General features: G+C 49.2%; 17 protein-coding genes across 42 annotated transcripts; 8 read left to right on the forward strand and 9 right to left on the reverse strand.

Annotated features, from left to right (window-relative positions):
* The first annotated feature begins 10245 nt into the window (after positions 1 to 10245).
* Positions 10246 to 33946, forward strand: CTDSP2 (CTD small phosphatase 2). Its single transcript, XM_060112139.1, has 8 exons — positions 10246 to 10839; positions 24383 to 24531; positions 26347 to 26385; positions 26819 to 26920; positions 27539 to 27595; positions 29551 to 29643; positions 29769 to 29954; positions 30160 to 33946. The coding sequence occupies exons 1-8, from the start codon at positions 10776 to 10778 to the stop codon at positions 30283 to 30285; spliced, it is 816 nt and encodes a 271-aa protein (XP_059968122.1). The 5' UTR covers positions 10246 to 10775; the 3' UTR covers positions 30286 to 33946.
* Positions 33947 to 37588: 3642 nt separating this feature from the next.
* Positions 37589 to 53679, forward strand: AVIL (advillin). The gene is made up of 19 exons (XM_060111687.1): positions 37589 to 37654; positions 39017 to 39091; positions 39791 to 39987; positions 41401 to 41509; positions 41602 to 41712; positions 41968 to 42170; positions 42625 to 42703; positions 42832 to 42930; positions 43624 to 43777; positions 43880 to 43980; positions 44462 to 44599; positions 44704 to 44862; positions 45653 to 45832; positions 47890 to 48035; positions 48146 to 48290; positions 49757 to 49945; positions 50571 to 50642; positions 51555 to 51671; positions 53107 to 53679. Exons 1-19 carry the CDS (start codon positions 37589 to 37591, stop codon positions 53218 to 53220), a joined length of 2454 nt encoding a protein of 817 aa, XP_059967670.1. The 3' UTR covers positions 53221 to 53679.
* A 680-nt stretch (positions 53680 to 54359) lies between these two features.
* Positions 54360 to 63307, reverse strand: TSFM (Ts translation elongation factor, mitochondrial). Of its 2 annotated transcripts, XM_060111688.1 has the most exons (6): positions 63214 to 63307; positions 62775 to 62948; positions 62018 to 62146; positions 61157 to 61279; positions 57021 to 57108; positions 54360 to 54940 (listed from the first exon to the last, which is right to left on the reverse strand). In XM_060111688.1, exons 1-6 carry the CDS (start codon positions 63268 to 63270, stop codon positions 54534 to 54536), a joined length of 978 nt encoding a protein of 325 aa, XP_059967671.1. In that variant the 5' UTR covers positions 63271 to 63307; the 3' UTR covers positions 54360 to 54533. The 2 variants fall into 2 exon arrangements, with proteins under 2 accessions (XP_059967671.1, XP_059967672.1); XM_060111689.1 differs by lacking the exon at positions 61157 to 61279.
* A 228-nt stretch (positions 63308 to 63535) lies between these two features.
* On the reverse strand, positions 63536 to 71850 carry EEF1AKMT3 (EEF1A lysine methyltransferase 3). Its single transcript, XM_060111690.1, has 3 exons — positions 70890 to 71850; positions 70661 to 70772; positions 63536 to 65613 (listed from the first exon to the last, which is right to left on the reverse strand). Exons 1-3 carry the CDS (start codon positions 71064 to 71066, stop codon positions 65222 to 65224), a joined length of 681 nt encoding a protein of 226 aa, XP_059967673.1. The 5' UTR covers positions 71067 to 71850; the 3' UTR covers positions 63536 to 65221.
* METTL1 (methyltransferase 1, tRNA methylguanosine) lies at positions 71441 to 75181 on the forward strand. Its single transcript, XM_060111691.1, has 6 exons — positions 71441 to 71794; positions 72765 to 72928; positions 73859 to 74043; positions 74136 to 74249; positions 74407 to 74508; positions 74661 to 75181. Exons 1-6 carry the CDS (start codon positions 71679 to 71681, stop codon positions 74778 to 74780), a joined length of 801 nt encoding a protein of 266 aa, XP_059967674.1. The 5' UTR covers positions 71441 to 71678; the 3' UTR covers positions 74781 to 75181.
* Positions 75182 to 76313: 1132 nt separating this feature from the next.
* LOC132499308 (25-hydroxyvitamin D-1 alpha hydroxylase, mitochondrial) lies at positions 76314 to 80160 on the forward strand. The gene is made up of 9 exons (XM_060113837.1): positions 76314 to 76508; positions 77140 to 77330; positions 77841 to 78043; positions 78125 to 78325; positions 78408 to 78580; positions 78788 to 78960; positions 79167 to 79245; positions 79522 to 79719; positions 80047 to 80160. The coding sequence occupies exons 1-9, from the start codon at positions 76314 to 76316 to the stop codon at positions 80158 to 80160; spliced, it is 1527 nt and encodes a 508-aa protein (XP_059969820.1).
* Positions 80161 to 83511: 3351 nt separating this feature from the next.
* Positions 83512 to 88010, reverse strand: MARCHF9 (membrane associated ring-CH-type finger 9). Its single transcript, XM_060112683.1, has 4 exons — positions 87542 to 88010; positions 86325 to 86480; positions 85509 to 85701; positions 83512 to 85260 (listed from the first exon to the last, which is right to left on the reverse strand). The coding sequence occupies exons 1-4, from the start codon at positions 87902 to 87904 to the stop codon at positions 84926 to 84928; spliced, it is 1047 nt and encodes a 348-aa protein (XP_059968666.1). The 5' UTR covers positions 87905 to 88010; the 3' UTR covers positions 83512 to 84925.
* A 2937-nt stretch (positions 88011 to 90947) lies between these two features.
* CDK4 (cyclin dependent kinase 4) lies at positions 90948 to 94147 on the forward strand. 2 transcript variants are annotated; one of them, XM_060112285.1, is made up of 8 exons: positions 90948 to 91142; positions 91529 to 91823; positions 91987 to 92122; positions 92238 to 92405; positions 92570 to 92679; positions 92941 to 92991; positions 93132 to 93267; positions 93501 to 94147. In XM_060112285.1, exons 2-8 carry the CDS (start codon positions 91606 to 91608, stop codon positions 93591 to 93593), a joined length of 912 nt encoding a protein of 303 aa, XP_059968268.1. In that variant the 5' UTR covers positions 90948 to 91142; positions 91529 to 91605; the 3' UTR covers positions 93594 to 94147. The 2 variants fall into 2 exon arrangements, with proteins under 2 accessions (XP_059968268.1, XP_059968267.1); XM_060112284.1 differs by having other exon boundaries at positions 90949 to 91142; positions 91587 to 91823; positions 93501 to 94146.
* Positions 93836 to 96932, reverse strand: TSPAN31 (tetraspanin 31). 2 transcript variants are annotated; one of them, XM_060112286.1, is made up of 6 exons: positions 96680 to 96932; positions 95961 to 96128; positions 95611 to 95691; positions 95157 to 95288; positions 94724 to 94837; positions 93837 to 94623 (listed from the first exon to the last, which is right to left on the reverse strand). In XM_060112286.1, exons 1-6 carry the CDS (start codon positions 96740 to 96742, stop codon positions 94549 to 94551), a joined length of 633 nt encoding a protein of 210 aa, XP_059968269.1. In that variant the 5' UTR covers positions 96743 to 96932; the 3' UTR covers positions 93837 to 94548. The 2 variants fall into 2 exon arrangements, with proteins under 2 accessions (XP_059968271.1, XP_059968269.1); XM_060112288.1 differs by lacking the exons at positions 95611 to 95691; positions 95961 to 96128 and having other exon boundaries at positions 93836 to 94623; positions 96680 to 96930.
* A 6492-nt stretch (positions 96933 to 103424) lies between these two features.
* On the forward strand, positions 103425 to 115519 carry AGAP2 (ArfGAP with GTPase domain, ankyrin repeat and PH domain 2). Its single transcript, XM_060112916.1, has 18 exons — positions 103425 to 104656; positions 106334 to 106392; positions 107025 to 107112; positions 107299 to 107384; positions 107532 to 107679; positions 108715 to 108849; positions 109181 to 109290; positions 109718 to 109876; positions 110038 to 110124; positions 110208 to 110312; positions 110752 to 110914; positions 111098 to 111217; positions 111951 to 112079; positions 113288 to 113436; positions 113538 to 113628; positions 113745 to 113967; positions 114096 to 114351; positions 114531 to 115519. The coding sequence occupies exons 1-18, from the start codon at positions 103477 to 103479 to the stop codon at positions 114771 to 114773; spliced, it is 3531 nt and encodes a 1176-aa protein (XP_059968899.1). The 5' UTR covers positions 103425 to 103476; the 3' UTR covers positions 114774 to 115519.
* A 7959-nt stretch (positions 115520 to 123478) lies between these two features.
* OS9 (OS9 endoplasmic reticulum lectin) lies at positions 123479 to 152797 on the reverse strand. 5 transcript variants are annotated; one of them, XM_060112782.1, is made up of 15 exons: positions 152596 to 152797; positions 151993 to 152169; positions 150785 to 150848; positions 150578 to 150654; positions 150294 to 150392; positions 128147 to 128357; positions 127932 to 128033; positions 127596 to 127696; positions 127343 to 127394; positions 126868 to 126956; positions 126371 to 126646; positions 125905 to 126094; positions 124825 to 124989; positions 124555 to 124667; positions 123479 to 124257 (listed from the first exon to the last, which is right to left on the reverse strand). In XM_060112782.1, the coding sequence occupies exons 1-15, from the start codon at positions 152755 to 152757 to the stop codon at positions 124132 to 124134; spliced, it is 2004 nt and encodes a 667-aa protein (XP_059968765.1). In that variant the 5' UTR covers positions 152758 to 152797; the 3' UTR covers positions 123479 to 124131. The 5 variants fall into 5 exon arrangements, with proteins under 5 accessions (XP_059968765.1, XP_059968764.1, XP_059968766.1 ...); XM_060112781.1 differs by having other exon boundaries at positions 127932 to 128036; XM_060112783.1 differs by lacking the exon at positions 127932 to 128033.
* Positions 152798 to 176315: 23518 nt separating this feature from the next.
* LOC132498797 (large ribosomal subunit protein uL23-like) lies at positions 176316 to 176827 on the forward strand. Its single transcript, XM_060112914.1, has one exon. The coding sequence runs from the start codon at positions 176316 to 176318 to the stop codon at positions 176784 to 176786; it is 471 nt and encodes a 156-aa protein (XP_059968897.1). The 3' UTR covers positions 176787 to 176827.
* A 20328-nt stretch (positions 176828 to 197155) lies between these two features.
* On the forward strand, positions 197156 to 204584 carry B4GALNT1 (beta-1,4-N-acetyl-galactosaminyltransferase 1). 3 transcript variants are annotated; one of them, XM_060112344.1, is made up of 12 exons: positions 197156 to 197215; positions 197967 to 198060; positions 198652 to 198870; positions 199409 to 199573; positions 199703 to 199809; positions 200277 to 200317; positions 200465 to 200645; positions 201646 to 201744; positions 201894 to 202084; positions 202573 to 202713; positions 202963 to 203203; positions 203831 to 204584. In XM_060112344.1, exons 3-12 carry the CDS (start codon positions 198653 to 198655, stop codon positions 204046 to 204048), a joined length of 1602 nt encoding a protein of 533 aa, XP_059968327.1. In that variant the 5' UTR covers positions 197156 to 197215; positions 197967 to 198060; position 198652; the 3' UTR covers positions 204049 to 204584. The 3 variants fall into 3 exon arrangements, with proteins under 3 accessions (XP_059968327.1, XP_059968328.1, XP_059968330.1); XM_060112345.1 differs by lacking the exon at positions 197156 to 197215 and having other exon boundaries at positions 197724 to 198060; XM_060112347.1 differs by lacking the exons at positions 197156 to 197215; positions 197967 to 198060 and having other exon boundaries at positions 198638 to 198870; positions 202912 to 203203.
* A 159-nt stretch (positions 204585 to 204743) lies between these two features.
* Positions 204744 to 211676, reverse strand: LOC132498441 (solute carrier family 26 member 10-like). The gene is made up of 18 exons (XM_060112062.1): positions 211334 to 211676; positions 210755 to 210865; positions 210034 to 210191; positions 209678 to 209842; positions 209266 to 209418; positions 208455 to 208537; positions 208158 to 208305; positions 207934 to 208047; positions 206884 to 206961; positions 206699 to 206794; positions 206181 to 206287; positions 206000 to 206069; positions 205811 to 205927; positions 205637 to 205670; positions 205475 to 205557; positions 205319 to 205373; positions 205095 to 205201; positions 204744 to 204782 (listed from the first exon to the last, which is right to left on the reverse strand). The coding sequence occupies exons 1-18, from the start codon at positions 211674 to 211676 to the stop codon at positions 204744 to 204746; spliced, it is 2061 nt and encodes a 686-aa protein (XP_059968045.1).
* Positions 211677 to 213545: 1869 nt separating this feature from the next.
* Positions 213546 to 220618, reverse strand: ARHGEF25 (Rho guanine nucleotide exchange factor 25). 5 transcript variants are annotated; one of them, XM_060112058.1, is made up of 16 exons: positions 220474 to 220618; positions 220069 to 220183; positions 217578 to 217792; positions 217346 to 217441; positions 217192 to 217265; positions 216955 to 217021; positions 216661 to 216764; positions 216402 to 216471; positions 216193 to 216282; positions 216003 to 216095; positions 215764 to 215814; positions 215513 to 215590; positions 215126 to 215326; positions 214795 to 214975; positions 214412 to 214527; positions 213546 to 214009 (listed from the first exon to the last, which is right to left on the reverse strand). In XM_060112058.1, the coding sequence occupies exons 1-16, from the start codon at positions 220570 to 220572 to the stop codon at positions 213899 to 213901; spliced, it is 1761 nt and encodes a 586-aa protein (XP_059968041.1). In that variant the 5' UTR covers positions 220573 to 220618; the 3' UTR covers positions 213546 to 213898. The 5 variants fall into 5 exon arrangements, with proteins under 5 accessions (XP_059968041.1, XP_059968040.1, XP_059968039.1 ...); XM_060112057.1 differs by having other exon boundaries at positions 214316 to 214527; XM_060112056.1 differs by having other exon boundaries at positions 214316 to 214527; positions 215126 to 215590.
* Positions 220619 to 221008: 390 nt separating this feature from the next.
* Positions 221009 to 225905, reverse strand: DTX3 (deltex E3 ubiquitin ligase 3). 12 transcript variants are annotated; one of them, XM_060113823.1, is made up of 7 exons: positions 225880 to 225902; positions 224931 to 224983; positions 224481 to 224545; positions 224214 to 224290; positions 223118 to 223847; positions 222008 to 222225; positions 221009 to 221701 (listed from the first exon to the last, which is right to left on the reverse strand). In XM_060113823.1, exons 4-7 carry the CDS (start codon positions 224240 to 224242, stop codon positions 221626 to 221628), a joined length of 1053 nt encoding a protein of 350 aa, XP_059969806.1. In that variant the 5' UTR covers positions 224243 to 224290; positions 224481 to 224545; positions 224931 to 224983; positions 225880 to 225902; the 3' UTR covers positions 221009 to 221625. The 12 variants fall into 12 exon arrangements, with proteins under 12 accessions (XP_059969806.1, XP_059969803.1, XP_059969797.1 ...); XM_060113820.1 differs by lacking the exon at positions 224931 to 224983 and having other exon boundaries at positions 225880 to 225905; XM_060113814.1 differs by having other exon boundaries at positions 224481 to 225278.
* A 1460-nt stretch (positions 225906 to 227365) lies between these two features.
* On the reverse strand, positions 227366 to 240129 carry PIP4K2C (phosphatidylinositol-5-phosphate 4-kinase type 2 gamma). Of its 2 annotated transcripts, none has more exons than XM_060112078.1 (11): positions 239870 to 240129; positions 236888 to 236985; positions 236117 to 236213; positions 235614 to 235757; positions 231922 to 232068; positions 231694 to 231732; positions 230300 to 230413; positions 229660 to 229927; positions 229388 to 229491; positions 229107 to 229206; positions 227366 to 228802 (listed from the first exon to the last, which is right to left on the reverse strand). In XM_060112078.1, the coding sequence occupies exons 1-10, from the start codon at positions 240041 to 240043 to the stop codon at positions 229126 to 229128; spliced, it is 1266 nt and encodes a 421-aa protein (XP_059968061.1). In that variant the 5' UTR covers positions 240044 to 240129; the 3' UTR covers positions 227366 to 228802; positions 229107 to 229125. The 2 variants fall into 2 exon arrangements, with proteins under 2 accessions (XP_059968061.1, XP_059968062.1); XM_060112079.1 differs by having other exon boundaries at positions 229095 to 229206.
* Positions 240130 to 242122: the final 1993 nt, after the last annotated feature.

Here is a 242122-nt window from a genome sequence, read left to right on the forward strand (position 1 = left end):
TGCCTCCTGGTGAATGGCCTGCCCCAAAGCCAGTCACTTGACTGCTTCTCCCCTCCCCCCTGCCCCCGTTCTAGAACACCCCCCAGCCCCTCACTCTCTCCCTCCCAGCTAGGGGTTACTCCCTGCCTCTCACTACCTCCATCCCTGTTCCTTGCTGCCTTCTCCGCTGATTCTCAGTCTCACCTCACCCAGGCCTCACTGGGGCCCAGTAATCGTTGTTATCTCTGGGGGCCTCCCTGTCAGGTTCCCACAGCAGCTCTTCTAAGCTCTGAAGCTCCTCTCCTCCCCTGCTCGCCTCCTCCTACAGATAAGCCCCTCCCTCTCTGTCAGCAGGAGCGGAGTGTCAGGCACAGACTGGCTCTACCGTCCACCTCAGGGAGACATCTCAGACTTGTGGTCACAACATGGTGGAGTACAGCCCTTTCTGTCCCCTTTTTCTCTCAAAACATCACCCTCAAAACAAGGAGAATCAGAAACAGAAACCCAAACTTCACCTTCAACTAAACTAGGAGACATTAAGAACCCTGAACTGGGCTTCCCTGGTGGCACAGTGGTTGAGAGTCTGCCTGCCAATGCAGGGGACACAGGTTCGAGCCCTGGTCTGGGAAGATCCCACATGCCGCGGAGCGACTAGGCCAGTGAGCTACAACTACTGAGCCTGCGCTCTAGAGCCCACGAGCCACAACTACTGAGGCCACGTGCCACAGCTACTGAAGCCTGTGCACCTAGAGCCCATGCTCCGCAACAAAAGAAGTCACCACAACGAGAAGCCTGCGCGGCGCAACGAAGAATAGTTGCTTGCCGCAACTAGAGAAAGACCGCGCGCAGCAATGAAGACCCAATGCAGCCATAAATAAATAAATAAATAAATAAATAAAAAAGAATCCTGAACTACATCGTATGAAAACAGAAAGTGTATGGGAGAGTGGCAAGAAAGGCAGGCCCAGAACATCCAGAGGCAGGTGCCCATGAGAAGCAAGTGGACTCTCCCCTCAGAGAGGCTAGGAATTGGAAGGAGTGAGAAAACTAGAAGGCAGGGGTCTAAAAGCTGGGGGCTTGTTCAAAGACCTCCTTAAAGTGCAATTTGATTGTCAGGAAACTCAGTGGTACCCAGTGCAATGAAATGATTTATTGTGTCCCCTTCCCCACTCATGCAGGAGACAGGAAGATCGATTCTGGAGATACAGTATTGAAACAGAGAGATTCTGGACTTTGCGGGGGGTCGGGGGAAGAAGGAGCCAGATCAAAAGCTGAGGGAGGGACTTCTCTGATGGTCCAGCGGTTGAGACTGCGCACTCCCAAAGCAGGGGGTCTGAGTTCAATCCCTGGTTAGGGAACTAGATCCTGCATGCTGCAACTAAAGATCCCACATGATGCAACAAATATCCTGTGTGCTGCATCTAAGACCCGGCGCAGCCAAATAAATAAATTTTTAGAAAGAAAGAAAGAAAAGAAGGAAGGAAGGAAGGAAGGAAAAGGAAAAGAAAGGAAAGGAAAGGAAGAAAGAGTGAGAGTGGGATAAAGCCATTTTAGGTAGGCAAAAGTCTCTAAACTGTTACCTCCCAGGCATTCTTTCTCAGGAAGCTACGGGAGGATGTGCTTCATCCAAACAATGAAGTAAACCGAGGAAGAGGAAGACACTGGGTCCCTGAAAGAGGAAAAGGGCAAAGTGAATTCTTTTTTTTTTTTTTTTTTTTGCGGTACGCAGGACTCTCACTGCTGTGGCCTCTCCTGCTGCGGAGCACAGGCTCCGGATGCGCAGGCTTAGCGGCCATGGCTCACGGGCCCAGCCGCTCCGCAGCATGTGGGATCCTCCTCGGACCGGGGCACGAACCTGCGTCCCCTGCATCGGCAGGCGGACTCTCAACCACTGCGCCACCAGGGAAGCCCCCAAAGTGAATTCTTAATTACTGGACATGAGAAGTCCCAGGGTGACAGGTGTGCTACAGGCCTCAAGAGCAACGCATCCAGAGAAAAGCAGAAGGATGGAGCACCGCAGGACAAATGTCTCCAAGGAGAAACAAAACAGAACCAATAAGATTATGTGACAGGTTTGGCCATATGCAAAACTGTACTGAGAAGGCGTTTTACAGAGCTGTTGAAGGGTGTGGGAAGATGGAGTCAGAGATTCAAAGAAAACCAAGCAAATAAAAAATGAGGCAATTAACTCCAGGAAAAACAAAAAAGTAGAACAAGAAAGGAAATGTAAACAGAGCACACAACAAAAGTTATATTAGAAAAGGAAATGGAACCAGCATACTTGCCTCAAAAGTAAACAATATTTTCAAAGTCAATAATGAGATCACTGAACATGGATTTCACCCTAAATTGAGATATAAACATAATGGGGGTGGGAAGAGGGGAAGAGGCAAGGAAGAGAATCAAAACCCTCATCTACCAAGACAGGGAGTCAACAAATGAGATAAATGAACCCAGAATGGCAGTACATATATTATTTAGAAATAAGGAAGGAAATACCAGAAGACACAGCTAAACGAGTTGAAAGCGGTTGCCCCTGGGGAGTAGGATTAAAATTGGGAGAAAGGCCAGTGGGACTTCTGTTTTTATTACAAGCTCTTTAGAATGACTTGATTTGTAAGCAATGTGTTCGTATTAGCTTGATAAAAAAAATATTAATTTTATAAAGCAACTATAAGAGGAGGTGTCACATCCTCCACTACAGAATGCCTGAGGAACTCTGCGTAGACTCAGAGGAGCAAGGGTCTCCCCATCCTCATCCCCTCCCAGATGGACATTACTCATCAGCTCAGCCCTCTTCTCCCAAAGGCACTCTCTCCATCTCCTCCTGTTCTGTCGGCCATTCACAGGGTGGCTGTACTCCAGCCCTACTGAACTGTCAGGGTCCAGAACGTGCTTCTGGGACTTCGCATGCACTGTGCCCTCTACCTGGAAGGTTACTCTTTCCTATTCCACTCTCACCCCAACCTATACAGGATAGTTTAAACTTCAGCCCTCAGCTGAGATAACACTTACTCCATAGCCATCCTCCTTCCCAACCTAGTCTGGGCTAAATGCTCTTCCTCTGTGTTTTCCTACAACTCTGCGTCCCCACTGTCGCTCTTAGCACACTGCTCTGTAAACGTCCCTCACTTGTTTAGCTTTCCCACTAGACTGTAAGCTCGATGAGGACAGGAACTCATTCTTAATCACTCTAGCTCCAGGTCAGGACCTGTGACGGGTAAAATAGTCGATGATCATGCAAATAGCTAAATACGTGATTCACATTTAGTAAGGGCTCAATAAAGATTTGAAAGAGTAATAAATATTCAAATGCAGACCTCCCCCTCCATCCAAAATATGCCTCCCTCCTGTCATCTCCATTCTACCCTCTATACTCTCCCTCTCCTACAAGGTCAAACTTCTCAGGCAAGTTGGCTGTGGCCAGTGCCTCAACTTCCAGTCTACCCACTCCTGCCTTGACCTCATAAAGCAGCCAAGGCCCCTTCACGGGACCAGGTCCAGCTCCAGTAAAGGGATTTCTAACTGAGTTCACACTAAAATTGATGGAGCAGTTTAGAGACTGTCTGCACAGCCCAGAAGGAAAGCACCCCCCTCTTAGTTTTCTTGTCCCCGGGCCCAAAGTACAGTTCTCAGAGGTCTGGCTGGGTTCCAGGCTAAGCAGAGGGGACACGGTTAGCTCTTGACTTGGGCCTAACAAAGATCCGTCTTGGCATAAACTAAGCGACTGGCTCTACCCAGTCTCTCACCTCCCTATCCATTTTGCCTTGGTGACTCCCGGCCAGTGTTTCCAATGGGAAAGGCGTGAGCCCCCTGCCTGGGTGCAGGGAGGCCTGGAGGTAAGAAGCGTGAGTGCTCAGCATGGGCCAGGCACACAGTAGGCGCTGGAGGGTAAAAATCCGCCTTGCATCGCTCCCCAAACGAAGCTGTCCTCCAAGAGGTCTGGGGAGAAGGCACCAGGATCCGCTTCACTGCAAAGCCTCTAGGTCGCCAGCCTAGGTCAGGGGCGCCCTGCCGCCCCACCCCCATCGCGCCACGTGACCTCAAAGGGCCGTCCGGGGTTTGGAATGCGGCAACCTCTGCTTCGCCCCCAGAGGGGCCGGCGGAGCGGCTGCGGAGGGAGGGAGGGAAGAGGGAGGGAGAAAGAAGTGGCCGCACCCGCGGCTCGGAGGACTGGAGGGGTGGGGGTGGGGCGCAGGAGGGGGCCCTTCTCTCCTTTCCCCAGTGCGCGCGCTGGGGGAGCGAGGGAAGGAGGTGGTTTAGCTTCGTCCAGGAAACCTGTAAATACGGACCGAGAAACTCGATCTACTCCTGTCGCTTCCCTATTTAGGAGAAGGGACGGAGCCAGGCGATTAGTGGCTCCTGGGGGCGCAGGTCACGTGGCCTCCCAGGACTAGGTGGGGGGAGGGGGAGGTAGTGCTCCCGAGGAACCGGTATCTAGGGAGGCCGAAATCCCGGCCAGGCCCGGCGGCTCCTGTCCCCAATAGTTTCATTTGTCCTTATCTTACACGCTCGCATACTGCCCGTGGGGTGGGAGGGTCGAGGGTCTACCCTGCTGCGGGTTCGTCCACGGCACGCGCCCTTTCTGAGTGCTGGGCGAGGCGTGTCTGTCGGTTTCACCAAGCCTCAGTCGGCTCCGGCCTCGTTTGCAAAGCCCGGGTTAGATGTGACCAGACTTCCGAGTTCCAGACTCTTGTGCCTGTGGTGGCCGTCAGGCTCCGAGGCTCCGCTCCGGGTCTGGGACTCCCTGTCCTGGGTGGTGGAGAAAGTGACTAGGAGGCTGGCGTCCTGCCTCCGAGCTTCCCTGGCTCAGTGGCCCGGGAGACCGGCAGTGCCCGGGGAGGAGAGGAAAGTGCCCATCGGGACTGGCTTCCAACAGAGCCTACTGTTTGCCACTCTGTGAGGGCATGAGGGGAGTGGAGGAAAAAAGACAGTGCCTGCCCTCAAAGGAGCTTACTCTGGAGTGGGGGCAACAGTCAAGTAAACCAGAATGAAAATACAGGAGCACAGAGAAGCATCTAAGTCCCGCTGGGGACCTGGGAGGATTTGAGGAAGAGGTGGCACTTGAATTGTATTTTAAAGGTTGAGGAGTCATCACACACCGGAGGGGGAAGGGCACGCAGGCAGAAAGAACGGCCTCTGCAAAAGCGTGGAAGCACACGGTGCCAAAGAATCACAGGTGCCTCGTTCCTCCGGATGGAATCACGGGTGAGTGTGGGGAAGGTGTGCGAGATGGGTGGGGTAAGCCACCAGAAGCCAGAGCCAGGCATCTGTGCTTGTTCTGAAAGTCGTGGGGAACTGCTGAATCATTCCATATAGCCAGGATCAGATTTGCATCTTCTAGGAGAGCTGGGGATGGATTTGGATTTGGGCCCTAGAGAAGGAGAGAGCTTGATGAGGAGCCTGTTGCCAGCGTCCCCTGAGAGAGTGGTAGTGGGAATGGGGAGAATGAAAAGGCCTGACAAATACTTGCGAGGGGAAGAGCCACTCGGCCTCAGGATGGATTGGGGGGGTGGGTATGAGTGGGGAGGAGGAGTCTTGGGTGACCTCAGGTTTCTGGTGTGGGGAACTGGGCAGATGATGGATGCAGAAGGCAAGGTTGATGATGATGAGAGTAATATTTATTGAGCACCTCCGGTGTTTCAGGCGCTCATCGCTTCACGTATTATCTCATTTAATCCTCACAGTGATCTATGAAGTAGGTACTATCATTATCCCCATTTTAAGATGAGGAAACTAAATCAAGAGGCTCAATAACTAAGTGGTAAGGTTGGGATGATGAACATGCCTGCACCTTGCAGAATGCATCATCCCAAATCTGAAGCCCCAGTGAGGTTCCCCGGGCTACTATAGGTAGAAGCTATACCCACCACCACTGGCTCCTCCCTCCCTCCCCAGCCTCCACATCTGGCACCCCCCCACAACTGTTCAGTCACTGTCACCAGATCTGTCTTTTCATCCCACCCCACCTCACCCCCAGGACCTTGCCTGAAACAGCCAGGCAAAAGCCTTGTGACAGGAGGGCACAGGGCTCCGGAACCCTGGTGCTGAGACCCCACCTTCCCAGTTACAATACAAAACGGAACTGAGACTCTGCAGGAACAATCAGAGAAAGCAAGAACATGGATGTGTTCTGTTTGTAATAAAAGTTTTCTTAAAACATTTTAATGGAACATTTCAGTGACATCAGAGGGTCAAGAAAGGTCTATCTCCGCCCAACCCTGTGTTTATTTTCTGTGGGGAAAGGGGCAGGGTTCTGGAGCAAGCGTTCACCTCCCATGGAGGAAGCTCCTTCAGCTATTTCCCTTTCCCAAAACTTGGCTCAGGAACAGCCAGTCCAACCGGAGGAGCCATGGGAGACAGGAATAGCACACTCCTTTGACCCACACCCTAGCACACTGCCTGCCTTCAGGTGGCGGTAGGGGCAGGAAGGGGCTGTTGCTTCCAGATTGCCTCTCAACAGCCTTCCGGTAGAGGTAAAGGTGAGATACGGGCAAGAAACAGGTAGGTGACCAGAGATAGTTTGTAAGCTTTCTCTTGGGAGATGTGTTCGGCCTAGAGAGCCCCGGCCTCAGCTGTCACCCTTGAACCTAATTAAACAGGGCCCACCCAAAGTCACACAACCAGCAACTGGCCCAGGGCCTGGAGGGAGGAGGGTATTTATGAGGCTGTTTGAGGCAGAAGTTAGGCCTCCCACTTCCTCAACCCCCTTAACTGTAGGAAAGATGCCCATCATGACCCCAGACAGCTTTCTGGGCTAAAGACCTGTAATCTGGGGACAGAGCAGTGAGAAGCCCATGGCATCAAGAGTGCAAGCCCTGCCCGTCTGTGTTCCAGGCTCCAGTAAAGCTGCCATTGCTTTTGTAGTTTCTGGGGGCACAAAGGTCCTCACCAGGCTGAAGGGACCTTCCATCGTCTCACCCCTCTGCCCTTGGTTCTGTTAGCACCCCTGTGCCTCTGGTCTTAGAAGGGTTCTGTGTGCTTTCTTAAAAATGAATCTTTCTTTGACCTCAGAGCAAGAGGTACTTGAGGGCCACCTCCTCTGTATCTTTCAGGGACAGCTAGAGCCCTACACACGGAAGGCGTCCACAGCACACAGAGATGAAAGCAGTGTGATTCCAACTATGGGTCACAACCTGGTGGTGGGTCATGAGATCCATTTAGAGAGTCATGACCAGCATCTTAAAAAAAAAAGAATACAATAAATAGAAAGTATCAGAGTGCATGCGCATAGCAAGGATAAGTATTGTCCCATGAAACTTTTTTTTTTTTTTTTTTTTTTTTTGCAGTACGCGGGCCTCTCACTGTTGTGGCCTCTCCCGTTGTGGAGCACAGGCTCCGGATGCGCAGGCTCAGCGACCATGGCTCACGGGCCCAGCCGCTCCGCGGCATATGGGATCCTCCCGGACCAGGGCACGAACCCGTATCCCCTGCATCGGCAGGCGGACTCTCAACCACTGCGCCACCAGGGAGGCCCCCATGAAACTTTTGTTTCAGTTATCTCACAACACAAAATGTATTTCTTGCTGTGTGTCTTACTGAACCCCTGGTTCAGAGCACTGGTTAAGACATAGACTCACAAATACATAAAGTCTGCCTGCTGTGTGTCAGGCACTATGCTAGATCCAAAATGAATAATACAGTCTTAATCCATCTTCTGGTTGGGAAGTCTGTAAGCAAACTATCTGCAAGAAATGATGCTAAGTGCTCTGAGACAGTACATAGGAGGCTATAAAGCTCTGGCTTGAGAGTGGGTATCTGGGAGGGCTTCCCAGAGGAGGTGATGCAGTCAGAGTTCTTAGCAGGAAAGGGCAGTGACCAAAAAAAAAAAGAAAGGACAGTGACTAGGTTCTGGTATCTCCTCCATCTTATAGATAGGAAAGGAACTAGGTAAAGTGTCAAGATTCAAGTCTTAAAGTTAAAAGAGAACTTCTAGGGCTTCCCTGGTGGCGCAGTGGTTGAGAGTCCGCCTGCCGATGCAGGGGACATGGGTTCGTGCCCCGGTTCGGGAAGATCCCACATGCCGCGGAGCGGCTGGGCCCGTGAGCCATGGCCTCAAGCCTGTGCGTCCGGAGCCTGTGCTCCGCAACGGGAGAGGCCACAACAGTGAAAGGCCCGTTTACCAAAAAAGAGAACTTATAGGGAGTTCCCTGGCAGTGCAGTGGGACTCAGGGCTTTCACTGCCGTGGGCCCAGGTCCAGTCCCTGGTCCGGAAACTAGGATCCCGCAAGCCACGTGGCGTGGCCAAAAATAAATAAATAGATAAATAAAAAGACAACTTCTAGTCCTGCCTCCTCTTCTTAACAAGCTGTGAGACCTTAGGTGAGTCAGTTAACCTTTCCAAACCCTGTTTCCTCATCTACAAAATGGGCACATCTGCTCTGTCAACCTCGAAGCAATAAGAGATCAAATGTGACAGAAAATGTATGTGAAAGTACTTTGTAAACTATAAAAGGGGGAGAGAGTCTCTCTATGGAGGAGGAAATGTACAGTGTAGAGAGGTGAAGTGTCCTGGCCAACACTACAGAGTGGGATGGGAGGGGTGGGGGGGAGCAGGTACCCCTCAATCCTCAGTCCTCAGCTCCTGCCTGCACTTCCCCCTCCTCCCACCGCAGCAGCTGAACTACCCCACTAGAGGGTGGGGGGAGGGCCCCCAAAAGGCCCCCTAGCAACCTATTAAAGATTTAACTCAAAAATCCTTTTCTATTCATGACCTTTTGACCTTTTGACAAAGATGGGAGGTAAATATGTGAGAACTCCTCCCTTTCCCCTTCTGTTAATGAATTAGGATCTACCCAAACTCAGTGTTTAAAGTTACATAAGCATCATTCAGATCTTCTGTACCAGCTACTTTCATTTTGGAAAAACTGCATTTCCATTAAAATGGTGTTATATAAAAAGGTTTTATGTATGTATGTGTAGGAACAGAAGGAACAGGTACACGTGAGCACTGTGAAGGCACACAGGCACATACACATCACAACCTCACCTGTCCTCATGGGGAGCAGGTGTTTGATAGTTTCTGGTGAGTTAAGATGTGACCCGCTTGCTTGTCCTCCAACCCCCAGTGAGACCTGGCGCATGTTGGGCAATGGGAACTGCAGCAGGAAGGCCATCAGCTGCCCCCAGCCCCCCAGGGACCAGAAAAATCCTGACCTTCCTGAAAGTTCCTTCCTTGGCAGGGTGAGTTCCATTGAATCATAAACTGTTGGGGTTGGAAGTAGCTCAGAAGTCACCCAGTGCAGTCTCACTGGACATTACTCTCACCAGCCTTGACTTGAACAGCTCCCTTTCTCCCAAGGCAGCCCATGTCACCTGTGGACAGCTGTAGCTCACTGGAAAAGACCTGATATTGAGCTGAAACCTGCCCTTCTGGAGCTCCCACTTCTTGGGAACAAATGTATATCCCTCACCTAGTATCTTGTGCAGGAGGCTCACGAGAGCCCAGGAGCCATAGCCAGCGAAGGGTGCCTGGGGCCTAAAAGCAAGGAGGGAGGGCAGCAAGAGTCCACAGAGGTGAAGCTCTACCCTTAAAGACCTCTATCCATCTAAACTGAGGCTGGGATTGTGAGGGAGGGGGAGCGAAGCGGGCAGGGCTGGATTGGGAGGAGGGGAAAAAAGGGGGGAAGCCTTTAATGGGAATAAGTGAGTGGCTTTGAGCAAAGCCTGGCTCCTTATGTCTCATTTGAAGTGGGGGGGGGCGGGGGGTCAGACCATCCCGAGGTCAGTTACAGCTCTCATTCTCTGAGGTCCTGAGTCCGCCTACACACACACATACACCCCTTTCAGGGTTCGAGGTTGTACTCTTATGTGAAACAGTGGGTCCACAATTCGAGCGCCAAATAGGAAGTAAAACAACTGCCCGAACCCTCTCTCTCATCCTGGCCCGACCTGAGTTAGGCTTCGCGGCTTGCTCGGTTACCGGAAGGGCGGAACCATTCTACCTTACCCACGTAGAACTCCACAACGGGAACACCCCAGCACAGAGTAGGGAAACGAGAGCTTTGGAGTGTCCTTTTAAGTAGTTGGGAAGGGGGTGTGGCCGAGGAGGCTGGGAGGCCTCAGCCCGGCGAGGGGGGAGTGGCCTGGGGGCGTGGCCGTAGCGTCTGGAATGTTGTTGGGTCCTCGCACCGCATAGTAAGGAGGGGTCACGCCCCTTTTCTCGGAGAGGGCCAATCGGAACGCCGGAGCGGTTTCAAGTCTCCCCTGCCAGCCTGCCCGCCCGCTACCCCACCCCCCCTCGGGGATTCGCTTTTTCCGTAACAAAATTGCAAAGCTCCGGATGTTCCGCAACCCGGGCCGCTCACAGGTGGAGGATCCTGGGGCCTATGACAGTGCTACGGAGCGGGAGGCGCCAGCGGGCTGTAGAGAGGCCGGGTTGAAATCCTGGAGGCGCGCGGGGGTGGGCGCTGCAGCCGCGGGTTGTTTATCTGGAGTACGGAGGGGAGGGGGGAGCCTGGAAACCGCCCCGTGTCCCATTTCCTCCTCTTGTTTTCGCTCCGGATTCTCCATGTTGGACCCAAACTGAGGAGCCCGGAGCTGCCGCCGGGGGATCGGGGCCGGGGGCAACCGGGGGAGCCGTTGCCCGGGCCTCCCGCTCTCCGTACAGGCCGCCTCCCTTCCCGGCCCAGGGGAGGAACAAGAGCAGGGATGTGAACAGCAGTGGGAGTCGGAGTCTCGGGAGCCGGAGCCGGAGCCGGAGCGGGCCCCCGCCCAGGCCCCCCAGCCCAGCCCAGCCCAGTCTGTGCGCCCGCGCGTCCTCCCGCCCAGCCAGCCCGGGCCCGCGGGATTGTTAGATGGAACACGGCTCCATCATCACCCAGGCGCGGAGGGAAGACGCCCTGGTGCTCACCAAGCAAGGTAGGGGCAGCAACTTCCCAAAACTTTGCGTCGCCCCCGGGCGGGGAGGGGGCTAGCACAGCCCAGAACCCGAGTCTCGGCCCCAGATCTCCCGGGGCTCAGAGTGGGGGATTCCGACCCGACCCCCTACTCCATCCGCCCCTGCGACCTGGTGCGCACTCAGGCCCCGGGGAGGGCTGCGCGGGGCCCCGGGCTCCCAGCGCCCGAGGGGGAGGGGCGTCATCCGCGCAGCTGTCACTCTGTTCTGCACTCCCTCCCTCCGGGCAGAGAGACAGAGGGGTGAGCGCTCCTAGCTCGAGTCCACTCGCGCCCATCCTCTCCAGAGCTGGGGGGTGGGGTCGTCACTTTCCCACACCAGAGCGCGCGGCTGCCCCAGGACCGCGGGGAGAGAGGTGGGGAGGGGAGGGGAACGAGGGGGTCCCGGGCGATCCCGAGCTAGAATGGAGCCGGGACTGGAGTCCAGCACTTCCCAGCCCCCCCCTCCCGCCCCCAAGCCCGAGGTTGCTCAGGCAGCGGTCGGTGACGGCGTCCGGCGGGACTTGGGACCAAGTTCACCGCCCCGAGGCGGGGGCGGCCGCGGTGGGGGAGGGGCCGAGCTCTGGCTGACCGGACCTGGTCCGCCCGCGGCCCTGCGCCCGGCCTGGGACCTCGGCGCGCGGGACTCTCGCCCGGCCGCCTCCTGCCGCTTTCGCTGAGCAAACAAGCGCGACCCCGAGGCCCGGCCGGAGCCCCTCCCTGCCCCGGTGCGCTTCTCCGGGGCCGCCGCCGCACACACAGAGCCGCGTTTGTTTAGCCCGAGATTGGTGTCCGTGGTTATATAATTCGCTGGATGGCATCAGACTCGGTGTGTTTCTGAATCGCGCCGCGAAAAAGTGCGAGTTCTCCGTGGGCAGCGGCTCGCGGCCCCCGCCTTCCTGCGGGTCGGGTGGAGACACCAGGCGGGTCGCGGGCCCTCTCGGGGGCGGGTTTGGGGACTGGAGGGTGATTAGGCCGAGGCCTCTCCTGGGGGCGGGGGAAAGGTTGAGGCCTGAGGGTGGGATCTCTGAGTTTGGTCACGGTGGAGGCCCCGAAACTCTTCTCCCCTCCCCCACGTTCTTCTTCGGGCCTTGAGGAATGTGTCTAAAATAGTGGACAGAATTTCCGCGGGGAGTAAGGACTAGCGTTGTTTTTTTTTCTGGAGAACTTCCCAGACTGGGGCCACCTGGCCTGAGGCTGGGGAGATCACGCTCTTGGGCCCAAATTCGGAGCGTCCCTGCCCTTCCCCTCAACGCCCCCAGAACAGGGCAAGAAGGGCCAGTGCTGCTCTTGAACATACTGAGGCCTAGGGCCTGGCGGGGGGCCCAGCTGTGGAGCCTGGGTATAGCCCTACATCCCCGTATTTGGCAACATTAGTCAGCAGATCACTTATTTCAGGGGTTCCCGGTCCCAAGGAGCTCCCCCAACTTGCCTAGGGGCAAACGGGCTGGCCTGGTGGTTTCAGCCATTCCCTAATTCCCCGGTGCAATGGGGTGGGGGGAGGGGGGCGGCGGGGTGTAGTGTGTGTTTCCTGCATCGCTGGCCCTACTTTCAATAAGCCTTGCCTGCTCAGATCCCAACCCCCGCAAAAGACCCTGACCCGCCGCTCTCCTGACTGCATCACTAACCAGGCTGCAGCTTCACCCCTCTACTGGCTGCTCAGCTGTGCTGAGGGCTGAAGAGGCGAGGCTTTCTGGGTTTATAACTTAACTTCGGACTCTTCCTGCTCTCTTCCTAACCTCATCCCAGGAAGGGACTCCAAGTGCTAGCCAGAAATGAAGAAATGTGGATGTGGAAGGATTCCAGAGGGGGGGCAGTGTTGATGAGAAGGGGAAGAAGAGTCCTGAGCTTCCCTACTCTGGTCCTCTCCTCCTGGTGGGTGGTGGGGCTCAGGAGGGTGCCTTCCCAGTGAGGGGACCACACCAGGAATGAGGGAAAGCTGGACTTCTGAAGGGACAGCTTACAAATCAGAGTTGGAAGTTTCATCCACCAGAGCAAGTGGTAGGGAACAGAATAGATGACAGTAGAAAGCAAGCAGCTGGCTTCTTGACAGCGTTCAGCTGCTGATGTTGGTTGGATTTTTCTTAGAGTTACGTTTTTCATTTTTTGTGTGGTTTGTCCTTCAGACTTAACCCTGGAGGAATCTGAATTCTCAAGCCGACAGCTTGGGGGTCTCTCTCCCCCCCGTGTAATTTGACTGCATTCCAGAGAAGACATACTTTCTTCCTAGGCTGCTTGGGCACCCAGCAACCAGCAAACCAACTTTCTGAATCCCTCATCACTTACAAACAAACCCTGCATCTTTAAAAAAATAAAATAAAATAAAATAAAAGTAAGGGTGGGGAGCACGTGTTTTATTTAGCTCCTTTTGGAGTTCCGTGCCCTCTCCCCTCCTCACAGTGTCCCATTTCTAGCCTCTGCCTCCTTTTGGATAAAGGGAAAGGAGTACTGAGGCAGTTTATTAATCAGTAAATTTCTAGAAAAATACAAATTGCTCCTAGCATGGGCGGTTTTTTAGTGAAGTTGTTTGCCATTGCAGGTTTCTTTTTCTTCTTTTTTAGCATTCTGTTCGGGAGCTTTAAGGCTGGCTGGGTGTGTTGATGATTCAAAAGTAATTACAGTAGGAGAAATAGAACAAACAAAGTTGCTGAAAGCATTGATGATAAAAGGACCAAAATTGGATCATCTTCCCAAACAGATGGGTGAAATGGCTTCCTGGTACAGCAAGGATAGAGTTGTGTGCGATACCAAAGTAAAAAAGAAAAGTTAATATCAGTTTGGCCAGAAAATGGCCATTTATTGCAGCCCCATCCGAGGGTGCAGCCCCATTGCTGGGAGATTGTGCCTCGGGCTTTGAGGTTAGATGGGGAGAAGCCAGGGAAATGGGCCCACCTTATAACCTCCCAGTGTGAAATGAGAGGGTGGAGGCAAGCTCCTCCAGAGCTTGAGTGACCCACAGCCCCTCTGGGGGAGTTGGGACCTTTTTTGTTTTGTTTTGTGAGGCCTGAGCCCCTTCCTTTCAGGGAGTGGATGATGATGCCTTGAGCTGTCTTTTCACATGTAGAACTGAACAACAGGTTCTGGTAACTGACCATCCCTAAGAATTAGGCAGGCGGCAGGTGTTTCTAACTCTTGCTTTCTCCCCATAAGGGAGAAATTCTGCCTTACTGTCTCATGTAAAAGCTTAAACACCTTTCACTGTGGTTGTAGCTAGGCCCTTAACTTGAAAAGTTTAGACCAAGTCTCAGTCTCCCTGGGGCTTTCTTCCTTAGCTTGTTCTGTGAGCATCCAGAGTGTGTGTTCATAGCTGGCTCCTCCCGCCCCGCTGGTGCCTCTCCCCTCCTTGCGCAGCCTCAGCCTTGGCCTCTGTGGCTGCTGAGTCTCGCTCCTCTGTCTCCTCTGGAGTTGTTCCTCCATCTTGGAGTGAGGTAGGGGCTTGTGTGGTGACTTAAGCTTGTGTTTGCTCTCTCCTAAAGCAACCCAAGGGAGCCCTGCTAACTCAGCAACAAGGTTTGTAAATGCCCACCATCCCGGGACTGGGAGTTTGCAGTTCTGCTGCTGAGTTTGACTTGCAGAGCTTGCAACGGACCAGGACTCAGGAATTGCTGTGAAAACCCCTTGAGAGACGGCAAGGGGTGGTAGTGTCCCTGAATCCTGTCTCCTCCTTCTCAACTATAGGGGTCTTAAAGAAACTGGGTGGAAGAGAGGTCCCGTTTCATGCTCTCGGTGGGACCTTCCACATCCCTCATGATCACGGACTTTGTTAAAATGGTAAATACGATAGAAGTCACATTTCTAGCCAAGGTGAGTTGATGCTCCCAGCCTTTCTGTGGAAAATTAATACATGTGCTCATAACTAAGCAAGAGAAAGACAATACGTATTTATATGTAAGTATATATCTCTTCCCCTTCTCAACTTTCTTCCTCCTAGCTTTTGGGTAAGTTGGGTTATTGTCTTTTATTACCATCTTGGGAAGTTTGTCTCTCAGGGTGAAGAGGGGATTGGGGGGCAGGGGCAGCACTTAGAAGTGTTCAGTAGAATTGCTCTAGGAGCAAAATTGGTTGCCTCAGGCCTGGATGCTGCAAATCCCTATTTGCAGTGAGACTTGACAAATCACTTTACTGTTCTGAGTGACTTATCTATAAAATAGGAGTCTCAGTCTCTACACTTCTCCAATGCCTTGTACTTAGCAGATAATTAATAAATGTTAACGTCCTTCCTTTTTAGACAGCTAGACCACCACTCCGGTTCTCCTCCATTCTCCCAAGGACATAGTGCAAACAGCACACGGTCATGTGGGTTTCATTGTTAAAGACAGGTGGCCAGGGGTCAGAGGGGACACCGATGTGAGGGCTTAGGCCTTCTGGAAGAATCACCCTCTGAGACTGACGAACAGCCTTGCTGCACAGACCCCTTCTTTGTGCCCCTGTTACATAGGATGGGATTTTATGTGAGTAGCATGTGCCTTGGGGCTTTTGCCATCCTGCCTGGCGCCTGGGCATCTGGGATGGGAGGAGGCCGGGGAGCCACGCACCTCCCATGAAGAGTCTCTGAAGTCTAAACCTTGTGAGCAGTTGCTCGGCCCCTCAGAAGAGGATGTAATGAAGACTTGAGACAACTGTGTGCTGCGTTCTCTTACCGTCTGCATTTGTTTCGAGAGTTAAAGAACCCAGTGAGATTAAGATTTCTTTAAGGAATGCTAGTAACAAGGAAAGGAAAAGAAGCTGGGATTTTGAAGAGAAATAGATGTTCTTAAGCTATGTCTTAGCTGCTGTGGTTTTGGGGTATAACCTTGAGAAAGCACAAACTCAGCATTAAATTGCTTTTCACCCTGTCTCAGACCAGCCAGCTCGGGAAGCACAGAATTAACTCACTTGTCCTGCTGACACCGGGTTGGGTGTGGCTCCGTCATGATTCCCTCCCTCTTCTGAAATGGAGGAATAGTTCCCAACTGGGATGCAGATGAGCTTATTAACGTGCAAATCTTATGAAGGAACTAGTAGAAATCAAAGTGGAGAAGTTGACTTAGAACTTGAAGCCTCTCTGGACCAGAGGCCAAATAGAACAGAGTTTCTTTGTCTGGCAAAGTGCCCAGCCCTTCAGGTCTGAGTGTGCCTGCACCAGGTCTGTTATTACAGAATGGGTGCTCCAGCGAGCACACGGCCTTCTGGGCAGGAGGTACAAGGATGTCCTGTTTTATTCGTCAGCTATTCTAAGGGTTAGCCTTAAACCCGATCTCTCAGTGGACCTGCTGGCATTTCCTTTCCTTTCTCAGGTGCGCCTGGTCCTCCCCTCCCACCCTTCCCCCCATCCCAAATCAGGCTTTGCTCTTATTCTCTTTATGTTCACTACCTTCTTTTTCTCTCTTGACATATGAATAGTTTTTGCATCCTGTAGAATTTGCTCTTTCCCACCCACACAGTTCTCAGGGAACAAATGTGGCCCCAACCCCAATGAGAGCCAAGCAGATTCATGGGAAGGCTCAGAGCGCATACCGCCGGTGTGTGGAAGTGCCTTCCCAGGACGTGGGTCCTAGCTCTTCTGCCTCCATGGCAGAATGGGGCTAGGGCCCCTCCTTCCCAGGAACAGGGACCTGCAGGAAGAGACAGGAGGCTTGGGTGTTTTGCCTTGTGACAGATTAGAGCAAGTGCCCCTAGAAAGGAAAATCAGGGTCTGGGGTGCAAGTCCCCTGAGACCTGCAGAGACATTGAGCCAGTGAGATGTGGTGGGGAAAGGGGCCACGGGGACTCTGGCTGAATCACCCTCCAGTCCTGGAAGGGTTAGTCAGGGACCACTGGCAACCTTTAGACATTGGTTCCCAGCCAGGGACACACATCAGAAACTCCTGTGACACTTACTAAAAATACAGACCCCACCTGGGTCTTAACTGAATCAGAGCATGAGCAGGTGGGCCGGGCATCCGTGTGTTCCAAATGCTCCCTGTGATTCTGACAGGTGTCCCTGGAGAAGAGCCAGGTGAGCGCAGCAGCGGCCCCAGCTGCCTGTTTAGCCCTGAGCAGGAAGAGTCCCTGGAGGGATCCAGTTTTCCTGTTTGTTAAAGGTCCCTTGGCTCCTAAAGGGGAGTCCAAAAGTTTTCTGAGTGTGAATGGACAGTCGTGATCCCCGCTTACCAGTAAGGATCACGTGATACCTCACTGTGGGGCAGGCACTGCCCTCGCCTTTTATATCTCTTGGTAGTGTCTCACTTGAGCCTCACAATGACCTTGTGAGATGCGAATGATCCCCACTTGACAAGTGAGGAAAACCTCCGCTGAGAAACCCCAAGCACCTTGTCCACAGGAATGTGGCCGGTTCGTGTCAGCTAGGACTGGCTCAGAGTCGAACCTAACGCTGACCCGCACTGCCTCTCATTTGTGTTGTGCATTCCACTTTTTAGAGTGCCTGTTCAAGCTTCAGGGGATCTGAAGCCACCTTGTAAGGGACCATGCAGTGTAGACCTTTCCTGATCGGCCTGCGAGGAAACAACCCAGGGTGGTGGTGCCTTAGGTGAGACCACAAGGCTGCTTGAGAGGCTGAAGTGGGGCAAGAGCCAGGCTTTCTGACGTCCAGCTCAGTGCTCTCTCAGTGGACACACCTATACTGGTGGGCTGGTCCCAGGTGCAGCTGGGGTGTGGGAGGAGGAGGTGAGTGACCCTGTAGGTGGGAGAGACTGCCTGGCAGGCTCCTTCCAGTCCTTGTGCAGGGGCCAGCCATGAGAGGAAGGACGGAAGGAACCGGTTGGCCAACCTAAACGAGCGCGCGCGTGTGTGTGTGTGTGTGTGTGAGTGTGAGTGTGTGTGACTGTGATTGGTTTTTGTGGAGTCCTGGAAAAGGCCAGTTCCCAGGGTTGGCCCTGCCACTGCTCCTCTGTGACCTGGAATGAGAAGAAGTCTCTGTGCTCTCTTTCACTGTGAACATTTTGAGATTGAGACTGAGTGAGATAAAGGTATGAAAGTGCTTTGTACTGAATGACTAGCAGCTGAGATTTACTGAGCGTGTTACTAGGGTCGGGACACACCCAGACCGCATTGTAATTCTCACAGCTCTATGTAATAGGTAACGTTAGTCTTTCCATTTTACAGATGAAGAAACTGAGGCCCAAGGCCACACACCTTATATGTGGCAGAGCCAGGATTTAAGCCTAAGTCCATGGCACCTGTGTAACGACTCTGTTGTTCACTGGTCAGAGGAGAGACGGTTGAGGGTCCCTTGCTTTGTCCTGAGCTTTTGTTCTTCTTTCTCCATCTCACTCTCATGCATATGTCACCTAAAGCAGGCTTCTTAGTTGGAGAGGAAAGAGGCACTAGATTCTTCAGGTCTTCCACCGGACCCAAGCATTTCAGGAATCGGGCAGAGAGCCAAGTCGGGCTGAAACAGGCACTAAGAGGGTGTTTGTGTCCTGGTGGCAGGTTTCTTTTAGCCTCGCGGCCTCCCACAGGGCCTTGCTCCGCACCTCCTTAGGGGGAGGGGGAGGCTCAAGGTGGGCAAGTATGGCTTCCAGTCCCCCACGATGACATCTCTGCTCTAGCAGGCATTGCGTACAGTAAAACAAGGGCAGGGTCCAGCCCTTTGGGTTTTCCTGGATGGCATCTCAGGTCTATCACTGCTGCTGCTGTGAGCCATCAGATCACTTCCTGACATCCACCAAGAGCACTCTGGTGTGGGGCTGGGGGCTGAGCCCGCTGCTGACGTATCCGTGAGGAAACTGCTCTGGTCCAGGGCCTGTTGCTGCTTCTGGGAACCCACCCCCAGCCCCAGCATGTTTCTAAAATATGTTACAGCTGCCCAGGCGGGTGTTCTGCCAATAACTCTTTTAAAGGCTGATTTGGAAATTGACAGAGTATCTTGATCCTGTTTTAGAAGTTGCCAGGGATCCCCTGCTTCCAAAACTTAGTGCTTCTTGAGGGAAGGTCCTGAAGTTGAGGCCCTATGTTGAGATCAGTGACGACTGCTGGAGGGGCAGGGAAAAGGCAGGCAAGGCAGAGAGGGACCGGGTCCCCCACCCTCACCCCACAAGTGGCATTAAGGACCCAGGACTGAAAGAAGTCCTCCTCTCTTAGAAGAGGGGTAGAGGCAGGGAGCTGTCCTGTCCAGGGAAGGGGAAACCAATGGAGACGTCTGCGTAGGTAGGATGGCCTGGCTGCTGGCCGCGGGGAGGGCGCTAGTGTAGAACATGCTGGTGTGAGCCAAACAACGTGGCTAAAACTACTTTTTAAAAGTCCATGCTGTCAACTTCACAGCTGCTCTCTGGAACTTCGGGAACTGGTGCCGAGCTGGGTGAGGCCCCCCCCCCCCCGCCTTGTCACCTGAAGAGAGCAGTGTCAGCAGTTGAGCACTGTGGAAACTGGTACACCCTGCCTCTGGCTTCCAGTCTTTCCTGTGTGGGGGATGTCTAGGCATCTCTCACCTTCTTGTTCCCCCGCTGACTCACCTGATGGTCCAAGAGCCCTTCTGTCCACCTGGCGCTTTAGGGCCTGTCCTTAGCCAAGGCACAGATGCCCCTTGCTGAGGACCTGGGAGGACTCCTCTCCATGGGGAGCCCCAATCAGATGCATCTTGGCTGCAAGGCCCAGGCAGCTGGCCAAGAAAGGCCAGAAATGCTCCAAATACTCTCCTTCCTCCAAAAGCTAAGGGGAGGGAGGCCCCTCCGGGAGGCCATTTTATAGTGATAGCCAGACTAAATCCTTTGCCGTGGGGGGAATGAGAGATGGTGGAGAAAGAAGTACTCTGAGAGGTGAACCAAGAACGCGTCCTTCTACATGAATGGGCTTGTTAAAATCCGACAGCCTGAGAGCTTGCCTTCTGCCGAATCCCAGGCGGATGTGTGAGGAGTTCCTTTGCTGGGACACAAAGCTGTGTTGTTGGCAACAGTGATACCTCAACCTGACCTTCAGAAGAAGGTTAAAAATAGTGTTGTCCAGGCAAAGCCAGTCTTCATCTGTGTGTGCGCGTGTGTGCGCGCATGTGTGTGTACAGCATACATGTATGCGCACAAGCTTCTTGAGAGGCAGAGGCAAATAGTATCCCCACCTGGTGCTTCTTGGGGGCCAGTGATGGTGGACACAAGGGGAGAGGGCATTCTTTGTCTCAAGTGGAACAACCTCACCTGCTTTCCTGTTACTTGCAGAGACCAGCCAGGGAGTTTGCAACTGGAAAACAAGTTTTGTAGTGAATTTGGGAGAAGGCGTAGGGGTATTTTTGACTTTCTGAAACCTGCTCACGGTCAGAGTTCCTCTGGCACCTTTCTCATCTTCTGTTCTTGAGCTTCAACCACATGCTGGGTGGGTGGCCACAGTGTTGCCAAGGAGTGGTCATCTCCCCTTAGATAATATGAAAATGAGCGCGGCATTTAAGTTTAGTCTGCACAGTGCATTACCGTGTTCAGTCTTGTTTATCAAGAGAGTGGTCTTGCTGTTACCCCAGTTAACGGATGAGGAAACTAAGGCGCAAAGAGGCTGTGTGGCTGAGTAGTAACTGGCAGAGCCTGGACCCCAGCCCAGGTGATCCTGGGGGGAGGGGGAGGGGGAAATACCTCCCACATCCCCCCTTCTCTTCACATCCTGCCTCAGTAGGAAGCCTCACAGCAGTGAGCTGAAGGGGTGGCTTGGCTTCCCTGTTCTCAGCAACCTGCGCACTTTCTTCTTGAGCCAGAGCTCCCCCCGTTAGGTCTGTGCTGGTCCTTTCCGACATTCAGCCCCAAACCAGATGTTCGGAGCAGGGAGAACAGATGCACATCAGTAATGGAGCTTTGTGGTACCCCCTGGAATCCTGCCCTCCCTCGCTGGGGAAACCTGTGCAATGAAATCCTCACCGGCCTGTAAACCCTCCTGTGCCAGTGTTCGTCTCCCGGGAGGGGGCCACTGCCCCTTCCTGTCACACACGGAGGGGTGGGGGTGACCTGCACCTGGTTGTCAGGGACACAGTGCTGAGCGCTGGTTGAAAGGAGTCCTTTGAAAGGCTCTTTGATACGAGTCTCAGATCCCTCTCTGGGTGTATCCCCTCATCCTTAAACCCACTCAACAAAGTGGCTCTTGGACCAAAGCTCCTGGCTTCAGCTCCGCCCCCCGCCCCCCCCCCCCCGCATTGTGCCAGTCAGAGCAGGTGCAGGGCCGGGGTGGCGGTGAAGGGAGCCTTGTACTATTTCACCCCTTACACTTTTCATGGACTGCCCAGCAAAGGAGGGGGGCTGGACCCCAAACTGATCCTTCACCAGCCCAGCCTAGAGAGGAGTAGGGCACACACTCCTGAGAGATCTTAAGAGTGCACCGCCACTCCCCACCTGTTGCAGGAGTAATCGTACACGATGCCCGAGCTGTAGGGGACCCTACAGAGTAGTTGTTAAGAGCCCTGGCTCTGGGTTCAGGCAGATCTGGGTTCAGATCCTGGCTCTGCTGTCCTACTACCTATGTAACCTCAAGCAGGTTACTTAAGCTCTCTGTGCTTTGGTTTCCCTCCTGTGAAATGGGGGATTAGTGCTTAGAAATGGGTTTGTAGTGAGGATTAAATGAAGTAATGATGTCAAGTGTCTTGACACAGGCCTGGCCCATCACTGGTGCTCAGTAAACAGGACCAAGGCCCAGAAAGACCGAGTGGCTTGCCTCAGGGGCTCAGCTCGTCATAGCCCACTTCCCTGTCCTCGTAAGGGAGGGAGCCTTTCTGTTTCTAACTCTTCTGGGCAGTTGCAGACCAGCGAAGGCTTCCATAGGTCCTGGCTCTGTAGAAGTGACAAAGGCCCTGGAGGCCCCGGAGTTATTCACTCAATCAGAGTCCCAAGCACCTGCTGCTCAGAAGCCAGAGGCCAGTGAATGTACCTGGCTGAGGCCACTGTAGGCCCCGTCAGGAGGCAGCCATGTTAGGGGGAGGCTGAAGAGGCCCTGATGGCCACTGATTGTCAGTGGGAGTGTTTGTAAAGGTGAGGAGGACACACAGCCTGGAGAAGGACTGAGGGAAGTGGGGCCCCAATGGGGGAGGGGGGGTAGTGAGGGACATCTGGGGTACTGACCTTGCTGTTGTGGGTCTGGGGTCCCCTCCCCAGGCGCCACAGCTCTTTGCTCTGCTCTGAGCGCCTGCCCCCGGGGTCAAGGCATCTGTGGTCTCTGAGGCCCAGGGGCTGCCTGGCCGCATTGTGTTTTAAGAAGACCTCATCCCCTGCAGAGTCCAACCAGCTGAGGAGCGCCCCCGCCCCCTCCCAAGCTCCCTGTCTTGAGGCTGAAGCGCTCCTGCCTGCTGGGCCTCCCGCAGGGGGCACCGGCGAGGCCTCTCCACGGCCCCAGCCAGCTGCCCCTTTCACCCCCTGCCTCTCAGGATTACTCAGCCTTCACAGCGTCTGTCACTAAGATGCTGAGTGTGTTCTTGATGGCCTCTCTTCAGGAAAGGCTTGGGCTGTGTGGCCTTTTAAGAAAGGCTCAGTGCCCGGGTTAAGCCTCTGATTGTGGTTCTGCGTGAAGAAACCATAAACCAAAGGAAAAGAGATGGTTCAGCTTTGGTCTTGGAGCTTTGTGTCAGCGTCTGCTTGCGTCCCTGGGCTCGGAATTGAATGTGGGCCGTACAGGCAGGTGGAGAAGCTGTCCTTTCCTTCCGATTTCTGGATAGATTATTCAGAGTAGGAAAGAGTCTGAGGAACCTCTCATCTTGCTGTCTTTAAGTACGGGGCTCTGCTCTCAAGTTTGTCTCCTGGACTCAGGGGCCTTGGGCGAGGCCTCCAACGCAACTTTTTCCTTCAGGGCAAAATCCCCAGTCCCTGGAAATCTTGATTCTTCCAGCAGGGCCAGGAGCTTGAGAGTGATATCCAGGTTTTTAGGCTAATTGCTGGGGAAACCTGAACATTTTTTAAAAGGTTTCTAATCGTCATACCAGTGTCAAGGGATCTGCCCGACCCAGGGAGGGGAAGGAGAGAGCACTGGACCAGACTACTGGGGTGCCCAGCCTGCACCTGCAGGAAGCCCTCAGCCTTCCTGTTGAGCCAGAGCTGAGTCGGTTGTCCTGGGGCGGTGCTGACTGCCCCTTGACTGAGGGTCGGCGGCCTCACCTTTGGTCCAGGGAACAGAGTTTGGTTTTCTCTCCTCTCCAGGGGCTCAGGCAGCCCAGTAACTGGGTGTTAACTGGCTCTCCCATCACCTCTTCTGGCGGAGCCGCCTCCGTGCAGGTGCAGCATGTACTCTGAGGACTGAGCCAGGGAGCTTGGCCCTGCTGGGGTGGGGGGCTCTCCACATTGCCCCCCCTTTCCCTTGAACCCAACAGCACGGGGAAGGTTATCCTCAGTGCCATGTTCTGTTTGTCTCCCCCCCCCCCCCACACACACACATAAAGGCAGAGACATTTCTGGCACTTACTTCCCTGCACAGGAGTTTGCCCTGTGCTTTAAAGCGCAGTGGGGTGGATTTCATCCCAAGGCCTGTCCCCCGCCCTGGCCCCTGGAGAGGAGACCTGTAGCTGAGGACCATTCTGGCAGCGGTTGTGCGGCGCCACCTCCTGGCCACAGCACCCATCCTGGCTCCCTGCTCTTGCTCAACAGTTGCCGGAACAGTTCTTCTAAAATAAAAGGAACTTGGTGGGGGGAGGGGAGGAAGGAGGTCCAAGAGGGAGGGGATGTATATACACATAGAGCTGATTCACTTCACTGTACAGCAGAAACTAACACAACATTGTAAAGCAGTTATACTCCAATTAAAAAAAAAATAATAATAAAAGGAACTTTAAAAAGACTTTCCGAAGTCCATTTCTGGTTGATCCTGTAAATGCCTGTAGCTGTTTCTATCAGCTTGGCCTTTCTGGGGCTGCCTTACCAAGCCTTCTGTTAAAATGGCTTTGTATTTCCAAAGCCAAAATTGTCAAGGCAGGACTTAGCAGCTGTAGCCGAGAAGCAGGGACGTCAACCCAGAACCCAGCGCTGGGATGTATGTGTCCCAAGAGAGTGATATGCCTGTGGTCTTTGAGGGGAGGGAGTGCTAAGGAAAGTGACTGGAGTGTGGGATGGACACAAGGGTGTGAATGAAGCTTGTAGTTTCTTGGGGCTGAAGCTGTTCTGCTTTCTAGTCTGTTGTTCTAGTCTGGGCTCAGTGCTGCCAACTAACTGACTGAAGGAAGCTGACCCAGAACAGGGCTGTAGCTGCACCGACTTGCAGAGGTCTAGCTCACTCCCTTCTCTAGAATGGGTAGTGTTCTGGGAACTGGTGTTAGGCAGGAGTTTTGTGAATTACCTCGGAGGGTTCCCTGAGTGTGCTGCTACCAAAGTGGATTCCATAGCTGGCCCCATCTCTCAGTGCCCTTTCACCCCCATGGAATGAAGGGCAAGTTTTCTGCAGTTTATTTCCCAAACCAGGGACTGGGGATTCCTGCTGTTTCTACTTTACAGAGAAGATGTTGGAATAAACATGTACATTTCACTGTTGGCTGTATTTGGTTGTTCGCCAGGCACGCGCCTTGTGCCCCAGTGGAGCTTATAAACTAGAGGGGATACAGCACGGGGGTGGGTATTTGTGGACAGACGCCCTGTAGCTAATGCCTCTGTCGTTCCCTCCACTCTAGGCCTGGTCTCCAAGTCCTCTCCTAAGAAGCCTCGTGGACGTAACATCTTCAAGGCCCTTTTCTGCTGTTTTCGCGCCCAGCATGTTGGCCAGTCAAGCTCCTCCACTGAGCTCTCCGCATACAAGGAGGAAGCCAACACCATTGCTAAGGTAGCTGGATCCAGGGTGGTGTGATGCCAGCAAGGACGGGACTGCTGTGAGCGAGTGGGGGTCCATGCAACCACGGCAGGAAGACAGGGTAGCCTTGCCTGAGTTGGAAGATCTCTGGCCCAGAGGAGGCCCTTCCTCTGTCCTTTCCATTGTGGTCCATCTTCTTCCTGTTGATTCCATTTGTGGTGTGGGCCATCCGGATGTCCCTGTGGTTTCTGAGGGGCCCTGCGGTCCAGATCCTTCCAGGTTCCAGGAACCATGCAAGGTGCTTTGTGCAGATTGTCTCATGTGACCCATAGCAGCCCTGCAAGGAGAGCCAGAGGATTCCCACTCACAGACGGAAACTGAGACTCAGAGGGTATATGTAGCCGCTGAATGGTTAATGGTTAATAAATGGTAGTATCAGGGTTTGAACTCAGATCTCTCTGGTTGCAAGTCCTGTGATTGTTGTTTTTTATTTTTAACTAAGCAAAAATACCTTCCAAGTTACTAGGCTTTCAGGGAAGCAAGGAATTGAAATTCTATCACACTCTTGATAACCCCTTCCAGCACTCTCACCTGTACCTGTGAGAGACATTTGGAAATGTGTGGGTGTCTTTGATTCTTATAATTACCAGAAGATATGTCTGGCATTTCAGAGGCGGGGGACAGAAATCCTCCTTTCCCCAGTGCCATTTGTACTTCTTTCTGAAACACCAAGGTTTAGCTGTCCTTCCTTTCTTTCAAAGCCAGGCTAAAGATACATACATCAGTGAAAAATCACCTCATTATCCAAAACGGGACAATGGTTAAACGAAGTACAACATGATGGTATTAACTGAACTATTAATTTTTACTAAGAGTTCACAACAATGTGGAAGAGTATTGAGTTGCAACATTAAGTCAAAAAGCAGAATGCAGGGCTTCCCTGGTGGTGCAGTGGTGTGAGAGTCCGCCTGCCGATGCAGGGGACACGGGTTCAAGCCCTGGTCTGGGAAGATCCCACATGCTGCGGAGCGGCTGGGCCCGTGAGCCATGGCCACTGAGCCTGCGCGTCCAGAGCCTGTGCTCCACAACAGGAGAGGCCACAACAGTGAGAGGCCCATGTACCGCAAAAAAAAAAAAAAAAAAAAAAAAAGCAGAATGCAAAATTATATGTCATGAAGAAAAAAGACTGCTTGCCAAAGCAAGCTTGAAGGAAATGCACTAAAATGCCAACATTAAGTTTTTCTAAGTGCTAGGATTTTAATTCTTCTTCAGGGTTTCCATTAAGATCACTTACTTGTTACATCATAACGTTTTACTTTTAGCCAAAGGTAGGAAGAGGCTTTCTGAGCTCTCTGCACTCTATCTCCCCTCACATTCAGGACCCACAGTGTGGGCTCACATTGGCTTACTGGTGTTCTGTAGGGGCTCAGCGCACCTCCCCCTAATCTAGGCCCCCAAGGAGGATGAAGAAAACACATGTTTTCAAAGAGAAGCCTGGGTTCCAGGACTAAGCAAGAGGCCAAACCTCCACAGTGAGGAGTTCCGATTTTGGTTCTGCCTCTGATTCTGTGTCCCTGCGTCAGCTGCTTGAGTCCCCTGTTCCTTGGAGAGGCAATGGCAGCTGAGAACAGGGACACTTCCTTCTCCATCCTTCATCAGGCCTAGTGTGGAAAGAAGATCTTGGCCCCTTTCCTGCCCAGCTCTTACGGAAAGTCACTTTTGTCGTGTCAGGGCTTTCCAGGGGGCTGGGGTCTTGGGGAGAAGATTCCCCTCCAGGCCTGAGTGGGCTTTAGACAACCAGGAAAGGAATTGGTGGGCTGGCCCTGACCACCTTCTTTTCTCCCGTAGTCGGATCTGCTCCAGTGTCTCCAGTACCAGTTTTATCAGGTATGTGAGTCTCACAGGGTATGTCCTCAGAAGCCCCAACACCCAGTGATCCCTGCTAACCCCATGCCCCATGCGGTGATGCCCTCATTGCTCTGTGTCTGGCTGGCTAACTCCCTGCCCTCGGAAGCTATTTGTCCCAGATATTTGCTGAGGGCCCACTGTGTGCAAGGCATTAGATTGTGTGGGGGACAGCCGGTATCCATCACCAGCTCTGGCCTCCATCTCCAGTATCCGGATCATTTCACAGTCCCAGGCTGAAGGAAAGAGCCAGCTCAGTCTCTTCTTTCTCTACCTCTTGGCCTTTAAGTGTCGCCTCTCTTGGGTTGAAGTAGGGGGCTTCCATCTCCTCAATGGGCCCAGCTCTTCCCAGAGTTCTATTGGGGAAAATTAGTCTTTCTTGGTGGCAGATTCAGTAGCCTGGCTCTGGTTTTAGATTCCAGGGACCTGTCTGCTCCCGGAGGTGACAGAGGAAGATCAAGGAAGAATCTGCGTGGTCATTGACTTGGATGAAACCCTTGTGCATAGTTCCTTTAAGGTAACTGGACATCTGGAGCTCTTCTTACACTTATCCTGGGCTGTCTTGGAAGCCTGACTGCAGGTGCCAGTGAAGTGGCCTAAAGTTGATGATGGAAGAGTGATGAGAAGTAGGAGGGCCGGCCTCTGGCATTTGGCCACAGTCACATCACAGATGCCTGGAGGCCCCACCGGAGAATGATGCTGAGTGGGAGCCCCTGCTCTCCGCGGTCACTGACAACAGGCTACAGCTGCCGTCCCCCCCGCCCCCCGCCCACCGTCGCAGCACAGCCACCAGGGCTCTGTACAGGGGTACAAAAGAGGGGCTAAGTCAGCCTTGGGCCACGCCCCTATCCATTTTATCAGGATGTTTGTTAACTCAACAAGGCCCAGAGACTGTCTCAGCTCAGGTAGAATTTGCAGGTGGTGGTAAGGAGGGAAAACCAGAAGGGGTGTCGCAGCCTGTACTTGGGTGAGAGCCACTTAGTTGGGACAGCAGGAGCTTCCTAGGGCCTCTGATACCTGTCCCTCCCCACCCCGCCCAGGGGGCGGAGCGCTGGCTGTGGCAGGACTGGGGTGTGGCTGGGCTCTTGTCCCTTCTCACAAGCTGAGCTGACTCATTAACTCCTCTGCCTTCCAGCCAATCAACAACGCTGACTTCATAGTGCCTGTAGAGATCGAAGGGACCACTCACCAGGTGAGCTGCTGCCAGGCCACGCCCAGTCCAGGAGCTCGGGGTCTTCTGCCCCTCGGGGCTTGTGTTCCATCAGCTGATCCTTTCCTGTAACTTCAGCCTCTCTGCTTTTATTGGTAACCTTTTACATTCGAGGCTTTCACATGTTAAAAAATGCAGCCCCTCATCCCCCTCTAGCTGTCACCTTTTTTCTCTTTGCAGCTAAGCTGTTTAAAATTAAATTATTTAATAGTAGTAATAGCTATCATTCACTTATCTCCCCTGCCCCTACTGAATGTGACCAGCACTGTTATATGACTTAATACATTTCCTCTAAAGCTGAAGAGTTGGTGTGTCTGCCTGTTACAGACAAGGAAGCCAGTACTAGCTGTTTTCTCTCCTCCCCTGCCCACCCATTCCATCTAGCTGGTGAATTTCTTTCTCCCCAGAACAGGCATCTCCTCCTCTGTAAAGCTTTCTCCAATTCCCCTCCCCTTGGGGTCCCTACACTGGATTCTGCCACAGTAAATACTCAGTACACATCTATCAAAAAGCGCTTGAATCTAAATAAGGTGAGGCTCTGGCCTTACACACCCTGCTCAGTCCAGGGTTAAGGATCCTGTGGTGTTGACAGTCAAACCGAAGAGTTACCTGTAGGGAAATGGGGGTTGAGGCTTCCACGGGTGGTCAGCACTATCCTGTGTCCATTAGAAGCTTTCTTCACCCCGCCACCCTCCTCCCAGCTGAGATGCTCTCCAGTCCCAGTGCTGGACTCTGCACAGCAGCTCTTTACAGTCTAGTTGAGGGTATAGAGAGATATACAGAACCCACAGATTTAAAAAAAAAAAGGCATATCTTCAAACACTGTGAACTCCTGGCTAACAAGCAGAGGTGTGAATAATGGAAAAGGGATGACATTTACATGAGCGGGGGGTGGGGGTGAGGTGTCTACCTGCAGAAGGTGCGTTTTCAGCAGAGTGTTGAGAGGATGCCAAGCTTGATGAATAGCCAGGAGGAGGGAGGGACTTGTTGAAGGTTAAAGAAATGGTAAATGAAAGGAGGCCCGGTTGTGGCTACCTGGAGCAGAGGGTTCCTGCTGCAGAGCTGGGAGGGGTCTGGTGTGTCGATGGCCAGTCCAGGCCGTCTCCAGGAGGGAGAGTCATGGCAGGCACATACTCTTGAGCAGGGAGTGAGCTGGATGAAAAGAAATTTGAAGGAGTGGTTCCAGTAGCACCTGTGTAGGCTGGATGAGAGGAGAACACCTGGATGGAGACAGGGAAGCAACAGACAGCAGGCCCATGAGGGACATGCAGCCAGTGAAGCTTTTAGGCCATATTGTGCACGGTTATGAAAGGTGGACACAAGGGTTAGGGGTGGCTGTCAGGGGCAAGCACAAAATGGGGGGGTCACTAGAGCAAGATGCTGCAGGGTGTCAGGTCTGCAGTCACTGAGGGGGAAAAGTCACTTTCCGCTGGTGCATTTCAGAGAAGCTCTGTGAGGGCATGAGGTTTCAGGAAGTATCTGCGACCCTGCCTGATGGGGACCTGGACTAACTGTCCTGTCAGAGCCAAGGACAGGAAACTCCCACAGAGGCTGTGGCTGGATTCAAGTAATCCAGGATAGGCTGTTTCCATCTGTGAGGCCTATTCTTGATTACTTGTTTCTGGAGGCAGCTGATGGTTCGCCGCCGGAAACAGAGATGGCTCCTGGGACATTAGGTGTTTTTGTTTTTTCCTGAGCTGGGTCAAGGTTGGGACCACTGAGCCGGCAGAAGCCTGGTGAGGAGGTGACGCTCGTGCCCTGGTCTGTGGGGTAGAAGGCTTCCAGCCAGGTGGTCCCAGAGGCTGGGGTGTGGGAGTCCAGACAGAGTAAGGTCTGAACCTACTTACTGCTCTTTGTGTAGGTGGTAACGGTGACCAATGCTGTGATGCTTCACCCTCATAGGGATGCCTCCAACAAGCCTTTCTGCTTTTCCTCAGGTGTACGTGCTCAAGAGGCCTTACGTGGATGAGTTCCTGAGACGAATGGGGGAACTCTTTGAATGTGTTCTCTTCACTGCCAGCCTAGCTAAGGTACCTGGGGGCAGGAGGGGAGTAAAGAACCGGGAACAGGTGTGGCAGCTCCTTGCTGGTCCACAGGATACCACGGGGAAACCAGGACTGCATCCAAACAAAAAGCATCTTCTCTCTTTTCTCAGTATGCTGACCCTGTGACGGATCTGCTGGACAGGTGTGGGGTATTCCGGGCCCGCCTGTTCCGTGAGTCCTGTGTGTTTCACCAGGGCTGCTATGTCAAGGACCTCAGCCGCCTGGGAAGGGACCTGAGGAAAACCCTCATTCTGGACAACTCGCCTGCTTCTTACATCTTCCACCCGGAGAATGCAGTGAGTGGTCCAGATACACCCACATGGCAGGGATTGGGAGAGTCCCTGCCCTGGAAGGAAGAGGGAGAAGGGGACGCTGGTGGAACCATGGGCTTTACCAGAGGGGAGGGCACCACCCCAGGCGGACCAGCCAGCCTCCGGGGGTCCGGGGCAAGGGAGGGAAGCGCTGGCGGTTGGGAGGCTTACGCCACCTTTCCCGCTCCAGGTGCCCGTGCAGTCTTGGTTTGACGACATGGCAGACACTGAGTTGCTGAACCTGATCCCAGTCTTTGAGGAGCTGAGTGCGGCAGAGGATGTCTACACCAGCCTTGGGCAGCTGCGGGCCCCTTAGCCTTCCCTGCTGCCAAGCAATGGCCATCCCAGTTGGGGACTTTCCTACACTGTGCCTTTATGATCAGCCTGACAGAGTGGAATCTGGAGCATCTCACCAAATGAGACCTGGAACTAGAAGTGATCGGAAAGAGCTTTAGGACAGGTTAGATGCTGAGTGGGCAGATATCAGACCAGCGATACCCAGAGCTGCCTGCTCCGAGTTGGGTTCCTGAGATGTGAGTAAGTGCGTGTATTTGTGTGTGTGTGTGTGTGTGTGTGTGTGTGTGTATGAGTGTGTCTTGCCTTGAACTGTGGTCCCGGGATATAAGTGTTTCAGGCTGGGGGAGAAAGCGGATGATCAAGACTCTCCCCAAGTTAGTCTGTCTCCTCGCCTGTCCCCCTGAGAGCCACCGAGCTCTATAGGGATGAAGACCATTGAAGGCTCCGTCGCCAAACCTATGGCCTTTCCTCAGTGTTGTAAGGCTTATGCCACGGAGAAAGGTAGGGTCAGAGGCTGCCTTCGGGTGCCCCAGGCACACATCTCCCTGAAGCCTTGCTCTAGCCGACTGCTGCAGACAGACAGACGACATTTCTGGGAAGATGAAAGCTTGTATCCAGAACTGGTAGCCCCAGTGGCCATCAGGTCCTGTGGCCCAAGGGCTGCGCTAGCCTCTGGCCGAGTGCCTGGCTCGGGCCCTTTCTGTGTCTCCCCAAGGCTTGGGTGCCGGGCCTGCCTTCCTCACCACCTAGCCATAGTCTTGAACCTGTGGGGAAGGAGGTCTTCTCCCTGCCCTGGAAGAGGACAGATAACTGATTTCTGTTATTTTGACTCTGTTTTAAAATTCTCTTTCAAAATGTGGAGTGTTGGGGCTGTTTTGTTTCTGACAGAGCTGCAGTCCTGGGCCTGAGGTGAGCGTGGGAGGCCCTGGGGGTGCAGGGAAGAGGAAAATCCCAAGGGCATGAGTGTGTGTGTCCCCTTGGCTTGTAGGTCAGCTGGGCTCGGGATGTGTCCCTAAGTCTGCTCTTCAGGCATTCTCTGCTGGTGCTGCCGCAAGGACTTTGTCCCCAAGTCTGGGAAGGGCGCTCTGGGTCCCACCCACCTGTTTCTTGGGCAGGGCTCTTTTCTCTCGTGTCTTCCCCCAGGGCCAGGTGTCTTCATCCTTCCTGGCTGTTGCTTTTTCTCTCCAGGGTCTCAGGCACTCCTGCGTTTCCTGGGCTGAGGGGCTGGGTGTTCTCGCCGTTTAGTTTGCCAACGTAACGCACGTGCCTCCTGCCAATGGTAACAGGTGTGAGTGAGCTCTTCACACACCTGCGCTTTGCGTGTCTCTTTGCTTTCAAAGTTTCTTAATAGTGAATGCTTTAAAAAATAAGTCACAAAAAGGAAGTTTCCCCAGAATGGAAAACAAAAGGGGAAGTGCTGCTGTAATTGGGAGCACAAGGGATCCCCCAGAGGGAGCCCCACTTCAGCATCACTGCCTTAGCCATGGCCTCCGCTCCCTCCCTCGGGTGGGAGGGGGTTCCTATCCCCCCCTCTGTTTTCCCTGGAGGCAGATGTCACAAAGCATTTGTAAGTTGCTTCAGGTGCAAGAACACCGCCCACTCAGGACTTACCCCATTATCCTTTTCAGACTGGCCACACACTAGTGCAGTCTGAGGAGCTAGCCGGGACCAGGTGGTGGAGTAGCAGCTTGGTGTTCTGACTGCCTAGCATCCTTCTCTAGCATTGTGATGCCACCTCCCCTCCTTGTCCCAAGGCTGTGAGGCTTTGTCTTTCCCTTTGGTGTCACATGAGTAGAACAGGGTCCCCAAAGCCCATGTGATCATTTCCCAGGCATCATTCCCTGGTGCCTGTGTGATCCTGCTTCAAGCAGGTAGGGGAAGAGGGCTCCAGGGCTGGCCAGGAGCGACACCTCCTGAAGGAAAATGGGAGCTTCTGATTCTAAGGCCCTGGCCTAGGCCTCTATCCTAATATTGCAGGAGGGGCCTCTCTCCCAAGCCCCATCCTAAGGGTTAGCCCTTGGGCCACATCTGCCATGGGGTCCGGCCATGCTTTTCTGACTAAATAAGCAATAAGAGGCTCTAAGCTGATCCAGTTCCGAGGCCCCTTTCTGCCCTGCCTTGGGTCTCCTTGCCTCCAGGTGAAGGAAGAGCTGGCGCCACCCGCTTTCCTATCAGACTTGTCCAAGTGTTCCAAGGGACTCGTGACCAGAGCCCAGGATGGCTTGGTGGGAGTGTCCCGCTGCTTCTGCATGAAGCCCGGCTCCAGAGGTCTCATTCTCGCCAGAACCCTGCTCTGCCCCCATGCAGTTCCTCACCGGAAATGCCGCACCCCCACTCACCCTCTCCTCCCTTTGCTGGAGAGGCAGCTCAGCCAAATAGGTCTAAGCAGGGTCCATCGGTGTGGACCAGAGCCAGCCTGAAGTCATTATGCACCTTCTGGTCTCCAGTTTCACAGTGTGTTAGGGGCAAGAGGTGACTGCAAGACTTGCTCCTTAGAGGAATCAGGCCAGACTCAGTTTGGGAGGAAGGCAAGATTGAGAGGGAGCCAGTTCACCCCAGGATCTCTTCCGGGGTTTCCTACCAGCCCTTCCTGTTTGAGGCTGGTCTTCGGGAAGCAATAGGCCACCAGGCCTGGTCGACCCCAGTTCACGCCGTGCCAGGAATCTGCCCACCTGCCAGGTTCAGTTCTTTAAGGTGCCTCTTCAGGGACACAGTGTGTCTCTCTGATTGGGCTTCTAAATCAAAAGCCTGATGTTCGTGTCCCTCTCATAGGGGGAGCTTTGGACACAGGACCGGTTTGGAAAGGGTCAGGTAAGAGTTTCCACTCTGCACATTGTAGAGGGGACACTCTGTAGGTCCATGGGTCCCTTACTATAGCGAGGTTGAGTGAATTTGCCTTCAGTTAACCTGGGACCTTCTGTTTAATTCCCTCCTGCCTCCCAAAGATTTTGACCATTTTATAAATTCCCCTCCGTTAACAGTGGCCCAGAAACTTCTCTGTGCAAAAAGCATGGGAAGTCTAAAGGCAGTCATTCCCTGGGAAATGGATCCCGTTCTGTTTTGCTACCCCTACCCTGTTCATGAGGCCTCATTCAGTAAGGCAACCCCGCATAAGGCTGTCCTGTATCCCATGTCCCAGACACGTCAGGCGTCTGCGGAAAGTAAGCTTGTTTTCCCCTTCAGGTCTTCAGTCGGTTACTTGCCACTACTGTCCCTCAGTCGCCTTTTTTGTAAAATGGGGTTTTTAGTTTTGTCCTTTTATTTTAATACTGGTAAATACTTGCATTCAAGCAAGGGAGGGAAGGCAGGGGTCTGGCCCCCTGCCCCATTCCTTTACTGCTGTGGGGCTTGCCCCTGGAGCAGACCCTCCTCTTTGCGCCCCGTGAGCTTCTTTGCTTGTAGTATCTCAGATTTTACATGTTCCATGTCGTGCCACGTAACCCCCTTCAAGATACCGTTCGGAGGGTGGGGGAGATCTGCTTCCCACTGTGACTGGGCTGTGGGGTTCTGACTACCTTGCTTACAGGTTCATGGTTTGATAAACTTGTTGTATTCAAAAACTTGAAATGTAGGACGCCATTAAGTGTCTGTTTATATTTTTGGAATATTTGTACTACTTACAATTAATGAATAAAAGTGGGTTTAAAAAACCCATCCGTGAATGGGCACTGCCTCCTGACCCTCCTCTTGTTCATTCGGGCACTTACCCCCCCCCCTTCTTCCCTTAAAACGCCTCTGTCATGACAAGGCTGGAGCGCCCAAGCTGGGGGACCAGCCGCGCACTCAGCACAGGGCTTTTGCTCAAGGTTACAGAAGTCGGACTACATTAGCTCTTCCCTGGCCCCCATGTGGAATCAACCGCATTGCCATCCAGGTGCTTAATAAGCATATGCTTGGTGTCCTGTTGACTTCTGGGGAGGAACCAGAAGCCCCAAGGGATTTAGAGTCTTCCTTCTGTGCCCCTTACTGATTTCCCCAAACTAGGAGCCTTGAAACTCAGAGCCCAGCGTGGTTCTTGGCACATAGTAGGCACTCAGATATTGACTGGACTGATCTGTGACCCCAAAGGAGACCCCAAGGGGCAAAACAGAATGACCTAATAACTCACTCCAGGCCCTTCTCCCAGACTTCCCCTCTGAGAAATGCCCAGGAGCTTCTTGGGAGGCGCTTGCCAGCCTGGACATCCTAGGCACTCGGAGGGCAGGGGGCAGCCCCAGCCCCTGCTTCCTGTCATCAGTGTAATGCATTCATATCTACAATCTGGCAAATCTCATATCCTCCCACCCTCTTTCCTGCATTATTGATGGGCTGTGCACTTTTAAAAAATCAATTAGATCAGGGCGGGGAGCTGGAGTTAAAAGAAGCCTTTAAAAGTCTGCTCTTGTTTTTGCTGTTTTGAATAGGAACAGATACAGCTTTCTCTCTGGTTTGAATAAGTCAAGCCCAGGGCTAGGTTGGCTGTGATTGGCCAGGACTAGGAAAATGCTGTTAGGATGCAAACGCAAGCAAATATAACCCAGTGTATGCGCAGCCATTACTAAGGTAAGGCAGCAGGACCTGGAACCTCCAGCATTGGGTGGTTCCTCAACAGTGCTTACCCGCCAGAAAACTGGGAAGACTGCTGAGAGAGAAGGCAAGGTAAGTTCTATTTGGTTTATGGATGCACGTCAATAGAGCAATTTTACTTGAACTAGAAAGAAACGAAAGAGGAGATTAAAATTTCCTTGGCTTTGTGTTCTCGGATGAGGCTCTTAAAGGGTTGAACCAGGAGGTTTTTTTTGTTTGTTTTGTTTTGTTTTGTTTTGCAGTATGCGGGCTTCTCACTGTTGTGGCCTCTCCTGTTGTGGAGAGCAGGCTCAGCGGCCATGGCTCACGGGCCCAGCCGCTCCGTGGCATGTGGGATCCTCCCGGACAGGGGCATGAACCCGTGTCCCCTGCATCGGCAGGCAGACTCTCAACCACTGCGCCACCAGGGAAGCCCTGAACCAGGAGTTTGTGGCCGGTTTTGCAAACTTCCTGCTGAGAAGTCGAGGTGCTTTTTAGAGACCACTAAACATAGGGCACACTTTCAAAAGCTTGGAAAGATTCACCCGTCTCAAAGAAATGGTATGGGGCAAGGCAGAAATTTAAACCAGCTTCCTCTGCTTGGGGTCCGTTCCTAGGAGTATTGGTAAGAATTAAGGGCCACCAGCTTTTAAGCTGGGATTTCAAAACTGCACCCCGCCCAGCGGTTTGTACAGTGGTCTCAAAGGGTGCTGAGTTGATAAATTAGGACTTGAGGAGGAGGGAGGGGGAGAGACTGAGCTTTGGGGGACTTTGGTCAGTCCCCCAATCACATTTTCTGGGTGTTCCAGTATGGCAAAGTCCCTGCTTTGAGCATGTCCTCTCCTGCATTTCAGGGACCCTGGCCCAGTGAGCATTTTGATTGCCAAGTCCCTGCTGGAAAATGGGACTGCTTTTGGCCTCTGGATTCACAGTTCTAATTAGTGCCAGCTGGTTTGACTTTTACCAGGTTTACTCTTACCTCTCTCCAAGGAATGAATTCCTTGTCCCCTTCCCCTAGTTGGGTCACAGCATTTGCCTTTAATGACTGAAATCTAGGGTCTGAAGAAAACCTGAACAAATATTTCCTGGCAATTCTAAGCAGCACAGGGTGGGGCAGTGCCAATTATCAAATTAAATCCTTAAACACTGGCAGCTCCGCATCACTGCTCTGCTTTAGTCCTGCTGTAGCAGTAGACAAAGAGAGTTTTTTGTTTGTCTTTTGTTTTGTTTTTTTGCCAACGTCCATACTAGATAATGGCACATACTCTCCAAACCTGGGTTCATCCACCAAGGCTTAAGAAAAGAATGGCCAGACATGCTCCTCTTAACAAGCACAATATGCCTCCAAATAGCAAAATCCCAGATAGTCCTTTCTGGGTGGGGTTGTTTTTTCTTTATTTTTCTTTTTCTTTATCCTATGTAACTTCGTCAAGCCCTTCCTTTTTCCTTTGCCTCTTGAGAGCATTCATCAGTGATGTGTATCAATCAGATTGCAAGCCCCTTGAGAGCAAGAACCAGGCAGGAGGGACTTCCCTGGTGGTGCAGTGGTTGAGAGTCCGCCTGCTGATGCAGGGGACACGGGTTTGTGCCCTGGTCCGGGAAGATCCCACATGCCACGGAGCGGCTGGGCCCGTGAGCCATGGCCGCTGAGCCTGCGCGTCCGGAGCCTGTGCTCCACAACGGGAGAGGCCACAACAGTGAGGCCCGAGTACGGCAAAAAAATAAAAAATAAAAAAAAAGAACCAGGCAGGAATTTTCATTATTTAAAGCCTGTGTGGCCATGGACATGTGGAGGTGCTTAATAACCCTAGACACATTTCGGAGAGATGGTACACAATCCACACTTCTCTTTACTTCTTCCTCCCTCTCCCCACCCTGTCTGTGGGCAGCCACAGCACCACTGTCTGGGTCTGTGTGGGAGGGGGCGGGGGGGGGGGGAGGATCTGCCCACAGGCCACGCCCACCTGCCCCTGCTGGCACCCTGAACTCTTTGTCCCAGGCCCAGCCCTGCCATTTTACTTTCCCTCTTCTGTGAGGCGCAGGGAATATATTAGTCATGTGACAAAAGCAGAATGGGTTGTCTGAATTTTAGGATAGTTTACTTTAAAAAGTCTGGGAAGTAAAAGCTCAAATTGTTGACTGTGGAGAGGACCTGGCAAGCAGGGAGTCTGGGAGAGTTAGAGGGATTGGGAATGAAAGAAGGAAACCCAGTTTGGACATACTTATTCCAACATAAGCCTTTTTTCAATCCCATGTGCCACTGAATTTAGGTATGTTAGGAAGGGCTGCATCACAGAAACTAGAAAAGAGCACAGATTTGAAGATCAGGTATGGATTTCATTCTAGTGATACTGAGTAAATTATTTAACCTCTCTGAACCTCAATTTTCCCACAATGTAAGACAAAGAAAATATACTCAGTTTATGAGAATTAAATGAGAGAACATAAAGTCAACCAACACAGGGCTTAGCATATTTGTCACCCCTTCAGTAAATAATCATGGCTGTGTTATCAGAGCTCTTAACAAGGAGAGTGGCAAGTGGGAAGCAGAATTTCCGGTGGGGATCCCTGGGCCAGCCAGCCTTACGACATGAACTTGGACAAGTCATTGTCCGCATCTCTGTGAGATAGTGCAGGGATGCACCACAAGGACATGGCAGGATGGCTGACAAGAGATTGGGAAGTGACTTTGGAGGAAAGCTGGCTGGATGACTGCTGTGAGAGGCGTCATCTCCGTGCTTGCTCTGTGATGTTTCAGTCCCAGGAAGACACGTGCCATGTCTCTGAGCAGTGCCTTTCAGGCTGTGGGCAACGACCCTGGGATCATCACCTGGAGAATAGAGGTGAGCTGGGCTGGATGGGGGCAGAAGACTGGTCTGCTGAAGGCCCTCCACATGCCTCGGTCTCCTGTCTGTGGTTCAACAACAGTGAGAGGCAGCTCCAAAGGGCACGTTTTCCGATGCTTGACCCCCTCCTGGGTGCTCAGAGCAGGCGGGTGACGGGTGGAGGAAATGTTCTTGGCCTTGGAGAGCAGGGCTCCAAGCGAAAATAGGCTTGCCTTTTATCTAACCATCTGCACTTCTAGTAAATGTCCTGGAGAGATGGGTGGGGCCCAGGCCCACCCACGAAGCCCGAGACACCCGGCTGCTTCTGTCAGAACAATGGAACCTGTCTTCCACGGGGCACTCTGGCTCCTGCAAGGTGGTAGGAAGATTTGGCAGATACAGCACAGATCGGTGCCCTGCTCATCCCTTCTCCCACTCGGGGCTTGAGCCCCTCTGGCTGACCTCGAGCTCTAGCGGTCTATAGTTGGGAACCGCCCTGGCCTGGCAGCCTCACCCCACCTCCCTGCTCTGAGCCCAGTGAGTGGCTCTGCTGCAGAAAACCCAGAGGTGATGCCCCACCTCACCATCCTCCACCACGAGGGGAGTCACAGCCCCCTAGCAAGCAGCTCAGAGCTTGTGAGAGCCCAGGTCACTCCCACTGTTTTAAGGCTCCAGGTTTCTTTAATAGGTACTAAAAGAGTTACGCAAATTGTGGGATATTTAACATTTTTACATTTAACACACATTTTACATAGAATACACTCAAACATGACTGCAGGTTCACCTACTTGGAGATAGTGATGAAAGTCCACATCTGAGGCCATGGGAATGGCTCTCCTGGGACAAGCCAGACATGCAGGTAACAGGTGCATCAGGGCTCCAACCCAGACTCCAAATACAGAGCCCTCGGCAGGGAGCCTGCACACAGCCGGCATTCCCCACCCCCAGAGCCTCACAGAATCCTGGCTCCCCATTCTGTCAGAACTTGGCCAGCTCTGGGTGGTCAGAGTCAGCGCTGGAGGCACTCTGGTGCAGCGGCTCAGAGATGGGCTTTTACCTGAGGGCTTACACCCAACTCTGCAAATGACTGAGGCGGCGCACAGGCTCTTCACAGTGTAGCAAGATGAGGCTGGGCAGGCGGTGCGAGGAGGCTGGGGTGAGGACAGGCACCTGGATCCAGACCCAGGGCCGGGCAGGTGGAGTTCAGCAGAAGCCAGAGGGATGGCCGCGCTAATCCTGTGGCTGGCCACCACGCCCCGTGGGGACATCTCCCCACTCTCCCCTGCCGCCTGTGTCAAATGACGGCGTGCAGGGGGAGGCCTGGGGGGGTCGGGGGAGGAGGGAGAGAATGCAGCCTATACACACCCCTTGTCCTTCCAGAAAATGGAGCTGGTGCCGGTGCCCCTGAATGCCCACGGCACCTTCTATGAGGGGGACTGCTACATCATCCTCTCGGTGAGCACCATGCCCCCCATTCCCATGAGCTGCTCCCTTGAGAGCCAGCTCTGGGGCCCCATTGGGAGATCTGCCCGTGAGGTTAATCTGGTATCCATCTTGATTCTTCCTCGCTGTTATATAGAACAGGCCTCCAGTTTGATTATCAAAGGGTTTCTTAGGCCAGGGTTTCAAATTTTGCATCAGAGGGTGTGGGTGTGGCCCTCAGTCTGAACCTCAGCGAGTAGCCTACAGCAGCACTTCTCCCTCCGGGACCCAGACCCCAGATTACAGTGCTGTGAAGGAAGGCCAGGTGGATACAAGGCCATCTCTGGCCTCAAAGTACTCATCTAGCGGAAGAAACAGTCTCCCACGTGGACAGTACTGACAGAGCCATGCAGATGGACAGCAGCACTGTGCCAGATGTGCAAGTGCAGGGGTGCGAAAGAGCAGCAAGAAAAGCCTGCAGTCCAACCCGGAAAAGATCCCCATTGGTCTCTGTTTATTTTGATAACAGTAAGCTGTCAACATTCCCCAAATGTGGAGAGGGATTTGGGCTGCCAGGGTCTGCACCCGGGCCACTGCAGGGAGGGAGAGGCCCCAGGCCTGCCAAGGGCAGGACACAAGTCACCGTAGGCCACGTTCTTCCCTCGCCAGAAGGGCCAGCAGCGAAGGGGAGGCAAGCTGGCCCCTGACCTGATCTCTCTGACTACATCCCAGACCCGGAGAGTGGGCAGCATCCTCTCCCAGGACATCCACTTCTGGATTGGGAAGGACTCCTCACAGGATGAGAAGACCTGCGCAGCCATCTACACTACGCAGCTGGACGACTACCTGGGGGGCGGCCCCGTGCAGCACCGGGAAGTCCAGTGCCACGAGTCCGACACCTTCCGCGGCTACTTCAAGCAGGGCATCATGTGAGTAGCTATGCACAGAGCAAGGACGTAACCGCAGTTTACCAAAGAGGAAACCAAAAGGGCCAAAACGTATATGAAGAAAGTCATCAGAGAAATGCAAATCCAAACAAAGCCATCATTTCCACCTACTAGAGCAGCATAAATCAGAGAGCTGAGAGGCGCCAAGTGTCGTCGAAGCTCTGGGGAGACAGGTGCCCTGCTGGTGCAAGTGAGAACTGGCCAGCATTCCGGAGAGTAGTCTGCTGCCACTGGGGCAGATCTCACCCCCAGCGTGTGACCCAAAGGAGCGCTCACGTTCCCAGGTCCACAAGGGCACATGAACCAGAACGTTCACATTAGTGGTGGCGGGAAGCTGCAGGCAATGTGGACAGGAAAAACACCCCGCGACACAGCGGAGTACAATGCCACAGCTGGAAACAGATTAGAGGCCCATCTGACATGTGGACAGACCTTAAAAACACGGGGCTTAGGGAGCACAGGTAGAAACAGGCTTGAAATATAGAACAGAATGCCAATTTCTGTTTTTAAAAAAATACATAAACTCAAAACAACAGGCTACATTTTACCAGAATGAAAATAAAAAGACAGATGTTAAACTGTTAGAATGGATGCCTATGGCGGGGAGAGAAAGGGGGGGTAGGGTATGCAAATTAAAGGGAACACAAAAATACTTACTACAAGAGAGGGGTCTCATAAAGGCCAATGGTGAAAACCTTCCACGAACTGAGGAGCTTGATTACCTCAAAACTTTGCACTTGAGATTGAAAAGAAAAAGGAATTCCAATGAGCTTGAGAGTTCTGAGGCTGGTCCAAGGCCAGCTTCTTACAGGTCAGCAGTCCCCACTGAGGACCTACTGGGCACAGAGCCCCACGCTGAGTCACCAGGGAACCCTCTGCTCCCCGTGGCTCTCTGCATGCCCTTCACGTGTGGGATGCCTGGGGGAGGCTGGGCTGGGGTGAGGGCCAGGGGCGGGAGAGCGGATTCCCGGAGTGAGATGGTTTTTAAGGCCACGGTGTCATGAATGTTTCTGCTACCGCCTGACTCGTGCCCCTCTCCCCATCACACGTGACATTCACCCAGTTTCTAGAACGAAACAAAACAAGTTCTTCTGTGCTCTGGGGACTTCATCAGTGATGCACCCTCTGTCTGGAGAACCAGTCCTCTGGTGGTTGGTTCCTACTCTTAATATCCCAGCTCAAATGTCGTCCTTCGGAGAAGACTGCCCTGAACACGCCGTCTAAAAGCCCACCGCTGAGTGCACCTCTGTGGCAGTGGTGACCAGCATCTATGTTTACCTGGCTCATTTACTGTCATCACCCGTGTGGGGAGAGGTTGCATCTGTGTGATCCACAACTGTCTTCCCAGTACCTAGCACATAGCAGGTGCTCAATAAATAACGGATGTTCCCTCAGCTACAAGAAAGGGGGTGTGGCCTCCGGGATGAAGCACGTGGAGACCAATACCTACGACGTGAAGCGGCTGCTGCACGTGAAGGGGAAGAGAAACATCAGGGCCACGGAGGTAAGTCCTGCCCCTTGTCTGTCCCAGGCTCAGGGCCTCTCCACCTAGCACCTAAGAACTCCTCCTACATAATGTCTACCTCTCCCCTGCAGGTGGAAATGAGCTGGGACAGCTTTAACCGAGGCGATGTCTTCCTGCTGGACCTTGGGAAGGTCATCCTCCAGTGGAATGGCCCAGAGAGCAGCAGCAGGGAGCGTCTGAAGGTGTGGCCTGTTCTGTTGCTCCCCCGCCCCCATCCCCCGAGGCCTCACGGGCTTGCACTCCCTCAGCTGCCCTTTCCTTCTTCTTTCCTCGCTGGCTCTTTCCTGCCCTTCAAGCCAGACCCCTGCCTTTGAGCAGCATCTGTTTCAGAGACAGGCCACGTGTGCGAGCCTGCGACTCAGCATCAGGGTAACTCCTGTGTCTGGGATCCAGGCTGCTCCTCCGGGAGCTGAGCACTTCCTCGGGCTTCTTTACAGGCTATGCTCCTGGCAAAGCATATTCGGGACAGGGAGCGAGGGGGCCGTGCTGAAATAGGGGTGATCGAGGGAGACAAGGAGGAGGCCAGTCCAGAGCTGATGAAGGTCCTTCAGGACACCCTCGGCCGGCACTCCATTATCAAGCCTGCGGTCCCCGATGAGATCACAGATCAGCAACAGAAATCAAATATCATGCTGTATCAGTGAGTAGCTAAGCCTAGCTGCTGGCTGGAAGCTGGGGTAGGTGTCCCCCCAGAAAACCAGCACTTCTGCTTCGCTCCTCGTTTGGGGTGCAGGTGACTGGCTTTCTTTCAGTCTTTTTCAAATGCAGCTTCTATAAGGAGCTCGGTGTTCCCTGAGCAGCTGCCATCTGTTCTTGTTAGCAACTCTTCCTGGTCTCTGGGGGAGGCCATTCCTTTGCTCAGATCTATATGTGCCTAGGGATGTGGACAGGATAACGATGAGGAGAGAGATGCACAAAAGTCTCCTCCACAGAACAGAGTCCATCACATTCCTGTCTGCATTCAAGCCATGCCTGTTCCAAGAAGTTGAACTCTACCCAGAAACTTCATTCTAAGACAAAGCCATGAAATATCAGATTGACTACACGATGCTTTGTAGAAGAGAAGGTACAGCCTAACCTCCCCCCTTCTCTAGTGTCTCAGACTCAGCTGGGCAGCTGGCGGTCACAGATGTAGCAACGAGGCCTCTGGTCCAGGGCTTACTGAACCATGATGTAAGTAGAGCTTGGGTGGGCTTGGCTTGGGGTAGCCAGACCTGGCTTCAGAGGCAGACCCTAGGGAAAGGCCTTCCTCATGGTCTTGGGCAGGAGTAACCACTTTTATCCCTGACCGTCTGCTTCAGGACTGCTACATCCTGGACCAAAGTGGAACCAAGATCTATGTGTGGAAAGGAAGAGGAGCCACAAAGGTTGAGAAACAGATGGCCATGTCTAAAGCTCTGGTAGGAGCTATGGATGTGCAATATTGTCCAAAAAATTCTGTCCATAACACATCAGATGTGCTCAGCGAGCCACATTAGGCACCAGAGCATAGAACATGGCAGTTACATACATAACTTCAAAGTCAGACAAACTGGGATCAAATCCAGGTTTAATGCCATCTCCTGGGGTTGTTGTGAGGATTAAGTAACATTTATAAAGCACTCAGAACAATACCTGGCACACACACCTGCTCAGTAAAAAGGTGGCTGTTATTATTGAAGGAGATACCACATATCAAGGTCAAGGGCCCTGTCCTCAAGGAGCTTATGACATTGTGCAGACCCACGCAGATGAACCAGGCAGGATGCACGTACAAAGCAAAAAAGGGGCAAATGAAGGTGATACAAAGTCAGTAGAGTACAGGAGTGCTGAAGGAACACAGAACAGAGGATCTTACCAAAAAAAAAAAAAAAAAAAAATCAGTAATAATCTGACGGGCCAATGAAGAGATGTCAAAATGTTCCACTCAGTCCTTTCCTTGAGGCAGGTAACTTGGTCCCTAGACAGAAGTGAGTTAGAATTTGACTCTGACTCCCAGAAGGGAACAGTCCTGCCAACTGGCTTCACAGGGGTGAATCACCAGCCAAGTCAAGAGCCCAGTGCACTCCTGGACTGACCTGTCCTTCGGGGGGGTGGGGGTGGGGCACCTGCAGAACTTCATCAAGATGAAGGGCTACCCCAGCAGTACCAACGTGGAGACCGTCAGTGATGGTGCCGAGTCAGCCATATTCAAGCAGCTGTTCCAGAAGTGGTCAGTGAAGGAACAGACCGTGGGTCTGGGGAAAACGTGCAGCGTTGGTAAAATCGGTGAGATTGCCCCCAGATCGTGTTTTCACTGCCGGGACTCTTTAGAAAGGCAGGCACAGCTGCTTTTTGCTCACTTGGCTTCTCCCAACCCCTTCCGTGCAGCTAACGTTTTCCAGGATAAATTTGATGCGACTCTGCTGCACACCAAACCAGAGGTGGCAGCCCAGGAAAGAATGGTCGACGACGGCAACGGCAACGTTGAGGTAAGCCCAGTGACCCACATCCCAGGGCAGGCGGCAGCACGGGCCCTCCAGGCGGCTCTGCTGTACAGAAGGGACACGTGATTCCGTGTCTGCTTTGCTTTCCTTTCCACCTCTGGCACCTCAGGACTATTCAGAGGGATGTCTGAGTTTGCAGGGTTTTCCCACAATTCTTCACGGAAGTGAAAGGTAGATACTCCAGTGTGCTATGAAGAACTCACCTGGCAGACATATTCAAATCATCTCTGAGCCATGATGGGGATGCATCTGACCAGGGACGATCCAGTTCTTGGGATTCAAATCATGCAAATGTGATAAGCCCTCACCACTGGAAAGAAGCACCAGAGGGGGAAGGTGTACTTTGAATGGACGTTAGTGCCTCACCCACCTGGATTCTCTGCTAAGCATGGCCCAGTTCCCTCCAGGCAGCTGTTTCTTCACAGGACTCCCATCTCTGGGGAACTGTGTCTCCTTCTATGCCTAGGTCTGGAGAATTGAAAACCTGGAGCTGGTCCCCGTGGAGCATCAGTGGTATGGCTTCTTTTATGGGGGAGACTGCTATCTGGTTCTCTATACGTACGAGATGCACGGGAAGCCGCACTACATCTTGTACATCTGGCAGGTAGGCCTGGGGCAGCCTCTCAGCTTTGGATCCTGGCGCCTCCTCCGGCCACTGAGCTAGGGCCGGGGGTAGCAGGGACCCATCGCACCCGCTCACCACTACAGGGCCGCCACGCCTCACAGGATGAGCTGGCAGCCTCAGCATACCAGGCGGTGGAGGTGGACCGGCAGTTTGATGGGGCCCCTGTGCAGGTTCGGGTTGCCATGGGGAAGGAGCCACGCCACTTCCTGGCCATCTTCAAAGGAAAGCTGGTTATCTTTGAGGTGAGAGCCCTCAGATAAAATTACACCATAAGCAGAATGCTCAGAACCAGCAGGTCAGCAGGAGACTACAGTAGAGGAGAGGAGGGGTAGAGAGCAGGGCTTGGGGAAGACACAGACAAGAAGGGGGTGAATCTCTCTAAGACACTGAAGTGAATCCCGATGGCCTAGGGTTTCAAGTCCAAACCACTGCCTAATTCACGTTCAAGGTCTTTTATAATCTGACCCATATTACCTGTGCAGGTGCATCACCCTCAGCTCCCTAGCCTACACACTCCACTCCTGTCAGGTGGGTGTCCTCATTAGGCCTCACACGTGCCATGTCATTTACCTGTCCACCTCCCCCAGAGAATGTGCCCCTTCAGATTCAAGTTCCATTTCTTCCATGAAGCCCTGGCTGAAGCACTACCAGGAATGTATAATGTCACATGTTTGATATACACAAATCTGTGGTCAAGTCCTAGTCTTGTCATTTATTAGCCAAGTTTCTAAGCCTGTTTCCCCATCTGCACTGTGGGATAATAATACCTACTTCACAAAGTTATTATGAGGATCTATAAAAAGATGTAGATAAGGCACCAGCAAAGAGCCTGGCATATAACCAAGGTCTCATAATGAAAGCTAATACTATTGGTACCATAACCCCAGCTCACCTCAGCCTCTCTCAGTTAGCCTAGACACTCCTTGAGGGCAAAGACGGTGTCAAACACATCCACGTTCTCCACAATGCTAGCCCAGTGCCTGGCGCACACGGTGCACCTTCGTTCCAGACTCTGCTTTTCTCTCTCTCTAGGGTGGGACTTCCAGGAAGGGAAATGCCGAGCCCGATCCTCCAGTAAGGCTCTTCCAGATTCAAGGAAATGAAATATCTAACACCAAAGCGGTGGAGGTTCCAGCCTTCACCTCCTCTCTAAACTCCAATGATGTCTTTCTGCTGCGGACCCAGGCAGAGCACTACCTGTGGTATGGCAAGGTAGGATGGTTGGCCCAGTGGTCACACCAGCCCCTCAGAGCCCAGCCCTGCACCAACCCTCCTGTCAGCAAGGCGAAGGAAGTGAAGAGTAGGCTGGAGCAGTCCTCAAAACAAGGAACCTTTTCCTAAAGGATCTTCAAAGGGACTGACAATGTTCCCCACAATTAGGCCTCCAATTAGAAACTCACGAACACACTGCTTACATCCAGGAGACCCTCCATAAACCTCTAAACACATGGAGGCTGGATGCAGGCTAGATAAGTCAATCTTTCCACACCAGTTTGGTGGACTGTAACAGGACGGCCATGAACACTGAACAAAAACACTAAAAATGTGATTTTTGTCAATTTAGATTGCATCTGCATTAAAAAGCACTAAAATTATTTTGCAAAAGAGAATTGAACAGGAAAAGATGCTCAACATCATTAGTCATTAGGGAAATGCAAATGAAAACCCCAATGAGATACCACTACACACCTATTAGAATGCCTGAAAAAAAAAAAAAAAGATAATACCAAGTGCTGGTGAGGATGCAAAGCAATAGGAATTCTCACACACTGCTGGTGGGAATGCAAATATGGCCTTTGGAGAACAAACTGACAGTTTCTTATAAAACATACACTTACCGTATGGCCCAGCAACCCCATTCCTGGGTATGTACCCATGCGAAATAAAAAACTATCTTCAGGGCTTCCCTGGTGGCGCAGTGGTTGAGAATCTGCCTGCTAATGCAGGGGACATGGGTTCGAGCCCTGGTCTGGGAGGATCCCACATGCCGCGGAGCAACTAGGCCCGTGAGCCACAACTACTGAGCCTGCGCGTCTGGAGCCTGTGCTCCGCAACAAGAGAGGCCGCGATAGTGAGAGGCCCGCGCACCGCGATGAAGAGTGGCCCCCACTTGCCACAACTAGAGAAAGCCCCCGCATAGAAACGAAGACCCAACACAGCAAAAATAAATAAATTAATTAATAATCTCCTACCCCCAACATCTTAAAAAAAAAAAAAGCTAAAAAAAAAACTATCTTCACACAAAAACCTGTACACAAATGTTTATAGCACCTTTATTTGTAATCACCAAAAACTGGAAGCAAACCAACTGGAGGATGGCTAAACAAACAGCGGTGCATCCATACAATGGGATACTACTCAGCTATGGAAAGAAACAAGCTGTTGATACCCACAGCTGCAGGGATGAATCTCAAGTGCATTATGCTAAGTGCACAGTGCACTAGCACAAAGGCTACAGAGTGTATGATTCCATTTATGACATGCTGGAAAAGGCAAAACTATCACGATGGAGAACAGATCAGTGGTTGCCAGAGGTTAAGGATTCAGGGAGGGTTTGACTACAAAGGGGTAGGTAGCCTGAGGGAATTTTTTGCAGTGGTGAGACGACTGTTCTGTTTTTGTTGTGGTGGTGGTAGCATGATTCTATGCATTCGTCAGGAGTCACAGAACTCTACGGCAAAAAGAGTGAATTTTCCTGTATATAATTTTTAAAATAAACTTAAATTTTCTCTTAAAAAATAGTCAAAAGCGGGGCTTCCCTGGTGGCGCAGTGGTTGAGAGTCTGCCTGCCAATGCGGGGGACACGGGTTCGTGCCCTGGTCCGGGAGGATCCCACATGCCGCGGAGCGGCTGGGCCGGTGAGCCATGGCTGCTGAGCCTGCGCGTCCGGAGCCTGTGCTCCGCGGCAGGAGAGGCCACAGCAGTGAGAGGCCCGTGTGCCGCAAAAAGAAAAAAAAAAAAAAAAAAAGTCAAAAGCAGGTGCTAAAATTCCAACTGAAAGCAAAACAAAGGTGACTTGTCAATATCCACTGTGGGTTTCAGAGTTTAGTCTTGTCCTTTGCCACCACTGTTTTCCTCCGTGCCCCCGCCCCTTGCCCCCTGCCCTTCCCAGCACCAGAACAAACCTATCTATCTCCCCGTCCTGAGGTACTGTGGCTTGGTAGATGATCCTGGCTGCACTGAGCTCTTAGTCTCAGCCACTTTTTTCCCACATCAACGTGCCTGTGTGCAGCTAACATCTGTGTTCTCCCCCCCCCCCCCACTCTCAGGGGTCTAGTGGGGATGAGCGGGCAATGGCTAAGGAGCTGGCCGGGCTTCTCTGTGATGGCACCGAGAACACAGTGGCTGAGGGCCAGGAGCCAGCTGAGTTCTGGGACCTGCTGGGAGGAAAAACTCACTATGCCAATGACAAAAGGTACAGGACCACAGCATCCCCTCCTCTTGGCTCCCCCTGCCTACCAGACTTGTGAACTGCACATGACTTCTAAACAGCTCAGTTCCTCTACTAAACGGACTGTATTGCAGACTACAGCAGGAAATCCTAGATGTCCAGTCCCGTCTCTTTGAATGTTCCAATAAGACTGGCCGGTTCATTGTCACCGAGATCACAGACTTCACCCAGGATGACCTGAACCCAGATGACGTGATGCTCCTGGATACCTGGGACCAGGTAAGACAGCCAGAGAGCTTGGAACAAATGACAAAGATCCTCAAGCTTTAGGCTATTTTTTGTGTAGTACCTCTTCCCAACCCCCCAGATAAAGCCAGGGTAGCCCTGGACCATCCCCAAGTCAATCAAACATTTGTCAGTGGTGACCAAAGGAAGAACCTGCTTTTTGCCAGGGCTGGAGAGAATAGAATGTTGTTTAAAACTCAACACCCTGGGAGTTTTCCCACTTTGCTTCAGGAAAATCACGCCATCCTATCATCATGCACTCCATTCTCTCAGGACCAAGGGCAGCAGGCTCCACACCCAGGGATATGGGCCTTTTAGGGAACAAAGGGATACGAAAGCTTATCTTCAAGGCAACCCCTCTGCCACATCCCATTTTCTTCAGTTCGGCTCAGCAAACATACTCAACACCCTGTCCGTTCTAATCACTGTGCTGGGCGTGGTGTCGCCAAGGCCAAGGGCCTCATCCTACTCTCAGAGTTTACAGGCTGAGGCGGGGTGGAGGAGACCGGACATAGAAACATCATTTTAGTATGAAGGAGGTATGTATGAGGTGCCATGGGAGCACAAATAAGGGGCACTCAACACAGTTTAGGGGCTCAGTGAAGACTTTCTGGAGGAGATGGCTCCCAGACTCAAAGGATAAACAGGCATTAATCAGGTAAAGAGGGCATTCAGGCAAAGGAAAACCAAGGCATGAATAGTCTAGTATACAGGGAACTACAAATAGTATCATCAGAGCACAAGACAGTGTTAAAGAGCACCCTAGAGGTGGAGCTCAAGAAGTAGGGGTGGGCCTTACCTACCATGTCAAGAAGTTTGAAATTCATCGGGAAAGCTACTGAAATTTAAGCAGGCGAGTGACATGGTCAGACTGTGCTTTAGATAGATCACTCTGGCGAGTGTTGGAGAGGAGGGATGGCTTGTGAGGAAAAAGAAGACTGTATGTTGGGAGACCAATCAGCAGACTACTGTCCTAGTCCAGTAAGAGCAGCTGCTGGCCCACACAGGAGCTGTGGAGTAGAGACAGAGGGATGGTGACAGACTGGACAAAAGCATAGGAGGTAAATTAGCTAAGTCCTGGTGTTATGGCAGGTATTTAGGATGACTCCCAGGTTATTGCCTTGGGTGACTGAATGGACACCATTCACCAAGAATGGAGACACAGATACAAGTTTAGAAAAGAGCTACATTTGGGGGGTGTTATACTCGAGCTTGGAGTCAGCCAAGAGGAGGTGTTTTGCAAGAAGCTGGATCCAGGAAGCTAAAGTTCAGAGAGAGAGAGTTCAGGACTGGAGATGTAGATTGGGGAGATACCTAAATCCAAATGAATCTGAGAAGCTTTACTCTGATGAGGCTGTGAACTGCTGACAGGGAAAGACAGGGCAGCACGTATGATCTAGTATTGATACTTAGCCCTTGGTATGAGCTCAGTAACAAATACTCAGTCTCGACCACAACAGGTGTTCTTGTGGATTGGGGCTGAGGCCAACGCCACGGAGAAGGAGAGCGCTCTTGCTACCGCCCAGGAGTACCTGCACACTCACCCCAGCGGCCGAGACACCGGCACACCAATCCTGATCATTAAACAGGGGTTCGAGCCTCCCATATTCACAGGCTGGTTCTTGGCCTGGGACCCTCACATTTGGAGCGTAAGAACAGAGAGGACCGGGAAGATGTTCTTACTGCCAGGGCGCTCGGTGCTAAGAGCTCGGTGGGATGGCGGGGTACTCAAGGGCTGAGTAAACCCAGGACCGCGTCTCCGCCACTCCCCTCCCCTCCCCGCTTTTTACTTTCCTTCTCTTTCGCGCCCACCAGGGCACTAAGTCCAGTTAGAGAATTCACAGCTTGCCTCAGGAACAAGCAGTGTGTGAAAAAGTAATAAAGTTTATAAAGTATATCCACACACATTACTTTTTGAGCTCCACATCCTGATAGCTAGGGAACACTGTTTCCTGTGTTAAGAGATGAGGAACCTCAGAGAAGTTATTTGTCTGAAGTCACAATTAACCAGTGGGAAGAAGCCAGGTTTACTGACTCCTAGTCAACTGCTTTTAGTATGGAGCGTTGAGGGGCCACCAGCAAAGAATGCAGACCATGTTTAAGTACCTTCCAACCCTGCATAGACCCAGAAGGGGGGATTTTCATTTCTGCTTATCCCTGAAATGTCTTCTGTCCCCTGGCTTTTTTGCTTCTCTCGAGGGTACAGACCAGGCCTGACATGTCCCTCCCCTGTAAGCAGCATCTCATGCTGTATTTTCTATTTCTTCTTTTCAGGCAGGGAAATCATATGAACAGTTAAAAGAAGAGCTGGGAGACGCTGCTGCTGCTGTCACGAGAATCACTGCTGTGAGTTTCTTGGAGGAGCTATTCACAGGCAACCAGAGCCAGAGAGAAACAGCAAATGCTACAGATGCAACATGGCCAAAACCCTATCATGGCCTTCTTAGTATCACTCTGGTGGTCTATTTTGATATGAAGATTGTTTTAATCGGTAGAAATGCAGGTCTCAGAGCCAAGTTCCTTATTTTACTGCCTTCCAGAATTTAGAACAGACTTGCTGTTTAAAAAAACAATGAAAACAAAACCAAATTTTATTATTCAACTCTCTCTGTCATTCAGGACAGATTAAACTTACTGTTAGTATTTTTCAGAAATAATAAGCTTCTAACCCAAATGATAATGTTTATCAGTTTCTGACAGGGGCTTCCACAGAAACTCAGGCCATTACCCCTATTTTAATGGCCAAAAGAAGTGGAGCTTCTGGCCAGGAATCCAACAGCTCTTTAACATCAGGACAAGTACATGGCACCACTGTCCGAACCATCTGGCAGTTCTGTCCTTTATGCTGTACAAACTCAAGATTTCAAAGCTAATGGCAATGTAGCATCTTTAAAAAATATTTAAAAGAAGTATGACTTGAATTTGAAGGCTGGAAATGTAGAGCCCAAGTAAAAGTACCAATAGAAGGAATGTGATCACAGTATTTAAATGATGTTTAAGCAAAACATCTACGCCAACTGGCTATACAGGATTTACCTTAGACTTATTGAATCACCTTCCCAAGAAGGACCCTAAAATCTGAGTATTTTAGATTCCCAGATGATTCTGACATGCAGCCAGTTTTGGGGACCACTGTTCTAAAGGATGATTATAAAGTATGAAGTGGTAAAACCCAAAATTTAAATATTATAAACACAGAACTTCAACTGCACAGACCTGAAGAGTCTTATCCAGTGTCTACATTCTTATCTTCCCTAGGATATGAGGGACACAACCCTCTCCCTAAATTCTGAGCCAAAATATTACCCCGTAGAAGTTCTGTTGAAAAATCAGAGTCAGGAGTTGCCTGAGGATGTGAACCCTGCCAAAAAGGAGGTGAGTGCCTGCATGTGATGTAAGTGGAGCTCTCCATGAGTAAAGCACCTTCTCAGTATACAGCCTAGGACAGATCTGGAACGCTGTAAGCACTCAATAGACATCTGAATCACCCAGGAGCTCAAGCCGAAAACCCAGGGCTCCTTCTTGCTTCTTTCTTCTCACCTCCCACATCAATCCATCAGCAAGCTTCCATTCACTGCTCTCCACCTCTCTGCTGCCAGTATGGTTCAGCCATCATGGACCACTGCCACAGGCTCCCAACTGGTTTCCACCCCTGCCCTACAATCTGTTCCCCACATAACAACCAATGGGCTTCTACAACAGATGATACTTTTCTATTTAAAACACCTTGAATGGCTTCCCACTGCACTTAGAATCCAAAGTTCTTCTGACGGCCTCCAAGGCCCCAAACAATCTGGCCCCTGCCCACCTCTGATTTCATCTCACAGACCACTACTCTCTTCACTTACCGCCCTTCAGCCAGTGGCTGTTTTTTCTGTCCCTCGAACATGAGCCTTTAATTGCTCCTGCCTGAAAACATTTTTCTCCCAGATCATGAGACAACCAGCTCCTCCTCACTATTTAGGTCTCAGCTGCAATGCCACCTCCCCAGGAAGGCCTCCCCTGACCACCCCGACACTGCCTCCCTCACCGCCTATAGTCCCTTTATACTGGGTCACCGTCTATCTGCCCCACTCCAGTGATACCCTCAAGAGCAAGGACCTTGTCTGTTTTGTTCACGCCTACATTCTCAGCTTTTCAGCATCTAGGATGGTGCCCAGCAGATCACAGGCACACCTTAAGTTTCAGCTGATTGAATTAACAGTCATGTTGAATGAACTAATTTATTTCCCCCTTGAAGGGGAAGGGCCTCTGGATTTTCCACAGTGTCTTATCTAACCAACTCTTAAGTATCTGGGCTGCAACTTTCTTGAAAACAGAGACCATATCTTAATAATTTTACTTGGACAGAAAATATTCATTAATCATTAATAAATAAATGTTAAGAGAATTTTATGCTCTCACTAAGGTCCACCTGATCTTGCATTTGAAAATATCTGGATAAAACATGGCAGATAAGGGCAGAAAGCAAGGAAAACCATCGATTTAGTTCTCCATTCAGCCAATGCCTAATGTTCAGAACTTGTACATAATATATAACCCATTTCTTGTCCTTCTGGCAAGACACTGGTGCCAGGTGGGACTGTGAGCGAATCCAGCCAGGGCTTTCAGAGGCCAAGGTGGGACTCCACAAGCCAAAGAACTCCCCAGTGAATAATTTAAGTCTATTAAAAACTTTCTGAAGAATTCATTCTACTTCCCCTTTCAAGGAACTACCTGGGACTCTCTCTTGGCCCCATTTCCCCGACCCCGTTAGCACTGACAGGCGCTAGGTCTTCCTTCTAACTAGAAACTTTGTCTTCTCTCTTAGAATTATCTCTCTGAACAGGACTTTGTTTCTGTGTTTGGCATCACAAGAGGGCAATTTGCTGCTCTGCCTGGCTGGAAACAGCTCCAGATGAAGAAAGAAAAGGGGCTTTTCTGAGGCAAGAAGGCATCTGCCTACTGCAAGACCCCAGAAGAAAGCAGATAGTGCCAGTACCAGGAAATAATTTCTCTACTAATTTCTGCCTAACATCCAGCTACTTAATGTTGATACAGTAGGCTCTGCAAATCACAGCATGTTCTCCATTTTTCTCATCCCTGCATTCCTTGTTATATACCTAAAATGTTAGCTGTTAGCTACCCACTTTTTAATTTTTGTGGCCTCAGCAGAAAGCACGAAAACTGCAGGAATCTGGAGAAGTCAAAAGTAAGAGAACAAAAAAACTAAGTTTAAAGTGTTTAATACTGGGGCAAGGGCCTAAGTTTGTTTTAAATCTTAAGATCGGTATTTCCTATTTAACCCACAAGTCATTGAAGTTATTCACATATACACCCTGAAGTCAAAATCTAAATGCTCAGAACTGTATGTGCCAGAGATTTTAAATTTTTCAAATAAAGATACCTGTAAGAGCAAATGGGAGTTCTTTTCAGTATTTTGGGTCTGCCCATTATGGTAACTATTTTGTTCTACTGGGAGAAATGTCCCAGTACTGGGCAAGTAAAGAGGCACTGCTGAGTGAGCTCTCTGGATGACTGGAATCCCTGTTGACCTAAGAATGCCAAAATCTGCCTTACAGCTGTCCAGGAAACCTCAGTCCCCACCCATCCCCACCCCACTATCCAGAGGAGAAACAGGGCCATGTGTTATTAATTTCAGTAATGAGGCCAGAATCAGTGTGTATACCACTGCAGAGAGCCTTCAAAGCACGCTACGGACATCAACAAATGAACCACATTTTCCAGACAACTCCAAGTTTGAGTCAACAATTCCAAAGAATCCATGTGGCACAAGTAATGTAACCGGGGAAGTTCTAGGATAGAAGCATAGTCCAAAGCGTCACAAAGCGAACCCGAACAAGAGAGTTCTATGTCACGGGAGTAGGATGGAACAAGGTAGCCACTCTAGGGACACCACAACACACCTGCATTGAAGGGAGCAGCAGCACAGTTGGCGACGCCCGTTCGCCCAGACACTGTCAGTCACTCCAGTGAGACCCACCTGTTGTTTTCTAAAACCTGTCACAAGTCAGGCACAAAAAAGCCAGACCCAGCATTACGCAAAGAAAAGATTCTACTCTCTTTATTATGTAACCATTTTATTTAATAGCTTAACCCATGAAGTATATCATTTCATTATGAACTCAAATGAAAAACAAATGCTGGGTTTGAAGAGGCTTAGGAAATAACCCCTTTTTGTAATGATGTCCAGAGTTAAGAATAAGCATTGTCTCCTGGGCCAAAAGGCTCTGGAACCTATTCAGCCTCTGCTGCCTCTTCGCCTTCTCCACATTCAAACCGCACGAAGTCTACTACAGACACCCCTTGGGGCTGCACATACTGTCCCAGTGTGATGGAGGGATCCAGCAAGTACGGCTGGGACAGCATCTTGGTTTCTGCCTCTCCCCCAGGCTCGTCGTCCAGGGAGCCAACAGAGAGAGGAGCCATGCCCACCACATGCTGCCCAAGGCGGCGGCCAAGGTCTTCAAGGTTTGCTTTCTGCTCAGACGTCTCGCAGATGACCAGGGCCCCATACTTCCCCAGAACCAGGTTGTGGAGAGAGGGACTGTGCATTGCCCCATGGACATAAGAGCCAACATAGAACCCAGCTGGCACCTTCACCCATGCAGCTCGTTTAAGAGTCATGTTTTCTCCCAGTTTCCCTGTGAGAGAGCAAAAACAAAAAACACACTTCCAGAATATGATGCTCGTGGTAGTACCAAAATATGCACAGAAGCAGCCAAGTTTGGGAGACAGTCCTCCGCATTTACACCGTGGATGTGCCACAGAGGGAGAGATACCATTTTCAGTGTAAACAGGAAAAGGGGTGTGGGGGGAGAGGGTGGGAGAAATGGAGTGAATGCCATGCTGGTATTTAGAAACACAGGCTCTGGTGTCACACACACCCTGGGCGCAGGTCTCAGTTCTGCATCTCACTGGCTACGACCTTAGGCAAGTAATTTAATGATATAACCCCATTTACTAATTCATCAAGCCTTCATTTTCTCTTCTGTAAAATGGAGAGGATGCCACTTAAAATAACCTGAAAACAGGGTTACTGGGAGAAATAAATAAGATGTGTAAAAGAACTTATTACAGTATCTGGCACATAGTGAGTTCTCCAATCTGGCTATCATCACTACCTTAAACTCAGGCTTAGAGAGCTTAAGGAACCTGCCTAAGGCTACAGAGCTAACGTATGGCAGAGCTGGAACTAAAACTCAGATCTAGGGACTTCCCTGGAGGTCCAGTGGTTAAGACTTCGCCTTCCAATGCAGGGGGTGCAGGTTCAATCCCTGGTCGGGGAGCTAAGATCCCAAATGCCTCGTGGCCAAAAAACAAAAATGTCAAACAGAAGCAATATTGTAACAAATTCAATAAAGACTTCAAAAATGATCCACATCAAAAAAAAATCTTAAAAAAAAACAAACAAAAAAACCCCCCTCAGATCTGACTCCAACCCAATTGTGTTTTTTCCCACCAAGTCACCATCCCTCCCAAAAACCACTATAACTGACACAGACAACTCCTGATCATCCATTGTATCAGGAAAAAGTCCAAAACTAAAAGCCCCAGAAAATCCAAAGCCCCATGTCATATGGTGATTTCAGCTTCCCCTCATCAAAAATTAAAAGATAATATTTTCAGAGTTATTTATAAGAACCAAAAACAGATTCAGGTTTCCTCCTTTCTCTCAGGATGCTATCCCCTCTAACAGAAGTCCAAAGAAGCCAAAAGGTAGGTAGGGGTAGGAGAATAAAGGGGTCTGGGTAAATATCCCTGAATTAGCCATAGTTACAACTAAAAGTCATAAAAGGGAAGTATCCAGAAACCAAAAGGAATCTTAAAACAGCTCAAAGCATCTACCCAATAGTTAATTCCCAGAAACTGGCAAGGCTGAAACACCCAATTCTTCCAGAATTTCTTAATAAGTTCCATACACGGCTGTCTATCTGGTTTTTCAACCATGACTCACTGAAACATCATACATACTTCAAGATGACCTGATAAAAACAGAATTGATGTCCTGACTGGAAACATCAAATGAGCAGTAAATTCCCAGCAAGCTCTAACCCCAGCCGTACCTCCCTCCTTCCATCAAGGACATGTACGAAGAAGGCAAAACCCCTACTACTTCCACTGCCAATGATCCAGATACGGCTCCTATAGCCAGTGGTTCTGAAAGAATGTACCTTCACAAATTCAGGATCAGATTTTTTTTTTAAAGAGAGGACAAATTCCTAAACATGATGCCCTGAAATACTCCTGGACCCCTTCATAAAGAAGATGAAATGACCTCTGACGGACTATTTCCTTCATAGTGTATAGAGAGGTAGTCAACCGGAGGTCAAAAGGCCATCTTTGCCTAAAGACATGCTTTGTTTGGTCAGCACAGTGATGCCTACTAATTTTAATTAGTTGCAAACAGCTAAAAACTAAACTTTTTTTCATACAAATCTAAATTCTTTTAAAGGAATTTAAAAATTCTGATGACACTGGGATCCCACTTCCCTCAAAGTAATAACAGGTGGCTTGGTAATGGTTTTCTTCAGAAGAGTGTGAGCTTTTCAGGGTGTCCACTGCTCACTAATATCTAACACACAACCCACCTCTCGCATTCAGATTATCAGACCTTTGAAGGAACTTGACTTTGTAATTCTTGATCTAGATTTGGAGGAATACCAAAGATACCAGGAGATCCGGTTATTAATCTCCAGTTTCCAGATCCTTACAAATACTCACCAATTGCTAAGGCCAGCTGATCCTTGAGAGATCCTTCTCTCTCACGCCCAGCTGGAAGTTCAGAGAGCTCAGAGGAATTCAAGAAGCCCTAAGTGCACAAAGAAAATGAACACGAGTCAGTATGTATAATTAAAATTACCAAGAGACTAAGCAAAAATATAGTCTATTTCTCAGAAAATGATTTAAGACAACTAAGTATAAATAGATAATGTTTTCATTAAGCCAAGAACGTTAAAAATTGCTAAGCACTCCACCCCCAATTCCATCCCAATCTCTGGCCTAACTTCTTAGAATGTAGTTTCCTAGAAATCAGAAACAATATTTTCATACAATCATAAAATGTTGAAACTAAAAGGTTTGTAGATTGTTGGTAGGAATGAAAAATGGTGCAAATCCAATGGCAGGGAATTGGACAATAGCTAACAAAACTACATATACTTTTATCCTTTGACCCTGCAATCCTATTTCTAGAAATTTACTCTAATACACTTCCAACAATACAAAAGTACATAGGCACAAAGTAATTCATTGAGCAATTATTTCTAATTGTAAAATACTGGGAAGTCTAAATGTGCAAACAGGCAGAGTCTGGCTGAATAAACCACAGTACAGTCACAAAATGAAATACTATGCAGCTGGACAAAGAGAGAGAGAAAAAAAGATGGTCTCCATGAGCTGCTATGGAGTATTTCCAGGATATATTAAGTGAAAAAAGCAAATTAAAAGAATACATACATATTATACCAACATTTGTGTAATAAATATTTGTATAAATATGCTTATTTTTGCAAAAAGGATAACCAGAAATTAGTGGAGATGGTTATCCACAGGAGTGGACAGGAATGGGGTGGAAGGGAGAGGAGGGAAGTACGACTTGTGTATGTGGTTGGGGGAGGGGGGAGGAGAGTTTTAACTTCCAGAACCTTGTTAATGTTTTACATATTCAAAAATAAAATTAAATTAACAAGGATTAGGGGTGAAAACAAACACAGACTGAACAGAAACAGAGCTTCTAACTGTATTTCAAAGGAATAACACAATCTCAAAAGGGGGAAAAAAACTAATCCAAGTTACTTTCGATACAGTCCTTTGGCCACATAACTTCAAAGTAAGGACAAAAAGAACATCAAAGAAATCTTGAACTCCTTAGTAGGTTTGTTATTTGCAGTGGTCAGGGACAGTAACTCTGAAACAAAGTGTGTACCCTACAGAGAGTAAATAAGCACACATACTGAAATTGCTAGAAGCCAGTGTACTCACTATGAGAGAAGGAAGGTACAAATATAGAAAGGGGGAAGAAAAGAAAGAAGCCTGTGGTGCAGGATTACTGAAACACACACACACACATTTCCTAGCTCTGCTGAAAGAGCAGGGCAGCAAAGACATCTCAGTAGAATTAACCATACCTAATGCTGCCCAGATCTTGGTTTCTAAAAGCCATTCCCCCATCAGAAAGGATCAGGACCCCTTGGAGGAGTTGCCAATCCCATGGTTGGGGCAAGGAAAGTGTGACATAAACCCAGAATACTCTGTTATGCCAAAAAGTACGGAAATAGTCAGAAAATAATAAGGCCATACCAAAAAGACAATGGAACCAGCTTGCATAGGCTTGGCTTAAACTTGCCAAATCCGGGGATAATTTGAGCATTAAAATGACGAATGGACCCGCGTGTAGCAACAAAGACCCAATGCAGCGAAAAATAAATAAATAAGACTAATGGATTGTATAATGAATTGTATAAAAGAAGAATCTATACTGATTCACTTTGTTATAAAGCAGAAACTAAAAAAAAAAAAATTTTTACTTAGCTTCTGAAACAATACAGTTTTTGAATAGTTCAAACATTAAAAAAACAAAAAGATGTACAAAGTGAAAAGTAACCCCACCAACACTACTTCCCCATCTACCAGTTTTCACCCCCTACAACAGGTAATCACTGTTGCTAATATTTTGTTTATCCTTCTAGAGATATTTGTATGTATATACATGCCAATATGTATATATTTTTCTCCTATTTTTTCTATAAATGGTAGAATACCAAAAAAAAAAAAAAAGAATCTATGAGTCAATGTTGCTACTAAGTAAATCCCTAAATAAAGGGAGAAGGAGAAGTCTCCTTATTACAATAGAATGCCACCTAATAAAACTAACCCATGTGAAAGAAACTGTAAGGGTTAGAAAAATAACCATTATGCAACTATCACAGTAACAACTGATCCTGACAAGAATCATCAAGGGATGCTAAAACTTTTAGGCACAAGTTTTTTGAGGAACTGGATGTCTACACAGTCTCAAAAAAATCTCCCATACAGATTACTTACTAGTTACAAAAAAGGAACATGGTAAGTTTAGAGTGGAGAAACCTGACAGATACTACCTTAACCAAGAGATCAAAATTAGCACCATCAATAACAAGACCACAGTCCCACCCTCCTGTGCCTCCTGATGTGATGTTCTGAGAAAAACGGAGGGTAATTTATTTAAGATTCTTACAAAAATCCATATTCTAAGTATGAAGAAACATCAGTTGAACCCAAATTGAAGGACATTCTACAAAACTGTCCTGTACCCTTCAAAAATGTCAGTGTAATGAAAGACAAAGAAAGGCTGAGGAACAAAGAAAGGAAACCAAACAGACATGGCAACTAATTGCAACACATGCTACTGGACTGGATCCTGGATCACAACTGCTAGTTGCCAAAAACGAAATGTATATTGTATATTATCTAAATAAAAATATTGTATCAATGTTAAAATTCCTGAATGTGATCATTGTACTGTGGTTATATAGGAAAATGTCCTTGTTTTTAGGAGATACATGCTAAAGGGATAAAGGGTTCTAATGTCCGCAACATACTCCCAAAAGGATAAAAAAACAATAGGGATGACAACAATATGAATATAAAAAGTGATAAAGTAAATAAGGCAAAATGTTAACAAATGGTGAATCTAGATAAAATTACTCTAGTTTACTGTAGAATACTGGCAACTTTTCTGCAAATTTGAATTTTTTTTCAAAATAAAAGTTTTAAAAAGATAAAGACCAAAAGGAAAAAATTAATAAAGCTAAAAGGGACCAAAATCCCTTGTTACAGATAATGAAACAGAGGCACAGTAAAGTAAGTGAATAGCTCAGGGTTACAAACAGCTACTGGCAAAGTCAAGATCAGAATTTCTACTTCAAGTGACTCATCTACTCAGTACAATTCTAAAAAATAATCTCAACATAGTTTTCCATGTAATATGACTCTTTAATGCCAGTAATAATTAACATTTACCACAAGATCTCAAAAGAAAGATAAACAGAAGGAAAAGGGTGGTACTAAATAAAAAAATTGTTGTGAGTAGTAGGTTCATTTTTGCCTTGGCAACAAGGACGGATCAAAGGCATACTGATACAATTCCTTCCTTGCTCCTTCTATAGATAAGAATATGCTAAGTCTCCTAAATTGTGCCTTCTCCAGTATCTATATTTATTTATTATTTTTGTTTTGCAGTACGCGGGCCTCTCACTGTTGTGGCCTCTCCCGTTGCGGAGCACAGGCTCCAGACACGCAGGCTCAGCGGCCATGGTTCACGGGCCCAGCCGCTCCGCGGCATGTGGGATCCTCCCGGACCGGGGTACGAACCCGTGTCCCCTGCATCGGCAGACGGACTCTCAAACACTGCACCACCAGGGAAGCCCCAGTATCTATATTTAGAAATCCTTTCCTCAGGCCATTCTAGATTTCTGAACACAAAGCTTCACCTGATATATGGACTGTATTCCACTGGCATTCATTCATTCATTCAACAGAGCCCCAAGCAAGTGCTGGGCCCACTCCTCATGCACCAGAGACACACTAGTGAAAAGACAAATCTCCTACCTTATGAAGCTTACATTCTATTGGGGAAGGCAAACAAAAAATAAATACATTAAAATGTAATATATAAGAACTATAACAACAGATTTTAAATGAAGCAAAATAAGGGGATAGAGCAATAGGAGGAAGGTACTCCTCTCCAGAGAGATAACATTTAAGCAGAGACATGAAATAAGGAAGTGAGACATGAGAATGTCTGAAAAAATGGAATAGCAAAGACCCTAAGAGGGGAGGAACAAATCCAGCATGTTGGAGACAACCCCAAAACTCACTTTACTATATGTGGACAGTTGATCCTTTAGGCTCTGACAATGCAACAGGGTTCCCAGGGCTACTTGCTGGACCAACTGTTGAAATTTTAAATTTCTGGAAACAAAATCTGTCTCACAGTTCACCTGTGGGAACAAATTGATGTTGCTGTATAAGCTGTTTACTAAGTCTCCAAAAATGCTTTAAAGCAAGGTATTGATAAAACAGGCAGCAGACGCGACAAAACAGAAATAAATGTCCCTAGGATTAAATCCACAGTTCCTCTACTAGCTTGAGGCCAGAAACTGAATGAAGTGATTCCTGATGTGCCAATGAGTTAGCAATAACCTGCGCATTCACAGGACGGTTCCATAATGTCCCCCAAAGGATTCACTACAAGTTCACCACCTGCCTGTGGCACATGCCATAATCGCCTCATTCCCTAGGCTCCTCCAACACCAAACCACTTTTGTTTATCAGCCTGTTTATCTCTTCTCTCGCTCTAGACTAATCCACATCTGATTCTTCACCAACTGGGCCCCTAAACCTCCTCTAAAACAGCTGCTTGCTGTCCATCATCTAATTAGTCTAATTCCTAGCTTTAAAATCTAACTATTCCAGGAAACAATCAGTGACGAGGTGTAAGGCCACAATGGACTCACATTTAGGAATAACAGTCTACACTACTAGGCCTTTTCTCACCCACAACCTGTGCATTTCTATACTTAAATGAATCCATAGCTAGTAACTGGGGTCTCACGGGCTTAATTCTAACTAGCTTTTATGGTTCTCAAACACCTCTTCTTTAAGAATGCAAAGGGTCTACCACAAAGCCTACACCCAAGGGACAGCTGTTCCTGGCATCTGGAACTCTGACAACTCACCTCTACTAACACAGTCGTGTTTCCTTCCTGCAGCAGCCCAATCAGACCTTCTTTGGTCTTCCTGCCATGGAGCCTGGCAGCTTTACTCCAGCCCTCCTTCTGGGCCTGTTTGTGGAGCCAGCTCTCTGCCTATAAATAAAAAAGATAAAGGGCAGATGATAAAGGCACAGAATTTAGAACAGAATGGGGCTCTAAAATACCTCGGGTTCCCCAATTCTTTCTCCTTCCCCTCAGCCCTACAAGAGAAACGAATCTATCATTTATTGGCAGCCTACCACTAAATGACAAACAGTGGGCATTGTGCCTGGTGTTTTGGATAAGTTTAATCTTCACAACAACTCTATGGGGCAGATAGTACTATTTTCTTTATATAAATAAGAACAATGCAACTCTGAAATATTAAGTAAGGTGTCCAAGGTCACAGGATTAGTGTGAGGATACCACGATCTGGGTCTTGGTCGTCGGTCTGACTCCAAAGCTCCCACGAGCCCTTTCAGCCCCAAGCAGGAGGAAACCTCATAGCAGCCTTGCATGGAATAGTTTCTTAGCCTTGCGACCCTGAGTCAATTGCTTCGAAATAGGTAAGAGTCAAAGGGTGAGATTGTCATTGAAGTCAGAATCCTATCTAGGACTCTGTCCTTATGGGTCACTGGGCAGCAGATCTGACTTCTACGCGACCTCCCAAACGCACTGGGGTCGGGCCCCGGTACCCCACTCCCACCCCCGCGCCAGCTCCCCTCTACTTCCTCCCACACACCTGTTTGAGATCCCCGCCACAAGTCTCCAGAGCCTTCTTGCAGTTTACAAAGGAGTAGCCCGTTCTCCGCCGCAGCTTCATGAGGAGCTCCTTGCTGGAAGCCGAGGAGGATAGCCAGGGCCCAGCGTGAAATGTATGCCGCGGCTGGGGCGACTGAAGCACAAGGGGGCCCACCTGGAGGGAGTAAGAAGGCATGAGAAGCAGGAAGCAGCGAGGAGCTCGTGGGGTGGGAGCACGTCGGCCGGGAGGCGACCTTAGGAGAGACAGACCCAGGGGGTGGGGGAACGGCAGCGCCCTGACGCTGCACCGCGAAGAGGGACCGAGGTGCGGGGAAGGGGGAGATGGAGCCGAACGCAGCCAGGGGAAGGGGAGGGAGCGTGCCCTGCGCACGGGAGACCTGCAAGGAAGGCAGAACAGGGCCGGGGCCAAGAGCACTCACTGTGCAGCTCCCAGCCCGCGCGACCAGACAGAGACGCAGTGAGCGTAGCAGCGACATCTTTCCGGGGGCCGTACACTGTTGCCGCACCGGTGAGGCCACGGGCCTACGGCGTAGCGGCGGGGCCAAAACTCTCCACCGGAACACGCCAAGCGGAGATGGCGCCACCTGCTGTCCGGGAGGCGCATTCGCCTCCCCTACTTGGTGTATTGAGACTACTTTTCACAAGGGAATTACGCCCCCCCCCCCCCGCAGGTAAAATAACAGAAAGCATGAGACAGAAGTGTCACAAAATAACAATACAAGACACGTGGTAACACTTCATGTTTATTTCCAATGTACTTTCATATTCATTATCCATTTATGACTCATGACAAACTTGTGAGGTAGTTGGGTGGGTTCAGAAGTTTGGCCAAGGTCACATAGGGAGGAGGAGTAAATATTTGTTGAAGGAACAAAAATATTTGATGAACACCAACTGTGTGCCAGGAACCACAGCCCTGCCCTCCAAGGTAATCTAATGGTGAGAAAATAGGGAGCAGACAAATGATCACACAAGACAAGGTAAGCCTCACAAGACGAACAGTTAGTTAAAGCGTCTCAAGGGAGAAAGAAATCATATTCAAACAGGAGCCTCAGGAAAAGCTTTTTTCAGGAGAGAAGCTAAGAATAATGAAGATTTTGAGAGGTAGAAATAGCCCTTCCAGGCAGGGAATCATCAAAAAGAATGAAGGAAGAAGCCAGGGAATCTTGGTGTGGATTTAGGGAACAAAGAGTAGACCTTTTGTAATTTGGCCAGAGGTTGCCATACATGTAGGAAACCAGTAGGAAATGAAGTAGCAGGATAATTTGGGATCACACGGGACACACTGAGTACCAAGCAGAAGAGCTTATTCTTGCTTCTGTTGGGCAGCAGCAGAAGCTAATCAGAGCTGATTTTGGAAGATCACCAGAGTTTACAAAATGGTTTGAAGGGGAGTGAATGGAGGCCAGGAGGCCCCAGGAGGTGATGTGTGGCCCAAGGAGTAAGTCAGGAGAGCCCCCATCAGAGGCCCCACAGTGGGAGGAGAAAAGACGTGAAGGCAAAACACATTAGAAAGGAAGGACTGATAGGGACTGGAAACCTAAAGAAAAATCAAAGAGAACCTGGTACTTAGTGATCAGGGCTCCAACTCCAAAAAGAGTGAAGGAGCTATGGTCCAAAGGACAGCTCTGCTGCCTATCCCCAACTTCAGGGCTGGGAGGACTTGACCCAGTTAGAGTCATGGTTCCACCAGACTATCTCTTGAAGCAAGAAGTGGGTGGTCGGAGTTTTCTTACTTCCCAGCCCCCCAGTAAAAGCCCGAGTTCTCTGGATGCAGAAGAGATCTTTAATGCTTATTTATTTTCCTTTTTAAAAAATTCCAGTAGAATCTGGAAAAAAAATCCATTCTGTATAAAAAGACAACAGCAGCAAGGGCTTCCCTGGTGGCGCAGTGGTTGAGAGTCCGCCTGCCGATGCAGGGGACACGGGTTCGTGCCCCGGTCTGGGAAGATCCCACATGCCGCGGAGCGGCTGGGCCCGTGAGCCATGGCCACTAAGCCTGCACATCCGGAGCCTGTGCTCCGCAACGGGAGAGGCCACAACAGTGAGAGGCCCGCGTACCGCAAAAAAAAAAAAAAAAGACAACAGCAGGACTAGATGGGATCATGACTGTCTCTCTGCAGCCACTGTTCACACATCCCACTTACCTCCCCTTCCCCTAAAATCCTCGATACCCTCCCATCTTCCTCTGCTGAGAACAGGAACTGGGAATTTCCTTTGCACTCTAGCCCAGTACAGCTAGGGCTCTAGTATTCCTAGCACATAGCACCTCCCTGCACCTGCCCAAGAGTATCTCAGGAAACAAAAAGGGAAGGAGGAAAGACAGCGGCAAGGGAAATCCATCGTTTTTGGTCCTTATGTTTACGCCTTGGACATATGGCAGTTCCTTCATTAGAACAAGGTGTTCAGAGGCGCAGAAGGATGACATCAAGCAGGTCTTGGTCCCCTGTGCCTGGCCCTATAGATGTTAACATTCTCATTCTCATCCCGCTTGGCCAGCTCCAGTTGGAAATGCTGGGGCAGGAGGTGCTGAAAGAAGCTCTCTGTCCCGTGCTCCTCTCTCATCTTGGAAGCCAGATAGATGGTGCCATGGGGCCCGCACAGGTGTTGGAGGGTCCCCAGCAGCAGTGGGAAGGTGGGCTCCAGATACACGATATCAGCCCCCAGCACCAGGTCATAGTCTCCAGGGAAGACATGCTGGTCAATCCCCCAGGACAAGGCGCGGACCTGGGCCCGGCCTCCAGCTGGCACATTGGCCTGGACGTTGCCCTGGATCTGTTCTAGGACCAGGGGCAGGTCAGTGATGGTAACATCCCCCCCTGAGAGAGAGGAAGGAGGAGAAATGCAAGTCAGAGGGACCAACCAAGGGGTTTCAGCTCCTGCTCAGAAGGTCCAGGGACCTCAGGGCTTAGAGGATAATGTTTGGACAGCCCAAAGTCCACACTTTGAGTTTTGTTGCCCTAACCTCAACCTCATCCACAGCCATCTCATTACTCTACATTCTACAACATCAACATTCTCTCTAAGCTAATCTTCAACCTCTCTGCCCAACACACGACAATTAGATGTCAGCAGAAGCCTGGGCAGGACTAAGCTGGAGGTGGGCTGCACACCCACCCCCTACTGACACAAACCAGCCCTCATGGATCTGGAAAGCTTCCCAGAAGACATGACCTCAGCAAGGCTTAAAGGACAAGGAGGAGTTAGTCAAGTGGAGCTTCCCAAGCAGGGATCAGAGAGTACAAAGGCCTGGTTGGGAGAGAGCACAGTGTATTCAAGGAAGGCTGGATCTCAGAGGATATGGAAGGGAAGAGAAAAGTGTCAAGGCATGAGAGTACAGAGAAAAATGATTATGACATGCTAAGGAGATTCAGGCTTGATCCTGAGAGCAATAGGTTTTAAGGGCAGAAGCAGAGGGTGAAGATGATTAGATTAGGACTTCAGAAAGCTTCGTTCATGCAGTAAATATATTTATTGAGCATCTACTAAGTTCTGGGGGTACAGGCGTTAGTAAAACAAAACCTTGGCCTTCCTTGAGTTCTGTTACAGAGGTAGAGACAAATGAGGTAATGCAAAACTATTTAATCACGATCATGGTGATTATTACAGAAAGAGAAAATACTCAGAATTCATTCATTAATATTCATTATGTGCCTATATGCCAGGTGCTGAGAATACAGCAGTGAACCAATCAGACAAAATCCCTCTGCTCCTGGGGCTTACAGTCTAGTGGCAAGAGACCTACAACAACAAACAAAATGAAACAAACAAAACACACTGTAAGTCAGATGGTAATAAATGCTGTGCTGAAGCATTAAGCAGGGAAGGAGGATAAGAACTGCTTGAGGGATAGGGCAGGAATGTCATTTTAAATTGGGTAGTTGGGCTCCCCTGGTGGTGCAGTGGTTGAGAGTCCACCTGCCGATGCAGGGGACACGGGTTCGTGCCCCGGTCCGGGAGGATCCCACATGCCGCGGAGCGGCTGGGCCTGTGAGCCATGGCCGCTGAGCCTGCGTGTCCGGAGCCTGTGCTCCGCAACGGGAGAGGCCACAGCAGTGAGAGGCCCGCGTACTGAAAAAAAAAAAAAAAAAAAAAAAGAATTGGGTAGTTAGGGAAAGCCTCATGGAGCAGATTATGTTTGAGTAAAGACCTGAAGGAAGTGATGGAGCAAACTCTGTGGGTCTCTCAGGTTAAGATGTACCAAATGAGGGACTCGCAAGTGTAAAGACCGTGAGGCAGGAGTGTGCCTGGCAAGTCTAAGGACCAGCAGGAAAGCCAGTAGCTAGAGCAGATTAAGTGAGAGAAATAATAGTAGGGGCCCAACTCTAGGCAGGGTAGCAATGTCTAGGAAATTGGTCAGATCCTGAATATATTTTGAAGGTAGAGTCAAGAGGGTTTGCTGACAGATTAGATATGAAACATTGGGAGCGGGGGGTTGAGGATGGCTCCAAGATATTTGGCCTGACCAACCAGAAGACTAAGTTGTCATTTATTTAGGTGAGGAAGGCTGCAGGAGGAACAGGTATGGACAGGAAGATCATGAGTGCATTTCTGGGCACATTAAGCTTGAGATGTACATCAGACAACCACAGGACGATATCAAGTAGGTAGCTGATTTTACAAACAAATCTGGAGATATAAATGGGAGAGTCATAGAGTCATCAGCATGGAAAGGGCATTTAAAGCCACATGGTGATGGAACTGCTTGGGAGTGAGTGTAGACAGAAAAGGGGACGGGTCAGAGGACACCTCCTGAACCCTGGCGTGCTCAGACTCTCAGTTGTGAAGAACAACAGGAACCAACAAAGGAGAATGGAACAGATGCCAGTGAGGTGGGTAGAACCCAGAAGTGTGGTGCCCTGAAAGCCAAAGGAAGTGTCTTCCAAAGAGGAGGGAGAGACACACACTGCCAAGTCCAGTAAGGTGGGCTCATAACTGACTCTTGTACTTAACAACATGGAGTCAGAAGGGAAGCTCACAACCTTTCTGGAGCAACTGGAGTGGGGGGGGTGGGCAGGCTGGGTTGGGGAGAGGGGTAGAATCGAGAATGGAATTGAGGAAACAATAGGAAGAGAGGAATGACAATGAGCATTAACTCTTTTGAGTTTTGTCATAAAGCAGAGCAGAGAAATGGAGTGGTAACTGGAGGGATGTGTAGGATCAAGAGTTTTCTCTGATAGGAGACATTACAGCATATGTATGTGCATAATACACACAAACACACAGATGGAATGATCCAGAGAGAAGGGAAAATGGATAATGCAGGAGAGGTGGGGGAGCAGGGTGTTTGCAGGAACAATGTCTTTAGGTAGATGAGAAGGTTTGGGGTCTCATGACACACACTTGACCTTAACTAGGAGCACAGCACGTCTGCTATGGTAACAGGAGAGAAGGCAGTGCAGACAGACACAGACATAGCTGGGGAAGAGACGCTGTGATAAGAACATGTGGATATTTGCTATGAGAAAACAGAAGTGATCAGAAGAGCTAGGAAACAAAGTCATCAGCTGAGGAGACATTTGGAAGTTTGAAGGGCAAAACGATAAGAAACAAGATGTTTAGGAGAGCAGAAGAATAAGTGGGTGAGGGCAGGGTAAGAGGCTAGCTGGGCAGCACTTAAGGACGCATCTGAGGATAGTGACAACAAATTTAAAATGAAACCAGGGACTTCCCTGGCGGTCCAGTGGTTAGGACTCTGTGCTTCCACTGCAGGGGTCACGGGTTGGGGAACTAAGATCTTGCATGCTACGAGGAGCAGCCAAAATAAATAAATAAAATAAAACCAGTCAACATAGTTGTGTATATTATACTAGGAGGGCCTGTGGGTGAGAGTATCCAGGAGGCTTTCCCTTGGTCGTGATGTTTGAGCTGAGTGCTGAAGGAGGTATATGCATTAACCAGGTGGTACAAGGGTTCCAGACATAGAGTGCAGCCAGTGTGAAGGCTCCAAGGAAGGGGACATCAAGATAGGCTTGAGGAACTGATAGGAGGGCACTAGGTAGCACAAGGAGTACAAGAGGGAGAGGAACAGAAAGCGGCTAGAGGGAGACACGGGGCCTTGGAGGCCATGTCAAAGGGGTTAGTTCTATCCTGAAAGCAACAAGAAGCCACTGAAAGATGGGGAAGAGATGCCAAAAGATCACTGCCAGCCGGGTGGAATGGGCAAAGGTCTAGGTGTGGGCAAGGGGTAGAAGCAGGAAGACCATTTTGACTAATTGTAGCCTTCTAGGCAAGTGATGGTGACAAGGACTGGGGAGCCATCAGTATAGATGGAAAAACAGGAGATTCAAGAGATTTTTAGGAGATAAATCTGTCGGACTTGGATAACGGAGTTGGGGGTGAGAAAAAGGGACGTGTCAATTGTGGGTCTAGATTTCCCACTGGGTGGATGGTAATTTGATTCACTGAGATGGGGAAGGCTGAGGGAGAAACAGGTTTGGTGGCGGAAGAGCACAAGATCTAGTTTGGGCAAGCCAAACTTCCCCATAGGGAAGCTCGAAGACACTTGTGAAAATCCAGGGAAAAGATGGCAGTGGCCTGAGCTAGAGGTGGAGGGAAGAGGAATAGAGAACTGGGGAAGTATTAAGTTCATATGACTCAAAGGACTCACTGATTGCCAGGATGAGAGGGGAGAGGGCAACAGATGAGAATGACACCCAGATTTCTGACTTGGCAGCAGAATAGGGAGCAAAAGAAGGAGAAGCCAGTCTGGGAGCAAGGGAAAGATGTTTCCATCCATATTACACCCATTTTTCTCCCATTTTGGCATAGCTGCCCACTTCTCATCCACCCATTCCTTCATGGAAAGCTGCTGTTGACACTCCCTCGGTTCTGTCTGAGCCTGTATGTTCATACTCCTCATCGGACAGAGCTTCTCCCTGATGGGTTCCCAGAGAGTCAAGGGAGACACGACCAGAGCATGTCCACTGGCTCTGCACATACCTCGCCATAGTTCTCATCCAGCAACATCTTCCCCCATCTTCACCACTAGACCATAAACTCCTTGGGGTGAGGAAATCTGTCTTACTCATTGTTGTATCCCAGTACCTAGCATGATTCTTGGCACATAGGGGACTCCAAATACATGTTGGTTGGATGAATAGAAGAAAGAATGCTTGCCTCTGGGAAGACTTCCCTGAATGTGTTTTGTGTTATGTCCCTATGAACAAGGACATGTTAATTTGCATTCCTAGGGAGATGACATCATAAGTGTTTTTAAAGGAATGTTTTCGGTGTGAAGTTTTGCCTGCCCATTAGATTATAAACTAAGGAACCGTTTCCTTTGTAGTTTTTGGTTCTTGACAAAAATGGAGCAAAATTTTCCTTACCTTTTCCTTTCCCAAGTCTGCAGTGCCTAATTCCTACCCCACTTCCCACAAAATACACTCTAACCCTCAGAAACTCATAAGCTTGTTCCTCCCAAGCAATGAAAACCTAAAGAATCAAAAATATATTCACAATGAAGTCATAAAGTACTCATGAGGTTTAATACCTGCAGATTGCTCCCCCTACAGGATACACCCATATATGCATTTTGACAGAAGACCATATATAAAGCAAAGGAGATTTTTCCTTGTAAATATCCGTGAAATCACAAAGAGCAAAAAGGTAGGAAAAACTCCTTCTACTAAGGCCTGCCCGATTGTTATTCCTTGCCTCCAAATCAACCACCTTGGGTGCTTTGACAGCCAATCAGCGCTGTCTGGCACACAGGAGCAAGTAGGGGCACACACACAAAGAAAGTTTGTTAGAAAGAAGGGACTAGGCTGGTTCCAAACCACTCCCCTCTCCCAAGAATATAGGAAGTGACAAATTCTCCACATCCCCGTCCTCCCCCCACCCCCTCCCACCGCAAAGCTCACGCACCCTGCAGCGCTGCCAAGATACCCACGATGCCCGTCCCAGCGCCCAGCTCGATCACTTTCTTGCCTCGGAAATCCACATTCTGACTCTCGAAATAGTTGCACAGGCTTAGAGCCTATGGGAGAAAAGAGAGAAAAGATACGACTGTAGCGGGGATTGGCTCCATATGGGAAAGCGAGAGTCCGGGGTCTGACCTTCCGCGGACCCTAGCCCAGAGCCGCTCACTCCTCACCGCGTCCCACACGTGCGCTGCCACTCCGAGGCGGGACCCAAAGTTCTCCGTGATGCTCAGCACGTGCCCACAGAAGTAGAACCGGCTCTTCTCCGAGTAAGAGTCGGCGAAGAGTCTGACCTCCCGTGGGAACACGGATTCGGGCTCTGATTCAGGACCTGGGCGGGGGTCCGCCATCTGGCCGCGAGAGTGCCCGGTCACCGGCCAGCGCTGGGATCCCGGATCTGAAGCGGCGTGGGGGTTGAGGACAGCGGGCCGTCTCGGCTGCCCAGTGGCACCGAGCCCCGCCTCCCCGAGTTTGCCTTCCTTCCTCCAGTTTGACTTCCTGGAGGTGGAATGAGGAGCTGCCTCCCTAGCTCCGGTCCCCAGCGCACACACGATGGGACTCACGCCGGACCACGGGGGTCAGACCCGGTCGACTGCTCGGAGAGCGGGAGAAGGGGAGAGGAGGGAGGATTAATTCACCGTAGCAAGCGGGGTCCCTGGACCCCTCTCACCTGCGGGGTGCACGGGGGCCTGCAACCGGGGTGGTAGCCCAGACCAAACAGAAACAGGCTAAGGAAAGAGGCTGGGTGCGGGTCTGGCCTTGCCAGCCCAGTTAAAGACCAGCGGCCCGGAGGTGCCCTCCCGCGCGGCCCCTCTGCGTTCCTCCCTGCCCAGCCCAGCAGAATTCACCCCTGGAGCTTTAAGGGGTGGGCTCTGCCCACTACGTGCCTTTGTGCGTCATTCTCGTGCGCCCTGAGCCTCGGTCTCCACGTGGGTTCGGTGGATAAACCCGGGCTGGGGATCATGGCGGGAACCGAGACTGGGGACGCCGCAGCAGGAGCCGAGGCCCCTCAGCCTCAGAAGCGCTACTATCGGCAGCGGGCTCACTCCAACCCCATGGCGGACCATACGCTGCGCTAGTGAGTGAGCAGGGCTGGGGCGAGCGGAGGAGGGAGAGGAGGGCAGAATTCTCAGAGTAGCCGGGAAAAGCGATTGTGCTGCGACGGTTGGAGGGTTTAGGGTAGGCTCGGGAGGATCAGCTGGGTGACGTCAGTTTGCGGAGGGTGGGTCGGGGAGATTGGGCAGAGGGCGGAATTGGCGGGTTGGGAGGGGGCGTGGCGTTCTGGCCTAAGGCTGGGTAAGGTTGCACGTCTGGGAAGAGAAAGAAATTGTTACTGAGACGAGAGTAATGGAGGCCGAATGTCGTTTCCATCTTTCAGTTTCATCTGTGGGATTTTAAAAAAGACAAACTTGGGGGGAGGGATTAATTGGGAGATTAGGATTGACATATACACTACTATATATATAAAGTAGGTAACTAATAAGAACCTACTGTGTAGCACAGGGAACTCTACTCAATACTCTGTAATGACCTATATGGGGAAAGAATCTAAAAAAGAGTGGATATATGTATATGTATAACTGATTCACTTTGCTGTACAGCAGAAACTTACACAACATTGTAAATCAACTATACTCCAATAAAAGTTAATTTTAAAAGAAGACAAACTTATATACAATCCTGCCCACACCTTACTCCGTCCTCTTCCCGCAGAGAACTTCAACAAAGCAAAGTCCCTATGCCTTAGGAAGCCAGTCTCTGGGACAAGGGGAACTTGAGCCCCAGAAAGGAGAGCTGCCCAGCCAGAGTCACATCAACCCTGGAAATGGAGACAGGCAGATCAGCAATAATGGGCCTCTTGATAGGCCTATGATTCACACTGGAAGGTTAAGGGTGGTTTCCATTGTGCTTCCTAGAGGCCAAAGGGCCCGCTCTTACACCCTCCTCTCATCCATCTCCCACCCTCACCCATCCACCCACACACACAGTACTGCTTCTGCAATGGTATGACCAACCTTCTCATGTTTCTCACGTCTTCTCTCCAATAGCCCCGTGAAGCCAGAGGACATGGATTGGTCTGAGCTATACCCAGAGTTCTTTGCTCCACTGACTCAAAATCAGAGCCACGATGACCCAAAGGATAAGAAAGAAAAGACAGCTGAAGCCCAAGTGGAGTTTGCAGACATAGGCTGTGGCTATGGGGGCCTGTTAGGTAACACTCTGGCCCTTTCTCTGGGGCAAGGAGAGGCAATGCCTAGATTCTGCCAACTCAGCAGGTTTGGGGCGGGGGCATAGTTGGCCTTTCCCCTTCGGACCAGACATTGGTGCTGTGACATCAGTGTGGAGAGCCTCCACTTTCCCTCCACTCTGGGTCTGTGGCCTTTGCCCTGGAGAAGGGAGGGGGCTGCCTCAAAGCCTCTTAGAAATTGGGTTGTCTGGCCCTGCCCCTGGCCCCAGTCCCTACGTGAGCCATGTCACCTGCCAGGTGCCGGGTCAGTGAGCTGGTCAGCACGAGCGTCAGAGATTAGTTGCTGTGGCCAGTGATCCTGAACTGTCTTTCTCGGGGATTCCACCACCACCCCTCCCCCCCTCCCCCGTCCTCACCAGAACTCATTCCTTCTCTAGGCTCATATTTTCGAATTTCTCTTGTGTTGTCTGGATTGACCCAGCCACACGTGCTGGACTGACTTCTCTGTTTTTAGATCTTCCATAGAAATAACAGTATGACAGAGAGGAAGCGCATGGTACTTGGTGGTGAAAACCATGGTTCAGGTTCGGATTCTACCTCTTCTTAGCTCTGTGACTTCAGGCGTTTCCAACCCTCAGTCTTCTCATCTTTGCAATTTACCACAGAATGTAATGAGGATTAAACGAGACATGTGTGAAAACACTGTGAAGACTTTAAAGCACATGCAAAGATACATGTATTCCCAGGCCCTCCCACTTCCAGTCCTGGTGACTTTTTTTGGGTCTCCCCCAGCCCACTCCTCCAGCACAGAGCCATCCATACAGGTAGCTCTCTTGCCACACTTGTCATTATTGATTTTGGTAATTGCAGATTGAGGCTTCCTTTCCTGTGTTGACTTCTTTGAATACCCTGCAAGTATGAGGTTGATGATTCCATTCCTATTTCTGTGACCAGTGGAACTGTCACCGCTGTTCCCAGACACGCTGATCCTGGGTCTGGAGATCCGGGTGAAAGTCTCAGATTATGTGCAAGACCGGATTCGGGCCCTACGAGCGGCTCCTGGAGGTGGTTTCCAGAACATCGCCTGTCTCCGTAGCAATGCCATGAAACACCTTCCTAACTTCTTCCGCAAGGGCCAGGTGGGGAGGGGCACCCATGGGTTAGGCTGGTAAGCAGGTGGGGCATGGAGGCCAGGCTCTCACAACCCTGATGGTGCACGTCTGTCTCACAGCTGACAAAGATGTTCTTCCTCTTCCCTGACCCACATTTCAAGCGGACAAAGCACAAGTGGCGAATCATCAGTCCCACACTACTGGCAGAATATGCCTACGTGCTGAGAGTTGGGGTGAGTCGAGAGTGGGAGGGAGGATGGGGTCAGGGACCTAATAAGGGACCTTCCACTAAAAATTCAGTGGGGGTGCATTTAGGACTCACCACCACCCCCATGATCCTGCTGCTCAGTTGCATGCAGCCCCCTATCTAGGGTGACTTTGCCTGTGCAGGGGCTGGTATATACCATAACTGATGTGCTGGAGCTACATGACTGGATGTGCACCCATTTTGAAGGGCACCCCCTGTTTGAGCGCGTGCCTCTGGAGGAGCTGGTAAGTAGGGGGCCTAAGGGAAATTGCAAAGATTTCTGGAAAGGTCCTTTCCAGAGTGGTTCTGTATTCTTTGAACCTAGCTTGATGCCAGGAGGATGGGATGGGTGTCTGGGGACCAGGGCAAGGACTGATTGAACCCTTCCTTCTCCCAGAGTGAAGATCCCATTGTGGGACATCTGGGCACCTCGACCGAGGAGGGAAAGAAAGTTCTACGCAACGGAGGAAAGAATTTCCCAGCCATCTTCCGAAGAATACAGGATCCCACCCTCTAGGCAGTGACCCCCCATCCTACCCTTCCTGATCACTGACTTTGCCTTAGTTGGACCCCATCTTCCAGGGACTGGAAAGAAGACTGGGCCCTTGGACCTTCCCAGCTGAGCCTGCTAGGGCTGAGCGGCAACAGTCTCTCAAAGAAGTTGAGGAACTGCCCAGGGCAGAACCCTGGAGTTCATGACCACCCCTGACTCCTCTCACTTTCTTACCCTTCCAGTGGCAGCAGAAAGCAAAAGCAGCTGACTGGGAAGGTCAAAAGACCTTGGGCCAGAAGGGATCTTTGGAAGGGAGTGGAGTCTTGCTCTCCCTTAGCAGTCCCTTCTCCTGGGATTTCTCCTTCTCAGCTGGAGTGAAGAACGCAATTCTCCACTGTCCATCTAAACTGCCTTCTAAGCTCAAATCACCTGCCCACTCGTGTTTACTTTGCCGTTCAGGGGGTAACGTGTATGTGTGCACATCCCATGCTGCTGTTTCTCAGGAAAGGCTAGAGTGTGTATCACTCCTGTCCTCTCCCTGCCTAAGACTTGACCTGGGGAATCTGTGTTCCGTTTATTGTTGCTGTCTCTGGAGATCCTGGGAGGGCGTGGGAGGGTCTCCTTCATGTTGACCTTTACTTTGATCCCAGAACTTCAGAGCTGACTTGCTGACACAGAGCCTGCCAGGGCCGGGGGCGCGGGAGTGAGGAGCAGAGGTGAACTGGGGAGGATTCTGAGGCCAAAAGTGGAAAGGGGCTGCTGACTAGAAAGCCCCACAAAGGGGACTGAGTCAGCTGGAGATTCAGAGCACTCGCTTAGCCCTTGCTCTGTCCAGGAGCCCAGATAAATCTCTCAACTTTTCTAATTTGCAAAAAGTTCCTTCATTTCTGCTCCTCAAGCCCCAAATTACCATGGCAGGAAGGACAGGGCTTGTGGACGGAACCCCCCTTCCCAAGGAATAAAGATGAAGGCTCCTGGAACCATCTTAACCCATTAACCCACCTGCTATCTGCCCAGTGTCAGGTACAGGGGGAGGGGGAGATGTAGTAATGCAGGAAAATTGTGCTCACATGCCAAAAAGGTGCATCCCGATGAGCCTGGAATCTGAGGACAGCTACAGCTGTGCCTCTTCCCTGCTTCCCTTCCCGGAGGCTGGAGGATGGGGAATTCCTGAGGATGGGCTCCAGTGGGCCTAGCTCCCTGAGGAAGTGATGGGAATACCAGGGACCCAGCCTGTATCTTGGTCACCTAAGCCTCACCAGATAGCCTTTCCGAGGAAGAGATCTTTAGGCTGCTGGACTAGGGCACCAGCCCAGAAGGAGAAGCCTCCCCTCCCAAGAGGGTCATTGCAACATGAGGACCAAGGGAGCGTCTGTGGCAGCTCCGGCCCCGCCTACTGTTCCTGGGTGCTAATCCCCAGCACAGACCACTCAGGAGAGGGGATTGGCTGAGGAGCTTGAAGAAGGGGGCGTCGCCACTATCGCGCCCAAGAGTTAAATAGGGGCTGGGGCAAGACGCTCCGGAGAAGCACGCTTTCGCGGGTTCCCGAGCCAGACCATGACCCAGACCCTCAAGCTCGCTTCCAGAGTGTTCCACCGCGTCCGCTGCCCTCCTGAGCTGGGCTCCTCACTGGGCTCCAGAGGCTCGGACTCAGCGCCCCGGGGCTTGGCGGACATCCCAGGCCCCTCCACGCCCGGCTTCCTTGCTGAACTTTTCTGCAAGGGGGGACTGTCACGGCTACACGAGCTTCAGGTAGAGGGCACCGTTCTCGGGACTGAAAGCTGGGGAGGTTGGCTTTAACAACACCCTTAGTGCAGAACGTAGGAGGGAGGGCCAGTGAGAACAGATGCCCATGAATTACGGAAAAGACAAGTTGGGACTGGGGTCGATTGTTCGCCAGGGGCGGAATCTGTCCCAACACCCAGCAGAGGAGTGCGTTCAGAAAGCGCCTTCTCGCTGTGCAGAATTCTGGAGACTCGGTAGATCCAGGACAAGTGCGCGGGAGGCACGTTTGGCTTAAAGTTAGTGCGCTCCTGTACATTCAGTGGAGGCTCGTCCTGAGATGGACAGTCCACGTGAGGAACCTTTAGGGGTTTCTCCGCCCAGGTGACCAAAGAGAGATCCAGAATGTCAGCTTTGCACCAAGTCCCCCCTCCCCGCCCGCCCCCCCCCCCCAGCCCCCCGTTTTGCCAATCACACTCAAACTTCCTAGGGATGGGAAGTGAGGGAAAGAGGAGGAGGGGTTTGCAGCATCAGAGCCTTACACTGCTTGGGAGCAGAAGCTCCCTCTTTCACACCCCAAACAACGCCCTTGGCGTTGGCACGAGCCGAGGTGGCAGTTGCCGGTCCGGGTCTCCAGTGTCCGCTGCTCCTGTTCTCCCAGGTGCAGGGCGCCGCGCGTTTTGGGCCGGTGTGGTTGGCTAGCTTCGGGACGGTGCGCACTGTGTACGTGGCGACCCCTACACTCGTCGAGCAGCTGCTACGACAGGAGGGACCCCGGCCCGAACGCTGCAGCTTCTCACCCTGGGCGGAGCACCGTCGCCGCCGCCAGCGGGCTTGCGGACTGCTCACCGCGTGAGTCCTCTGGCCCCAAAGCCCCGACGCCCAGCTGCGTTCCTCTTTTGTGGCCGGTCTGGAGGCAGTCTGGGGATGTGGAGGGAGGTCGGTCGTTTCCCCCAACCTTCTGGCAAATCGAGGTTTCCACCCCTGTCTGTTTCGCCCAAGCTCAGGTAGAGCCCGGCTCTCGCTTCGCTTTCCGCTCTTTTTTTTGAAGCCAGAATCCTGGGAACTCACGGAAGGGGCTGAGGCACCAGGATCTAGATGTAAAGTAAGGTTCTGTGACTCAGCTTACCCAGGAACCCAGGCCCCTCCGGGGCAGGAAATGAGTAACGAGGGGGGGGGAGGAGGGGGGATGGAAAGCGGGTGCAGGCAGGGGCAGGTTTCTGTACCCCCAAGGGAACAGACGCAGTCCCCCTCCTGGCCGCCCCAGCCCAACACGCTCCTTCTCAAGCGCAACCAGCCCCGTCGGGCCGCCTCTACACACCACCGTCTGCCCTGATGCGCCCCTTCTCCGCACCCCCGCAGGGAAGGCGAAGAATGGCAGAGGCTCCGCAGCCTCCTGGCCCCGCTCCTCCTCCGGCCTCAGGCGGCCGCCCGCTATGCCGGAACCCTGCACGACGTGGTCGGTGACCTTGTGCGGCGACTGCGGCGCCAGCGGGGACTGGGCGCTGGGCCGCCCGCCCTGGTTCGAGACGTGGCAGGAGAGTTTTACAAGTTTGGACTAGAAGGTGAGTCCCTAGACAGGGGCAAGTGTAGGAGACACCTGGTCCGGGTCTCCCGGTGCCCTGACAGCGCCCCCTCCCGGCCAGGCATAGCTGCGGTGCTGCTGGGTTCCCGCCTCGGCTGCCTGGAGGCCGAAGTGCCGCCGGACACAGAGACCTTCATCCGCGCGGTGAGCTCGGTGTTTGTGTCCACACTGTTGACCATGGCGATGCCCAGTTGGCTGCACCGCCTCGTGCCCGGACCCTGGGGCCGCCTCTGCCGAGACTGGGACCAGATGTTTGCATTTGGTAAGGCACGGAAATAAGTAGGAGTGGGGGAGCATAGAGCTGTTCAGCGGTAGTGAGGCGTCCCTGTCCCCTGTTCCCGCAGCCCAGCAGCACGTGGAGCGGCGAGAGGCCGAGGTAGCCATGAGGAGCCAGGGAAAGTCTGAGGGGGACACGGGATTTGGGGCGCACCTGACCTACTTCCTGTTCCGAGAAGAGTTGCCTGCCCCGTCCATCCTAGGGAATGTGACGGAGCTGCTGCTGGCCGGAGTGGACACGGTGAGGTCCTCCCTCCATGTTGGGAGTCCCACTTCCGCAGCTTAACCTCCTCAATCTCAGGGGCCATTTTCCTGCTGCAGGGGATCCATTATGGTCCTCCAGACCAGCTTGGCTTAGCACCTCCTGGGTTCCAGACTGCCTCAGATTCTGCCCCCTAGGCTGGATCCCCACTCTCAACCCCTCTGACTCTGTCACCTGTCCCCTCAGGTGTCCAACACGCTCTCCTGGGCTCTGTATGAACTCTCTCGGCACCCCGAAGTCCAGACGGCACTCCGTTCTGAGATCACAGCTGCCTTGGGCCCCAGCTCCAGTGCCCACCCCTCAGCCACTGCTCTGTCGCAGCTGCCCCTGCTGAAAGCTGTGATCAAGGAAGTGCTAAGGTGAGGGGGCAGAAGAGGAGAGCTAGAGAAGATGCTGGGGAAGCGCTGGGGAAGCAGCTAGCGGATGGGAGCAGGGAGAGAGATCAGAGGAAAATGGTACTTTACGCCTGGCCAAGAATGGGTTTGGAAGTTGGGGGAGTGCATGAGAGGGAGGCTACAGCCCCCAGCTTCCTCTTGTTGTCTCCCTTTTGTGCCCTGCAATCCAGACTGTACCCTGTGGTACCTGGAAATTCCCGTGTCCCAGACAAAGACATTTGTGTGGGTGAATATATTATCCCCAAAAATGTGAGTAGAGCCTATGGGCCCCTTTTGCTGAGCCATCCCTCACTACCTTGGAACTGTTCCTGTTCTCAAATACTCCCAATAAGCCCTTCAAACCCTCTCCTTGGCCTCAATGCCTCTCTAGGATATAATGGGGCAGTAGAGAAAAGTAGCCCCAGAAAACTTCCACATCACAACCAACCCGAGCCTGCCTTAGTCCCAGTCCATAGATCCTGTTCTCTACTTCCCTCCTGGCGTTCCTGGGCCCAAATTGACAAGTTTGTGTTCCTTCCTCACCAGACGCTGGTCACTCTGTGTCACTATGCCACTTCAAGGGATCCCGCCCAGTTCCCAGAGCCAAATTCTTTTCGTCCAGCTCGCTGGCTAGGGGATGGTCCAGCCTCCCACCCATTTGCGTCTCTCCCCTTTGGCTTTGGCAAGCGCAGCTGCATGGGGAGACGCCTGGCAGAGCTTGAGCTGCAAATGGCTTTGGCCCAGGTGAGTGATCTAGATCTTCTACCTTCCCCAGACTGGAGCTCTAAAGCCATGAGCTCTTCTCCTGATAGGCATAGGAAAATATATAAGACTTGGGAGACCTAATCCTCTGAAATATGTCAATCCCATCATAGTCCTGGAGGGTGAGCGAGGGTATTTGGACTATCTTTTCCCTACCGTAATCTCTTAGCATCACTAACTAAGACATCCCCTGCCCGCCACAGGTGCCATTCCAACACTGACCACCCTAACACTAATAATGCCCATTACCAATCAAGCCCACCATCGTAGACCCCTCCCATACTGATAGCCTTCCTCCTCCCTCTCCAGATCTTGATCCACTTTGAGGTGCAGCCTGAGCCAGGTGCTGCCCCAGTCAGACCCATGACCCGGACTGTCCTGGTACCTGAGAGAAGCATCAACCTACAGTTTGTGGACAGATAGTCCTGTGGAAGCACACGGCCATCATCACCGTTTCTCTCATCGTAGGGGTTTATCAGGCACAAGACCAAGATATGTGTATTCCCCTGTGGCCTATCTGACCAAATTGGTTAGAAAGCCATAGCAAAGTGCTTGAAGCAGCCCTGATCGAGGTATGAAATATGCACTTGGCCTGACCCAGCAAGCCCTGAGAAAACCATGGTCCATTTGCCTGCTTAGCCCTTCTGGTCAAATCATATGCATCCTTCAAGGGCCAACTCTGATTTTAACTAATAATGCTGGGTGGCCTGAGGAAGAATTCGACCACTGGCCTTTTGGGGCTTCACAGTATTCACTCTTGCTGCTGGCTAAGCACTTATCATGGCATGAGCTAAGTAATTGTGCATCTGGTCTGCACCTGGTTGATCCTCTCTCCTTGCACGTGAGCTCTTTGAGAGGACGGATGAGGGCTTATTTTGTCTTTATACACCCTGCCAGGGCCTATCCCTGACTGGTTGACACCATATCGATTCTCAGATTGTATTTGGGCAATGTGGCAGAAGGGATAAGCAGCTTGCCAGGCTCTATCTACCCTGCTCCTTCCTCATCTTGCCCCTAGGAAGGTGAGTCTATCCTCACCTGGTGTATGATTTTTAAAAAATACTCCTTGGCTCTCTGGTCACTATTAGGTTTGGCTTGTCCCACCACTTAGGTCACAGGCAGAGATATCTTTGGACCTGTCCCTGCCCAAGCCTTCGTTTTATATATTGAAGTTTTTAAATATTCAGTTTTTAAATTAAAAAACAATTTGAATGTTCCATCCTTGACTTTTGACTGACTTATTTTCCACTCTCACTTCCTATAAGACCTGGAGGCCAGACCATCACACAAATCCTCCACTTTGGTTTCTTAGGTCCTGGGAGTGACCCCATAACAGTGGGAGGTCTAGACGCCTGGGAGAATGGCTTGCATCACAAACCCAGACACATTTCTTTTCTTTTTTTTTTTTTTTTTTGCGGTACGCGGGCCTCTCACTGTTGGGGCCTCTCCCGTTGCGGAGCACAGGCTCCGGACGCGCAGGCTCAGCGGCCATGGCTCACGGGCCCAGCTGCTCCACAGCATGTGGGATCTTCCCGGACCGGGGCACAAACCCGTGTCCCCTGCATCGGCAGGCGGACTCTCAACCACTGCGCCACCAGGGAAGCCCTCTTTTTTTTTTTTTTTTTTTTTTAAATTAATGAAGATACTTTTAATAATTACGGCCATCACAGATTGAGGCAGTGATTTAAATTACAGAACTGTGGTCTAAGTAATTTAGCAATTTTCTTTAATTTTTTATTTTCTTACCTTAATCTTAAAGACTAACCACAGAAACTTACTATTCACTTGTCATTCTACATTTAATTATCTCCAAAATATAGAGAAGATCATTGAGGACAAGATTTTATAAAAATTTGGGGGACTATCACAGGTACATAAAGAGAACTAATTATTAAATTATTCTTTATGTTTGGTCAGTTTTGCCAGACACATTTCTATCTGTAGTGGGAACAGCCAAGTCTGGCTCCTTGTAAGAGATTAAGGGGATGGTGGTGAAAAGTAGCTTCAAGGGCTAGGCTGTTAAAAGGGTGGATAGGGACTTACTGAGACGGCCAGAGATGGCTGACTCTTTGGTAGAAGAGTGCTTTTGGAACCTGGAGTGCCAGGACCAAAGGACACCCTAGCATGGACACTCTGTCCTCTCTGGAGAAGTTGCTCCAAGGCAATTTCCTTCAGAGAAAGACAGGGATACAGACAGAGAAGTGAAGTCAGACATACAGGATGAAAGCCAAGTGTGGAGGTGGCCAGGAGCTCTAGGGCACCAAGGCAGGAGAAGAGGGGTGGGCAGCGGAGCCTCTGTTTCCCTGAGTCAGCATTCTCTGGCCCCCGCCAGAGGCTGGGCTCCGTTCTCCCCTTGTGATGTATATAGATTAACTCATCTTCCATCCAAATACATCTCTCAGCACATTCCCTGCAGCTCCTTCTGTAGCCTAGCTTACTCTCCCCGTGTCAGGACTTGTTCCCCTTCCTCCTGCTCCCCTCCATTCCAATTAGCAGATGGAGACAGAGATTTCACTTCACACTTCCCCCTCCTCTCACCACCTCAGCCCCTGCCCTAGACATGGCTCCCTGACTGCAGAAACTCCGTCAGCCACTGGCCTTCTGGGAGGTATCTATTTATGTAAGACCTACAGAGGGGCAGGGTATACCCAAGGCCCTGTGCAGAGACCAAGGTTTGTGTGCACTTACTGCCCCTCCTCTCAGCTCCTTCTCTACTGGGTTCTCAGTCTCCACCCCCATTCCCTACCACTAAGCTCAACTTGAACCTAAGTGCCCTGATTTTTAGCAGTTTTGAGCTTGGAGGGGAAGTAACGCCCAGCTTCCTCTCAGACCCTTTTCCCTGGAATCATTGGGGAAGATTTTGCACGCCCACACTCCTCATGGGAAAATAGGATGGCTCACTTGAGGAGGGCAGCAGTTCTTATGACCCCTCTCCTGGACAAGAATCTCTTAAAGGTGGAAAAAGGAAAGGAGAGAGGACCCTACAGATCGCTGTTCCCAACTTCCATACCAAGACCTCCAATGGTCCTGAAGGGGAAGGGGACATACCGTCTCACCGGGCCTCGTTTTAGGACGCAGGGCGGAAACAGAGGCGGTGTGTTTGTGTGTTACGTGTGCCTATGCTCTTGGGCATGTCTGAGCCTCCATGTGCGGCCATTGTTGGGGGACAGCCCAGGCTTGGCACAAGCCTCAACCGTGTCATAGCTACCTAAGCCCTGTCTGCCAGGATAAGAACTAAGAGTCACTTGGACTTACTATCTCCCTTTTGGTCTCGACCAGCTGTTCTGTGAAAGGCAAATCAGTGAAGTCTGGCCCTTCTGTCTCCCCAGGTGGGGAATGTGGAAGGTTCTCTCTCTGGGAAACGATTTCCCACTGGAAAAATGGGAGGCTCAGCCTCAATCCTCTCTCCAAGTTGATCCCCTCCAAGGTTGGAGGTGCTGCACTTCAACACTTCCAGGTAACTCAAACCCAAGGACAGCTTTGGTTCCTATATTCCCAGGTGAGTCTGGGTGCCAGCACCGTGGACAGCGACCAAGACCCCTTTTGGAGAGGGATGGAGAAGACCACTTCCTGGGCAAGGATATGTGACCTTTAATAGAGAAGCACTGTCCCCAAAACATCTCCAGGGAGAAGGCAGAGCAGAGTCTTCCCTGAGAGAAGGACCAATAATAGGAAAGGCCTCTGAATCTGACTTAAGCAATGTTATGAAGAAGTTATTTTAATTGCTGATGAATAGTTCACGTAAAAGACAACATCATTCATATAATACACAGCCCCAAGGCCTCAAGAGAAAGGGACCAGGCTTTAGGCTGACAATTAAGCAGCCCTTCCCCAACCTTTTCTCTATAAACAGCAGCCCTCTATGCTGCTGCTTCCAAGCACAAGATCTTCCAGTTCGTATCACTAGCTGGGGCACAGCAGGATCAGACCTGTGACCCTGAATTGCCATAGCAGTAGCTTAAACTGGGGTTGGAGACTCCTAACTCTGGGAAATTCTGTCTGTCTCACTCCAAACGAGCCCAAATTCACTGCATACCACTTCTCTGGGTGAGCACACTACCTGGTAGGGATTAACAGAACCCACAAGATCCCCAGAACTAGAAGGATTGCTCCAGCCTTCCCCATTCCCCAGTGTCTAGGGGGGCTGGAGGAGCTCTCATTCTTGCAAATAACCACTATCCTTCACATGTGCAGTGTCTTATTTCCCCTCATATTTTCCATATCTATTATAACATTTAACACAAATTTCCAAGGCTCTGTGCAACTCCAGATGAAAAACATTTTGGAATTTGTTAACCGGCTATTATTTGAAATAAATGGACCATCAACTAGTCTAGAGATCTTTTTATGCCATCACTGATTTTCTTTGCAATGGCATTCAACCTATCCCTCATTTATCCTCAGTCCAACCCTATGAGGTAGACAGGAAAACCACGGTGGAGAGATTTTTTTCTAAATCACACAACACGCAGGTGTCAGGTCCACCCCTTAGATACTTCTGAGCACTGCCACCTAGCAGCCAATGTGAATTATTCACCACCAAGTGGGAGTTATACCTCCAACTCAGAATCCACTGCTGCATTTGGGATTTGCAGCCTCTGCAGAGAAAACTGCCCACACCTCCCAACCCTCCAGAAAAGCCCCAGATGAGAAAGGAGTCTCCACGTGCATATAAATGATTCTTTATGCCCTCCCCCCATGCAATGGGGGGTGGAGCAGGGGGAAGTACCCCCACCCTCATGCAGGGAATGGGAGGTCAATGTATACTAGTCTTATTGCCAGCTGCCCTGTGGCCATGGGGTGGGGATTGGGGGGGGTCTACAGCCCCTTTCTTCTCGCATTGGACCCCCTTCACCAAGTCACCATAGTGGAGCTGGGGGGCTGGAGGCCCTAGGAGCTGAGGTAAGGACGGTTCTCTAGGGAAGAAAAGATGCTCTCCCCACCTGCCCACTGGCTGCCGCAAGATGAGTGTGGGGAGTTGTCAGTGGGGGCTGGAATGTCATCCAGGCACCTCTACCCAGTGGGCAGTAGAGGCCAGACAATGTCTCCAGCTTGAGGCTGCCCACAGAGATCCTCAGTGGTGGGGCAGTGTGCCCCAAACACCTTGTCCAGGTGGTACCTCCAGCAGCCATGACAGCTTATCTCTGGCTGATGCATTGATTCAAGATCCCCACTCCTGGAGTTTAGTTCAGACTGTGGTGACCCTCATGACAACCTCACGGCCAGAATGGGAACTGGAACGGGGATCTGGTGGCCGCAGCTGTCCAAGTAGATGCAGGATTGTGTAACCACAGCGCTGAGGCAAGAGCGTCCGCATGCGCTGGGCGGCCAGGGGGCGGTTGGTGGCCCCAGTGGGGGGGCCCGTCCGTGAGGTCCTGGGGCCCGGCTTCCCTGCCGTCCCTCCCCCTGCATCTCCTCCTATGTCCTTGGTCTTGTCGTAATTCAGGACCTTCCACTGCTGGTTTACTGCCTGCCAGCGCTTGAAGATACGGTAGACAGAGGAGCCTTCATGGACGATGAGGCCTGAGCAAGAGGATAAGAAATCCAGGGTCAACTGCTGCCCAGACCTAGGCCAGAGGTACTTAAGCAAGCATTTCTTCAGGGGGAGGAGACAGGGTTTGCAAAGGGCCTGGAGAAGCAGGGAAGGGAGATAGCCCTAAAGGCCCCCAATGGTAGAAAAATGTGGCCATGAAACTGAGAGAATGGGCAGGGAAAATTAAGTGTGTGAGTTGGAGGAAGATGCTGAGCAGGTGAGAGAGAGGTATCCTCACCTATGCAGACGACATCCATGAAGCCGTACATGCCGTAGCAGATCTGAAAGAGCAGATCTTGCCGTTGCCACTTGGCTGAAGGGCTGAGTGAGGACCAGATGAGCCAGGAGATGCTGGCGACAAGGAAGAGTGAGCCCAGAACTATGGCTGCAATCTGGACTTTCTCAATGACCGTCAGGGAGATGGCCTGCCACTGTGTGGGAGAAAAGGCTCCAAAAAGTCACAGAAAGAGACAGAGGGCCAGATTAGGGTGGCCCTGAATAGAAGGATGCACCAGGAGCCTTCCTGAAACCCTTCAGGCAGGATTAACAATCTGCTTCTCTGTGCCTTGATCACATCTAGAATGTGGCAACTCTCACATTGTTTGAGATCATTTTCTGTCTTATTTTAGAAAGGCATGATCAGGCAGGTGCTCTGAAGCCAGAGCATCTAGGTTTGAATTCCAAATCCTTACTCCATTACTTACGGGCTGAGTAACATAACTATTAGGATTATTATGAAGATTAAGAGTTAATGCACACCAAGAACTTGACACATAGAAAACTCTACATGTTTGCTACCAGCAGTAGCAGCAGCACTACCATCTTTTCCTCTTTTGTTATCCCAGGGCCTGGAACACAGGTGGCGCCCAATAAATGTCTTTGTGAGTAAATGAAGGAAGGGAGGATTTACAGACAGACACAAAATTATGGCAATGGTAGGAAGGGTGACTTTGAAAGCAAGAGTAAATGGATAAATATGCTCCCTGGAGGGTCCCTGATTCTAATTGCTGAAAGGCCCTTGGCCCAGTCTCAGAGTTCTCCCCTTGCACCTCACCTGCAAGGGATTCTTGGTGCTGATCGCCAGGACCTGGTACTTGAAGTAGCAGAGCTCACAGCTCCAGGAGCCCCGCTCGCTGATCCAGCGGATGAGGCAGGGCTGGTGAGTGCAGCGCACGGAGCCGTCGCAGCGGCAGGGGCTCAGGAGCTCCCCCTGGAGGAAGAGTGAGGAGGGTTCCTGTCAGCTATCGCCACCCGACCCCAGTCCTCTCCACTACAGGAGAGGAAAACCTCCTCTCCAGGTCAGTCAGTCTCCCACCTTAAAAAAAAAAAAAAAAAAAAATCAGGCTTTTCACCCAAGACAGGGCAAGAAGCTAAGGCTGCAGCCTAAAAGAAAAAAATTAGAGCTCAAGGTAAACTTCCCTGGCCCAATAGAAGAGACATGGAACGGGACTGGGGCGGGGCGGGGGAGGGTTGGCCGGTGAATACTGGGTCTTCCCTGTTTCCAGAGTTTGAGGAGGGTGCTCTTTAAGGGTTCCCAAATGGAAGGCTACCACTTAGGATCTGGAGAGACAGGAGGGAAGGGTCAGAGCTTCTGAGCCATGCCTTCCTAACCCACTCTCCATCACTGTAAAGTATTTTACAGATGTGGTGCAGACTGGGATAGGTTACAGCCCTCAGTTTCCACGTATCAAAAAGGGGGAAATCCTAAGGGTGTGAGTGGAGGGTGTTCCCCTTTAATCAAAGAGTAATTTCTCACGACATAGAGACCCCCCCCCCCATACTATCCCGGGACAACTTTGTCCATAACATTAAACAGAGGATATTCTTTGGAATGAGAAGGAAAGTTGTGGAATGGGAAGTGAAGAAAAGTGCCCCACGTAGAGAACTATTGAGGAAGGCAAGGGCACCGGCTGGGCCCCTCCCTTCAAGAAGCATTCTCCTCTCTGCCCACCTCCCAGAGGATAGGCCCTCTCAGCCTACAGAGACCCTGGGGTGAGAGAAGTGGGCGAGAAAGGGTGTCTCAGTTAAGGGGAGAGATTTTGAGCCCTCCCAGGAGAAAGCCCCACCCCTTCCTGGGGACCCCTGATCCCCCTCCACGCCAAATCTGCGCTCCCGGAGTCTCCAGTCAAGCCCCCCAACCTCACTCCATTTCCACCCCGGGCGCTGGGTCCCGCCCAGCTTCCTCAGGCCCCGCCCCCTGTTCCCGGTCTCCCCGGGCGCCCCAGGTGCGCGCCCCACCCCTCCCCGCCCCGCCGGATGCCCGGGCCTTACCTGCTCCGGGCCCTGGAAGCAGATTCGGCACTGGGGGGTTCGGAGCCCGCTGTCCAGGCTGCTGCTGAGCGACAGGGCGTCCAGCGCGCCCGGGGGCGGCGGCGGCGGCGGCGGCGCGGGCGGCGGCGGGGGTCCGGCCCGCGGCTCCTTGTCGCCGGCCAGGCCCCGGGCCCTCGGCTGGGACCCGTAATACTCCTCTTCGTCTCCGTCGCCGTCCCGGGTCGAGCAGCCGGCGAAGGGCGCCCAGCCGCAGCCGCCTCCCCCGCCCCCCCGGGGCTGCGGCTCGGCCCGGGGCCGCCCCCCGCCCGTCAGCACCAGCAGCTTCAGCTCGTTCAGGAACATGCGGAGCCGAGACTTGAGCATCGTCCGGGCGCCGGGGGGCGGGGGGCGGCGTGCAAGGGGGACTCTCGGGCGGCTGGGGGAAGGGAGAGGACAAGGCCGGGAAGGGGGCGCGCGCTGGAGAGCCGAGCCCGGCCGGGGTCTTCGGGGCCTGCGAGAGCCGTTCACTGCTGCCACAGCCGGGTTTGCGGGGCTTGCGGAGCCGAGAGGGCTGGCCGCCCGGGGGCGGCGGGGCGGGCAGCCATGGCCGGGGCAGTGGGCGGGGAGGGGGGCTCAGGGTGTCGCGCCCCGCGGGTCCGGGTCCGGGGCGGGCCGGGCTCCCGGGGTTACGCGCCGTGGTCCTCCTGCGGCGGGGCCGCCCCCCATCGCCGTCCTCCTGGCCCCAGTCCCGCTCCGGCTCGCGGCTCCGGCTCGGCCCGTGCGCTCGGTGGTGGCAAATGGCGGCTCCTTCCGGCGGCGGCGGCGGCGGAGACCCCCCCGGAGCGGCGGGCGGGCGGGGCGGGAGCCGGGGAGCCGGTGAGGGATGGAGGGAGGGGCGGGGCGGGGAAGGGGAGTGGAGGAGAAGTGGCCGCGGCTGCGCATCCCCGCCCTGCCCGGCACGAGCAGGTGTCCCCAGAGGCGGGGGCGAGTGTGCGAGCCCGGGGGAGGGTGGAGGGAGGGGAGTGGCCAAGGAAAGGGGGTGTGCGCACGGGTAGAATAGGTGTGTGAATGGGGGTGTGTGTGTTGGGGGGGTGAGCGGGTGAGGATGGAAGGTGAGTGGTCAAAGACGCAGGTGCACCAGGGAGGGAGAGGCCTGTGCAAAATGGGAGTGTGCAAAGCAAGCAAGCTATGCAACTGTCAGAGGTGAGTGAGCAAGAGATGGACTCAAGCAATAAACACTTTTACACAAAAGACTGAAAAGTGTGCACGGTGTGTGACTGGAAAAGAGATGAGTAAGGGATCGAATTGGATTGTAAGAGAAACAGAAGTGTGTAATTGTAATGTGTGAGGGAGGTGAGTGAGCAAGGGAGACTGGAGTGCTAAAGGGATGAGTGTCTTTCCTGGTATTCTCCTGACCCACCACCACTGCAACTGAAGTGAACAATACGTAACACACACACATGCTTAGCTCTTTGCTTTTATGGGGGTCTTGACCCTGAGAACCAGTTGTACCCCGTCATCACATTATTTCTGCCTTACACTTACATCCTCCCTCTCCTCTCCTTTTCAGTGCTTAGAGAAAAGGAATTCCACGGGAGCTCACTGGGTCAAACACACTGGAAAAAACTAATTAGTAAAAGGGTAATTAACAGGAGAAGGGAGGGTATGTAATCAGGGACAGACTGTCAAACTAAGGATCCTCAATAGAAAGTGATTAAGGAGAGTAATGCTCTTATGAAGCATTCAAATATTTTGGATGGTGGATGAATGAACCAGAAAAAGGGGCTGGAACCCAAGTCATCATAGAGGATGGCTTCTATTTTAAAAACAGTGAGTGGAGGGTGAGGCTAAAGTGGACCCTGCTGGTGTAGGATGGAAGTTTGACACACTCAGAGACACTTAGCCTTCCAGAAGGTTTACAAACCAACCAATCCTAGCAAAATAGCCAATGAAACATACTCCTCACAAGCCCCTTAGCCAGTTAAGACCTTGAGATTTTTTCTTACTAGTGTCCCAGTTGCCTTTGCCAGCAAGGGCCCAAAACTACAACCAGCAGAATGCAAAGAGGGGGAATCTGTACTGACATGTCTTCCATTTTGCCCTGGAGCATGGTTTATATTAACCTCAAGCCTGAACTCTCACATCCTCAGGCGGATGGTTAAGGAGAATAGAAGTTAGGGCCCAAGGAGAGCAAAAGAGTAATAGAATGGTTTCAGATTTTAGACAGTTTATCATAAATGAGACACTGATTCCTTCCTTCCCTTATTCCCATTCCCCCAAAGGGTTGGGAGATAAAGAAGTTGGAGCCACTAAGACAAGGGAAGTCAGAGAAACTTGCCTGTTGTCTACCTAGATGTCTGTGAACAGAGGCTATTTGGGACAAGTCTGTTCTGAGGAGGGGCAAGGGCTAAGAAAGCTTGCAATAGGGGAAAAAAGGGAAACACAACGACCCCATATAAGGAGTCACAAGGTGTTGCAGAAGGGCACAGTCATTTTCATGCAGCGTGGTGGTAACTTCCTTGCACATGCTCACTCCTATATCTATCCATCTATATGTGCTGTATATAGTATCATACACATATATATACACATACACACATATGTCATAGCATCTTACTGCAGAAAAGAACCTTAAAGGTCAAGTATTCCTGTTTCCAGCTCATCAATAACTTCTCTGCCAGAAGGTATCTGGTCTCTGCCTTAACACTCCCAGGAAGAGGTGAAAGTTGGGAAGAGGTAACGGCATTACCTTGCCACTCTTCCTGTTGGATTACTGTATTAATCTTCCTTCCATCAAGCCTTTAATCCTAGTTTTGACCTCATATGGGTACTGTCTACTCCCTATTTTATATGACCACATATAAAATATGTGGCTGTATCTTTACAGATAGCCTTATCACTAGTTTAAAGGACACACAAAAAAACCCCACATAAATACAGGAAGCAAGCACTCAGTAAAAATTTGTTGAATGAGTGAAACAAAGACACAAATGAGAATATGTTTTTCCGATAGCGGTGGAGCAGAAAGACGACAGCACCACCTCCCGTCCCCCGACCCACCTCCCCGCAAGGAGAGAGAGTGAGAGACGGGTAGTGAGACTGGAGATGCACTTCAGGCTCGGCTTCCAGCCCAGTGTTGGGAATCCTGGGTGGCCCAGGTTGCCATGGCATCGCGTTGGACTCCACCCTCTCTCTTCTCCCGCCCCACCTCCGAGCCAGAGTTACGGCAGCCAGTCACGTGCCCTGCTGCGTAACCACACCTCTGCTTCTCCAAGCAATGTCAAGCGGTCACGTGTGATAGCAACAGATCACGTGGTTGCCATCGCCCCTCCGCCCCTTTCCCCTCCCCGCTCCCGGCTGCCCCTCTGCGCCTGAGTAGTATGGTCACGTGCTCCGAACGTCCGGCGTTCGCCCCGCCCCCTCGATTTCCGCGCGCCTCTTTGGCAGCTGGTCACATGGTGAGGGTGGGGGTAAAGGGGGCCGCTCTATCCTGCGGCCTGTGTCTATGGTCGGGCCCGTAGCGTCCAGCTGCCCCGGACCGAGCTCGAGTGTATGGCGCCGCAGGAACCGGCTCCGGGGCCCCGATAACGGGCCGCCCCCGCAGCTCCAGACACGGGGTGAGGTAAGTGTAGCCCTTTCCAGGAATGGAGACCATACTCGCCCTCCACGGCTTCCTACGCGGGTTGGCTATGGAAGGGTCGCTCGAGGGCGGGAAGTGGGGCAGGGTGTGATATGTTCCTTTGTGGCCGTAGGAAGGTGCAATTTCAGGGACTGGGTGTAGGGTCTTCGATGTAGGGAGTGTGTCGTGTGGCATTTCCCTTGTGCGGGGTTCGATCGCCCCAAAGGAAAATGCATTTTTTTATTCTAGGAGCTCACGCGGCTGGAGGGGTTGGGGTTAGGGTCATTGTTTTACCTGGGAGTCGGCATCATGGAACTTTGGGAAAGGGACGGGATGCTGTTGGTGTTGTCTTTGTGATGTCTTTTGTGGGAGTCACTTTGTTGCTGCAGGCTCATACCATCCGAACTGTGGAAGGAATTTCGGTGGTAGGAGTCTCTGTGATTGTAGGGTCTCCTCTGGTCTGAGAATGGCTACCCCTCGATATGAGCCAGTGGCTGAGATTGGTGTTGGTGCCTATGGGACGGTGTATAAGGCCCGTGATCCCCACAGTGGCCACTTTGTGGCCCTCAAGAGCGTAAGAGTCCCCAATGGAGGAGGTGCTGGAGGGGGCCTGCCCATCAGCACAGTCCGTGAGGTGGCTTTACTGCGGCGGCTGGAGGCTTTTGAGCATCCCAATGTTGTGCGGTGAGAAGATGGAGGGTTGGGAGTGGGTAGTAAAAGGGAAAAGGCAACCTAACCTATAGGTGTGGAGTGGTGGTCAGGAGAGAAGTGGGGACCCTGAGGGAATAGAGGAGGCCATGTTGGGTCAAAGATGATTGCTCAGTGAGTTACCATTTGTTCCGGACAGGCTGATGGACGTCTGTGCCACAGCCCGAACTGACCGGGAGACCAAAGTGACCCTGGTGTTTGAGCATGTGGACCAAGACCTAAGGACATATCTGGACAAGGCACCCCCGCCAGGCTTGCCAGTGGAGACCATCAAGGTGAGTAAGGTGGGCAGACACTGAGAGGTAGATTGGGACCTTTGTAGTAGCATCTGTTGTGATTTCAGGTATGGTGCCTAGTTCAGTGTCTCTGTACCTCCCCCTTCCAAACCAGGATCTGATGCGTCAGTTTCTAAGAGGCCTAGATTTCCTTCATGCCAACTGCATCGTTCATCGAGACCTGAAGCCAGAGAACATTCTGGTGACAAGTGGTGGGACAGTCAAGCTGGCCGACTTTGGCCTGGCCAGAATCTACAGCTACCAGATGGCACTTACACCTGTGGTCAGTAGAATGATGGTAGCCAAAATGGGTTCTGGCTGGGGGAGGAGAGTGATTGCCCATAGCAGTTGAGAAGGCATTTGTTTTTCACATCCTTGATTTTAGTGAAGCAGTTGTGCTTCAGGGTAATTCGTAGGGCCCTCATCCACTCTTCTTATTCCCGTTAGGTTGTTACACTCTGGTACCGTGCTCCAGAAGTTCTTTTGCAGTCTACATATGCAACACCTGTGGACATGTGGAGTGTTGGCTGTATCTTTGCAGAGATGTTTCGTCGAAAGTATGGGCCCCAAGTATCCTGAACATCTTGAATTTCCCAAATCTCATATTCATAAACCACATCCATACCCTGCCCACTCTTGCACTTGAATTCTACTGGCCACCTTGTCCGTAACCAGCAGCTCTGAAATGTCATGGAATTAGGAATTTCGTAGCCCTTTATTCTTCTTACCCTGTGTTTTGGGCCACTAAGCAGTAGTCGTTCTACTACCATATCTTTGAAAATGACTGCTACCTAAATGAATGTCTCTTTTCACCTTAGGCCTCTCTTCTGTGGAAACTCTGAAGCTGACCAGTTAGGCAAAATCTTTGAGTAAGTGACCTGCAGAGGGGAAGAGTTTTCCATTCTGAGTCCTCCTCTTTCTGCTGAGCCCTGAATGGCAACTGGCTCTGCCCCTGGAGATGGGGGCTGGAGAAGGGCCCTCCTGACCAGAATTCTCCTGTTCCCCATAGCCTGATCGGACTGCCCCCAGAGGATGACTGGCCCCGAGATGTGTCTCTACCCCGAGGAGCCTTTTCCCCCAGAGGGCCCCGCCCCGTGCAGTCGGTGGTACCTGAGATGGAAGAGTCTGGAGCACAGCTGCTGCTGGTACTGGGCTTGGGCGTGGGCATGGGGTGAGATTGGGGTGGAAAATGGAGCAGGATAAAAGGGACCCAAACACATGGTGGTTACTGAGACTTGTTGGTGGATGGGCTAGTTTTTATTGCTGCTTTGAATGGCTGTCCACAAAGAGGGATATAGAAAGTAGCCCATCCTGGGTATTGTTGGGGGTGTGCAGAAGTCTTTTTTCATGGTTTTCTGACCTTTGCCTCCCTTCTCAGGAGATGCTGACTTTTAACCCACACAAGCGAATCTCTGCCTTCCGAGCCCTGCAGCACTCTTATCTACATAAGGCAGAAGGTAACCCAGAGTGAGCCATGGAATGGTTGCAACAGAACCAAGAGAAGAGAAGGCAACATTTCCCTTCCTTTGAACATTTGAGTGGAGAGACCCCCACTAAGAAGGTGATCTCTGCCTTCATCTCTGAGGCTATGGAGACGACTCCAACTTTTTATAGAGAATATTTTGCTGCCTTAATGACATTCCCCTCCCACCCCTCCTTTTGAGGCTTATCCTCTTGCCCCCTCTGTGTCCTTACACCAAGGGGTATGTCCCTTGTTCTTCCCCTTCCCTATACCTTGATATTGGGATCCTTTTTTATACAGGAAAAACAACAAAACAAAGAAATCTGGTCTTTTTTTTTTTTTTTTAATGTTTCTTTCTCTGGTTGGCTTTGCCATTTGGGGATTTGAAAAAACCATCTGGAAGATGGAACTTCCCTGCACATTCTCCTTAGGTCACAGGGCCTACATAGTCAGTGGAACCCCTCAGCTAACTAAAGAGAAGAAAAGGCACTTACGTTGCTTCTTTGATTATGGAGTTTAAATGGTTTTTATTTTTATATTCACTGAACTTCCCCAAACAGAGTCCTGCTTATTACAAGAGTGCTTGGTTTTCTCTCTGGATCTGTCCCTGATTTACTCTTGGAGCAAAGATGTGTTGAGATGGTCTAGTATGTGGAAGGGAGAAGAGGGGAAACAGCCAGGAATGACTCCAACCCCCATCCCATTTCATGCACTGCCAGGAGCTTCCCATATCCACTTAGGGAGAAGAGGAAGGAAGGTTTTCCTTTATTCCTTATAATCTTGCTCCCAACAAAACATGTCAAGGCATAAAGCCTAGCTATTCAATCATCTTTAGGGAGCATGGCAAAGGGCCTTTCCTTTTTCTCAAACAAAAAGGGCTATAGACCCCAGGTTTTCCCTAAGGGAGGAAGAAAAAGCTTAGGGAAAGCAGACAGCAGGAGAGAAGTCAGAAGGGTCCAAAGTCTCATAGAAAGGCACTGGGGTTGGCTCGAGGATCCTTCTGATTCCGAAATCTCATTGCTAGCCAAACACCAAGGATCTGTAGAAGCAAAGGGAAAGAGATAAGCACCAATTCTGAATCTCTGGGGCTAAGACTTAGAGATGTAGAGAAAGGACATAAGGGAACTAGAGAATGTTACCTCTGTAAAGCTAAAGAAGAGTCCAACACCCCCCAGGATTTTCAGGGCTTCATCTGAATGCTTAAGAAACTTTTCTCCACACATCTGGCACGTGGGGCTCCGGCTCTTGCAGATCTGAGGATAAAACACACGTATGTGTGTTCAGAGGATGCAGAATTACTACAGTGCTCTATCGTAATATCTATGGTGAATGACCCTAGAAATAATCTTCCAGTTCCTGATCAGTACCCTACAGACTGGAATCTCACTTGGCTAATTCTCCAGTCTCTGTATCCACCCCGCCACTCCCACCAGCACACAGCCCCAATACAAGTGAGCTACTAGAGAGAGGCAATCACATTCAAACTCAAATCTGCCAGTTTGGGCATTGGCCTTACCCAGTGTCTGTCCATTCCTGCCCCGGCACCCTGCACCCTTTCCCACACCAACTCACTGCAGTGCAGAAAGCATAATCTTGTTGGTCCAGGGTTGTGAGGTTGAACAAGCCACAGCAATCAAAACTTCTTTCCAGTTCATCCCGGGTCTTGTTGCTCATGACCCACCAAGAAGCATTGATGACATCTGTCTGGAGGGTATAGGCAGAAGGAAATTATTTGCTGCTAACCTTAAGAATCCCTACATCCTGATCCCAGTTCAAGTGCCTCCGTTTCCCTGTTTGAGTGAAGGGAGTTAACATCCTTCAGAAGGGTGCAGACACAATGATAACTATCCACTTCCTCTGGATCATCCTCATGGACAATAAGCCAGACATCCCAGAGGAAGCAAATGGCTCAAGATTCTGGAAGTAGTGGACCTAAGAATGACCTTTGGGGCCAGGCTGAGAGTAAGGAGTTAGTTAAAGATTAGAGGGGGAAAAAAATCAAGTACTTGAAAGGGCACCCTCTTACCTGTTTGCTTAGGTTAATAGCCAGACATGAGCAAGAGATTCCAAACTGGAAGATGAAGACCAAACCAAGGATGATCATGTACTGAGAGGAAGAGTTATGGAAAAAAAAAAAAAGTCCTAGATTCTTTTATGTTCCACCTATAATAACTATCTGATCTAGTCATAGAACTTATAAAATTATGTCAGTTGAAAACAATAAAATCATCAGCTTCTGTTTCATAGAGTATGGTGTAAGGGAGGGCAAGGAGACATCCTCAAGATCCCTGAGGTCTCCTACCCTTGTCACTAACTTCCTAGCTGACTCGGCCCTCCCAAGAGCCCCAGTGCCCCCATCACTTCAGGTCAGGATACAAAGAACAGCAGTACTTGGTGGTGGTTGACAGCACCCACCAGTCCAGCCACTGCGATGAGAAGAAGGAAGACTCCCACAGCAATGACTCCTCCGATGATGTGGATGCTGGACACCAGACCCAGGCCCTTAGCCCAAGCAGCCACTCCAATGAGCAACAAGCCTACCAGCTATGGGAAACAGAGCAGGATACATCTCAAAGAATTCTAGTGTGCACCACAGCCAAAGGCCATGGCGGGGGGCGGGGGCGGGGGCGGGACCAGGGGGTTGGACAAAAAAGGAGAACTGAGTTTTATGTGAATGAGGGAGAGGAGGTGCTACTATCAGGACCGGGAGCATCCCTGGGCGTTCCTCCCTTCAGAGGTCAGAACGGCTGGGATAGAGGTGGGAGGTGGCAGGGATAGTAGAGTCTATGAATATAAAATGGAACATTTAGCTTCATCCATCACTTCTATTTGGGAGAAACTTAAGTTCACAAGAGGGAGGGCTGGGCCTTTATGCCCACAGCCTTCAGTTCATTACCCTCACCCCCAGACAAACCCTCTGATCACCGGAAGTCTCCCCTCATCCCACGGAAGTCCCCAGGAATTCCCTCTTCGCCGGAAGTTCCCGGGAATCTTCCCGGAATCCCCAGTACACCCCTCTCCCCATGGGAAGTACCCTAGAGATTCTCCCTGCTCGCTTTTCCGCCCTGAAGCTTCCCCCACCTCCAAAACCTCACCATGTAGACTACGTTGAGCGCGCACAGCGCATTCTTGGAGCAGGCAAAGCCTCCGCAAACCATCTCCCCGGCTTTGGGGACCCAAGTGGTCCCAAGGACTTGGGGGGAGGGTCGTGGATACCGTCTTCTTGGACCCCGACAGCTTCTGTCTCTTTAAATCGAGTCCAGCCAAACCCAATCCTCTGCGCCTGCACCGTCCCACCCCTGCCTTTGCATTGGCGAAACTCGGGGCTAATCCAGAACGTCGATGGCCTGAATGCCAATCAATCTGCACTGCGTCACTGAACCGCCTGCCGGCCCCTCCTTTAGGTTCTTTATTGGATGAAACTTAAAACTGGGGGCAGGGCTTCCAGAGATTCTCAAAGTGACCAGAGCCTAAACTTCAAAACCCCGGATTGAAAACAGAGCTTTCTGTGGTGGCAGCTGGAAGAGGTCTTATCCAAGGGAGGAGGCTCTAGAGAAACTCCGGTGAAGAGAGAGAAGATGCCGGTGAAGAGAGAGAAGGTGCCGCTTCGCGGGCCGGGTTAAAGGGCTCCTCCCCTCAAGGGAGTGCGCTCCCGCCCCTTTCCCCTTCTCCTGCAGTGACCTCATGATGACGCCCTCGTTCGCTGCTATTGCATCACACGCTGGAACACCCAGAGAAGCAAAATATTGAGCTATTTACCCCGGCTACAGAGGCCCCGGGTTGGGCACAGCGACACCTAGCAAATACATATTTGCAAGTGCGTCCACTGGTACACATAGTCTGTTCCATATCCCCTCCTAACGGGGTGTGAACATGCTAGAAATTCAATATGAAAAACAGCAGCCTCGGACCGGCGCATTCCTGTATGTGACAAAGCCACAGGTACACACATGAGTGTGCTGGAGTCTTCAGAGTACATGCCTGATCCTGGGCGCGTAAAAAAAAAAAAAAAAAGACAAAGGGAGGGGTCTGGAATATGCATAAATATGAGGGGAAGGAGGAGTCTTCACATGTTCACTAGGCGCGGCCATAGTGGTTGATCAATATTTTTTTATTATTAAATAAGTGCTTTGACACACGGCCTTCTTCGTGGGGATGGGAAAGGGCATAGTTCCTCTTTCCCCCAAGAGAAAGAGGCAGTCATAGTAGGAACACAAATGAAAAACCTCCCTTCAAACCCACAGAATGATTTACATTTGTACGTACTTAGATTCTATGACTGCGTAAGTGGCATCATCTTACCGCTAGAGTCCGACTGCATGGGTTCCAACTTTGCCACTTACTAGCTGTGTAACCTTGGCCAGTTACTTAAGCTTTGGCCTGTGCCTGTTTCCTCATCTGTAAAATGGGGATAAATAACAATACACCTGGAATAGACACAGACCTACTAGAGAATGGACTTGAGGATATGGGGAGGGGGAAGGGTAAGCTGTGACAAAGTGAAAGAGCGGCATGGACATATATACACTACCAAACGTAAGGTAGATAGCTAGTGGGAAGCAGCCGCATAGCACAGGGAGATCAGCTCGGTGCTTTGTGACCGCCTGGAGGGGTGGGATAGGGAGGGTGGGAGGGAGACGCAAAAGGGAGGGGATATGGGAACATATGTATATGTATAACTGATTAAATTTGTAAAAAAAAAAATCTAAGAAAAAATAAAATTAAATTAAATTAAAAAAAAATAACAATACACCTACCTCTTGGGTTGTTGTGAAAATTGAATGAGTTAATATATGTATATAGAATGCTTAGAGCAGTACCTGGCACATAGTAAACACTCATTGTTAGTTATTATTGTTCAGGCTATTTTACAGTTTCCCGTGGGTAATCCTAACCCTAATTCTCATCTCCAACTACACATTAATATATTAAAATCCCCTATCCTTCACAAAGTAGTATCAGTTAGATAGGCAGGAGAAGAGGCATTTGGCAGGGCCAGAAAGGTTTGAGTCCTGAAACAAAATGATTACACCAAACTATCCACTATTTCCCCCCTCACCCACCCCTGCATCTTCATTCTGTCCTTCAATTCCTCATCCACCCTCTTCTCTTTCAGGTCCTAAATCAAGGGCAAGACAGTGGAATTAGGGATAAGGGGAACTGGTTGGCAAGCATCTTAGTTGGGTGGTGTAGTGAAAAGGGTATCAGAACTATAATCAGAAGACCTAGATCGGTATCCTTGTGTCACCTCTTACTGGCCCCTCTGAGCTTCAGTTTCCTTTTCTGCAGAATAGGGATAAAAATCCTACCCCTTGGGCCTGTCGTGAAGTCTATATGTGTGAAAGTGTGTTGTAAACTATTAAGTGTTATAGATGAGTTAATTATTATGAAACTAATTGAACATGGTGCCTGGTGGTTTTGTCTGGTTATAGGTTACTGTCCTCCATAACCTGTTCTCCCTGTACCTACTTGGCCCTTTAAAGCAGGAGGTGGTTGCAGTGGGGAAGCCGACTAAGGAAGGGTTACATTGCAAGATGTAAGTATGTGAACTCTTTGGATGTGCGGAGTAGGTGGGGAGTACAACTGTAAGCTGGAATGCAGGGCATTAAAGGTGCCAGACCGGGTGTGTATGGATTCCTGAGAGAGTTTGAGACTAAACACAGACCTGTAGGTCATCAAGAGTTTGGGATTGCACCTGGGACCTGGCGTGCCACATTCTCCCAGCACCACCACCCATCTTAATTAGCCACCTCCCACAGGAGGCCCTGGGATGCTTGTTAAGGTCTCTCCATCCACCTGGCTGGGGAATCGTAGCAGGGACTGGCTGGCAGAGCTGATAGGCCAACGCTAGAGGGGGTGGGTGGTGTAGGAGGTAGTGCCGACCCAGGCTGTGGGTTTGAAACTCACCAGTCAGGAAGTGAAGTCGACAGACGGAAGGGCAGGCAGGGGAGGGGAGTTCTGGGGCACAGCAGAGGAGGCCTTCTGGGGTTTGGGGGCTGCGGGGCCATGGGCTTCAGGGCCAGAGGTTGCTGTTAGCCCAGCAAGACAGATCTGGGCAACATGAATGCCCAGAGGCAGTTGGCTGTAGCTGCAGTGAGAGCAGAAGTCAGACGACATGAGGTGACCAGGCAGGCTCTAAGCCGCCTCAGGAAGCTGGCAGAGAGGGTGAGCGACCCTGAACTTCGGGACACCATTCAGGCCTCAGTGGACCGCGTACGAGGTAAGAGAAGGATTAGCTCCCAACTTGGGTGTATTGGGGACCAGCAGGGGCATATAAGGGCTTGCTGGATCATACAGCACTTCCCAATCAGCCACTTTCTAGTCCCCAAGGTGGAGCTGGAACTCGGGGGGGGGGAGAATACATTTGGAAAGAATGGAAAAAGACATGGGAGGTATCATTCTTCCTCCTTCCCCAACTCTGATCCTTCTCCCGGGGGATCAAAATACAGGTCACTGCTGAGCTGACCTTGGCAATGGAGAAGTGGGTGAGCATGGGGAAGACAGGCTGTGACAGACCCATGGTAGACTTGGACCCTGCCTGGGGAGTCCGGGGCAGGAAGCAGTTTGGGGCAGGAGGTTCTGGGACTGGATAATGTGGTCATTCCCAGGACCCATGAAGGATCAGTGACCTCTTGTTCTCCAGCTGTAGAGAGAACACACACATACACACACACACACCACAACAGATTGAAATACACCACGCAGATTATCTCAGGCTCCCAGACACACACTAACGCTCGCACAACATGCTCTGCACAGCCGAAGTGCCAAGACGTTGCCAGTACTCTCCTCGTCCCCTCTCCTCCCCGTGCTCTGTCCTGTCTGCCCCCACACACACCTTCCGCCCTAGTCCTTAGTGCCATTAGAGCAAGTGGTGACAACACAGGGAGGAAGTGCTGCTATGGCAACACCATCCGCCACATCCTCCTGCCCACCCCAGCCTTCAATCCTGTGGTGGGGCCCTGGCAGGAACAGCTTCTCTCTATCCACAAGGCCCCACCACTAAGGAACTGGTGGAACTGGAGGTCATCTCTGGTCCGGTGTCATCTAATTTGCCCCGAAGCTGCAAAGAGCCAATAAAAGCCAGCTACTTTGCTCATGAAAGGTGTCTGGGAGAAGCACATCCTCCATCATATCCTGGTCTCTTCCAGCCTCTCCATTCTTAGCTGCTTACCTGGGGGGTGGGGTGGGGGATGGGCAAGATACTGTTCTCTCCATCAAGGATACCTCCTGCCAGACCCCTCTGATAATAGGGGCCATCAGAGCGTAACTTGGGGAAGAATGAGTTTGGTTCAGGTTCCTAAGGGAACAGTCTGATTCCCTTCTCATTTCCTTTCTTCCAGTACTGCCCCTCTCACCTCCTGTCCCCCACCATTTGCCAAGAACTATAGCTGATACCTTCCCTACAGCTGTTGGAAAGGCAGACCTAGCGGGGAGTGGCCCCATGGAGCCTCCTAGGGAGGAACTCCAAACTCCACCCCAGTAGGAAAAGAAAAGGGTGGGGGAGGAAAGAGGTTTAGCCAGGTAGAGGAACTCAGTTTAGCTCTGGAGAGGAGGGAGTGAGGAGGGGTGGAGGCTGAACTCTCTGAGAAGACCACTCTTCATAAGTGATTTTTGTTCCACTCTAAGAGTCAGTATTCTGTTCCCATTGAACTTAAAGGAAAACTGAGGCCACCAAAGGAAGGAAGGAGAATTAAGCCAGAATCAGCAAATCTTCACCTTCTCTTTCAGAAAAGGCTGCTGAAGGGTCTTCTGTTCTGGGGACGGTGTCATCCTGACGTTGCGATGGGAGGCGGGCTCTGGTTGGGGGGGATGCTGACCTCGGGAGAGGTCCGCGGAGGGATAGGGTACGGGTCTCAGGGAGAATAAAGGGCACCCAGCATCCTGGTACTGCCCCCCCTTACCCCCTACCAGGCCGAGCATGCCGCTGGCTTCAGCCTCCAAGAGCCACCCACGGCAGCACTTATTATAGTCTCCGCTGCGTCAGGAGGGTGGGACGCCAAATTAGGGGAACGCTGAGACTCCCCGAGTCCCAGGGAGGGGTCTCCAAGGCTGAGAGGAGGCCTCCCTCGACGCCTGCCCCACAACTGCCGGTCTCAGCCTCTGTCCCCCATCGGCCTACCCCCTTCAACCTTCTCCCTGGGCTGGAGGACAGTAAGCCTTCAACTCCAAGGTCCCTAAATGGGTGTAGGACACAGAGCAGACGTTTTCCATTCTTTCTGTCTGTCTCCTCTTTAACCTTCTAAAAAGCCCCACCCCGAAAACCTCCGGAGATTGAATGGAAACCCAGAAGAGGCCTGTACCCTCTGCCTCAACTGAGGGCGGTCTTTATATTCGGGGCGATAAATACCCCACACGTGGGTAACCAGGTGTGAAGGTGGTGCCTCCATTAACCCCAAATCCCCTGGCGGGTGCCCCCACCCACCATACACACCGATCCTCCTCTCTGCTTATCCCCGCTGTTTCTGAGGCACTCTTGGAGCTACGGTTGCTATGGAGACCGGATGAATTTTGGTATGGGGGGTGGTGTCAGCCTGTAGACGTATTCCTTCTCCTTCCACCCCGAGCTGGAGTCTTTTGACTCACTTTTCGGCCTGTGTTCCTCGACTCCGCAGATCTTTCCCCTCCTGAGGCACCCCCTCCTTCCACCCACCCTGCTAAGTTCCATGTTTGTCCCCATCCCCAGGGAACAATTTCCAAGTTCACTTTGGGACAGTTGGGCTCAAGACAGCCCAGTCAATGCACCGCGTATGGAGGGTGGGGGTGGGCGAGGGGGCTGGGTCATGGGGAAAGGGACTCGTGCAAGTACCTGGGAGAAACAAGGGGTCCTGGGAAAGGGATTTCAGGGCTCCCCACTTTCCCACATCAGCTTCCCCAGAGCTGGCAGTGAACCCGCATTTGCTCCGTTTTCTCTGAGGATCGTCCACCCATACACCGATCTTTACTCTTGCGCCTAAATGTCATACCCAACAGTAGCGCTCCCTGACCGGGGTGTGCTAGGGGAGGGTGCTGGAGTGTTGGAGTAGGTGAGTCCAAGTTCCAGGAAATCCAGCCCAGGATTTGGGAGAGAAATCCAGTCCTGGATTTTGCACCGCCTTCGCAGACAGCCGTGCTGGGGGAGAGAAGGTGCGGGGGGAGATAGAGTGGGGAGGGGGGGCCGGGGGCCGCCTCCTCCTCACTGTGAGGGGAGCGCCCGGACACAGCGCGCATCCGGACCAAGCCGAGCCCCGGCGAGCCCCCCAGACCCTGCGCCCGGATTTCACGCCCCTCCTCTCCTAGACCTCAGACCCGTGGGTGCCCACCCCCTCCGGCTTCCCTCCTTCCTCCCCCGCCGGCGCCTGTATCTCCATCCCCAGCATCCTCCCCGCGCCCCTGCGAATCCCCCGCACGACCAGCCCCATTAGCTTCCCACCCTCCTTAAGACCCCCTCTCCGACCCCCCATCCGCAGCCCCTGCCCCTTGAGTCCCCATCCCCCCCGCCTCCCCCGCACCGGTTCTTCTCCCTAGCCTCGGGTTCCTCTTTTCTGCCCCCTTTTCCTCCCTCTCCCCTCTTTGCCCCTCTACAGTCCTCCCCGCCCTCCCCCGCCCATCTCAGCGCCGCCACCCAGGCCGGGGTGCGGGGTCCGGCGCGCCTCCCTGGAGCAGCACCAAGGTCCCGGGGCTCCAAAGGGGTGGGGGGGCAGGGCGGGGAGCATGGGGAGGGGGCGCCCCGTGTGATGGGAGGGGGGCGCAAGCGGAGGCGGCGGCGGCGGCGGCGACAGCGGAGCCGGGCCGGGGGCTCAGCGGGGTCCGGGGGCTGGGGGCAGCGAGCAGGGCGGCCCCATGGCCGGGCCCCCCTGAGGCATTTCGGGGGAGTCCCCTCCCCTCCCCAGCTCGGGGGTCTCGGGGCCCCATGAGCCGGGGCGCGGGCGCGCTTCAGCGCCGGACAACGACCTACCTCATCTCGCTGACCCTGGTCAAGCTTGAGTCGGTGCCTCCGCCGCCGCCTTCTCCGTCTGCGGCCGCAGCTGGTGCCCCGGGGACCAGAGGTACCGAGACCGGGGATCCTGGTAGCCCCCGAGGCGCGGAGGAGCCGGGCAAGAAGCGGCACGAGCGTCTCTTCCACCGGCAGGATGCGCTGTGGATCAGCACGAGCAGCGCGGGCGCCGGGGGCGCCGAGCCCCCAGCCCTGTCCCCGGCTCCGGCCAGTCCGGCCCGCCCCGTCTCCCCGGCTCCCGGCCGCCGCCTCTCCCTCTGGGCCGCCCCTCCCGGGCCCCCACTCTCCGGGGGGTTGAGTCCGGACCCCAAGCCCGGGGGCGCCCCCACCTCCTCCCGGCGCCCCCTGCTCAGCAGCCCGAGCTGGGGGGGTCCGGAACCCGAAGGCCGGGCGGGCGGCGTCGTCCCCGGTTCTTCCTCCCCGCACCCCGGCACCGGCAGCCGGAGGCTCAAGGTGGCGCCTCCTCCGCCGGCTCCCAAGCCTTGCAAGACCGTGACCACCAGTGGCGCCAAAGCCGGCGGGGGCAAGGGCGCCGGTAGCCGCCTGTCATGGCCCGAAAGCGAGGGCAAGCCCAGGGTCAAGGGGTCAAAGAGCAGCACGGGGACTGGAGCTTCTGCCGCTGCTGCTGCTGTCACCGCCGCCGCCGCCGCCGCCGCCGGGGGAGGGGGAGCGGTAGCCACGACCGCCGGTGGGGTCGGGGCTGGGCCCGGAGCCCGAGGGAAGTTGTCCCCTCGGAAAGGCAAGAGTAAGACCTTGGACAACAGTGACTTGCACCCGGGACCGCCTGCTGGCTCTCCTCCTCCGCTAACCGTCCCAGCAACCCTGGCTCCAGCCGCTGCTGTCACCGCCGCCTCCGCGCTGCCCACTGGGCCTGCACCTCCAATCACTCTGGAACCTCCAGCTCCGGGGCTGAAACGGGGCCGGGAGGGGGGCCGAGCATCCACTCGAGATCGCAAGATGCTCAAGTTTATCAGCGGCATCTTTACCAAGAGCACAGGGGGGCCTCCTGGCTCCGGACCTCCTCCCGGACCCCCGGTCCTGTCTTCTGGCAGCGGGTCTAGGGAGCTGCTGGGTGCAGAGCTCCGCGCTTCCCCTAGTGAGTAGGACCAGGGCCTGAGAACAGCGAGGGGAGGGCACCTGAAATGCTCAGCTTGGGGTGGGGGAGCGGTGTGCAGGACTGATTTAGAGAAGCTTCTTTCTTGGGTGGGTGGACGAACCAGGCTCAGTTCTCTGCCAAGGACTGGGGCAAAGGATAAGAGGTCCTGGAGAGGGGTGAGTAGGCATTGCGGGACATGAGAGAAGACTTGATTTCAGAGGGACTCAGAAAGCCTCAGAGCTTTCTGGGAAAATAATGCCCTTGGTCAGCGTGGCTGTAGGAAATTGCTCCCAGAGAAGCCCCAGACCCCACTTCCAGCCTCAGCTGGACTCTGGGAGATGGAAACTGGGCTTTGCCTTGCCCAGAGGAACACTGAAGGTGAAAGGGATGAGGAAGCCTCAGCTTCTCCTGAGCACTTGGGGTAGGTGGCATGAGCGTGACCTTGCAGGCAGCTCCTCGCCAGGGACAGGTCTTTTCCTGGGCTGAGAGCAGGCTGGTGAGGCAGCAGGGAGGCAGTGGGTTTCTTTCCAGGCAGTGAAGGCCACCTGGGCAGCACGGGAGCACGTGGGGGCTGGAACGTGCTGCATACTTGAATGTGAAGGGAGAGGGGCTGATAGGAAGCCTCACTTCCCCCACCGCCCACCCCGGCCCCCTAGCAGCATTGAAACCCTCAGGGGACCGACCAGGAGTGACTCAGGGGGGTGGAACTGCTGCAAAGGCAATTCTTACCCCTGGAGACTTGGGAGAGGGTGCGGAGAAAGTAGTGTCTTTTTGGGGGGAGCGGGGGTGTCTTTATTTATTTATTTTCTGGAAGAGAGAGGCGAGGGCGTCTTGGTTCAGCTCACACTCCCGGGAGAGGAGGCGGGTCCGAGAGCGCGGGCGGCCCCCGGGGTTTGGCTCTGGTGCGGGTGGGAGCAGATGGCTCCGGATCCCAGAGTTCCCGCCGCAGCTGCGGCGCCCCGGGAACGTCCGGCTAGTGTCAGGCGCGGGGGCTGGACCCGGCGGGCGGAAGGAGCATCCTTCCCTCCCCCGTGTCCCCCATCCCTCCCCAGGCCTGTGGCTTCTCTTGGCCAGGGAGTGGAGCCCTTCCCCACCGTTCTCTTGGAGGGTGCTTGTGGGAAGGGTATGGGAGAGGGAGGTATAGAAAAAATCCAAGTTCCATTCCTTGGGCTGTGGGGAGGGGTCAGGGCCACCGTGCCGTTGACCTTGAAAAGGGGAAAGAATATCCTCACCTCAGTTTCTGTCCTGTGAAATGGAGATCGAGGAAGACCCACTCCCTTCTATGTCCCAGCGCCTCTTCCTGAGATCTACCCTGAGAATCTGTCAGGCCGGTGGGGAGGACACCTTTTCTCCTTCCAGAGGGAAGAACCCGCCACAGTCAGACCCTTGGTCCCTCGGTCTGGAGCAGGGACCCACGTTTGGGGATGTGCTTTAAGGGAGATGCCAACTGAAGTATTTTTGTCTTGCTGGCTCCGTTGCTAAGCAACCACAGAGCGGCAGCAACAGCTGTGGGGAGAGCGGCTAGGATGGGAGGACTGGTGACCACTCTTAAACCTAGGCTTTCCACACAGCTCTCCAGCCCAGGCTGGGCAGCTACAAAACGAGGAGGGCTAGCTGAGCGTTGGGAGCCCTCCTTGGCCTGGAGCATCCCCTCTTACAACTCCTTTTCCTTTACAGAAGCTGTGGTCAATAGCCAGGAATGGACTTTGAGCCGCTCCATTCCTGAACTGCGCCTGGTAGGTAACCCCGTCCCCTTGTCTGTATGAAGATTGACCTCCCCACCCCCACCCCACTGAACTCTCAACTCTCTCTCCTTCACCTCTTCCCTTCCCTCTCTGTGAGAATGGGGAACAGTTTTCCAGTTCTCCTGAGATTCTACCTTCATGGCACCTTCCTGGGACTTGATACATCCGCACAACCTTTTCTTCTATAGTCTCCCTTCTTCCTGCTTTGTCCATGGTCCTCTTCCAGGCTTCTCATTTCTGACATCTCCCCTCTAGCCCTGCACGTTCTGTTGCCCAGAATTGGGTACAATTTTCCAACTAGTGCCTAGAGCTGTGACATGCCCCCCACCAGACATGCATCTAGTATGCTTCCTAAACAACGCAACACCAAAAAAAAAAAAAAAAAAGGTACTGAGTTGTTGACATTCTTCAGCTTGTTGTACACTTCCAGCTTGAGATCATTTCTTACACATGCATGGCCTGATCCTCCCAAGTGCTTTCTCCTGACTGTCAGCCAGGCCCTGTAGGACCCTGCTTGGATGATTTAACACTGCCAGTCCCTTTGAGTTCTCTGGAGTGTCCAGGCTCAATTATCCTCCTTCCTCTTAATTCCTGCAATCTCTGTTCTACAACCTTGTCCTCAGGGTGTGCTGGGTGATGCCAGGAGTGGGAAGTCATCGCTCATCCACCGATTCCTGACCGGTTCATACCAGGTGCTGGAGAAGACAGAGAGTGAGTTCTCAGGAGCCATAGTAAGCTAAGGATTGGGGTCAGGGATCCAGGCAGTGTGATCAATGACTACGCAGGTATGGAGACCAGAGGGAAGAATTAGGCCAGAATAGCTAAAGTACAAGGAGAATGGGGAGGTTTGGTGACTGTGACCTCTGACCTCCTACCACATCCAACTCTTCTGGACAGGTGAGCAGCACAAGAAAGAAATGTTAGTGGATGGACAGACTCATCTGGTGTTGATCCGAGAGGAAGCTGGGGCACCTGATACCAAGGTGAGGGATGAGATGATGGGGTAGGCAGGTGGGCTGGGGTCAGCACTAGCCAAAGGAGAGGGCTCTGGTTTCCCAGGTCTCCTTGGGAATAGCATCCAGAGGAGTGGACCTGTCTGACCATCCATTTGCTCCCTCACGCTCCGCAAGTTCTCAGGCTGGGCAGATGCTGTGATCTTCGTCTTCAGCCTGGAGGATGAGAACAGTTTCCAGGCCGTGAGCCGTCTTCATGGGCAGCTGAGCTCCCTTCGGGGGGAGGGACGAGGAGGCCTGGCCCTGGCATTGGTGGGGACACAAGGTAAGGAGGGGCTGGGGAAGTGCTGCTTTCAGGGGAGTTCCTACTGGGTATCACCCAACATAGGTGAGAGCTTGATAATGTGTGGACACGGCTACTTGGACTTCAGTAACCCTCTGGAAGGAGCCTGGTCTCCAAATAACTTCAGTAACCCTCTGGAAGGAGCCTGGTCTCCAAATAAGAGAGTCGTTAAACCAAACATAAACTTACCAAGGTCTGAGAGAGAAAAGGACTCTCCAGGATGGAAGGGACAGCTACAGTGGCAGTCCTCATTCCTCTGAGATGTCACCTACCTTGTGTTTCTCACGCTGCCATTTCCTGATGCCACCACCATGGTAAATACAGAAAATCTCAGGCCCTAGTGTGGCTAGAAAGCCTTCTGCATCTTCCCCTTGCTACAGCTGGGTCAGGCTGACACTTTCCAAAGGAACTTATCTAAAACCAAAGAGAAGACACAAATGAAATGATGGAGAAAACACAGAGAGGGCCACCGGGCCATCTTTTCCAGCAGAGCCAGGAAAAGCTTCTCCAGTACCCACCTGTATGAAGCCAGCGGACTTTCTGTCTGGATGCCTATCTTGCAGGTGGCTGCTTCCACCTGTCGCTTGCCTCCTGCTTTCTTGCTGCAGATGAACAGTCCACCTGTTATCTGTGGACATTCAACCTTTTCCTGGTTCATATGCCAGGTGTCCTCCCACTCAGCTCAGAGTTCATTGAATTTGCAAGGCTGGGTGACTGTCACTCATGAGTCTCAGCCATTTCAGACCTTATCAGGACGTTCCATTCACCTCTGGAGTATTCTTTGAAGACAGTCACACAGAGCTAACCCACCCTACTCATGCTGCAGCTGGGCATGTGAGCTGGGTTCAGCATTCACAAAAGGCTTATATGCTCCCATTGCACTGGGTCATAGGAGGGATATTCTCTCATACCCTGTCCTAGTGGTCCCAGTCTAGGACTAGAGCCCAAGAGAAAAGAAAGCAGCAAAGTGGGGATGGGGCCCCCTCATCCAGTCCTCCCCCTTTCATATCCCCTTAGACCGGATCAGTGCTTCCTCCCCTCGGGTTGTGGGCGATGCTCGTGCCAGGGCTCTGTGTGCCGATATGAAGCGCTGCAGCTACTATGAGACTTGTGCGACCTATGGGCTCAATGTGGACCGGGTCTTCCAAGAGGGTGAGTGTGGTGATCCCCACATATGTGGGAATCAGGGAGCTGGGGACTAGGATATTCTTAGAGGTCACACATCCAGGCCTCTCTGTGAGTGACAGGAAATTAACCTGCGTAGGAGGGAGGAGGGACCAGGGAGGTCAGAGAAGGTTTGCTTCATAGCCACAGGTCCTTCTGGGCAGGAGGAGCTGGCTAGGCTACAGGTGGCATGAAGGCCACAGTTGACAAGGAAGTTGGGACCTATGTTATCTCCTGGGGAGTCCTCAAAGCTGGGCGACGAAGGGTGGTCTTGGGTATCTACCCTGCTCATTCCTCCTTCTCCGCCCCCTCCCCTCAGTGGCCCAGAAGGTGGTGACCTTGCGCAAACAGCAACAGCTTCTGGCTGCCTGCAAGTCCCTGCCCAGCTCCCCAAGCCACTCAGCTGCTTCCACTCCTGTAGCTGGGCAGGTGAGTTGGGGTTTCAGGGTCCACAGAGGGGCTGGTAGGAATCAGAGGAAGGGCTGGTGATCCAAGGACAGGTACAGAGAACCCAAGGAGGTTGCGGGGGGCAGATGGAAATGGCAGTGATAGCATTTGTAGAAAGTGCATTGGACTGGAAATCAACCAGGTTTGAAACACCATTTGCAGCGTCCTTGAGCAACTCACCTAAACGTCCCAAGGTTGTCAGGAAAATTGTATGGCATAATACTTGTGAAGTCAACCTTTGCAAAATCTAAAGCACTGTGACAATGCTAGTGAGGAGTTTTATTATTAATGAGAATACAAATAAATGGTGATGAGATGAAGGAATATCTCAAATTCCTCAGAACTAGATGTAACTGTAGCTTGGTTGGGGGGGCATCTCAACCGTTCTGACCCCTCCATCTGCCTGCAGGCTAGTAACGGGGGCCACACTAGCGATTACTCTTCTTCCCTCCCATCCTCACCCAATGTTGGTCACCGGGAGCTCCGAGCTGAGGCAGCTGCCGTGGCTGGATTGAGCACCCCAGGGTCCCTGCACCGGGCAGCCAAGCGCAGGACCAGCCTTTTTGCGGTATTGGGCATTCTAACCTCCTATCATCCTGTCCTCTGTTACCTGCCCATCTTCCCTCATCCCTAGACCTCTCTGTTGGGCCCTTGTTTATCTGTCTTCCCTGTCCTTCTGTCAGCATATCCCTCTATCCACCCTCTAACTGATGCCAGTAACCATTCCAGAATCGTCGGGGCAGTGACTCTGAGAAGCGGAGCTTGGACAGTCGGGGAGAGACGACGGGGAGTGGGCGAGCCATCCCCATCAAACAGGTGGGTGGCCCAGGGACCGGGGGCAGGCTGGGGGTAGGTGCTCTTAACTGGTTTTCCCCCATATGCCTCTTTCCATTCTCCAGAGCTTCCTACTAAAGCGAAGTGGCAACTCCTTGAACAAAGAATGGAAGAAGAAATATGTGACCCTGTCCAGTAATGGCTTCCTACTCTACCATCCCAGCATTAATGTGAGTGCTAGAGACTGGCTGGGCCACACTGGCTGGCCTTGGATGCACTTCTAGCTCTCCCAGTCTGTGCCTCTGACAAACACCAACATCGGTTCTGGGAAGCGCTAGTCCTATTCTTTTCAGTTTAGCAAACATCTGTTAGACACACCTACCATGTGCCCATGCAGGAGATGGAAATGTAAATACATCTCCCTAGGACTTGCAGTCCAGTGGGAGAAAATGGAGGTAGGACCTCCACCTGGCCTGCCATTCGAGGATGCTTTCTGGAGGAGACAGTGCTGGGCCCAGTCTGTTGGGCTCATCCCCTAGAGCTCATCCCAACCCAGTCCGCTCCTAGAGCCCCCTCTCCAGCCCTTCTCTAGCCGATATTATTGGCTGCTTCCCAGCACCACCGAGGACCCCAACCTTCCCTATACTCTCAACCCCTATACTGCTGTAGGATTACATCCACAGTACCCATGGCAAGGAGATGGACTTGCTACGAACAACAGTCAAAGTCCCCGGCAAGCGGCCGCCACGGGCCATCTCTGCTTTTGGCCCCTCAGCCAGCATCAATGGGCTGGTGAAGGACATGAGCACTGTCCAGATGGGGGAAGGCCCTGGTGAGTGGGGCTGATGACAAAGGGGCAGGAGAGGGGCCAGGGCTAGGAAAAGGAGGGTTGGTAGGGAAGAAGGGAATGGGACTGGTTAAGCAGGAAGGTGGGTGATGAAGAGGGACCATATAAGGAATGGGGCCCAGAGACTGAGTAGCTCACTGAGGATTTATCTTCTTCCCCTTCTGACAGAAGCCACCACTCCTACCCCAAGCCCGAGCCCCAGCCCCAGTTCCCTGCAGCCACCACCAGACCAGACATCTAAGCACCTGCTGAAGCCAGACCGGAATTTGGCCCGAGCCCTCAGCACTGGTCAGTGAGGACTCACCCTCCATCCACTGTCTTCCAGATCCAGATGGGATGCAGTGGGAAGTGAAACTGGGGTGGGAGCTTGGAGGCTGAATGCATGAGTGGACACCTTGAGCATCAACTGGGTGCCCAGGCACCCAGCTCAGTCCTACCGTGTTTAGCATAATGGCTAAGACAACTGGGTTCTAGAGCTAAGCTGCCTGAACTTGAACTTGAATCCTGGCTTGCCACTTGGGCAAGTTACTTGACCTCTCCACACCTCAGTTTCCTCATCCGTAAGAGGGAGATAATAGTTTCTACCTCAGACAGTTGCTTTGAGGCTTATACTGAGAACATTGTGCAGCACATAGCCAGCCATCAATGTTTGCAATGTTTGGAAATATGTATTTTTTTAAAATAGCAAGTAACATTGTAACAAATGGTCCTCACAACAACTTTGTCGGGTCAAGATTATTATCCCCATTTTAGGGATGAAGAAACTGAGGCTCAGAAGATTAAGTGACTTGCTCAAGGTCTCAAGGCCAGTAAGTGGCAGAGCCAGGATCTGAGTACAAGTCTGACTCTAAACCACTCATCTGCCCTCCTCCCCAGGAATGATCAAGGGGGACCTCCTAGAGAGGGTTGGCTGAGGAGGGGGACCCTAAAATGCCAGGTCTAGTTCAGGGGAGACAGGCTATGGAGAAATCAGGAAATCTATGGAGGGGGCAGCTGAGGCAGCTGTGTCCCCCTCCCTAAGACTGTACCCCATCTGGAGACCTGAGCCCCCTGAGTCGGGAACCCCCTCCTTCTCCCATGGTGAAGAAGCAGAGGAGGAAAAAGTTGACAACACCATCTAAAACTGAAGGCTCGGCTGGGCAGGCTGAAGGTGAGGCCCTGGTGGGCAGTTCTACTCCCACCCTGGACCCTCACCCCTAAACCCCAGATCCCTGACCTCACTCCTGCAGGAGGAGGAAAAGTGCCTGAGCTGAGTGCTTGACTCTGATTACCACTCTGCACATTATTTAGTGAAAAATGGATGGATGCCCCTCAGCCCCGTCCTTCCTCCCATTCCCCAGCCAATGCTTTTTACCCCAGTAGTCCCCAGCCCCTTCTCAGTGACCCCGCCCCCGTCTGCAGCTCCTGCTCCCCCTCCTAATGACCCTCTCATTCCTGTTGCTGCCCTCAACTCTGCTTGTCACCCCAGCCCCTGCTCCCAGAAGGCCCCATGACCCCCAGGGACTCAGCCCCTGACCTCTGTGTCCCCCACGACTCCTTAGCTCCTGGGCTCTGACCACCCAGTTCCTGTTCTCAATAACTTCCTGTGATTGCCAAGCTCCCCCAACAGCCTTTGACTACAGTGATTCCCATTCCTGCCCCTAGTGACTCCCCCCAGATCCTTGAGACTCCTCCTGAACCCCAGGGACCCCTCACCCCAGGCCTGTGAACTCCTGTCCCCTTTCCCCGTGTTCACTCAGATGCTGGCCATCCCTTCCCCTCCCAGAGACCCGGCTCCTCACTGGTCATGATAACCAGTCCCCACCGCCCCTGCTCTCTGCCGGGTGCTCAGACCCGGGTTCCAGATCTGCCTACTCTCATGGCTCTTGGCTTCCGCTCTACTCTGCTCCGGGGCCACTGACTTTAGTTCTGCTTTCTCTCCCCATCTGTCTGTCCTGCTTTGTCTCTGGAACTGTCTGTCACTATCTCTCTCCATCTCTCCTTCTGCCTCTCTTTTTCTCCTTTCTTCGTCTCTTTCTCTCTTCTGCTCTTCATTCTGTCTCTATCTCCTTCGCTTCGGGAAACCAGCCAAGCGCAAAATGTGGAAACTAAAATCCTTTGGTAGTTTAAGAAATATTTATAAAGCAGGTAACAAGCGGGGAGCTGGGTGGGGCGCTCAGCTGGGGTGCAGAGGGGCGGGGGTGCTCCTGCCTTCCCCTGCATGTGCTCGGGCTTCCTGCTCTCCCCCACCCTCTGCTTCCCCAATGACTCTGCCCCACTCCCAGGGGCTTGGGATGGATATCAGGGAGGAAGGGTTTGGGGAAGGCAGCTCCTATTTGAATTCTGTCCCTCCTGACCCCATCCCATCCCCCCACCCAGAGGAAAACTTCGAGTTCCTGATCGTGTCCAGCACGGGTCAGACGTGGCACTTTGAGGCAGCCAGTTTTGAGGAGCGGGACGCCTGGGTTCAGGCCATCGAAAGTCAGATCCTAGCCAGTCTGCAGTGCTGTGAGAGCAGCAAGGTCAAGGTAATGGGTCGGGGGTCGGGCGGAGAGCAGAGGTGAGTGTCTGAGGAGTCCGGATAAGGGCTCAGAGGGAGAGTCAGTACTAACCCCAACCCTTCCTGCAGCTGCGCACAGATAGCCAAAGCGAAGCCGTGGCCATCCAGGCGATCCGGAACGCCAAGGGGAACTCTATCTGCGTGGACTGCGGGGCCCCCAGTGAGCGCAAGGGAGCAGTGGAGGGACCTGGGAGGGAGTGTGGTTCGCTGGAATTGATGAATGCTGGGGTGCCCGTGCTGCTCGGCCAGGAGCTGACCCCTGCATTCCGTCCCCAGACCCCACGTGGGCCAGCTTGAACTTGGGCGCACTCATCTGCATCGAGTGTTCTGGCATTCACCGGAACCTGGGCACACACCTGTCCCGCGTTCGCTCGCTCGACTTGGACGACTGGCCTCGGGAGCTGACCCTGGTGCTGACAGCCATTGGCAACGACATGGCCAATCGCGTGTGGGAGAGTGACACGCGGGGCCGTGCCAAACCCACGCGGGACTCTTCGCGGTACGCGTGCAGGAGAGGGGTAGGGGAGACTTAGGGTGTGCGGCTCCCGAGAGGGTCCCCTGGGTAGGGAGCAGAGGTCCTGGGTGCGGGGTCCCTAGAGCCCTTCCCGTTGATCCCTGGTCCTGCAGGGAGGAGCGTGAGTCATGGATTCGCGCCAAGTACGAGCAGCTGCTGTTCCTGGCGCCGCTGGGCACTTCCGAGGAGCCGCTGGGCTGCCAGCTGTGGGCCGCGGTGCAGGCCCAGGACGTGGCCGCCGTTCTCCTGCTTCTGGCCCATGCGCGACACGGGCCGCTCGACACCAGCCCAGAGGACCCTCAGCTTCGCTCCCCACTTCACCTGGCGGCCGAGCTCGCCCACGTCGTCATCACGCAACTGCTGCTATGGGTACGTGAGCGGGGAGATGGTAAAGGGGTCTCTGAGGGCTCCGTCTGGCAAACAGCCAGGCGCGGGAGAGCCCGAGGGCCCCAGAGGGACCCTGGAAGTGGGCCTGGCGATCCCGGGGAGCCGGCGGGCGGGGATTGGCCCCGGGGACGCTCCGTAACGCGGCCGTCTCCGCCCTTTAGTACGGCGCCGACGTGTCCGCCCGCGACGCGCAGGGCCGCACGGCGCTGTTCTACGCCCGCCAGGCTGGCAGCCAGCTGTGCGCCGACATCCTTCTCCAGCACGGCTGCCCGGGTGAGGGCGGCAGCACAGCCACCACCCCCAGCGCGGCCACCACCCCCAGCATTACCGCCACGCCCAGCCCCCGTCGCCGGAGCAGCGCCGCCAGCGTGGGCCGAGCCGACGCCCCCGTCGCGCTGGTATAGTTGCGCCGCCGGAGAGACACCCCCTACCCCACCACGGGCCGGGCACGACCACACTGGGTGGACCGCTGGACAGATGCACCCACTCACCTCTCCAATCCGCACCCCGTCCCATGGGAGCATTTCTTACCACCCCCCCCCCAAGAGGGCACAGCCCCCACGCCTCTCAGAAGACACAAACTCACCTCCCTCTCCCCAACGAGGCATGGAGACCCCATCTTGACACGCCCCCTCTCCACTGTTTGCACACTCGGATTGCTCTGGGTCTACCCTCTGGGTGTTGGCGGGAGGGGACGCCCCCATCGCGGTCCCTGCTCCTGCCTGTTTGGATGTGCCCGCTCGCGCCCCCTAGGGGTGGGGGAAAAGACCCAGTCCTGCCTGTGCTCGACAGTACCACGGCGCGCGAGCACTTACCCAGGCTGGCTCCTGGGGCGACGCCACGCCACAGGGAGGGGTTAGTAAGTGGGAGGGCTAGCCCTGGGACTTGGGGCCAGTAAGGGGGACCCTACCCCTTCCATGCTAATCTCACTGCCCAGTGAAGGGGGAAGGGCAGCGAGGGGCAGGACCCCTGCTGCCCATGGGGGTAGGGGGTCCCCAACCCTTTCCGTGAAAGGGACCATGAGGAGTGGAAATCAGGACGTTCCCCCCACATCCACCCATGGATGGAAGCTAGAGGGTCGGGGGAGCCTAAAGCCTGGGTCCCTCCTCACTACCATCTCGGGAGGGAGAAGGGATGGAGCAGGAGCGGGCTAAGGGGGACTTGGGAGGGGCCTTGTAATTTATTGCTTTGTTCCCCAACAAGGGGGCGGGGGCGGGCAGGGCTTGGGGAGGGCGTTTCAGGGTAGGGGAAGCCAAGGGTGGGCAGAGGGTGGGGTGGGGTGGGGTGCTCTCGGGTTGTGAGTGTCTGTGACCGTGACTGCGTACCTGTGACTGTGCAGCGCCCGTGGTGATCTGGGGTAGGCGGCACCCCTACAATGGGACCCCTCCCCCACTGTTCTTCCTGTCCAGCCCCTCCCTTCCACTGGAGCAGCTCCAGACCCAGCCCTCAACCCCAGGATCCCTCCCAGCCAGGGTTAAGAGGATGTGAGGTGGCTGGGAAGGTCTCCAGGCCCCCTGTCTCATCCCCGGAAAGGGGGTGCTGGGGTTAATTTACCTGGCCCAGCCCCGCCTTCCTCAGTCAACCTAGCCCTTGGGCCGTCTGTGTCAGTGGTTTCCGGTATTTTTTTTTTCCTGGCTAAAATATTTTGCAAAGGACCAGGTAACTGGGGAGAGGAGAGGGGCGGGGGCAGGGGGGGAATACCCCCCCCATCTCCTCCAAGGCAGGTGGTGTGAATCTTCTTCAACAGCAATTAAAGAGGAAGTGATTTTGTCTAGGGGGTGAGCTGCTGGTCTGTTCTTGAAGAGTTGGGTCAGGGAATGGCCTTGGTCAAGGTGGGGAACTGGAGGTGGGAGAGGGCCAGGGAGGGTGCCTCCTGCTGGGGTTGGTGGCAGCGCAGTATCCAAGGGCGCGGAGGCAGTAGCTCAGATGCTCCATCATGTACAACAGCTCCGGGTTCATGTAGTGGAAGGAGACAGGAAGGTCAGGGCAACAGTGGGGACCCAGGGAGCAGAGAAGTCACTGACTCCCAAGATGACTCCTGTTTTGGGAAGGAGTTGGGATGTGGAGCTTAGAGAAGAGGACAGGGGAGGGGGGCTGCTTGGAGGGGTGAGAAGATAGAGTAGCTTTGGTGAAGAGCAGGAACTTTGGAGTCAGATCTGATTTTGCCACCAGTACCTCCACTTCATAGTTAGGTGATCTTGGGCAGGTTACCTTGGTGGCATCTGTTTATTTGTAATCTGAACAATATCTGTTCAGAGGGCACCTGGTAGGGGCTCCAGCATCAGTCCTGGAGGACTGCCCCAGGCCAGCCTACCCACTTGGAGCACCTGGTACCAGAAGTAGAGCTTTGTTGTAGGGGTCCCTCTCCTGGCAGGGAGGGAAGGGATGGACGGTCTCCCAATCACAGATGTCCCTGATGTCACAAACTCCATGTTCAGCTGAGGCAGACATTTGCCCACCCCCGTGTGATGCACAGGACTGCAAGGACACAGCAGCCTGAGGCCAGCGCAGCCGCCAAGAGCTGCAGCATCTCGTGGTTCAGCACATAGCCAGTCCTGCTGTTCCTTGAGTGCAGCTGAAAGCGTTTGACCTGGTAGAGGGACCGGCGGGAGAGGGGGGCGGGCAGCGGTGGTCCAGCAGCCTGCACGGGCTGGGCAAAGCCACACACGTGTTGTCAGCTACCTTGACAAACCAGTCTGTGGCCCAGCGTCCTCCGGTAGGGTTGGTTCTGGCCCTCTGCACCCCTCATCCCCACGAGGGACATTCAGTTGCAGGTGCACCACTGAGCTGGTTGCAGGAACAGGCCCAGATCACACACACATGGGAGGCCCGGGTTCTACAGGGCCCTAGGCTGGGTGACCACCTAGCACAGCACCCTGACCCAGGAAAAGGTGGATTCAGGGTTGCAGGTGCAGTAACAGGTGTAGATGCAGGCATGTGGTCTGGGAAGGCAAAACAAGAGAAAGAGAGGCAAGTAGCAAAGAAGACTCAACGGGAAGACCCAGCCACCCCTCCCCTCTTTCATCAGAGACCCTGGACTCCCCCACTCCATCCCCACTTTCCTTCTTGGTGGCAAAAGCTCACTCCCTTCCTCAGAAGCTCAAGAGTGTGAGAGACTATGGGGAGGAAACAAGGACCCTGGAAAGAATGAAATGACCTCAGGGAACCACAGGCCAGCGGGAAGTTCCTTTCAGTTCCTACCAGAGAAAGGTGGTCAGGGTGTCAGCACCGCACATCAAATCCCCACACTAAGTACTCCACTGGCTCCTTTTTGTCATGGGCTGCATCTTGGCCTGTGGGAAATGTAAAGGGTGGTCATGGGTGGGGTGACAGAACACTGAGCCCTCCAGACTGTAGCAGAATAGGACTCTAGAAGGGGACTCCCTGGGAGCTGAAGGGGAGCTGCTGCCCCTTAACACCCACGCCATCTTCCCAGCTCCCCTTGGTGTCCCCACCTGGATTCCTGCTGCCATTCGCCATGCCCTCTTCCTCACCCCTTCCTGGTTACCATCTGCCAGACACCCTGCTCCCCTCCTCTTGTGTGCCTTAGCACAGCTGGGAGTTTTACCAGAAGCCAAAGGAAAGTAAAAAGGAATTTATTATTGAAAGTACAATGATTAAATCTAGCGAGGTCTCTAGAACTCTATTTTCTTTATTATTTATTTATTTTTATTTTCTATTGAAGTACAGTTGATTTACAGTGTTGTGTTAGTTTCTGGTAAACAGCAAAGTGATTCAGTTACATATATATTCTTTTTTGTATTCTTTTCCATTATAGTTTATTACAGGATATTGAATATAGTTAGTTCCCTGTGCTATACAGTAGGACCTTGTTGTTTATTTTATTTATAGTGGTTTGTGTCTGTTAATCCCAAACTCCTAATTTATCCCTCCCCCCCAACTTTCTCCTCTGTTAACCATAAGTTTGTTTTCTATGTCTATGAGTCTGTTTCTGTTTTGTAAATAAGTTCATTTGTATCACATTTTAGATACATAAGTGATATCATATGATATTTGTCTTTTTCTGAGATATATATATATATATATATATATATATATATATATATGTATATGTATATATCCCACATCTTCTTTATCCATTTATCTGTCAATGGACATTTAGGTTGCTTCCATGTCTTGGCTATTGTAGTGCTGCAGTGAACATTGGGGTACATGTATCTTTTGGAATTAGAGTTTTCTCTGGATATATGCTCAGGAGTGTGAATGCTGGATCACATGGCAACTCTATTTTTAGTTTTTTAAGGAACCTCCATACTGTTTTCCATAGTGGCTGCCCCAAGATGCATTCCCACCAACAGTATAGAAGGGTTCCCTTTTCTCCACACTCTCTCCAGCATTTATTATTTGTAGACTTTTTTAAAATGATGACCATTCTGACCGATGTGAGATGATACCTTACTCTAGTTTTGATTTGCATTCCTCTAATAATTAGCAATGTTGAGCATCTTTTCATATGCCTATTGGCCATATGTATGTCTTCTTTGGAGAAATGTTTAAGTCTTCTGCCCATTTTTTTTTTTTTTTTTCTTTTTGCGGTATATGGGCCTCTCACTGTTGTGGCCTCTCCCGTTGCGGAGCACAGGCTCCGGATGTGCAGGCCCAGCGGCCATGGCTCACGGGCCCAGCCGCTCCGCGGCATATGGGATCCTCCCAGACCGGGGCACGAACCCGTATCCCCTGCATCGGCAGGCGGACTCTTAACCACTGCGCCACCAGGGAGGCCCTGCCCATTTTTTGATTCAGGTTTTTCTTTTTGTTGTTGTTATTGAGCTGTATGAGCTGTTTGTATATTTTGGAAATTAAGCCCTTGTCGGTCGCCTCATTTGCAAATATTTTCTCCCAGTCCATAGGTTGTCTCTTTGTTTTGTTTATGGTTTCCTTTGCTGTGCAAAGTTTGATTAGGTCCCGTTTATTTTATTTTTGCTTTTATTTCTATTGCCTTGGGAGAATAACCTAAGAAAACATTGCTATGGTTTATGTCAGAGAATGTTTTGCCCGTGTTCTCTTCTAGGAGTTTTATGGTGTAATGTCTTATATTTAAGTCTTTAAGCCATTTTAAGTTTATTTATTTATTTACTATTATTATTATTTTTTTGCGGTACATGGGACTCTCACTGCTGTGGCCTCTCCCGTTGCGGAGCACAGGCTCCGGATGCGCAGGCTCAGCGGCCATGGCTCACAGACCCAGCCACTCCGCGGCATGTGGGATCTTCCCGGACTGGGGCACAAACCCGTGTCCCCTGCACCGGCAGGCGGACTCTCAACCACTGCGCCACCAGGGAAGCCCGAGTTTATTTTTGTGTATGGCGTGAGGGAGTGTTCTAACTTCATTAATTTACATGCAGCTGTCCAGCTTTCCTAATACCACTTCTGAAGAGACTGTCTTTTCTCCATTGTATATTCTTGCCTCCTTTGTCAAAGATTAATTGACCATAGGTGTATGGGTTTATTTCTGGGCTCTCTGTTCTGTTCCACTGATGCATATATCTGTTTTTGTGCCAATACCATGCTGTTTTGATTACTGTAGCTTTGTAATATTGTCTGAAGTCTGGTAGGTTTATGCCTCCAGATTTGTTCTTTTTCCTCAGGATTGCTTTGGCAATTCTCTTATGGTTCCATATACATTTTAGGATTACTTGTTCCAGTTCTGTGAAAAATGTCATGGGTAATTTGATAGGGATTGCATTAAATCTGTAGATTGCTTTGGTAGTATGGCCATTTTAACACTATTAATTCTTCCAATCCAAGAGCTTGAGCGATATTTCCATTTTATTGAATCATCTTCACTTTCCTTTATCAATGTTTTATAGTGCTCAGCATGTTAAGTCTTTCACCTTCTTGGTCAGGTTTATTCCTAAGGTTTTTGTTTTTTTGATATGATCTTAAGAGGGATTGGTTTGTTTTTTTGAGGAGGGGGGTTACGCGGGCCTCTCACTGTTGTGGCCTCTCCCATTGTGGAGCACAGGCTCCGAACGCTCAGGCTCAGCGGCCATGGCTTACGGGCCCAGCCACTCCGCGGCATGTGGGATCTTCCCGGACCAGGGCACGAACCTGTGTCCCCTGCATCGGCAGGTGGACTCTCAACCACTGAGCCACCAGGGAAGCCCATGGGATTGGTTTTTTACTTTCCCTTTCTGATATTTTATTGTTAGTGTAAAGAAATACAACAGATTTCGGTATGTTAATCTTGTGTCCTACTACCTTGCTGAATTCGTTTATCAGTTCTAGTAGTTTTTGTGTGGAGTCTAATTTAGAGTTTTCTATATATAGTATAATGTAATCTGCATAAATGAGTTTTACCTCTTTCCTTCTAATTTGGATACCTTTTATTTCTTTTCCGTGTCTGATTGCTGTGGCTAGGACCTCCAATACTATAGAAGTGGTGAGCATGGGCATCCTTGTCTTCTTCCAGATTTTAGCGGGAAGGGTTTCAGCTTTTCACCATTGAGTATTACATTGGCTGTGGATTTGTCATAAATGGCTTTTATTATGTTGAGATATGTTCCCTCTATACATACTGTGGTAAGGGTTTTTATCATGAATGGATGTTGAATTTTATCAGATGCTTTTTCTGCATCTATTGAGATGATCATGTGGTTTTTGTCTTTTGTTGATGTGGTGTATCACATTGATTGTGTATGTTGAACCATCCTTGTGACCCTGGGATGAATCCAACTTGATTATGGTGCATGATCTTTTTTATGTGTTGTTGGATTCGGTTTGCTAATACTTTGTTGAGAACTTTAGCTTATATGTTCCTCAAATATATTGGTCTGTAATTTTCTCTTTTTGTAGTGTCCTTGGTTTTGCTATCAGGGTGGTGGCGGCTTCATAGAATGACTTTGGGACTGTTCCCTCCTCTTCCATCTTTTGGAAGAGTTTGAGAAGGATCAGTACAAGTTCTTCTTATGTATGTTTGGTAGAATTCCCCCAGTGAAGCCATCTGGTCATGGACTTTTGTTTGAAGGGGGTTGGTTTTGTTTTGTTTTGTTTTTTAATTACAGATTCTGTTTCACTTAGGGATTGGTTTGTTCAAATTATCTATTTCTTTTTGATTCAGTTTTGGTGGATGTATGTTTCTAGAAATTTGTCCTTCCATCTAGGTTGTCCAATTTGTTGGTATATAATTGTTTATAGTATTCTTTTATGGTTTTTTGTATTTCTGCAGTATTGGTTATTTCTCATTTCTTATTTTGTTTGGGTCCTCTCTGTTTTCTTCTTAGTGAGCTGGCCAGAAGTTTGTCGATTTTGTTTACCCTTTCAAAGAACTAGCTCTTGGTTTTATTGACTTTTTCTTTTGTTTTTTAAATTACTATTTTATTTGTTCTCTGATCTTTATTATTTCCTTCCTTCTGCTGACTCTAGGTTTTGTTTTTCTTTTTCTAATTCTTTTAGTGGTAGGTTAGGTTGATTATTTGAGATTTTTCTTATTTTTTGAGGAAGGCCTGTATAGTTGTGAACTTCCCTCTAAGGACTGCTTTTGCTGCATCCCATAGATTTTGTATGGTTGTGTCTTCACTGTCATTTGTCTCAAGGTATTTTTAAATTTCCTCTTTGATTTAATCATTGACCCATTGGTACTTTTAGTAGCATGTTGTTTAATCTCCATGTAATTGTTTTTTTCTTCTCTCTCTGTGATTTCTAGTTTCATGCCATTGTAGTCAGAAAAGATACTTGAAATAATTTCTTTCCTCTTAAATTTGCTGAGGCTTATTTTGTGTCCTAGTATGTGGTCTATCCTAGAGAATGTTCCAAGTGCACTTAAAAAGAATGTGTATTGTTTTTTGTTTTTATTTTTTGGATGTAGTGGCCTGAAGATATCAATTAAGTCTAACTGTAGAACTCCATTTTCTGATGATGTTAAGATTCTACCCCTGTCAAACCAAAGGTAACCCTCCTGCCCCAGCCTGTCCCCACTCTTCTATTCTAAATAGCTTCTGATCAGCTTTTGGTATTCCTTCTATGACTCTTGCCTCCAAGTACCATGTAGTCTCTTCAGAACTCAGCAGCTGGTTTATTATGTTATTGAACACCTCCTGTGGGCCAGGTACTGTGCTAAGAGTACAACACACCCTCTTATCTCATTCAATCCTCACAACCACCCAAGGCCAGTTCAGTTATCCAGTTTACCCATGAGGATACAGCACTGGAAAAGTTAAAATAACTTGTTCAAGGCCATACTAATAGTAAGTGGAGGGGTGAGGATCTGAATCCAGCATTCTGACTGTAGCTGCACTTGAGACAGTGTCTTAGGTCCCTCCCCTCAAGATACACAAATGGATCTGGGGAAGGAGGGTTTCAGAAGCCTACCTATTTGCATTTTTAAATAAAACAATTTAAGCATAACTTGCACAATAAGTACAAGACCGCTTTCAGCAGAAGGGTCAGCCTCATACAGCTTCCTTCAGCAACTGAATCCTTCTTTCCACTTTTGGAGACGTAGGAGCTCCATGCCCTCTATCCCTTACCTCATGAGTCAGCGGAGTCTTCAGCAAAATGCTGCACACCTGAGAGATGCGGACAGAGCAAGAGGAGAAAGTGGGGGAAGCAGGGGACCTAGATTTGCACCTGGCAATGAGGAAGAGATGGAGACACCTAACCAGGCCTGCCTACCACTGGCATACTAGGAAGCTGGCCTGTGTGGGCAGCCGCCCCCTCTCTGGGCATGGCTAAAGGTAGAGGTCTTTTCTGGGAAATGAAGTGGTATGGCTGGCAGGTAGGGGGATGGAGTCTGCAGCACTGTAGGAGAGCTCGGCAGGAGGATCCCTGTGGTGGGGTAACTCCATGTGTACCTTGTGGCTCTCCGGATATAAAGGGGTAGAAGAGAAGGAACAGAAATGGACAGATGATGACGAAAAGAAGGGACACCAACACTGCAAGTGTTTCAGTCAGGGCCAGGCCAGCAGGCTTTGTTTCACCGTCCTGGTCTCTTCCTGCATACTCCAGCCCCACTGCTACTGCCCGGACTGTGGAGCACAGAATGGGATCAGAGAGCATGCCCTCCATCCTGAGGAGAACACCAAGTCTCCTCCCTACTGAGCCCCAACCCACCTACCCCCTCCCAAAAGAAAAAAGAAGATTGATGGTGTGATGGTCCAGTTCTTTATTTAGAAACCTGATTGATTGTTCTAGAACATGGTGGGTGGATCTGCAGCCTACCCTTTTCATGGGATCGTGTCAGAGATGGTGGGCAACTTTCTTCCCATTTTCTCAGCAACAGAGAGAAGGTGCTTCAACTCAGAAGCACAGATTGTAGGGAACAGTGTGGAAAGGGAAAGGGGCAGGACATCCCAAGCCAGTCTGGGGGAAGGGGGAAGGCCCTCTGAACAGGCGTGGGCAGGAGTGGGCATGCCTCTTGGGGCTTGCTGACCCACCCCGCCCTTCTTGCTCCCCTTGCCCTACTCCACTCAAAAGATCTCACAACGCTCTAGGTAGGGAGGGCAAAGGAACCCACAAGCTGGGAGACGACACGGGGGAAGCCGGGAGGAAAGGACGTGGGTATGGGGAGAAGCCCAGGAGAGCAAATCTCACAGGCCTAGGAGGTCTTGAGGGCGCTCTCAGCAGTAGCAGCAGCACTCAACCCGAGGCCCCTCCATACCCCAAGGAGGGCCTCAAAGTCCACAGCTCACAGCTCAGCTCTCCTCTGCTGTTTTGCCTTCAGGGCCCCGGGGGATGGGGGGGAAGGAGGCAGGGCCAGTCTAGGAAGACTCTGGACTCCGTGGTGAGCCACAGGCGGTGGTCTCAGAAGTCAAATTCATCCAGGTCCCCCGTGCCCTCCCCGCCCCGAGAGCCCCACACCCGGCGGTAATTGCTCTCCAGCTCTTTCTGCCGCTGCCGCTCCTTCTGCGCCTCTTCAGCTCCCTGCACCTGGTGGGAGGGCACGGGGGTGAGCGGAGGCCGAGGGAGGCCCCGGGCGCTGGAGGATCCGGGAGGGCAGGCAAGCATGGGGGAGGCAGGAGCCAGCGCACACACTGCTCGTGGGGCTCTGGCTGAGGGCCTGATGCCCAGAACCAATAGCCTCGTCTTACGGATGAGGAAACAGGCTGAGCCAGCGTAGAGGCTGGGAGGTGCCTGGAGGATTCTCAACCACACACTCAACACCTCAGCTGGTTGCGGGAGAGGGAAGGCTGGAGGTCCAGGACTCGCGGGTGGGGCGCCTCTCACCAAGATATTGAAGAAAATCTCCTTGAGGTTTTTCGTGTCCTCATCAGTCAGCCAGCGTGCATCCTCCTCAGTCCCTTCAGTCCCCGGTCGGACAATCTTGATCTCAATTTTGCCTGGAAAGGACCGGGACGGCCGGTGAATAGAGAGGAGGGGTGGGAGCTTCAGCACAGGTCCTCTGCCCCCGGACCCCCGGCCGAGGTTCCCAGCCCCTCCACTTCGGCAGCAAGCCCTTCCAACAGCTCTGAATCCAGCCCGCCCTCCAGGGCCCACCTTCGGCTGTGAGTCCCTCCCTCTCCAGCAGCTCTTTCACCAGCCCCTCGATTTGTTTCAGTTGTGGGTTTTCCCGTTTCATCTCGAGGACAGTCAGATCCTGATTGGGGCCTCCGTGACGGAGCTTGGTGACCCGGACCCGGACTCTGTGCTCAGGATCCTCCTCTTAGAGGGGGAGACACACAGGGAGACACAAAGCAGAGCCGTGACTCCAGGGTGAGGGGCTGTGGTGGTCGCCTCTCCCTAAGCCATCAGTTGGTTTCGGCAGTTATTCCATCTCGAACATGTATGTGAGCCAGTGCCCAGCATAAATTAGTGCCCGTCACCCCACCCTGCTGCAGCCCCTCCACCAACCGCAGTCTCCTTTCTTCCCTCCCGACCCGATAATTCTGCCCATCACCTACAGGAAAACGACTGTTTTCTGAAGCAAAAATCAGGCCACCTGGGCCTGCAAAGAAGTTTGTTTTAAGAAGCAGGTTGGAAAACTGGTTTGGCACCCCACAATGTCAGGACTCAAAAGACATTTCAGTGTTTATAATCGAGATAGTGGGATGCAAGGTTTGAAACTAGGACATTCCATCTGGAATGCCTGGTCTCTGCACCCATAGGCCCCGTGGAAGGGACACAAGGGGCGCAAGAGGAAGGGAACTTCGAGTCTGTCCAGGCAGCTGGCTTATGAGCAGCTGGGCTGCCCCACTGACACCCCTGCTGGCTGGGGCCGCTCCCTGCGCAGTGCTAGCCATCGACAGGCAGCACTTGTCACAGACGTGCGGTCTTCGGCACACAGGCTCCTGTCGTTCGGTGAATATCTACCGATCACCCACAAGGTGCCGGCCAAAGTGCTAGGCACTGGATGTACAGGAGCAGGCCAGAAAACAGTCACGCAAGCAAGCCAGAGGCCCTGTGGCCTCTGAAAGCTGCTTCCCAAAAGGACGACTAGGAGGTAACCAGGCAAAGGAATAGAGGTGTTGGGAAGAAGGCAAGCGTGAGAACAGTATCCCAGAAAGAGAGAGAGTGAGCATTCTCAGAAGGGATAAAGATGGCGGACCTGGCTGTTCCTTCCTGTCTGATAGTTCTCACCTGCTGGTTGGGGGGATGGGGGACGCTTCTGGGGGACAACCTTCCTTTTCCGGTGCTTCTTCATCAGCTCTGGACTCTGTTTTTCCTCCAGCCTTTTGATGAGTTTGTTGAGAGTGGATGTCAGGGCCAGCATAGCCCGATCACGCTCCGCCTCCTTCTTCAGCCCATCTGGGTCCAGCTCTTTCTCTGTCTGGGAGGCCCAAGGTGGGGGTGGAGAGTCAAGGGTCTGCAGTGTGAGGAGCAGTCCATGCTCCACGGAGGAGTAGTATCTGAGTCTCATCCTTCTCTCTGTCCCCCTTCCCCACCATCCCCCCTTTTAATTAAGTAAGCAGCTAGCGGTTCAGGGTGCCAGGTCATATGTCCCAGGCAGGCGAGGTGCTGCCCCTGTTCTCCTCCGGTCCCTGGGCCTGTCCCGCCCACAGGTGCTGGCAGCTGCGGAAGCAGCCGGTGGAAGAGTGGAGCTCACCTCCTGGATGATGTTCTCCAGCTCGCGCTCCATGCCCGCCTTCACCTCCGCACGGAGACGGTCTCGGTCTGACGGGAGCAGTATCCCTTCCAGTTCCTTCTCAAATTCTCCCAGCAACTGCCTTTCATCCTCATCATCTTCTTCATCCTCATCGTCCTCCTCTTCTTCCAGCTCGTTCTGATGTTCTGGATCACGCTTTTCCTTCACCTCCGGTCCCCTGGGAGAGACTTCTGCAGCACTGTCTCCAGGCTGCTCTTGGCCTGCATTTGGCTTCCCCTGGGTGGGGATTGGGAGAAAGAGGGAGATGGTAGATGGCTGGGGTTTCTGTAGACACATGGGGGGCAGACAAACAGGGATGTGGTAGCGAGGGACTCAGGAGTCGTCAAGGAAGCTGAGGCAGCTCTTTGGGGCCCAGGTCAGGCCCAGGTCAGGGGTGGTTTTCCGAATGCTCCCAGCAGGGAGGCAGGTTCCACCCCTCCCTGGAGCAGGGCCCATACCTTTCTTGTTCCACCCTTCAGCTCCTCTATCAATCGAATCAAGTCTGCGGGACTCCTAATCACTTTGACCTGCACGTTGTTCTGAAAATCTGTGATGAAAGAATAGGAATGGACTCATTGTGTCTGAAATTAATTCTGTTTTTACTTCCTAAGTAGAGGAATTGAGGAGGCCAAGGAAGGACACGGTCCCTGCCTGCAGGAACTACCTGTCCAGTCTGAGAGATAGGGCCCAACATACCCCTCCAGAGAGCGCTCATGTGGCCTAAGGGGGCCTCACAGGTGAGAGAGAGAAGGATGCTAACAAGCTGCCGAGTACCCTGCTCTTTCACGCACTCCTATAAAAAGGAATCTGCTGCTGGCCTGGCTGCCCAACCTCCCTCCCAGTGTTTTAGCTCTATCCCTACCCCCCCACCTGCCCCCTGCAGAACCTGAAAATACATTCAAGTGGTAAAGGAGACGTGGAGGGTTCACTCACCATCGTGGGAGCCTGGCGCTGGATCCGTCGCCTCAAGGTTTGGTTCCTGCTCCTGATGAGAAGAAAAGGGCAGAGTCAAGTACGCAGGCTTAGGCATGCCAACCATACTCTTAAAGCAATGACTCTGGGTAAATCCTTGCAACCCTAGGTAAATGGAGGTCATCTCATCATAATGACCTCAGCTTGAGTGGTCCTCCAGCCCAAAGCCCAGGTTCAGCCTCATCAGAGAAACGGCTAGGAAGCTGGCTCTCACCTCAGCCTGTGCCTCCCCCCTTTCTGGCGCCTGTTCCTCTGGCTCGTGAAGCATCTTCCAGAAATCTGATTCCTTACCGTCATCCTTGGCTAGGCTTGCGCCTGGAATACAGAGAACAAGGGAGAACCTGAAAGGAGGGGAGAAACAGAAGGGAGCAAATAGCATGGGGTTCGTTCTCCTCTATCACTGAGGGGTTAGGGCCCGTAGTACTTTTTCACCCACCCCAACAGTCAGGACTGTTAAGGACAAGACACCCTTGGGTGTACAGGACAATAACACTGGAGAAGGGAAGAAATGGGAGACATGTTTCATGGAACAGGTGACACAAGGGCCTACCTGCTTTCTTTTGGGGCATCACCCCAGGCTTGGTTTCACTCCATATTTGAGGGTCCAGGTCTTGCTGACCCTCTATGGCTTTGTCTCTGTACTGCTTTGAGTCTACTGAAAGACAGTGTGTAGGCAGGACAGGGGCACATTCCTCTCAGCTCTTCAGTACTTTATCTTCTGCATGTCCCTCCCCATGTCTCTCCTTCCTCATTTTAATTACTCACCAGCTTGCCTCTGAATGTAGGCCAGGTACTCCTCAGGCTGCAGGGCAGGGTGACAGAGAATGGCCTGGGGAGCAGCACTGGGTGGGGGCCGGAGGAGAGGGTGAGGGCAGAGCCGAGGAGTCCGAATGGTCAGCACGTAAGAGCAGGACAAGGGCTCATCCACTCGATCAATGTAGTCCCCAGAAATACCAGCGCCCTCATCACAGAGGAACTGCCAGGACAGAGAGGGTGAGTAAATAGTGATTACCACCAACAATTACCATTAGTTCTTAGAGCAGCTGTCTTCTATTAAGCACTTATAGTTTGTCAGGCACTGTGCATACATTGTGCATATGGCACTTTACATGCATTAGCTCATTTAATTATCACAGAAACCCAGTAAGGGAGGTATTAGTATCTCAACTCTGTGGCTCAAGAAACTTAGGTTTGAGGTGGCTGAGGGACTTATCCAGGCTGACCAGCTGCTAAGTGGTAAAAAATAGGAACTGAACTTGGGCAGCTTAACTGTAGGTAACCAGCTGATTTGTTTCACGTTATTGCTTTATATAAATACCGTATGTACCTACTTTTACATATTTGATATATATTTTCATATGTATTTGAAATCTATATATTCTTTGTGTATGATTTTAAAAAAATTCAAACAGTTCTAAGGTCCTTGTATTATTCAGAAAGAGAACAAAGATATCAATTAATGTTAGCCTTTGATAAATTTAGCATAGACCACTGTAATTTCTAAAGTAACTATTAAAAGCAGAAGGGAGGCCCCACTTCTGAATAGCAGCAGGAGGAGCTCTACAGACCCACTGCTTAGTGAAATTCCATTACCGGTGAACATTTTTTTAAAACTCACATTTAAAATCTCTGGAAATTTTCCTAAGGACATACAACAAATTAAAAAACATCTATTCAAGAAAATCTGCTACATCTTGGACAGTGAAAGTGTGTAGTACTTGGGCCATGACCTGCTCCCTCCCTCTCTTCCCCCAACCACCACTTCACAGCTCACTTAGACAGATGCTCCACTCCAGGTGAGTGTGGTCCAAAAAACGGGGCTTCCTATCCCCTCAGTATCCAGCCAAGGGATATGGTATTTCACCAGAGGGGCAGGCCACCAATATTTCTCAGTCCTCTCTTGGTCTGAGTTGCAGAGAATAAATTCCTGCTGAATGTGGTCAAGAGATTGAGGACTCCCTTCCTCCACCCAGCCCCACTCATAGGACAGAGGCTCTACCTCAGGTGCAGCAGGACAAGAATATTGGGCCTTGATCCCACCACAGATCACTAAAAGGGCAGAGGTTTCACAACAGAGATGCAAATGGAGAAGACCAGAGGCTATTACCCCTGCCCAGGAGTGTCACTCTGACAGAACTGGATCACTGTCCCTGATACCAGCTCCGGAGCAGGGGCTTAGAGATTCTGCCCAGGGGAGAGGCAATCCATAAGAACAGAGAGCTCCAAAGCTCTTTCCAAAGGAACTGACTTCATGTGAAACAGGGTATGGGGAAGTTTAAGCCTAAGGGCACATTCAAAAAAATGAAAAATTTGATGGTAAGCACTAAAGAAGCTGGTAGCATCAAAAACAACCCCTGGGGGCTTCCCTGGTGGTGCAGTGGTTGAGAGTCCGCCTGCCGATGCAGGGGACACGGGTTCGTGCCCCGGTCTGGGAAGATCCCACATGCCGCGGAGTGGCTGGGCCCGTGAGCCATGGCCGCTGAGCCTGCGCTTCCGGAGCCTGTGCTCCGCAACGGGAGAGGCCACAACAGTGAGAGGCCCGCGTACCGCAAAAAAACCAAAAAACAAACCCAACCCCTGTAAAGGGGCCCTAATTTAATTGGATCAGACTAGGGACCAACTTATGCCCCACATGTAACAAACTACAGAGCAATCAGCTGGCAATTAGTGGGTAAGAACAGCTGGGTATGATACCAGCAGAGGCAGACAGGGTAACACATCAGCAAAAGAGACAGTCAAAGTGAGCCCTGCTGAAACCACTGTCATCTCATGTGACTGTGTGCATGTCCAAGGCTGTGCCCTCAGAGAAGTGACATCAGAGGCTTCATACTGTAGGAGAAGTAGACTTCATTGAAATAGCCCAGCCAAGTCACTAAAGAAACAAGCAAACAACCAAAACAAGTCTTGTGGTGGAGGGCAAGAATCAGTATTCAGACTTGCTTCAATATAATACCCAAAATGTCCAGTTTTCAACAAAAAATTATGAGATATGCAAAGAAACAGTTCAGTGTGACACATACACAGGAAAAAAGCAGGCAACAGAAAATGCCTGTGAGAGGGCACAGATGTTAGATTTCACAGAGAAACATTTTTTAACATCTTTATTGGAGTATATAATTCCTTTACAATGGTGTGTTAGTTTCTGCTTTATAATAGATAAACATTTTAAAGTAGTCATTATAAATATGTTCAAGGAGCTAAGAACTTAAATCATACAAAGTGTTCTCCTATAATTCAAAAAGATACACGCACCCCTATGTTAACAGCAGCACTGTTTACAATAGCCAAGACATGGAAACAAATGTCCATCAACAGATGAATAGGATGGATGAATGGATAAAGATGATGTGGTACATATGTACAATGGAATACTACTCAGCTGTAAAAAAGGATGAAATAATGCCATTTGCAGCAACATGGATGGACCTAGAGATGACCATATTAAGTGAGGTAAGTCAGAAAGAGAAAGACAAATACATTATGATACCAGATATGAATCTAAAATATTATACAAATGAACTTATCTATGAAACAGAAATAGACTCACAGACATAAAGAACAGACTTGTGATTGCCAAGGGGGAGGGGAGGTGGAGGAGAGAAGGACTGGGAGTTTGGGATTGGCAGATGCAAACTATTATATATAGACTGGATAAACAACAAGGTCCTACTGTATAGGAAACTATATTCAATATCCTGTGATAAACCACAATGGAAAAGAATTATGAAAAAGAATGTATATATAACTGAATCACTTTGCTGTACAGCAGAAATTAACACAACATTGTAAATCCAGTATACTTCAATGAAATAAATCAAAAAAGAAAAGGAGGGGCAAAGTATGTTCTCTGACCACAATGGAATGATATTAGAAATCAATAATATAAAGGAATTTGGGGGAATTCATAAATATGTGGAAATTAAACAATATACTCCTAAGTAGCCAATGGCTCAAAGAAGAAATCACAAGAAAATTAGAAAATACTAAGATGAGTGAAAACACAAGACACAATATATCAAAACTTGCGGAATGCAGCTAAAGCAGTGCTTAGAAGAAAATTATTACCTGTAAAATACAAAGAAGAAGAAAGATATCAAACCCATAACCTGAAAAAGAAAAGCAAACTAAACCCAAAGCAAGCAGGGGGAAGGAAATAATATGGATTAGAACAGAAATGCATGAAATAGAGAACAGAAAAGCAATAGAGAAAATAAACTAAAAGTTGATTTTTGAAAAGATAAATAAAAGTGACAAAACTTTAACTAGACTGACCAAGAAAAAAAGAGAAGACTCAAATTAGTACAGTTGAGAATGAAAGAAGGAACATTACTACCAACCTTACAGATATAAAAAGGATTGTAAAGGAATACGATGATGACCTATATGCCAACAAATCAGATAACTCAGATGAAATGGACAAATTTCTAGAAAGACACAAACTACCAAAACTGACTCAAGAAGAAACAGACAATCTGAATAGACCAGTAACAAGTAAAGAGATTAAGTTAGTAATTAAAACACTAGCTACATAGAAAAGCTTGGGTCAGGTGGGTCTACTGATGAATTCTATCAAACATTTAAAAAATAAAAATACCAATCGGTCTCAAACTCTTCAAAAAATAGAAGAGGAGAGAATACTTCCCAACTCATTCTATGAGACAAGTATTACCCTGACACCAAATCTAGATAAAGATATCACAAAAAAGGAAACCACAGGCCAAAATCTCTCATGATTATAAACCCCCAAATCCTCAACTAGTTAAATGAATTGCACAACATATAAAAAGGATTACACACCATGGCCAAGTGGGATTTATTCCAGGAGTACAGGGTTGGGTTAACATTTTTAAAATCAATTAATTTAATTAATACATCCTATCAATAGAATAAAGGACCAAAACCACATGATTATCTCAATGGATACAGAAAAAGCATTTGACAAAATTCAATATCTCTTCATGATCAAAACATTCAACAAACAAGGAAAAGGGGAACTTCATCGATCTGATAAAAGGCATCTATAGGACTTCCCTGGTGGCACAGTGGTTAAGAATCTGCCTGCCAAAGCAGGGGACACGGGTTTAATCCCTGGTCCGGGAAGATCCCACATGCCGCGGAGCAGCTAAGTCCATGCGCCACAACTCCTGAGCCTGCGCTCTAGAGCCCACGAGCCACAACTACTGAAGCCTGTGCGCTCTAGGGCCCGCATGCTGCCAACGACTGAGCCCGTGTGCTGCAACTACTGAAGCCCGTGCGCCTAGAGCCTGTGCTCCGCAACAAGAGAAGCCACCGCAATAAGCCCGCACACCTCAACAAAGAGTAGCCCCTGATCGCTGCAACTAGAGAAAGCCCGCACACAGCAATGAAGACCCAATGCAGCCAAAAAAAAAAAAAAAAAAAAAAAAGTAGCCATTTTTTAAAAAAAAAAAAGGCATCTATGAAAAATCCACAGCTAACACTATACTTAATGGTAAAAAACTGAATGGTTTCCTCCTGAGATCAGGAACAAGAGAAGGATGTCTGCTCATGCCACTTCTATTCAACATCATACTGGGGGTTCTGACTAGGGCAATTAAGCAAGAAAATGAAATAAAAGGCATCTAGATTAGAAAAACTAAAACTATCTTTATTTACAAGATGACCTGATCTTGCATATAGAAAATCCTAAGGAATCTACTAGAAAAAAAAAACCATTACAAATAAATGAGTTCAGTAGGTTACAGGATATAGGAATCAACTGTATTTCTATACACCTACAATGAACAATCCAAAAATAAAATTAATAATTACATTTGCAATAGCATCAAAAAGAATTAGGTAATTGGGAATAAATGTAGCAAAATAAGTGTAGAACTATTATTCTGAAAACTACAGAATACTAAATCAACTATACTTCACACTTTTTTTTTCTGCCATGTGGCTTGCAGGAGCTTAGTTCCCCGACCAGGGATCAAACCCGTGCCCCCTGCACTGGAAGCACAGAGTCAACCACTGGACCGCCAGGGAACTCCCTAAATCAACTATACTTCAATTTTTAAAATTTTTAAAAAAATAATAATATAAAAACAATATGACTTCCCTGGTGGCGCAGTGATTAAGAATCTGCCTGCCGGGCCTCCCTGGTGGCGCAGTGGTTAAGAGTCCGCCTGCCGATGCAGGGGATACGGGTTCGTGCCCCGGTCTGGGAGGATCCCATATGCCGCAGAGCGGCTGGGCCCGTAAGCCATGGCCGCTGGGCCTGCGCATCCGGAGCCTGTGCTCCGCAACGGGAGAGGCCACAACAGTGAGAGGCCCACATACCGCAAAAAGAAAAAAAAAAAAAAAAAGAATCTGCCTACCAATGCAGGGGACATGTGTTCCATCCCTGGCTGGGGAAGATTCCCACATGCCCCAGAGCAACTAAGCCTGTGTGCCACAACTACTGAAGCCCACACGCCCTAGAGCCCCTGTGCTGCAACTACTGAGCCTGTGTGCTGCAACTACTGAAGCCCATGTGTCTAGAGCCCATGCTCTGCAACAAGAGAAGCCACCACAATGAGAAGCCCGTGCACCACAACGAAGACCCAATGCAGCCAAAACAAAAAAACAAAAAAACCCCAATTCTTTAACACCCACTATGTCCCAGGAAAAAAACAAAACAAAACAAAAAAACTTCCAAAACTACAAAACATTGCTGAACGAAATTAAAGACAAACAGAAGGACATCCAAGTTCACAGATTACAAGACTTAATATTGTTAAGATGACAATACTCCCCCAATTGATCTTCAGATTCAATGCAATCTCCATCAAAATTTCAGAAATGTTCTTTGCAGAAATTAACAAACTGTTCCTAAAATTCATACGAAAATTTGAGGAACTCCACATAGCCAAAACAATCTTGAAAAAAAAGAACAGGATTGGATTTCGAATTGTACTTATGGATTTCAAAACTTGCTACAAAACTACAATAATCAAGACATTGTGGTACTGACATAAGTATAAATATATAGACCAAGAAAACAGAATTCAGAGTCCAGAAATTAATTTTCACTGTTATCATCATTTGATTTTCAACAATGTTACCCAGAAGATTCAGTGGGAATTGTCTTTTCAACAGTTGATGCTAGGTCAACTGTATATCTACAAGCAAAAGAATGAAGTTGGACTCCTACTTCCTACCATATACAAAAAATTAAATCCAACTGGATCAAAGACCTACATGTAAAACTATAAAACTCTTAGAAAGAAACATAGGTCTAAGTCTTCCTGGCAATCGTTTGTTGGATACAACATCAAAAGCACAAGTAACAACAACAACAAAAAAATAGATAAATTGGAATCCATCAAAATTAAAGGCCTTTGTGTTGCAAAGGATACCATCAAGAATGTGAACTGGCAACCCACAGAATGGGAGAAAATATTTGCAAATCACATATCTGAGAAGGGACTTGTACCCAGAATATATAAAGAAATTTTACAACTCAATAATAAAATGACACTGCAATTTTTAAATGAGCAAAAGATCTGAATAGATATTTCTCCAAAGAAGATAGACAAATTGCTAGTAAGCCCATGAAAAGATGCTCCACATCGTTAACCATCAGGGAAATGCAAATCAAAACCACAACGAGATGCCGTTTCATACTTACTAGGAAGGCTATAGGCAAAAAGATGAAAAACAAGTGTTGATGGGGATGTGGAGAAACTGAAACCCTCATACACCACTTGTGGGATTATAAAATGATGCTACTGCTTTGCAAACAGTCTGGCAGTTTCTCGAAAGGTTAAACATAGAATTACCATATGATCCAACAATTCTACTCCTTGGTATGTACCAAAAGAAATGAGAACATATGTCCATGCAAAAACTTGTTCACATATGTTAAAAGCAGCATTGTTCATAATAGCCAAAAAGTGCAAACAACCCAAGTATTCATCAACTGATGAATGGATAAATAGAATGTGGAATATTATTTGGCAATAAAATGTAATGAAGTACTAGTACATGCTATGCACAGATGGCCCTTGAAAACACGGTAAATGAAAGAAGCCAGATACAAAAGGTCACACGTTGCATAATTCCATCTATATGAAATGCCCAGAATAAGCAAATCTATAGAGTGAAAGATTAGAGGTTGTCTAGAGGGGAGGATGGGGTTTGGAGGAGAGGTGGAATGGAAAGTAACTGCTAAAGGGTAGTGGATTTCTTTTATGGTGATGACAGTGTTCTAAAATTGATTGTGGTGATAGTTGTACAACTCTGAATATACGAAAAACCACTGAATTGCACACTGAATTGTGTGGTATGTGAATTATATCTCAATAAGGACGTTATTTAAAAAAATAAAGAGCATAACTTCCCACTGAGATGAGAGAAAAAGTGGCATAATTAAGACAAAATAAAACAAACCAAAAGCAAGATAGGGGAGAAAAAGAAAGTGGAACAGAAGAAAGCATAAAATAAAACGTTAGACATAAGTCCAAATATATACACACACACATATATAAATGGTTAAAAATGGTTAAAAATACAAGTATATGCTGTTTAGAGACACATTTAAAACATAAGAATATAGAAAAGATAAAAGCAAAAGGATGAAAAAATAAGTAAACATAACTCAATGAAAGCTGTTACAGCTATATTATTATCACACAAGAGACTTTAAGTAAAAAAATTACTAAGATAAAGAAGGTCAATTCATAATGTTAAAATGTTCAATTTGTGAGGAAGATAATTTAAATTGTGTGTAATTCTTTATCTTCCTTATTGTCTGTCTCTCCCAACTAGAGCAGGCAATTCTGTCTGTTGTGTTCTCTGAAATATCGCTAGCAACTATAAAAGTGCCTGGCACATAGAAGCACTTAATAAACATTTGTTGAATAAATTAATACATAGCCCCAAGATACAAAAGCAACAACTGACAGAATAATGATGAATAAATTGAAAGAATAATAAGGAATAACACACAAATCCATAATTATAGCGGGAGACAAAGCAGTAAGGATACAAAAGATTTGAACAGCAGTAAGGATACAAAAGATTTGACCAATCATGACCTGAAAGACATACAGAAAACACTGTGCCTAACAGTAGAGGATACATTCTTTTCAAGGACAAAGAATCATTCACAGAAATTGACATATACTGGACCATACAAGTCTCAACAAATTGAAACTTACATGGTCCAGGACTTGTATTTGAGGACTCAAATTAAATGGTACCACAATTAAAATCTATATAATTATGAGATATATAAGATAATCAGGGAAACAAAATTATTGAATATTTGGTGATAAGAAATTATGGTTAATTTTTTAGTGTGATATGGTATTGTGGTTATATTTTTAAAAGGGCTCTAGTCTTTTAGGGATAATACAGAAATATTTGTGGATGAAATGATATGATGTCTGTAATTTGTTTCCAAATAATCTGGGAGTGGAGGTGTAGTGCAGGGAGGTAGGCAAGGGGATAGATGAAATGAGACTGGCCATATTGGCTCAAGCCAGACGTTACACAGGTGGGTCACTGGAAAATTATCTCTGATTCTATGTTTTAAATTTTCCATAACAAAAAATTTTAAAAAGACAATCATTAAATATATATAACCTGCACCCAGCAATTACACTTTCAAGATACAGTTACACATATACATATGTATAATGGAATAATCTTTTGTAATGACAAAAAGTAGGGGGGAAACTATTTTAATCAGTACAGTAATAGTGACAAAATGATAGAATATTCACACAATGGAACATTATGCAAATATGAAAACAAAGAATAAAGTTCTAGATGTACTGCCATTGAAAGATGTCTAAGAATTATTGTCAAGATATACAAAAACAAGGTGCAGAATGTGTGTTTAATATACTGTGTATGTGTGTAAACAAAGGGAACAGGAAATAAGAATCTCTAGTCATAATTGCTTTTTTTTTTTTTTTTTTTTTTTTTTGCGGTACGCGGGCCTCTCACTGTTGTGGCCTCTCCCGTTGTGGAGCACAGGCTCCGGACGCGCAGGCTCAGCGGCCATGGGCCATGGCTCACGGGCCTAGCCGCTCTGCGGCATGTGGGATCTTCCCGGACTGGGGCACAAACCCGTGTCCCCTGCATCGGCAGGCGGACTCTCAACCACTGCGCCACCAGGGAAGCCCCAAAATTGCAATCTTACACATCCTTCAGAGTATAGAAAAAGTGAACATTTTTCAACTTATTTTCTGAGGCTAGCATAACCTTGTCACTAAAGCATGATAAGGACAGTACTAGAAGGAAAAACGACAGGTCAATATCTCTTAGGAGATACACTATACAAGATCCTTTAAAACATCACAAACTGAGCCCAACAAGATATAAAAGGATAGTCAAAGGTAATACATATGACTGAATTGGGTTCATCTCAGGAAAGCAAAATTGGTTTAACATTAGAAAAGCAATAAATAACTTAATGTCAAATCACAGATATAGAGAATAAACTAGTGGTTACCAGTGGGGAGATGAAGAGGGGGGCAATATAGGGATAGAGGATTAAGAGGTACAAACTATAATGTATAAAATAAACTACAAGGATATACTGTATAACACAGGGAATACAGCCAATATTTTATAGTAACTATAAATGGAGTATAACCTTTAAAAATTGTGAATCACCATATTGTACACCTGTAATTTATATAATATCAACTACTATACTTCAATTTTTTTAAATGTTTTAATAAGAGCAAAAAAATTTCTGAGTGTATAAAAAGAAGCTAACAATGGTTACCTTTTTATGGGGATGGGAAGAGACAGATGAGGGGAAAGGTGTGTTGAGGCTTTTCTCTGTATACTTTGTAAAGCATTTCTACATTGGAGCTATGAAAATTTAATACCTATTCAAAAATTAAATATAAAATTTTTTAAGTGTGAAAAAAATCCAAGTTAGAAAGAGAACAGAATAAACTTAAAAGAAGAAGAAGGAAAGAAATAAAAAAGATAAAATAATGAAGATGTTAATGAAATAGTAATCAGACAATAGAGAGGATAAAGAAGGTCAAAAGGTAGCTCTTGGACTAATAGATAAATCTCTGGCAAGACAGATCAACAAAAAGAGAAAAGGTAAAGTCAATATTAGAAATTAAAAAGGGGGTATATCTACAAAAACGGATTTTAAATAAAAATAAAACACTAACTTTACGCTAATACATTTGAAAATTTAGGAATGAAATAATGGCCTAAGAAATTATAATTTATTAATGCTTCATGACATAGTAAACCTAAAAAAATTTATTATCATTAAGTAAATTAAAACAGTAGTAAAAACCATGCCCACAATATACCAATATTGTGGTGAATTGTGGGGATGAGGCAGTTTTACAGAGTTCTCCCAAACCTTTAAAGAACTGATGAATTCCTATCTTAGCAAACTATTTCAGAGGACAGAGAAAGAGGGAAGATTCTCAAGGCACTTATGAAGCTAATATTACCTGATACCAAAAGAAGGTAAGCACAATACAAAAAAAGAAAATTATAGACCAAGTCACACATGAAAATACCTGTAAAAATCACGTTTTAGGAGACTGAACATAGCAATGTGCTAATAATAGTTCATGACGATGGATTATCCCAGAAGTGCAAGGGTAAAAAACCTTAGAAAATGAATTACTTTAATTTACCATATCAAAAAACAGAGATGAAAAACCACAGGACCCTCTTAATAGATACAGAAAAACATGTGTTAAAATTCCACAGCTTTGCATCATGAAAGTATTCAGCAAATTAGGAATAGAATGGATCTTCATTCACCTGATAAAGAGTGTCTACAAAAAGCCTACAGGAAAATATGTTAATAGTGTAACTTCAGGGACTTTCCTGGTGGTCCAGTGGTTAAGACCCTGCACTCCCGGGCTTCCCTGGTGGCGCAGTGGTTAAGAATCCGCCTGCCAATGCAGGGGACACGGGTCTGAGCCCTGGTCCGGGAAGATCCTACATGCCGCTGAGCAACTAAGCCCATGCGCCGTAACTACTGAGCCTGCGCTCTAGAGCCTGTGGGCCACAATTACTGAGCCTGTGCTCTAGAGCCTGCGAGCCACAGCTACTGAGCCCGCGTGCCTAGAGCCTGTGCTCCACAACAAGATAAGCCTGCACACGCAACAAAAGAGTAGCCCCCGCTCGCCACAACTAGAGAAAAGCCCGCATGCAGCAATGAAGACCCAACGCAGCCAAAAGTATATAAATAAATTTATTTTAAAAAACAAAACAAAAACCTTGGTTAAATACCCTGCGCGGGCTTCCCTGGTGGCATGGTGGTTAAGAATCCACCTGCCAATGCAGGGGACACGGGTCTGAGCCCTGGTCCGGGAAAAGCCCACATGCTGCGGAGCAACTAAGCCCGTGCACCACAACTACTGAGCCTGCGCTCTAGAGCCTGCAAGTCACAACTACTGAGGCCGTGAGCCTGAAGCCCATGCTCCACAACAAGAGAAGCCACCACAATGAGAAATCTGTGCACCGCAAGGAAGAGTAGCCCCCACTCACCACAACTAGAGAAAGCCTGTGCGCAGCAATGAAGACCCAACGCAGCCAAAAATAAGTAAATTAAATAGATAAATTTTAAAAAATAATAAATAAATAAAGACCCTGCACTCCCAATGCAGGGGGCTCAAGTTTGATCCCTGGTCAGGGAAGTAGATCCTGCATGCTGCAAATGAAAAAAGATCCTGCATGCCACAACTAAAGATCCCGCACTGGGACTTCCCTAGTGGCACAGTGGTTGAGAATCTGCCTGCCAATACAGGGTACACAGGTTCGATCCCTGGTCCGGGAAGATCCCACAACCCGTGTAGCAACTAAGCCCATGTACCACAACTACTGAGCCTGCACTCTAGAGCCCATGAGCCACAACTACTGAGCCCTCGCGCCACAACTACTGAAGCCCGTGTGCCTAGAGCCGATGCTGCGCAACAAGAGAAACCACTGCAGTGAGAAGGCCACGCACTGCAGTGAAGACCCAACACAGCCAAAAAAAAAAAAAGATCCCGCACACTGTAACTAAAGATTTTGCACACCACAACGAAGATCCTGTGTGCCACAACTAAAAAAAAAAAAAAAGACCTGGCACAGCTAAATAAATAAAATATTTTTACAAACTAGTGTAACTTCAGGAGCACTCCCTTTAAAGTCAGGAACAAGTCAAAGATGGCCATCATCACCATTTCTATTGCACTGTAAGTATAAGGAAAATGAAATGTATATGAATTAGAAAGGAAGAAACCAAAATTCTCCCTGTTTGCAGATGACATGATTATTTACACAGAAAATCCATGGGAATCTGCAAACTATTAGACATGAGAGAGTTCAGCAAAGTTGCTGAATACAAGATCAATACATAAAATCAATTAGTGTGACCATACACCAGCAACAATCAGTCATAAGATGTAATTTTTAAAAGATGCCATTTACAACTGCATCGAAAACTATAAGGTGCCTGTATGCTTGAAACATGTACATATACACACAAGACACAAATAAACAAAAGCTACAAGGTATCTAGGACTAACCTCACATAAGATGTACGAGAGCTTCACAGAGAAAATTTAAATCTTACTAAAGTACAAGACAATAAAAAGAAGTAAATATCATGATCATAGTATATGAAGACTCAATATCATAAAATATCAATTCTCTCCAAATTAATCTAAAATTCAACATACTTCCAGTTAAAATTCCCAAAACAGTTTTACACAGAACTTATCCAATAATAGCCCAGATGGTTTTGAAGAACAAAGGAAAATGCACATTATCAGATAAAAAAACTTAGTAACAGACTTTTAAAACAAAACAGAAGCCAATAAGAAAGTGCACACATATATTGGAACCTGATAAATGACTGAGGTGGTGCTACAAATCAGAGAGGAAATGCAGATTACTCAATAAATGATGCTGGGACAACTGGTTATCCTGATGGAAATTAGGTATATTTAGGTCCCAAGCTTACACTATACATTAAATTTTTGATTGAATTAAAGTCCAAAATATAATAAGAAATCTTCTAAAACTTCAAAAATATAGGTGAATAGAAAAGTATTTAATAAAAGATCCAAAGTACAAACTATAAAGAAAAAGACTGAAAATTTTAATCATATTGGAATTAAGGATTCAAAACTAATATACAGAAAGCTGCTGCATTTCTATACACTAACAATGAAATAGCAGAGAAATTAAGAAAACAATCCCATTTACCACTGCATCAAAAACAATAAAATACCTAGGAATAAACCTACCTAAGGAGGCAAAAGACTTACTCCAAAAATTATTAGACATTGATGAAAGAAAGTGAAGTTGACACAAACAGATGGAAAGATATACCGTGTTCTTGGGTTGGAAGAATATTGTTAAAATGACCATACTACCCAAGGTAATCTACAGATTCAATGCTTTCCCTATTAAAATACTAGTGGCATTTTTCACAGGACTAGAACAAAAATTTTTTAATTTGTATGGAAACACAAAAGACCCCAAATAGCCAAAACAATCATGAGAAAGAAGAACAGAGGTAGAGGAATCACTCTTCCTGACTTGAGACAATACTACAAAGTTACAGTAATCAAAACAGTATGGCACTGGCACAAAAACAGACACATAGATCAGTGGAACAGCATAGAAAGCCCAGAAATAAACCATGCACTTATGGTCAATTAATCTATGACAAAGGAGGCAAGAATATACAATGGAGAAAAGACAGTCCCTTCAGCAAGTGGTACTAGGAAAACTGGACAGCTACATGTGAAATAATTAAATTAGAACATTCTCTAACACCATATACAAAAAATAAACTCAAAATGGATGAAAGACCTAAATATAAGACCAGATACTGGGACTTCCCTGGTGGCACAGTGGTTAAGAATCCGCCTGTCAATGCAGGGGACATGGGTTCGATCCCTGGTCCGGGAAGATCCCACATGCCTCAGAGCAACTAAGCCCTTGTGCCGCAACTACTGAGCCTGAGCTCTAGAGCCCACGAGCCACAACTACTGAGCCCACATGCCACAACTACTGAGGCCTGCATGCCTAGAGCCTGAGCTCCGCAACAAGAGAAGCCACTGCAATGAGAAGCCTGCTTGCCGCAACTAGAGAAAAGCCAGCCCAAGCAACGAAGACCCAACGCAGCCAAAACAAACAAACAAAACAGATACTATAAAACTCCTAGACGAAAACATAGGCAGAACACTCTTTGACATAAATCACAGAAAATTTTTTTGGCTCCGTCTCCTAGAGAAGTGGAAATAAAAGCAAAAATAGGGCTTCCCTGGTGGCGCAGTGGTTGAGAGTCCGACGCCTGCTGATGCAGGGGACACGGGTTCGTGCTCCGGTCCGGGAAGATCCCACATGCTGCGGAGTGGCTGGGCCCATGAGCCATGGCTGCTGAGCCTGCGCATCTGGAGCCTGTGCTCCGCAACGGGAGAGGCCACAACAGTGAGAGGCCCGCGTACCACACACACACAAAAAAAAGCAAAAATAAACAAATGGGATCTAATTAAACTTAAAAGCTTTTGCACAGCAAAGAAAACCATAAACAAAATGAAAAGACAACCTATGGAATGGGAGAAAATATTTGCAAACAATGTGACCAACAAGGGCTTAATTTCCAAAATATACAAACAGCTCATACAGCTCAATATCAAAAAAACAAACAACCTAATCAAAAAATGGGCAGAAGATCTAAATAGACATTTCTCCAGAAAAGACATACAGATGACCAATAGGCACATGAAAAGATGCTCAACATTGCTAATTATCAGAGAAATGCAAATCAAAACTACAATGAGGTATCACCTCACACCAGTCAGAATAGCCATCATTAAAAAGTCTACAAATAATAAATGCCGCAGAGGGTGTGGTGAAAAGGGAATCCTCCTATACTGTTGGTGGGAATGTAAATTGGTGCAGCCACTATGGAAAACAGTATGGAGGTTCCTCAAAAAACTAAAAATAGAGTTACATATGATCCAGCAATCCCACTCCTGGGCATATATCTGGAGAAAACTATAATTCAAAAAGAAACATGCACCCTAATGTTCACAGCAGCACTATTTACAATAGCCAAAACATGGAAGCAACCTAAATGTCCATTGACAGATGAATGGATAAAGAGATGTGGTATATATACACAATGGAATACTACTCAGCCATAAAAAACAATGAAATAATGCCATTTGCAGCAACATGTATGCACCTAGAGATTATCATACTAAGTGAAGTAAGTCAGAAAGAGAAAGACAAATATCATATATCACTTATATGTGGAATCTAAAATATGATACAAATGAACTTATTTACAAAACAGAAACAGACTCATAGACATAGAAAATAAACTTATGGTTACCAAAGGGGAAAGGGGGTGGGGAGGGATCAATTCAAAGTTTGGGATTAGAAGATACACACTACTCTATATAAAATAAACAGTAAGGACCTACTGTATGGCATAGGGAACTATATTCAATATCTTGTAATAACCTATAATGGAAAAGAATCTGAAAAAATATATATAACTGAATCACTTTGCTGTATACCTGAAACTAACATAACATTGTAAATCAACTATACTTCAATAAAAAGTTTGTTCTGAAAAAAAATTTTGTTAATTAAAAGTACATTTAAGACATTCTAAACAAAAGAAAAAGATAAGCTATAGAGAAAATGTAAGTAACTAAGGAATTAAATATGGAATATATAAAAAATGCCTACCTAACTCATTCTATGAGGCTAGCATTACCCTGATACCAAAGCCCGACAAAGGTATTACAAGACAAGAAAATTATAGACCAATATCCCTTGTGAATACAGATGCAAAATTTCTCAACAAAATATGAGGAAAACAAATTCAGCAGCACACTGAAAGCATTATACATCATGACTTATGTGGGATTTATTCCAGGAATGCAAAGATGGTTCAACATATAAAATAATCAATCTATATAACATAATACATCACATCAATATAATAGAATGCAGAAAAAAGCCACATGATCATCTCAATTCATGTAGAAAAAGCATTTAACAAAATTCAACATTCTTTCATGATAAAATCACTTGATAAACTAGGAAGAGAAGAGAATGTTTCAACGTGATAAAGGCCATACATGAAAACCCCACCACTAATGTCACACTCAATGATGAATGAATGAGAGCTTTTCCCCTAATATTAGGAACAAGATAAGGATGCCTACTTTATGTCACGTCTACTTAACAGACTACTAGAAGTTCTAACCAGAGCAACTAAGCAAGAAAAAGAAATAAAGGGCATCCAAATTGGAAAGGAAGAAGTAAATTTATCTCTGTTTCAGAGGTGACATGACATTACACATAGAAAATCCAAAGGAAGCCATGCTCGCCTTCTGAGATGGACCACATTCTGCCTATGGAATGTGAATCTCTCCTTTCACTTTACTACGGCTTGCTTGTTGAATTCTTTCCTGCACAAAATCAAGGACCCTCACTTGATGGCTCATCCCAGGAACTCACCTGAGACCTGGGACATGACCATCCTCTTGTGCCTCATTTTCCTGCAACCCCTTTGCAAAGGATATTAATAAACCTACTTCTTACCTATCACTTTCCCTCTTGCTGAATTCCTTCTGCTCTGAAACATAAAGAACCTGAGCTTCATTAAGTCCTGAGACGAGCTGTGTGGTTTCACTTGGAAGACTGCGGGTTTGAGTCCCATCTGGGGTGCGGTTTTAGCTCCTCCTCAAGAGATATACATAACAATCTGATACAGTCTTTGAGTTCTGCAGGAACTAAGGCCCCCACCCAGATAGAGGACAGAATGATGATACTGACCTTTCTGACTTCAACCCACTAAAGCTTGGACTCTGTCCACTTCTGCCCCAATTCTATGCTCATCTCCTCTACTCAAGCCTCTTCATGAGTATGCATGTACCCTTAGCTCAAAAATTCCCCAATTTTGCTGTTCAGGGAGACACTGCTTTGGGAAAGATCCCCCCTGTCCTTCGTAATTGCTGCAAGTACTAAATCCTTCCTTCTCCTGAAAAAAAGAAAAGAAAAGAAAAGAAAATCCAAAGGAACCCAAACAAAAAAATTGTTAGAGCTAATAAATGAATTCAGCAAAGATGCAGAATATAAAATCAACATGCAAATATCAGCTGTATCTCTATACACTTGCAATGAACAATTCAAAAAGGAAATTAAAAAAAATTTTCATTCACAATAGCATCAAAAAAAATACTTAGGGTACATTTATCCAAGGAGGTGAAAGACTTGTACACTGAAAACTACAAAACATTATTAAAAGAAATTATAGAAGACACAAATAAATGGAAAGACAGTCCATGTTCATGGACTGGAAAACATAATATTGCTAAGATGGCAATGCTACACTTAAGTGATATACATATTCAATGCAATCCCTATAAAAATCTCAACAGCATATTTTACAGATATAGAAAAACCCATCGTAGGGCTTCCCTGGTGGCGCAGTGGTTAAGAATCCGCCTGCCAATGCAGGGGACATGGTTCAAGCACTGGTCCGGGAAGATCCCACATGCCGCGGAGCAACTAAGCCCGTGCACCACAACTACTGAGCCTGTGCTCTAGAGCCCGTGAGCCACAACTACTGACCCCGCGTGCCACAACTACTGAAGCCTGCGTGCCTAGAGCCGGCGCTCCACAACAAGAGAAGCCACCGCAATGAGAAGCCCATGCACCACAACGAAGAGTAGCCCCCACTCGCCACAACTAGAGAAAGCCCCCACGCAGCAATGAAGACCCAACGCAGCCAAAAATAAATAAATAAATTTATAAAAAAAAATCATCGAACTGGATCTCCATGTCACTCCACAGAATGGTAAAAACATCGATTAGTGAAAAAGCAAAACTATACCGATGTATAATTTTAAAATACAAAATATATATATTGCCTGTGATATGTGTAGCACTAATAAAAGTACAAGGCAAGCACAGAGATGGTTGTGGTTGTTTCTGGAGAGGAGAGGGAGGGAACAAATGAGAGGGTGGCTTTTACTATATCATTAGCATTTTATTCCTTCTATTAAAAAAAACAGACCTGAAGCAAATATGGCAAAATGTTAACATCTGTTTAACTTGGCAGTGGATTTATGGGTCTCTTTGACATTATTTTCTGTATGTTTGAAACGTTTCATAATTAAACATTTAGATGAAAAAATCTTAGATCTCTGTGAAATCTTACTTAATGTACGAATTGAGATAGGGATCCAAATTTATTTAATTCCAGATGGCTAACCAACTGCTCCCAAACTCCCCGGAAACTGCACTTTTACCAAACGCTGTGCACACTGCTCCCGCCAAGGAGGCACTGGGAAGATGGAACTTCACCAGGCCTGCCCTGGAGCGGGGGATTCACTCAGTCACTCAGGCTACGAACTTGGGTGGCCCATCAGGATATAAAAGCAGCCACAGAGGAACGCCCTCAACTTTCTGCCACTAAAACCTCCAGACTCCCCAGCCAATATGCCATCTTTCTGTTCTAGTTACAACCACAGAGCCGCCTCCTCAGGATCCCAGCCCTGCCCACATTCTCTTCTCATTCTTTCTCCTGAACCTTAACCTTGCCTCCTTTCTACTAGGTCCACCCAGCATTTAAACACGTTTCTATCTTAACACATGAAACAACAAGCACAAAGTCCCACTTTCCCAAGCCCACAGCCCTGCTAACTAGTGCTTGCCCTTTCCCTTCCCTTCACAGCCAGACTTCTTCAAAGATTACCACTTCCTCACCACGTTCCTCAACACCTCAGCTTCACCAGCCCACTGAAACTTCTCTGGTGGAGATTGCCAATGACCTCTGGCATTGAGTCCAACCAAAGGACTGGTCAGGGGAGACTGGGAGCAGAGGCCTTACCAATTTTCATCTGGTTCCCATCCCTACAGTCTGAATTTTTATTTCCATGTTCCTGTTTTGCTTTTATTAAAATAACAATTCCTATGATCACCCACAAGCAGTTTTTAATTCTCCACTTCCTTGAAGGTTCAGATGCAGCCAACACCACCTTTGGCACTCAGGGTACCTTCCGCCTGGAACGCCCCTCTCCTTCCCACTGGTCTATAGCTGCTGGACTAACTCTTCATCCTTCAACTGCTGGTTCCAAGGTCACCTCCTCCAGAGGCCTCCCCTTGACCTGGACTCGGTTAGTTCCTTTATTGTGTGCTCCCCTGTGAAAAGTGCCTCACCCATCAGAGAGTTTATCCTGCTTCCTGTGGCTCTTTATTTAATGTCCGTCTCCTGAGAGCTGGACTAGGTCTCTCAGTCACCATTTCATCTCCAGTGTCTATTATAGTGCTTAGCACAGGGCGTATGGTTCAGCAGATGTGAGGAAAACGCCTTCAGTTCTCGGCCTACTGAAGGTACAGACAAGTGAAGAAACAAACAATACAATCAAGTGCTATAATAGATTATATATGTGTGTGGATGCTGTGGGTTGCTATAGTCTGAATGTCTGTGTCTCCCTAAAATTCGTATAGTGAATTCCTAATGCCCACTGTGATAGTATTAGGAAGCGGGGCCTTTGGGAGACGCTTAGGTCATGACGATGGAACCCTCATGAATGGGATTAATGCTCTTATGAAAGAGACCCCACAGAGCTCCTTTGTGAGGACACGAGAAGTCTGTGACCTGGAAGAGGGCCCTCACCCAACCATGCTGGCACCCTGATCTCAGATTTCCAGCTTCCAGAACTGTGAGAAATAAATTTCTGTTGTTTATAAGCTACCCAGCCTGTGGTATTTTGTTATAGCAGCCCAGACAGGCTAAGACGTGGATATATGTGGACGTGCTTGTATGTATATGAAGCGCTGAGGGAACACAATGAACTTTCTAGGCTAGCCAAGAAAGGTCACATAAAATAAAGTGACATTTGAAATGGCTTATCATTTCTTCCATTCATTCAATAAATAATCTCTGGGCACCTACTTGGTGCCAGGCGCTGTTGAAGGCACTGAGGATACAGCATAAAATGAGACAGACATTGTCCCTGACTCCCTGGAGCTTATTCTACTGGGGACAGAGAGAGAGATTAAACTAAAAAAATAAGCTAATTTCAGGAAATGATACATGCATTGAAGAACATAAAACACTGTAGGTGTTTACCAGGATCAAGGCAGAAGGGTGTGTGTGTCTGTGTGCCTATGTTAGGTCTCCCTGTGGAGGTGTCATAGGTGTATATAACCTGAGAGGATGGAGCCAGCCATTCAAAGATCTCTGGGAAGATGGCGCTAGGCAGAGGGAACAATGAGACTCACTGGTTCAAAGGACAGGAAGAAGGGCAGTGGGACAGAAACGCAGTAAGATGTTATATCTCCAACCCAGACCCTGTCCCGGAACTCCAGAGTTACAGAGTCGACTACCAACTGACCATCACCACTGGGGTAACTAATAGGCATCTTGACCTTCATATGTCCAACACCAGCCTAGTTTCTTCCTCCAAACCCGTTTCTTCCCACTTGAGTAAACGACAATTCCATTCTCCCAGTTGCTCAAGCTAAAATCCCTGGAGTCGTACTTGACTCCACCTCACCTCACATCCAATCCATCAACAAATCTTGGCTCTACCTTCAAAATATATCCAGAATCTGGCTGCTTCCCACCACCTCCACTGCTACCACCCCAGTCTGTGCTGAAGTATTTGGATCCTCTCCTTTGTGTGAGGCATAATTATTGAAGGCTTTCCAGAACTCGGTAGAGAAGGGACACTTGCTCATAGTGGTGTGCTGAAGCCAGCTCAGGCCAGTTCACCAGAGCCAACTGGTAAGTTTTCAGGAATGTTGCAAGATGATTGACATCACAGTGACAGCATGAATTTTGTCATGATGGGGATATTTATACCATGGATACTGGCAAACGTTACATCTGGGCTTCCCCCTCCACCACCCCACCCTACCCTGGTGATCCCGGTGTTCCGCATTTACCAGCACACAGCTGCATGTGCAAATCTGTATTACATAAAGAAAATTCTTGTGTCATGTGGTTCACTATAGGTGTTTATGTTTGTGAATACACATTAGAATCACCTGAGGAACTCTGCCTACCATACAGCTGTCTGCCTGAACTCAGTTAAGGACTACTGGATCAGGAACACTTGTTAAGAGGCTGTTGGCAGTGATGCAAGTGAGATGAAGGTACCAAGCACGGGAAAGAAGAGGCAAGTTGTGAGAGAAGTCTAGAAGTAGAGAGTGGACTTTGTTGTTGACTCTGATTCCTTTCCTCCATATCACTTCCCAGTTTGTAATCACAGTCTCATTTTCTGTGATTCTTTAATCTCTGTCTTCCTCTCCTGACTGTAGTCCATGAGGGCAGGGGCTGCATGTCTGCTCACCACTGTACCCCCAGAGCAGAGCCCAATACCTACACCAGCACGACCTCATTGCAGAGTCGTTAAATGATGAAAGGAGGACAAAGTGAAGAAGTAAGAGTCAATAATGACACTCAGATGTCCAGCTTAGGTGACAAAAAGGAGAAACACAGATAAAAGTGTGGTTGGGGGGCTTCCCTGGTGGCGCAGTGGTTGAGAGTCCACCTGCCGATGTAGGGGACACGGGTTCGTGCCCCGGTCCGGGAAGATCCCACATGCCGCGGAGCGGCTGGGCCCGTGAGCCATGGCCGCTGAGCCTGCGCGTCCGGAGCCTGTGCTCCGCAACGGGAGAGGCCACAGCAGTGAGAGGCCCGCGTACCACAAAAAAAAAAAAAGTGTTGTTGGGGGTTCAGAGGGGAGGATTTGGGAAATGTTGACTTGAACTGCCTCTGAAAATCCAGGCAGTGACGCGAAGCTAGAAATATGAGTCTTAAACTTAGAGTTTAGGGTCTGGGAGAGAAACTCTTGACTATACCACGCAACCCTGCCCTCTTCCCTTAGAATCTGAGTTGTCACTGGGGGACTGTCAACTTCCCTCTCCGAAGACTCACCCGAACCTCAGCCTCCCGGGGCCTCCCGTTGAGATCGCATTTGGACCCGTTGCCATAAGTCTGGCTGTGGTAGCGTTTCAGGCGATGCTGCTTGGAGGCCTGGGGAGGACATCAGGCAGGAGGGAGGGGTGTGAGAAAGACAGCAAGGGGGAAGAAGAGCACTTTATCCCAATAGCCACCAAACCCCAAGAAACACGTCAGCTAATCCTGACCCTCCCCTTCTCGTCAGGGCTCTCAGTCTGCAGCCCAGACCCCTTTCTCTCCCAATCCCACACTCCTGCCACCTTGGCTGTTTCATCATTCCAGTCGAAGGCCGATTGGTAGTAGCCGAGATAGAGGACTTCACCTTTGATCTCTGAATCTGCAAGAGAAAGCACAGTGAAGCATGGTTACCCTGTCCTCAGAGAACTAGGAGGGAAGGGAACTGGGGAGGCAGGTCACCTTCTGTGACAGGTTGCTGAGGGCTTAGGAAAAATGTAGGCGGGAGTCACCTTCCATGTGGTACTGCTGGATGTGGCGTCCATAGCAGAATTCATACGTCCACCAGTCCTTGGTCTGACAATAAAAAAAATGAACAATCGGGGGATGGAGTACAGATGTCTCGTCTTGGAACCAGAATCTCTCCTGGCTCTAAGACACATAACCTCTCATTTACTTTTCATCTCCCTCTGCTTCCACACTCAATCCTCCAGGTTCTTGGTGAGGAGGGAGGGCTGTTTGCCTTCTGTGACTTGGAGAGAGACCTCTACAGCCTAAGTGGTTTGCACCTGTAGGCTTTCCACTCTTCTCTTTTTATAAAAAAGTCCTTCTTTGGGGACTTCCCTGGTGGTCCAGTAGTAAAGAATCCGCCTTGCAATGCAGGGGATGTGGGTTCAATCCCTGGTTAGGGACCTAAGATCCCACATATCGTGGGCAACTAAGCCCACGTGCCTCAAACTAGAGAGCCCACGCACCCTGGAGCCTGTGTGCCACAACTAGAGAAAAGAAAAACCCGCACGCCACAACTAGAGAGAAGCCCGCGCACCGCAACGAAAGATCTCGTGTGCCTTAACGAAGATCCCACGTGCGGCAACCAAGACCGAACATAGCCAAAAAAAGAAAAAAAATCCTTCTTTGTCGTCCATAAAGTTACGAAACCATGATATCCTTGTAGCACTCAGACCAGGGAAATATAGAATATTAAAGTATTAATTGAACTCCCTTATACTGTTTTAGCCATGGGGGATACAGCTGTGAACAAGATAAATTCTTTGACTTCATAGACTTACGTTCTAGTGCTAGGACTCAGACTAAAAATGAATAAACTGATGATTCAGTTAAAAAGATGATTTCAGATCATGAAAAGTGCCATGATGAAAATAAAATAGGATACTGGGCAGAGAGTGACAGGGGAGGGGGTGACTTTGCCAGGAAGGCTTCTCTAGGGGAGTGCCCCTACTGCCCCACACTGACCCTCTTTAGCACCTCAATCTTAGCTTAACACTTATTCTGAGCTCTTCTAACTCTCCTCTACATTCAGTAAAGTGTCATCAATGGTTACAGGATTCTTTGCTTCTTTCCTATCTGTACAATATGCCTACTCCTTCAATGGCCTTCTTAATTCCAACAGATCCTCCCCATCACTCCTCATTCACAGGCACAATGGTTCCCAAATACATAGTTTCCAAGCCCTAGTTCCCTCCATCCCAGTCCCTTTCACCTTCAGCAGGCAGGGCGCATCTTTCATTGGGCTCAACAACTCAGGGATCCCAGGCCCTTGGTAAGCAGGTGCCTCCTCCTCCCTTTCACGCTGGAAGTGAATAGCTCCAGCTGGCAGGCGACATTCATAGCGCTGCTTGTACTTAGAGGAGACAATCACCACGTCCGAAGCTTGGCTCTGGGAAAGAAGTGGGGGTCGGGGGGCAGGGAGGCAAAGAGAGGTTGGGATCAGGGAGAACAACGAGATCCGTCTTCATATCCTGGGGAAGAGCCCAGTCAAGACAGAGTGAACTACACGTCCTCCAGCTGCGTTTAGCGGGTGAGGGGCGAGGGCACTCCCACTTCTCCACGGGGGAGGAGTCTGAGTGTTTCAATCAGGAACTGGGACCTGGAGTGGACAGTGGGAAGCCCCACCCCTCCCAGGCCCTGGCCCCAAGGGAATGGGTCTCTGATTACGACCCTCCGGAGTCCTCATAAAACCCCTGCTTAACTCTTCCCGATTCTCCTTAGGCTCCCGCCACAGACTCCACAGCTGCCCTTCTTCCTCTACCTTCTCCCCCCTCCCCTTCTGCCCCGGACCCTCGTCCCCTCTACGCCTCCTCACCTGCCCTCCAATGACAGGCAACGGCAGTATCTCGATCCCATAACGCATCTCACTCAGCTCCTCCAGGTTCAGGCTACCGACACCGCCGGTCAGACTTGCGGGAAACAGGAGCCCCAGAAGTAGCAGCCCCAACAGACTGGACAGCAGCGTTTCCGCCGCCATCTTTCGTTCCCCTTCTAATCCAGAACAACTCCTTCCGCCCTAAACCTGGCGGCGGCCTCACCCCGCCCATCAACGCCCCAAGGTGTCACTGGCTAAATGTTTTGTCCTTCTTACGTGCCCTAGTCCTATTTGCCAATGTGGCTCCAAAGCCCACGAGGAGGTGGATCACGACGATTAGCAAAACCACTCGCTGCGCACGATTGGTCAAAGAGGCCAACCAATCACCAACGATATCGGACCCCCTCCCACCCTCTATCAGTTCCAGAGAGGCACCGTCTAGCCGCTAGGCCTAGTTAAGCAGTTTTTCTCGGTCCTCGCCCAGCTGTTGTGCGCATCTCTAACTGCTTTTTAAGCCGTATCTTGTATTGTATCCGGCCGCCGCCAGGAGGAGGATTGAGGCGGATGGGTGCGTGCACGCAATACTCCTGAAAGCTGCTTAATACTTGTGGCAAAACAATTATTATATAATAGTATTCCTGTTTTCACATATACATACAACTTAAGGGCAATCTGGTAATTTCTGTCAAAACCTTTCTGCGCGATCCTGCAGTTGTCGTCTAATAAAATTATCCTAAAGAAATAATGGGGACTTCCAGTTGAAAACTGGGAGCTGGGGGGAGAGGGGCAGGCGGCGAATGCACGTATTATCCTCCAGGCCATGTAGGAACAAAGGGACAGGGAAAGGAGAGAACAGCAGCAACATTTAGAAGCTAGAAAGCAAATGGAGGAATGGTAACTGATTTAGCAAACCTGTGAAATTGATTCCTAAGCACACATAAACATGAAATGACTGTATCTTTGGAAAAACTCATCTGGAGAATCTGTCCAACCCCAAAGAGAAATCCCAAAGGTACTCTCTTCAGGCTTCTCTTAAAGAAATAGGTGAAGGAATCCTACAATTAAGCCCTTGGCCTAGGTGCCCCAGCCCTCACACAATCTTTCCAATCAGCTTTTTAATATCCTCATTCTAAAATATAAGCAGACAGCCAAGGATCATGAAACATTTAAGGAAAGTATTTAATGTACAAGGAAGAAACCAAAACAAGCAAGAAGAAAAAGAGCAACTTAGAGGAAACAAATTGCAAGGGAGAAAAAGCAACTGAAAATTAAACAAAAAATCCATCAAGATCCTCGGAGAGATAATATATTGTGTGCGTAAGATAACAACAGGAAACTATTTTAAAAAGTAACTACTATTCAGGTAAGAAAAAAAGAGCTCTTGGAAATCAAAACCATGATAGCAGAAATAAAAATTCAGTAGAAAGACTGGAGGATAAAGTTGAAAATCAAATTTGCTCTACTTTAGGAGAAAATTAATAAAAAGCAAAAGATCAGTCCAGCAAGTTGAACATCTGAATAATGAGAATTCCACAAAAAGAACAGAGACTCAGAATGGAAGAAATAATCACAGAAATTATTTTAAAGTGTTATCCTGAAATGGAGAACTGAGTCTCTAATTGAAAGGGCACACTGATAGCAAAACAAATCAGGCCCACACCACATCCATCATTATAGAATTTCAGAACACTGGACACAGACAAACAATTCTAAGAGCTTCTAGAGAGAAAGGACAAGTTGCATACAAGGATCAAGAATCAGAGCAGTTAGGCTTATCAAAACATTGTAAGAGGGCTTCCCTGGTGGCGCAGTGGTTGAGAGTCCGCCTGCCGATGCAGGGGACACGGGTTCGTGCCCCGGCCCGGGAGGATCCCACGTGCCGTGGAGCGGCTGGGCCCGTGAGCCATGGCTGCTGAGCCTGTGCGTCCGGAGCCTGTGCTCCGCAACGGGAGAGGCCACAGCAGTGAGAAGCCCGCGTACCACAAAAAAAAAAAAAAAAAAAAAAAACATTGTAAGATAGAAGACAAGAAAGAATGGTTTCAAATTTTTGAAGGAAATTATTTCCAACCTAGAATTCTATACACAGCCAAACTATGATCTAATTATGAGTCCAGAATAAAGACAATTTCAGACATGCAAGGTCTCAAAATATGGATATTCCATGCATTGTTCTTCAGAAATATAGGAGAGGATTTATTACACCAGGACAAATGTTAGTCAAAAGACAGAAAAGGTATGAAATCCAAGAAACAAGGTATCCCGCACAAAAGAGAAACAAAAGGAATCCCCAAGGCGATGCTGAAAGGAGATTCCAAGTTGTAGGGCAGGACTAGAGATCAATTCATAAGATTAGAGCAGTTCAGAAGGATTTGGGAGTGATTTCTTTAAGAAATAAAATTGATTGAATACTAATACATTTGAATTTATTGAGAACAGATTTGTTTAACCAGAGGAGAGCCTGGGAATATATTAATGATAAGTATCATTATGTAGAAAGTTAAGGGGGAAAAAAGACATTAATTCCAATGAAAATAAAAAGTTGTGCTGGAAAAGCTAAACAGACTTCTTTTTTCTTCAACGTGGTTGGTTATCCTCACATTAAAAACAACTTAAAATGCTGAGTAAAATATAATTATCTTCCTTCTTAAAGCATGGTAAAGCCAACAGGACAGTGAAGAATTAACAGGCCAAAATCTAAATGAAGTCAGAAAACCTAGAGAGTTTTGACAGTCAAAACCCTGTAGTCACATTTGCTTGGAAGGCATTTGCCAAAGTTGCAGAGTTGACCTTTGTTTTTTTTTAAATTTTAATTTTAATTTTTAAATATTTTTATATATTTATTTGGCTGTGTTGGGTCTTAGCTGCAGCATGCAGGATCTTCGTTGTGGCATGCGGGATCTTTCGTTGTCGTGCAGGGGTTCCTCATTGTGGTGCACAGGTTTCTCTAGTTGTGGTGTGCAGGCTTCTCTCTAGTTGTGGTGCACGGGCTCCAGAGCACATGGGCTTAGTAGTTGCAGCATGCAGCCTCTCTAGTTGTAGCATGTGGGCTCAGTAGTTGTGGCGCGTGGGGTTAGTTGCCCCGCAGCATACAGGATCTTAGTTCCCTGACCAGGGATTGAACCTGCATCCCCTGCATTGGAGGGCAGATTCTTAACCACTGGACCACCAGGGAAGTCCCCAACCTTTGTTTTTTTAATGTATTTTTTGAACTCTTTTTAAAATTGAAGTATAGTTGATGTACAATATTATATGTTACAAGTGTACAATATAGTGATTCACAATTTTTAAAGGTTATACTCCATTTACAGTTATTATAAAATATTGACTATATTCCCTATGCTTTACTATATATCCTTGTAGCTTATTTCATACATAATAGTTTGTATTTCTTAATCCCCTACCCCTATATTGCCTCTCCCCCTTCCCTCTCCCCACTGGTAATCACTAGTTTTTTCTATACATCTGTGAGTCTGCTAGCTTGTTGTATTTTTTGGATACCGTATGTAAGTGATGTCATACAGTATTTGTCTTTCTCTGTCTGACATTTCACTCAGCATGATACCCTCCAAGTCCATCCATGTTGCTGCAAATGGCAAATATTCATTCTTTTTTATGGCTGAGTAGGATTCCATTGTATATATATACCATGTCTTCTTTATCCATTCATCTGTTGATAGACACTTAGGTTGCTTCCATATCTTGGCAATTGTAAATAATGCTGCTATGAACATTGAGGTGCGTGTATCTTTTCGAATTAGTGTTTTTGGGTTTTTTTTCAGATCTATACCCAGGAGTGGGATTGCTGGATCATATCGTAGCTCTATTTCTAGTTCTTTGAGAAACATCCATACTGTTTTCCACAGTGACTGCACCAATTTACATTTCCACCAACGGTGTACAGATTTGAGCTTTGTTGATATGTTTTTGTTTTCTAGAGGATGGGACAGAAGGTCCACTAGAGGTGGAGACTCTGAGAGAAAATCCTCCTGGTAGTGAACCTGTCCCCAGGTCCCCAGCTCCAGGGAACTGCAAGGAAGGTTGCCTCAGTGCCAAAGGAGAATCTGTAATCACAAGTAGGTCCTTAAAGAAATTTACAGACCAATCTCACAACATTTAAATGGTTTTAAAAAAATTCAAGCTGTAAATTTAGATTTAAGTGGTTCTGAGGAGGAGAAAATAATGGCCCAGGCACTTGGCAGAAGCAAATGCAAATCCACTCTGGAAAAATATCCCCTTCATCCCAGGCACCAAAGAACTCCTACAAATCATTTTCCAAGGGAAGTTAGTAACTCATAATGAAAAATAACGAAACCCAAAAGGACATAAGGCACTGTGAATGAGAACCAGAAGAAACAACAGCAGAAACAGAGCCCAAAAGAATTCAGTATTGTAATTACCTGACACTGATTATAATTATGCTTACTATACTTAAAGAAATAAAAGAAATTTGAAAATATATCAGAAAACAGAAAACTATAAAAATAATCTAACATATTTAAAATAGAGTTTCTAGAAATTAAAATATAGAGTTTTAAATTAAAAACTAAATAAAATAACTAAATAGTTTAAGAAGCAATTATTCTTCAGAGAAGAATTCCAGCTAAGAAGAGCAGAAGGAATGATATACTGTCATCATTTTATAATCCTAACGAAATAGTTGCTCGAGGCAGTAGTCATCAATGACTGTCAGAAACATTAGCTAAGAGGCTTATAGATGAATCAAGTTGACACCATGTGCATACACTGATAAGACTTAACGTCATGAAAAGAGGAACAACCAGACATGACGTGCTTCTTGACGGGATACAGCAGGAAGCACAGAGCATTATCTACAAAGGATTCTTGCCAAAAAACCAAGAATCTATATATAACTACCAGTTTATAGGAAATATGAGAAACAGGACAATATGTTAAACACCACCATGAGAATCAAGAATAAAAGAGGATCAATATTCCAGTTTCTTCAACAAATATATTGCAAGAAAAAAAGGGGGAAGAAAACTGTTATAGGTTAAAAGAGGTTTAAGAAATGTATCAGTCAAATGCAATGTATAGCCTTGTTTGGATCCTGAATGAAACTACCTAGAAAAAGACTTTTATGAGTCAACTAGGGAGATTTGGACACTGACTGGATATTATATGATATTAAGATATCATTGTCAATTTTGCTGAATGTAATAATGGTATTATGGTTATGTTAAAAAGATACTCCTTATCCCTTAGAGATACATACTCATGTATGTATCAATGGAAGAGTATAATAACTGGCATTTGCATTAAAATAATTCTGTGGGAGTCTGGGAGAAGGGTGGGAGTATAGATGAAACAAAATTGACCATATTTTTAGTTGAAGCAGCATGATAAATACATGGAGATTCATTATACTTTACTTTTGATTGTATTTGAAATTTTTCATTTAAATTTTCTTTTTAAAAACTCAAAGAAAGTTTAAACTTAGCTGAAGATAGGATTAGTGAAGTAGAAAATACATCAGAAGAACATACCCAGAATGAAACACAGAGCAACAAAGAGAAAAATATGAAAGAGAAAATAAGACATACAGAGAGTAAAGTGAGAAACCTGGTTAGAGTCCTGGAAACAGAAAGAAAGAATGAAGCAAAGATAATTGTTGAGCATATCCTAGAACTAATGAAAGATACAAAATCCACATATTCAAGAGGCCCCCAAAATTTAAACCAGAATAGATGGAAAAGAAGTCTATACTTGAGACATATCACTATGAAACTAAGTGACACTAATGAATAACAGCAGATATTAAAAGCATCCAGAGTATGGGTTGGATGGGTGGATGCATGTGTCAGAATTCATTGACCTACAACATAGGCCCATGCACTTCACTGCATGTACTACCACAATAAAAATAAAATTAGGGCTTCCCTGGTGGCGCAGTGGTTGAGAGTCCACCTGCCGATGCAGGGGACACGGGTTTCTGCACCGGTCCGGGAAGATCCCGCATGCCGCCGAGCGGTTGGGCCCGTGAGCCATGGCCACTGAGCTTGCGCATCCGGAGCCTGTGTTCCACAACGGGAGAGGCCGCAACAGTGAGAGGCCCACGAACAGCAAAAAAATAAATAAATAAAAATAAATAAATAAATAAATAAATAAATAAATTAAATTAAAAGCTGCCAGAGAAACAGATTACCTTCAAAGAAGCAGCAGTTGGACTGAGAACTGACTTCTCAAATGACACCAGTGGAAGCCAGAAGACAATAAATGATATCGTCAGTGTGATGAAAAAAATAACTGCCACTGGGAATTTTATGGCTAGTGAAAATATCTTTCAATAATGAGGGAAAAATACAAATATTTTCAGACCAAACAAAAAACAAAAACAACACCCCAGGAGGGTTTGCAACCAGTAAAGATATACTTCAGAGGAAAGGACAGGGATACAAGATGGAAGGTCTGAGATGTAAGAAGGAATGAAGTGGAGAAATAGGTAAAAATCCTACATGATTATTGACAGTAGAAAAAACAGTGCTGGGCTTCCCTGGTGGCGCAGTGGTTGAGAATCTGCCTGCTAATGCAGGGGACACGGGTTCGAGCCCTGGTCTGGGAAGATCCCACATGCCGCGGAGCAACTAGGCCCGTGAGCCACAACTACTGAGCCTGCGCGTCCGGAGCCTGTGCTCCGCAACAAGAGAGGCCGCGATAGTGAGAGGCCCGCGCACTGCGATGAAGAGTGGCCCCCGCTTGCCACAACTAGAGAAAGCCCTCGTAGAGAAACGAAGACCCAACACAGCAAAAATAAATAAATTAATTAATAAACTCCTACCCCCAACATAAAAAAAGAAAAAGAAAATACCTGTCACGTAGGGTTTAAAAAAAAAAAAACAGTGCTAATGCCTTCTGGGGTTTAACTATTAAGATGGAATCAAAACACACCAAAGCAATAACACACATTGGGAACTTGATGAATAAAGTAAATTGTTCAAGGTTTCTTGTACTGTCTGCAAGGGGAGTGTGCTGATTATTATGTCTTTTGGCTTCAAATCCACCCTTCTATATACCACTGTGATGTTGGAGCTGGTATTCTGAAAACCACATTTCATTTTTTTTCTTTTTTCTTTTTTTTTTTTTTCTTTGCGGTACGCGGGCCTCTCACTGTTGTGGCCTCTCCCGTTGCGGAGCACAGGCTCCGGACACGCAGGCTCAGCGGCCATGGCTCACGGGCCCAGCCGCTCTGCAGCATGTGGGATCTTCCCGGACCGGGGCACGAATCCGTGTCCCCTGCATCGGCAGGTGGACTCCCAAGCACTGTGCCATCAGGGAAGCCCCATTTTTTTTCTTTTAAACAGACTTTATTTTTTACAGCAGTTTCAGGTTCACAGAAAAACTGAGCATAAAGTACAGAGAGCTCCTGTATAACCTCTGTCCTCACACATGCAGAGCCTCTCCTATTATCCACATCCCACACCAGAGTGGCACATTCCCTATGATCATTGGACTTACATTGACATATCATCACCCAAAGTCCACAGTTCACACTAGGGTTCACTCTTTTTTTGTTTGTTTGTTTGTTTTGCGGTACACGGGCCTCTCACTGTTGTGGCCTCTCCCGTTGCGGAGCACAGGCTCCGGACGTGCAGGCTCAGCGGCCGTGGCTCACGGGCCCAGCCGCTCTGCGGCATGTGGGATCTTCCCGGACTGGGGCACGAACCCGTATCCCCTGCGTCGGCAGGCGGACTCTCAACCACTGCGCCACCAGGGAAGCCCTAGGGTTTACTCTTGGTGTTATACATTCTATGAGGGTTTTTTCTTTCTTTTTTTTCCTTTGGCCATACTTGCTGTGCACCAGTCTCACCAAGGAGCCCTGGCTGTGCTAGGTGTACAGGAAGAGCCTCTCACCCATGTCAGTGGATACTTGGTCGACATGGAGGGCCAGCAAAAGCATGGCTGCAGGCCAGCCCAAGTGTGGACCTGCCCTACTGGCCACGGGTGCTGGCGCCTCCCTGGAGACCTCCTTGTGGTCCATGGGGATCTTGAGTTTCACTATCTCATACTTCTCACCCTCATCCTCCTCACTCTTCACCAGCAGCACCAGTCTCCTCTTGCATCTCTTCCTCCTCTTCCCCCTCCTGATCCCCCCTCCTCCTCCGTCTGCTATTCACCAGGCATCTTAATGTCCTTCAGAGTCTCTCCTGTGGCTGACTGGAAGGTCTCTGCTGTGGCCAAACAATCCTGCTCCACCTGAAACCAGCCACCTCTGCTACCTCCACAGCCTGGGCCTTTAGTTCCCATGAGTTTTGACAAATGTATAATGACATATATTTACTATTAATAGTATCATACAGAATAGATTCACTGCCCTAAGAATCCTCTGTGACCTGTCAATTCATCATTTCCTCTCCATTAACCACTGGCAAACACTGATCTTTTTATTGTTTCCATAGTTTTACCTTTTCCACAATGTCATATAGTTGGAATGGTACAATCTGTAGCCTTTTCAGAAGGGCTTCCTTCATCTAGTGATATGCAGTTAAGCTTCCTCCATGTCTCTTCATGGCTTGATAACTCTTTTTTTTTACTGCTCAATAATATTCCAGTCTGGAGGTACCACAGTTTATTTATCCATTCATCTACTGAAGTACATCTTTGTTACTTCCAGGTATTAGCAATTATAAATAAAGCTGCTATAACATCTGTGGGAAGGTTTTTGTGTGCATGTAAGTTTCCAATTCATTTGAGTAAATACAAGGAGCATGATTGCTAGGTTGTATGCTAAGGGTGTGTTTAGCTTTGTTAGAATCTGCCAAACTGTCCTTCAAAGTGACTGCGCCATTTTGCATCCTCAACAGCAAGGAATGAAAGTTTCTGTTGACCCACACTGGCATTTGGTATTGTCAGTGTTCTAGATTTTGGTCATTCTCATAGATGTGTAGTGCTATCTTGTTGTTGTTTTAATTTGCAATTTCCTAATGACATATGATGTAGAGCATTTTTTCATAAGCTTATTTGCCCTCTGTATATCTTCTTTGGTGATGTGTCTATTCGGGTGTTTTTCCCAATTTTTAATTGGCTTGTTTGTTTTCTTATTGTTGAAATTGAGAGTTCTGGGGCATATTTTGGATAACATTCCTTTATCAGATATGTCTTTTGCAGATTTTTCTCCCAGTATGTGGCTTGTCTTCTCATCCTCTTGATAGCATCTTTCACAGAGCAGAAGTTTTTAATTTTAAGGAAGTCCAGCTTATCAATAATTTCTTTCATGGATGGTGTCTTTGGTGTAGTGTCTAAAATGTTATTGCCATACCCAAGATTATCTAGATTTTCCCCTACGTTATTTTTTTTAAAACCTCTTTATTGGAGTATAACTGCTTTACAATGGAGTGTTAGTTTCTGCTTTATAACAAAGTGAATCAGCTATACATATACATATCTCCCCATATCTCCTCCCGCCCTCCCTATCCCACCCCTCTAGGTGGTCACAAAGCACTGAGCTGATCTCCCTGTGCTATGTGGCTGCTTCCCACTAGCTACCTATTTTACATTTGGTAGTATATGTAAGTCCATGCCACTCTCTCACTTCATCCCAGCTTACCCTTCCCCCTCCCCATGTCCTCAAGTCCATTCCCTACGCCCTACGTTGTTTTTTAAGAGTTTTATAATTTTGCGTTTTATACAAACGCAAAAGGTCTATGATCCATTTTGAGTTAACATTTGTGAAGGGCATAAGGTCTGTGTCTAGATTAATTTTCTTTTTGCATGTGGACGTCCAGTTGTTCCAGCACCATTTGTTGAAAAGACTGTGTTTTCTCCACTGTATTGCCTTTGCTCCCTTCTCTCTCTCTCTCTCTTTTTTAGCTGTGCCTCGCAGCTTGTGGAACTTAGTTCCCCAACCAGGGATTGAACCTCGGCCCTCAGCAGTGAAGGCGTGAAGTCCTAACTACGGAACTGCCAGGGAATTCCCAGCCTTTGCTCCTTTCTCAAAGATCAGTTGACTATATTTATGTAAGTCTATTTCTGAGATTTCTTTTTTTAAAAAAATATTTATTTATGTATTTGGCTGCACCAGGTCCTAGTTGCGGCACACGGGATCTTTAGTTGCAGCATGAGAACTCTTAGTTGCAGCATGTAGGATCTAGTTCCCTGACCAGGGATTGAACCCAGGCCCCCTGCATTGGGAGCACAGAGTCTTAGTCACTGGACCACCAGGGAAGTCCCTATTTCTGAGATTTCTATTCTGTTCCATTGATCTATTTGTTTCTTCTTTCACTAATACCACTATGTTTTTTTTTGTTTTTTGTTTTTTGTTTTTTTTGCGGTACGCGGGCCTCTCACTGTTGTGGCCTCTCCCGTTGCGGAGCACAGGCTCCGGACGCACAGGCTCAGCAGCCATGGTTCATGGGCCCAGCCGCTCTGCGGCATGCAGGATCTTCCCACACCAGGGCACGAACCCGTGTCCCCTGCATCGGCAGGCGGACTCTCAACCACTGTGCCACCAGGGAAGCCCCCACCACTATGTCTTGGTTACTGTAGCTTTATAGGAAGTCATGAAGTCAAGTAGTGTCAGTCTGCAACTTTGTTCTTCTCCCTAATATTGTGTTGGCTGTTCTGGGTCTTTTGCCTCTCCATATAAACTTTAGTATTGGTTTGTCAATATCCACAAAATAACTTGCTGGTGTTTTGATTGGAATTGTGTTGAATCTATAAATCAAATTGGGAAGAACTGACATCTTAACAATATCGAGTCTTCTTATCCATGAACATGAATATCTCTCCATTTACTTAATTTTTCATTGATTTCTTTCATCAGAATTTATAGTTTTCCTCATAAAGATATAATACACATTTTGTTAAATTTATACCTAAGTATTTCATTTTTGGGAGTGCTAAAGTAAATGGTATTGTGATTTAAACTTCAAATTCCCCTTGTTCATTGCTGGTATATAGGCAAGCAACTGTCTTAAAGGACTTTTTTATTGTTTTGAAATATACGTAATATAAAATGTACCACCTTAGCCATTTTTAAGTATACAATTCTGAGGTATTAAGTACATTCACGTTGTTGTGCAGCCATCATCACCATCTATCCTGTAAACACTTTTCATCTCATAAAACTGAAACTCTATGCCTATTAAGCAATAACTCCCTATTATCCCCTACCCCAACCCCTGGCAACCACCATTATACTTTTTGTCTTTATGGTTTTGACTACTTTAAGTACCTCATAAAAGTAAAATCGTATAGTATTTGTCCTTTGGTGACTGGCTTATTTCACTCAGTATAAAGTCCTCAAGATTCATTTATGCTGTAGCATATTGCAGAATAATATTCCGTTGTATGTATATGCCAAATTTTTCTTATCCGTTCATCTCTTGATGGACACTTGTGTTGCTCCCACATTTTGGCTATTGTGAATAATGCTGCTATGAATATGAGTGTACAAATATCTCTTTGAGACCCTGCTTTTTTTAAAAAAATATTATTTTCCATTATGGTTTATCATAGGATATTAAATATAGTTCCCTGTGCTATACAGTAGGACCTTGTTGTTTATTCGTTCTATATATAATAGTTTGCATCTGCTAATCCGAAACTCCCAATCCATCACTTCCCCAATTCCCTCCCCCTTGGCAACCACCAGTCTGTTCTCTATGTCCGTGATTCTATTCTGCCTCATAGTTTCATTTGTGTCATATTTTAGATTCCATATATAAGTGATATCATATGATATCTGACTTACTTAGTGTGATAATCTCTACTTGCATCCATGTTGCTGCAAATGGTATATATGGTATATATATGTGGTGTATATGTACCACATCTTCTTTATCCATTCATCTGTTGATGGACATTCAGGTTGTTTCCATGTCTTGGCTATTGTGAATAGCACTGCTATGAACATAGGGGTACATGTATCTTTTTGAATTATAGTTTTGTCTGGATATATGCCCAGGAGTGTGATTGCTGGATCATATGGTAATTCTATTTTTAGTTTTATGAGGAACCTCCATACTGTTTTCCATAGTGGCTGCGCCAACTTACATTCCCACCAACAGTGTAGGAGGGTTCCCTTTTCTCCACACCCTCTCCAGCAATTGAATGTTTATTTGATTGCTTATTCAATTGAGATGATCATGTGGTCCTTTCCCTTCATTTTGTTAATGTGGGATATTACATTGATCAATTTTGTATATTGAATTGTCCTTGCATTCCAGAAATAAATCCTATTTGCTCATGGTGTCTGATCCTTTTAATATGCTGCTGAATTCTATTTGCTAGAATAGAAAGAATAGAAATATTTATCAAAGATTTTTGCATTATGTTCATACAGGATACTTGTCTGTAGATTTCTTTTTTTTTTTTGCGGTATGCGGGCCTCTCACTGTTGTGGCCTCCCCCGTTGCGGAGCACAGGCTCCGGACGCGCAGGCTCCGGACGCGCAGGCTCAGCGGCCATGGCCCACGGGCCCAGCCGCTCCGCGGCATATGGGATCCTCCCAGACCGGGGCACGAACCCGTATCCCCTGCATCGGCAGGCGGACTCTCAACCACTTGCGCCACCAGGGAGGCCCTGTAGATTTCTTTTATTGTAGTTCTTTGTCTGGCTTTGGTACCAGGGTTATGATAGTGGAAGTGGTGTGCTGCTGTAACAAAACCCAAAATATATGGCACTGACATAGCAATCAGGTGGCCGGCAATGAGAAAATTATACTGGAGGCTCAAAGGATGACAATCTATTTGTGTTAGTAAATAAGACAGTAAACACTGTTCTGTTAGGAAAACAGAAACAATTCTGGGTATTTCAAATAGAGAGAACTTAATACAGATAATAATTTACAAAGTGCCACGAGGGATGGAGTAGAAAAAAGGGGAAGATAAGGTTCCTCAATGATTAGTCAGTGCAGGAAGTCACTAACTCTAGGGCCAGTGGAGCAAAAGGGGAAATGGTGTTACCCAGAATCTACCATTGCTGAGCAGTGAGGCTGCTGCTGTTGAAATCCAGATGCCTGAACAGGAACTCAGAATCACATTGCTACCAATGTTACCACTGCAGCTCCCTCCAGCAGCTGTCAGAACCTAACAGGAAACCACATGCTTTGGAAAGTAGTCCCACCTGACATTAGAAAAGATGTTCTAAAAGGGTAAGTGTGGAGCTAAGAGACCAAAGACACTATCTGGAACATCATGTTCTACAGTGACAAAATACTTGGTAAAATGATGCCTGTAATAATTTGGAAAACACAGTATATGCTATTGAGCACAAAGGGAAGAGGTTGGAAAGAATCAAATGGCCAGCATGCACTGGAAAATTTTGGATGCATTACAAAAAAGAGATGAGCTCAGGCGAGAACTGGCTTTTTTTTGCAAGCAAATATTAAAGGGAATTACATGTCCAGAAACATTAGGTCTTAAACTGTTGGAAAACTCTATTGCTTTAAGACTTAAAACAGTGAGAAATAAAATTGAGAAGGCCCTGATCAAAAAGTCTTATTAATATCCAGCCTTGTGGCAAAACACAGATTAAGAATGTGTCCTCTCTTGAATTAAGAGACAGCAAAAATCCCCTCTAAGTTTTTGCAGCATTGCACTGCAAAGAAACCACAAACTGTCTCTGACAGTTCAAATGTAAGACCACTACATGGCTTCCAAATTTCTACTATAGAAAGCTGGCTCTAAAACTTGTATGGCCCCAAGGAGAGAATATTCTCCAAAGCCTACGTGAGATGTAATCATGAGGATAGAGAATAAGTAAACACCCCACCCCATGCCAGAGGTGGCTCCATGGAGAATACAGATAACAAGGTTTATTCAGATAGCAGAACCAGAGTCTAATCAGAGAAATTCTCTGCTGCACAGCAGTAAACCTCACTATGCCTGCCCTGCAGGATGCCCATATCACTAATAGCCATTGACTGCAGCTGGTCTTCCTTCCCTTCTTTCCTTTTCTGAGTGTGTGTTTATTTGCAGCTCTTCTGTACCTATAAGGGAGGGGGTGGGGAAGCAGAGAGGAGCCACATTTGGAAATGAGGAAGAGGACTTCAAATCACTCTGAGATTTTGGGTTGAACTTGATGCAAGAACTAGATGGGAATTTGGGTTCTCTCACTTGAGGTGAGTGTGTGAGTAAAAATAAAATGAATATTTGGTGACTGAAAGGATAGACTCTGGTAAAAGCCATATCATGTGTTCACAAAACCGGTTTCATTTTCTTCCTGATCCTACAGCTAGACTACATTTCCTAGTCTCTGCTGTAGTCAGATGGAACTGTATGACTGAGTTTTGTCCAATGGTGCGTGAAGTGATGTACCCTGCGTCAGTTCTGGCCCTATAAATATACTGTGTGATCACCCACCCATGTTCTCTTCTGTCATTTGTTTGTGAACCCATGGTTCAAAGTAGAAATCATAATGTAACTAGAAAACATTTATAATTTATTGATAATGAAAATATTGTTATATCAAAACTTATGGGATCATCGACTTCCCCGGCCGTCCAGTGGTTAGGACTCTGCACTTCCACTGCAGGCGGCACGGGTTCCATCCCTGGTTGGGGAACTAAGATCCCACATCCCGCATGCTGCGCAGTGTGGCCAAAAAGTGGGATCAACAAAAAAAGAAAGAAGAAATCTGATCTGATCAATATTTAACCAATTTACGGAAAATACAGGGGGACTGAAAACATTAAAAGACATCTGGGGATGCAATCAGCAAAAGCAGACTATGGAAAACAAGGGGGTAAACATCTAGTTTCTATAATAAATAAATGGGGCTTCCCTAGTGGCACAGTGGTTGGGAGTCCACCTGCCAATGCAGGGGACACGGGTTCGAGCCCTGGTCCGGGAAGATCCCACATGCCGCGAAGCAACTAAGCCCGTGGCCACAACAACTGAGCCTGCGCTCTAGAGCCCGCGAGCCACAACTACTGAGCCTGTGTGCCGCAACTACTGAAGCCCGCGTGCCTAGAGCCCGTGCTCTGCAACGAGAGGAGCCACCACAGTGCGAAGCCTGTGCACCACAACGAAGAGTAGCCCCCGCTCACCGCAACTAGAGAAAGCCCGCGCGCAGCAACAAAGACCCAAACCAGCCAAAAATAAATAAATAAATTTAAAAATTAAAACAATAATAATAAATAAAAGGCAGGAAATAAAAAATGATGGTGGGATTATCCATAGATTAAAGGAAATTTAAAGAGCCATAACAGGGCTTCCCTGGTGGCGCAGTGGTTGAGAGTCCGCCTGCCGATGCAGGGGACATGGGTTCGTGCCCTGGTCCAGGAAGATCCCACATGCCGTGGAGCGGCTGGGCCCGTGAGCCATGGCCGCTGAGCCTGCGCGTTCGGAGCCTGTGCTCCGCAACGGGAGAGGCCACAACAGTGAGAGGCCCACGTACCGCAAAAAAAACAAAAAAAAACCCAAAGGTGGTTCTTAAACTAATAAAATACACAAACCTGTGGTAAGACAGACCAACAAGAAAAGACAAAAGTCAACATTAGGAATGAAAAAGGGGATATATCTACAAAAATTGACAGTATTTAAAAATAAGAAAACAGCATAAATAACTTTACACTAATACATTTGAAAACTCAGACAACAGAATAATGGCCTAAGAAATTCTAATTTATCGAGCCTTCATGATGTACTAAACTTAAAATGTTGTAGAGCCATTAAATAAATTAAATCGGTAGTAAAAGCCACCTCCATGGGGCCATTTTAAAGAGTTCTACCAAATCTCTAAAGAATAGCTTAATCCCTATCTTAGCAAACTGTTCCAGAAAACAGGAAAAGATGGAAGCTCCTGGAGGCATTTCATGAAGCTAAAATAAGTTGATCCCCAAACAAAAAAAGACAGTACAAAAAAGTCTGTGGGGCTTCCCTGGTGGCACAGTGGTTAAGAATCTGCCTGCCAGTACAGGGGACACAGGTTCAAGCCCTGGTCCGGGAAGATCCCACATGCCACGGAGCAACTAAGCCCGTGTGCCACAACTACTGAGCCTGCGCTCTAGAGCCCGCGAGCCACAACTACTGAGCCCATGTGCCACAACTACTGAAGCCCACGCTCCTAGAGCCCGTGCTCCACAGCAAGAGAAGCCACCGCAACGAGAAGCCCACGCACCACAACGAAGAGTAGCCCCCACTGGCCTCAACTAGCGAAAGCCCGTGCACAACAAGAAGACCCAACACAGCCAAAAATAAATAAATTAATTAAAAAATAATTATGGGCCAATCTCATGTATGAAAGTAGTTGTAAAAATAAATTAAAACATTAGGATACTGAGTATAGAAATGTAATAAAAAATACTTAATGGCCATAGATTATCACAGAAAATGCAAAGATAAAAACCCTTAGAAGATGAATTAATTTAATTCACAATATTTTAAAAGGGGTGGGGAATGGTTATAGAGTTTCAGTTTTGCAAGACAAAAAAGTTCTGGCGATCCATTGCACAATAGTATACCTTAAATATACTAAACACTGGGCTTCCCTGGTGGCGCAGTGGTTGAGAGTCTGCCTGCCGATGCAGGGAACACGGGTTCGTGCCCCAGTCTGGGAAGATCCCATATGCCACAGAGTGGATAGGCCCGTGAGCCATGGTCGCTAGGCCTGCGCGTCCGGAGCCTGTGCTCTGCAATGGGAGAGGCCACATCAGTAAGAGGCCCACGTACCGCAAAAAAAAAAAAAAAAGAAATATATATATATATATATACTTAACAGTACTCACTGTACACTTAAAATGGTTAAGATGGTTTTAAATTTTATTATTATTATTTATTTATTTATTTTTGGCTGCCTTGGGTCTTCGTTGCTGCGTGCGGGCTTTCTCTAGTTGAGGCGAGCGGGGGCTACTCTTCACTGCGGTGCGCGGGCTTCTTATTGCGGCGGCTTCTCTTGTTGTGGAGCACGGGCTCTAGGCGTGTGGGCTTCAGTAGTTGTGGCATGTGGGCTCAGTAGTTGTGGCATGTGGGCTCTAGAGCGCAGGATCAGTAGTTGTGGCGCATGAGCTTAGTTGCTCCGCGGCATGTGGAATCTTCCTGGGCCAGGGCTCAAACCCGTGTCCCCTGCATTGGCAGGCAGATTCCCAACCACTGCACCACCAGGGAAGTCCCAAGAAGGTTTTTAAAAATGAAATTAAATTTTTAAATGAAAAACCTAATGATCATCTCAATAGATACAGAAAAATCTCTTCAACTCCCTCTTCTGCTGCATCTTTTCTGCTCCAAGCTGGAGAAAGTTCTCTGCTTTTAAGAACTCATATGACTATATCGGGCCCATCCAGGTAATCCAGAATAATCTCTCTATTTTAAAGTCTGTAACCTTAATTATATCTGCAAAGTCCCTTTTGTCTTGTAATATAACATATTGTCAGGTTCTGAGGATCTGGGTGTGGATATCTTTGAGGGACATTCTGCCTACCACAGTCTTGTTCCTTATTTTGTAGATAAGGTTTTGGACTGTGTAAATATTTTGCATAAAAGTAAAACTAAATAACTCCTCCCATCCCCATGAGAAAGTTAACCCAGAATTTAAAAGCAAAATTAGCCTAACTATCCATTTGCTGGCATAACTATACGGAACACACAATTCTAAATGTCTTTCAAACACAATAATTTGTACGTTTGTACTGGAATGGATATATCCTAAGAATTGTGAACAAAATCTTTAACTATTTCAGTAATCATAGGTTTAGAGGTAGTATTATACTTTTACCCTACTTTTGTGTGTGTATTATGTGGTAAGGCAAATAAGTTATTATGCTGGCATTGTTGCAATATTTAGAAAACCTTATGTGTTTGGGAATGTTGAAATTTCTTACTAATTAATGTGTCAAAGTTGAGATCATAATGGAAATTAGAAAATATTTTAACTAAATAATAATAAAAGTACTGCATAACAAAACCTGTGTGATGAAAGTAAAACAGTATGTAGAAAGACATTTATAGCTTTATGCATTTATTAATACATATATTAATAAAGAAAAAATGTTGAAAATGTGCTCAACATCTATCTCCAGAAGTTCAAAAAAAAAGGCAGCAAAAAGAAAAGGAAAGCAAAAAGATAAAATAAAGAGTAGATTGAAATATAAAATAAACATTCAATAGAGAGGATCAACAAGTTAATTAAATCCAAATTCTAATAAAAATAGAAACATCAGGACTGTAAAATGGAACATGCCTAAAGATGCTGCCGACATTAAAAAGATATTGTGAAACTCATCAAGTCATATACATTAAAATGTACAACACATATCAATCATACCTCAATAGAGTGTTGTTTATTTTTTTAAAAAGTGTGAAAACTTTAGGAAATAAATTTATATATATATATGCAAATTCCTAGAAAACTATCAAAACGGACTCAATTTTGTAAAATTTATTTATTTATTTATTTTTATTTTGGTCTGCGTTGGCTTTTCATTGCTGCCTACCGGCTTTCTCTAGTTGCAGTGAGTGGGGGCTACTCTTTGTTGTGGTGCGCGGTCTTCTCATTGCTGTGGCTTCTCTTGTTGCAGAGCATGGGCTCTAGGCATGCAGACTTCAGTAGTTGTGGCGCGACGGCTCAGTAGTTGTGGCACATGAGCTTAGTTGCTCTGCGGCATGTGGGATCTTCCCGGACCAGGGATCGAACCCAAGTCCTCTGCATTGGCAGGCGGATTCTTAACCACTGCATCAGCAGGGAAGTCCCTGACTCAATATTTAATTGTACTGTCTGTTTTCTTATTCTTGAGTTTTAAGAGTTCTTTGAATATTTTGGATAATGGTACTTTTAGCAAATATGTCTTTTGCAAATTTTTCTCCCTGTGTGTGGCTTGCCTTCTTATTCTTTTGAAAGACTCAATATTTTTTTTTTTTTTTTTGCGGTACACGGGCCTCTCACTGTTGTGGCCTCCCCCGTTGCGGAGCACAGGCTCCGGACGCGCAGGCTCCAGACGCGCAGGCTCAGCGGCCATAGCTCACGGGCCCAGCCGCTCCGCGGCATATGGGATCCTCCCAGACCGGGGCACGAACCCGTATCCCCTGCATCGGCAGGCGGACTCTCAACCACTTGCGCCACCAGGGAGGCCCAAGACTCAATATTTTTAAGCTGACAATTCTTCCCAAGTTGATGTATAAGCTAAATGCAATCCATAGCAAAATCCCAGCAGGATTTTCAGTAGAAATTAACAAGCCTACCCTAAAATGTATATGGAAATGTAAAGGTCTTATAAGAGTCAAAATAATTTTGAAAAAGAAGCAGTTCAGAGGACTCAGCCGATTTCATTTCAAAGCTTTTATAAAGTCACAATAATTGAAAGAGTTTGGTACTGGGGTAAAGGTAGGCATATAGATCAATGAAACAGCTTTGAGAATTCTGAAAAAAAACCTTACATTTATGGTCCATTGATTTTCGACAAAGATGCCAAGGCAATTCAATGGTGGGAAAGGATAGTCTTATCAACAAATGTTGCTGGGACAATTCGATATCCATAAGCAAAAAGATTCATTTAGACTCTTGCCACACTCAAAATTAATTCAAAGTGAATCACAGACCTAAATGTAAAAGCTATAACTATAAAACTTCTAAGGAAAAGCATAGGAAAAATTATTTATGGCCTTGAGATAGGCAAAGAATTCTTAGATATGACACCAAACCATTAGCCATAAAATGAAATATTAGTACATTAGACTACATAAAAGTTAAAACTTTTGCATTTCAAAAGTCATCATTAAGAAAATGAAAAGATCCGGAGCCTGTGCTCTGCAACGGGAGAGGCCACAACAGTGAGAGGCCCGCATACTGCAAAAAAAAAAAAGAAAGAAAGAAAGAAAATAAAGCCTGGGAGAGACTACTGACTTGTAACACAAAACATATAAAAACTCAACTCAATAATAATAAGATAACTCAATTTAAAAATGGGCAGAAGAGTTCAATAGATACTTCACCAAAGAAGATAAACAAATGGATAATAATAAGCACATGAAATTATGCTCAACATTACGAGTCATTAGGGAAATGCAAATTCAAACCGCATTGAGACACCAGTACATACCCACTAGAATGGCTATAACGAAAAAGACACAACAGCTAATGTTGGCAAGACACAGAGAAACTGGAACCCTCACATGTTGCTGTAGGGAATGTAAAATGGTACAGGGACTTCCTTGGTGGTCCAGTGGTAAAGAATCTGCCTTACAAGGCAGGGGAATAAGATCCCACATGCCGCGGGGCAACTAAGCCCGGGCGCCTCAACTAGAGAGCCCTCCTGCCGCAAACTACAGAGCCCACGTGCTCTGGAACCCGGGCGCCACAGCTAGAGAGACAAAATAGGCACGCCACAACTAGAGAGAAACCCGAGTGCCACAACGAAGAGCCCCCGCTGCAATGAAAGATCCCGCATGCCGCAACTAAGACCCGATACAGCCAAAAAAATAATAAATTAAATAAATAAATATATATTTTAAAATGGTACAAATACTTTGGAAAGTGATGGATTATTTGAAAAGTAAACATAAACCTACCCTACAAACTCCAATTCCTTTCTTCGGTATCTAGCCAGTAGAAATGCAAACATATGTTCACACAAAGACTTAAGAACAAATGTTCATAGCAGCAATATTCATAACGGCCAAAAGCTGGAAACAATTCAAATGTCCATCAAACGATAAACAGATAAACAAAATGTGATATATCCATGCAGTAGAATATCATTCAGCACTAAAAAGGAAAGCACTGATACATGCTATAACATGAATGAATCTCAAAAATATTATGTGAAATGAAAGAAGTCAGATGCAAGGATTACATATTTTATTATTTCATTTACATGAAATGCCGGAGAAAACAAATCTTAGGGAAAGAAAGCAGATCAGAGGGTACCTGGGCTGGGGGTGGGAGTGGGGGTTGACTGAAAATTGGCACGTGGGAACTTTTGGGGGTGATGGAAATGTTCTACAACTGGATTGCCACGATGGTTGCACAACTATAATTAAATAAAAATTGTAGAACTGTACACATATCATGGATGAATTTTATGGCTTGTAAATTATATCTCAATGTAAAGTTTAAAAATGTTTGCCTATTTTTTTGTTTGTTTTTTTTACATTTTTTAGGATTCTAATTTTTTATTTTATTTATTTTTATTTTTTTATTTTTTATTTTTTTTACATCTTTATTGGAGTATAATTGCTTTACAATGGTGTGTTAGTTTCTGCTTTATAACAAAGTGAATCAGCTATACATATACATATGTTCCCATATCTCTTCCCTCTTGCATCTCCCTCCCTCCCACCCTCCCTATCCCACCCCTCTAGGTGGTCACAAAGCACCGATCTAGCCAAGAAGCCTGTGCTTTACGATAGAAGGGTGACCAGTTTCCCCAAAGGTGCATCAGGAGGAAGCATCGTGCTTTCTTAGAGATAGAGCCATCCACGCTGAGTTCTTTTATTGTCTTTAAAGATGGGCGCCAGTTCTCTTTCTTGCCTCTTCTGAGCTCTCCTGGGGCTGGGGAACCTGGGCAGGATGCTTGGCTATTTCTCTCACTTTGGGTCTAGTCATCAGCCTGCCGGTGTCTCCTCTGCCCCACGGCTGTCTGGACCTTTAGCCAGAGGTGCTGTGGATGCCGGTCCCATCATCCCAACCACCATGACCACAGAGAAGGCCAAGTGAGAGACCACAACTGGAGCCGGAGAGGGTCCCCTCTGGGCACACCCGTGGCTGAGTATTGATGGGGCAGCAGAATGTGTGGGGACCTGGACACAGAGACCCAGACACGGAGACCTGGCATGGATTCACCTCTCTGACTGACCAGTTTGCACCAGGGTATGGTAGGGTTTTTCTTCACGAAGCGTCTCATATGCATTTGAGACACCCTGGCTTCCCTTAATCTTCAGATGCAGCTTGGCTTTTAAAAACTGTATCTAAGACCTAAATAGATATGTCTCCAAAGAAGATATACAGATGGCCAAGAGGCACATGAAAAGATGCTCAACATCACTAATCATTAGATAAATTCAAGTCAAAACTGTAATGAGGTATCACCTCACACCGGTCAGAATGGCCATCATTAAAAAGTCTACAAATAACAAACGCTGGAGAGGGTGTGGAGAAAAGGAAACCCTCCTACACTGTTGGTGGGAATGTAAGTTGGTGCAGCCACCGTGGAGAACAGTATGGAGGTTCCTTAGAAAACCAGAAAGAGAACTACCATACGACCCAGTAATCCCACTCCTGGGCATATGTCCAGAGAAAACTCTAATTCAAAAAGACGCATGCACCCCAATGTTCACTGCAACACCATCCACAATAGCCAAGACATGGAAGCAACCCAAATGCCTGTTGATAGAGGAATGGATAAAGAAGATGTGGCACACGCACACAATGGAACATCACTCAGCCACAAAAAAGAACGAAATAATGCCAATTGCAGCAACATGGATGAACCTAGAGACCGTCATACTGAGTGCAGTAAGTCAGACAAAGACAAATATATGATATTGCTTATATGTGGAATCTAAAAAATTGGTATAAATGAACTTATTTACAAAACAGAAATAGAGTTACAGATGTAGAAAATAAACTTATGGTTACCAAGGGGAAAAGGGGGGGAGGGATATATTGGGAGATTGGGATTGAAATATACACACTACTGTATATAAAATAGATAACTAATAAGGACCTACTGTATAGCACAGGAACTCTACTCAATACTCTGTAATGGCCTATATGGGAAAAGAATCTAAAAAAGAGTGGATGTATATGTACGTATAACTGATTCACTTTGCTGTACCCCTGAAACTAACAATGTTGTTAATCAACTCTACTCCAATAAAAATTAGCTTAAAGAACTGTATCTTTAAAATCTTCTTCTTGCCCCGATGTTTTCTTTTGCAAAGTTTAACTGACCAGCTGAAAGAAAATACATCAACCCTGCTTCAAACACATCCTGATGATAGCCAGAGCCTCGGCAGGGCAACATTTCTCCTGCCCCAAATCCTTAAGGGGTTAAGGAAACTGCAGCTTAGCACAAATAAACATCCGCCGTCTTCTCTTCCTTAGCCCAGTCCTTTCAAGTCAAAAGGTTTATTATTACTGTTATATTGTTGTCATTATCATCCTTCTTTCAGCCTCCAGTAATCTACAATAACAGCTCTAAGAGCTCAGTTCTTAGCAAACCTCTGAGTCCCCTTGATCCACCCTATAGCAGTGATGAGAACAGATTCTCTTTGCTGAGCACAGTGTGTTTCTGCCTCAAATCCTAAAGCCATGATGTCCAGACCCTACAGGACCGACTCACGAGTTGGATTTATTTTTTCCACAGTAGCCTTGAGAGAATCTGTGTAGGCACGCTGGCTTTCTAGAAGAGCATGCATGATTCCATAAGAACAGTATTTATGTGCCAAGGAGCACTGGAGATGTTGTTTTTTTGCTTGTTTTTTGTTGTGTTTTTTCTTTCGTCATTTCTAGCATCAAGCAGACTGCATTCCTCATAAAGGCACCACTTCGTCTCACCCTGGTGCACATGGTGTCTGGTTTGGTACCGATGATGGACAGCTGATGTTGTTGGCAAGGCATGAACGTTGATTACGGTGGTCCCGCTGATGTGCAAAGTCTGAAGAAGCTGTTTGTCTTCAGCTTCCAGAGGGAGCAGAGCAAGGGAAATCCAGGCGTCCTCGTCTCAGAGGAGATGGCGGGCCCAGCAAGGAACCAGGAAGGGATGAGGTACGGGAGATGGAAAAGTCAGCCAAGCCTCCTGTTTGCCTATTTAAAAGTGACATAGGAAGATGGCGCCGAAGGCGAAGAAGGAAGTCCCTGCCCCTCCCAAAGCCGAAGCCAAAGCAAAGTCTTTGAAGGCCAAGAAAGCAGTGTTGAAAGGCGTACACAGCCACAAAAAAAAGAAGATCCGGACGTCACCCACCTTCCGACGGCCCAAAACACTGCGGCTCAGGAGGCAGCCCAAATATCCTCGGAAGAGCGCCCCTAGGAGAAACAAGCTTGACCATTATGCCATCATCAAGTTCCCCCTCACCACCGAGTCAGCCATGAAGAAAACAGAAGACAACAACACACTGGTGTTCATTGTGGATGTCAAGGCCAAGAAGCACCAAATTAAACAGGCTGTGAAGAAGCTCTATGACATTGACGTGGCTAAGGTCAACACCCTGATCAGGCCTGATGGAGAGAAGAAGGCATATGTTCGACTGGCTCCTGACTATGACGCTTTGGATGTTGCCAACAAAATTGGGATCATCTAAACTGAGTCCAGCTGACTAATTCTAAATATAAAAGTTTTCACTATAAAAAAAAAAGTGACATAAAAGGGGAAGGCTAAGACTGGGTCTTAGGCAAGTCTATCGTGTCTAGGGAGTCACATTTGGAAACTTAAACCATAGAGAGCCATAAGGAAATGATTACTATAAAAGTCAAGGTAGGGACTTCCCTGGTGGCGCAGTGGTTAAGAATCCGCCTGCCAACGCAGGGAACACTGGTTCGAGCCCAGGTTTGGGAACATCCCACGTGCTGCAGAGCAACTAAGCCCGTGCGCCACAACTACTGAGCCAGCACTCTAGAGCCCGCGAGCCACGACTACGGAGCCCGCGTGCCACAGCTACTGAAGCCCGCGTGCCTAGAGCCTGTGCTCCGCAACAAGAGAAATCACTGCAATGAGAAGCCCGTGCACCACAACGAAGAGTAGCCCCGTTTCCACAACTAGAAAAAGCCTGCGCGCACAGCAACGAAGACTCCACGCAGCCAAAAAATAAACAAATTGATTTTTTTAAGTCACATGATATATTTTAGTGAAATGAAAGTTGAAAAACAGAAGAAAAACAGAAGAAAACAAACAAACAAAAAAAGAAATCTCAGTCAAATCCTGTTATTTTTGTTGATCCTGACAAACTGATTCTAAAATTTACATGGCTGAGTAGCCATGAAGAAGAACAAGATGGGAGGAATTACCCTACCGGGTATAAAGACATCTTTTAAAGATATAGTAATTTAAAAAAAGATATAGTAATTAAAACAGTGTAATATTGGTGCAGAGAAAGGTAAGTGGATGAATAGAAGAATATGGAGAACCCAGAAACAGACCACACATATGGACATAAAATAATATGACAGAGGAGCACTGCAGATAGGCTTCTCAGTAATTGATACTGGGACAACTAGAAGTCCATAAAGAAAAAAAATTTGAATCCCCTACCTCACATCATCCACAAATCAAGTCCAGGGGTATTATAAGCCTAAATCCTCAAGGCAAAACTCCAAAGCTTTTGGAAGACAGTAGGAGAGAATCTCATCATGAACTCTAAATCAAAAGCATTACCTATAAAGGAAAAGATGTTTTTCTACGTTAAAATTAAGAACTTTGTTTCATCAAAAAGCTATCATAAAAAGAGTAAAAAGACAAGTCTTAAACTTAAGGGAAGATGTTTTCAAGAAATGGCCTTCAAAGGACAAGTATCCATAATATATAATGAACTCCCATTAATCAAACTGAAAATATAGACGATCCAATAGAAAACTGGGCAAAAGACTTCAATATGCATTTCATGAAGTGTGGGAATACAAACAACCTTTAAACTTATGAAAAGATGATTAACCTCATAAGTAAGGAAGAAATTGAAACTGAAAATCAAAATGAGATATTATTACTCAGCCAACAGATCAGCACAAGTTAAAAAGTCTTACTACAGAAAGTGCCAGCAAGGGTGAGAAACAGTTGGAACTTCGATATACTACTGGTGGCAGTGTAAACTGGTGCAACGACTTTAGAAAATAATCTGTCACTACCTCATAAAGTTGAAAATTTCTTGACCTATGACCCAGTAATTCCACTTGTGTATATACCATAAGAAATTCTTGCACCTGTGCACCAGGAGACGTGTACAAATATATTTGTAGAGGGCTTGCCTGGTGGCGCAGTAGTTGGGAGTCCGCCTGCCGATGCAGGGGACACGGGTTCGTGCCCGGGTCCGGGAGGATCCCACATGCCGCGGAGCGGCTGGGCCCGTGAGCCATGGCCGCTGAGCCTGAGCGTCCGGAGCCTGTGCTCCGCAACGGGAGAGGCCACAGCAGTGAGAGGCCCGCGTACCAAAAAAAAAAAAAAAAAAAAAATTGTAGAAGCATAGTTCAGAAGAGCCAAAAACTTGAAACAAGCCAAATCCCACCAGCAGTAGAATGTGGGCAGGAGATGTGATCAAGAAGTGGAATATATACGGTAAACTGTAAGAAAGAGAAAGGGAATAACTGAAACTCTGAATAGGAGTTACACAGGAGCAGGAAAGAGGTTTAATAAGGAAGGTCCTTTAGGGGATTTACAGCAATAATTCTCAAACATTTAATCTCAAGACTCCTTTACACTCTTACTACTTGAGTCCTCTAAACAACTGTAGTTTATATGGGTTATATCTATTGATATTTACTGTACTAGAAATTGAAACTGAGAAATTTTAAATATATATATTCATGTCACTTTAAATAGCAATAATAAAGCCACCACTTTTAACATAAATAACATATTTTATTTTAACAAATAACTATATTTCCAAAACAAAAAATTGGTGAAAAGAAGGGTGCTGTTACAATTTTGCAAATTTTTTTAGTGTGTGACAATAACAGAAGATAGCATGACTCTCATATCTGCTTCTCCATTCATCTATGGTGATAGGCTGTTCTGATTAAAATATATGAATAAATGTGGCTATGTAGCTGGAAAAGGGAGGAGTATTTTAATAGCCTATTCAGATAATTATGGATATTCTTCTTTGATCTTATACAACAACTCCACAAGGAGGAGTTTGTTAAAGATTAGTTGCGATGTGGAATCTGAAATCCTATCAATAAGCTTTTTCTACTCTGTCATATTAAAATACATCTTGTGTTTTGACTGGATCTTTCACCCCTATATAATTTTGTAACATCATGTATTGGTCATTTGGAAAACACTGGTTCATGGAGTTATGCGGATCTTCCAAATGTTGACACATTTTATTACACAGCATCAAAAAAATCATATTCATTAATATTACCGCCAATCTCATCACAAAAGTCTTTAAGTATCAGGGAATTATAAAGCTCAGGTGGCAGGTACAAGTTTTCCAAAATTCTAGTTTTGACTTGAAAACTCCAGTTTTATCATTGACAAAAAACACTGCCAAGTAGTTTTCCTCCAAGTGACAGACTCACTTCATTTATTTTTGTAAAAATGCCTGCCAAATTCCCAAATTTCAACAAACATAGTATTATATATCATGCTTTCAGGTACAAACAGTGTTCCATTAAAAAAAAAAAAAAAGGACTAGTTCAGCTTGCATCTAAATAATGCAAATACTTTCCTTCCAAATGACCGTACTTTGGTATGCAGCAGAAGTGCTTTATTGGCATTTCCCATTTTGTAACACAGAAGTTTAAAAATATATGCACTCAAGAGTTGAGATTTAACAAAACTAATGGTTTTTACTGCTTTATCAAGGACATTCTTAAGTGAAGCTGGCATTGTTTACTGCAAGCGTGTGGCAGTAAAGAACACAATGACTCGTACAGTGTGGTGCCACTGCCTCCATTAATGCCAAGGGGCCAGCAGTTCTACCCACCGTTGTTTGTGCACCCTCAGTGCAAATGTCAAACCGGCAAAAAAGGCAAATAACACCTTGGTGTATTATGAAAACAGCCTTGACCTCATGGACTCCCCACAAAGGGTCTTGGGGACTCGCAGGGGTACACAGACCATACTTTGAGAATGACTGCTTTAATGGAACAAGTAATGTTTTATTGCTTAAACCAAATGGTGGGTACACAGTGGTCACTTTTGTCATTCTTCTTTAAACTATAGTTTGTATATATGTGTGTGTATTTCTTTATAATAAAAAAGAACAAAGTGGGTATAGAAGGAACATACCTTAACATAATAAAGGCTTGCTATGACAAGCCCAAGGCATCCAAATTGGAAAGGAAGAAATAAAACTGTAACTGTGCAGCTGACATGATACCATATACAGAAAGTCCTAAAGACACCACCAAAAATTATTAAAACTCATCAATGAATTCAGTAGATTTGCAGGATACATAATTAACATACAAAAATCTGTTGCATTTCTATACACTACCAACGAACTATCAGAAAGAGAAATTAATTAACAATCCCATTTACAACTGCATTGGAAAATACCTAGGAATAGGACTTCCTTGGTGGTGCAGTTGTTAAGAACACACCTGCCAATGCAGGGTACACGGGTTCGATCCCTGGTCCAGGAAGATCCCACATGCCACGGAGCAACCAAGCCCGTGCACCACAACTACGCCTGCACTCTAGAGCCCACAAGCCACAACTACTGAGCCCACGCACCACAACTACTGAAGCCTGTGTGCTCTAGAGCCCACGTGCTGCAACTACTGAGCCTGCATGCTGCAACTACTGAAGCCCACGTGCCTAGAGCCTGTTCACCACAAGAGAAGCCACTGCACTGAGAAGCCCACACACCACAATGAAGAGTAGCACCCGCTCGACACAACTAAAGAAAGCCATGAGCAGCAACAAAGAACCAACACAGCCTAAATAAATAAATAAATAATTTAAAATACCTAGGAATAAATCTAACTAAGGAGGTAAAACACCTGTACTCAGAAAACTATAAGGCACTAATGAAAGAAATTGAAGATGACACAAACAAATGGAAAGATATACTGTGCTCATAGACTGGAAAAATTAATATTGTTATTAAAATGATCATACTACCTAAGGCAATCTACATATTTAATTCAATCCTTATCAAAATACCAATGGCATTTTTCACAGAGCTAGAACAAATAATTCTAAAATTTGTATGGAAACATAAAAGACCCTGAATAGCCAAAACAATCTTGAGAAAGAAGAACAAAAGTAGAGGTATGCTCTCTGGTTTCAAACTCCACTACAAAGCTACAGTAATCGAAACAGTATAGTATTGGCACAAAAGCAGACACATAGATCAATGCAACAAAATAGATAGCCCAGCAATGAACCCATACATATATGGTCAATTAATCTATGACAAAATAGGTGAGAATCTACAATGGGGAAAAGGCAGCCCCTTCAATAAATGGTGTTAGGAAAACTGGACAGTTACATGCAAAGGAATCAAACTGGACTACTTTCTCACACCATACACAAAAATAAACTCAAAATGGATTAAAAACTTAAATGTAAGACCTGAAACCATAAAACTCCTAGAAGATAACATAGTTCACTCTTTGACATGTCTTAGCAATATTTTTTTGGCTATGTCTCCTCAAGCAAGGGAAACAAAAGCAAAAATTAAAAATGGGACTACATCAATCTACAAAGCTTGTGCACAGCAAACTATCAACAAATGAAAGGCCACCTATTGAATGGGAGAAGACATTTGTAAAAAACAGATCTAATAAGGGGTTAATATCAAAAACATACAAAGAACTCATGCAATTCAATAGCAAAAAAAGCAAACAACCCAATTAAAAAATGAGCAGAGGGGCTTCCCTGGTGGCGCAGTGGTTGGGAGTCTGCCTGCGGATGCAGGGGATGAGGGTTCGAGCCCTGGTCCGGGAGGATCCCACGTGCCGCGGAGCGGCTGGGCCCGTGAGCCGTGGCCGCTAAGCCTGCGCGTCCGGAGCCTGTGCTCGGCAGCGGGAGAGGCCACAGCAGTGAGAGGCCCGTGTACCGCAAAAAAAAAAAAAAAAAAAAAAAAAAGAGCAGAGCCCCTGAATAGACTTTTTTTTCAAAGAAGACGTGCAGGTTACCAACCGGCCCATGAAAAGATGCTCAACATCACTAATCGTCCAAAAACTGTAAATCAAAACCACAATGAGATATCACCTCACACCTGTCAGAATGGCTGTTATCAAAGAGACAAGAAATAATAAGTGTTGGTGAGGATGTGAAAAAAAGGGAAGCCTCGTGCATTGTTGGTGGGAATGTAAATTGGTGCAGCTACTATGGAAAACAGTATGGAATACAGTATGGAGATTCTTCAAAAAGTTAAAAGTAGAACTGCCATACAATCCAGCTATTCCACTCCTGGGTATTTTTCCGAAGAAAACAGAAACACTAATTCGAAAAGAAACATGCACCCCTATGTTTATTGCAGCATTATTTACAATAGCCAAGATATGGAAGCAACCTAAGTGTCCATTAATAGATGGATGGATAAAGAAGATGTGACATACACATATGACGGAATATTACCCAGCCATAAAAAGAATGAAATCTTGGGCATCCCTGGTGGTGCAGTGGCTGAGAGTCCACCTGCCGATGCAGGGGACACGGGTTCATGCCCCGGTCCGGGAAGATCCCACATGCCGCGGAGCGGCTGGGCCCGTGAGCCATGGCCGCTGAGCCTGCGCGTCCGGAGCCTGTGCTCCGCAATGGGAGAGACCACAACAGTGAGAGGCCCGCATACCACAAAAAAAAAAAAAAAAAAAGAATGAAATCTTGCCATTTGTGACAACACGATGGACATAGAGGGTATTATGCTAAGTGAAATAAGTCAGAGAAAGACAAATACTGTATGGTTTCACTTATATGTGGAATCTAAAAAAGAAAACAAAGGAACAAACATAACAAAAGAGAAACAGAATCATAAATACAGAGAATAAACAGCTGGTTGCTGGGGGAGGGGTGGTGTTAGGGGGATGAAAAAAAATAGATGAGGGAGATTAAGAGGTACAAACTTCCAGTTACAAAACAAATGAGTCATAGGATTTCCCCTCTGGTTCAGTGGTTAAGACTCCACGCTTCCAATACAGGGGCCCAGGTTTACCCCCTTGTCAGGGAACTGGAACCTGCATGCCGCAGCTAAGATCCCATGTGCCACAAAGAAGATCCCGCACACAACAGTGAAGATCCCGCGTGCCGAAACTTAAGACCCAGCACAGCCAAATAAATAAAGGTTTTTTTAAAATAATAAATAAATGAATCATGGTTGGTGAAATGTGCAGTGTGGGGAATAATGTACTATCTTTGTATGGTGACAGACTTATTGTGGTGATCATTTTGTAATGTATAGAAATGTTGAATCACTGTGTTGTGCACCAGGAACTAACATAATGTTGTAGGTCAATTATACTTCAAACAGACAAACTCATAGAAAAAGAGGTCAGATTTGTGTTTACCAGAAGAGGGACCTGGAGGGAGAGAGAACTGAATGAAGGTGGTCAAAAGTACAAACTTCCAGTTGTAAGATAAATAAGTACTAGGGATGTAATGTACAACATGATAAATATAATGAACACTGCTGTAGATTATATATAAAAGTTGTTAAGAGAGTAAATTCTGAGAGCTCTCATCACAAGGAAGATATATTTTTTAATTTTGTCTTTCATTTTGTCTATATGAGATGATGGATGTTCACTAAACTTATTGTGATCATCATTTCATGATGTATGTAGGTCAAATCATTATGCTGTACACTTTAAACTTATACAGGGCTGTATGTCAAATATATCTCAATAAAACTAGAAGGAAGGAAGGAAGACAGAAAGAAAGTGAGTCAACTGATAAAAAAAGGAAAAAGAAAAAGAAAATGGCAAAAGTGCCAAGAAAATATCAACAATACAGTATCATAATATTAGCATAAAAAAAGTGAAAATGTCCCATACTAACAGCAATCATAACAGGCTTGCCTAACAACAAAACGAAGCAAACTCACAAAACCATGCAATGGAGGCATGAGTTACGCCTCAAGACAATAAAACAATAGTGGAAAAATAAGGCCTACACCCTGCCCAATGATGACCCCTAGGACATGCTCTCTGTGCACATGAAAAACAATAATTTAGGGGAAAGGTGACTTTTCCAAGTGAAAAACCCTCATTATACTGAGACCTGAAATAACTTTTCCATAGCACCATAACAGTCCTGGATGGGCCATCTAGGGTCAAAAACTCCCCTGCCCGACATGAAGGAGGAGTTAATGATGGAAGACTCAAATAACAAAGAAGGTGGTCTTCACCCCCTCCCCTCTTTTCCCTTGATTATAAAAATGTAACCCACTAAGTACTCAGGGCAGCACACACTCCCTTGCCTGCCCACTTGTACGCCTCACAAGCATCCTACTCTTTTTTTTAATTTTAACTTTGTTGAACTGTGAATAAATGAAATTTATCTACACCTGAATAAAACATATTTAACAACTGAAAAAAATTTAACCAACCACAAAAAGTAAAAACTTAAAAAAATAGAACAGGATTTCTTTTTAGGGCACTCAGACACCTGCAGCAGATTCTCACAGCAGCTTTGCTGGTGTATCTTCTATGGATGAGTTAGGCTGAGCTCTGCATGGTAAGATGACTAACAGGGCCACAGGACAGTCACACAGGGCACAGCACGACACAGCTCCGACCCCAGGTTCCACTGCAGAGCTGGCTTGTGCGTAGAGGCACACAAAGTAAGGTGAATCGGGCAGACATTATTCAAAAGGTACTTTGTCAAGTAACGCTTTTGCTGCATAACCATTAAGTAATGTTTGGGAAAGCTTTGGGCTTTTATTTCTGTTTAAGTTTTACTCCTTGTATTTAATTTTTAAAAAACAAGGTTGCTAAAACTCCTGCATGCTGCAAAAAAACCTCATGAAGTAGTTAAGGTATACCATCCAAGCAGTTTTTATTCATTAATATTCATAAATACACACAGTAGACAAGTGTCCTATACTAATAAGTCACTTCTTATCAATCACTTTGCCTCTCACTGAATTCTTTCTGTGATGAGACATAAAGAACAGGAGCTCCTCAGAGCCCGCCTCATGCCACCGGCCAGACACATTTCTGTGGTTTCAGTAGCACAGGGCCTTTGTCAGCTCTCATCACTATTTAATTGATCATATTGCCGATTGTTCATTAATCTGATGAATGAGAATAAATGTGTGTATGGCAAGCAGTAAGTGGCTCACAATTTTCTTGGTTGCCTCTTCAGATTGACAGTTTTGGATGGCCTCTTTGCCATAACCCAAGTCAAAAATCTAAATTGAAACCTAACACCAGTCAGAATGGCCATCATCAAAAAATCTACAAACAATAAATGTTGGAGAGGGTGTGGAGAAAAGGGAACCCTCTTGCACTGTTGTTAGGAATGTAAATTGATACAGCCACTATGGAGAACAATATGGAGGTTCCTTAAAAAACTAAAATTAGAACTACCATATGACCCAGCAATCCCACTACTGGGCATATACCCTGAGAAAACCATAATTCAAAAAGAGTCATGTACCACAATGTTCACTGCAGCACTATTTATAATAGCCAGGACATGGAAGCAACCTAAGTGTCCATCGACAGATGAATGGATAAAGAAGATGTGGCACATATATACAATGGAATATTACTCGGCCATGAAAAGAAATGAAATTGAGTTATTTGCAGTGAGGTGGATGGACCTAGGGTCTGTCATACAGAGTGAAGTAAGTCAGAAAGAGAAAAACAAATACCGTATGCTGACACATATATATGGAATCTAAAAAAAAAGGTTCTGATGAACCTAGGGGCAGGACAGGAACAAAGACACAGACATAGAGAATGGACTAGAGGACACGGGGAGGGGAAAGGGTAAGCTGGGACGAAGTGAAAGAGTAGCATTGATATAGATACACTACCAAATGTAAAATAGATAGCTAGTGGGAAGCAGCTGCATAGCACAGGGAGATCAGCTGGGTGCTTTGTGACCACCTAGAGGAGTGGGATAGGGAGGGTGGGAGGGAGACACAAGAGGGAAGGGATATGGGGATATATGTATATGTATAGCTGATTCACTTTGTTATATAGCAGAAACTCACACAACATTGTAAAGCAATTATACTCCAATAAAGATGTTAAAAAATACAAATAAAAAAATCTAAATTAAAGAGCACTCTCACATATAATAACTAGCATTTGGTTTAAATAGTGCAGACATATTCACAAAAGTTCACCTAGTATGTTTATTGCATCCCTATTTATAAAGGAAACAAGGTGTCGATCAGGACTGTCTAAATAACTTATGATATATTCATATAACATAAATAATATGCAGTCAACTTTAAAAATGAGATATATTTTCATGTGTTCTTATAAAAAGACTTACAAGAGATATGTGTTGTGAAAAAAAGCAGTGTGTGCTTCCGTGAGTATAGTATAGTCCTTTCTCTGATTAAGAAAAAAAGTTTATAAGTAGACAAGTTTTATAGGTTCACTTTCCATCAAAAGGAATGAGTGAATTCTAGAGAAAATTTTCCCTTCACTCCAAACAGATAAAATAACAGACAATGTATTCCAACCGCATATTTAAAAGGCAACCCATGATAAAACAAAAACAAAAAGCAAAAGAAGCATCTCCTTGAACTGGAAATGGAAATATGATGGCTGGAGGCTGAAACCACAGGGCCGGTATTAGCCGTCTGGAACCAGTTCCTTTAGAGAGTTCCCTAGACTATCCGCTGCATGACAGGTGGCTGTATGATGTTGTGACCCCTGACTGGACTCTATCAGTTAAAAGCTGCTTGCCTGGAGTGACTGCAAAGAGCAGAGAGGACTAGGCTAGCCAGCCCTCCAGGCTACCATGCTGAATAAACTAGACCCCCAACTGGCTAGAGACGGGATCAGCAACATCACCCCCGACTGGATCCCTGCGTGTTCAACATCGACTCTGGTTCTGGACTGGGGAGACGGTCACAAAACCACTTAGTAGGGAGGGATGCAGGGGGAGAGAGGGAAACCTACAACTCTAAGTGGACTGGCATATTTAGCACCTTTTTCTAATGTATCCGGCTCTGCGGCAGAAACTGGAGTACCTAAAACTACATTTCCCCAAATCCCTTGCAGCTAGACATTCCTTTATCAATTAAACGCATGCCTAAGAAACCTGAGTTGAATTAGGCCTTAAACTGGGGGAGGAGGGATGACCTCCAGTAGAAAGTGTCCACTTCACCTGATGTGACTTGTGGTAGAGGCCAAGGGGTTCTGCAATAAGCAGCTTCCTGCTTTGGGAAGCTTGTTGTGATTGTGACCTCAGTTTTGCTGATAGCAACAACTGTGATTCTGGAGGCTGAGAGCTGTTCCTACACGTTCTGCCTAAAGCAGTGTTTTCAACTGAGTTTGTATTGGCAGGTCTTTGTTGCCAAGGTTTGTTCTATTCACTTAGCTTAGCTAACACCCGCCTACCAATTGCCAGTAGCTTCACCAGTCGTTCTTAGCCCCCAAAAATGCCCTATGGAAGGCACTATCACCCATGCAAAAACCAATCCCAGAACCGCATTGTAAGCCACCTGATGCCGAACAATAAACACCTCATCTACAACAAACCCTAACAAAGACACACATGTGAGAATGAAATGCTCACAAAAGACAGGCTAGCAAACAAAATTTTCAAAGCTCATCATGAAAAGTACCACCATGACAGACCGTCAACAAGCTGAATAAACAGGAGAAGTCACTCTATGTAAATGCAAATAATAGAGCAACTCAAAAAATGTTTTAAATAAGTATGTTTAATATCCTCAAAGATAAGGAAATTACAGGGACATGATAAAGAAATACAATAAGCACTCCTTGATTGGAATACTTTTAAAAGCTATAAATGACATCATTGGGACAACTGGAGAAATTTAATATGGACCGTGTATTAGATAATGGTTTTTTTTTTTTTTTTTTTCTTTTTTGCGGTATGCGGGCCTCTCACTGTTGTGGCCTCTCCCGTTGCGGAGCACAGGCTCCAGATGCGCAGGCCCAGCGGCCATGGCTCACGGGCCCAGCCGCTCCGCGGCATATGGGATCCTCCCAGACCGGGGCACGAACCCGTATCCCCTGCATCGGCAGGCGGACTCTCAACCACTGCGCCACCAGGGAGGCCCAGATAATGGTTTTTTATCAGTGATAAATCTCCTGAGTTTGACAATCATGTTGTTTATTTAGGAGAATATCTTTGTTGTTAGGAGATAGATACTGAAGTATTTAGGTATATAGGAGTAAAAAGTCACAACTAACACAAATGGTTCAGCAAAAAGAATGTGTGTGTGTGTGTGTATACAGAGTGATAAAATCAGTATTTAGCTGAAACTAAATATCACCATCAAAGAATGAAATGCTGAGATACAAAAAATAATATGAAGTTATATTAGAATAGTTAAGTTATTATTATTTCATTATTAAAATTTTTACCTGTCCATTTTTATAAGTGTGACAGTAATACACTGAAAAAATTTCTCAGCACCATCACTAAATTACTAAATAGATGCTCACTTTCAACTAAAGCAGTAGAGGAGCAAAATTTTTTTTCTTTTTAAATTACTTTGAAACAATTTCAAACTTAGGAATTTGGAGAATACATACAGAGTATTCCCACATATCCTTTTTTCTCTCTTTAAAAAATTTTTTTATTTGACCACTTTCATCCAATCCAATCCCATATATCTTTTAACCAGCTTCACCAATTTTTGACATTTTGTCAAAATTTGTTTTATCATTTGTTTCTTTTTCATTTGTTTTACCATTCTCTATATATAGATATAATTTTATATAGTTAATAATTATTAAATTAATGACATATAAATTACATATTGTATATATCACATGCACACATATATATACAACACATACACATTGTATTATTTATTATTTCTTTTCCCAAGCCATTTGAAACTAAATTGCATACATCATGCCACTTTATCTCTTAATACTTCAGAGTATGCTTTCTAAGGACAAAGATATTTTCTTAGGTAACCACAGTTATCAACTTCGGGAAATGTAACATTTACCATCTATCTCTTAACAAAGATAAAACATTGACTTTAAGCTACCATCCATATTCCAATTTTCTCATTTGTCTCCGAAATGTCTGTTACAGCATTTTTTTCCCCTCGAGGACAGGACCCAATCTCCGATTACATATTGCATTTAGTTGTCTCTTTCGTCTCCTTTTATCTGGAAGAGTTACTCAGTCTGTCTTTGTCTCTCCTGACATTGACTTTTTTTTTTAAATTATTTTTTTATTTATGGCTGTGTTGGGTCTTCGTGTCTGTGCGAGGGCTTTCTCTAGTTGCAGCAAGCGGGGGTAACTCTTCATCACGGTGCGCGGGCCTCTCACTATCGCGGCCTATCTTGTTGCGGAGCACAGGCTCCAGACGCGCAGGCTCAGTAGTTGTGGCTCACGGGCCTAGTTGCTCCACGGCATGTGGGATCTTCCCAGACCAGGGCTTGAACCCGTGTCCCCTGCATTGGCAGGCAGATTCTCAACCACTGCGCCACCAGGGAAGCCCACATTGACATTTAAAAATAAAATATTGGCCAGTTTCTTTCAAATATATAAAATATTCCTCAATTGGGGCTTGTGTGTTTTCCCATATTTAGAATACAAGTTATTCCAGAATACTGCATAAGTGATGCTGTGTCTTTCTCAGGGTGGCATACCTGGAGGCACACCATGTCCTCTGCCCCTCATTAGTAATGTTAATTCTGACTACCGAGTCAAGGTGCTGTCTGTGCAGTTACAATTTTCCTCTTACAACTAACAAGAAAACTGTGGGGAGACACTTTAAATTATGTAAACACCTTACTCCTCATCAAACTTCCTCCCTTAGAATTAGCACTCACTGATGATTCTTGCCCAAAACAATTTTTACTACGATGGTAGCAGAATTATTTTCCACTTCATCATTTCCTGCATATTTATCAATCAGCAGTTTCTCTTTTCCTACATTAATTAATTTATTCAATTATGTACTTATCAGTGTGGACTCATGGATTCCTATTTTTTCAATGGTTTATAATTCATTCCTATCTTAAATTATTTTGGTGCTCAAAATTTCCCAGATTCAGCCAGTGAAAGCCCCTTCAAGCTTGCTCCTGTGTGTGTCCTTTGAACATGCTCCCATCCTTTTTTTTTTTTTTTTTTTGTGGTACGCGGGCCTCTCACTGTTGTGGCCTCTCCCGTTGCGGAGCACAGGCTCCGGATGCGCAGGCTCAGCAGCCATGGCTCACGGGCCCAGCCGCTCCGCGGCATGTGGGATTTTCCCAGGCCGGGGCACGAACCCGTGTCCCCTGCATCGGCAGGCGGACTCTCAACCACTGCGCCACCAGGGAAGCCCCCCCCCCCTTTTTTTTTAAAGTATTTCATTGCTTTCTGACATTCCAAGTTCATCTTTAACTTTTCCTGTCCCAACCCTGGGATAGGACCTGGAATGAGTCCGAGGAGCCTGGTTCCTTTTAGTGGAAAATGGTATTAGAAGATCTGGGTCTTTTGTTGATTGTTATTGGCTATATGTTTACTTCTAGGCACCTTTGTGTATATAGCTCTGCCATTTCAGAGCACTACTCCTTGTAATGTTAACACCAAGTTATTAAGACATTCTTCCTTTCTAAAAGTACCTAATTAAGAAACAGTTCCTGGGACTTCCCTGATGGCACAGTGGCTAAGAATCTGCCTGCCAATGCAGGAGACATGGGTTCGATCCCTGGTCCGGGAGGATCCCACATGCCGTGGAGCAACTAAGCCCGCGTGCCGCAACTACTGAGACTGCATGCTCCAACTACTGAATCCCACATGCCTAGAGCCCATGCTCCACAACAAGAGAAGCCACCGCAGTGAGAAGCCTGCGCACCTCAACGAAGAGTAGCCCCTGCTCGCCGCAACTAGAGAAAGCCCACGCGCAGCAACAAAGACCCAACACAGCCAAATAAATAAATAAATTAATTAATTAATTATTTTTTAAAAAGAAAAGAAACAGTTCCTGGACTTAAAGATTTGGCCATTGGTGATACTGGTGGATTAAAAATGGTCATAAGTTCTTTGCATCCATATCCACTTACGAGTGTAGCCACTCCTTGAATCTGGGATGGCCTGAAAATTTGCTTTGGCGCATAAATATATTTGAGAAATATATGGAGAGAGAGGAGAGAAAGAGAGAGAGAGAAATAATGTTATGTGAATTGCAAGCAAGGCTTCAAGGGACCATGCAGCTTCCACTCTCACCCACTTGCTCCCCTGAAACTGCCATGTAATGAAACCCAGGTTAACCTCTCAGAGGATGAAAGACCACAAGGAGAGAGAGGTTCAGCTAAAGAGCCAGCACCAAACTCCCACCATGTGAGTAAAGGCAACTTGTATCACCCAGCCCCCGCTGAGCTGCCAGACGGCTACAGCTACATGAGTGACCCAAGGTGACTATCAGAAGAACCACCCCACTGAAATTGGGTGTACTGCTTGAAGAAAAAAGCTTCTGAATATTTTCAAAAGCAGATTACAACTGTTGTTCTCACATATTCTTTTTTTTTTTTTTGGTCTTTTTAAGTTATACATATTAGACATCCACGTGGAAATGTCAAGTTGGCCCTTGGACCTACGGTCTTGAAGCATAGTGTGGAAGATTGGGGTTATTCTTCTGGAAGTCATCAGCAGATAGGTGGGCTTTAAAGCCATGGGCTGTGAAGGGGATCAGAGGATGTGACCCCAAAATATGTAACTTTGGCATAAGGATTATTTTGAGCTGGAGGCAATAGAGAAACAGCAGAATCAGGAAAAGCTCTCTACCCTTCCCCTATCTGCCCAAAGGTAGGGTATAAATTTTCCTTTGTGAAGGTGTCCCCCACTCTCCTCAACTAGACCAGGAAAGAAGAACAACTCTTTTTTTTTTTTTTTTTTTTTTTTTTTTTTGCTGTACGCGGGCCTCTCACTGCTGTGGCCTCTCCTGTTGCGGAGCACAGGCTCCGGACACACAGGCTCCGCGGCCATGGCTCGCGGGCCCAGCCGCTCCGCGGCATGTGGGATCTTCCGGGATCGGGGCACGAACCCGTGTCCCCTGCATCGGCAGGCGGACTCTCAACCACTGCGCCACCAGGGAAGCCCTAGAAGAACAACTCTTAATAACCAGAGACACTTCTCACTCCATGACTGCACAAATTGGAGTCTGCACAACAAACCTTACTAAAACAACCCTTACCTTCCTTTCCCCCATATTTTTACCTTCTCACAATTTACCACTCCTAGAAGCCCAAACCCTTTTGCCTTTGCCTTATCACTTCTCCACAATTTACTGCTCTTTGTTAAAATGGTATATAAGCCTCAGGCTTAACTGCTTCTTTGGATCTCAGTTCTTTTCTAAGAAGCCCTCCATATGCATACGTAATAAGACTTTTCTCATGTTAATCTGTCTTTTGTCAGTTTAATTTGCAGTACTCCAGGTATAAAACCTAAGGGCATAGAGGAAAAAAGTTTTCTTCCCCTACAGGTTAAGTGACATTGTCTGGAGAGAGAATCCAGGGAGAAAGGTCTAAGGACTGAATGTGGGGCCCTCTAACAAGGAGAGACCACACAAAGGAGGGGATTCAATGAAGGAGATAGGATAGCAGCCAGTGAGGATCAAGGAGAGCATGATGTCTCAGAAGCCAAGAGAAAAGAGGATTTCAAGGAGGAATGGCCAGTGGTGTCAAATGTTGCTGAGTTGCTGAGTAAGATGAAGACAGGGAAGTCATCACTGGATTAGCAGAAAGGAGGCCATGGGGGATCTTACAAGAGCAGACTCAGTGGAAATATGGGGTAGATTATGGATTGATGTGGATCCAGGGGAGTAAGGGAGATATTGACTACTTTTTGGAGAAGTTTTCCCATAAAGAGGAGCAGAGAAATGGGGAGGTAGCTGGAAGGTGATGCAGGGGTCAAGGGAGGGGTCTATTAAGAGGGAAGAAAAGAGAGCATGTTTGCATGCCAGTGGAGGACAGACTGACAATGTATGGGGTGGGTAATGGCAGGAACAGTCTTTGAGAAAGTTGGAGGGGATGAGACCCAGTGAAGCAGGCATCTGAAAGTCTCACATATTCTTAAACTGTGTATTCATGTACAATATACATACAGAAAAGTACAGATTACAAGTATATAACTGTGTATTTTTACAAATTAAGCACACTTGTGTAATCGGCACTCCAATGCAGAAACACAACTTTACTAGCACCCAGACTCTTTTTGACCCCTTCTAGTTACTACCCCACCCCTCAAAGGTAATCATGATCCTGACTACAAACATCACAGATAAGTTTTGCCTGTATTCTACTTTAATAAACAGAATCACACAGAATGTAATCTTCTGTGTTTGGCTTTTTTTCTTTCAGCATTATGAGTTATCGTGTATAGTTGCAGACCATTTCTTCTCAGTCTATACAGCTGACCCTTGAGCAACACATGTTTGAACTGTGAGGGTCCACTTATATGAGGATTTTTTTTCCCACTAAATACATAGTACAGTACTACACGATCCATGGGTGGTTGAATCCGTGAATGCAGAACCCCAGATATGGAGAGCTGACTACGGATTTTCTTTTCTTTTCTTTTTTTGGCTGCACTTCACGGCATGCAGGATCTTAGTTCTCTGACCAGTTCCCCAACCAGGGATCTAAACTGCGCCCCCTGCAGTGGAAATGTGGAGTCTTAACCACTGGACCACCAGGGAAGTCCCTACATGGATTTTCGACTTGAGGGTTGGCTCCTGTAACCCTCTCATTGTTCAAGGTCAACTGTATAATATTCAGTATTCATTATCTATTGTTATGTAATACATTACTCGAAACTTGGGGGACTTAAAACAGCAAACATTTATCTATCAGAATGATAAGAGAGAATCATTCTATCAACAATAAAATTCTGCAGATATAGTTCTCCTGTGAATTTTTTTTAATAAATTTATTTATTTTATTTATATTTATTTTTGGCTGCGTTGGGGTCTTTGCTGCTGCACGCAGGCTTCTCACTGCGGTGGCTTCTCTAGGTGCGCGGGCTTCAGTAGTTGTGGTGTGCTGGCTCAGTAGTTGTGGTGCACGGGCTCAGTTGCTCCACGGCATGTGGGATCTTCCCGGACCAGGGCTCGAACCCGTGTCCCCTGCATTGGCAGGCAGATTCTTAACCACTGTGCCACCAGGGAAGCCCAGCCCTCCTGTGAATCTTATTGAGATTAACTACATCAAATGAAAGCCATATTCACAAACAGTATAGATAAACCTTTCTCTTCCTTGAGTTTCTCCTTTGATCACTGAGAGTCCTATTGTTAAACTGAACTATTCTCTGAGGCACTGCCTTAACTCTTTCTTAACAAAGAATTTATGTTCACCTCCTTGGCTTCATTTTCAGACCATGTTTTCTTGAGCATTCCTTAGATATGATCTTTGCCTGGAAACCATTTTTCAAATATTCGCTTCATTTGTCCTTGGAGAGGCTAGGAATTTTCAAACCCAACAATCCCCAGATCCTTTTTGTTAGCATTCCTTCCTTTAGCTTATCTCTTTCTTTTCATATTTTACTATAAGCAACAAAAAGAGGGACTTCCCTCGTGCTCCAGTGGGTAAGACTCCACACTCCCAATGCAGGGGGCCTGGGTTTGATCCCTGGTCGGGGAACTAGATCTGGCATGCATGTCACAACTAAGAGTCCACATGCCACAACTACAAGCCACATGCTACAACTAAGACCCAGAGCATAAATAAATAGATAAATATTAAAAATAATAATAATAACGTCCCTAGTAGTGCAATGGTTAAGAATCCACTTGATAATGCAGGGGACATGGGTTCATGCCCTGGTTCGGAAAGATTTCACTTGCCGCGGGGCAACTAAGCCCGTGCACCACAACTACTGAGCCTGTATGCCATAACTACTGAAGCCCATGCGCCTAAAGCCTGTGCTCTGCAACAAGAGAAGCCACCACAATGAGAAGCCCGCACACCGCAACGAAGAGCAGCCCCTGCTTGACGCAACTAGAGAAAAGCCTGCGCGCAGCAACGAAAACCCAATGCAGCCAAAAATAAATAAATAAATTTATTTTTTTAAAAAAAGCAACAAGAAGAAACCAGATGGCACCTTCAACATTCTGCTTGGAAATCTCCTCAATGAGATCCGCAATTCATTAGTATAGTTTCTACTTTCCACCCCACTGCTGGTGACAATGTTGCTAAATGTCTCAATAACAAGGACCCCCTTTCCTTCAATTTCCCTACTTTCCTCACTTCTCTTTATCAGCAGCCTCCTTAAAGGACATGAGGCTTTTACTAACATGCTCTTCAACATTCTTAGGTCTTTCACTAACACTCCTCAAATTCCTTCCTGCTGCGACCCAAGACCCAGTTCCAAAGTCTTTCCCACATTTTTAGGTTTTTATTATGGCAGCACTTCATTTCCAGATTTTGGACAAACCCAGAAGCTAAAACCCACACTCAGGAGCCAACTATATATGCTGTTCTGTACTTTGTTTATTTTGCTTAACAGCTTTGGATATCATCCAGTATCAATAGATATAGATTAACCCAGTATTCCATTGTCTGACTGAACCATATCTTTAAAATTTTAACTTACTAATATTTAAAATTTAAATGATTAATATTTTAAGTGTTAATAGATTGGCCAATTGCTCTAAGTTGTGTAAGTTTACACTCACAACAATGTATGGTAGTGACTGTTTCTCCAAATACTTGACCACTCAATGTGTTAGCAAGCTCTTTTTTTTTTTTTTCTTTTTTTTTTTTTTTGCGGTACGCGGGCTTCTCACTGCTGTGGCTTCTCCCGTTGCAGAGCACAGGCTCCGGATGCGCAGGCTCAGCGGCCATGGCTCATGGGCCTAGCCGCTCCGCGGCATGTGGGATCTTCCCGGACCGGGGCACAAACCTGTGTCCCCTGCAGCGGCAGGCGGACTCTCAACCACTGCACCACCAGGGAAGCCCTTAGCAAGCTCTTTGACTTTTACTAACTTGGTAACCAAAAACCATTTCATTGTTATTCTAATTTGCATTTTATTTATTATGAATAAGGTCAAGTATAATTTCATATATTTGAAAAGTCATTTTCACTTTTTCTGTCAACTGCCTAATCACAATTTTTGTTCATTTGGTGGTAGTTGATCATTTTTTCTTTTTTTTTTTTTTTTTTGATGTGGACAATTTTTAAAGTCTTGATTGAATGTGTTACAATACTGCTTCTGTTTTATGTTTTGGTTTTTTGGTCCAAGGCATGTGGGATCTTAGCTCCCTGACCAGGGATTGAACCTGCACCCCTGCACTGGAAGGTGAAGTCTCAACCACTGGACAGCCAGGGAAGTCCCCATTTTTTCTTACTGATGTTTTAGAGCTCTTAAGAAAAGCAGACCTTTACCTGTCTTACATGTTGCAAATACTTTTTCACAGTTTGTCATTTCTCTCTCTCGTTTGTTTATAGAAATTTTTTCACTCGAGTTTTTTATATATCTTGATATTAAATATTTTTGTATATTTTTATATATCTCTTCCCCACTCCAAGACTATAAAAAACAAAACAAACTCCATGAATTATTTTACTGCTCTTTGTGATTTCACTTTTAATACTAAAATACTTGATAGATCTGGAATTTATTTTGGTGTAAGGAGGGTGAGAATCGCACTTTTCTCCCAGCTGATTAGTCATTTCTTTGTACACAATTCATCCAATAATCCGTCCTTCCCTCTCCCCGTCCCCACATTTTCATTGTTTTACATTTCTTATTATATCTTTTTTCCCTATTAAATCGTGACATCTTTTATTAGAACCGTGGAACCACGGAACTTAGGGCAGCGTCAAGAACCAGCTACAAAGAAGGGAGTCTACAGGTCTGCAGCTTGCACGCAGAACTACAGCCAATCTAGCCACTGTTTGGGGTTTCTTTCCTCCCGCAACAAGGAGCAGTCAGAAGAAGCAGGCCCTTGTATTGCTGAGTGTTTGGTACATCACTGAGTGTTCGTTAGATAACTGGGGTTGGGGGTTGGGGGGTGGGGGAGGCGAGGATGGGAGGGAGGCTGTGAACCTGTCTTTCTTAGCCAGGCATTTTTTTATTTTCCAGAGTCTTGTCTGTCTTCCTTTATCTCACCCTAAGTACCCAAATCTTCCTTGAAATGGGGTTACAGGGCGTCTCCGCCCCAGCTCTTCCCGAAGCCCTTGTCTCCTGTCCTTGCCTACAGTCTAGACGAGAGGGCGGCTCCAAACGTATAGGGAATAGAGTGACTGGGATCGGGGTCAGGCGGGGAAGATGCCAGGGTTCGGAGGCGAAGGGCTGGAGGGGGAGGGGGGGGTGGAGAGAAGGACCTGCGCTCGGCGCGCGCTTCGCGCCCCCGCAATGTCCTCGGCGCCCGCCAGAAGGCGCCCCAGCGCTCTCCTTCCCCGCGCGTAGCCGGATCCTCCGCCGCAACCAGCCCGGGAGCTGAGCCGCGCGGCACCGCGAACTGAAGAGCCGGGCGGCGGCCCGACCTCTCCCGGCCCGGCAAGTGGAACAGGGTACCGGGGAGCCCCGGATTTGTTTCTGGGACTGGGGTGCGGCGTTTCTCGACTCCGATTCCCACCCCCGCAGGAAACGCCCAGAACCACCCCAGCGCCTTGGTCTACAAAGCCCGGAGAGTCCGAAGGCGGGAGGGGTCGGGCGCGCTCGGGAGGCAAGAGGATCCCCCTCACTCAGCCTCACACCCGACTCCCCCATCAGGCCGCCTCCAGCCCCATGAGGACCCCCAGGCCGGAGCTGAGAGCCTGGCGCAGCCCGGACCGAAATCTTGCGGCGGCCTCAGAGCGTTAGACAGGTCAGTGCCCGGGCGGGATGAGGGGCCGAGCGGAGGCGGGAGGAGGCGCGCACGCCGGTCCACCTTGACCCCCCGCACAGCTTCCCGAGGCCACTCACGGGGTCACCTCCGCCGGGGCCACCCAGTAGCGCGGGCGTGATTCTGCATTTTTCATGACAGGCAAGGTGTGGCGCTGCCCTCTGCAGCCCAGCCGGGGCCAGGTAGCACTCGGACTGAGGGGTTGGGGGATGCGCGGGCCAGAGGAGGTGGCGGGCTCGGGAACATCCGCTATTCTAATAAAATGGTGCTCTTCTACTTATGAGCCGCCGCATCGAAACCACTACCTCCAACATTCTCTTGCTTCAAGATGCCCGGCCTCGGGCGTGAGAGGAAAGCGAGATGCGGGAGAGGGAGAGAAGAAAGGAGGCCGGGAGACCCGAGGCCCGGGGAGTGAGGGGAGGGGGACAGGGGTACCGATTCGCTATGCAAATTCTGGCGCGCGAGATGTGGAGAGTCCCGGGTGGCTGGCAGGAGCCTCCGGAAGCGCGGGGGTCCCAACCCACGCCTTCGCTCCCCACCTTTCTCACTCTCCCACCCCTACCGCCCACCCAGGATGCGGCTGGGCCGCCGGGCCCTCTGTGTGCTGGTCCTGCTGCTCGCCTGCGCCTCGCTGGGGCTCCTGTACGCGAGCACCCGGGTCGCGCCGGGCCTCCAGGCACCTCTTGCGCTGTGGACGCCCCTGCAGGGCAACCCCAGGCCAGAATTGCCAGGTCTTGCCCCGGAGCCCCGGTACGCACACATCCCAGTCAGGATCAAGGAGCAAGTGGTGGGGTGAGTGCAAGGAGTCGTGGTACCGGCACGGCACTCGCTGGGGGGTGGCGTGGGAAGCTCTCATTTCCTCCACTGCTGAGCTCTGATGCCTGGCTCCCCCGACTGGTTGCAGAGGGGTGAAGTGGGAGGTGGAGGGGGCCACTGAGTCTTGTGCTGGCGGGGGGACAAATCTGCCCTCCAAGAACCTTGTCACGGTATGGGGAAGGGAGGGTTGCGTGCAGTCAGGGGAGGGCCCTGACTTTCTGAGTCCTGGTGATTCCCTATGAAAGGAGAGTCCAGGTGGGGCCCTAATGGTGTGTAGGCAACTCTGAACACCTAGAAATTGGCCCTATTCTACACCTCTGTAAAATCCAGATTTAGGGGATGGGTCATCCCTTTGGTGGTTCCTCCTCCTGGGAACTATTTGAAGAGCTGTGTTTAAGGGGACAGATTTTGGATGGACAGGGTGGAAAGGCCAAGATGTAGGTCCTGTGTAAATGCTCTGTGGGATGAGTGAGCTGCATGGCTGGGCTCTGAGGACCCTTCCTCCCGGCTCCAGGCTGCTGTCCACAAACAATTGCAGTTGTGAGTCCAGTGGGGGGAGCCTTCACCTCCCCTTCCAGAGGCAGGTCCAAGCCATTGACTTCACCAAGGCCTTTGACCCTGAGGAGCTGAGGGTTGCATCTGCCTTGAGGGAGCAGGAGTTCCAGGCCTTCCTTTCAAGGTACCAGTGGGAAAGGAGGGCATGACTCTGTAGGGGGAGAGCAGGGGGAAGCCTGGAGGGTGGGTGTGGCAGGAGGGAGCACCGTCTCCCCCTGACTGCTCCTCTGTCCTCCCCCTCCTTCACTGCCAGGAGCCAGTCTGCTGCTGACCAGCTGCTCATAGCCCCTGCCAACTCCCCACTACAGTACCCCCTGCAGGGTGTGGAGGTCCAGCCCCTCAGGAGCATCTTGGTGCCAGGTGGGCAGAACGGTCCTAGGGGATGACCTAAGCCACGGTGGGGGATGGCAGAGCCCAGGTTGGGTGAGGAAGAATGAGGGAAGATTGGAATGGGAGGTGGGGGACTTCTGATGAAAGGGAGACTTGAGGTCAGGGAGGGCTCATGAGGTGGGAGATGGGGACAGAAGGGACTCTAAGATTGTCAGGAATTGTAGAAGACAGTGACTAGAGAGGTTTGGGGAGAAGGGTCTATTCTTGCTGACTGGCCGAAGTTAGGTGGACAGGTAGGGCAGGCAACAGAAGAGCTACTGCTTTGATGGGAAGGAGTAAAAAATCAGTTACTCTAGGCTATGCCCCACAATGTGCCCTGCTGTGGCCTCAACAAGAGGGATGCATGAGAAATTCTGTGCTGTGTGTGGTGAAAGAGGGAAGAGAAAATGAGGAATTCCAGATTGTCTGTGATTTTGATCCCCTCTCCTTCCTCCCAGGACTGAGCCTGCAGGCCACTTCTGGTCAGGAGGTATACCAGGTGAGAAGAAACAGGAGGGCGAGGAGGCCAGGTGGGCATTAAGGATGCCGGGAGGGCACCAAGGCTGCCAAAGGAGGGATGGAGGAACCAGGGAGGCAAGAGGCGGGTCTGGGGCCTCACCCTGCACTCTCCAATCCCCTCTCCCAGGTGAACCTGACTGCCTCTTTGGGCACCTGGGACGTGGCAGGGGAAGTGACTGGAGTGACTCTCACTGGAGAGGGGCAGCCAGATCTCACCCTCGCCAGCCCAGGGCTGGACCAACTCAACCGGCAGCTGCAACTGGTCACTTATAGTAGCCGAAGCTACCAGGCAAACACAGCAGACATAGGTGAGAGGCCCAGGTGGAGGTAGTAACAGGCTGGGTGAACACAGGGAACCCAGAAAGGCAGGAGCGAGCAAGTGGCAGAGGGTGTGGGAGACACTCGGGCGATGGCCAGCGCTGCCCAGCCACACAATGGGCATTTCAGCTGGGCCAGCAGGGCCAGGGAGGGAGAGAAGGGGCCTTTGTTCATCTGGGGCTGGAGCAGGCCAGAGGGAAACCCGAGCCTTGGGTGTGTCCCCCCTTCAGGCCAACCATGGGGGCCCCAGGAAGTGACCTGCCCCAGGAGCCAGAAGACTCAAGCTCTATTCCCAGCCCACCACTTACTAGAGGGCAAAGGGCTTTATCTCCCAGAGCCCCCATTTCTCCTCTAGCAAAAGGGGCATAACACAGCCCTCCTGCTTCTCTCCAAGGCTTCTATAACAAACCTACTCCCACTTTGGAGCCTTTGCACTTGCTGTTCCCTCTGCCTAGAATGCTCTTCCTGCCGATTTTTGCATAGCTGGCTCCTTCCTATCATTTGGATCTCAGCTCAAATGGCTCCTCTTCACTATCACATTACTTGTCTTATTTTCTATTCAATACTTATCTGTATCTGAATTTTCTTACTTACTTAGCCTGGAACCAGACTGACTAGGTTCCTATCCCAACTTTGTTGCTTAATAGTTGGGTAATTATGGACATGTTAACTTCTCTGGGCCTTCTTTTTCTGTAGTAGGAATCTACTTAATAGGGCTACTGTGAGCATTAAATGAGTTCATATATTTAAGGTAATTTTAAAAGTGCCTAGCACATAGTAAATGCTCAGTAAAAGTTAGCTTTTAATGAACTCTTTTATCATCTTTCTCCCACCCATTAAAATGTAAGTTCCACGGGGATAAGAACCTTGCATTCTTGTCTAACAGGGCCTAGAAAAGTGCTACACAGAGTAGGCGCTTAAATATTGATTTACTGAAAAGACAATGTTGTCCAAGCCCTAGGGGCCACATCTCATGTCCTTTCTTCCCAGTCCGGTTCTCCACCGAGGGACACGAAGTTGCCTTCACCATACGCATAAGACACCCACCCAGCCCTCAGCTGTACCCACCTGGGTCTCTACCCCTGGGAGGTGAGACTGGTGTGCTCAGGGACATAGATCCAGCCCTGATGGGGAGCAAGTTGGGAGAGGGCGACAAGTTGGGAGACATCCCTGGGAGATGTCTTCCTGCTCTTCACTCCCTACTCTCCTCTGCACCTAACCCTGCCCCTCACTCCCAGCCCAGTACAACATCAGCGCTCTGGTCACCATTGCCACTAAGACCTTCCTTCGTTACAATCGGCTACGGGCACTCATCGCCAGCATCCGCCGCTTCTACCCGACAGTCACAGTGGTAATCGCCGACGACAGCGACAAGCCAGAGAGCATTAGAGGTCCCCACATCGAGCACTATCTCATGCCTTTTGGCAAGGTGCGCAGCCAACGAGGCTGAACGTGCGCCACAGGGCACCGGGAGGGGGCGCACCCTCAGTCTGCAGTCTCCAGAGTAGTGATTCCAGGATTACCTGCCTCAGAATCACTGAGGCGCCTGTTAAACATGAGGATTTCTGGAATGTAAACTCCATGGGAGCAGGAATCGTGTGTCTTACTAGCGCTGCATTCTGAGAATGGTGCTTAGCACCTAGTGGGGGGCTTAGTAAATAGTTGATGAATGAATGAACGCATGGATTAAATGCATTCCAATACCCTCCCCCAGAACACTGACTCAGCGCCTCGCACAAGTGGGAAATGCATTTTTTACCTAGCTCCCGGCCATTCGTTTGTTTGAAGAATGGGGATAGGCTCGAAAGTTTGAAGAGGGGGATAGGCTGTTGAGAGGGGTCAGGAATGAGGAGGAAATGTGGCAGAGGGCCACGTGCTATCTCGACAGCATCGCCAACCGGACTTACCCTTCCCCAGGGCTGGTTCGCAGGCCGGAACCTGGCCGTATCCCAAGTAACCACCAAGTACGTGCTGTGGGTGGACGACGACTTCGTCTTCACGGCGCGGACACGACTGGAGAGGCTTGTGGACGTGCTGGAGCGGACGCCGCTGGACCTGGTAGGGGAGGGGCCTTGAGATGTAGGGTGGGAGGAGGGCCTTCGGCAGACTAGCCGCGGCCGGCCGGTAGACCCGACTGAGGGCAGCCAGCCCTGGGACGGGAGGGGACGACGAAGCGGAGCCTGGGGCACCATCTGGGTCCTGCAGGGGAGAAGCGGTAAAGGACAGGGCAGGAGAGCCGCCCTGGGTGGGGGAGAGGATCCCCTTCCGGTCCGCGCCCTGCCTGCAGCCGTCCTCCCGCCCCGGCAGGTGGGGGGCGCGGTACGCGAGATCTCCGGCTTCGCCACCACCTACCGGCAGCTGCTGAGCGTGGAGCCCGGCGCGCCAGGCCGCGGGAACTGCCTCCGGCAGAAGCGCGGCTTCCACCACGAGCTCGTCGGCTTCCCAGGGTGCGTGGTCACCGACGGCGTGGTCAACTTCTTCCTGGCGCGCACTGACAAGGTGCGCGAGGTCGGCTTTGACCCGCGCCTCAGCCGCGTGGCGCACCTGGGTGAGTGGCACCCCCTCCTGGCCGGGCCCGGCAGGGACCCCGCGGGGCGCTGGGCTGGGCTCGGTGCAGTAAGGCGCCAAGGGCCCTGGGTACTACTCCCCGACTACCCCCGCGGAGCCCACGGCTGCTACCGGGGCCCCTAGAGTAGTTCTACGAAGATTTACCAAGACCTGTGCCCGGGCTAGAGAGAGAGCTTCCACCCTCCCAGCCCCGACCATCATTTAAACATCCACAGCCAGTACAACTGCTGGGTCCGTCTTGAGCTTCCCCACCACTGTCACCTGCACCTTTATCTCGCTCCCAGCCGTATCCCCTGGTTCAGACCACCTCGGAGCAGCCCACTGGGCATTTATTGAACCTCTGCGTGTGTGTGTTGAGGGCGGGGCAGGGAGGGGCGGGGGGTGGGGCGGAGGATCAGTTTTCAAAGCACAAGGTAAGGATATTGACTCCATTTTACACAAGAGTAAAACTAAGACTCAGAAGGGTTGATTTACATGCCTAAGGTCCTTAGAAATGGGGTCTTTGCATATGCACCCAGCATATCCCAAATCTCAGTTCTCCTTTAACGGTGGGGCCTCTGTATCCTCAAGACCCTTCATTGTGTACTCGCCTTTCCTCCACCCCCAGAATTCTTCCTGGATGGACTTGGTTCTCTTCGGGTGGGCTCCTGCTCAGACGTTGTTGTGGATCATGCATCCAAGTTGAAGTTGCCTTGGACATCAAGGGATGCTAGGGCAGAGACTTATGCTCGGTACCGTTACCCGGGATCACTGGATGAAAGTCAGGTGGCCAAACACCGCCTGCTCTTCTTCAAACACCGGCTCCAGTGCATGACCGCAGAGTGACGGCCACGCGGGGCCTTCCAACTATCAGGCTGGGCCTACCTCCTTGCCCCTGCCAGGAATATCTAGCAAACCCCACCAGCCAGTGACCACTCCACTGACTGTCCCCAATCTCCTTCAGAACTTGATCCCAAATAGGGGCTTGTCCTGGCGACATTCCTCCTTTCTGCGAGTGCCCAGGGGCATGATGGAGCCATAACTCATCCCACAGCCAGTGCCAAGTCCTCCCCCCACCCCCTTCCCATAGGGCAGGAAGTGGGGGGTTGCTTTCCAAGTGCCAAAGAGCCCATGGGGACTCTAAAATCCTAAAGCGGAAACACTCTCCTCTCATCTCCTTGGGACCAAGGGGGTGGGGAAGCCCCCAGTATATATTCCCAGGGCTGGGCCTCCCTCGCATCCCTGGATCCAGGACTCTGTGCAGCGACTGCAGCCCCACCCCATGGAGAGAACTGGTGACGGGAGCTGGTGTGGGGACCAGTGAACATACAGGTGAAAGCCATTTTCAGTTGTGTCTCTGCAATGCTGTGCGCATGGAGGAACGGGGCACCAAGGGTCTGTGTGCAGACACCCAGACTCACTTCATGAACCCCAGACACTCTCAGCTTCATTTTATTAGTTACATTAAGTAAGGGGGCTCAGGGACCCTGGCCCTCCTCACACATATGCTGTTGGGACCCTCCATACTCCACGTGACCGGGTCAGACCCACACTGTGCAGGTCTTTGAACCAGTGAACTCCTGGAAAAGGGAAGGGACATGTCAGAAGTAGATTAGGTGCTCCCCTCCCTCACCCAAGAGTTGGCCGCCCTCTCAGGAGTACACCGCCTGCTTTGGAACCTTAGTTCCTCAGTTCTTCACCCACAGCTGGGCCCAGTCTCCCTGGTTTAGTCTTATAGAGACTAACCACTTCATCCCCACCCCTTTCCTTCATCTCCCTCCTCAGCCCCCTTCACAGATCCCTCTGTCTGGGTCTTCAGTCGCTGACTCACACCTCCTTTGCCATAGCCCAGCACCTCCTGGCTTCCACTCCCGTTGCTACTCCCGCCTCACCAGTCTCTCCAGGGCATATGCAGCTGCATCCTGGACACTCACAAACAGCTGTTCTGGGGTCACTCTATCCAGGAGTCCCGCCTGGGTCAGTGTCCCCAGCACTGAGGCTGTGTGGAGAAGGGGTCAGGCTCTCAGGGCCTACAACTACACCGTGTCCTCTTCCTTCCCCCCAAAGCGTCCAGTCACTCCCCAGCCTCCAGATCCCTCCATCCTCCACATCTCACCATTACACTGAGCCAGGAGAAGATGGATCCCAGCATCTCGGCATCGGCTGGCCAGCTACGTGGGGCGGGGGGTGGGGAGGGCAGGGGCTTAAATCCTATATCAGAGAGTATTCGTGGGACAAGGGGACTTTCTCCTTAACCTACCCTCTCCCTCACCTGAACCACTTCTCTGGCCCCTGCAGCGTCTGCAAAGGTGACGCCACTGCAGTCTAGGACTACCACTCTGACAGGCTCAGCAACTAGGATGGCAGAAGGCAGGAGTACCCAGATGCCTCCACGGGTCGTGCCCAAATCTCCCTCATTGTCATCCCATCTCACCTGCGTCAGGTGGGCCATCTGTCTTTGGAGCCTCCTGTGAGTAGAAAGGGGTAGTCACCGTCTCTGAGACAGAAGCACGAACATGCACCCCTTGAGCACAATGACCCCCCTCAGAACACCCACCTGTCTCCCACCCCCAAAGAAGCCACACTCCCCTTTGACCAAGTCCCTCACCTTGCCTCCTTCTCCAAGCCCCAGATGCCACTCCAGGATGCGACGAAACTGCCCACGGGTCCCAAAGTAGAGCGGTGTTGGATAGCTCAGGATGCAGAGCCCTGGGACCTGGAGGAGCTAAGGGGTCAGAGGGTCAGTGAAACATCCGAGTCTAATCTTCCCTTCCTTCTTTGGCTGTAGCCCACCCACCTTGTGACTCTCTCTGAGTGGCCTGTAGAGCTCTGTCCCCTCAGCCAGTCCAAGTGCCAGGCACTGTACCCTGGGCAGGAAGCTGGGGTCAGATTCCCAGCCTGACCTGGCTGGAGAGTCACCCCAAGCACTCTTTTCTCTTCCCTCCTCTTATCTTGACTCCCCTCATCTCTACTCCCACCTCTGGGTTCGGCAGACCACAGTCATCATGGAGAAGACCACACCTACAGCCAGGCCCAGGTCCACACTCAGGGTCACGACAGCCACCCATGTGACCATCCACACAGCCTGCAGGACATGGATGGGAGCGAAATGACCAAAAGAAATGCCAGGCCATCACTGCCAGGGAAAGGGGTCCAGGGGCAGTAACTGCCAGGGCAAGTGATGGGGAGGGATGGCCCGGGAGAAAGTAGAAACAATGACAGAAGGAAGGAATGGGATGGACCTAATAGGGGATACACACCAAATGTAATGACCCCAGACCTTGAACCATCTGGGGAGTTACAAATATTCAGGTCTGAAGAGGTTCAAGCTCCACCCTTCACCTTGTCTCTGAGTAAAGGGATTAGGAGGTATACATGTTGGGAGTGGGTGGGTTGCAGAACTTAGGACTGGGACAATTAGCTTCGACCAAGGGCAGAGGCTGGGGACGCTGGTAAATGGGAGGGGGCATCCGAGGGTAATGCTGCCATTTCTCACAAAGTCCACGCGGCTGATGCGCCATAGTTGTGGAAGTTCTTGCATCTGGAAGAACATCTGGCGCATGCTGGAGATGTTGATGCAGGCCAAGACAGCCTTGGGGCAGAGGAGGTAAGCTGACCACCCCAGTGTGCAGGGATGTCGCCACCCCTCCCAGCCACCCCTCCATCTCCTCTGCTGCTTACCTTGGGCAGATAGTAGAAGAGGGGCCCCAGCCACAGCAGGACAGACAGGACAACCATACAGGAGAAGAGGCCTGCCAGCTAGAGGGAAGGAGGGACGGAAGCAAAGAAGGGAGGGAACCTCACCCACCCCCGCGTGAGAGTTGGTCTCCCTGCCTACTCTGCCTCATCCTCCTTGGAAGTTTCCCTCCTCCCAAAGCCCCTTCCACACTGATGTTCCTCACCCCTCAACCCCCTTCTTGATATTCTGCTGCTCACACCTACCTTTCCCCTCCCCCAATTAAATGCCTGTCATTTGCTGGTCTGCCCCAAGATGTAGTTCAACATCCCTATTTTTGTAGCCGACCTCCATCTTTTTTAAAAATTTTATTGGAGTATAGTTGATTTACAATGTTGTGTTAGTTTCTGCTGTACAGCAAAGTGAATCAGTCATACATATACATATATCCATTCTTTTTTAGATTCTTTTCCCATAGTCATTACGGAGTATTGAGTAGAGTTCCCTGTGCTATACAGTAGGTCCTTATTAGCTATCTATTTTTATATATAGCAGTGTGTATATGTCAATCCCAATCTCCCAACTTATCCCTCCCCCACCAGCCTACCTTCTTCTTAAAAGCCACTGGTGGATGACCCTAAAAGCAGGCTAATCACATGCTTAGGGCACCAACAAAGTACAGGAAACCAAAAATATTAGGGAGAGACTTTGGTATGTGATATTTCTTTTTAAAAGAAAATGTCCCCACAAGGAAAAACACCAGAATTTTGTTTCTTAAATTTATTTTCCAGATTAGTATTGTTCTTATTTTGAACAACATATAGGGCACCATAAACTTTTTCAGTGCTTAGAGTCTACAAAGGTCTTAATGGACCTTTCTTCTCTTCTATACCTCCTACCCAGGTAATCCCATCTCCTCACTCACCTTCCCTCACAGAATTCCATCCTTCTCTATAGAGCTGCCAACTGGGGATCTGCCAATCTTCCACTTGTTCCACCACCACCCAACCTGGATGCCCCTCCCCGCTTCTCCTCACCCAGGGACGTGCTCTTACCTGTGTGTTCCCACCAGCATCCACTAGTAGGCTGGTTGTGGCCAACGTGGCCGAGTTGGGAAAGCAAGAGAAGAGGGAGGAGATGAGGTTGGAGACACCATGTGCAAAGAGCTCCTGGAGGGATGCAGTGAGATGAAGAGGCGACAAAGGCATGGCTGGGAGGAGGGAATCACATTAGGGGGCTGTCTCCTGAACGAGGTTGGGGTCCTCACTCAAAGTCACACCTGGTTGGAATCAATAGTGTAGCTGTACTTGTCTGCATAGATGGAGGCCAGGGAGGCAGACACTGCGAAGGTAACCAGTGCCATGGGCAACGAGTCGGCCAGAATCCTGGGCAGCTCAGCCAGGCTGGGGAGGAGAGGCTGGGGAAATCTAGAGAGAGAGGAATCCATGGTGAGGATGGGTTGGGTATAACAAGGATACGAGCGAGAGAGAGGAAATAGCATAGGGCAGGACAGGGGAAGGTGTTGGGTGGGAGAGTTGTGAGAAAAGAAAACTGGTGCCTTTTCATTCTCTCTTACCCTCCGGGCAGCAATCCAACTATCTGGACGTTATATCTTGTGTCCAGGGAAGAGGTGAAGCAGAGCACGGAGGCCAGAAGCACCTGGGAAAGAGAGCAAATTAGAGCATGGGAGGAGATAGGCCCCTGGCAGATGCCAGAAGGAGCTCAATACGAGAGAGGATTGCAACGCAGGAGTAGGTGGTTGCAGGAGCCCAGCAACTGGGGTAGTTGGAGTGTTTTGGGGATGGGTGCCTAACAACTGGTTTAGAGTGAAGGGGAGTGGGGATGGGAAAGAAGAATGATGTATGCCTGGAGCTATGGAGAGAGATGGACAGGAGGAAGTGAGAGGGGGCTGCTATGAGGGATGGTGGATATCAAGAGGTACAATCGAGCCATTCTAAGCAGGGAAGCTGGGTTATATCAAGGGATATATGGGGTATCTGTGGAGACGAGGAGAGCCTGTTTAGTTGGGGAGAGAGAGAAATGTAGGTGGACGCAGGAAGGAGGATAAACGGTGAATTACAGTGCAGGACCGGTGAGGGGAGAGACGGGAGAGGAGGTGCCGTGGCGAGCGACGCCGCAAGGGGGCGCTGTAAGGAGGAAGAAGGCTTTCTAAGAGGCCTACAGCCGGCTTTTTGAGAGAAGGGGGGACGTTTGGGTGGGGGATTCCCGAGGGTCAAAGTGTTCTGGGAAGAGGCGTGGAAAAGTACACGTGTAAGCGGGACCTCTCATCTGTGACCTCTCTGCACTCCACGAGGGGGCGGCAGCGGCCAGTTCCTACAGGACGGGCAGGGTCTGTGCGGTGCACGGGGCTGGGACCCCATCCTCACCATGACGATTTCCCCTGGGATCGGGGTGGGTAGCCTGTCTCGGAACCTCACGTTCAATTCCTTGACGGGCACGAGCAGCGCCAGGCTGAGTGCCGAGACGGTCAGTTCGGCGGGACTGCTCCGCGGCAGCGCCGTCAGCACGGCGGCCAGCGTCTACGGGCAGGGGCAGTGAGCAGAGGTCCTGGGGCCAGGGTCGACTGCCCCCAGCGCGGACCCGCCAGACTGAGGCGAGGCCTCTCCTGGCTCCCATCAGGGCTTCCACCTCCTCAGCGACCCTCATTCAGCCACGTGGTTCTGACCTTTTCTCCGCCCGTGCCACACACTATCCCTCCACTCGCCCCCCTTCCTTTCTTTACGGGTTTCCCTCTTCCCGGGACCGCTAGAATACTCTTCGCTCTTCTCCCACCCTCACCTTGAAGAGAGCGAAGCAGCCGATCTGACGCGGGAGGGGCAACCCCAAAAGGCTAGGCAGTTGGGACACGAGCACGTGCAGGGCGGCCCCACTGGTCAGCGCCTTGACTACAGGCTCCGACAAAAAGGTGGCCAGGACGCCGAGCTGCAGCGCGAACATTCCCAGCTGCAGGGGAGAAGATGCGCCATCACTACTGGAGAAGGAGCAGACCAGCCCCGGCGCAGTGCACCAGTTTGTCCGCGCACCTCTCCCGCCTAGACCGGTGCTGGAGACTTGTCCCTCCCTCTCCCCTGGCTCAATTCCCCGGGCCCCCAGCGTGGATTCCCTCAGGGTCCTCCCCCAAGGTCCTCCCTCACCATCAGTGCCCCGCTCCCGAAGGCCATGGCCGCAGCCGCACCAACCCGCTGAGCATCCAGCTGTTCCCTCTCGATGCCGCTCAGGTTCCCCTCGAGGGGTTCAGGCACCAGCCGCTCCACGGCCGAGCCCGTCATAAGACTGAGTACCGCGAAAGTTCCTAGGGCCGGGGGACAAACGCAGAGATCACCAGCTGTGCCACCTGGGGCGCGGCAACAGCCCAGGCTTCGCGCTCTCCGCCCAGGATGCTGCCGTCAGACGCCCTCTCCTAGAAGGCTTGCTGCTCAGGTGAAGACTCTGGGGCCAAGAGCTGGTGCAGCAGCCCGGAACCAGCGGTGAGGGAGGAAAGGAGGGAGCACCCGCCGGGAAAAAACTGCTCCCAACTGCGTCCCTGCCCCCTCCTGCAGACGCCCTGGGGACTGCCTGCTCCTTTGGGCGACAGCGTATCTCCTCTCCCCTCTTCCAAGTCGTAGAGACGTTCATTTTAACCAAATTTCATGGAGAGGAAAAGTCCGAGTAAACTCCCGCCTCTTTGCACCCACTCAGCACCCGCAGCGAGCACTGCCTAGGTCAGAGGTTCACCGCAGTGTAGCGGCAGAGGCGGAAGGGAAGGTGGGGGGCGTGAAGACGGGAATAAGGGCGAGGGAGTTTACAAGAACGGAAGCCTCAAACCCCTGTCCTTTCCACCCCACAGAGGAGGAGAGGAGTCACTGGGTCACTCACCGGTGGACAGGTGTCTCCCAGTACCCAACAAGGTGTAGATGAGGACGGGAAAGAAAGAAGTGTAGAGTCCGAACACTGGGGGCACGGAGGTCAGGAGGGCAAAGGCCATGCCTGGGGGCGTAGTGGAAGGAAAGGTCTCCGGTGTGTGGGTTGGGGGCAGGGTGCCCAGCCTCCAGGACTGCCCTTCCCTTCCCGCACTCTTGGAGGCTGGCCCGGGGACTCTAAATCCCGCCACATGACGGAACTGAGGGGTTAACGGGCCTCGATGGGAGGTCGTGGGGCGGACAAGGTCAGAGATCTGTGTCGGCCGCGTCCTGGGGGGCAGGCGTCCGGCCTCTCTCCAGTTCCCTGAGCCGGACCGTGTCCAAGACTTCGCGCAGAATTGCACAGATGAGGGGAGCTGGGGGTGGAGATCTGATGGAGCTCCACTGTCCTTACCCAGAACTTGGCCTCAGGTCCCTGTCGCCGAGCCCTCAAACCACACTAACCCACCACTTCGCTCCCGGTTCCCAGGCCCCGTGCCAACCCGAAGCCCTCTAGAGCTTGGGCCCCTGACAGGCTGCTGCTGGCGCCGCTCACCCTGGGGCACGTGCACGATGCCCACGGTCACTCCGGCCACCGCATCCCCGAGCAGCCAGGCCCGCCAGCGGTAGTGGGGCAGCCAACGCAGCGGGGGCAGCCGCGCCCGCAGCAGGGGCCACGGCCCCGGTCCGGAACAGGCGCGGGCCCGCCGCCTCCAAAGCCGGCGCAGCCGCGACCAGCGGGGCTCCGCGAGTAGCTCGGGCTCCTGCTCTGCGTCCCCGAAGAGCTGCTGAAACCGGGCCTCGGTAAGAGGTTCCCTGAACTTGGCGCCCAGGGGGGACTTAAGGTCGGAGGCCTCTCCCGGACCTGGGCAGGTGCTGGCACCGGGTAGCCCACTCATTTTGCCCTCGGCCACCTCCAACTCCGCCCAGTCTTAAATACCCCTCCGCCCGCGGGCCCCGAGTCCCGCCTCCGCGAAGCTGGGTCCAATCCCGTCCCGGAGGGCGCCCTCTCTTGGGGACCTTCTACAGTCAGGAGCCGGCTGCGCCTTGGGGAGGGGGTGTCTCTACGTTAGGCGTTTCCTCAGACATCCTTGGACGGATCGCTCGCTCTGCAGCCTGCTATGGGGGGAGGGATGGCTGTGGAAAGGGGTAGGGGCCAGAGAGGTAGGGCAAAAGACAAACGCGCCCCATCACCCAACACCCACTATTTACCGCTCCTAGGTCTTTTGACTCCCGCCTTCTCGCTCCCGGTTCCTTTCCGCATCTGCACCTTGGGCGAAGACAGACGCTGACTCCTCTAGGGTTATTGGACATTCCCAGGGCCGCTGCATTGCCCACAAGAAAGTTCAGCGGCGTTCCAACCTCCCTTCCCCCCCCCACCCCCGACCCAAATCCTCATGGGGCGCAGCTTGTACCCAGAAAGTGTAAGGGGCTCCATTGGCCTCAGCTGTTTCACAAACTATCTAGATGGGAAGCAGCTGCTATTGGATACGGATGGATAGAGAACCGCCCTGCCACACACACACCTCTGCTGGGAGTGGCTGGGCCTAAATTCCCAGTTCAGGGCCTCAGGGGGAACACTGAACAGACAGGGAACTTTGATTTTATTTCTCAGAAGCCAAAAACACTGAAGCACTGTTTATTACATTCCAGTGCTATTCACAAAGTAGGCACTCAACAACACATATGTGGTTAAATTAAGTACAAAAGGGTCACCCACCCACCTCATGTACCCCTGTGGTCCCTAAAGAGATACAAAGGTTCTGAGCTCCAGAATTCTGCTATTTGCCCCATCCCCTCCTCCATTCACATGAATCCTTAGCACCCCTCCCCAGTCCCTGACCCCAAAGCCCTGGGGGTGGGGTACAGTGAGGGTGGGTCTCCACTCTTCAATTCCTCCTATTGTTCCCCAGAAGTCTTATCTGGGCTGTACGTCCTGTCCCCTCCACCTTAGAGGTCCCTCCCCCCATTGTGGCCAGAGAGACCTCAGGCCCACAGGGAGACTACAGCTCCTCCTCACCCTCCCACCCCAGCAGTCTATTGTCTGCTGAGGAAGCTCAAGTACACGTGACTGGGCCCAGGGGACGGATGGACACAGTGGACACACCGATGCCCAAGGACCCAGGACAGAGCATCTGGACATGGATCTCTGCACGTTTGGCTCTCTGTCCCAGGGGCTGTCCCAGAAGTTGGGAGGGGTGAAGACCCCTTTGGGCTCTCCACTCTTGGGTCTGTGACTTGAAGAAGAATCCCCTCCTGCTCAGTATGGATATGCCTTACAACCTCCCAGACAGCAAAAATAAGGATACCCAGAGCCAGAAGGGGCCACAGCACCCCAGCATCCTCTCACCTCCCCATGTTCCCTCAGCTGAACATGGTGGCCCCAGAAAGAAAGGTACATTGGGCATTCGGAGCTTTAGAATCTGGGTGTTGGGGGGAATGGTGGGAAGTCACCCCACAGCGGGCTTTCCAGTGGGGTCTAGAACAGAGACCAGAGGGGAGGGAAAGAGGGACTGGGTAAAGGGGAGGATACGTCAAGGTTCTAGGGTTTTCCAGTAGCCCTAAGCTCCAGGTCTAGACTGAGAGATGCTGCAACCGCAGGTGAGGGACAAAGATAATTACATCTTTTATTTTACATCCCGCACCCTTCTCCTTTCACCAGACCCCTCCTCAAATGACTGATTTGAGGGGCCAGCTGATCTCTTCCATACCCCTTTACCCCACTTACCCCTACTTCAGCTTCCCCTTCCCTCTGCCAAGACAGCAGCTTTAGTGATATAACAAAACCTTTATTCTCAAAAAACAGAAAAAACAAAACCAAAAACAAAACCAATAGTTTCTGTCTGGCCCTTGCCCCAGCCCTCCTACCCACCCACATTTCCTCCTTTTGGGGGGACCTGTGATGCATGCATGGGGTGGGGGCTGAAGGAACCTGTGTTCCTTGGGCAGAAAGAAGTCTTTCTGAGTCTAGGTTCCCTCCTCCAAGTTGACACTCCCAGCCTTGTCCACCCTCCAGATACACCAAGAGGGAGGAATTCTGGGGCGCTGCCAGAAGGATTGCCCTGAAGTTCCTGGGGGAACAGAGTGGCTGAGTCAGCACCACCCCCATGGCCTTGACCAGTTACAGCTCATCTTCATCCAGCTTGGCAAGTCTGGCTTGGCAGGGGGGGGCATTTGGAATTGGTGGAACTGGAGGAGAGTCATGAGGAGCCTGGGGGATGTCACTGGAGGCCTGAAGAGAGACTCTAGTCAGAGGATCAAAAAAGTTCAGGAATCCACCCTCACTCCTCTCTTGTCAGTGTAAGCCCCTAGTCAACCCACCCCCTCTTGTCAGACATCTTAGATTATCTGAGACCATCAGCTTCTCTCAGGGTTAAACTGGAGTGGGGGAGGGCAAGAGATCGGAAGTAGGAGGGGGCAGACAAAAGGAAGGTGGTGGAAGAAAGGAATGATACAGGGGAAGGAGGTTTGGGGATCCTGGAACAAGAGAGGACCTCCCCATTCTGCCCTTACGACCAGGGAACTCCATTCCTCATACCTGTGTGTCCAGGGACAGGGGGACTCTGGCCACCTGCCCTTTGGGAAACAGCAGCAGGGAGGGAAGAGAGCCATTGATGGGTGTGTGTGTGCTGACCTGGGCCCGATCTCCAGGCCGAATTCTCCCGGGGCTCCCCACCCCAGGACCTCCTGGCCGTCCCAGGCTGTTTGTCTGGCTCTCCCGTCTCTGGTACTCAATGGGTGACTGCAGTGCTGGGGCAAACAAAGGGACAGAAGGAGGGTTACAGCAGAGACACGCCCTCTCCCAGGGGCTCTGCTCTCAAGGACTGTCAGCCAGTGTAAGTCGCTTGAGGCTTTAGGGGATTCTGAGTTACTAAATCTTGAGCTAGTAGTGGAAAAGTGAGGATGAAGGATGGGGAGAAGCTGGGGTGAGGGCAGGGATTGGAGACTGGGCGGTGAGGGATTCAGGAGATCCAAGGACCAAGGGAGGATGTCGGGGAGGGAGGGTGAGAGCTTCACCATTGAGAAAGTCCCGCTGGCTTTCCAGGATCTGAGCCACTTGCTTGATCCAGGCCTGACTGACCGCAGGGTCTGCAGTCTGCAGGACATAGCGCTGGATCCCACCCTCTGGCCCTCTGGAGGTCAGTGCAAAGCGGCAAGGGTCGCCTTGGAGGTTCCTCTCCAGTCCCAGGCAGCTCACCTGGATTGGCAAATAAGAGGTAGCCGCCAAATTCTTCAGGCCCTCTCTGGTTCCTGTCCCCTCCAACAAATCCAAAGAGGATCTGAGGATCATCCTCTCAGAGGCCTCCCCTATCCCAGTCAGACCTCTCCCTTGGGACATCCTCCCCACCTTGATGCTGCTTTTGTACACATATCCAGGCTGCGTTCCACCTCTCACTCCTCCTCCCAGGGCCTCACTGAAGATGATGATTTGTTCAAAGAGGAAGACACGTCTCTCTCGACCCCGAGAAGAGAGCAGTCCCCCAGCCTCGGGCTCTGTGACCCAGAATGTGTCCTGGCCCAAGAGCTTCCCCTGAGCAGTCAATTTGCCCTGAAACCAAAGGAGAGTGGCCTTTGAGAAAAACAATACGAGAAAAGGGGCAACTCTCTGCTCCTCCCTCCTTCCCCTGACACTCCCAACCAACCACCTCCTGTCAGCCCCAGGAGAGCACACTTCCCTGTAAGGACCTCCTGAGTGCTCAGCCGGGGGCAGAAGAGCATTGCTCCATCCCTGTACCTCAAACCCCCGCAGTCTCCCCAGGGTCATCATGTCATTACAGCGCTTGGGTACGAAGCACATGACCTCCACAGCTTGCTGGGACACAAGAGAAAAGAATTGCACCGTCATCATTGGGAAAGAGGCGTCTTCAGACCATGTTTCTATCGCCAACCAGCCTTCCCCTTCACCACCCATGGAGCTGGAGGAACCCAGGAGACTAAGACGATGAGGTGTGCGTGGTGTGTCCTATGAGATCTGGGAGTACTCACCTCCAGCTCTTCAGTATCCATCCCAGCTCTACTATAATACTTGAGAAAATCCTAAGACACAGAGAAGAAATGCTCAGGGAGGTTATGAGAACATCCTCAAAAGCCCTCACATCCTCCCCTGAGGACACAGGTGAGGGCCCCCCGGAAGTCTGGGTGGGCAGCCTTAGGAACCCTGGGGAGACGAATGAGGAAAGGGCCATCCCAACCAGCTGTGCCCCCAGGGAACAGGTGGCCCCGACCTTGAGCAGCAGCTGGTATTTCATGATCCTCTGCACTGGTTTGATGAGGAGGTCGTTGAGCTGCAGGCGGTGCCCCAGCTGCAGCCGGAGCTCCTGGGGACAGGGAGAGATGGGGTGGTTTTGCAGCCTGGAAAGCCTGCTCATGCTGACGATTCTGTCACCCTTTCCCCAAGGTATCTCAGTCACTGACCTCAAAATAGCTGTCCCCAAATTCTGATACCACATGCTCTGACTTGGGCTTATTCTGACAGTACACCACGTACATGTGCAGGCGGCGCTCCTAACAGGAGTAAAATCCAAGAAAGAGTAGAGTGAGTGAGGAGAGAGGGCACATCTCCAGAAAGTCCTGACCCACTCCCAAGCCCCTCCCCTCCTGGGCCCCACTCTCTCAAGCCTCACATGTTTGATGAATAGCTGAGCCAGCCAATCAGGATCCTTCAAACACCTCTGTAACTCCTGCAGGAAATAGCTGGAGGGGTAGGGAGGGAAAAGGCTCGTCAAATACCCCTACTCCAAGCAACTCAGAGCTGTCTGCCCTCATAGTGTTCCCCACGAAGTCTCTCCAAACATTCCTCAGGCAACAATGGGCCCGTGGGTAGGATACAGAGACCACCAGACATATGCCCCTTCCCCTCGCTCTCAGGGATCCATCACTCACTCTCGATGCCACTCGTAGATTTGCTGGATGTTCCCAAACACAATCCTGTCACGACCTCGCAGATTCTCGGGTACCCCCTGAGCAGCCATGGTGGCCATGTAACCCTGTGGGAAGGTTGGGTGGGAACATGAGTGTGTGGAGCCAGGCCTGGTGGGAACCTCCCCTCCCCAGAGAAGTCCACGATGTAGGGGAGACTGGGAAGGTGGGACAGAGAAGCAACAAGGCATCTCCTAACATTAGCCCTGGTGAGAGGGAAAGGGCTGGGCCAGGGCTGGGAAGGGAGAAGGGAGCTACCTCTACTATCCGCCCCAAGTCGTCCACGTACATTTTCTCTGTCTCTACCAGTTCACTCAGGACGTACCTGGGAAGAGAACAGGTTTAGCCACTTCCTCCCTCCTGGACTAGAAGCCCCTTCATTACCACAGCCAACCTCAGGGGAAGTTCCAAGTCTCAAATCTAAAATGTGAGAGACAATCCTCTGGAAGTTGTGCGACTGCAGGGGTCAGGGATAGAGAGTGTGTGGACACTTACATACTCCTTTCCAGAGCCTTTTTCTGGTCCTCTTCACTCTCAGGGGCTTGGGACAAAGTCTCCTCTTCAGGTGGCTGTAAGGAAGAACACCCCAGAGTAAGCAAATTGATGCCTCTTGGGTGAGGGGAGCCACGCCAGACTCATTTCTTCATACCTGCGTCTTATCCCCAGGGCTCCCCAACAACGTGGTCAGCAGGGTCAGTTCTGGCAGCTCCTCTCCTGTGGCTAAAGCTGGTTCCAGCATCCAGTTCTGGGGGCCAGAGGTCAAGTCTCAAAGGTCAGGGACAGTAACTGTGTCTCCCCAGTGACCCGTGGCCCCCTCAACCTGCCCTCTCCCAGCACCCTTCATGGATGTCCTACATGCTTCTCTGGTGCTCCTTCCTCACCTCATATGGTCCAGCCTGGCCACCTTCTGCCTCAGTTTCCACTCTGAGACAATGTTTAGAATGATCCAACCATCTTCTCAGGCCACTGACTGGCCCTGGGGGTCCCGGGGAACAGGGGCCAGAGCTGAGGCCCGAGCTGGGGCCAGAGGGAGCAGCCAGACCCGAGGCAGCTGAAGCCGAGATACTCCCCTCACTGCCAGCAATGGAATAGGATTCTAAGGGGGTGGGGTAGGGGGAGAAAGGGGGTGATAAATTTTGCTTCAGCTCCAGATTCAGGGTCCCTAGGGAGCTCCCAGAGTCTCTGCTCTGTGATGCTCAGCCCCTCTCCCTCAGGGCTCACTTTCTTGCCATCCTCATTAGAGTTGGCCAGGAGAGAAAATTTCACCAGGACACCATTGGGAGGAAGGACAGAAAACACCTGGCTCCCTAGGCCTGAAACCCCCAGTTACATGTGGGGGTTCCCCCATATCTGAGCATGGCACCAATATGGGGGTGAGGGCAGCCATCTGGGCAGACACTGGAAGCTGGGGGTGGCCATCTGCTCTCCTACAACCCTCCCCCTTGCAATGGGTACAGACCATTCTCTGAGAAGGGCGGTGGGGTGGGGGAGAAAAAGAGCTTAAGAGCCCATCTGCCACCCCCAGACCCCTCCTCCACCAAGTGCAGTAGTCACTATAAAAAGAGACGACTTCTGGAGCCCACCTTCCCAGCACATGCACAAACCCAATAGAGGGGGCAAGTGAGGAGAGCTCATGGTGTTATCCTTGGCCTGGGCTCAGGGACAGAGGAGCTGTGATTTGGGAAAAAGCCCCTGGTAGACCCCCCTCATCCCTCATTCCTCCATCACCCTGTCCCTCTTCAGATCTGAAGTAGGTTCTCAGCAAAAGGATTTGAGGGAAGATGCGGTCTAGGCATAAGGGGATTGTGGATGGGTTTTTCTCATACCCAGTTGAGAGGAGTCCCCTGCCCCTTCCCCAATTTCCTTAACTTTTAACTGTTAGAAATTTGAAGGCAAGAGGGGATCTTACAGATCATCTATTAGGTCACTTTCCTGGAAAACACAGGTATAGTCTCCAGCCTCTAACTCCCTAGGGCCGGGACAGACACAAGTCCTGAACCCTCAGCCCACCCCCCACTCAACACTGGGCCCTCGCGACCTTACACTCACCATGTCCCCCCCGGGCGAAGCAGCAGCCGCATTTTGCCAGCACTTTTCGGATCACGCGGGGACAGGCACAGCGACCCCCCTTTTGCCCCCCTCGCATGGCGCCCGGGCCCCCCGCCCCCCCACACCCGGGCAGGCCATGCAGGGGGAGCCACGGGGGGCGGGGACGGCGCAGGGTGCACACCCCCCCTCCCTCCTACCCCGCTCCAGGCTGGGGGAGGGGGGGAGGGAGGGAATAGGAACGGGGGTGTCCAGGGGTAGGCGGAAGTCTGTTCTGGAAAAGGGCTGGGGACTCTGCAGAGAGGGCGGCGCGGGGCCGGGCCGCCGAGCTGGGCGGGGAGGGTTTCCGGAACCCAGTCGGTGCGGGGCCCAGGGTCCAGATGTCCAGCGGGAAAGGGAGGGATGGTGGAGGAGGCTGGGCCGGGATGCGACAGCCGTTCCAGCTCCGTCTCCGGCCTCCCGGATTGGGGGTAGTTCTAGGCCCGGGCAGGGGAGGAGGCGGGGGCCGACTCCCCGAGTCACTGGCGCTGCGCGGGTCCCCGCCGAGCGGCGAGCAGAATAACAGGCCCCGCCGCCGGGTCGCCGCGGGGAGGGGCCTCTGCGGCCCAGCTCCGCCTTCTCCCTCGCTTTCCCCCTTCAGCCAGTGCCGGGTTCCCGCCCCAATTCCCCCTCCCCCAGGCACCACCTTGTTCCCCACTCCAAGTACCCAGCGCCTCCGCCCCTCCTCTCTAGCCTGGGCTCCCCAGCCCCGGGTTCCCCCTCCCTCCCGCATCTCCGGCTCCGACTGAGGAGCACTGGGGTGGGGGTTAAGCCCGGCGGCGGGGTCGGCTAGGGTCGCTCCTCGGACTCTGCGGCGGAGAAGGGCGCGGCGGATGGGGCCTTAGCCTATGCGAAGAGGTCCTGGGGTTGGGACTGTCTCTAGCCGCGCAAGGGTGGACAAGGTCCCCCAGTAGGGGGTGCGTGAATGGGGAGCTCTTTGTGGGGAACACAGCCCGGGTGCCGCCCTCTCGCCGGACCCTTCTTTCCTCCAGGCCCCGGGACTCCAGCTGAGGCTAATCACCAATTAAGGAGAAGTCCTGGAGACTCGGCTGGCGAGGGGCCAGGGGTGGGGCGCGGGGACACTACGCCAGCGGGGGCTCGGGACCCGCTGAGGTGGGGGACACACAGCAGGCTAGAGGGCGAGAAGAAGCGTGGAAGTCTCAGCGTCTATATGGGTCTCATGCAAATTAGATGCGAACCTTTATACTAATACGAGCAGTATATTTTTTAATTCGCCACTTTGCTCAGGATGGCAAACTGTGCCCCACCCCACCCCTAGCTTCTTACCGGGCGGCGGAGCCCAGGCAGGGACCTCGCGTTCGCGCTCCCCTCTCTGATTCCCCTCCATACAGTTGGATTCTGGCTCGGTCCCCCCCGGCCCCAGGGGGCTTCTCTTCGGGGGCTGCGGGGACAGAGTGATCGTAAGAAACTCGCCCTCCACGCCCAGCCTAGACCTCCCGCTTCCCCTTCTCCCTCCTGTCAAAATCCACTTTGTTATAAAAGGGTCGTCGCCAAGGCTGGGGTGGAGGGAGCAGTTTACCCAAGGACGTGCCTATGATCCTCTTAATGGAACTTTTGGATTCCTGCGACTACCCCGAAGGATTCTTGTTTGCGGGTAAATTGAGTTGTGGGGTGCAGTCATCCTAAAGCCCCCTAAAGCCCCCCGACCCCACCGTGGTCCCCCTTTCTTACCCCCTCCTGCCCGGGTAGGGCGCATGCGCGCAGCATGCCCCCCATGACCCCCAGTATCCGGTCAGTGCGGCCAGGGGCGGGGCGGTCCGGGGGCTTCATGCTGGACCCCTACCCTCCTCCAAGTTTCAGAGCCGAGGGGGCACGGAAGCTGGGGGGCTCTGAGGCCAGCGTGCGTCCGGGGAGTTGCCGCCGCGGAATCCGCCCCCTGCCCGGCTCCGCCCCGACTCCCACCCCAGCCAAACTTTTCAAAAGGGGTAGGGTTGTTCCTTTCTCTGCAACTGTAGTTCAGCAACAAACCCCTCTTAATCCTGACTCCGCTGTCGAAGCACGATCCAAGGCTTCGCAGTTTTATCTTGGAGCCCACTAAGTACCTGCCGTTTTCCCAGGCCCTCTGGAGGCAGAGAGCCTGGGGAGGCGCCCAGGGAGTTCCCGATCACCACCCTCTTCTCCCTCACAGCAGGTCCATCTTCTCACCCCACCCCCCATCCCCCACCCTGGCCCACAGAACAGAACGGGTGTGGCATAGAGAGTTGCATATTTTACTTTATTTTTATTAAATTAAAAGCTACAGTCTGGCGGCGATTCCAGAACAGGGTAAGGAGGCTCCTTCTAGGGGGCAGAGAAGAGTGGGAGAAAGACTGACAAAGACAGAGACACAGAAGAGAAAGGACAAGGTTAAGGGAGAAGGGGAATTATTTCTGAAGAACACACGCGGCTGGCTCTACGGGGGCTCACAGCAGCCTGACCCCCCTCCCCGAGCAGAAATTCAGCAGTGGAGCAGTATGGGGGGGGGAATCAAGAGACCCTCTCCTCCCAACCCAGGTCCTTTCTCAGCTTAGTCACTGGAGCACATCACAAACCAGAAAAAGCCAAGGGTAACGGAGGGGGCGGGAAGACTGGGAGTATGTACATGGGGAGGAGGGGAGCAGGGCCTGGGACATCAGACTCTGCCAGAAGGGAGTGGCTCACACTGCACTGAAGCACTCAGCCTGTGGGGGACTGGGGAAGGGATCACCCCTCCTTCTCTGAACCCCTTCCCCAGTCAGACAGTCCCCTACTTGAGTGATGAGGGGAGCAGAGGGAGAGACAACAGAGGCTCCCACTGGGTCCTACTGAAGGAGAACAGCAGGGGCCTCCCAAAGGGGATGTCCTTCAGTCATCGGTGATGCCCTTGGCTCTCAGCTCCTCTTGCACCCGGGTCAGGTAGGTGGGGTCCGGGTACCCAAACCTGGGAGCAAAGAGAAATGAGGGTCAGGGTTAGCCGTTCAGGCTTACTCATATTACCCCCAGGCTCACCCTCATTCTGGTGCCCCATTCTAGCCCCTCCCCACCTTCCCTAAGATTATCCAAACCCAAGATAACTGAGCCCAATTCTGCTTATTTTTGTAGGTTAAGCTGGGCACATTAGGACCAGGATGACTATAGGAGAAACTGGGGTAGGCAATATGGTTGAATAGTTTGGGGGTGGTCCTCTCCAGTTAGGAGGCTCCCAGAGAGAAATGGGGAGAAGGGAAGGGAAGAAGGCATTTCGCACAGCTGTGGTCCCCCTGTGCAGCTGGTCTTGTGGTGGATGTCGTTCCAGGTGATGACATTCGGTCTCCCTGTGGTCATAGACGTGCCGATAGTGAAGGTGAGACGCTGGTCAAATGCCTTGCGAAACAGGGTCAGCACCTTGTTGCCCTCAGGGCAGTCCGGGAGGTAGGCCACCCGTGTGGTGCCAGGATACCGAACTCCTGGGTTTGGGTGTTCAGCCTGGGGCGGGGGAGGCAGAGTGGGCAGTGAGCAGCTGGGCATCTTAAGGGTCATCCTGGCCAGTCTTCTGGCTGTACACCCCCAGCTAATGCTGATGGGGCAGCGACAGCCTTCCAGGGAAGGAGCAACTCTAGGGTCTGGGCAGCAGAAGCCTGTTTCCAGACAAAATCCTCATCATTAAGAGGTTCTTTCTGCTGTCCCAGTCCCTCAAGCCTCAATTCAGCAACAAATGAATTCTCAAAAGTAGCTGGGCCTTACTCTCCAGATAACTCAGCAGAAATGTGAAGACTGAGAATAATTTGTTTTTCAGCCTTCCCTTCTCCACCTGAAAACACTCCCAATGCATCTTCCACTGTCTAACCTGTTCTATTTTTCTATTACTCTCCTTCAGAGCTTCCTCATCACTCTGCAAACCAGAACTGGACATTACTCTTTGTCAAGCAGGAAGACACCTTTAGGTTCTTGACCGCTCCTATTTTAACCTTCCACTGTCATCAAGGTTTTCCCTCTCATAAATCTGGAATGGAGGAACGCTCCCAGCACTGTTAAGGAGGGTCAGACCCTTCCCACCGGCCTGTCCGCACCTGAGCCACCATGTCCACAGACTTCACCTCTGCCAAGAATAGATGTCAACATCCAAGTTCATCAAAGAAATAGAATTCAGTTCCTTTCTCTCATACCTGATTTTCACGGGTGCCTTGGGGTCAAGGGGATGGAAAAGCTAGGCTCCAAGGGGGCCTCAAGCTCCAGGGCACTTGAGTGGGAAGGCATACCGGGAGACAGCAAGACTGTATCACATCTAAGAAACATACTCCCCCTCACCCAGTTTTCCTAGGTCAAAGAACAAGCGTGGGGAAAACCAAAGGGTAAGGGCAGGCCATAGTCTTCTTACCCCCTGGACACCGGGCGGGAAGACGTACTGGATGACGATGGTGCCGTACTTCTCATAGCTGGGTAGTAGGAGTGTGGCATCCTTAGAGACCAGCATCCGCCCATTCTGGGGCTGGTTGCCCACCAGCTGCCCATAGAAGCGGCCACACATGGGGCAGGCCTTTTTCACCTGCAGTGCCCGGGTGATGCAGCCCTCGCAGAATGAGTGCCGGCACTTCTCTAATGTCTTGGCATTCTGGATCTCCCCCAGACAGATGGGGCAGGTGCTCTCCTGCTCTTCTGCCTCCTCCCGAAGGCGGGGGGGAAGAGGAGGGGGCAGGGGAGGAGGAGGGGGTGGCAGCCCCCGTGCCCCTGGGGGCAGGAGTGGGGCTGCTCGGAGAGGGGGTGGGCCTGGGCGGTGCAGCTCAGGGTGCTCCCCTCCACCCCCCAAAGCCAGGCAGCCCATAAGCTCCCCCTGCCTCTGAGCTTTCTTCAGCTCTTTCTCTGCCTCCTTGAGCAGCCCCTTGAGAGCCTTCCGGGCCAGGTAGAGCCCATTGGGAGGGGCTGGGGGAGGGCCCTGAGGGGAAAGCTGGAGGACATAGATGTCAGAAGTCTCGCCGTCTATGAGAATGGACACACGGTGCTCCTCCCGAAGCCGGGCCAGCCGGGCGGGGGTCTCCTTGCTGAGGAAGTCCCACACAGGCTTGGAGACAGTCACTTTGTTCTTGCAGGTGCCTCCACAGGCTGCCATTCTGGACAGGACGAACGACACTGCCCCCAGGGTGAAAAGGACTCAGGGTGGGGGGTCCCCATTTGATAAATATCAGTGCCTCCTACTTCCCGTTCCTTTCCAACCCTATATTATCTCCACTCACTCAGAGGTCAACCCCCAACTCCTCCCCCAAGTTCATGTTCTGTTTCCTCTTATCTTTCAAACTCCAGCACCCATTGAAGAGCAAGAAAGCTTCTATATCTTTATTAGCATCCAAGCCGAGCATCAATCTTGGTTCTCCTATACCGCTCCCAAGATCACAGAAACAACCTGCCCCTCCCCCCACGTCAGGTGAGAACTGGGTTCTGTAAAAGGAAGGGAGATTTTTGCCCTCCTTTTTGCTCACTTTGATCCTGAAGAGCTTAGAATTGGCATGCAGGCTCTCTCTCTCTGTTCCTGCTCCCTACTTGTAGGTTGTGAGACCTGGTGGGTGGAAAGGGAAAGGAGGGAAAGTGAAAAACCCCTTCTCCCATTTCCACAAGCCCCAACCCAGCAGCCCACTTAACAGAGAAAGAATCTGGGTGTAAGTTACTGGGAATGGGATTACTTGGAACATGGAATAGAGGCAACCAATTTAAAGGTGAAAGTTGAGGTTCCCATGAAAGGCAGATACCTGGAAAGCCCATGGACGATGAGAGCAGCAGAAATCCCTCTGTTTCCACACTCAGCTGACCAGGACTGGGGCAGGGGGGAGTGGGGGGGTACTGGGTTAGGATGACAAATGTTACCATTTTCCCCAGTCAGCCCAGAAAGAAAAACTCCTCTTTTATTTCCTCTCCTTGTCTCTTGCAGAATTCCATCCCCAGCCACTCTCCAAGTTGCTAAAGAAGGAACTTCAGCATGCTAACTTTCCTCTTCCTCAGCTCTGAGGCTCTTAAGAAAGGCTAGGGGCACGGATAAGAAAGTCTGGAAGGGAAAAGCCCACACAGATAGAGGTCTTTTTTGCCACCTCCCTCAGATCACAAGGACAAGAATATTTCCTTTGCTCCCCAATTCCTCCCCCTGCTCCACATTCCCGAATAATTCAGCCCCTATTGCTAGGGAGCCTTCCTTGAGAGTTAACCCGGTTCCTGCTGCTGGAGTCTGTTTGGAATGCCAACGAAGCGGCAGCAGCCCCTGCAATAACAAAGTTCTCGCTGTCACCTTTTAAACCCAGCACAAGTCCAAGCCTGCCAGCTACCTAGGCTACATTTAGGGAGGGGTGGGGCTCAGGCAGAGCGATCTGCTGGAGCAGCCTGATGTTTCCCCGGAGTCTTGCCGTGTTCAGCTACACAGCTATCCCTACAATACCTCCAAATGCAGCCCAAATAGAAAGAAGGGCCATTAGTGTGACCTCAATTCCTTGACTGATCCACAGGGGAGCAGCTCTCCGTTTGTGCCTCCATCATAGTCCCCTCAAGGCCAGATGCACCTCAAGATTCAGAAAGTGAAATTGGAACCCTAGAGGCTCGGCTCATACAGTCCATCCAGGTGGAACACCCTCTCCCCATCAGAGAGAAGCCAGGACCTAGGTGTCCTTTGCTCCGAGTCCTGATGGCACAGAAAAGGGAGGCGGGGCCACAGTTTATGCTGGGTCCGATTCCTCTGGGGCAACCCAGGCCGGACACGGGGCCAGTCCCTCTCGCCAGACAGAGGCCGCCCACAGGGGCAGCCAGGAAGGGCCAGGGTCCCTGCGGGCATCAACTGAGGCATCTCCACCCCTCCCCCCACGACCTCCTGCAAGACCCGACCCGGAACCACCTCCCACATGCCCCGCTCGGCAGAGCCCCCGCAACCCCACAGCTGGGTGGGGTGGATGTCGGCCCGATCGCGGGCCCCAGAACCCCCGAATGGAGGCCAAGGCTGGAGGGTGACAGAAAGAGGATTAGCGGGGCCTGGAAGGGGGCCCCGGCACCGCGCGCGGGGGAAGGAGGCGGAGGAGGGGGCGCAGGGGGAACCGGAGGGCGCGCGGGGAGGTGTGAGCGGGGCCCGGGGGGCGCGCGGCGGGTGTGGGGGGCGCCGGGCTCACCTACCTCTTGTCAGCGCCGCCATTGCCGGTCACATGACTGAGGCTGTTGCTGGGATGACGGTCTGGGCCTTAGCAACCAGGGTGGGGGGGGAGACCTCGAGAAGGTGGCGGGGGGCGGGGGGGGGGGCAGTTTGCAGGGGGTGCAGACTGAGGGAAAGGGAAGGAAGGAGGATGGTACCCCCCCTACCCTTCACGGGTAATAATCACCGTTTCCTTTGACCCCTTCTATCCACAAGCCCCTGCTCTTCTGCCCCAAAACAAAAATGGAGGCGCCGTCCCAATCTTTGGAGGCTTGGGGTGGTACCGTGGAACTGAGGGTGGGAGGTTAAATCCCTTAGAGACGCCACCCTTCTCGCTTCCCCCTCCCGGGAGGGGGCCCTCTCCCTTTTCTTTCCCAGCCAGCTTCGTGGCAGCTTCTGGGAGCTAGTGGTGGATGGGTGGGTGAGGAGTGTCGCTTAGGTAGATGGGGAAGAGAGGGCAATTTCTCTGTGATCCTTTTTCTAGAAAGGCCTTTGAGGAATATGGGGTAGGAAGAAGAGTCATAGTAAAAAGCATTGGTTCTAAAAAATAAGTCCAGGACTAAACCATTTCAATCCCCTGCCTCATCGCTTGCCTTTTCCCAGATTGTTACCTTCTGTGACCCCGCAAAACCTGCTCCCAGATGGGTACTGGTTAAGTGTCTCTGATTTTTCTCTTTACACAAACAGGGATACTGAGGCTGGTGCAGAATGAGAAATTAATACATTTTTTTTAATGCCTTGGAGTGATGGTAGTATCAAGTCTATGGTTGAAATAGAGTTAAAAACTCTCAAAGAAAAAAAAAAAAAAAAAGCTCTTCTCTCTTCTGCTTCCCACATCAGAGCAATCTCCGCCCCCAGTCCAACTCACTTCCCTGGGGCCACATCAAGCCAGGTTTTTCCACCAGCCAAAAGACCTCCTCAGCCAGCAGTACCGGATGGATATCCCAGACTGGCAGCAACTTCTGATAATCCACCCCCTTCTCTTTACTCCCTCTCCATCTGGATGGTTGGTCACTTTCTTCTTTACTTTCCCAGGACCCTGCTGTACTCTTCCTGCCCTCCAGACAGAGGACTTCTTTCCAGGAAGCCTGCGCGAACACTGAATTCCTTCTCCTTTAGCTCATGTGTGCTTGGTGCTCACCTTTACAGAGCTGGGAGTGTGATTTAGCCCAGAACCCTGGGGGAAGAGGGAGGGTCACATAATCTCAGCTGTCCCTGGCCCCCCTATAGCTAACTCCCACAAAATTGGGGAATGTTTTCCATTCCCATGCACACTCAACACCTTTTTAAATTCACAGCCATCTATCTTGAAACCCACATCCTTAGGGACCCAACACCTTAAAGACCAATCAGAATTCTTCATCTGGTCTCTGCATCCCTAAGCCCAGGCTTCCAAAATAGCAAGAGGGAAAGAAGAGGCATTTCTGTGAAGGAATCTGGATTCAATAATTTATTTTCTATATAGTGACAGCAACGGGAGTAAATACACAAGATCTTTTTTATTAATTAATAAAACAAAAAAGATGAAAGAAAACAGAAGCAACAAATGAAGAAGACCATAATGCTTATGATACATCAGCCACATGGTCAGAAAACCCATTTCTAAAGAACAACAGTTGCTGGTGTCATGGAGTTTTATTGCATTCAACAGGGGAAAGGTAGATGGTTGGAATAAAAAAGATCCATCAGCCTCCTGACAGGAACATATTATAGGGACTCTAATCCTTAACTAGGGACTCCTCGTGTCACTTCCTTTGGAGCAGAAGATGGAGGGGCAGGAGGAATTCTCCTTTATGACCTCATGACTTCCTGTGAGACAGATCAGTCCACGCAGATACAGAGCAAGAGTCTTTGTACCCCACAGGCCACTCGCTGGTGCCCATCTTTATGTTTTAGAGAAGTGCAGAAGCCTCAGGGGAGATGTAGGATCACAAGAAGAATGGCTGCCTGAGCCCCAAGGGCATTGTGGGGAAGGGAGTACACTATCTCAGCTCATCAGGGTCTGCTACATTCTGAGAATATCACGTATTAACTATCTTTGGAGGGGGCCGGGTTATGGCTCTGACTCCTCTCTGGGGGTGGAGAGTGAAGATGACAAAGGCAGCCATCTGTCCCCTGAGAGACACAGTAGCAGTATAAGACGAACAGAATAACAAATCCAACTGGAAAAAGGGTTTGGGAAGGAGAGGGGAAGTACGCTAGGGGCACACTTCCAGGGAGTAGCGGAGGTTCCCACACGTGAGACTTCCGTTCTCTTGAAATAACCAGGGTTAACCCAGGTAGAGATATTCCCATCTGCTGGGTCTAAAACCTTAGGGGTGGCTAGACATGAAGAAAGGAAATTTAACATGGGGAGTGAACCTTATACCCCTGGCTCATCCTCCCAGCCTCCAGAACTGGCCACACCCCCAATGAAGGGTTCCAGCTCCAGGAGGGATGTGAGGTCCTGGTGAAGAGCAGCAACAGTCAAACACCTTCACCCAGGATTCAACACTGTGGCCATCTCTGGTGGGGGTGAACGTGGAGTGAGGGAAGAGACTGGAGAGTAGTCAACCCTCAACAGAGACCTCCAATTCCCTGCATAATCACAAGAGTCCTCAGAGGTCCCACCTCCATGAGCTGCCAGCCCGCCCACCATTCTCCACCCCAGCCGCATTAAGATTGGCCATATCCCATCGTATGTGTGCATGCCTGCACCCACATCTGTTAGTATTTTTAAAATCTTCCATCCCAGTGCCTACCGGGAAGGAAGTGTGCCACACTGAGCTCTATAAAGTTATCAGCAAAATTCAGACACTCTTAGTTCATCCCACACAGGAAAGTGCATCCAGAGTAGCAGCTTGAGCCAGGTCCATCTGTCCAGTCAGGTCCTGAAGATGGCAAACAACACCCTTCCCCCAGCTCCTCCTATGTTATGGAAACAACAGGACATTTTACAAAGATCAAGGCACTTGGGAGAGAGTCAACAGTAACACTCTAATGAAGCAAGCAGACTTGTTGGAGGGGAAGGGAGAAGGAAAGGAAGAGGAGAGAGGACAATGTATTTCTGAGGGCCAGGAAGAGCCTACTCAACAAGAATGAGTTATTTGGATGGAAGAAGCCTGTAGCCTGAAGTTAGCAAAAGAGAAAGAGCAGAAGTAGTGGCCAGAATATCCACAATTCCCCCAAGCCTCTCAGAACCCCACCACCTGGAACACACAGCAGCAGTCACCATGGAGTCAGGCAGTCTCTTAGGCAAAGATGTTGGTAATAAAATCCAGGAATCGCTTAGCATACTGCTCAGGATGGACAGTAGAAATCTCTGCCCCCGCCTGTGAGAGGAGGTATGGAACATGGTGTCAGGCCCCGCACCCCTCCCCGACTCCCCACTCTCAGTTCCACTCCAGATCATTTCCACACCCAACCCTTCATCCTTCTGCCACCCCACTGCTCTGGCACAAGAGGCTCTTGAATAGTCAAGACAAGAAAGGAAAGGCTTTAGAGAACCCTCACCCCGTGCTTGACAGTTTTGGCTGCATGAGCTGCTTTCTTCTTGGCATCATACTGTGTCAGGATGTCAATGAGGCCCATGAAATACACCTCCTTCTGAGGGGCCCCTGGGGAGAGAGACCAGCAATGAAGAGCAAGTACAGTCCCAATTCCCTCTCCCCAGGAACCAGTCAGATCTGTTTTGAAAAGCTGAACAGCCTCTCCACCCACCACCCTGGTCTCTGTCCTCCAGGGACCACCCTCCCCACCCTTAAAATTTCCAGGCTCTTTCTCACCCTCAGCACTCCGGATGGCATAGACATCAATGAAGGATTCAAACTCTCCAGGGCCCAGGGGCCGGTGGGAATGGATGTAGCCGCCGATACCCTCAGGGGAAGTGCCATAGGAGCCCACCAGAGCAGGAGGTCCGGTCAGGGCACAGTCCCCATCCCCCTCTGACTCCTCCTCCCGCACAGGCCCCTCCTCCTCCGGTTCAGAACCGCGAATGATGTCGTGGATGCCCAGCAGAAGGCTGTAGTCCATGATCTTCAGCTGTACTAGGAACTGAGACCCCACTGACAAATCAGAAGCCCCAGATCTCCCTCTCCACTCCCAGGTACCACCCTTATACCTCCATCCCTGAATTTCTGGGGCCCTCCTGGGGAAAAGAAGTGTAAAAATTGAGGGTTGGGAGTATACCATTGCCCTTTATTACCTAATTGTCCTGGGTATCTAAGATCATTCTTTTAGCTCAAGCCAGCCACCCCCCTCCATTAAGTCACCTCTAGAGGATTTTCATGACTCACACCCAACTCCCCGACATGCAGAGAACCCAAAGGGAAGGGGAGGAGTTCCCTCGTATTCTGAATGGGCAACTTCCCTGTGGGGAGCGAAAAAGGGAAACCAAGCCATTTCCCACAGCACCCCAACCATCACCTCCACATCTCTCTTTAGCTTCTCTAGAAAGACCTTCTTCTCCTCTTCAGCAATATAAACTTTCTGGTTCTTGTTGAGAAAGTCCATATCCTTAAGGGTGGGCAATTCTTTAACCTGAGAATAGGTAAAGGGACATCTTGGGAATACAGCCCTTACCCCACACTCTCAGAAAACCCTGCTCTATGTAGGGCTTTGTCTCTGACTCTGGGGTGTCTAGGGGAGACAGATTTACAGCCCATCTCTCATCTGACTTCATGCTAGGATGCTGCCCAGAGCCTGTTCTTACCTCTGGTGGCTTCCCCAGACTCAGCCACTGTGGCTGTACCCCAAATCACATCCCACTACTTTCTGCCTATGGTTTCAGTCCAGAACCTCCATTCTGACTTTTCTTTCTTCTTCTGAAGCAAAAACAGCTGCTTGAAAACGGAGCTCAGTATGGGAGGCGGCTGGTAAGCATTTTGCTCTTGAAGTCTGACATTTTCACACATCCCCAAACCTTCCACATGGACTAACCCATGCCAGTGACAAAGAAGTTCTTCCCACTGCCCCTTCCAAACAATCCCTGGATCAGGAAAAGTCTACATCTCTCTTCTTTTTGGTGGTTTAAGATAAGAATAAATAGCTGGGGATCCCTACCTCTTTATCCCAAGAAGGTCCCTTTGACCAAAATGTTCATTGCAGCTCTATTTACAATAGCCCGGAGATGGAAACAACCTAAGTGTCCATCATTGGATGAATGGATAAAGAAGATGTGGAACATATATACAATGGAATATTACTCAGCCATAAAAAGAAACGAAATTGAGCTATTTGTAATGAGGTGGATGGACCCAGAGTCTGTAATACAGAGTGAAGTAAGTCAGAAAGAGAAAGACAATAACCGTATGCTAACACATATATATGGAATTTAAGAAAAAAAATTTGTCATGAAGAACCTAGGGGTAAGACAGGAATAAAGACACAGACCTACTAGAGAATGGACTTGGGGATATGGGGAGGGGGAAGGGTAAGCTGTGACAAAGCTAGAGAGTGGCATGGACATATATACACTACCAAACGTAAAATAGATAGCCAGTGGGAAGCAGCCGCATAGCACAGGGAGATCAGCTCGGTGCTTTGTGACCACCTAGAGGGGTGGGATAGGCAGGGTGGGAGGGAGGGAGACGCAAGAGGGAAGAGATATGGGAACATATGTATATGTATAACTGATTCACTTTGTTATAAAGCAGAAACTAACACACCATTGTAAAGCAATTATACTCCAGTAACGATGAAATAAATATATAAATAAATAAATAAACATCCACATTGACAGCACCAACCCCCCCCCCAAAAAAAGGTCCCTTTGACCTGCCCTCCCCCATCCCTCACCCTATCATCTAAAATTATATCACCTTCTCCTTATCGCTGGCTTCCCGGGACACTAGGGAGCCCTGTGGAGAGACCCAAACACAAAGTCAGCAGAAGTGGCTAAAAGAACAGTCAGAACCCAGCTCCTAGGGCAAGTCCTCAAACCCACAGCCTTCTTTCCTTTAAAATGGATCATCCAGTGCCCTCCCTGGCCATTCCCCACCCTCAGGTCATCAGGAGCCTCCCCTTCAGCCCTCACCTCCTCTCCTTACCTTGAGGTCATACTTCCTGTGCACAGGGAGACGGTGGCTAAACATGTTGCGCATCACAAGCATGTAGCTGTCTTCGTTGTCCACGCTAACCCGGTACATCCCCAGGAACTGGGGCAGCAGTGTGTTGCCATGGCACTTCACAATGTACTGGGGTGGAAGGGAGGAAGGAAGGGGAAGAGGCTGAGCAGCTCAGGGATGGGAATTCAAATGCTACTGTTCCATAGGGATTCAAGTAGAGGCTACAGAAGGTCCGAAGTGGTGTGGGGACTTTCTAAAGATGCCCCTGGTATCCATGCAGTTTCTGAACCATCATCTCCCTTCACTTATCCCGTGTGTATAATGTCTCTCAAATTTAAAGCACCATCTCTCCTGTCGTCTTTATTATTCTTTGAGATGGGGAAAGGTACGTGTTATTATCCCTCTTTATACGCAAGTAGTCACAGAACCAGTAGTAGAAATTACATCAACAAAATGATTTTATCTAGACCAGGGGTCCCCAGCTCGCGGGCTGCGGACTGGTACCAGTCCTCAGCCTGTTAGGAAGCGGGCCGCACGCAGGAGGTGAGCGGCGGGCGAGCTTGCCATCGCTCGCATTACCGCCTGAACTATCCCCCGCCCCCGGCCCCAGCTCCGGTCAGTGGAAAAATTTGTCTTCCACGAAACCGGTCCCTGGTGCCAAAAAGGTTGGGGACCACTGATCTAGACCAATGATCTTTTGTGGGCTAGACTCCCACAGTAAAAATGTTTGCAAGATGGCCTATAATCTGGATTCTTAAAAAAAATTCCTCTTTCAATGCTACCATCTCCCTCAGTGTTGCTGCCTACTTCTCTTCATAGCCAACCTTCTCAGAAAATTAGTCAGCCATGAGTCCACTGCCTCTCTCTCAAACGACTGAAATCAGATTATACCCTCATTTCTCCTCTGAAATGTCTCTCCTCCTCACTGCCTCAAATCCCGCAGTTGCCAATCTCATGGGTATCTGGTCATCATCATATTTCAACTGGCTGGCACTTGATACTACTGACCAGCCTCTCCTTAAAACTCTCTTCACCCTGAGCTCCCATCACACCACTCCTCTCTATCCTCAAATCCTGTGTGGAATGCAGTAGGGCATAAATCATTAAAAGCATCTGACAACTCTCGCCAAAAAGACCCTGCCATGGTGCTGGCCCCTGGGGCTTCAGTCTCAGCCTCACCGTCAGCCACATCAGGGGAAGAGGTCTCTAGATCTGTCCCCTGGCAGGGACTTCTGGGGCAGAGCTGGGGATAGAGGCCTGCGGGAAGGAGGAAAACACAACCATAGCAGAGCCTCTGGGCAGCAGTGAGCACACGGCCTTACTTTTGTTCCCATCTTCCCTCCTTGGGGCCGTGGGCATGGCTTTAGAGAGCCAGGGTAGTCTGGTCACTGGGAGGAGCAGAAGAAGAAAAAGGTTTTGCTCCTTTGAACCTGATGGGGGAGGCCATCTGCATTTGGAAAATGCTCTATACATTGGGGACTGCCTGTATTTGGAAGTTTCATTAACTCTTAGCATCCTGTTCTCAGCCTCCAAGCTGTATTGAGAAGTTAGTAGTCTGTATTTTTTTTTTTTTTTTTTTTTTTTTTTGCGGTACGCGGGCCTCTCACTGCTGTGGCCTCTCCCGTTGTGGAGCACAGGCTCCGGACGCGCAGGCTCAGCGGCCATGGTTCACGGGCCCAGCCGCTCCGCGGCATGTGGGATCCTCCTGGACCGGGGCACGAACCCGCGCCCCCACATCGGCAGGCGGACTCCCAACCACTGCGCCACCAGGGAAGTCCCCAGTCTGTATTTTTATTAAGTCTTAAAACTTCTTTTATGTGCATTTGGTGCTAACTTTTTTGTAGAGCTGTATTAAAAACAGCAAACTTGTGCTCACGTCTCTACCTAACTTTGAGAGGAGCATTCTGTTATTTTTACAAGGCAGGAGTGTGTATAGCTGCTGAATTAAACTTAGCAATCACATTAAAAAAAAAAAAAAGGCGTCAGACAACTCATAGTCTCCTTTATGGGCTCTTTTCTTGCTCCAGAAGGTTCTTTCCTCAACCTTCTTTTCATTTCACTCGACACGTCCATCATCTTAAACCCGAATGAACTTTTTGGCCAAACCGATATAATACATTCATGGCGATAATTACCATCTACTCACCTATAGTTCTGAAATCTAGACTTCTAATCTAGTCCTCTTTCCCAAACTCCATACCCCAACCACTTACGGGACATCTATATCTGCATGAACTGAAGAAACCACAAACTCGACATGCCAAAATCCGAACTGTCTTCTCCAAAAACCTGTTTCTTTTTCTGCTTCCCAACTGTTGGTCACTGGGCACCCGGTTATCCCTAAGCAGGAATTTGGAGCGCTTCTGCCTTAATTCTCACAATTCTCCCAAAGGTCTTCCTTTCCATCTCCACTGCATCATCCCTCCAGGCCCTTGTCATTTCTCACCTGGACTATTACAATTACCTCCTAACTGGTATCTCCACTCTCAGTATTTCCCTCCTGCAATCCATTCTCTAAAATGCTGACACAGGGATATTTCTAAATAACATATATATCACTCCCCTGCAAACCACCTTCAGGATAAAGCCCAAACTCTTTGTGTGGTTTATAAAACCCTCACAGCCTGGCTCCTGCCTAACTGTTTTTCCACAATACCGTATCCCAGCCACACTGAATTTCTTGCAGTTCCACAACACCAAGCTCTCTCATGGCTCTGTGCCTTTACAAGTGCTGTTTTCCTTTGCCTAGAGTGCTCTCTTCCTCCTTGTCCAATGGCTGGTCCCTACTAGTCATGCAAGAATCAACTTCTAGGATACTCCCTCTAAAAAACTCTCTTTGAGCACCTCTTGCAAGTGCACCTCTTGCCCCAGGTGAGTTGGGATGGTCTTCCTCTGCCACCCCAGAGCATCCCCTAGATACCTTTACTCCTTGCACGCAGCTTGCTGTGTGCTAACTAACGCTAGCTTACTGGTCTCTGCCATTAGAACAAGAGAAACTCAAGGGCCATGGCCATTTCATTCACCTCTTTCTCTACTGCCTAACATAAGACCTAATAACAACAGACATCCAATATTTGTTGAATAACCAAAAACTCTTTTAGAATCTTTCATTTATTCCTTGCTCATTGATTTTGGTGAGATTTTTCTTCAGTAGAAAGGTATTCAGGCATGTTTTTACTCCCAAAATAGTCCAGAAACTTCACATTCCAAATTCATCTGATCGGATAGAATAGTTTCCCTAATCCCACCTAGGGCTGGATATGATCATGGCTTCTCTCCTCCAATCTATCCCGATTGTGCACTTATCCTGGTTTTCTCCCCAAACTGCATTTATTCCTGATAGTACATTTGGTGTTAACACTTCATCTAATTCTGACTTAGTCTAAAGTTTATACTTTGCTATACATGTACCATTTACGTATCTATCAATTCACAGCGGTTTTAGATTAGAAGTGCCAAATGAGAAGGAACACGAACTCTTCTATTTAATCAAACACAAATCGGCATGCAGAGGCTCTCTTTTTGAAATGCCTTGTTTTCAAAAGTATGATGTCAAATGCTTCTTGGGGAGCAAAATGGGCTATAGGGAGGAAGAGGGATAGGAAGTCTCCCAAGTGCTCTGGAGCTGAGTTATGAGTAGAGAGGGGAAGAACGAGGCTGGAGAGAGACCCGACCTGATGGTAGTTGGAGAGGTTGCTATGCATGTCAGCAATGTCCTCACTGGATACTTCTTTGATGACCAGAGTACGATCATAGGAGATAAGGAAGCGACCATCACTGCCTTCACTTTCACTCGGGGGACTTCGGGTAAGGGACACCTGGGGACACAAAATAGGCTAGAAGCTCTTTTCCTCCCCTTTATATGGAGATGCAAGCCTAGGACAGTGGCCAACTGAACACACCTGAAAGTGGATAAAATCTTGACGTAAGAGGATGAGCAAGGGTTCTAAATTTGGTGTCCATATATGGACTAAATGAAATTGAAAGCAAAATTTTTAATGTATCTACATTTCCCCCCAAGGACAGGGTTTATAGCTTTCTTCAGATTTTTTAGATGCCTGTGACCACAAAATAGTAAAGAATACCTGTGAAGGCCCTCATTTCTCCAAACATGACTGTCCCACAGATTCCCCAGCTGTTAGGGAGAAAGGACTATCCTCACCCAATGGACTCTCACCAAGTAATCCTGGTCATCAATACCAAATCGATCACGCAGGTTCCTGAAGACCTGGGGACAGTACTCCTTGAACTTGAAATGACTGGGCAGATTTTCCCTGCAACAGGGGTTTTCAAGATAAGAAACAAAGTAACAATATTACCTTATATTTATGTAGGGCTTGACACTTTATAAAGCACCTTCACACATATTACCTTACTTGATTCTCATAAAACCCTTGTGAGGTCCTTTAAAGGTGTATTATTCCCACTGTACAGAAAGAGAGACTGGCTCGGGGTAGCTGAGTGACCTGCTGAAGTCACATAACTGGTAAGCGGCTTAAGTAGAACCACAATCTACTGCCCATCCAAACAGCAGCATTTCCCAAATCTCAAGCAAGTCAGAGACATCCCTAAATAAGCAACAGGTCTTGAATGGCATCTTCTGATACTAGGAGGGCTTACAGGACTCAGGTATTTCTTTCAGGGAGTCCCTCTCAGAAACTAATGGTAAAGGCATCTAAATGTATTTATTACTTTGTGAATCTCCAGGCTAGAGGAGAGGTAAACCAGTACACATAGATAAGGGTGTAAGGAACATTGGAAATCATTTTAGTGGTTTCTTTACAAAATACTGAATTTCTGCATTGGAAGGAAGGTTAGACAATACAATAACAACTTGTAAGTTGCCTTCTAAATCTAAAACCTTCAACTCATTCAATCTTAACTCTTAAAATTATTTATTCTCTCTTCTAGGAAGGTTGACATGAGAAGGGTGGGGATTCCCACATACCTGCGGAAAAGGTGATTGTTGACCTTGATCTTGGAGCTGGCCTTAAAGTCATCTGGCAGCAGCATCACCGGGGGAGGCACCTGGCTGAGCTCATTGATCTGATAAGCCAAAACAAGAACAGGAAGGCAGTGAGTAGGGGTGTGGAGAGCTACTTATACACTGTGTCTGGGCAAGAGTCAGAGAAGGGCAAATCAAACCTCATTCCCTTAAAAACGCTGGTTATGCATATGCTTGACAAAGGTGAGAGTATGTGTCTGCCATCTTCTGCTGCCCAAGGCCTGCAGTAAGCAACCCTTGCATACAGCCCCTCACACTCCTGCCCCCGTGGAACTTCAGGCTCACAACAGTCATTTTATATTAGGCAAACTCTGTAAGCAACTCTGGACTATTTTTTAAAGCTGTGACAAATTCTAGAGAAAACAAAGACCCTCAGCAGACTCAAGACATTCAAGACAAACAGTTCCATGCTCCACTGGAAACAAAAGGCATTTTCAAAGTACAAGGAGAGTTAAGGGGACTCTGAGGGGTCGACAGCAGCTAGAATGAAATGCCCATATCCCAAAGGAGGCATCTCCTTACAAACAGGACCAGTCCTTCCAGACCACTCTGACCCAGTTCTCTGTACTAGGTCCCCACCTGCCTAGGTAAGGTAAAAGAAAAACAGCTGATTTCAGAGGGAATGCAGGCAGGCAAAGGATATGAGCTCATTAGGCATCTGTTCACTGAAGTCAAGCCAACCCACAGCCCAAAGGATGCAAGCATCACATGCTCTCCTCAGCCCCAAGAATCAGCAGTCTGCTAATTCAGGGTGGAAAGGGGGATCCTGCACTAAGAAACGCCCAGGAGATGTGCTTTCTCCCCACTGTTGCCACAGTATCTTTCACGCACCCTTATCACTTGACTCTAACCTCTAGTTTACGTGAGTTCCCCACCTGGGTTGTGAGCTCTGTTAAGGACCAGTTCTAGTCGTCTGCATCACTCAGGTGCCTAGCTAGCACAATATTTGGCCCACAGTGGTCCTGAAGTGTTTATTAACTGAATAAACAGATGCCTTGCCTATCCTTACTTGATCATTCGACAGAGGTTATGAAGTGTAGTCTAACCTAAATCCCATACACTGCAATGAAAAACCAACTCCTCTCATTCTCAGTAGAAAAGGAGGACAGAACATATTCCTCCAGAGGGGGGGGAAAAAAAAGCCACTAGACAATCCCAGCCTAAAATTCAGCTACAGTTCTTCATGCCCCCTCCTCGCCACCTGCTGTTAAGCAGGCTGAATCATCACTAAGACATATGTTCAAGGAATTTCTCCATTCCAGACCCTTGAAGTAAATGTGTGCTGGCTGGAGGGTGGGGTATTGGGGCTAAAGTATATATACCTAGGGAAGCTGAGGCAGGTCTTATGTGTAATTCCCCAATCCTTACCAAAGGAAAACCCTCCTTCTTAAGTTTCCCAAAGGAATGGATGGATGAGTCAACAGAGGCAGCCCACCTCCATCAGCCTTGCCCACACCAAGTGCCTTAGACTGAGCTGGGAGCAGTCCACAGAGCCACAAATGCAAAAGGGAGCTGACACACCCCCAGATGACTTTCTAAGCCACAGATAAAAATGTGACAAACACTGTATTCCTCCTCATCCCCTTCCACCTCCACAGCACTACCATGACTATAATGTTTCAAGGAAGTTGAGTTTTTAAAATATTGCTTGGGGGCTTCCCTGATGGTGCAGTGGTTGAGAATCCGCCTGCCAATGCAGGGGACACGGGTTCGACCTCTGGTCCAGAAAGATCTCACGTGCAGGGGAGCAACTAAGCCTGTGCGCCACAACTACTGAGCCCGCGTGCCACAACTGCTGAAGCCCGCATGCCTAGAGCCTGTGCCCCGCAACAAGAGAAGCCACCGCAATGAGAAGCCCGCGCACAGCAACGAAAAGTAGCCCCTGCTCCCGCAACTAGAGAAAGCCCGCGGGCAGCAACGAAGACCCAACACAGCCAAAACTAAATAAATTAAAAAAAAATTTTTTTTAAACATTGCCTGTCATATTCAAGGTCACTACATCCCTCCAATCCAGATGTGAGGGAAGGGGAGCAATGGCTGTGCTTCCTTCACCTGAGGTATCCTCAGGAAGGTAGATGCGCCGGCCTCTTTTGGCCTCCTCCGGATTCCCAGGCCAACCATCTACAGCAGTTCCCTGATTCTAAAGTTCACCACCATAATGTCGCCATGACCAGAGCTCCTGAGCCAGCTCTTTGGTCAAAGATGACCCCCACTTACACCAAATACCATTACTCCAGCCAACAATGGGTTGCAATTAAGACCAAAGGCTTACATACATTAAGTGCTGAGTAAGTGCAACCACTAGGCTCAGGCTGGGGTAGTTTCTCTGAAATGCTGTACCTCTGGAAGGGAAAGGAAGGGACATGCAGGATTAGAAGGTCCAGGAAGCCTGGAGCTTCCCCCAAAGCCAAGGTTCCAACGTCACTGACGGCGGCTGTAAAGCAAGGTGCAAAGGAAAAGTGAACGATTCCCTTCATCAAGTCACCCTCTCCGCTCCCCTTCTACACTTACACTCTCACCGGAGACCTCACCACCACCAAGCCAGAAGAGCTACTCTCCCTAATGTCCTTCCAGACGGAGCCGGGTCCCGGCCGGTCTCCGTGGCCTGAGGCTGGAACTGACTGGAAGGAGGCAGGGAGCTGGATTTCAGTTGGGGAAGATGGAACCAGAGTAGAGGAGTAACGGATGGAGGGAGAGACAAAAGTCTACGTTAAAAAAAAAAAAAAAAAAAAAAAAAAAGGTCTAGAGCGAGAAAGTACGCTGGGTGAAACACCTGAGGGTAGGTGGGCAGGGACCAGGACAGCCTGGGGGAAAAGTGGCAGCGCTAGGGGCTCCGGAGGCGGGAGCCTGGAAACAGACAAGCCCGGAGGAGCTGAGGGGTTCGGACAGGGCCTCCGCGAGGCCGGGGCCGGGGCCGGGTCTCACCGAGTGGGCTACGCCCCACAGGAACACGCCCATCAGCGGGTCGGCCGCCCGGAACACCTTCACCTTCTGCTGCACGAAATGCTTCTTCTTGGTTTTGGAAGCGAAGCCGAAACCTGTGCCGGAAGCCGCTGTCGGCGTCGATACAGTGGCCGGCGGGACCGAGGAGGACGCCATAGTCTCCCGCACACCCAACCGAGTGAAAGCCGGAGCCGGCCGCGATGCGCTCTCCCGACCCCGGAAGCGGCGCTCACCTGCGCCTCCGTCACGTGACCGGAGGCTGGCCCGCAGGCGCGCGAGTAGGGCGGGGCGGGCTGACTCCGCCCCCTGGCGGCCGCTCTTCTGCCCCAACGCCCGCGCGTTGGCTGGACTCACCTGGCGGCGGGGAGTCGCACCGAAGCCTTTTTCCCTGAGAGCTGCGAGCAGTCCGCGAGGCCCAGACCAGTCATCCAGGCGTAGGGGATGCTGCCTGGACTGGCCTGATTTAACCCCTCGGTCTAGGACTTCTTTGCTGCATAGTCGCCGCCTTCCGGTTTTGCCCAGTTTCTAGGAGTAACCTCCGCCCTGAAGCTAACCCGAAAGCATTTCTTTACGAAGTAGGAGATCCCTTAAGTGGGTTCCGTGCTTTTAGAAAGACCTCTCAGGCATCATTCTGGAGGGTGACCAGAGTACTGCAAAAGTCTAGGCACGAGATGAGGAACTAAAACACTGACTATTGGGATGGAAAGAAGGGGCTGGCATCTAAAGGTATAGTTTGATGTCAGTTTGTAAAATCCTTAGTGGATGTGGGATTTGAGGGAAAGGGAGACATTGAGAATGAATCCCAGGCTTCTGGCTAAGGTGTAGAGAGATGGCGGTGACATGAAAAGGAGCAGTTTTGGTTGAAAACAAGAGTTCAATTTGGACCGTGTTTGAGGCACCTGAGGGCAGCCGGACATATGGGCCCAGAGTTCAGCAGAATGATCTGGGCTGGGGATAAAAGTTTAATTTTTGCGAAGAATCCGTAGGTGTGGATGACACGTCCCAGGGAGAGCAAGGAAAGGCTGAACCCTGGTATAGGCCACCATGTGAGAGGCTAGTGGGAGAAGACTGAGAAGGGGTGGCCAGAGAAGTAAAAGGGGCCAGGAGAGCAGGGTCACAAAAGCCAAGGGAGTTGAATTTCGAGAAGGAAGGAATGGAGAGCAGTGTCAAATGTCATGGAAAGGTGAGGCAAGACATGGAAGGAGCAGTGCCCATTGTCTTTGGCAACTAGTGACCTTTGGAAAGCTCTTTCTGCAGAACAAGAGCCAGATCCAGGTGGGCTGAGGGATGAATAGGAGGTGAGGAAGTGGGGAAGGGAAGCCTGGGACTTCATCAGGAAATTTGGTTGTGAGAAAACAAGGTGGGGAGTGGCTTATAGAGAAACACAGTAAAACACACTTTTAAGGGAGACCTTACCAAGGACAAGGGAAGAAATCACTGAGACAGAAGTTAACGAAGCAAATGCAAACTGCCCAAGTCTGCATCACTTTTAGTTATTTTATATATTTTTTGGTTTAGTTTCTTTATTTTTATTGGAGTATAGTTGCTTTACAATGTTGTGTTAGTTTCTACTGTACAGCTAAACATATACATATATCCCCTCTTTTTTGGATTTCCTTCCCATTTAGGTCACCACAGAGCACTGAGTAGAGTTCCCTGTGCTATACAGTAGGTTCTCATTAGTTATTTTATATATTGAGTCTTTGTGAGTACCTCAGGAATGAAGATCTAGAAGGGCCTTGATTTAGTCCAGAGAAGGGAGATTTATCACTTGTCAGACGGGAGAAAGCAAAGGGATCTGTGTAGACAGAGGTAAGTGTGTAGGTGGGGGGCAGGGAGATGAAGAATTTCACACACTCAGTCACCTTAATTTACCCTGTAAAACAAAGTTGTTGCCTAAGAGAGGAGGGTGAGAAGGGATCTTGAGGAGTGAGGGTTTAGACCAGTTGCTCTGGAGAGTGGGAGAGAAAACAGCGGGGACACACAGAAGGAACGTTAAACCAGCACCAAAGGTCCAGTTACCTCTGGGCTCTTTGTTTTTAATTGCCCCAGTGTTTTGGTCGTATGGTTTTCTCTACTTATCTCCGAAACTTTGAAGTAAGAGCAGAGAAGACAGGTAGGGCCATGCTCTAAAATGGGGGTTAGAAGGGTGATTGTGGTAAACAATCTTGGGACAAGAGAGCTGAGCTCTTGGCGGGGGAGGGATGCAGACGCACTAGAGGGATGGAACTGATG

The sequence above is a fragment of the Mesoplodon densirostris genome, chromosome 11 (assembly GCF_025265405.1).
Source record: "Mesoplodon densirostris isolate mMesDen1 chromosome 11, mMesDen1 primary haplotype, whole genome shotgun sequence".
Classification (NCBI taxonomy): Eukaryota; Metazoa; Chordata; class Mammalia; order Artiodactyla; family Ziphiidae; genus Mesoplodon; species Mesoplodon densirostris.

Coding starts and splice junctions, on each gene's coding strand:
- CTDSP2 (XM_060112139.1), top strand. CDS start 10,776: ATGGAACACGGCTCCATCATCACCCAGGCGCGGAGGGAAGACGCCCTG. Junction 10,840..24,382: donor CCTGGTGCTCACCAAGCAAG/GTAGGGGCAGCA, acceptor CCTCCACTCTAG/GCCTGGTCTCCAAGTCCTCT. Junction 26,386..26,818: donor TCCAGTACCAGTTTTATCAG/GTATGTGAGTCT, acceptor CTCTGGTTTTAG/ATTCCAGGGACCTGTCTGCT.
- AVIL (XM_060111687.1), top strand. CDS start 37,589: ATGTCTCTGAGCAGTGCCTTTCAGGCTGTGGGCAACGACCCTGGGATC. Junction 41,713..41,967: donor GCAGCAGGGAGCGTCTGAAG/GTGTGGCCTGTT, acceptor GCTTCTTTACAG/GCTATGCTCCTGGCAAAGCA. Junction 45,833..47,889: donor ACTACCTGTGGTATGGCAAG/GTAGGATGGTTG, acceptor CCCCACTCTCAG/GGGTCTAGTGGGGATGAGCG.
- TSFM (XM_060111688.1), bottom strand. CDS start 63,270: ATGTCGCTGCTACGCTCACTGCGTCTCTGTCTGGTCGCGCGGGCTGGG. Junction 62,147..62,774: donor GTGGCGGGGATCTCAAACAG/GTGTGTGGGAGG, acceptor TTTTATTTATAG/GCAGAGAGCTGGCTCCACAA. Junction 54,941..57,020: donor TCAGCTGGCCTTAGCAATTG/GTGAGTATTTGT, acceptor GCTCTCTCACAG/GGAAACTGGGAGAAAACATG.
- EEF1AKMT3 (XM_060111690.1), bottom strand. CDS start 71,066: ATGGCGGACCCCCGCCCAGGTCCTGAATCAGAGCCCGAATCCGTGTTC. Junction 70,773..70,889: donor CAGCGCACGTGTGGGACGCG/GTGAGGAGTGAG, acceptor TTTCTCCCATAG/GCTCTAAGCCTGTGCAACTA. Junction 65,614..70,660: donor TATCTTGGCAGCGCTGCAGG/GTGCGTGAGCTT, acceptor CCTCTCTCTCAG/GGGGGGATGTTACCATCACT.
- METTL1 (XM_060111691.1), top strand. CDS start 71,679: ATGGCGGGAACCGAGACTGGGGACGCCGCAGCAGGAGCCGAGGCCCCT. Junction 72,929..73,858: donor TGGCTATGGGGGCCTGTTAG/GTAACACTCTGG, acceptor TTCTGTGACCAG/TGGAACTGTCACCGCTGTTC. Junction 74,509..74,660: donor GCGTGCCTCTGGAGGAGCTG/GTAAGTAGGGGG, acceptor TCCTTCTCCCAG/AGTGAAGATCCCATTGTGGG.
- LOC132499308 (XM_060113837.1), top strand. CDS start 76,314: ATGACCCAGACCCTCAAGCTCGCTTCCAGAGTGTTCCACCGCGTCCGC. Junction 78,961..79,166: donor GTGATCAAGGAAGTGCTAAG/GTGAGGGGGCAG, acceptor CCTGCAATCCAG/ACTGTACCCTGTGGTACCTG. Junction 79,720..80,046: donor TGCAAATGGCTTTGGCCCAG/GTGAGTGATCTA, acceptor CTCCCTCTCCAG/ATCTTGATCCACTTTGAGGT.
- MARCHF9 (XM_060112683.1), bottom strand. CDS start 87,904: ATGCTCAAGTCTCGGCTCCGCATGTTCCTGAACGAGCTGAAGCTGCTG. Junction 86,481..87,541: donor GCTTCCAGGGCCCGGAGCAG/GTAAGGCCCGGG, acceptor CTCTTCCTCCAG/GGGGAGCTCCTGAGCCCCTG. Junction 85,261..85,508: donor CATGGATGTCGTCTGCATAG/GTGAGGATACCT, acceptor CCTCTTGCTCAG/GCCTCATCGTCCATGAAGGC.
- CDK4 (XM_060112285.1), top strand. CDS start 91,606: ATGGCTACCCCTCGATATGAGCCAGTGGCTGAGATTGGTGTTGGTGCC. Junction 91,824..91,986: donor GAGCATCCCAATGTTGTGCG/GTGAGAAGATGG, acceptor TGTTCCGGACAG/GCTGATGGACGTCTGTGCCA. Junction 92,992..93,131: donor CAGTTAGGCAAAATCTTTGA/GTAAGTGACCTG, acceptor TGTTCCCCATAG/CCTGATCGGACTGCCCCCAG.
- TSPAN31 (XM_060112286.1), bottom strand. CDS start 96,742: ATGGTTTGCGGAGGCTTTGCCTGCTCCAAGAATGCGCTGTGCGCGCTC. Junction 94,838..95,156: donor ATTATGCTTTCTGCACTGCA/GTGAGTTGGTGT, acceptor TTTTATCCTCAG/ATCTGCAAGAGCCGGAGCCC. Junction 94,624..94,723: donor TCTTCTTTAGCTTTACAGAG/GTAACATTCTCT, acceptor TTGCTTCTACAG/ATCCTTGGTGTTTGGCTAGC.
- AGAP2 (XM_060112916.1), top strand. CDS start 103,477: ATGAGCCGGGGCGCGGGCGCGCTTCAGCGCCGGACAACGACCTACCTC. Junction 107,680..108,714: donor GGCATTGGTGGGGACACAAG/GTAAGGAGGGGC, acceptor ATATCCCCTTAG/ACCGGATCAGTGCTTCCTCC. Junction 109,291..109,717: donor CCACTCCTGTAGCTGGGCAG/GTGAGTTGGGGT, acceptor ATCTGCCTGCAG/GCTAGTAACGGGGGCCACAC.
- OS9 (XM_060112781.1), bottom strand. CDS start 152,757: ATGGCGGCGGAAACGCTGCTGTCCAGTCTGTTGGGGCTGCTACTTCTG. Junction 128,358..150,293: donor CCCGGGAGGCTGAGGTTCGG/GTGAGTCTTCGG, acceptor CTGTCCTGGCAG/TTCCTCTGTGATGAGGGCGC. Junction 128,037..128,146: donor CTACATTCAGAGGCAAGCTG/GTGAGTAATTAA, acceptor ACTGTCTTTCAG/TAGACTCAAAGCAGTACAGA.
- LOC132498797 (XM_060112914.1), top strand. CDS start 176,316: ATGGCGCCGAAGGCGAAGAAGGAAGTCCCTGCCCCTCCCAAAGCCGAA.
- B4GALNT1 (XM_060112347.1), top strand. CDS start 198,653: ATGCGGCTGGGCCGCCGGGCCCTCTGTGTGCTGGTCCTGCTGCTCGCC. Junction 198,871..199,408: donor ATCAAGGAGCAAGTGGTGGG/GTGAGTGCAAGG, acceptor TCCCGGCTCCAG/GCTGCTGTCCACAAACAATT. Junction 199,574..199,702: donor TTCCAGGCCTTCCTTTCAAG/GTACCAGTGGGA, acceptor CTTCACTGCCAG/GAGCCAGTCTGCTGCTGACC.
- LOC132498441 (XM_060112062.1), bottom strand. CDS start 211,676: ATGAGTGGGCTACCCGGTGCCAGCACCTGCCCAGGTCCGGGAGAGGCC. Junction 208,538..209,265: donor TCCCAGGGGAAATCGTCATG/GTGAGGATGGGG, acceptor TCTCTTTCCCAG/GTGCTTCTGGCCTCCGTGCT. Junction 206,795..206,883: donor TCTTCTACTATCTGCCCAAG/GTAAGCAGCAGA, acceptor CTCTGCCCCAAG/GCTGTCTTGGCCTGCATCAA.
- ARHGEF25 (XM_060112056.1), bottom strand. CDS start 220,572: ATGAAGCCCCCGGACCGCCCCGCCCCTGGCCGCACTGACCGGATACTG. Junction 215,591..215,763: donor TGGATACTGAAGAGCTGGAG/GTGAGTACTCCC, acceptor CTTGTGTCCCAG/CAAGCTGTGGAGGTCATGTG. Junction 214,528..214,794: donor CCAGCGGGACTTTCTCAATG/GTGAAGCTCTCA, acceptor TGTTTGCCCCAG/CACTGCAGTCACCCATTGAG.
- DTX3 (XM_060113820.1), bottom strand. CDS start 224,242: ATGCCAATTCTAAGCTCTTCAGGATCAAA. Junction 223,848..224,213: donor CTAAGCTCTTCAGGATCAAA/GTGAGCAAAAAG, acceptor CGTCCTGTCCAG/AATGGCAGCCTGTGGAGGCA. Junction 222,226..223,117: donor TCCCGCCCGGTGTCCAGGGG/GTAAGAAGACTA, acceptor CCCCCGCCCCAG/GCTGAACACCCAAACCCAGG.
- PIP4K2C (XM_060112078.1), bottom strand. CDS start 240,043: ATGGCGTCCTCCTCGGTCCCGCCGGCCACTGTATCGACGCCGACAGCG. Junction 232,069..235,613: donor ACCTCTCCAACTACCATCAG/GTCGGGTCTCTC, acceptor CTTCCACCCCAG/TACATTGTGAAGTGCCATGG. Junction 229,928..230,299: donor AGCTAAAGAGAGATGTGGAG/GTGATGGTTGGG, acceptor GTGGGGTCTCAG/TTCCTAGTACAGCTGAAGAT.